Here is a 288,358-nt window from a genome sequence, read left to right on the forward strand (position 1 = left end):
TGTGTCAAGCACATTTATACATTTGTTGCCCTCATCATTCTCAAAACATTTGCTTTGGACTTGAGCCCCTGGTATCAGCTTCTCATTTTCTCCTCCCTCCCCCACCTAGGCTCCCTCCCTCCCCGCTATTAATTTATAAATCATTATTTTTCCATGTCTTACACTGACCGATGTCTCCCCTCACCCACTTTTCTTTTGACCATTCCCCAGGGAGGGGGTTATATGTAGATCCTTGTAATCAGTCCCCCCTTTTTACCCCACTTTCCCTCCACTCATGGGAGCATCTCTTGCAGGTCTCAGCATGGCTCAATATGTTTCATCAACAGGAAGGTTAAAAAAAATAGAGAGACAGGGCCTTCTCACAGCTCTCAGCAAGTCTCCAAGTAGCTTGTCAACTGGAAGACAAGGCAGAGAGAGAGAGAGTGAGAGAAAGTTCTCAGAATCCTAGTGAAAAGGCCACGCCCACAAGGAAACATCATCAGGGTGTGACCTGGTTGATAGGCTAGACTCCACCCTTTCACTCTTGATACCCTCAAGCTGACATGAGATTATGAACAAGAAAAGCAATGCTGTTGGGCCAGAGGAAGACTGCACGGTGGCCCTGTCAGAATGGCCAAGATCTGTCTTGCGTGGTCATAACATCCCTCTCTGAGATCTGTGCCTCCCCTGTTGGATGATGGTGATGATGGTGATGATGAAGAACAAGAAGAAGAAGAACATCACCCCAAAGTGAGCTATGAAGTGAACTCCCTTCCTGGGCAGCATTTGTGGAGCACAAGGAGAAGAGAATCGTGAGAACCGAGAAAGAGAAAGATGGAAGCAGGTGGAATTTTATGACCGAGGTCTTGGAGACCCAAAAGAAAATGAGAAGCCGGGTCTCCACCCCACTTCTCCCCTGCTTTCTAAAACCATGATGGTGGCCAGCCCACTGAGGTCTTGAACACTGGCTTCCTCTCCCAGCCTGGTTCTTATCCAAACCTGGAACAAGTCACCCAACCTGAGCATGCACTTGGCTCCCCATCTGGATATGGAGCCTACATGTCATGCTCTGTTGAGACGATGAAAGGAAGGGACGCATGCATGCAAGCCCCAATGCACCACGTGGGACAGCATGACTCTCAAATGGGGTTGGCTGTGGTGACGCTTTCTGCAGGACCCACCAGGATCTTGGTGCCTCACACTTCAAATTAGCTTGAGTGGCTCCCCCTCCCCAGTCAAGGTTGAGCACGCTCAGAATCCTCAGCGACTCCACAAGCAGTGTCATTCTTTGCTCCTAAAAGACGCCTGTCAGTTTCATGCATTTTGCACGGTCCCCTCCTTCAGAAAGTGGGGTCTCAAAGAGAACTGTGATTCAGGATGGCAGGCGTACTTTCCCCTCGCCTGCCACATTAGAAATCCTGGCCGGTACCGCTGGGAGGGAAGGCGGCCAGGGTTTCTGCTTGAGCATCTTGTCTGCGGAAATCCTTGGACTATAAATAGGGGGTGTGTTTAATATGATGGACTCATTTTCTCTGATCATAAAATCCATAGGTTCTATTTATGGCTACGAAGTTGCTTGCTAGCACTGAGGGGGTTTAAAAATAGGCTCCCGGTAGTAAGATGTGCTTGGACAGCTCTCGGGGTACAGAGCCAACAGAAGGGGCCTGGAGATTTGGGACTGGGATTTAGGCTTATTTCATTAACCCCTTGCTGCCTCTGAGCTGCCCTCCCTTCAGATTCCCTCAGGTCGTGGGCCTTCCACTTGTATTATATTTGCTCGGATGAAGAGACTTATGCCTTCATTCACCGGGAAGCTGCTCTCTGAGCCAAGCATAATGTTACGTTTTCAGAAAACGAAGAGCTTGTTCCCGGTACCAAGAAATAGTCCAGTCATTACACACAGCGTTCTGTGGCAGAAGAGCTGTCGCGGTCCAGGTGTGAGGAAAGGCCCAATGAGCGTTAAGGAAGGGACAGTTCATTCTTTTACTTTTTTTTTTCTTGCCAGATTTGCCCACTTTATTGATCCTTCTAGTCTTATCAATTATTTCATTGTTTTTCTATTTTTCATTTATTTCTGCTGTAATCATTATTATTTATTTTCTTCTGGTGACTCTAGGCTTATTTTGCTGATTTTTTTTGTAATTGTTGAAGTTGTTGGGTTAAGTCGTTTATTTTGGTGTTTTCCTTTGTTTTGATGTCTGTGTTTCTTGCTATAAATTGTCCTCAGAGCATGGCATTTGTTGTGTCCCAGCAGTCTTGGGCATGTTGTGTTTCCATTATCATTTGATTCAAGGAATTAAAAAGAATTTTTCTTTCACAACACAATAGTTTTTAAGTGAGGTGTTACTTAGTTTCTGTGTATTTGACACTTTAGCCTTGATTTTCTTGTTTTCTAATTTTATGGTATTGTGATCTGAGAAGATGTTTTGTAGTATTTCATTGCTTTTAAATTTATAGAGCCTTACTTTGTGGCCTACATATGGCCAATGCTAGAACATATTTCAGAATTTGGAAAAGACTGTGTGCTGTGTTGTTGGGGGGTAAAGTGTTATACATATATAATACACACACACATATATGTATGTGTATATATATGTATATATATATATTTGGTCTATGAGATCAAGTTGGTTGAGTTCTTGGATTTCTTTGTAGTTTTTCTGTCCTTCATCTAAAGTGAAGTTGTTCTGTCCTTCATCTATTATTGTGAAGACATTAAACTGGTGATATCACGTGAGAGAATTAAGCAAGACCAATGATTTCATCATTGAAAATATCTTTTCAACCTAAATAATGAACAGCACATGCAGATGGACCTTTCGAAGTGGAATCTATAGGAATCAAACTGACAACATCTATGGAAAGAGATGGCAGAGAAGCTTAATATTTTCAATTAAAAGAAGACCATGAACAACTGCGGAACATGTGATCAATGTTTCAAATGTAAGCTGAATTTGAAGGGGAAGAAAATTAAAACAAGCTTATGAGAGCCCAAATAAAATCTTGAGTATATTCCATCTGAGTTTAGAGAACATCTCCAAAATAGATCTGATGCATTAAACCTCGTGAGTTGTGGGTTACATCAAGAACATCATGCATGAAGAAAGCAAAAAGTCATTAAAAAGACAGGAGAGAGAAAAGACCAAAGTGGATGTCAGAAGAGACTCTGAAATTTGCTCCTGATCATAACGTAAGTAAAGCAAATGGAAGAAATTATGAATCAAAATAACAGAGCAAAAGCATTCAAAGAACAATTAGAGAATACAAAGCAAAATTTTATAAAGAAAAGTGCAAAGAGCTGGAATTAGAAAGCCAAAAATGAAGAACATACTCAGCATATCGCAAGAAAGAACTAAAGAAAAAATTCAAGCCCCAAGTTGCAATATTGAAAAATACTATGGGAGAGAGGGAGGTGGGGGGAAAGGAAGTGGTGTTAACAAACCCAGGGACAAGGGAACGACAAGCGATCCAAATAGGTGATGAGGAGGGTGTAGGAGGCTTGGTAGGGAGAAATTACTGAAAACCAAATGAAGACTGAGCATGATAGTGGGACAAGAGGCAAGTAAAAGGAAATAGAGGAAAGGATTAGGAGGCAAAGGGCATCCATAGGGGTCTAAATAAATGCATGTAAATATGTGAATATATTTATATATGATGATGGGGAAATAGATTTATGAGCATATATTTAGAGGTTTAGTATAAAGGTAGCAGATGGACCTTGGGCCTCCACTCAAGTACTCCCTCAATGCAAGAATACTTTGTTCTACTAAACTGGCATTCCATGATGCTCACCTTCCCGACATGATGGCTGAAGACAAAGCAGGTGCATAAGCAAATGTGGTGAAGAAAGCTGATGGTGCCCGGCTATCAAAAGATATAGTATCTGGGGTCTTGAAGACTTGAAGGTAAACAAGCAGCCATCTAGCTCAGAATCAACAAAGCTCACATGGAAGAAGCACACAGGACTGTATGATCACAAAGTGCCGAAGAGATCAGTTATCAGACATCAAGGAACAAAAAATCATATCATAGTGTGCTCACCTTCCTGATTCTATTGCTGAAGACAAATGAGTGCATAAGAAAATGTGGTGAAAAAAGCTGATGGTGCCCGGCTATCAAAAGATATAGTGTCTGGGGTCTTAAGTCCATCTAGCTCAGAAGCAAGAAAGCCCACATGGAAGAAGCAACCAGCTTTTGTGATCATGAGGGATCAGGTATCAGGCATCAAGGAATAAGAAATCAAATCATTGTGAATGAGGAGGAGTGCAGATTGGGGACCCAATACTCAACTGTAGGCAACTGGACATCCCCTTACAGAAGGGTCTTGGGGAGGAGACGAGCCAGTCAGGGTGCAGTGTAGCAACGATGAAACATATAACTTTTCTCTAGTTCCTAAATGTGTCCTCCGCCACTCACCCCTCACTATCATGATCCCAATTCTACCTTACAAATCTGGCTAGACCAGAGGATGTACACTGGTACAGATGGGAACTGGAAACACAGGGAATCCAGGACAGATGATCCCTTCAAGACCAGTGCTGAGAGTGGTGATATTGGGAGGGCGGGGTGGAAAAGGGGAACCAATTACAAGGATCTACATATAACCTCCTTCCTGGGGGATGGACAACAGAAAAGTAGGTGAAGGGAGATGTTGGACAGTGTAAGATATGACAAAATAATAATAATTTATAAATTATCAAGGGTTCATGAGGGGGTCATGGATGGAGGGGAAAAATGAGGAGCTGATACCAAGGGCTCAAGTAGAAAGCAAATGTTTTGAGAATGATGATGGCAACAAATGTATAAATGTGTGTGACACGATGGATGGATGTATGGGTTGTGATAAGAGTTGTATGAGCTCACAATAAAATGATTAAATAAAAATACTATCAGCAAAATATTGAACGATGTATGGAGTACTGAAAGAAAGTGAAAGGACGACACAGTCACTGTACCAAAAAGAGAAGTTGACTTTCCACATTTCCAAGAGGTCCAATATGACCAAGAATCTAAAGATAGAAGTGTAAGCTGCGCCAAAGGCATTAGTGAAAACAACAACAGAAACAAAAACGTGACTCCAGGAATTTACAAAATCCTAATTGCAATGTTTCAGCAAGCTGATGCTGCACTGCGGCATTCACCAGTCTATGCCAAGAAACGAGGACGACAGCTCCCTGGGAGAGATCCAGTCAACTGATTGGATGGGAGCCATATTTGTGTCCATTCCAAACAAATGCAGTCCAAGAGAAGGAAGAAGCTATCGCACAGTATCCATATCACATGCAGGTAACATTTTGAAGAAGATCATTCAACAATGATTGCAGCAGTACATCAACAGGGAGCTGCCATCACTTCAGCTGGGATTCCGAAGAGGCTGTGAGAAGGTGGGATATCAATGCTGATGTCAGGTGGGTCTTGGCGGAAAGCAGAAAATACTAAAAGGATGTTTACCTGCATTTTATTGACTATGGAGTGCATTTGACTGTGGGGACCATAACACTCTATGGATAATATTGTGGAAAATGGGAACTCAGCACATACAATAATGCTCATTTAGGACCTGTACATGGATGAGGAGGCAGTCCTTCAAGCAAATCAAGGGAAGACTTCAAGGTTTTAAATCACGAGAAGCGTGTATCAGGACACACCCTTTCCCAGTACTTAGTCGTTTATATTCTGGGTAAACCAGCTGCTAAGGCGAACTTCATGAAGGAGAATGGGGCAACACGATTGGAGAAGTGCTTATTACAAACCTGCTACATGCAGATGACACAACCTTGCTTGCTGCAAGTGAGGAGGACGTTAAGCCCTTGTTGATAAAAATCTAGGTTTGCAGCCTTCAATATGAATGACAACTCAATATGAAGAAAAAGAAAACCATCACCACTGGACCCACCGGTCATGCCATGGTCCATCGAGCAAAGACTGATGCTGTGGAGGCTTTCTGTCTTGCTCGGATCCACAACCAACACTCATGGAAACAGCAGTCAAGAGATCAGTGTACCGTGTTGGACAAATTTGTTGCAGAAGACCTCTTTAAACTAAATGTTAAAGAACACATGTCATTCTGAGGCCTGACTGGTGTCTGATCCAAGCCATGATATTGAATTGCCTGGTGTAGTGGGTACAACTTGGGCTGCTATCTTCAAGGTCAGCTGTTAGAAACCACCCTCCGCTCCACAGGAGAAAGATGGCTTTCTACTCCCCTAATGAGTTACAGTCTCAGAAATCTACAGGGACGGTCTACCCTGTCGTATGGTCTCCATGAATCACATTGACTCGATGTAATGAGTTTGGTTTTTGAGTTTCTTGGCAAAGGAAGGAGGCCAGCTGGATATTCAAGAAGACCTCAGAAGAACCCGCACCTTAAGAATTACAGTGTCGGCGAAGAGCATTGAAAGCATCACGGACTTCCAGAAGAACAAACAAATCTTGGAGGAAGTTCAGCCAGAAAATAGTACGGTCAATTTGTTCTTGAATTGTTTTCTTGAATTCCTCAGGAGCTTTGTCTATTTTCTTTGATTTTATCTGTGGCTTCCTTGCTCTCTCGTGTACAGTAAATATAGCCCTTTTGAATTCCTTATCAGACAGTTCTAATAGCATTTCTTCCTACAGAGGATTTTTGGCATAGTATTTTGGCCACTTGTCAAAGATATCTTGTCATGTGTGGGGTGTGTGTGTGTGTGTGTGTGTGTGTGTGTGTGTGTGTGAGAGAGAGAGAGAGAGAGAGAGAGAGAGAGAGAGAGAGAGAGAGAGAGAGAGCAGCTGAGGGCAGGCAGAGTGGATGTTGGCCACTGTCTGCCATTGATCTAATGATGCGATAGTAGTGGTGGCTTTTACCCAGTGGATGAAGTGCCAGGTGTGCAGATATGGCTGGGTAGGGCTGCTGGTTTCTAACTGTTGGGGAAAACAGAGAGATCCAAAGAGGAGGGATTGAGGTAGGCTTCTCTGCTCCTTGATCACCACGTGAGTGCAGCTGCAGTCCTGGGTGAACAGAGCTGCTTTTCTGGTTCCTGCTCCAATCGGAACTCCGCTTGCCGTGATTCAGAATGGCTACACCATTCTAGTTAGTATTGTACTGTCCCTCATGCCGCCTTGTTCACTGTTTGCATCAGTCTCTTCCTTTATTGATGTTTGAGCTTCTTTATCTTTGCCTTTGGGGCTGTGTCCCAGGGTGGCCCTCTGTATCTATTTCCATTCAATCCTTGAGTCTTTATGGTATAGCATGCATTCCCAAATTTACTGTCCCCTTTTCAGAAAAAGACATTCTCAGTGCCCAACCCCCGGCAATGAAAAACTTCTGTCCTGTATCCACAATCCAAGATTAAGTGTAGGCATCCACTTTCACAGCGCCCCCCCTCCCCTGACCCCTCCAGCAACGACCCAGAGGGCGCGATTGCCCACTCTGGGAGACGCTGTTATAATGGGTCTGGATAATGTATCTGCCTCATCCGCCATCTTGGATTCCCCTCCCCCCCTCCGTCAACTACCTCCGTTTCTATCATTAAGTGGATCTGGGCAATGTCAGACATGGAAGGGGCTAGCCAAAGCTAGAGAGAGTGACAGAAGCTCTCTCCCTGGACCTGCCCCTCCTTTGAGCAGGTATAGATGCAGAGCAAGCAGCCTTTTCCACAGTAACTAGAAAGACCTACGACATTGCTGGTTGCCCACCAATAGCCACTTACTCCACTTCTTTACTTAAAAAGAACATCCTAATGTGTGGAGACTATTAAGGATAACAAATCCCCCAGCATCACCCACTTCTTCCAGACAGCTGTGGACCGTGAGATGGAAGAAGGCATTTTGAAGTGGGACTTCTAGCAAAGAGCTTCCAGTGAGCAAAATGTCCTTCATGTACGTTTTTTGCTCAGTTCCCTCTCCATGCTCCTGCCTGGAATGCAGATGTGAGGGCTAAAACCTTGCTGTGCCACTGGACCTCAGCCATTACTAACCACCTCCTGCTTCTGAATTTCTCTTTTTGTAAGAGTGATAAATCCATATTTTTATGTCGCATGATTTGGATTGTCTACTGCTCACTGAAAAACAAATCTCTGGAGCATAAACACAGATATAAGCTGTCTGAGCACCACCAGGGTGCCTTTGAAGAACAGAAGTGCATGGCCTCGCAGCTGTGGTTAGGTGCAGTCAAGTCGGTTCTGATACACAGCGACCCTCTGCCAACGGAGCTAGACACCAGCCAGTCTTTGCCATCCTCATGATGGTTACGTTTGAGCCCATTCCTGCAGCCACAGGGCCAGTCCGTCGTGTTGAGGATTGTCCTCTCATTTACCACCTTTCTGCTTTACCGACAACTATTTACTTTCCCAGGGACTGGTCTCTCTCAGTAACACGATCAAAGTCCATGAAATGAAGTCTCTCCATCCTTATTGCTAAGGAGCATTCTGGTTAGACTTCTTTGGGCCAACCAAGCATTGCTCCTTAATTTCACATGACACCCAACTTTCACATGCATAAGAGGTGACTGAAAATACCATGGCTTAGTCCTCAAGGAGGTATTCTTTCTCTTCAGCACTTTCTAGAAATCTTGTGAAGCAGATGTACCCAATTCAATGTGTCCTTTGATTGCCTTCCATGAGTTCTAATGCGTCCACAGCATTCATTGTGGTTCCAGACAAGATGAAGTCCTTGACAGCTGCGATCTCACAGTTAAGGGGCTAGAAACCCAACGTTTGGAGAAGGTTCTTGTCTCTTCTCAAGTTCGGTGTGTCTGTACCCTGGGGGGGGGGGTCTTTATGTGGCATGAGCTCTATTCCATCTCGTGCCTCATCAGTGATTGCTCACCTGATCAGCTCAAACACGATTGCTGTAAAATACCCCTCACACTAATAAGACCTCACTAGCCCAACAAATGGAGGTGTAGGGTCAAGATTTACTTCACGTGTATTTGGGGGACACATTCTAATCCCACACACTAGGGATTGCCTCCTTTGACGGCAACTGGTACGGCCTCTGCTGCCATGTAGGACATTGAAGGGAAGTCACAAGGCGAAGAACCAACGTGATAATGAGATAGGACTACACCAAACAAGTCTAGGCATTGCTCCTTAATTTCACACCTTAGAAGTACAAATTTACTAATGGCTTTGTTTTGGAAGGAGGAGAAAAGCTGTGAGTTGCTGTCTTGTCCACACTAACTCATGGCAGGCTCGTGAAACGTGGCCAGCGCTTCCCCGTCTTCGTCGTCGTTGATATGTTTGAGTTTGCTGCTGTAGCTCTAGGCTCATCCATCTCCTTGTGACGTTCCTTCATTGGTCACTGACCCTGTGCTTTACCAGCCGTGATGTCCTTCGCTACCATTGGTCTTTCCTGATGACGTGAGCGAAGTAAGCAATGCACTCTCACCACGGTCACTTCCAAGGAGCACTCCAATGATATATCTTACATAAAAAGATGTACACAAGGGTACTGCCCCCCCAAATGGATTTTCTTCAAAACGATGTAGTTAAAATTTCTTACAAAACAACCTTATCACTTTCAAAGTACTCTCCATTGCACTTCATACGTTTGCCAAATCTGTGATTCCATTCTTGGAAACATTTTTCAAACTCATCTGTTTGGATGGCTGACAGCACCTCCCTTGTTTGTTTGTTTGTTTGTTTTTCTTCGCCTCTTCTATGTCATCAAATCCCTGTCCTTTCATTTTCCCTCTTCATTTGAGGAAGCAAAAAGACACCCCACCGAACGAGGTCAGAAGAGTAAGGTGTGTGGGGAAAGAGAGTCATGCTGTTTTCTTCCCCAAACTGGCACACTGAGATGGCTGCGTGAGCAGATGCATTGTCATGGTGGCAAAACCAGTCCCTCATCTGCCACAATTCAGCTCCTTTTTGTCACACATTGTTACGCTATCTTTCCAGAACCTCTAAATAGAAAGCATGATTAACTGTCTGACCTGGTGGAATGAACTACAAATGCACTATGAGTCAACATTTTCATCTGTTTAGGAAGTTGACAGATGTCCAGAATGAGCTTTGTCATCAATTGACATTTCACCTTTTTTGAAATGAGAAAACTGCTCATACATTTGAGTTTCCCCCATAGTGCTGTTCTGTTCTTATAAGCTGTGTTCAACATCACAACAGTTTCTGCCCCGTTTTTCCAGAGCAGGAAACAAAATTTCACAGGCGCATGTTGTTCTCTTAAATCACCCATCACACACACAAAAAAACAAAACAAAACGAGGTTTGAGCAAAAGTGCGTTCATGGAAAAATTCACTGTGATCAGAAAGAACCTTCCCAGGGGATGCCACTGGGTGCACTAACTAACTCAGAGTGAGTTGTTAGATGCTCGCCTAGTGGGGCAAATTAGTAATATGAAAGCTCCACCCAGTGGAGCTTTTATTCCATTTTGGGGGGTACCCCCATACACACACACACACACACACACACACCTTATGTCCTTATCTGTATGTATACACACATAAGAGATATGTACCTTACATATCTTCTAAGATGATATGGTTGCTCCTCTGGCAGTCCATGGCAAAGTCAGTGTTCTTTGCCAAAACCACCATTTGAATTCACTGGGTTTTCTGCAGTCTCCTGGTGAGCATTGTCCAGCTGTCACATGAACAGGAGGAGACTGGAATAAACATGACTTGGACATGAAGGTGGCACAGCATTATATTAAACGCACAATTTTTTAAAAACCAGGTGACAACATCACCCATTTGTGTCACAATTTGGTACAGACGGGCCAGGGTTTGAACTTTCACTTGGCCTGGCAGACTGCCTTGTGGGCATGTGCCGTTTTCCATGACCTATGTTTACGGTCCTTAGGAACCACCGCATCGTCAAGACATGTTGAAGAACAGGGGGCCCCATTGGGATTTCCTATTTAGTTAAACTCGGCACTTTGTATTTTCCTTGGTTGGGTTCATACAACTGGATGGTAGAACACTCCTCTTAGATGTTAGCCAGATCTCTCCGACAGAATATCCATCTCTTGACTCCTCTGTCCCAGCCCTTCATTAGCATGAGCCGGTCGTATTCAATTCTTTCAGCATTAGCACTTTACAACCTGTTCTAAGAGATGGACCCATTTCTACCACCACCAACTAGCTGTGTTGCCTGAGCAATGCCATCCTTCTACCTGTGTCTCAGGACAAGACCCAAACTTGGCTGTACAGGTAGGGAGTAGACCAGCGTCCTCCCTGCCCAGATCTTACAAGCACTGGGTTATTGCTTTTCAAGAAAATAAGGAAATTCAGAGCTCCCTGTGGCCACAAATATTAGCTTCACTTTTATAGTAAATTACCCCTGCACTCGAAGCGCAGGCTCTTGTGCCCATAATAACTTTTGTGTTAGCACTGGCCCGGAATGCAATCTTTTGGAAGTCATCCCAAGTGACAATTAGGGATTCAATTTAAGATAAACTCCAACTCTCTGTGGCGCTGCCAAGTCGAATAACGGGAAGGGGGTGACAACACCTGACAGGCAGAGGTACCACGTTCACAGAGGACACACTCCTTGTAAGTGCAGCCGCCCGGTTTCCGAACCGCTAACCTTTGGAGAGACCTAGCCTTTCCCTCGAGGAAGTGCAACGCAACAGCTGTCCTGTGGAATTCCCTAAGATTCACTTTGTTGTTGTTATTAGCTGCCTCTGGCTCCCTGGGACCCCTTGTCACAAAGGAAAAAAATCCTGCGGATGCTGTGTCCTCTTCATGATGGGTTCAAGATCAGACCGTTGAGATACATGGGATTCTCACGGGCAGACTTTCACAAGCCAGGTCTTTCTTCCTATTTCGTCTTCAGCTGAACGTGGTTCAGCCTGATGGCGGCAGACGAGCTTCCACCGACAGCTGGGGTGTGGCTATGCGTGAGGTGCACAGATTGGGAATCAGACTCAGAACTCCAGCATGGACGGCGAGACTTCTATCAATGAACCGCCACCTCCTTGACCCTTCTTTAGTAAACGGAATGAATGATTTTTATATTGTGGTTTCAGCTTAAATCAATCCTTTCCTATGGTCTCCTGATCATCCCCACAGGTGAAAGAACGCTTCCTGGGGGTTCTAGAGTCCGTTCAGCCTTGGCAGACTTTTAGTGCCACCGGGCAGAGGCAGCGGTCACTGTGGTCACTGCTGCCCTTGATATATGCTTGCCTCATAGCTGCTGTTGTTGGTAGGCGTCGTCCAGTCAGTTCTGATTCCTAGTGACGCTTTGTACAACAGAACACAGCACTGGCCCCACAATGGCGGCCATGGTTAAGTACATGCTTGCAGCCATGGTGTCGATCCATCATATTTTGAGCACCTCCTGACCGGAGGGGCTTATTTCCTGGGAGTCTATCTGCTGACGTTCTGCAGCCGTCGATTGGGTTTTCAGCGGCTGATTCCTCGGAAGTGGACAGCCTGCTCCTTCTTTGTAGCCAGGTCTTTGTCTGGAAGCTCTACGGAGACCCGCTCCCTTTGGGTGACCCTGGTGGTATTTGAAGTACCAGTGACATAGCTGCCAGCATCACAACTCCCCGGTCACCATAGCGACAGACAAGTGGTGGTGCCTGCTAGCTGGGGCTCCAGAAATGCTTGATTGGTCATTGCACCACCTCACCTGAGAATTGTGACAGCTGAGTATTGGCATCCGACAGAGCAGCATTGCCAGGAAACAACAGCAGCGCTTGAGCATGGCCTTCCTTGAAGGACGGACAGGGAGGGCAGGGTTGGTTGATGGTCAGTGGAGGAAGACACATGGTGGGAGGGTCAGCATTCCAGCTGAAAACAGCCAATTGAGCACGGAGGTGGGCATGTACATAAAGGCCATCCAGTGAGGTGGGCGGTTTTAGAAAAGAATGTGACAGACCACCGAGGTAGGATATGACCATGGAGGAGGAAGGGGTTGGCTACCGCGTGCAGAATTCTGGAATTTTCCAACATCGCTTGGCAGAAGTTAGAATTATGAGGTATTTGACCTTTATCTGATGCCATTTAAAAATGCTTTTTAAACAATCAGGTCAGCATTAACACTTAAGCCAAAATAATGAACTCTCTTTCATTTCACACCCGCCAGCTAGGAGATCACTTCTAACCCTAAGTACAAATATGACATTTCCTGCTAAACAAACCCCAAGTCAAAATGTAATTGCTCCAAGGCTGCCCTTTTTAACATTCAAACCACTGTGATAGTGTGCATTAAAAAATTATATATATATATATAAATTCTTAAAACTCTTGAGTGCATTTTGTGATACTCGGAGCTATAATCCAAAGGGAAGAATAGCTAGACTGCATGGTGGACTACAACTTATTTCTTGAAATAAAACTGATTTAACTGGAATTTAAATCCCCTAACTAAGGACAGCAACCCCCTGAGAGGGCTAACTCGCCTGCAGTATCCCAAGGCATGGAATTTGCAGTTGGCTTATCTGTTTGCAGAAGCTGGACGATGAACAAGGAAGAAGAATTGGTGTCTCTGCAGTTTGGAGTTGGACAATGACATTGAATATAGCTTCAGCTGCCAGAAGAATGAGCTGAGTCAGTCTGAGAAGAAACTCCAACCAGGATGTGCCTTTGAAGCAGGGGGTGGCAAGACCTCAGGACTCACTTTGGACACAGCTTTAGGGAAGACCAGTCACTAGAAAAGGGCATCACGCTTGATAAAGCAGACAGTCAGCAGAAACAAGGGAGGCCCTCAGTCAGATGGACTGACGCCAGAGCAGCACCAATGGGCACAAGCGCACATACAAGGATGAAGCAGACACAGGACTGGGAATGCTTTCTTCTTTTCTGCTCAAGGTCACCACGAGTTGGCAGCTCACAACAACACTTTGTCCCAAAGCCAATCATAGACATCTATCCTGATGTCTTATTCATACATGCCACTCAACTATCGGCACAAGGGTGCCCTGCTGGTACAACGGTTAAATGCTTGGCTGCCAACCTAAAGGTCGGCTGTTTGATCCCACCCAGCTGCTCTATAGGAGAAAGATCTAGTGATGTGCTCCTGCAAAGATTCCAACTCCACCCCTTCACCCCACGAAACAAAACAATCCACTGCCATCAAGCTGATTCAGCCTCACAGCGATCTTATAAGACAGAGTAGACCGCCCCATGTGCATTTCCAAGAGTGTACATCTTTACAGGTGACTTGGTGGCATAGTAGCTACCCATTGGGTTGCTAACAACATAGTCAATGGTTCAAAAACCACCAGCCTCTCCTTGGGAGAAAGCTGTGACTTTCTACTCCAGCAAAGAGTTCCAGTCTCAGAAACCCAGTTGCCGATAATTATCAATGTATCTTGGTTGCATGTTTGATCAATTTCACACTGAAGACTTTGATGAAATTCTTTAATTTCTGCAGCACTCGCTTTAGTGGTTGGTGCACAAATTTGAATGGTAGTTGTATTGATTGGATTTCCTGTATGCAGATAGATATTATCTTACTACAGACAGCATTGCACTTCAATAAATCTTGGAATGTCCTTTCTGATGATGCATGTCACAATTTCTCTTGAATTTGTCATTCCTGATATAGTAAACCATATGTTTGTCTGATTCAAAATGGCCAACACCAGAGCATTTCAGCTCAGTAACACTTACATTGATCTGTATGCATTCCCTTTCATTTTTGACAATGTCCAATTTTCCTAGATTCATACTTTGCACATTCCAAGTTCCATTTATGAATAGATACTTGCAGATATTTCTTTTCATTTTGAGTAGGGCCCAATCAGCAAATGAAGGTCCCAAAGGTTTCTGAAGGCTTTGCACCATCCATGTCGTTATGGTCAACTCTACTTTGAGGAGGCAGCTCTTCCTCAGTTGTATTTTAATGCCTTCTGACCTGAGGGATTCGTCTTCTAGCACGATCTCTGACAATATTCTGCTTCTATTCACGACGTTTTCAGTATCTGACAATGTTTTGATGTTACCTAGGAGGTTTCCAGTAGCTAGTTCCTCTTAAGTGGATAGCATATTTCTTCTTTATAGTCTTTTTCGGTCTGGAAGCTCTGCTGAAACCTATTCACTCGGGGGACCCTGCTGGCATTCGAAACACCAGTGACATAGCTTCCAGCATCACAGCAACACACAAGCCACCACCGTCTGACAAACTGATAGGCAAGTGGTGGTCAACACCATTAGTACCTGATGAAGTGCTACCTCCTGGAACGGTTGAGTGCCAACCAATTCTTTTTGTTACCGTGTCTGCGTGTTTCTTCCATCTTCCTTTGGTGTTTCCTGCGTTGTTCAATATTTTGTTCTTAGAATCCTTCAATATTGCAACTCAAGGCCTAAAGTTCTTGTTTTGTTTCTTCTGTTATTTCGCTTGCGAGATGCTGATCATGTTCTTCCCTTTTGGCACTCTAACTTTTTGGTACTGTAACTGCACATTTCCTTTTAACACTTCCATCTGTCTTCTCAAGTCGCCCCATTGAAATCTTCTGTTCAACTCTTTCATGTCATTATTCCTTCCATTTTCGTTAGCTACTCTACGTTTACGAGCAAGTTTCAAAGTCTCTTTGGACATCTGTTTGGGTCTGCTCTTTATTTCTTATCTTTTGCATTAACGGTCTTTTGTTTTCTTCACGTATAATGTCCTTGATGTCATCCTTAACTTGTCATCCCTTAACTGGTTTGTGATGTCTTCTCTAGATCATCGATGTGACGACTGCATGAGCAGACATAGCCTGAAATTATCTTCCAACTGTTGCAGGAGTATCTGTACCTATGAGAGGAGCTCCTGCCCAGTCTTGGATTGTTCATGGCCATTTTCCTGCTTCTCGATTCTATTATTTTTTAATGGATTACTGAGAGGAGATCTTGGTATATGTACAAAGGGCTACCAAGGGGTCTTGGAAAAACTCCATTATCTTTCCATTCCATTTTTTCCACAAACATTTAAAAAACTCATGCACACTTTCTAATAACACTCATTGCTGGATTTCTGGTCCCTAATGCAGAATTTTTTCTAAGGAGTAATTTTTAAAATTATTATTACAGGATTAGAGTCCTCATTTCAAAGACTTTGCTGAAAACTAATATTTAGGATAGGCTCCCTTGATCCAGTGTCACTGGGCATTTTCTAGAGGATTCAAAATGCCCAATCCAGATAGCACCCATGTGCAGACTAAAACCACAGTTTCAATAGCAGGAATGAAGGGATGGCTCCCAATGCTTAAAAATCCAAATCCACCTCAGTGCCATTGGGCTGATTCAAACTTTAGCGGCCAGCTGGGCTAGAGTAAAACTTGCTCTGTGGGTTTCCATGGCTGGTAACCTTGAAGGGAGAAGCAAGCCCCGCTTCTCCCAAGGAGCAGCTGGTGGTTTCAAAGTGGGGTCCTTGTGCTTAGCAGTCCAACATGTAATCCATGACACTGCCAGGGCTCCTTCCATGCCTCCAGGTGATGTCACTGCTTTGCCCTCTGTCCACAGGACCCACTCATTAAACAGAGGATAGTCCCCTCACCTTCCAATGCTGGTGGCACGACTTTGGGCACCTGGCTTCCCAGTAGGATGTGCACATAGGGGTGGGGAGATTGCTAGACAATATTCTTTTTTACTGCGCAGGCACCAAAGAAGGCTGGCTGCAGGCTGAGGAACCAGGAGGGACTCCCAGCTATGGCCAACATGCATTTTTGCTCCCGTGGAAGTGTGTCAGCGACATCCAGCCCGAGCGAGGGAGTGAAAGTTAATGACGCAGAGAGACAGAAATAGATGAGGAGCAGACACTTTGCTCGTTGAAGCGTTTTCTGCTCTGTCAGAAGTGCCTTTAGGTCCCTGCCATCACCTCGGGATGCCAATGATGAGGGCTGCCCTGGATATGTGTCCACTCAACCAACCACCTTTAAGCAAGCACCTGGGGGGAGCCACGTGCTGTCCCAGAGGATGGCTGTGCAAAGGTGACCCGAATTCAAAGGCAGGGTGGAGTCAACAACAGAGACAGAGTGGGTTGTGAGTGGGTTTTACAAACAAAAGTGGAGAGAGACCTACCTTGAGGGATCCGGGAAAACCAGGAGACAGTGGGGACAGCGGGGTGGGGGTGGGGCTTTGAGACTAAGGATCAAAGGATGAACAGCCCTGTAGAAAACGTGGAAGGCGTTTGGACAGAGGCAACAGCATGCGCAAAGGCACTGGGGCTTCACGAAGTGACATGGACAACCAGCTCACCTGCTGCCAAGAGGCAAACAGGAAGAGATTGTAGAAGCATCTTTGCACCTCTGTTCCAGGAAACAGGGCCAACTCCAGCCTCCCAGAGGCTCTCAGCAGAGACACAGCATACCCTACCCCAAACCCACTGCCAGCAGGTTGATCTTCTCTCATATCAATGCTTCGGAACAGAGTAGAACTTCCCCATATGCTTCCCAAGGCTGCTAGTATTCTTTTAAAATAATTTTTAATTCTTTAAAAAATCATTTTATTGGGGGCTCTTACAGATTTTATAACAATCCATATATCAGCGTGTCAAGCACATTTGTGCATATGTTGCCATCATCCTTTTCAAAATATTTTCTTTCTACTTGAGCCCTTGGAATCAGCTCCTCATTTTTCCTCCTTCCCTCATGAACCCTTGATAATTTATAAATTATTATTATTTTCATATCTTACACTGACCACTGTCTCCCTTCACTCATGTTTCTGCTGTTTGTCCCCCTTGGCAGGGGTGCGGTTATATGTTGATCATTGTGATTGGCTCCTCCTTCCTCCCCCCACCTTCCCCCTACCCTCAAGGTATATAGCTACTCCCATTATTGTTCCTGAAGAGTTCTATCTGTCCTGGATTCCTGTGCTTTGAGCTATTATCTGTACCAGTGACATACTCTAGTCTAGCCAGATTTTAAAAAAAACATTTTATTAGGGGCTCATACAACTCTTATCACAATCCATACATATACATACATCAATTGTATAAAGCACATCTGTACATTCTTTGCCCTCATCATTTTCAAAGCATTTGCTCTCCACTTAAGCCCTTTGCATCAGGTCCTCTTTTTTCCCCCCTCCCTCCCCGTTCCCCCTCCCTCATGAGCCCTTGATAATTTATAGATCGTTATTTTGTCATATCTTGCCCTATCCAGAGTCTCCCTTCCCCCCCTTCTCTGTTGTCCGTCCCCCAGGGAGGAGGTCACATGTGGATCCTTGTAATCAGTTCCCCCTTTCCAACTCACTCACCCTCTACTCTCCCAGTATTGCCCCTCACACCCCTGGTCCTGAAGTCTAGCCAGATTTGTATGGTAGAATTGGGGGTCATGATAGTGTGGGGGAGGAAGTATTAAAGAACTAGAGCAGTGTTGTATATTATGTCTGTGTTATACTGCATCCTGGCTGGCTTATCCCTACCTTGTGACCCTTCTGTGAGTGGATGTCCAATTGTCTACAGATGGGTTTTGGGTCTCCACTCTGCCACCCCACCTCGTTCACATTGAAACGATTGTTTGTTCTGGATCTTCTGATGCATGATACCTGATCTCATTGACACCTCATGATCACACAGGCTGGTGTGCTTCATCCATGTGGACTTTGCCTCCCAACTAGATGGCCGCTTGTTTAAATTGAAGCCTTTAAGACCCCAGACACTATATCTTTTGAAAGCTGTGCACCATCAGCTTTCTTTACCACATTTGTTTATTCACCCAGTTACCTTATTATTTAACATATACCATATATACTCGAGCATAAACTGACCCGAATATCAGTCGAGGCACCTAATTTTACCACAAAATCTGGATTAAAATGTACTCAAAACCTCGGCTTTTACAGAGGTATATATGGTGATATATGTACATAGAACTATGTCACTATCATTATATATAAGTATATTTACATGTGTCCAGGCCTGTATTTATACCTCTTAAACGCCCTTTGACTCCTAGTTCTTTCCTCTATTTCCATTTACTTTCTTCCTATGCCACTACTATGTTCGACCTTCATTTGGCTCCCAGTAATTCTTCTCGGCTACATTGCACTTGATCAAGGCCCACCAGGCATCCTACGCCCTCCTCACCATCGATTGTAAATCACCTGTTATTCCCTTGTGCCTGGGTTTATTGGTTCCTCCCTTTCTTTCTCCCACCTCCCTCTCTCCCATGTCCCCTCAGAACTATCAGTCCCATTGTTTTCGCCTCAGGATTGTTTATCCTGCCTATCTCATCTAGATAGATATGGGGTGGGGGAAGCTTATAATGGTTCTAGATCTGTCTGTTGACCTTTATGAGTGTTTTCTGGTCAAGTCTGTTGGGGTGCCACGCCCTGCCCTCCAAAGTCTGTTTTTGAAATTCCTTGAGGAGTTCATTGCTTTGCACCCCCCCCCCCACTTGCTGCTCTGTTGCACGCCCTTCGTGTTTTGCTCTGGTGAGGTGGGGTCAGACAGGCACCATTCCCCCACTGTTTCTACAGTGCTGTCTCCCATAGTGCTAGGGGTCGGTCAGGGCTCCAGGTGGAGCCGGCCATATGGTCCTCTCTGTGCGTTGGCTGCTCTGAGTAGGAACACTCTCCTTCGGGCTTGGTGGGCCAGGTGTGTTCCATTCTCTCTTCTCACTCCTTCCGTCTTAGTTTGCTCCCCTGCGTTCTGAGCAGACACACCCCTCTCTCCAAGCTGTAGCTTCAGTGCTGTCCTCTGTAGTTCATTCTTCTGGGGAGGGGTCCACGGAGCTGGGATTGGGGCCGGCATCGCAGCCCTCTCTCTTGGTTCCCTGCGTCATGCCGGTATGGGGCAGTCAAGACTTGGCGCACCAGTTTGAGGTCTGGTCCCTCTCTCCCTTTCCTGTGGAGATACAAACAATACCCTCCCCTGGGGTGGGTTAGTGCCCAGGCTGTCATTTTTACAGGAGCAGACTGCCTGCCACATCTTTACCCCACTGAGTGACTGGTGGGTTTGAACTGCTGATCTTGCAGTTAGTAGCCAAAGATTTAACCTATTGCTACACCAGGGCTCCTTGCGGCACTGCCTACTGCTCTCTAATTATGCGATCTCATGGAGTGCCTTTTACCCCCCTCCTCAGTCAGGTTTACACAATTGAAATGTATTGGAATGCACCCTACCAAGAGCTGTTTCCCACTTCCCTTGCCCCAGCGAATCCCCAGCTTCAAAGACTGGTGTGTTTCCCCAGCATAGCTACATTTCAGTGCTCAGCTGCAGAGTGTCTATGGCCCAAATTAAGATACATGACGCTTCTTCCTGAGTTCCTCCTCCAGCGTGTCCGCTGTGCTGGAAACCAAAGTACCATTTCAGAAAGCAATAAATGCGACTTGCAAACGGGAGTCCCAAATAATAGGCAGGTAATGATTTCTGAGAACCCAGCGACTGAAAATAGCAAAGTCTGCAGGAAGGACACTAGCCCAGGAGGGCAGGCACAGCTCGGGCCAAGGGATGCCACTCACTCACTGCCAGCAAGTCAACCCCCACGCATAGCGACCCTGTGGACAGAGTGAGCCCCCATGGAAAGTTGTAAGTCTTTATGGAAGCAGAACGCCTCATCTTGCTTTTGTGGAGAGGCTGGTTCAAATGCTTACTCTCATTCACGGCCCACTACATCACCAGAGCTTCTTTGAGGGTTGATTGCTGGGTCAGCTCTGGTCCACGGTGACCCTCTGTACAACAGAACACAACACTGCCCCGGCCGGCACCACCCTACAAGGGTTCTTGAATGTGAGCCTATGGCTACAGTCACTGTGTCAATCCTTCTTGTCAAGAATCTTAAAAATCTTCCATTTTTTCCTTGCTTCTTTGCTTTACTAAGCATGACGGTCTCTTTCTCCAGGGACTGGTCTTTCCTGATAGCATGTCCAACGTACATGAGATGAAGCTCCACCGACTTTTCCTTTTAAGGAGCATTCTTGCTGTACTTCTTCCAAGACGGATTCGCTTGTCCTTTTTGGCACTCCATGGTTCTGATGTTCTCCACCAGCACCACAATTCCACGACCTCAACTCTTCTCCGGTCTTCCCTAGTCCATGTCCAACGTTCACATGCAGAGGAGGCGATTGAACATACCATAGCTTGGGTCAGACACACCTTCATCATTAAAGAGAACTCCTTGCTTTTCCACACTTTAAAGAGATCTCCTGCAGAAGATTTACCCGATGCAATGCGTCATTTGATCATTCAATCTCTGGATGGCTGCTTCCATGAGCACTGATTGTGAATCCGAGTAAGACGAAATCCTTGACAACTTTAATCTTTTTCTATTACCTATTGCTCCAGTTGGGAGGATTTGATTTTCTTGACATTGAGTTGTCATCCACACTGAAGGCTACAGTCCTTGAACTTCATCAACAAGTGCTTCAAATCCTCGCTTTCAGCAAGCAAGGTTGTGTCGTCTGCACATCAATCCTGAGGCTACATTTCCTCTTCACATAATCCAGCTTCTCTGATGAATTTCTCAGCACACAGATTGAATAAGTATGGTGAGAGGCTACAACCCCGAGGCACGCCTTTCCTGATTTTAAACCATGCAGTGCTCCTTTCTTCTGTTCACACACTGCCTCTTGACCCATGTACAACTGCTCATGAGCATCATGAAGTGTTCTGGAATTCCCATTGATCCATACAGTTAAATGCCTTTGAACAATCAATGAAACACAGGTAAACAGCTTGGTTAAAAATACCATGGGAGGTGGTCAAAAGAAATCACTCACACAGAGAGGCAACATTTCTCTTGCAGATTCTCCAAGGAGATAGGCCTGCTCTCTAGCGCCACCACATGTCTGTGAGGTGACCTCACCTGCCCGCGAGCAGTCAATACTAGGATCCACCACTTGCCATGGCAGTCATCACTGGCATTCTGCCACTTTCCAAGTACAATTCAGTGTCCTCACCATTGTCCCTAATCCACAGATGAGTGAACTGAGGTTCTGAGCAGATGAATGGACCTGACATTCAGTCCTCAGGAGCCCTCTCCTCCCCAGAGTCTTTCTTAATCTTCTCTCCTCCCCTGATTCCCAAGGGTCTCTACTCCCTGGCAGCACAAGTAACTTGCACTCAACTCCTAACCTAAAGGTTGTCAGTTCAAACTCATCTAGCAACGCTCCAGAAGAAAAGTCAATCACCTGCTTCCATACATATGACAACCAAGAAAACCCGATAGGGGGAAGTTCTATTCTGGAGTCAACACCAGATTAATTGGTTGGTTGGAAGGTTGCTTGTTTTCAACTCCCGCTGGTCATCTGCTTCTCTCTGGCCACTTTCCATCTCAGAAAGTTAACACCACGAACAACAACAACACCAACAAAATCCCTTCACTGCCACTGAGTCAATTCTGACTCATACTGACTCCACAGGACAGAGGAGAACTACCCCTGTGAGGTCCTATGACCGTAGATCTTTATGGCATTAGAAAGCTCCATCTTTCTCCTGAGGACCAGGTGGTGATTTTGAACTGCTGTCCTTGTAGTTAGCAGCCGGCTGCCTAATCCACTGCTTCACCAGGAATTCCTCCTCAGCTGCTTTGAAATGCTGTGTTCCCCAAGGTTCAGTCTTGAGACCCCTTATCTTCCCTGTCTACTCGTCCCTTCTCAGGAATTTGTTATCCTGGATCACATAGTCTCCAAGAAAGTGATCTCAAAACGCTGTCTCGGGTCAACCTCTCTCCCAGGGTCACCACGTTTCCTTCCAAATTTCCTTTGAAATTCTTTATCCCCTTGCCAAACATCCACGGGAAAGTGAAACACTCCTAAATAGAACTTACTACCTTCCTTCCCCCAACTACCTGTTGTCCTAGAGTTAATCATTTGTTGTTGTTAGGTGCCATCCAATTGGACCTGGTGCATATCGATGACCCCGCGCACAACAGAATGAAACACTGCACAGTCCCGTGTCAGCCTCATAATTGCTATGTTTGAGTGCAATGTTGCAGTGATTGCTTCCTGACCCTCCACGTTACCACGCACGGTATCTTTCTCCAGGGGCTTGTCCCTCCTCACAGCGCATGTCCAAACTAGTGGACCAAGTCTCACCTCTTCACTTCTGAGGCGCTTTCTGTCTGGACTTCTCCAGGATAGATTTGTTGTTCTCTGGAAGTGCGGGCTATTTTTAGTACACGTTGCCAACCCCATGCTTCAAGTGCACCAATTCTTCCATGGCCTTCCTTACTCGAGATCTGGGTTTTGCATGTCTGGGAGGCAAGCGAAGAGGACCAAGGTGAGGGTCAGGGTGCTCTAATTCTCAAAATGAGATCTTTGCTCCGCAACACTTTAAAGGGATGTTGTGATTTGCCAGTGAAAGACATCCTTTCATCTCGTGGTGGTTGCTCCCCTGTATGGGAACCTTGGTGGGGTGCAGGTTACGCGTTGGGTTTCTTACTACAGGGTCAGCTATTCCAAAACCACCAGCCACTCCAGGGGACAAAGACGAGGCTTTGAACGTCCATAACAAGTTACGGTTTCTGAAACCCACAGGGGCAGATCTGTCTTGTCCTACAGGGACACTGAGTCAGAATTACCTGATAGATAGGAGTTTAAGCTTTTTTCCCTGTAAATGTGGATTCAAGGAATACAAAGTCTGTGACAACTTCAGTCTTTTCTGTGTTTTTCATGATATTGTCTATCGGTCCGGTTTGAGGATATATAATTTTTGTTTCTTTACATTCAGTTGTTAATGAATCATAAAGTTGTTAGCTAATCATCTGGTATCGGTTCATTGATTGTGACAAACGTTCTATGTTATTCAGGTAAGAAGTTAATAAGAAAAGATGTAGGGGATGGAGTTCTCTGTCCTATCTTTCTCACTTTTCTATAAATCTAAAATTATTCTAAAACAATTAGGCAAATTCAAATGAAAGATATAAATCTAATAAAAATGGTAGCCTCATTTTACATGTGTCAGATGGTGAAGGAATACATACATATGCCAATAAATAGAGCACCGTACCTGGAAAGAAAAGGCAAAGTCTCTTTATCCTGGTTGTCGGTGGAGAAGGCAGACACATTAATGGAGTGCTTAGACCCATTCGGTCCCTAGCTGTTCTGCAGGAGAAGGATGAAGCTGTTTGCTCCCATAAAGATGCACAGCGGCTTGGAAATCCTGTATGGGATCAGTATCAGTCAGCCTGGACTCGATGGCAGTGGGTTTGGCTCCATGGCTGTGATAAAGGGAAACACAGGGGCCTTGAGGAGCCAAAAGGGTTGCCTCAGACCACACGGAGAGTCAGGGCCAACTACCCAGAGGAGGGCAGGGCAGATCTGAGGACATGTGTAAAGCAGAGTCAAGTATTAGGGAGCAATACTCCAGAATAAAAGAAGGAGCCTTTGCTTACGCCGCGCCCTCTGCTTCTCCCCATCCCTTCACCTCTCACAGAGCTGACTCCTACCTTCTCTGCTTTGCCGGGGAGCATGGCCGGGGGGGAGAGGAAGCCCCTTACGGAGATGGGCTACAGCAATGGGCTCAAGCTCAGCACGGTTATGAGGATGGAGCAGGGCCCGACCGTGTGCTATTCTGTTCTGCATGGGGGCAGGCGGGGGGGGGGGGCGTCACTATGAGTCAGAAATGACTCCACACAACCTAACGGCACAGCACCACACAACTGATAGGTAGGTAGGGCTCTCTGGTGGAAGTGACCGGGTCTCTTTCTCTCACCACCTCCTGTCTCTTTCGATGCTCAGCTCATCTGCTCATATCCTGGCGACTGCTTCCTGTTAAACGGAGGGCTGCTTGAGGGTGGGGGCTGGGTCTGATCCATAAACATCTCCTCTGTCATCTGGATTGGCTGTCCAAGGCTGATGGTCTTCAGTGATATCAAATCAGCCTTCCATTAAGAGGTTGCATCAACCCAGCGGAGTGGAGGCGACTGTTCCATTCCCCAGAGGGAGCACACTGAGATCCCAAGTCGGAGAGACGTGCCTGGGATTGCATAAGCAGGAAGGAGCAGAGCCCTGACTTCTGCCCCCGTGTGTTGGCCTAAAGTCCCTCCTGGCCTTGCTTCTGCTCCTTTCCCATAAAGACTGTGTGTGAGCAAAGCTCAGGGCCATTTGCTTTGCAGGATGGCACATCAGGGAGGAGAGGCCAGCCCTGCCTTAATGCACACTTTCTTTCTGGTGGATGTTCCCTCTCCAGGGAGCTGGCGGGGCCATTAGGGCTCTCCCTGCTGCAGCATTTACAAGATGAAGGGCCTGGCCAGCTTCTGCAGCAGACGGAGGGAACAGCCAGACACAGACAGAGCAGGGTCAGACCTGGGCGAGCCTTGACCAGGGTGGGACCTTGGGGGAAAGAAGTGCCAGGCTCAGGTCAGATGGAGTCCCCAGCTCAGGACAGAGCCCCAGGCTGGGGCTTCATGTGACAGGGAGGGTGCAGCAGTTGCTGAGTGCTGTCTGTGCAAGGCTGGGGTGAGGCACTTCCACAGGCAGCCCTCCCTTCAGACCACCAGTGAGGTCCTCCCAAGTACCTTCCCTCGATGCAAAACAGGAGACAGATGAGACCGTCTACTCCTGTGCAAAGTCACGGTCTCGGAAACCCACAGGGGCAGTTCCACTCTGTTCTGCAGTGACACTATGATTCAGAAATGACTCGATGGCAGTGAGAGAGGAGAATGCGGAGGCTCAAGGAGGTTCAGTAGCTTGTCTGTCTGCCTGGATTGGGGGCACCTGTTCTCCTGCCCAGGGACCAATGCCATCCTCACCATTGTGCCTATGCTTGATCGCATGATTGCAGCACTGTGTCAAGTCCCTCTTGTGAAGGGCCTCAGAAAAGTAGATTGCCATCACCCTCCTAACCAGCCCAGTCCCCTAGGGGCTCGACCAGGTGTGCCCTTGATGGGGAGTGCTGTTCTGGGGTCTAAGAGCCTAACCCATGGCCTGATTGTTTTGGCCTGGACCAATTTTGTAAGTAAGCTCTTCTATCTAGCATAATGTGTGTGTGTGTGTGTGTGTGTGTGTGTGTGAGAGAGAGAGAGAGAGAGAGAGAGAGAGAGAGAGAATTATGGTTCCCATGTCTGTAGTCTCAGTGACAACTGCGATGTATTGTTCTGTTGTCGATTTTGCTTTTCACACCATTTCCGTTGTCCTCCCACATCCTAGTCAAGCCTCCAATGCTCTGTAAACTTTTGATGACATTACAAGCTCTTGCTAATGTTCTCCCTCATCCTGATGATGTGTCTTTGTCTTATCTTTTCCTTAAGACTTAATAAGCGTTCTTTCTAAATTATAGCTGACACTCGGGGTCTCTGTGGTACCCTAAAACACACTGTTGGATAATTGTTGGACTGATAACCACAAGGTTGACTATCCAAATCCCACCAGCCCACCCACCGAAGAAAGATGAGCTGTTCCCATAAAGATTTACACTCCCCCAAACCATAGTGTTTATCAATAAGAATCAATTCAATGGCAGTGGGTGTGGGGACTCCTTTCACGAGTGACAAGGCAGTCTGGCCAGGCCATTGGTTCTTGAAATTGGGCATGTAGTTGCAAAGACTGGCTGGTGAAGAATTATTTTTTTCTGAAACAATGTGGCCTTCGTCCTTGGTTCCTGGGAGATAACCTCTAAGCCCTGGGAATTCCATTGAGATCCTGAGTGTTTGGAATGTCTTCATGATTCATTATGCTAACAAGTTGATCATGGAGGAAGCTAACCTAGCCAGAAAGATCCACGGTATGACTTACATCACCTTCAGGGAGGGGAGGGGGCCGCATAAAGTTTTCAAGGATCATCCAAGTCATAATATGTATGTGAACTTCCCTGTTAATTGGGTTGACTGATATCCCATTGGATGGATAGGCCGCCTAGGCTCGTCCATTTGTCTATTGGTGGACCTGCGAGTTTCTCTCTCTTGCCTGTTGCAATGCTGCAATGAACATTGGTGTTGACGCTGCGATGCCTTCGAAGGCGGTATCCCTGCCTCTGGAGCTCAGCGGGCAGGGTGGGTGTCAGACCAGGATGCGCTCAATCATCTTTAGATAATTCCACGGAGCCAGCCATGGCACTGCCGTGCGAAGCATCTTCTTCAGGTGGCATGCAGGGGACTGGGTGGCACAGAGTAGCCAGGGGAATCTGGCAGGGTGTCCTGTGGAGGTGGCGTATGAATTGGGCCTTGGAGGAAGAAGGATTTCAAGGGCGAGAGGATTGACCAGGGTGGCCCTGGGTTGATTTTGCAAAAGTTAGCAGTCTCAAATGGCTGGAGAATGGGCTGCCTGGAGAAGGAAGGACATCTCAACAAGAGGAGGCTGACCGGGTGGCCAGGAAAGCACTGTTTCTCCCCTACCCCAGAGCCTTGCCCAAGTGCACTCTCTCTGTTGCATTGGCCCTGATTCCTCCTCGGGTCACAACCATTTCCTTGGGCTCCAAGTGCACTATCTGAGCACACAGTGTCTCATACACCTTGTTCACAGCACTCGTTCCAGTTGCGATCACACAAAAGAGGCAGCCTACTCGATGCTTATTCACCGTCATAGCAGGGCTTTGGAGTAAACCAGAATGCTGGCTTGAACCCGCCCCCTCCCCCAGTTGATCAGTTGGGTGATGTGATAGGCTATGTTATTGTGGTTTTTCACCCTTCCCACTTGCCCTTTTCCATCTATGTGTACCAGGCTGGGTCCCACCCCTGAGTTTGGCCTTGTCACTTGCTTTAAGAAAAAGTAGAAATGAAGGGTTACCAGTTCTGAGCCTAGGGCTCGCTCTCTGGCACCCCAGTCCTCAAACTAGGACACAAAGGAAGGATATACCCACCTGCACACCTAGGCTAGCCTGCTGCTCCCAGGAGAGGACGAAAGCCACGTGGAGAAAAGTCATGCGCTAGCCGGAGTGAGAGAGGCAAAACCACCCAGCTGAGCCCAGCCTAGATCAGAGCCAAGGCTCAGACAGCACCTCATGAGAAACAATAAGCTGTCCTAGTTTTAAGCTACTGATCATTGGGGGATGGTTTGTTGCGTGGCTATAGCCAACAGATACAGGTGACCTTTACAAGTCACTCATTTTATGTGAGCCTGACTTTGCTAATACTACAGCTGGGAGCCATGTCACCACTATTTCACATGTCACCAGGGTAACCCAGACTGAACAGGTTTCAGTGGAGCTTCCAGACTAAGGCACAATAAGAAGGCGGACCTGGTGACCTACTTGGGGGGTGGGGGGGTGGAGGGAAGGCCAGAGAAACCCTTACGATTAACAGCAAAACCTTTTCTGATACAGTTCCATAAGATGTGGCCCTCAGATTGTAAGGCACTCGGAACACCACCGAGGAAGTGCTGTCTCCTCAAAGTTTCATAGGCTGTAACGACATGAAAGGAGTAGAGATTTGGGGACTTCCATTTGCTGAGGGGACATGACTCAAGTGGAGACAAAACATCCATTAACAATGGAAAAGTAGGTGAGGGGTGACGGAGGATGATGTAAGATATGAAAATAATAATCTATAACCTATCAAGGGTTTGTGAGAGAGGGTGGGTAGGGGAGGGAGGGGGAAGAAATGGGGAGCTGACATCAGGGGATCAATGGGAAGAGAATGCTTTGAAAAGGATGGTGGCGGCATATGTGCAAATGTGCTTGACACATTGCATGAATGTATGGATTGTGATAAGAGATATGAGTCCCCAATAAAAGTATTTTTATAAAACAAAAAAAAATAATCAGTTCATGGACTGTATAAAGTATGAATCTAGGAAAATTGGAAGTCAAAAAAAGTGAAATGAATGGGAATGGCTGGTATTGGCCATTTTTTAATATAAATACTTCTATTGGGGGCTCTTACAACTCTTATAACAACCCATACATCAATTGTATCAAGCACATTGATACATATGTTGCCATCATCATTTTCAAAACATTTTCTTTCTACTTGAGTCTTTGGTATCGGCAACTCCCCCCCTCCCTCTCCCCTGTGAGCCCTTGATAAATTATAAATTATTATTATTTTCATATCATACACCGTCTGCTGTTTCCCTTCACCCACATTTCTGTTGTTTGTCCCCCTGGGGATGGGGTGTTGTATGTTGATCATTGTGATTGGTTCCCCTTTCTCTACCTTCCCCCTACCCTCATGGTATCCTTACTCCCATTACTGTTCCTGAGGGGGTTATCTGTCCTGGATTCTGTGTTGAGGGCTCTTATCTGTACCAGTGTACATCCTCCAGTCTAGCCAGATTTTTAAGACTGAACTGGAGTCGTGATAATGGGGTGCAGAAGCATTTCAATTGTCTATGGATGGGCTTTGGGTCTCTACTCCAATCCATCTCGTTCACACTGATATGATTGTTTGTTTTGAGTCTTCTGATGCCTGATACTGATCTCATCGACACCTCGTGATCACACAGGTTGGTGGTATTGGCATTTTTAATTGGATGCTCATAAGAGCAACTATGCGGAGAATGGCAAATTCAACAGGAAAGTTGCTACATTCATCATCCAAATGAACCTTTCCAAATCTTCCCTAAAGGACATTTATACAATCAAAGATTAGTTGATATGACTATGATGCAAATTTATGCAGCAACTTCTAATGCCAGGGAACAAGAAATTGAAGAGTTTTACAAACTTCTGCAGTCTGAAACTGATCAAGCATGCCATCAAGAGACTTAATAATTACTGGTGATTGGCATGCAAAAGTTGAAAACAAAGAAGAATGGGAGGCCAGAAAATATAGCCTCGGTGAAAGAAACTGCACTGGTGATCACATGACAGAAATTTGTAAGACCAATGACTTACTCATTGTGAATATTGTTTTTTTTTAAAGCAAAATAAACTGTGACTAAACACCTGGATCACCAGATGGAAGACCCAGGAATCAAATCAACGACACCTGTGGAAAGAGACCATGGAGAAGCTCAATATCATTGTCACAGCAAGGTCAGGGGCTAACTTTGGAACAGACCATCAATTGCTCATGTTCAAGTGCAAATTAACACTGAAGAAAATTGAAACAAGTCCATGAGAGCCAAAGTACAACCTTGAGTAAATACCACTTGAATTTTGAGACCATCCAAAGAGCAGATTTGACACACCGAACACTAATGATGGAGACACCTGGTGGGATGACATCAAGAACTTCATATATGAAGAAAGAAAGAGATCGTTTCAAAGATAGGTGGGGAAGAGGAAAATGGAAGCCCAAAGAGATGTTGAAGCCTCATCCTCTGGAATGTAGAGCAGTTGAAGCAAATGGAAACGATGGTAAAGCAAAGGCTCTGGATGGAAGATTTCACAGGACAGCTGAGAAGGCAGTAAAATACGGCAGTGAAATGTGTACAGGCCTGGAGCTAAAAACCGTAGGAAAAGACATGTGACATATCTCTGGTCAACAGAACCAAAGGAAAAACCTCAAGCCTTGAGTTGAAATATGGTGAATTCTATAAGCATATGGAATACGCAGGAATACAACTGATGGCCTCTGTAGGCGAGAGGATGGCGTTTGGATACTGAAGAGTTCTATGGGCAATGTTTTGAATGATGCGGGAAGCAGCCAAAGAAGATGGAAAGATTATACCGAGTCGCTGTACCAAAAGTAGCTGGTTGGCATTCACCCCTCCCAAGAGTTAGCATAAAATCAAGAGTTGGTAGTATTGCAGAAAGAAATCTAGCTATACCAAAGGCATTAGCAAAAACAAAAAACAAACAAACAAAAACACCCACAACAACACCCACATCAAATGGCTTCAGGAATTGACAGAATGCCAGTGGAAATGTTCAAACAAACGGATGCAGTGCTGGAAGCACTCATTCACAGGCCAAGAGATTTGGAAGACAGCGATCTGGCTAAATGACTGGAAGAGATGAATATCTGTGCCCATTCTGAGAAAGGTGACCCAACAGAGTGTAGGAGTGACTGCACAGAGTCATTGATATCACATGCAAGGGAGTTTTTCTAAAGACAAGTCAAAAATGGCTACAGCAGGACATCGACAGGGAACTTTCAAGCCAGGTTCAGAAGGAAATAGAGGGATCTCCTTGCAAAGGTCAGATGGATCTGGGCTAAAAGCAGAGACTATCAAAGATGATCTACCATACAAAGGCCCTGTAGACCGGAACAAACTCTGGATAGAATTATGAAGAACGGGAACTCCAGAACGCTGCATCGTGTTCACGGAGAACCTCGATCTACAGAGACATCGAATTGGTGCATTGAAAAGAGGAAGGGACACTGCGTGGTTTGAAATCAGGGAAGGTGTTCATCAGGGTTGCCTCCTTTCACAATACTCACCCAATCTCTATGCTGAGCAAATAATCTGAGAAGCTGGGCCATATGAAGGAAAACATTGCAGGAAGTCTCGTGGTTGTTATTGTTGTTGTTAGGAGCTATTGGGTTGGCTCCGACCTGTAGCAATCCTATGCCCAACAGAGCAAAACACTGCACAGTCCTGTGCCATCTTCACAATTGTTCTTAGGCCTGTAGCCACTGATGCAGACATTGTGGTCATACATCTTGTTGAGGGTCTCCCTCTTTTTTCGCTAACCCTCCACTGTACCAACTATGTTAGTCCGGGTTGACTAGAGAAACAAATTCAGAGATACTCATATATGTATAAGAAAGAGCTTTATATCAGAGTCATTATATATTAAGAAAGCATCACAACTCAGTCCAGATCAAGTCCATAAGTCTGACATTAGCCCATAAGTCCCATTCTATTCCATAAATTCCTCTTCAGACTTGCGCAGCACATGCAATGATGCCGAATGCAGGAAGATCACAGGTTGGTGGGTGAAAAGTCTTGTGGATCCATCTTAGTGCTGGCAAGGGTCTCCACGTGGCTCTTCCAGTTCTCTGAGTGTCTCAGCAGCAGGAAAGTGAACATACACACAGAGAGAGGCCTGCCTCTTCTGATGGCAGAATCAAGAGAGAGAAAGTTCCCACAAGCCTCATGAGACAGCCACGCCCATGACAGGCTAGACTCCACTCCTTCACTCTTAATATCCTCAAGTTCACACAGATTATGTAACTACCACACCAATCATGATATCCTTCCCCAGGGACAGGTCTCTCCAGACAATATGTACAAAGTACGTAAGACAAAATCTTGCCATCCTTACCTCTAAGAAGCATTCTAGTCTTACTTTTTACAATGTCGAACTGTTCTTTTTAGCAGTCCAGAGTACTTCTAATATTCTTCTCTAACACCACAATTCAAACAATCGATTCTTCTACAGTCTTCCTCATTCAACGTCCAACTTTCACATGCATGAAGGCTCATTAATGACACACAAAATACAGATGACACAGTCTTGCTTGCTGCTATAGTTTATTGTGCCAGCCTGGCCGATAAACACAAGTAGGATTAACTGAAGGGCAGAGGGATAAATGGCTCGGTGAGCCTCACCTTGGTTGTTCTGTGCCTCAGTTTAAAGGGGTACACTACCTGTGGGATGCCTAGCCTGTGGACAGTGTTGCTGTAGGTTGAGGTCCCTTTAAGCCCACACGATTGGAATGTTCATCTCTGGAGCTGGGGACTGACAGTTGATGACAGTTGGGGACCTGCCTTGCTGTTTGCTGCCTGGGTATATATAGCCCAGCTCTCTCTACAGAAGGGGGACTGGCACCTGGCAGCTCTCAAGCCTTGAAGGACTGCTAGTGTTTCACTGCTTTATAATTTAACTGTTAATTTATTGTATTATCTATCTGTATATTATTTAATGGTTTATTTATTGAATTATATGTCTATATTTATAAATATATTTATATATAATTGCTAGCAATCTGGTTTGTCTCTCTAGAGAACCCTGTCCAACACACTTGCTGAAAGTAAACAGAAGCGGAAGCACTTGCTGATGAAAATCCAAGGCCAGCCTTCTGCATGGATTACACCTCAGTACAAAGAAACCCAAAATCCCCACATCTGAACCAATAAGCAATACTCCGATAAGTAGGAAAAAAAACACGATCAAGGTTGTCAGTCCAAGATCTCATTTTACTTGGCTCTACTACAATCAACGCTCCTGGAAGCAGCAGACAAGGAATCGAAGGATGTATCGCATTGGGAAAATTTGTCGCACAAGGACCTCTTGGGAGTGTTTAGGAGCAAAGATGCCACTTTGAGGTATGCCTGACCCGTCAGTATGATCGACCGCTTCCCATGCATCTGAAAACCAGACAACCCTGCACCGAGCATAAGCAAATCTGTCTTGGAAGAAGGACTCGCCCAACACATGTTACCAGGAGGGCTAGGCCCTAAAGAAAGACATCACATGTGTCAAGGTAAACAGTTGGTGAGAAAGAGGGAGACCCTTAATGAGATGGGGACATCCAGGAGCTCCCACATGGGAATGATTGGGCATCTGCTGCAGGACTGTGAGGTTGTTTCATTCTGTTGCAAATAGGATCTCTCCGTGCCAAGACTGACTCAGTAAGAACAGCACAGATCTGGGGCAGTGGTGTTTCACTGGTGGAATAATTGCGGGGTCCAAACTTCTGATCAGTGTATCTCACAGGCAGCTACAATGCTCTGGCAGTGGAAGCGTGTGCTCTGCTCCGATGCTGAACCCGGGGTAGCTTTCAGATGAAGGTAGACGAGGACAAAAGGCCTCGCGGTCTGCCTCTGAAAATCAGCCGAGAAGATCCCTAAGGATCACAACAGGCTGATCCCCAACAATATCCATTGCTGATCCGCAACATTCAGTGACATTGCACTTGACAGGTCAGTAGTGTTTGTTCCATTGTCATGGGGTCCCCATGAGTTGGGGGACAGATCATGATGGCTCACAACAACAAATATGAACTGCTAGGTCAAATCTTAATAATTCTTTGCTAATTGTCAGATCTTCATATAAAGCAATGCGTCGACATTGGGAATAGGGAAAATGATTACCCTCATAGCAGAGGCCCCGAAACAGAAGGGAGGTCACTTGCCTGTCGTCACCCAGCTATCAAATAAGGACTCACATTTGTCCCGACACCGAGACTCCAGTTCTCAGGCTCTCCTTCCCACCATCCCCCCAGCCTCAGGGTTTGTAGATGGTAAATCTAGGCTTCGTTGGCGGAGGGCAGTGGGGAAGGGCAGGTGCTAATGAAGGAGAGAGGAGGCAGAAGTCCCTGCAGCTGCGGGCTCTGCCTGGAGCATAAACTGACCCTTGGATCAGTGTCTGTAATGAACAGAGTCCAGCTCTCTGGCAGGAGTGTCCGGTGGACGCTCCTCGCTGCCAGAGAAAGCCTGGAGTCAGCAGGGTCTTCAGAGCCATGCGAGGGGCCTCCCCCATCCTCTGCTGTGCACTTTCTGAAGGTGGTTTATTGGTCTTGGCTCCCGGAGGGCCACTTCCTGCACAGAACATGAAGGCAGTAGTGAGATGCTTATGTGGAAGTTTTCTTCCTTGGGCAGTCACTGAAGAGTTGGAGAGCCCATCTGAGTAAGCAGGTCTGGGTGGCCTGGGACTTCTAGGGCCGAGTTGCTCAGAGCTACCAAGCCAGGCTGTTCAAGCGTTGGCCTCAGTGGACCTTCGGAAGCACTGGAATAGGGGAAGGACATCCTTAGAGATTCCTGCTGTTTCCCTAGCAGTCTCCCACCCTTGGTGGGCTTCACCCTCTGCACTGGACCCCTCGGGAGGAGGGGAAGTGGAGAATATGACTCACCACCAACAGCCCTAAGTCCTGGAGTGCGATATCAGAGATGCCCCACCACGTCTATTCCCATGGACAATTTCTCCATCTCTGTGAGCCTCATTTTCCCCATGGGGAAAATGAAGACCTTATTCTGGGGGCTAGAAGTCATTATTACCTTCAACAGTAATACAAACATCTACTCAAAATATCTACTATCTACTCATAGGTCTAGGGCAAAATGTTCTTATGTATATGAACTCATGTAATCATTATAAAAGCCCCATGAGATGTTGTAAGTTCAATTCTACTCCTTTTTTTTTTACAATGAGGAAACTGATGACATAAAATGTGTTCCCAGTGTTGGTTGGTTAAGCCTTTGGACACCACGCCACCTTCATGGAAAGATGCCAGCCAAGGAAACCCTGGATGAAGGGCTCAGTTCCATTATCTCTAAGTCAATCGATGTATGATGTTCTAAAGCAGCGGTTCTCAACCTGTAGGTCGCGACCCCTTTGGGGAGCAAACGACCCTTTTACAGGGGTCTCCAGATTCATATCAGTAGCAAAATTACAGTTATTAAGTAGCAATGAAAATCATTTTTTGGTTGGGAGGTCACCACCCTATGAGGAAGTGTATTAAAGGATTGTGGCATGAGGAAGGTTGAGAACCACTGTTCTAAAGGCAAGCCACTGGGCCAGAGTTGAGGATGCGGCTTGTGTTGGGGTGACGTTCTCTGGAGTTGAAGCCAGTGAATTCAATGACCTTGAGGATAATTATCTTTAGGATGGAGTCAAAGTTGAACAGAGAGATGGTCTTGAGTTCCCGATGACACCTTGTTGTTGTTATTGTTGTTGTTGTTGTTGGATGCCATCAAGTTGGCCCCGACTCCTAATGACACCATGGACAACACAACAAGACACCTTCTGGTCTTCTGCTCTCCACACAATGGTTCTTATGCTAGAGTCCACTGTTGCAGCCACTATATCAGTCCATCTTGTCCAAACTTTTCCTCTTTCTCGCTGCCCTCTATTTTACCAAGCATGATGCCCTTCTCTGGGGACTGGTCTCTTCTGATGACACGTCCAAAGTATATGAGGAAAAGTCTTTCCTGAATGTGCTTCCTCCAAGTCAGGTCTGTTTGTTCTTTGGGCAGTCGTGGTACTTTCAATGTCCTTTGCTAGCACCATAATTCAAGGGCACTGATTCTTCTTCAGCCTTTCGTATTCAACGTCCAACTTTCACATACATATGAGGCAATTGAAAATACCGTGGCTTGGGTCAGGCATACTTAAATCCTCAAAGTAACACACTTGCTTTTCAATAATTTAAAGAGGCCTTGTGCACCAGATTTATCCAAGGCAATGTGTCATTTGATCTTTTAACTGTGCTTTCAGGAGTATGGATTGTAGATCCAAGCAAGACAAAATAATACTACAGAGTTGCTGAAACAACCATTCCACTCTCCTTGCAGATGCTCTGCATTTTAATAAGGCTTCTGATTTTTCAAGTTAGTCTTTGGCCATTGAAAGTGTCCTGATGGATACGATTAGTAAATAGTAACTATAAGATACAGCGAGACTAGTTCAATTCTAGAGCCATGTTCTTTCCAACCAAATGGATAGAGATTTGTTAAGTAGCACATGTTTCTTGGATAGCTACTTCTCATGTTTCTCAGTTTGTCATGCTCTGTTGGCTTGTATTTTGCTGTGATGCTGGAAACGATGCCACGGCTATCAGCAGGGTTACCCTAATGAGCAGGTTTCAGTGGACCTTCCAGACTAAGACTGACTAAGAAGAATTATCTGGACATTGACTTCTAATAATTAGCCACTGAAAACCTGGAGCATCGCAACAAAATATTGCCCAGCGTAAGGATGGAAGGAATATAAAATATGACCATCATGGCTTCAAACATACCAAAAGTCATCAAGATGATGCAGGACCAGGCAACATTTTCATTCTGCTTGACGTAAGATCATCATGCGTCTCAGTCAACTCAATGACCACCCCCAACAGAAAAGTCTTCCTTCTTTTCATGGTCTTTGATCATTGTTGTTGGGATCACCCACTCAATTCTGACTCTCAGCTACAATGGCCATGCAAACAAAGGACTGGGATAGAGAATGTCCAGAGAGCCATGAATGGGCTTGAGCTGTCACCTTTTCAGTCAGCAGCTGAGCACTTAACCATTGTACCACATAGAGCTTAGTTGTTGTTAGGTGCCATCAAGTCATTTCTAATGCACAGCAACCCTGTGTATAACAGAACAGAACACTGTTTATCTTGTGCCTTTGCAGTCACTGCTGTAGATCTGAGCTCATTGTTACAGCCACTGTGTCAATCCATCTATAGAGACTGGACCAGATGATAAGATAGCATCCAACACCCACGAGACAAAGTCTCTTTTCTAAAGAGAATTCTGGTTGATCATCATCCAGGGTAGATTTGTGTGTCTTTCTGGCAGTCTGTGATAGTTACATAATCTGTTGTCAATTTGAGACTTAAGAGTGAAGGGGTGGAGTTTAGCCTGTCAATCAGGTTGCAGCTTGATGACCTCATTAGGAGGCACTAATGAGATAAATAACTCTTTGGAAGAGGGACTCACTCACTCCCTGCAAGACATTACTGACAATGAGCCTGATGGAGCTATGTTGATGCAGCCAGAACCCAGACTGGAGAAGCCACATGGAGACCCATGCCAGTGCTGAGATGTTTCTACTACCACTAGATCCACAAGACTTTCCACCCATTGGCCTGTGATCACCCTGCACTCTGTCATTGCATGCATCGTGTGTGTCCGAAGAGAATTTACAGACTGGTGCTGGAAATATGGGCTAATACTGGGCTTAAGGACTTGATCTGGACTTGACTGGGATGTTTTCTTAATGTACAATTACTCTTTATATAAAGCCATCTCAGAAGCAGGGAGAGAGAGGAAGTTCCTGAGACCATCAAGGAAGAAGAACTGGCACAGAGCATGTTCAAGACCCCTACTTGCCTGAAGTCTGTGTGTGGGGATGGGGAGAGCAGCAGAAGTCAGGCCAAGATCAAAGGCAGCAGAGCAGAGGATCTCTAGCCCTGGGGCCAGACACCAGAGAGGCTGAGGCAGAGCAGCTGGTCCTGGGGCAGAGACCAAGAGACCACTTGGCTGGGAGGCTGAGGACTTGAGAGAGACTTGGCTGCTGACTGAGGAGCAGCGCTGTGGTGGACCAAAGATTGTACCCTTCATGCTTTATGATCCTGACTTTTGGTAACTTTCTAACCTCCACAGTAAAGAACAAAAACAAACAAAACCCAACCAACCAACCAAATCAACCTACTGCCGTCAAATTGATTCCAGCTCAGAGTATCCCTGTGGGTTTCAAGGACTAACTCTTGGAGCATAGAAAGCCTCCTTTTTCTCCTGAGGAGTGGCAGGCGGTGTGAACCGCTGACCTTGCAGTTAGCCAAATGTGTAACCCACAGTGCTCCCAGGACTCCTCCTAACCTCCCCGGTAGACGCCGTCGCCGTGAGTGCTGTCTAGGAGTCATTGCAACGGATTGTGGAGCCCAGCAGAGAAGTCGAGTGTGGGGGGAGCAATGGCTGCTGTCAGAATTGAGGAAAGAAAGATGGAGGGTAGAGGCAGGTCTGGCCTCTGCCTTGCGGCAGTTGACCTTGGGCTGGTGTGGAGAAGATTCTCCTATTCCTCTGTGGACAGGACTATTCGCATGGGCAGGACTCTATTGAGGAGACTATGGCTTGGATCCAGGGCACCTGAGGGTTCAACGTAGCATCTTAGCTTTGGGACACGTTGAAACAGACCCTTTGCAGCAAAGTGCCCAGTACAATTCATCATCTCAGCCCTCGGCTGTGGGCCCGTGGACACAGATTATGAATTCAGGTAAAACAAAGTCCTTGATAACTTCATTCTTGTCTTCATTTATCCTGATGTGGCTTGTTAGGTCCCTTCTGAGAATTTTTGCTTTGTTTATGTCGGTGTGTAATCCGTCCTGAAGGCTGTAGTCTTTGATCTGTGTCAGTAAGCGTCACGTCCTCTCTGTTTTCAGCCAGTCAGCTTGTGTCATCTGCACACAGCAGGTTGCTAATGAGTCTTCCTGCAATCCTGCCATCCCATTCTTTTTATATAATCTAGTTTCTCAGATTATTCAGATTATTTGCTCGACATGAAAGTTGACTCAGTGTGGTGAAGGAATACGACCTTGCTACTCACCTCTCTTGATTTTAAACCATGCCCTTGGCCTCTTGCTCTTTTTAAGACAACTCAAAGCGCTTACTGATATACATCAAAGACTACAGCTTCCCATGTGGAAATATAAAGGAAACAAAATTCCTTACCGCCGGACCAATAAGCCACATCATGAGGAGCAGAAAAAAATGAAGGTGTTGATGATTTCATTTTCTTCGGGTGCCCCATGAACACCCCGGGAAGCAGCAGTCAAGAAAGTAGATCGTGCGTTGTGTTGGGATAATCTGCTGCAAAAGATCTCTCCCAAGTGTTAGGAAGCCAAGCTGTCACTGTGAAGACACTTTGCATCTGGCCCAGGCCTCGGTTTTCATTTCCTTATAGACATGCACAAGCTGGACAGTGAATACAGACGTCCAATGGATTGACACGTGTGAATTATGGTGCTAGCAAAGAATATTAAACAGACCACAGCTGGTTAGGAAAATGAACAACCCTATCTTGGAAGAAGTACAGCCAGAATTCTCATTAGAACAGTTGAAACATACAACTTTCCTCTAGTTCCTAAATGCTTCCTTCCCAACCCCGCTCCCCACAACCCCCAACTGTCATGATTCCAATTCTACCTTACAAATCTGGCTAGACCAGAGGATGTACCCTGGTACAGATAAGAACTGGAAACACAGGGAATCCAGGGCGGATGATCCCTTCAGGACCAGTGGTGAGAGTGGCGATACTGGAGGGTGGAGGGAAGGTGGGGTAGAAAGGGGGAACTGATTACAAGGATCTACATATGACCTCCTCCCTGGAGGACGGACAACAGAAATGTGGGTGAAGGGAGACATCAGACAGTGTAAGATATGCCAAAATAATAATTTATACATTATCAAGGGTTCATTGAGGAGCGGGGAGGAAGGAGGGAGGGGGGAATGCGGAGCTGATGCCAGGGGCTTATGTGGAGAGCAAATGTTCTGAGAACAATGAGGGTAACCAATGTACAAATGTGCTTTATACAATTGATGTATGTATGGATTGTGATAAGAGTTGTATGAGCCCCCAATAAAATGATTTAAAGAAAAAAAGAAAGAAAGAAAGAAGGAAAGAAAGAAAGAAAGAAAGAAAGAAAGAAAGAAAGAAAGAAAGAAAGAAAGAAAGAAAGAAGCACGCCAAGACGTTGTCTTATGGACTTTCGGACTTGAGATGTGCTATCAGGTGGGTCAGGCCCCAGAGAAGGGGCTCCTGCTTGGCAACGTGCCGGACCAGTGAGAAAGAAGAACGTCCTCAGAGAGCTAGCTTGGGCTCCAACAGCAACAACTGTGAGCTGGCTCGGGCTGAGTAGGACTCCCTCCTCTTGTGCAGCGTGGTTCTGCACCAACACTGACTCAACGGCACCTAACAACAACAGCGTCAGCATCAGTTCCCTCACTCTTTGTTCACATCACGACTGGTTTTAAGCCCCATAGAAAGCGCCATGGAAACATGGCTTCCAACTTTTATAGACATTCCTTCTCTACGGATAATCTGGTCTGTGCTACATGGGGTGCCCGCCTCCTGTGTCAGCACCCCCTGCCACCAGCAGGGCCCCAGTGGTGTATGCTCACACTGGTTATGGGATCTTGAGCAAGCCACTTCACCAAGCTTTCAGAGGCCCATACTAGATATCTGGATGCTCACCTGGCTCAGTCACGTTTGGGGCTACAAAACCGGAACAGACGCACATGCTTAAAGTGTGGAGGTACGGAAGCAATAATGACAACAGGAACAATGACGGGTCGGAGCCCAGGAATGGGAGACTCGGATGCATGGTGAACCCTTTCAGGAGTCTGATGGAGGAAATGGGATTATGACTAGGACTCTTTGAGCCGGGCACTGCTGTTTCCAACTCTGCTGTTCAAGAGATTTGGTTGCCATGTTACACACACACACACACACACACACACACACACAGCCCTTGTTATCTAAGAGGTAGATTAAGTTTCTAGCAGGCTGTCGACCCCCAATTTTCCCATTCCAGCTATTGTTCTGGTGCACCCATGTTTTATAAATCCAGTGGCTTCTGATTCCACTTTATCAGCCACAACTGAACCAGGACCAAACAGTTAGACAGCCTGACTAAGCTGCAGCTGGAATCAAACTTCATCCTGCTCGAAATCCTTCAGAGACTCTCCATCACCTTCTAAATAAATACCAGTGCAAGGTACACAGCCGTCACAGGCTGCCCGCTGCCGAGCCCCTCTCCCCGACCCCACCCCATCTATATGGCTTCCAGTTATTCTCTTGGGGTTGGCGCCTCTGCCTCTTTGGGACTTGCCATCTTTCAGCATGATTTTCTCCCCCTGGAATGTCCATTCACCCCTCCGTTGCTCAAGGAACTCCCATTCATTCTTCAAAGCCACGTCCACATGTCTCTTATTGGGGATGGCTTTCTGGGCAGAGCTAGGTTCTCTCTCTACCACACTCCATCGCACGCTGGGTACCTCAACGAGAGCAGGTGAGGTGAGAACGTTGGCTTCGGGAGAGCAGGCACTTTGTAGCCTTCAACGCAGTGCCCAGCCAAACCAAGCCCTCTGCTGTGGAGCTGATGCCGACTCATAGCTACAGGACAGGGTAGAATGGTCCCTGTGAGTTTCTCAACGCGGAACTCTTTACAGGAGTGGAGAGCCCCATCTTTCTCCTGAAGAGTGAATTGAATGGTGGTTTCACACTGCTGACCTTGCAGTTAGCAGCCCAATGCTTAACCGCTATGCCGCCAGCAGGGAGAGCTGCATCGTCTCTTACTGACTGTCATCCAGTCGATGTCGACTCGTAGCCGCTCTAGAGGACAGGGTAGATCTGTCCTTGGGAGTTTCTGAAACTGTCATTTTATGGGGATAGAAAGTTTTCTCTTTCTCCTGAGAGCTGGCAGGTGGTTTCAAACTGCTGACCTTGCGGTTAGCAGTCCCACGTGTAATCACTATACTACTAGGATTCCTGAACCTGCATAATTTTCTAATAAAAAACAGAATGCTGTGGAGTCTAGGAATGGCAGCAACCTTCTATGTGTCAGAGTATTGGGGTGGACTTGGGGTGCCGCAACTCTGCAAGGTTGACTGTTCAAATCCACCCAGAAGGGCCTCTGAGGAAAGGCCTGGCGATCTCATTCCTAAAGATGACACCCATTGGAACAAGTTCTACTCTGTCACACACTGGGTCACCCTGCGTTGACGTTGCCTTGATGGTAATACACCCGGTTTCCCTTTCTTTTTCTTTTTGAAGAGTCTCTCCATCAGCCAAGGCCCTAATGTGAGGGCTGGCTTTGTCTGGCCTCCGCGACTGTGGGGGTGGGGTGAGGTTTGAGGGACAGAGGTGTAACGCTCATAAATGAAGCCAGAGAACCGCAGAGTCAAGAGGATGTGCTGGACCTCTCACACTGACCGTCCTGGGCTGCTTGGAAGAGAGCCCAGAGAGCAAGGACGGCCGCACACCAACAATGCTGCCGGCTCGGGTATCCACGTCACCAGCCCTGCAGCCAGAGGCCCCTCGTCACGCCACTGTGTGCCGGGTGGGGGAACGGCCCTGGAGGGGAGGGGCTGTTTGGCTACAGGTTGTCTGCTGCTCCCCCTGCGAGTGAACGGTGTCCTCTTTGATCCCAGCTCATGGAAAGCAGAGGGGCCCTCAGCCCACAAGTACCATCGCAGGAGTGGGAACAACTCACTCTGTAAGCTGGGGAGAGAGGGGATTTCAGGCGATGCTGCAGAAGCAGAGGGGGGCCGGGAGCTGGGCTTTCTGTCACCTGGTTAGGGAAGGCTTCTCTGCACAGTGACAGGTGAGCTGAGACCGGAGTGACAGGAGAGAGCAGTCCACGGATGACTGGCGGGAGATCATTCCAGACAGAGGAAGCGCTGAGTGCAAAGGGTCCTACCAGAGAAGATGCCCTCCCTGAAGGAGACACCAATGAGAGATGGAGGCAGCACGTGGTGACTCTCCTGTGGCACCTTGTCTGTCTCAGATCAGGTGTCCGAGACGCATGCAGACCCTGCTGTGCGTCATGTAAGCAGCAGCCTGTGAAGCGGGGCATGCCAGTAGTCTGCTGCTGCAACACAAACTCCACAGTGGGGTGTTAATGAACAGAACTGGCTTCCTCGCGGGGGCTAGAAGTCAGACTTGCGCTCATGGCTCTATGGAAAGTCCTTCCTTGCCCACATCAGCTTCTAGTGGCTGCCTGAGAGACTTGTGCATGCATCTGTCCTTGTCCCCTCTCTGTCCCCTCTCCCCACATCCCTCTGCATGTGTTCTGCTCTTTCTATAACTCAGAAGGGATTTGATGTAGGACCCCCTCCAACTTATTTGGGAAGGAGCCCTGGAGATGCTGTCAGGTAAGCACTGGATAGCTAACTACAAGGTAGGCAGTTCAAATCCACTAGCCGCTCCATGGGAGAAAGAGGCGCCATCTTCTCCTGTAACCAATGTGTAGCCTCAGAAACCCTACACAGGGTGGCTATGAGTTGGCATTCCACGGTATAATAAGCCATTGCTCGATGATAGTGGATCTGCTTGGTTGGAGGCTTGGTGACTGTAGTCTACAAGACTTAACTAGCTGTAAGGTATGCAGTTCTTACCCACCACCCGCTCCACAGGAGGAAGAGGAGGCTGTCTGCTCCTGTAAAGATGTTCAGCTTCAGAAAATGGAAGAACTGGTTCTGGAAGCCAGCAGCCACCCGGACCTCCAGACCAGTATCAACGACAGGGCAGTCACACTGTCACCCTCTCTCCATTCATAGCATTCTGACCTTCCCTGGCAGTGGGAAAACACATGGCCATGCCATGCTATAGTTGGGGCTGTGGCCAATGTTTAGACCCGGAGACTGATGTGGCAGGTGCTCACACAGGCCGTCCTGATGTTCGTCTCTCAGTAGGCACAAACGGGGTGGTTGTGATATAAGAGAAAAGCAACTGCTTTGTGGGTTGTTTTGGAAGCATTGTAGGCTGTACCAATGATTGCCCAATAGTGAGAAGCTGCCCGAGCCAGTCAAACCTGAAGTCAAGACTACTGAGAAGAAGGCACTATCCGGACGGAAGCTCAGCTTTCAGGGGCACATCATTCAAGCCCTTAGGCCAGGAGAAGCAGTCAAAAGACCCAGCCCAGAGGAGCCAAGGACAAAATGTGGAATTATAAATATCCTCCTCCCCCAAAGAAGCACTCGGTAAACTGAAACCATTATCTGGGAGTGACGAAGATAAGAGAGAAGAAGATCATTATATTATTATGATGATCACTACATAATTATTATAAGGCAACACAAAGAGGTTATTATCAAGAAAACAAAGAAAGATAAGCATAGCTTTTACGCCAAAAGATAAGCCTTTGAAGACTATGAGGAGGCCAGGAATGGGGGTGGAAACAGAGAGAGGGAAGGGATAGGAAATGATAGAGGGAGGGAGAAAATATGAGCGGAAGGGGGGAGAGAACCACATTCATGGGGGTTGTTCATGGGATGTTATTACTGATTTCATTTGCTGAGGTGGGCGGTGTAACTATATTAAATATGTTTTTAACAATAAATAAATGAGCCTGAAGGCTCACAGCCTTAAAAAACACTCTACCTCAAACTTCAGATTCCCTGTCTCTCAGCTGTAAACATTGGTCCGAGTGGCTAAAAAAGGAGGAAACGCAGAACCACAGTGCACTTGGCGTCTTCCCTGCCACGAGCTCATCCCAAACATGTGGAAACCTACTAAAGAAACGAGGAGCAGGCTGGCACGAAGGTTGGGGCCTCGTGTAAAAATGGAAGGTGGCCAAAGACATCTCAGTCTAGAGAGTCTGCCAGAAACGTGTGCCTGCCCGTCTGGAGAAACCATTTTCCCTGAAGGGATGAAATACTGCAGCTTAAAAAAAAAGTTCTATTGGCGCATGATCCACACATCACACGCTCCAATGGTTCAGACGTATCAAGAAGAGCTGTCCCATCATCACTTTTAGAACATCTTCTTCTCTCTTGGACTCATTGTTTTTAGGCACTCATTTGCCCCCAGTGTCCGCTGCCTGACGCTCAAGAAACTATTAATGCAGCTACTGTTTCTATAGATTGACCTCTCCTGGATTTCATACACAGCAAGACTGTGTTAGGCAGGATTCTCCACAGAAACAAAACCAGACACTTGTGACTGGTCAGAGGGGATTTTGCAGGAGGAAACAAAACAAAACAAGAAGCCCTTCTGCTTGGAACACATGAAGAGCAAAAGAGGGCTATGCAACAGGGAAATACACGTGGCTAAGAAGATGCCCGGGGCAGGGGGCGAGTGTTCCCCATGGCCATGACGGGCATTCAACAGCGGGTGGAGTCACCATTCCGATACAGGCTAGCAATCTGCTTGCAGGATTTACTCCAGTGAAGCTAAGACTGCGTGGTTAACTGTGCTCACCGTACTTGAAGGAGAGAAGGAATTCAGTCAAAATGTAAAATTATGGGGCGCGACTCATGCAAAGTGAAGCTCTGTCATTATGGCTACAACCAACATTGAGGTCACCATGGGAAAAGCTGAACCTATGCAAATGAGCAACCCTGCAACTACCTGCAGTCCAGACACCTGAAAATCAAAAGGAAGCTATAACAGATTAAGTGGAGACGGGGGCAAAATAAAACCATTAGAAAACGAATCCCAATTTCAGAGTTCAATCATGCAGAAGGGGAGGCTTGCAGCTATAATCTTTTGTTGTTGTTGTTGAAGTCGGGCATTTCTGGGTCAACAGTGGCAGGTTCTTAAAAACCAAAGTCAGATCTTGTTTCTGAGTTACATGCGGTTGACTGTGTCTTTCTCCTCCGTCATGAAATCATAGATAGGTCGTATACCTGAAGGATATTGAAAGTACCGTGACTACTGAAAGGATTAACATGCATAGTCCTAACAAAGATACTAATGTGTCTTGAAGACATGTGGCCAGAGTGCTCCTTAGAGGCAAGGGTGGCAAGACTTCGTCTCCCTCACTTCTGGCATCTTGTCGGGAGAGACCAGTTCCGGGACAAGGACATCACGCTTGGTAAAGTAGAGAGGTGGTGAAAGAGGAAGGCTCTTGATGAGATGGATGGACACAGTGGCTGTAACAACGGCCTCAATTGGGAAGATGGCGTTCGTTCCATTCTGTCGTGCACAGGTAGGGTCACTGCGGGTTGGAGCCCATTCAGTGGCACCTAACAATATATCGGAAGAAGGGGGAAAGCAGCTACTCAGCGAATATAGTATTTCTTAGCATAGCAAAGAAATCGGAGAGAATGCTTGCCTTTTTCCACATCTCTTTCTTTTCTCTCATAATTAGTCAAGCAAGATAAAAACAAATTTCTACCTGTTTTGTGAATGCTGTTCCCATAACACTAGAGCGTCCTTAAGGATGAGATGTAGCGCTGCACTGAGTTTTCCCATTTGGACAGGTGCATGTTCTGAGAGGATGGGAAGGCAGGATAGTAGGCCGTTGAAGAGAACGAGTTGCACCGGTTGAGATCAGACTTCATTTGCAGCTGGTTGGATTGCTAAAACTACACCAACAGCCTCTTTCCTCACCACACAGTGTAGTTTAAGAGTGTAGAGTTCACTGTAAATAAGAATACAGAGGTATCAATCTAGTTAGAAGTCGTCATTTAAAACAAATTGGGCAATAATGGCAACATCTTTTTCCTAATTATTTAAGGGTCTCTCTATGGTGTCATAACTAAATTGTACCTGATCTACAGCCTGCACCTTTTAAAACCTTAAATTAGTTGCATATAAAAAAGAAACTATATCTGGCTTCATTGATTCAAAACTATATAAAATTACAGGCTTAAAGCCTTGTGGAAAAACATTAGAGTACCAGAAAATTAAATAAATAAGCTTTGCTTTACAACAATAGTATTCCCCATTAGAAAAATAGTGTAACTCATTTGGAGTCATTATTTTAGGACTTCCTAAAAAGTTTGACAGTTTCTAGGTGACACACATTAAATATCTTATTTTTACTTGTATTTAATATAAAAATAAAAACAATGCACTGCCATCAAGTCAGTTCCGAGTTACATCAGCCCCATAGGACAGAAGAGAGCTGGCCTGTGGGTTTCTGAGACCAGCGCTTTACAGGAGTAGACAGCTTCATCTTTCTCATGGTGTTTTCAAACTGCTGACCCTTCAGTCTGTGATTTTATGGACTTCACCTTCGAGCATCTGATTGATGCCTGGTCTGCATACCTGGGCAGTTTGGAAGGACCTGTACCTGACAGGTGATGAGCAGATCACCGGGTTTCTTGTCTGAATGCCTGTGAGCCAGCTCAGCAGAGACTGGGGACACAGGACCCTGGAGCTGGGGGACGGGGGTCAAGGAAAAGGGGTATGATGCTCCTGAGCCACAAAGAACACTATAAGTGCTCATAGGCTCATGTTGGGAATATTCTGGAAATGCACTTTGCAGCCCTTAGTCATATTCACTCTGGATCTCGTGTACCTGGAGCAGAGGGCCACCCATATGAGCTTGGAGTCTGTGTAGGCTGGGTTCCCTAGGGAAGAAATACCAGGGACACCTCTATATGTGTATATGTAGAATGAAATTTATATCAAGAAAACGGTGCACACAGTTGTAGAAGTTGTGAAGTTCAAGCAGGTACTAAGACTGCAGGTCCGACGTTAGACAGACTCACGTAATGTCTGGAGCAAATGAACCTGAGATAGGCAGGAAGGCAACAGGGTGGTGACTACAGAAGCAAATGAGTCCAAGGGGGGCAGGTCATGGAGTAGGCCACTGATAACTCCCAGAGTAGGCAGGCAATATGGCAAGCCATTGGCTCATATCTAAAGAACGGGAGGTCTATGAGCCAGATGCAGGGTCTGGACACAACAGGAAGCAAACAAGCTTTTGCACAGCATCCACTTATGTAGGAAGTAGGCCACATGCCTGCGGAAATGTCCTTGCAACTGTGTCAGGGCTGTGATCTGAGTAAGGGAGTAGTGCTCCAACATACAAGTTACAACCGCCTGCCTACCTACAACAAAGCCCATCCTGGAGTTGATTGTTTTATGTCAGGTCACATTGTGGGAATTGCTAGACCGCAATTGTCACACCAATGAGAACCCAGGTACAGCCAAATTAGCACAAAACCCTACGATCACTGAGCCCCACATGTCTTCCACTTAAACTTCCTTCCATAATCTTCTTGAAATGTATCTGAAGATGGTATACATAATTCTCTTCTTGATTCAAGGTCTGTCGTTCTAAGTTGTATTTCTTAGGGTAGAATATAAATTCTTTTGGGAAGCAGTAATGTTTGCCCTTAAACTAAATATTCCCCAATGTTTGCCCCTCAGTAGTTGTACATCAAGTGTTTAATTGCTTTGCTCTATTTTCCAACACCGTTCCTTAGTAATGTTGTACTTGCATAGAACCTCTCCTCCAATTAACCCAATTGTTTTCAACATCTAAATAATGAGAGACTAAAAAGCTAAACAATGGAGCTAGTTAGACCTGTGGGTGGAACGAGCCATGGGAAGATGTCAAGCAGAATGGAGCGTATGAGCTTGGTAACCCCTCTTCCTGTCTAATTTCTAGTTTAAGATGCTGTGGTTCCCTGAAGCCAGATCTTTATGTGGAATAGAGGGGATTGATATGACAGGCCCCAGGCTAGGCACTTTTTCATTCAGTATCTGATTAACTCTTCATAACTAAATTGTGAAGTAATTGGATTCGTCTCCACTTTATGGGCAAGGCAGAGTCCCTGGTTGGTGCAGATGGTTAGCCAGACTTGACTTCTATCCAAAAGGATGGAGGTTCAAGTCCACCCAGTGGAGCATCTGAGGAAAGCCCTGGCAATCTTCTTCTGAGAAATCAGCCTTTGAAAACCCTCTAGGATGGAGTTCCACCCTGATGTGCATTGGGTTCCCATGAATCAGAATTGACTGGATGGTAACTGGTGATTGTGGTCAAGGAAGGAGGCTGTGATGGAGCAAAGAAATGTGTACGACCGATGCTAAGTGCTGACAAGGTGTGAACCCAAATCTTAATTTCTTCCAAGTCGGATTTCTTTCCCACCGAACAAGTAACTTTCCTGGTAATTAAACACCCCACCCACATGTGGGTGTCACCTAGCGATGGGACCAAACCCAAGTCTTTGTGTGCACAGAGCCATGTGTGGGGTGGGCCAATGAGCGATTCCAATGGGCTACCGGCTCAAGAGCTGGGCTCCAGACTGACCCAGGCTTTGGACATGTTGTCAGGAGAGACCAGTCTCTGGAGCAGAACATCAGGCGTGGCAAAATGGTAGGTCCGAGAAAAAGCAGAGGACCGTCTAGGAGTTGGATTAGTGCAGCGGCTGCAACAATTGGCGGAAGCCCAACAGCCATCGTGAGGTTAGGCAAAGACCCAGGAAACATCTCGTTCTGCTGTACAAAGGGTGGCTATGAGCTGGAGATGACTCGGGGACACCTCACCCTAATGACACGCTCTCCCTTCTTTCACATCCACAGCAGAAGGTACTCCCTCCATTTTCAAAAGATCATTTCAAGGGTCCCTATTTTCCAGAGGGCCCCAGTGGCTTAAAAGTTAAAGGAGTGAAGAAACCAAAAGTTTGGCATTGATAATCCACCTAGAAACCCCTTGGAAGACAAGCCTGGCGATCTATTTCTGGAAGGCTATGCCCTGAAAGCCCTCTGATGCTTGAGGTCGCCATGAGGGGGGGCGGACTTGACCACGAGCCATCGTTGCAGCCATGGGTTTGTGCAAGGGAATGATTGTGAGGATGGCGCCGGACAGGGCAGTGTCCCATTCTGCTGGGTGTAGGGTCACTGCGGGCCTGAACCAACTTGATGACACCGCACAACCACGGTGCCCACAGCTCTTTGTCACAGCCAACCACCATGCATGGCACCAAGAGACAGTCCCCTGACTTCAGAGAATTCTTGAATATTGTTCAAGCATCCTGGGGACCTCATTTCAAGGCCAAGTCATTAAAAGGTGAAGTTTCATGCTGCAACCTGGACCAGGAGAAGGATGGCGGGAGAAGGCCAAGGAGGGGGAGGAGAGGCAGACAAGAAAGAGACTTTGGCACATGCTGACAGGTGTTGGGAAGACAGCGTTGTGTGTCCTGACAACTCAGGCTGACTCGGGAGTCAGAGACGCAGCTGCTGTCACAGTGGTTTACATTCAATTTGCTGGTGAAAAAAATCACTGTCTCCAGCCACTTGGGGATGCTTGCCGGTCCGAAGCATGCTGTGAGGCTGAGCTTTCTGCCCAGCAGCCACCAGAAACACTCTGAAAGAATTCTAGATTTGTCTTCAAGGACAGACCGGGGCAGCAATGTGAGAAACACTAACCAGGGAACTAGGGGAGCTGAAACTCAAGTCCCTGTTCTGCTGCTAGCTGTGTGACCTTGGGCAAGTCCCTCGACCTTTCTGAGACTCTGTCTCCTCCGTTGAGTATTGGGCATCATTACCCCGGCCAGGTTCTCGTGGGCTGGGGTCCTATAAGAGCTCCAGGAGGGTGTGTATTTTGCACACACTCCTTAAAACACCAGGTGATTTCAGGATGGCCATTGGTCACTGGGGAGATAGCCATGGAGCCAAATACACCTAGCCCATGGAGACTTGGCACTGTCACCCAGGTCCCCAATACCCCCTCCCCCCCAGGGCAGTGGACACATCAGACTCAGGAGCCTGGAATGCTCTGCCAACTTCTTTTGAATCACTTCCACATAAGGTTGAGTCTGTCTGTCCACTAACAGCCCCAGAGTCGAGAGCTGGCCTGGCTCTTTCCCACCCTTCGTACAGCTGGTCTTCCATTGGCCTCAAGCACCAGGGCACCTCTTTCCCTTCCAATGACCGTAGAGAGCAATGCTGAGTGTCTGTGTGGCCAAATTTCTTGAGCAGCTTTCTGAGGGTCAGCCAAGCATCATGCCTTCCCTTCAGACAAGGCCACTGCATTCAACCAACCTCTAACATGCCATAGGAGGCACTTGGTGGGGACACCGAAGAAAATCAGAGAAGGCCTCTGCCACATGGGCTGGAGTGAAGGAGCCAGCATCGTGGAGGGGCTTGAGTGAGCGGTCCACGATATGGAGAGTTCTCTCGTCCTAGAAGCAGTCTGCTGAGATAGATCGAGAATGCCCCCATTTACTCCTGTAGCACAGGAGCCACCGAGAACCTAGGTGATTGGCTCGTTGTGTGCAGCTGAGAAGAAGAGAGCCAGGGCTTGACGGTGGCTTTCTGGGTCCACAGTGTGTGCACTTTCCTCCGCTCTGTGTTATTCGCCACAGCCTGGAGGAAGCTCCATTCTGTAGGTTTGTATTTCCTCCCTCCCATTCAGTCCATTCTGACTCTGTTAGCCCGGGTTGACCAGAGAAACACATCCATAGACACTTATAGGAATATAAGAAAGTGCTTTATGTACAAGAGCAATTGAATATTGAGAAGACATCCCAACCTAGTACAGATCAAGTCCATAAGTTCTATAGTAGCCTGTATGTCCGATAGCAATCTATACAGTCCTCTTCAGACTCACAAAATACATACAACAATGCCGAATGCAGGAAGATCACAGGCCAGTGGGTGGAAGGTCTTGTGGATCCAGTGGTGGTGGAAGCACCTCAGCACCGGCTTGGGTCTCCATGTGGCTCCTCCAGTTCTAGGGCTCTAGCGTAGCTCCCTGTGTCTTGTCATCAGGAATTCCAAGCAGAGAGTCTGTGTGGGTTCTGCCTCGAGCAAAGCTATTTATCTCTGTGGCACCTCCAAATGAGGTCACCAAGCAGCAACCTGATTGACAGGCTGAACTCCACCCCTTCACTCTTCATAGTCTCAGGTTGGCACCAGATGATGTAAGAACCACACTGACATATAGCCATCCTATAGCAGAGGGCAGAACTGCCCCAGGGGGTTTCTGAGACCATACAGCTTGGCAGGAGTAGAAAGCTTCATCTTGCTCCTGCAGAGCACCTGGTGGCTTTGAACTGCTGGCCTGGCAGTTAACAGCCCAATGTGCAGTCACTGAGCTGCCAGGCCTCCTCTTGTCACAACAGCATCAATAACCATACAAATAACTCACAATGGTTGCTTTTAGTGGCCAACGATCATCTTTGACTCCTGGTGACCTTACCCACAAAGGAAGAGGTGCTGCCGGTCCCACTGCATCTCCCCAAATAGCTGGCACATGACAGTTTATTGCTGTGACTATTATGGCAATCTATGTCACCGAGGGTCTTCCTCACCCTCCCTGGACCTCTGCTTCCCCAAATATGATGTCCTCCTCTGTCCCCTGATCTTTCCTAAAAACACATCCAAAGCAAGCAAGTCAGGCAATGTTCTGTCGTGATCTGCAGGGCTGTCCCCAGCTAATCCCTAGTCTTCCCTGGCCCGGAGGCTCCATCATGGGTGACCTTGGTGACCTCTGAGACATGGGCAGCCTCACTGGTAGCACGCAGTAAGCGTGAGCTGCTAGCATTGGGCAAAGTCACAGGCGGGTGGCAGATCACACGGTTATTGGGTCCTTATGCTGTTGGTGTTGGGTGCTGCCCACAGCATTTAGACTCACAGAAATCCGATGTACAAAGAGAACCAGCCACCCCCGGGCCTACGCCATTCTCGCAAGTGTCCTTATGTTTGAGCCGTCGTTGCAGCCACTGGGCGCCTCCGTCGTTTCAAGGGTTGTCCTCTTTTTCACGGTCCCTCCATTTTACTGAGCATGATGTCCTTCTCCAGGAACTGGTCTCTCCTGTCCAAAGTTCGGGAGACAAAGTCCCACCACCCTTGCCTCTAAGGCAGGGGTTCTCCACCTTCCTCATGCCGCAACCCTTGAATTCAGTTCCTCAGGTGGTGGTGACCCCCAACCATAAAATGATTTTCATTGCTCCTTCGTAACTGGAATTTTACTACTGTTAGGACTCGTCCTGTAAATAGCTGATAAGCAGGACGTATTTTCACTGTTACAAATTGAACATGATTAAAGCATAGTGATGAATTGCACAAACAATCTGTAATTCTATATTGTGAAATATTTATTTATAATGACACACCAATGAGATTTTGTCTTGAAGCATGGTGTAGCATGGGTGACAGTCTTCAGGCCGGGTACTTGTAGGTGGGTATATCTGCACATGGGCGGACCCGCCTGGAGACGGATGGAGGAGCGGTGTCTCGGTTCCTAAGACCATCGGAAATATGTGTTTTCCCGTGGTCTTAGGCAACCCCTGTGAAAGGGTCTTTTGACCCTCCCAGGGGTCGCAACCCACAGGTTGAGAACCGCTGCTATAAGGCGCACCTGCTCTGTAAGACTATGGTGAGGGCTTCATGAGAAAAACCATGCAGAGAGTAGGTTCTTAATGCATACTATCGGGGCTTACTGCACTCTGCCTGAGATGGGGTAAGTAGAGTTAGAGAAGACCCTGACCTCCCATTTCATCCTTCTCACTCAGAGACCCAGCCTGGAGCCTGTGCTAAGTGGTCAAGCCCCTGCCTCTACTCCCTCGGTCCTGGACTGGTTGCTGCTGAAGCACCAGGTCCCCAACGCCTCCCATCTAGGAAGACCCAAAGGGCTCTCCCAGAAGGGAAAGGGAATTCGGGCTCCCCCTCATCTTCCACTCCCTCCCAAAGCTGTACTCTTTGAGTTCCTGATGCCAAGAGAGGGGCCAGGCCCCAGGTCTGGAGGAAAGACTTGGAAAAGCCTCTCCCCAGGAGACTGGAACAAAGGAACAAGGACAGATGTGGGCCGGGACAGGATGAGACCTGGTGCTTCCCAGAAGTCCCCAGAACCTGAGAATGTCATAGAAACTCTCAGGTCTTGGAGAAAGTGAATGTGAAGCCAGCGGCATCCTCATGCCCCTCCCCCAGACCCCCTACAAGTCACAGACCCTCTCACTTGGCAGTTTGAACCTCTGGCATGAGCCACCTCCCTGCGGAGTAAAAGAAGGCCTGGCAGTGCAGGAAGGGGGAGCATGTCGAGAGGAGGACCCTTTGTGTCTCAGCGCCAGGACTGGAGCATGCCCACCTCCTCAGAGTGGTTGCTGGCGCCCACGGGTGACATTGCCATGCAGAATTTCTGACACCTCCAGGAGTTGGCCACGCTGCTCCCTAGGCCAGAAGACCGCTCTACCCTTTCTCCCATCGCCCGCCTGAGTCCCACTGCCCATCTTTCAAGACCAGGGTCATCCTGGAATTCCTGGGGGAGTGTTGTGATGGCACATTGGACTGCTAACCACAGGTCAGTAGTTCAAAACCACCAGCCACTCCGAGCGAGAAAAACTGGGCTTTCTACTCCTGCCAACAGGTGTACTCTCAGAAACTCACCGGGGGCAGATCTACCTTGTCCTATAGAGTTGCTAGGAGTCAGCACTAACCTGACACCGTGAGATTGGTTTTTCAGTTTATCTGTATAGCTATATCTATAAGCCTCACTGGTTTCCCTTCTCTGGAGAATCCAGCTTAAGACAGGGGGACTACAAACATCAGTGGGATCCACCTGCAGGATCTGGGAAAGGAAGATGGGCATGATGAGGTGGGGCCAGTGTTGAAATCCATTCATGTCACAAGAAGCTTCTGAACCTTAATTGTATGGTTCAAGAGCGTCCTGGAGGGGTGTGTGCAGAGAATCTATGGGGTCAGAATTCACTCATAGGGGACCATCCTGCCGGCAATGCGTGGCTGGAGAGCTGAGGACAGGAGCTGGCAGGTCCAAGATGCTCTAAAAATCAACTCATCTGGTTCCTTCCAGCATCTCCCTCAGCCTCTAGGATCCTCCCCCGGTCCTTCCTTCTGCCCTGGCAACTTCCACCCCTTTCTCACATTTGCCCCCAATGTTGGCTGATCCTTCTTGCCCCGACTACTCCAGGATCATCAAACCTTTGGAGAGAGAGAGGAGGTGTTGTGTCCAGGAGGGGTGTGGGGGAGTAGATAACGTTAATACTGAACAACCATTGAGTTGATTCCAACCCTGTAGCATCCCTATAGGACAGAGAGAGGAGTAGTCCCCCCTGGGGTTTCCAAAGCTGGAAATCTTTATGGAAGCCCGTGGTTCGGTCTCACTCTCCTGGAGTGCCCGAGAGTTCTGACCGGTAGTAGTTACCCCCATTTGCTGCCAGGGCTTCTTCAAGGGCTAATAGCAAAGAGCTAATAGAGTTAACCCCTCAGTATGGATTACCATTCGATGTAAGGAAGGCCTAAATCCTCACAGCTGGACCAATATAGGTCACATCATGAGACACGGAGAAGCGGTTGAAGTTGTCAAGGATTTTCGTCTTCCTTGGGTCCATGGGACTGGGCAGCATTTCCTCCTGTCGTGCTCGGGGTTGCTGTGGGGCAGAACTGACTGACATTGAACCACAATAGAATTAATAGATAGGCTATAGACTCTCAAGAGGCAGGCTAGCTGATTTGAGAGACAGAAGAGCTGAAACCGATGCTGCAGGCACACGTATTCCCTTGTGCCCAGGGCCCTGCACCAGTCACTCAGAAAATCAGGGCTATCCGGAAGGCTTGTCCCGGTGGGAGTTACTGCGCATACAACGTCTTCCTGGCGGTGAACTACCAATTGCTCAAATCTGCTCTAATGAAACAGAAAATACCCTCGCAGGGGAAGGAGAGAAATGGACGGAGTACAGCTCCTTTTGATTTTGTGCTGAATTCACAGTCAACAGCCGCTCGGAACCGAGCAGGGCAGCCTCTGGGCCATTGGGGAGGAGGCTGGAAATTGGCAGAGAAGCAGAAACGGTCGGCGAGGCTTGGCAGGGGCGGCACTGATGTGGGCAGCTCAGATGATCTGCCCCTTGCCAGGCGTGCGGGCTGCGCAGGGCCTGCTGGGATGTGCTCCGCAGGGCTGCAGGAGCGTGCCAGGTGGAAGGGCCTCCGCACCGTCCAGCCTGCAGGCCCTAGTGTGGCCCTGCGGGCTCCTCGTGCCCATGCACTTGAGTTTAGGAGATGTTCGTGATCATGCCCTTTCTGCCTGGAAGCAACTCGCTGGCCTGTGTGCCAATGGCTGCATGTCTCGCGGGTGCCCAGGCAGTCCATGGTGGTGCCCGTGGTGAGGCGCTCGGCTCCTAACTGAAAGGACGTCGGTCGGAACCCACCGAGTAGCAGTGCAGAAGCAAGGCCTGGCCATCTGCTTCCACGGACATGACAGCCAAGAAAACCCTCGGGATCACCGTGCATTGGAATCAACCAGATAGCAGCAGGTATTTCTCTGTCCGTTTGTTTGTTGCATTTTATTTCGTGGATGGAAGCTGTTGCCAGTCCCCTCCAACTCCCCTGCAGGGTTTTCTGTAGCTGAAAAAATAAAATCCCGGTGGTGCTTTGGGTTAGAGGATGGACTGCTAACTAGCCAGGACAGCAGTTCAAACCCAGCAGCAGATCGTTGAGAAAAAGAGGAGGCTGGGTGCTCTGTAAAGATGTATCGTCCTGGGAGACCCTCTCTTGGGTTGTTCTGAGTCAGAACCCGCTTGGCGGCAGTGGATTTGGTATTTTCAGGACACGGTGAGTCACACACACATTGGGTTACTAACCGTACAGTCAGCAGTTTGAACTCGCGAGCTGCTCCAAGGGAGAAAGATGAGGCTTTCTGCTCCCGTCAACAGTTGCAGTCTCAGACGCCCACAGGGGCAGCTCCACCCTGTCCTAGAGGGTCGCTGTGAGCTGGAAGCAACTCCATGCCAGGGAGTTTGGGTGGTTTTGTTGTTGTTGTTATTTGGATTGTTTTTCTTCCTGTAGCTGAAGGTGACTCCAGGCTGAAGGACACTCCAGGTTGTTGGGCTTTCTGTGCTGGGAAGAAACACAGGCAGGATGCTTCATAGGAGCCTTAGAGGCAAGGATGGCAGGACTTGCTTCCGCTTACTTTGGACACATCATCGGGAGAAACCAACGCTGGAAGAGGGCCTCGTGCTTGGTAGGGAGAGGTCCCACGCAACTGCAGACAAGCCTCAGTAAGATGGACTGATCCAATGCTGCAGCAGTGCGCTCACGAGTCCCGATGGTCATAGAGGCGGTGCTGGGTCAGCCCGGGTTCTGTTCTTGCACAGCTGAAAGACTGGTCCCCAACTAAATTCAAAAGACATAATAAGCCCTCACTCCCCACCCCACCCCTACCCCCAAAGCTCACCCACTCAGTCTGTAGATGCTGCTGGGGCTTTGGAGAACCCAGAGAGCCTTGGTGAGTCACTAAACATCCCAGGCTGGGTCAATAAGGCATGCTCACACCCGAGGGCTGGAATCTCAGCCTCAGGACTCGTGCAGACTGCCCATCTAGTCCCTCTAACCAGGCAACCTGTCCTTCACAAAATGACTGCAGATGGTGAGAGCAGGGAGACCTGTGTCCATGGCCCACCCTGTGACGTTGGACAACTGGGCTCACCCTCTGAGTCTGTGTCCTCCTCTGCAGGTTAGGGGGATAGTGGTGACTTTTCACCGGCAGTGTGGAAAAGAACGGACACAGTATATGTGATGAGCCTAGTGATGTCTTTGGGACATAGAATTGGCTCAGCAGGACATCTCACTCACTCATGTACTCACACACTCACTCACTCACTCTCACTCGACCCCTCACTCACTGCCATCGAGTCAATGTCGACTCATCGTGACCCTATAGGACAGGGTAGAACTGCCCCTGTGGATTTCTGAGACTGTCACTCTTGATTCTAGATTCCTCGTCTTTCTCCTGTAGAGTGACTAGTGGCTTAGAACTCCTGACCTTGCGCATCGCAGCCCAGTGTATAATCACTGTGCCACCACGGCTTCAGCTCATCAGTCTATGCTTCTCATTTTCATCCAGCTCGGCTTAAGCTCACTTTGTGGGTCCCAACATCCAGCTACCTTTGCTAACTTTGGGGATACTGCAGAGCAACTGAAAGGCCACCCATTCAAACTCAACAGGAGAAGGAGGACACTTTCTGGTCCCACAGAGATGTATTGTTTCAGAAAACCTACAGGGCAATTGTCCTCTGTCCTGTAGACTCACTATGAGTTGTATGGGCCTGATGGCAGTGGGTTCGGTGAGTTTGGGAGATGCCTGGTTCCTTCCATGTTGGAATTCCCCAATCTTCCCAGTGACTTTTTCCTGTCTCCCTGTCACACACGAGTTCTAGGCTCAGTGCTTGCCAAGACTACCACCGATGAACCAACCCACCTTTCCCTCCAAGGTCAGCAGTTTAAAACCACCAGCTGCTCTGAAGGAGAAAAATGAGGAGTGGCAGTCTTAGAAGCCCACAGGGACAGTTCTACCTTGTCCTATAGGGTCACTATGAGTAAGAACTGACTCAATGGCAGTGAGTTTGGGGTTTTCTCTCCAAGTGAAGCCTAGGAACTAAATGCCTCCCACCCCTCATTGTCTTTGTCTGACTTGGGGTAGGTGGGGGTCATGCAATGGCTACAATGTGGCCTCAACTTGCTTTCCCAACCTGTGCTGTCATTCACACCTGTGCTGCTGACAAACTCAATTTCTCACTGGCCCCAAAGCCACCTTGTGCTCCCCTGTCTCTACCTTTATTCCCTAACACACCACCCCACACATTCACCCATGCACACTTCCCTGTGGAAAACCCCATTCCACTTCCTTTACATCTGTCACTGTCTCCCTCCCCTCCTGTTCTCAACGCACATCTCACACTCCATGCTCCCTCACTATATGAATGGGTTGGCATTGACTCTCAACTCCCTGAAGCCCCTGGTCTCTCTTCCTCCCTCTGATCTTCTGCCCTTATCTGCCTAAGGTTTGGAGCAAGGTAGTAGTAGAATAAGCCTCGTACTGGCATCCACCCAATAAAAACAGAAACTAACGCTGCCTCTGTCTCTGTCTCTGTCTCTGTCTCTGTCTCTGTCTCTCTCTCTCTCTCTCTCTCTCTCTCTCTCTCACACACACACACACACACACACACACACACACACGGACAGAATGAAGTGTGGGAACTCTAGAGATAGTCAAAGAGTGATAGCAAAGGCTGACTCAAGACAAAGGCAACAAATAACTGCTAGGAAAACTTTGTGTCCCACCTCCTCCCCCACTCAGCACAGCTGTCTTAATCTTAACACATCAGTCATCAGTGGTGGCACAGAGGGGGCCTCGCACCTTACTCTATAACAGTGGTTCTCCACCTTCCTAATGCCCCCGCTCTTTAATACAGTTTCTTATGTTGTGATGACTCCGCCCCCCCCACCAACTATAAAATTATTTTCGTTGCTACTTCATAACTGTCATTTTGCTATTGTTATGAATTGGGAGACCCCTGTGAAAGTGACATTCGACCCCCAAAGGGATCGTGACCCACAGGTTGAGAACCGCTGCTCTACAAGGAGCTGGTCTCATGTCTGCCTGTGTCTGCTCTCACCTGTCTGGGAGCTGCCTACAGGGCAGAAGCTCAGTGCCCATCTTAGCTTGGCTTGCCACAGAGCTCCCCCAGGGCTGAGAAGCAATGGGCGGCAAGCCAAGGCTGTGACTACCTGAGGCTGCCTGGGGCTAAAGAAAGCCATTAAGGTTTTCAAAACACCATGGAGATGGGAGATTTGAGAAAGCCACACATGTGCACGCAGGCTCAGAGCAAAATGCTTACCCAGAGGTTCCCTGGCAGCGTCTCAAGGTTCAGTGCCTGCCTAACTAAGAGCTCAGAGTGGGTCCTCGCTCAGAGCCATAACTCACGGAATACACAAAAATGGAGCCCCGATAGAAGAAAGGATGCACTCAGTATGGATCGATGACCCAAGTTTATGAACCAAGCCCATAAAACTCTTAGAAGAAGACCCAGGGGTAAAGCTTTAGGACCTTGCTTATTGACAATGGATTCTGAGATATGACACAAAAGTGTAAGCAATAAGAAACAAATACCCTCCAGATAAAATGAATGCATCAACATCTTTAGAAGAACATATAGTGTATCACAGGACTTTATCAAGAACGTGAGGGGATGCCTTACAGAATAGGAGAAAATAGTTGGGAGTCAGATATCTAAAAAGTTTCATATGCAGAATAAATAAAGAACGTCTACAATGGAACAACAAATAGGCCGATTTAAGGATGGGCAAAGCCTTTGAGTGGACATCTCTTCAAAGAAAATATAGAGATGGTCAATAAGCACATGAAAAGACAGTCAACATCACCCGTCATTCAACCCAAGCCCCAAATGCTTGGCCGTCAGGTGGATTCTGACTGATGGCAGCCCTGGAGGACCGGGCAGGACTGCTTAAGAGGGATGTCAAGGCTGTGAAACAAACGGCCACTTCTTTCTCGCGTGGACCATCTGGTGGGTTCAAATCTCCTGCCTTTCAGTTAGCAGCCAGGCACCGAACCGCTGTCTCGCCAGGGATTCTCATTCATCATTGAAGTGATTCAAACAAAAACGGCAATAAGATACCACGTCATGCCCACACAGGAGTCCTGGTGGCATCGTGGTTACTCACTGGGCTGCAATCCGAAAGGTCAGCGGTTCAACATTACTAGCCACGCCTTGGGGAGAAAGACGGGGCTTTCTGCTCCCGTAAAGAGGGACAGTCTCAAACCCATGGGAGGAGTTCTACCCTGTCCTGGAGGGTCACTGGAGCTGGCACCCACTCAATGGCGGTGAGTTTGAGTTTGAGGGCTGCTTAAAGAAGGCCTGATGGCCCAGTGGTTCATTGTCCGCCTCTGAATCAAAGGTTAGGGGCTTGAACTCACCAGCCATTCTGATGGAGAATGATGTGACCGCCTGCTTGCTTTGGACACCCTGCAGGACAGTGCTGCTGTGGGCGGCGATCGAGTCTACGGCCCTGGGTGTGGTCTTTTGGGGATGCTGTTATCAGAAACATGAAAACTACACAGGGGTGGGGGTATTGGAACCCTCATGCAATGTCAGCAAAACGTAACAAGGTACAACCCCTTTGGGAAACAGTGTGGCATTTCCTCACAAAGTGAACCGTGGAGTTTCCACAGGATGCGACACTTCCACCCCTGGGCGTGTACCCTGGAGACTTGGAAGCAGGCACTCAAGCAGTTGCTCGTGCACCTGTGTTTATTGCAACCCTTTTCACAACAGGCCCAAAGTGGAAACGGCACAACTGCCCAGGGACGGACAAATGGATAAACTACATGTGGTACATACTATTCAACCACATCTTAAAAATGGAATTCTGATCTAGGCGACTGTGTGTGTGGATGAACCTTGAAAGCATTGTGCTTAATGAAGTAAGCCAGACGCAGACGGGCAGCTATTGTGTGATCCCATTTTGGGGGAGCATCTTAATAGGCTTCTCTCCAAGCCATCGTGGTTCGAGACACCATCGTCCCTCACCTAAGTGGCTGCAACACCCCTTTACTTGCTCCCTTCTATGTAAGTCTCCACCCAGCACCCCAAACTCACCGCCATCAAATAGATTCTGACTCATTGTGACCCTACAGGACAGAGCAGAATTGTGCCTGAGGGTTTTCCGAGACCATAACTCTAAGGGAGTAGAAAGCCTCCCATATGATCTCCGATCTTCCCTGATTCTCCTAAGATTCCTAAGATCTCCTAAGATCCTTCCCTGACTCTCTCCGATCAAGTCATGTTGACCTTCTTTCTGTTCCTCAACTGTGTCACTTGTCAGCCACTCATCGCTCTTCTGAGAGCGCTCCTCCCAGAATCTGCATACGACTTGCTCATGAACTTGTGTCTGCTCACAGGACACCTTCACAGAAACGCCTTCCCCAGCCACGCTCCCCCACAGACTTCCCCAAAGTCATCACATTCTCTTCCTCTAAATCCCTACGTGGCTTCTTTTCGTCTCTCCTCCTGGTACTTCTGATTCCATTTGTCCATTTACCTTTTGCTCACGCATAGAAAAAGTACCTTTTGCAAAGCAAAACCTTTACCTTGCTCAGCACCATGCCCCCGGTGCTTCGGACAGTGCCCGGCACATAGGAGAGATATTTTGAAATAAGAATAAAAGGATTTTTTGAGAGAATGAATGCGTGTCTGTGTCGCCCACAGCTGAACCCAATACCTCCTGTATCTTGTTCCACTGGGAAGGTTACAAAATGTGGTGCAATTGAACCTCAGGGAAAGAAGCCAACTGTTCTAGGACCTCTCATTGTGGCTTTGTCATTAACAGGCAAGGCACAGCCCCAACGTAAGCCTCTGTTTTCCCATTTGTACAACGAAGATGCCAATTTAGATATCCTCTCAGGCCCCTTCTGCTTGCACGTCAATGGATGAAATTGAATTGAGCTGCTCTAATGGAATTTCAGCATCCGCAGGAGGAAAGATCCAAGGGCAGTATCTCCACAGTGAAGAAACAATTCTGAAACACCCTTCAAATGACCCTCCTGGCCTTAGCACCCTCAGAGGAAGCTCTCCCCAATGAGACTTGCCCCTCAAGTGGTCAGCTTGAGCCAAGGTGGCCATGACCTCAGGAGTAACAAGGGTGGGCAGTGATCATTCCAACCCCCCTGGATGCAAAGAGCTACGTGCACCCAACTCTTGCTGGTTGATCCTATTAGTCCTGAAGAACACGAACTGATCTATGTTGCTGCCAGCAAGGCTTTTGTCCTATAAATATGACTCAGGAATGCAGGCCAATCAGCTTTGTGTCACATCTTCAGAGAGGAGGGGGAAAAAGCCGTGCTCAGTGAGAGTTTAAATTCTGCAGCTGCACTCCCCATGTCACTTGAATTTATTGGCAATGATATCACCATGAGACGGCTAGGAAAATGGGAGAGGATCACCCATCAGTGCCATGGGATCACCTTCAAGATAAGTCACAGAAAATGTCCTGGCTCTCATTAAAAACAAAGTCTGGAGCACTCCCCAGGTCCTGCAGACTTTCCATAGCCACCTGCTTGTCAGGGCCACCTTTCAGAGGAACGGACTCCAGAGGGGTCGCCAGCGACCGAGGGGACTTTAGAGTCTGCAGCACACACTTTTTCGTCATCTCGGTCGCCCTGCGTTTTGATGGGTGACAGCATTGGGCCCTAAGAAAAGGTCTGCTCTTTCATTCCAGTTGGGTTATCTGCCTTTCTAGGTGGCCTTGAGAAAATCACTTCCCCTTCTCAGGACCTCAGTTTTCCCCTCTAGAATATGGAAACATTTACTGAGTCTGGACTGGGAATTCCCAGATTCTCAGAGACACTTGAGAGTTGAAAGGGAGAGCCCCCAAGCTGTTTCTGTCATTCCAAACTCTTCGTGGGGGGTTTACAATTGTCCAGGATCAGCCCCCACAGACTAATGAAAATGCCACGTGAATATTAACATCCCCCCACCTTTTTTTTTTTTGGCCTTTCGGTGGAATGATATTGACTCAGGGAGCTGTGTAGATTCTTTCACACAGGTCAGAGACCGTGCTTGGCAGCACATGATGTCACAGAGTGATTCTGGAATATTCCTTTAGTGCCTATCCTGCCATGCGTCCGATTCATAAAACAGGGAGAAGGGATAAAACGCTTCACACTTGAAGTCTTGTATGGACTGGGGCAGAGGATGGATTAAAAAATTTTGTAGGACCATGGAATGAAAAGAGCACGGAATTGTCCCACAAACTGCTTGAAGTCTCCGTGTGGGTAAAATCTAACCAAGGACCTAGTGGGTGTCTGAAACCATGTGGTGCTCTGTCCTTGGTGCTGAACGTGTCCACCCCTTCCCACCCCCACCAGGCTTCCTGAGAGCCCCTTTCCAATTCTAAATTGTATCACTCCAATATTAATATTCCACTGAGAGTGCATTTTTATTCCAGCAGAGAAACATATTGAAAAGGATATTGATATCTGTTTGCTTTTCAAAATAGCCCGTTTCAAAATAAAGTCACCCCAGGCAAACACATAAAGGAAAAGCGATTCATGACAATGTAGCATGTAGATGGAGCAACGACTGGGTCCTGGGGATGAGAAATCAATATGGCAACAGTTTCAGAGATATGTCTTGCACCAAACCCGAAGTTGGGCTGTCATTGAGAAAGGACAGAGAGAGGACAAAAAGCAGATTCTTCCAGGGGAGACCCTCTGACTTGAAGCCTCTATGGATGGAAGACTGGGGCATGTTGGCAATGGGGTCCTAACCACAGAAACTGGCGGTGTGATGAGACAAGTCACTTCTTCCTTTCGATCATGAAGGGGTATGGCTGACCCTGGGTGCCCCACTAGAGCCTCTCTGCTGCTCCAGCAAACTCATCCCACAACACCTCACTACCAACATGAAGGATAAACTTGCAGCCTCTTCCCGCAAGGTGGACCGGCTCTGTAGTGCTGTCCGTGGTCCTGAGCTCCTCGTGGTACTAGATTCCAGGGGAAACTAGATTGTCGCTTATCTCCTTCTCCTGCCATGCCCCGCTTCCCTGTCTCCCTCCTCCCCATAAGACTCTGTTCTTGAATCATGTGTTCTTGAATCTTGGTCTCTGGTCCTGCTTCTGGGAGTGCTGACTTAAGGCACGATGCTTCATAAGACTCATAGATGCTTGGGTGGGTTCTCCAAGTGTCCTAAGTGGGGGTTTCCGGGTTTCCTTGAGTCTTCCTAGCAGAGCTTCATCACCATTCTTTCCTCCACAAGAAGTTCTGTTCCTTTGCCCAGCACAGTGATTCCATCCTGAGATGCTTTGTTTTCATCTACCAAGAAAGCATTTTACAATCAGTATGGTGACTACCCCATTAGGCTTTTCTGTACTCACTTGCTGGGTTTGTTGCATTGAACTTCCAAAGGGCACAGCTTGCCCCCATCTCTATACCTCCAGAACATGCTCCTCTTAGGTATTGTCTCTGATGAACTCATCACTGCTGACTTAGAGGGTTTGTGTTAGGGCATGGCTTGATCACCCATGAACAGTGTGCCCTTCCATGATGTGAGCTCCCTGTTTTGTCAACTTCATAAATGAAAGGTGTGGACCAAGTCAATAGCTATGAAAAGTAAGACTCAAGGGTCGTACGCAAACAGATCATCTAGGAGCTTGCTCTAAATTTGGGGTCCTGAGCTTTGGATCTACCTGGCCAGAGTTTCCTGGGGCAAAGGGTAGGGTCACATGTTTAATAGGCACCTATAGGCAACAATTATTGTGTTAGTCCAGGTAGACTAGAGAAACAAATCCAGGGAGACTCATATGTGTGTGTGAGAGAATTTCATATAAAAGAATATTGTACATTAAGGAAACACCCCAGCCCACTCCAGATCAAGTCCATAAGTCTGATATTAGCCCATATGTCTGATATCAGTCTATAAGTTCCTCTTCAGACTCATGAAACACAAGCAATGACACTGAGTGCAGGAAGATCACAGGGTGTGGGTGGAAAGTCTTGTGGATCCAGTGGCAGTGGAGGCATCTCAGCGCTGGTGTGAGTCTCCATGTGGCTCCTCCAGCTCCAGGGCTCTGGCTCCATCAGTGTAGCTCCATGTGGCTTGTCAAGAGGAATGTCTCCCAGGGAGACAAAGCAGAGAGTGAGAGTGTGCCTGGCCTTCAGCGAGCCATTTATCTCTATGGTGCATCCAAATGAGGTAATTAAGCTGTGATTTGATTGACAGGTTAGACTCCACGCCTTTGTAAGTTGACAGGAGATTATATAATGGCCACGGTTATGAACCTCAATATCTGAGATCACAGCCCAGATGGTCTGTCCCACTTCCACACTTCACGAAAGCACAGCAGTAATTTTCCATGTAGACATAGCAGATATTAGCACAACATCCATGTCAACAGAGTCCCTTTGAAATGTTTATCTAGAAGTTTCCTTTCCAAAGATTCTTTTCCTAGCACACTACAATTTCATGTAGCAAGTCTGATAACTTCTTAGACACATACTTACCTTGGACTCTGCTTCCAAGATGATGGCATGATCTGAGTCCATAAGAGTTGGCACCAACTTGGTGGTGGTGGTGGGTTTGGGATTTTGTTGGTTGATTGGTTGGTTTTCTCATTGGAGGTTTTTGTGGTGGTAGAAAACCCATTCAATACAATTAACTTGATTCTCCATTATCTAAGAACCTCTCTCTCCATTTTTGTCATTTCTCCCTAAGAGCTGCATAGTCCCCTACACTCCTTTACAGCCTCGAAGGACCCACAGGCATGCAGGGAGACTCAAATGTTGCTGAGAGTCTATATCAGGGAGACTTTCAGATCACATATCTGAGCAGACATCCACCCAGAGACCCCTGCCAAATGACTGTGAGTGTATCTGGCCTTCAGTTATCTGTGTAAATGCTCAGTGTCACAGAACATTGGAAATACACTTCTCCTAGGACTTCAGTAACTCCCCAGGATGGGGACTGGATGTACCGCCCCTCATGAGGTATGATGGCTAGTTATGACAGGGCAGCCTAGCTTCGTCTCTGCACCAGCCTCAGTCAGTGATCTCCACTCTTCAGCCAGGCAGCAAATGCTCCATTGTCACTATAAGTTTTCACAACCAGAGGAGAGTAGAGAGGACAAGGGAGCACGGTCCCCATGAAGGGGAAGCTACACACCCAACTGAGGTGTGCATCAGTGGACCCACAGGAATTCAAGGCATTAATTACAAAAGCCCACCAAATCTAGGGGAAAAGTGCTTGGAGCTAAGAAAGAACTAGATGGGAAGGGAACAGGGTAGCCGTGGCTGTCACCACAGAGGGGATGGGACTAGGGCAGGTGGAGGACAACGGTATCAGGGTGAGGGATGTTGGGGAGCTGGAGAGTTGGAAATTATCCCCAAAGGGGTGGTTATGTAATAATCGTATGCTATAGAATCTGCTAAGCACTTTTCTATTCTCAAATCCAAGCTAGCTTGACCATAACTTCTGCTCCCATCAGCTGCTGCCTGGCTGCAGTAACGCACAGGGGGGCAGTTCTCACAAATAACCCTGATCCACATAACTAGGGAGCCCGTAGTGCATGGGGTGGGCTGGCGGGGTGGACACTTTGTCACTGGTGTGACTGTGACTACACAGTCAGTTCCTGGCACGTGTGGAATCCCTGCTTGGGTCTCCTGACTCGCAGTGAAGTATTCCTTCGAAGATGTCATGGCATGTGGCCGTCTAATGACCACGGAGACCAGTTAGATCTTCCCGCTGGTTCTTCTACAGGTTTACAGTGTTGTGGGATCCTCAGGGCAAGGTGAGTGGGCTCCCCATGTGATGGGCAATGCATTCCCATCTGATGGGCAGGCACACGACTGGGACATTGCACCAACCATGACCACAACCATCACCATCACCACGTTATCTACAGTTGGGGCTCGTCATGATGGGACCTTCCGCTAGCCCTTTTCTCAACGCTGCTGCCCAGTCCTTTTGGTAGCCACGGCGACTCTTGTTTTTATAGCCAATGGCGACTGGCAGAACTGTGCCTTTTGAGAGTCAGATCAAGAGGACCAAGTCCCTGGCTATAAACCCTAGTTTTCAGCTGGGTCAGGACTGCTTGGCAATAAAAAGACCCAAGTGGTCACTCAAACCCAGTACATATAATCCAGCTTAACAGACACTTACCAAAGGAGCACCTATTGTGGGCCAGACCCCGTGGCCACATTATGATAGAAACAATGCTGGAAATAACTTTGGGGATACCCATAGGACCCCAAGGAAAGCAAGTTAACATTGCCTGGAGGCTGTTGCAGTGAAAAATCACTAGTACTGCAAATGGAGAGAAGCAGAAGAGGGGAGCCTCGTGAAGAAGGGCAAATGCTAGGCCTGGAAAATGGATACATTATAAAGGTCAATGGGGGTGGGCAGGTGGAGGTGTTGCTGCCTGGGATTGGAAACCCGAGAAGGGAGAAGACTGGAGGCAGCACGAGGGAGCTGTGGTGCTTGCTTCATGAAAGCTGACATAAGATCTCACGTGATTCATTGTATTGAAATAAAGGCCACGCCCCTATTTAAATTGCTCACTTCCTCTGTCTCCACCAGCCAAAATGCACTCCTTCCCAAACCCACGACCATCAAGTCAATTCCCACTCGGAGCCTCCCTAGAAGACAGGGGGGCCGAGAAGAGCTGCCCCGAGGGCTTCCAAGACTGTGCATTTGCATGGGAGCAGAGTCGCATCATTGCCCCTCCGAGCAGCTGGTGGGTTTGAACCACTGTCATGTCGGTTAGCTACCTAAACATAAAACCCCATGACACCAGGGCTTCCCAGGCCGGCTCAGCGCTCACCTTCTCTGCAAAGCCTCCCATAAACACAGCTGGGCCCGCAGCTCATCACTGTGGGCCATTGCCACTCTGCTCGCTCTTTACCTGGAGACCTGGCCTGGCAGACACAGCTGGCACACAGCTCTCTCCCTCTCTAATGCTCTGTGCCTGGTTCCCTCTGGTAGGATAAGCTTGAACATACATTGAACTCAGGATCACATGAAACATGAATATCACAGTAAATAAGGCATCACATTAAATCATGGACATCAGATTAAAGATGGGGTGGCATGAAACGTGGGTATCACATTCAGTCGAATGGCAGAGCTTCTAAGGAGCTCTGCTGGGATAGTGGGATTGCACATCGGGCTGCGAATCTCAAGGTCTGAAGTTCACAACCATCTGACACTCCTTGGGGAAAAGATGAGGCTTTCTGCTCCTGTGGAGCATGACAGCCTCAGAAACCCACAGGGCAAGGCTTCTGCTGAACTAGGGGGAGTGGAAGGACCAGAGGGGTCTGGAACCCTCACCTGAAGCTTCCTCAGGAAGCTGCCCTGACCAATGAGGACCGCACCCCACCCTGGGCTGAACATGGTGGGCCATGCCTAGGGGTGTCACTCTCATCCCTTTGGCCCTCAAAGGCTCCCCTTCAAGTCCCTGCTGCGAATTCTGACCTTGACACAGCAAAGACCCGAAACCCCTTGACAGACGCCAGTCCTGTACCCATGCTCCCACAAGTAGGGGAGACACACTGCCCCGGTCAGCACTGCAGTGCCCCCTGCAGACCAGAGCATAGCGAGCTTGCATGTCAGTGTAAGAAGAGGACCTTTGTTCCCCCATCCTGATGCAGCTCAGGACCTGGGGGAGGTGACGCCAGCCAGGGGGGTGAAGCTTGAGGTCAGCATCAGCCACTGATGAGCTGGGACACTGAGTCCCTCTGTGAGGTCAGGTAGCTTTAAGGCCAGCCTCATGGGAGTGGGGGGAGAGGGGGAGAAGACTTCATGAGGCGCATGGGAAGTGCCGGGCACAGAGTCCCTAGCAGATGCTCAGGGTGAACAAAAGAGGGCAGTCTAATATGTTCCTGGGCCATGCAAATGGTTAAGTCCTCTCAGTTGTCACCCAAAGGATTCCCTCAGAGCTGTGATTCCCTCGGAGAATTGTGACCGTCTAGTCACAGCCACCATGGAAAACCCGTGAGCAGTGCTGCTCTGAATAGTGTCCCCATGAGTCAGAATTGACTCTGCAGCAGTGGCAATGAGCAGACACACATGCATGCATACACACATGCCCCACACACACATGTTCACACACACGTTCAAATATGCATGCCTGCCTCATTAATGCATGCATACACACATGTGTGTACACACAGGCACACTCCTACACACATGCATGTCCACATGCATACCTGCATGTATATACACATGTGCATACAGTCACGCAAACATACATGTGTGCACTCATGCATTACATACAAGCGTACATGCATACAAATATAAGGATAAGCAGGATTGCCTGTAACTCACACATCCTGTGGTTGGTCATTGCCATTGAGTTGATTGTGACCCACAATGACCTCATGCCCACAAGCTTTTGAAGCAGATAACCAGCACTTCTTCTTGAGACACCTAGGGGTGGGTCCAAACTGCCCATTTTTGGGAGAGTAGCTGAGAGCTTAACTATTTACTCTCACCATACCCTCACTCAATATGTACTGCCACTGAGACCATTCTGACTCAGAGTGACTCTGTAAGACGGAGTAGAATTGCCTCTGTGGGTTTCCAAGGTTACAAACCTTTATGTGAACAGAAAGCTTCATTGTCCTCCCAAGGAATAGCTGGTAGGTTTGAACTGCTGACCTTGAAGTTAGCAGCCCAAGGCGTAACCCAGTACTCCACCAGGGCTTCTTACCCATATCCTAGGAGGTCCCAATAGAGGCTTCTAACCTAGAATGTCCTACAAGGCACCTCACTTGTACATATTTTTGTCACCCGCTGCCTGAGCTCAGGGAGATTGCAGGTTCTTGGGACTTAATTGCTTCCCTCTGAGAAATATCAGGGACCATAAAGCTGACAGCAGCAGTGGGAGCATCTGACATTTTGAAAGGTGGCTTCTCTCAGAACCACTGCTCGATGTGCTGCCAGGTGGGTGCCCAGCCCACGCTGTTGGTGAGCACCTCAGTTGAGGGTGACAGCACTGGGGACGTGGGGACTGATAAGGGGCTGTCACTCGCCATCCTCCACAGCTGTGCACAAGTATCGGAGCCCTTGGTCAAAAATGCCAAACAATTTCCTCCTCCAGAATTCATTAAAGGCCACGGGGCTTGGAGAATAGACAAAAGAGAGACTGAAATCATTGCAAATATATTCGGGGAGAGAGGGAGCTGGGCTCCTGCAGACCACACTCCCCTTTCCTTCTGCCCATCCAGGGCTTCGGCATGTGTGCCATGTCCAGGTACAGGACAGGCTGGCTTAGGCGAGGGATAGGACCCACCGGAGCTGTGGTGTCTGCAGACCAGAAACAGGAAGATGCACCTGGGCAGATTCAAACCCCTGCCATCAAGTGGATTGTGGTTCAAAGTGACCTCACAGGACAGAGCCGAACTGTGCTTGTTGGAAGGTTAACGTGCATGGAAAACTGTCATTCCTGGAGTTGGGAGACTCCTTGTAGCTCTTGTTTTCTTGGTAGTTGCTGTAGCATTGGCCCTGACTCATGGAAACCCCATGTGTGGGATGATGGAGGGGGACTGCTCCCTAGGTGCCTTTGTTTTGTTTTTGTTTTTTTTAGTATTTTAAGTTTTATTGACATATAATTTACATATCATACAGCTCAATATTTCAATCACAGTAAAGAGATGTGTACAATCACCACCACAATTAGTCTTAGAGCCTTTTCTGTATTCTTGCCCTCGTCATTATTAGGCCATGTTCTAATTATTATTATTATTTTATTTATTTATTTTTAAAATTAATTTTAACAATTTATTAGGGGCTCATACAATTCTTATCACAGTTCATACATATACATACATCAATTGTATAAAGTACATCTGTACAGTCTTTGCCCTAATCATTTTTTTCTCCTCTTTTCTTTTTTTACATTTTATTAGGGACTCATACAACTCTTATCACCATCCATACATATACATACATCAGTTGTATAAAGCACATCCATACATTCCCTGCCCCAATCATTCTCAAGGCATTTGCTCTCCACTTAAGCCCCTTGCTTGAGGCGAACAAGCGGCCATCAAGCTCAGAAGCAAAAAAGCCCACATGGAAGAAGCACACCGGCCAGTGCGATCACGAGGTGCCAAGGGACCAGGTATAAGGCATCATGCAAAAAAAAAAACAAAACAACGATATAAGTGTGTGTATGTATGTGTATATATGTGTATATGTATATGTATATATATACCATATTAAATGAAGGGGGAAGTGCAGAGTGGAGACCCAAGGCCCAAGTGTCAGCCAATGGTGCCTTTGTTTTGTAGTTGTTGCTGAGAATATACACAACTGAACATACACCAATTCAACTGGACCTCATACCCAAATCAAACCCACTTCCGTGAAATCCATTCTGACTCCTAGTGACCCAATAGGACAGAGTAGAATTGCCCTTTTGGGTTTTCAAGGCTATAAATCTTTATGAAAACAGACCATCTAATCTATCTTCCTAGAAGTGGTGGGTGAGTTTGAACCCCTGACCTTGTGATGAGCAGCTTGACATGTAACCCACTGTGCCACCAAGGACCCTTGATCCCATATAGATGGTTCTTAAAAGAGCATACGGTCCAAGTTCCTTAGGTTATTCTTGGCTCCAATCTTTTGGGATGGAGTTCACCGCAGTTAGTAGCCAGTCAGAAACTACTTCTACTACTCAGGCTCCTTTGACTCTCTGTCTGCCTGTCTGTCCATTTATCATTCTATCCATCCATCCATCGGCCTTACGGGGCAGAGCTGAATCGTGCTTGTTGGGAAGGTGAAATTGCATCGGAGGTTTTAGGCCCTGATGTGGGGAGAAGTCTGGGAGCTGTTTTTTCCCTGTTAGTTGCTGTGCCATTGGTTCCTGACTGGTGTTTCTCCAGAGGGGTGGCCGTGGCTTCCAACTGCTGACGTTGAAGTTAGTATTCTAACACCTAACCCACTCTGCCACCAGACCTCCTTGCCCATCTCCTAGAAAGGCTCAATATAGTATCCCAACCTAGAAGTCCTACAAGGCACCTCACTTGTATCCATTTGGGTCACCAGTCACCTGTGTGTGTGTGTATGCAAATTAGATGGAACCCCGATGTGCGTGTGTATGTAAATTAGATGGAACGCTGGCTCAGTGGGTTCAGCCTTGAGACCTGGGATCAAACAGGAGGAGACAGATACAAGGAGCACTGAGCGGTTGGAATGAGGTGAAGAGGGAAGATGTACTGGTGTCTACAGACCAATCTGACAAAGCACTGCGTGGAGCAGTAAGTGACTTTCTCAAAACAAATGCATTATCTCATAGGCCTGGAGGCCAGCAATCCAAAGGCAGGTGCCATCGGGCCATGTTCTCGCTCCAGCGTCTCTAGCGGTAGGTCCTTCCTCGTTCCTCCAGCGTTCTGGTCGACCCAGCTGGTCCTTGGCTTACAGCTGCAGTCTAGCTCCATTTCACGGGGCCGGTTCCTTTCATGTCGGTCTATTCTTATTATGACTTCACTCACGTTGGATTTAAGAGGCCCTGGTGACAGAGTGGTTACACATTGGGCTGCCAATCTCAAGGTCGCCAGTTCAAAGCAACTCTAAGGGAGAAAGACAAGACTTTCTACTCCTGTAAAGAGTTAACCATTTCAGAAACCCATAGGGGCAGTTCTACCCTGTCCTGTAAGGTCGCTGTGAGTCAGAATCGACTCAATGGTAGTACGTTTGGTTTGAAGGTTTCTGGTGGGGCACCAGTGAAGTGCTCAGCCAAAGGGTTGGTGGTTCAAACCCTCTCCGAGTTTCCGCAGAAAGACCTGCCAATCTATGTCTACAAAGGTGACAGTTATCAAACCCTGTGGGGAGTTCTTCTCTGTCACACGGGGTCACGATGAGTCAGTATGGATCGGACGCCTCTTAACCCCACTGTCAAGTCCTCTCACTGCCCCTCGTCTCCTCCTGCCGGGATCCCAAGTCTTCACCCAGGGCACCAGGGTTCCACCGCGTGTGAGACACTACAACAGCTTAGTAGCCTGGGTCCATCCTGCTCCAGGATGGCTTTCTGCTAACTACAAACACCCTCAGGGATCCCTGTCCCAAGCGACGTCACATTCACAGCTTCTGGGAGGAGGCACACCGTCAGCCTAGGATTGAAGACTTGAGAGCGAGCATCCATTTCTACTGGCATCTTAGGAGGAGGCTGGCCTCCCTAGCTGCAATCTTGAGGTAAAAGCTGACGGGCTGTGCGTTTAACTGTTTGTCTTTTAGCACGGCTCCTTACGCTGAGTAAGATCTTTTCAGTCTAGCACATCGCTGGATAAATGACAACCATGTGAATGTCCACACTTTGGTAGAAATAGATTTTTTTCCTTTATTCCAAGTTTGACATGTTGAAAAGCTCCAGAAGTTAGCAGTCCCTCCAGTTATAGACTTAGGAGTTGTCAGAATGTGACCTGGATGCATATCTTTGGGTTTCAAATCTTGTGCTCTTTTCCAGGCCAGCGTGTGGCTTGTTTTGCTCTTTGGTGCCCGGATCATCTCTGATGCGAGCTCCGTGCACTGCATAAGCGTCCAGCTAATCCATCCTGCCGGAATGCTTGGAGAAAGTCTGTCATCACTCAAGGGCCCCTCTAAAGATTTAAAGTTGTTGTTGAGTTGGCTTGGACTCATAGAAACCCTATGTGCTACAGGACGAAACACTGCCCAGTCCGGAGCCATCCTCACCATGGGTGCTGTGGTCCAGGCCATCACCGTAACTATCACACCAGTCCACTGGTCCAGGGTCTGCTTCCTTTTCCAAGGATGACAAACCGAATAGCCTCTTGGTATTGGATTTCAGCCGAAGCATTGCTCTCAGAGAACACTTCCATTTGTTCTAATTACCTCAATGAAAAGTGCTGTCAATTATTAGTGAGGCTACCATTTTTTTTTCATATTTTTTATTTTCCTTATTCAACTTTGTTTTAACTATTCTAGTTTTTCTTTCTTTTTTCTCCCCATTTTATTGGGGGCTCTTACAACTCTTGTTACAAACTGTACATCAGTTGTATCCGGCATATTAGTACATGTATTCCATCGTTCTTTTCTAGACATTTACTTTCCATTGAGCCCTTGGCATCAGCTCCTCTTTTTTTCTCTCCATTCTCCCCAACCAACCCTGGTGGCCCCTGATAGACTGTTGATTATTTTAGAATCTCACTCCAACCGCCGTCTCCCTTCCCCTCTGGCCTTTGTTGTTCTTCCCCCTGACGGGGGCGGGGGGGGGGGGGGGAGAAGGTGGTTGTTATGTTCTAGTCATTGCTATTAGTGTCTCCCTCCTTCCTTACCTCTCCCCATCTTCTCCATAGCCTTTTGGTATCTCTATTCCCATTCCTGGATTCCATGTGTTGTGAGTTTTATCTCTTGTCTATACCGATGTACATGCTCCCATCTAATCTAGATTGGCAGGTGGCATTGAGGTCCTGATAGCGGAGGTGAGGAGGCCTCCAGGAACAGATGTATATTGCATGACCCATTAGTGCTCTACTGCACCCTGATTGACTCACCCCCTACCTGCAACCCCTCTGTGAGGGGGATGCTCCAGTGTCCATTGATAGGTTTTGGGTCCCCTCTCCATTCTCGCCAATGCATTTTTGTTTGTTTACTGTTTGTTGTGAATCTTCTGATGCCTGTTGCCCAGTCTCAACACCTCATGATCTCACTGGCTGGTGTGTTCTTCCATGTGGGGTTGTCGCTTCACAGTTGGATGGCCGCTTGTTTAACTTCAAGCCTTTAAGACGCCAGACACTGTATCTTTTAATAGCCGGGCACCATCTTCTCTCTTCACCACATCTGCTTATGTACCTGTTTTGTCTTCAATGGTCATGTAGGGGGTAGGAGGTGAGCATCACAGAATGTCAATTTGTTAGAACAAAGTGTTCTTGTATTGAGGGAAGGTATGAGCCAAGGCCCAAGGCTCCTCTGCAGCTTCAGTGTTTTGCCTTATAAATATATGTACATAGGCCAATACCACTATTGTCATGTATTAATATATTTGCATAAGCACACAACTCTGTTAATCTCTCTATCTATGCCTTTGCTTCCTAGAGCTTGCCTCTGTTTCCTTTTGCCTCCTCCTACTAGACCATCACTTTCCCCCTTCTTCCACCTCTTAGTGCTTCCTCTCTGCTAGCTTGGTGTTGCTCTAATACTCACAGGATCTCTACCTTCTCCTAGATGCTGGTTCTACTTCCCTAGTTGTTCCCCTGTCCATGATGCTGTCCGCTCACCACCCCCTTCTCCCTATCTCATTCTTCCCCCCCACCTTCTGGGGCCCTTGGCCCCATTGCCTTCTCCCTGGGCTTCCCTCCCATGGTCTAACTCATATAATTAGACAACCCATCCATATCCTAGTCAGAACAATAAGAAAACCTACAGTTGAAGCAAGAAAAGGGAAGAGAAAAATAGGAGAGAAAAGAAGACAAAAAAAGACCCTAGATAGGTCCAAGTCTGTTTTCTAGTCCCCATGGGATCCTCCTCCCTGGTCCTGAGGGAGATCCGGGGGCTGCCCCTCCTCACCTGAAGTCCATTCTTGGGGCTCCTCTGGGGCTCTGTGCTCGGCTTTACTCCAATTGCTGATCTGTTATGCTCCATCCCCACTGTCTCCTCACTGTGTGTCCCCATTATTGTCCCGTCTCCATATGCTCAGTTAGGGGACAACACATCTTGAGCTGTTGGTGGTCCCACAGTCCTCGCTGTGCCCCAGCAGCTCCATGTAGGGACCTCGTCCTCTGGGCTTGGTGTGCCCATGGAGTCTAGGCCAGCTGCCCCTTTCTCTTTCTCCTTCTTGGTTTGCTTCTGTCTGGGTATGGTAAGTCAGTTCCTTCCCTCCATCAGAAGGTCTTGTGTCATTCTCTGCAGAGGAGAGAGGAATAGAGGTATCAATAGAGGAATAGAGGTATGAAAAGGCAGGGCCCAAGAAACACATGGTGAGAGAGTCACTGAGGCTAGAGCACAGAGAACCAATGAAGGACAAGCCCCAAGACCAAGCTTACTTTAAGCACAGCTGGAGAGGGATGAGGTCTTGAGTTCTTAATGCTCTCTGATTCCATGCGCAGTGTGAATACATTGACAGTGCAACCTTGGGAACTGAGGAGAGATGGGCGTGGTGAGACAGGGAGGAACCCCAATCTAAAGAGCCTGTACATCAGGGAAGGAGTCTGGACTTTGATGAGGACATACATCCACTAGGACCACGTCTTGAAAAGACAACTCCGCACAAAAGAATAGATGGAGAATCACAACAGACGAGTAAAGCACAAGGAAGCCTGGCGAGTGAGCTGTAAGAATCTTGAGAGAAATTGATCCACTTGCGCCAACGTCCCTGGAATGAAGAGGTAAAAGTGACGGCGATGAACCTTTCAGAACCACAGACTGCTCCATGTATTGGGCTCCCCGCTTGCCAGCATATTTGATAAATATTTTACTCGCTTATTTTAAAAATAGCTACCCTTTACTGAGGGCCAGAAACTTTGCATACACAATGTCTTTTCTCCTAAAGCAGAACTCTGCAGGGCAATGGTTATTGGCCCCACATTGTGCTCACAGAGGTTGAATCACTTACCCAGGGTCACACAGCTGATAAACAACACCGCCTGTGTTGGACCATGCTATTAAGCAGTCACCACCAAACACCCTCTCATTTTGAGTGTTAATTAATGACTGCTCCTATGTTTGCTAATTAAAGGCACATGAGTCCCAGCCAGGTTTTCTAATTGGCCATCCAGAATTGCCACTGGGCACAGCTCATACTTTGAGCCCCAAACAAAGAGATGTGCCAGCCAGGTTGGCAGCGTAGCTTTATCATGAATAACTTCAGAGCTTTTTTGTGGTTTTCTAGAGATCTGAATGGCTTTCAGCACCCTTCAGCCCTCCTCCAAGAACCCTCAGAGAGCCGAGGTCCTTGGATTGGCTACCAGGGCACTGGGAGGTGACGAGGGCATGGAGGGGGTACGTTGGCACTCTGGTGAAGGCTTACAAATTGGTCTGATCTCGGAAGCTGAGAAAATACTCAACCTTATCGCCTCCTTGCCCTTTCCTCCGTACATTTCCCATCATTTCCACAAAGCCAAGCCTGCGATTATTCCCGGTTCCGATATGAGCCTGTCACTGTGTGCGGGGTGGAAATGGGTTGGATATAAAAGAAATGCCTGATAGAGATCCTGCCTCACCAGCCAGGGGAACGTTCTGAGACCTTTTGACCCAAGTGAGAACCCGATTACAGCGTGTTCTGAAGCTCTGGTCCATTCATTTCTTAGGTCAGAGTTCAGGCCCTCACCCCCTCTCCCTGGGAGTTTCGCAGCCATCTCTGATTTCTCCTTGCTCAATCTGTCCTGCACCAGATGAAGCTTCAGAGAAGCAACCCAAATAAAGTAACCATATATCCTCATGTATAAGCCAAGTTTTCCAGCACATTCTTTATGCTGTTTTGGGTGGTGAAATTAGGTGCCTCAGCTGATATTCAGGTCGGCTTATACTGGCGCATATACAGTACTCCTCTGCTTCGAGATCCTCAGTGGCTCTCCATGGCCTCCTGAATATATATATAGTCCTGGGCTGGGTCTTGAGGGGCTTTCCTACCGTAGCCACAGCCTGTCATTCCAGCCTTGTATCCTGCTCCTCACCCACCACATTACGGTCTAGCTACATGAGCGACCAGTCCCCGGAGAAGGACAGCATGCTCGGTCAAGTAGAAGGGCAGAGGAAGGCCCTTGACAAAACGGATTGACATTGTGGCTGCAACAGCGGCCCCAGGCATGAGAACAATGACGAGGCTGGTGCAGGACAGGGCATGGTTCTTCCTGTGGTGTATGGGGCTGCTATCGGGTGGCTGTCTCTCTACCTTGTGCTCTGGTTGGAGCTCGCCACCATCAGACAGCAAGTAACATCTTTTCCTGCTCAACCCCAGTGAGAACAGGTTCTTCACTGCCGTGTTCCCAACACAGGTAGAGGCTCAGTAAGTAGAGTCCTGTGTCGCCTAAAGGACCAGAGACCTTCTGTGAAAAGAATGCCATGTGATTTGTGTGAACACCATATCATATGCACGCAGTGCCCAGATTATGAGCAGGTTTCATGACGGTATCTGCCTTTAAGTTTAATTTGCTCATGAATCAAAGCAACTAGGCGTGGTCCATCTCTAATGTCAGTTAGTTAAATACCTGTCTTAATATGTAATATCTAGCATATTCTTTGCTATATTAAAAATAAATAAAATGCTAAAGAAACACTTCTAGACACCAAAACATCTTTAACATAACAATACAGTAATAATGATAATGTTTGTATGTGCATTGAAAAGCAGAACTTGTTTGTTATTATGAGCAATTGTACGTACCTCAAAATTTTAATATAACATAATGAAATTCAATATAATAAGTTTAGACCACGGGTGCGTATGATGTCAATGAGACCTTACTTGTGTTTGCTGAATGAATGAAAGAATGGAGAAATGAATGAAGGCTGCAAGGCAACTAATCTATAAGTAAATTAACTACCTGTAATCTCTATCTATAGGCAAATTATGCACTCATAAATTGAGTATTAAGGTGCACCTGACTCAAACCATGGTATTTGCAATCACCTCATATGCATGTCAAAGTTGGACATAGAATAAGTAAGACTGATGAATATTGGATACATTCATAGTGTGGTGCTGGAAAAGAATATTAAAAATACCATGGACCACCAAAAGAGCAAACAAATCTGTCTTGGAAGGATTTGACCAGAGTGCTCCTTAGAAGCAAGGATGGTGAGACTTTGTCTTCTGTACTTTGGACATGTTGTCAGCAGAGACCATTCCCTGGAGAAAGCCATCACGTTTGGTCAAGCAGAGGGACAGCAAAGGAGATGGACTGACACAGTGGCTGTAGCGATCGGCTCAAGCATGGCAACAATGACAAGGATGGCGCAGAAGCGGGCAGTGTTTCGTTCTGTTGTGCACAGTGGGGTTGCTATGAGTTAGAACCAATTTGATAGCCCCCAACAACACAAGTCCAATTCCAATTCCATGAATCAACTTACCTCTGGACCATTGAGGAATTTCACTGATTCTAGCATGCTTTTCCCGTATAGACATTTCTCACTTGTCGGCTCTGCCACCCACCTGTTAGTCAGTAGTACTGTGGTGGCTTGTGCGATGCTGGAAGTTATGTCACCAGTATTTAAAAAACCAACAGGGTCACCGATGGTGGACAGATTTCGGTGGCATTTCCAGAATAAGACAGTCTGGAGTAGGAAGAAAGGCCTGGTGATGTACTTCCAAAGAGTAGTCGATGGAACCTTGAGGATTACAACAGAACATTGTCGGGCTTGCTCACTTTGGATGTGCCAACAGGAGGGCTGAGTAGCTGCAGGGAGACACCATGTTCAAGGTGTTGGAGAGCCAGCGAGGGCCTGGGAGATTCTTACTGCGATGGGTTGGCATACCACTGGGATATTAATGGTATATCTAAGTGGTGTGACAATGGATTTGAACATGTTGCTGACCATGAGTGTGGTGGAGTGAAGTCTCCTGAAACGGATCTTCTACCCAAATCTCTGTAGCTCCCACCCTATCATTGGGTGGGGGCATGAAAACAGGGTGTGTGTAGCATTCATGGAGGGACTGGTCCGTTTCCTGACTATTCCCTGTCTGTAAAGACGAGCCACCTTTGAAGGAAAGAGAGAAGAGGGAAGCCCCAAGGCTCTTGGAAGGAGCATATAGACGACCCCTGTCTGAAGTCTCCGAGGCCTCTGGGACCAGATGCATCCCCGACTGGGGCGTGGAGACTCAGAGGAGCAGCAACAAGACCGTGGGGTACTTTACCCTTATTTGTCCCAAGACTATGGAACCATGGGCCGAGTGGCAGTGAAAGGTGAGCTGGTTTCCTGGCCCATGGAGGCAAAGGCCAATGGACCACATGGCTGAGTGACTGAGAATCAGAGAGAGCGTTGGCTGCTGACCGAGGAGACCAACAACTCTATCCTTACTGTTTGCTGATCCTGACTTATGCTCCTGACTATGAACTTCCTTAATAGGCCCCATTCACTGGAAGCATTGCCTCAGAGTTCTGTGTGGCACCTGGAATGCATTATTGAACCCAGCATAGATGTAGAGTGGTGTGGGAGGATCAGTTGGTCTCAGGATAAGTATAAAGAAGGATGGATCACGGAGGTTTGGCTGACCTCTGCCTCATGACAAAAGGGAAGTCAGATGAAGTGAGATGTGTCTATATCCATGCCATTTACTGCACTGAAGATCATATAAGGCCGGGCAACATTTTATTCTCATGTATACGAGGTTGCCGTGAGTTGACTAAAAACCAACTATCCCTCTGTCTCTTTTAGTGATTAATTGATCATTTGGTTGATGCATAACAAGTTCTACAACTCAGCTTAGATATACCATTAATACCCCAGTTTCTGTGGATCAGGACCTGACACAGTTTAGCTGGATCCTCTTTTTCAGAATCCCTTACGAGGCTGCAAGCAAGATGTTGGCCAGAAGTGGATCTCATTCGAAGACTTGACTAGGGAGGGGTCCACTTCCAACCTCATTCACATTGTTGTTGACAAGATTCCATGTCTTTGGGGCTTTGGGGCTCAGATCTTGGTTTCTCACTGGTTGTTGGCCAAAGCCACCTTTTGATCCTTGCCGACGGGCATCCTCTACACGGTGGCTTGCTTGAACAAAGTCATCAAAGAAGAGAGCTAGCTAGTAAGACAGAATCTTTTCAATCTAGTGGCCCTGAAGTGGAATTCCCCCAACCCCCTTGCCCCATGTTTTTATATATTGGTTAGACCTAGGGGAAAGGGATAACATAAAGCCATGAATATAAGAAGGCAGGAGTTATTGGAAGCAAGCTTAGAAGCTTTCTACTACACAATATGTTGGAAAACTCTCATTCCTTTAAAATTTAAGCCAAAGTCTCCCCCGGAGGTATATCTGTATGTCCCAGTCAAAACCATTCTCACTCATTCCATAAGCTTCTCTGCTACATTGTTCTGCTTGTTCCAGGGAAATCCTTACCTTAAAGTCTGAATCAGAGACACCTGGGGTGTCTCTGTCTACCACTAGTATAGTAATCTCTGGAGGAGAGGAAGCACATGTTTCTGTCTCTGCATTTCAACCCGCCTAGCCGAACACATAAGATGCTCAGTAAATGTTTGCCTCAATGAATTGGCCAACTCTTCTTCTCCTTTAGAAATAGCTTTGGCCTTCAACCTTACATAGAGAGAACAATTGACCTAGAGGATGTTGATCCTGGGTTGTGTTATGGATTGGATGGTTTTACATGATGACATGTCAAAGTCCTAACTCCTGCTGTCGTTGGGTGCCATTGAGTTAGTTCTGTCTCATAGCCACTCTATGCACAACAGAACAAAATGCTGCTGGATCCTGCCCCATCTTTACCCTTCATCATAGTCGAATCCATTGTTGCAGGCACTGTGTGGAAGGTCTTCCACTTTTTTGCTGCCCTTTTGAGGTAGTTTATTGTGCCAACCTGACTGATAAACACATGTGGGGTTAGTTGGAGTGTGGAGGGATAAATGGCTCAGTGAACCTTGCCTTTCTAGTTCTCAGGTCTCTTGCTTTGTGATGGTCAGAACAAGGTGCATCTGCCCTAGCCAGTTCCCTGCTTCAGCTGTCAAGGCTCACTTCCTGCAAGACATCCCCGAGGAGAAGACACATGGACCTACCCCGATGCAGCCCTTGGTGCTGGAACACCCATGTGGAGACCTTTGCCAGCACTGAGATGCTTACATTCACTGATTTGGCTTTCCTCCTGCAGTCGGAGTCACAGTGTGTGTTTTGTGAGATGGAGGAGGACTTTGTGGATTGGTGTCAGACATATGGGTTAATGTTGGACTTGTGGGCTTGGGCAGCACTGAGTTGGGATGTTTTCTTGATGTGCACTTAACCTTTATATAAAACACTCTCTTATAAATGAGTTTCTGTGGATTTGTTTCTCTAAAGTATGCAGACTAACACACCTTCCACTTTACCAAGCCTGAGGTCCATCCTGACAACACATCCAAAGTATGTGAGACAATGTGTCATCATCTTTGCTTCTGGGGGTCACGCTGGCTATACTTCTTCCAAGATCATCTGTTCTTCTGGAAACCCCCAGCACTTTCAATCTTCTTTGCGAACACCATAATTCGAATGCATCCATTCTTCTTGATGTCTTTAGGTGCCATCAATTTGATTGTGACTCTTGTACAAAAACCGAAGGCAGTGCTGCCCAGTCTTACACCATCCTCATTGCTGTTGCGATGTTTGACCCCGCTGTTGCAGCCACCGAGTGACTAAGAGAAGGAACGGAGGAGTATGACCTTACTTGAAAACTAAATTTTTGCAAATGCAATGGGCTAAGTTAACATGAAATCTTACAGAAGGTGGAATCTAATCCAGCATGACTGGCCTCCTTATAAGAAATGGGGAGAGACTGAGACAGGAAGGGATGTAAAGACGCTTGTGTGGTGAAAACAGGGTCAGTCATTGGAGTGGTGTTGCCACAAGTCCAGGAACTCCTGAGACCACCAGAAACTATAAGAGACCAGGAAGCATGTCTGTCCTGGAGACTTCAGAGGGCCAATGACCCTGCTGACACTTCACTTTTAGACTTCCAGCCCCCAGAGCTGGGAGACGACACATTTCCATTGTTCGAAGGTATCCAAGGTGCAATCGTTTATTACAGCATCCCCAAAAAACTCATAAAGGTGGTCAGCTAATACACACCTTTCTAAGACTTTACAAAATGTAGCATTTGACAAGTTAAGGACTAGGAATTTACCACAAACTGGAGCAGAAGGTCATGATGAGTTGAATTAACTCAACATTCGCGGGGCTGGGGTGCTTGGGGCATTGGAGGCAGAGGAAAAAGGGTTTCTCTGAGGACAGTCTTATAGTGCAAGTTAATGGCAGTAACAGGAGCACCGACTGTGCCCATAACTCTGTGCTTCGGCTCTCTTCGCCATGCCGTCCTCACAACAATTCCACCCCATGGGCACATTTATTATCCCGCTTTATAGAAGAGCAGGAGGCCTGGTGGTGTAGTGGTTACACATTGGGCTGCTAACCACAAGGTCAGAAGTTCAAAACCATCAGTTGCTCCTTGGGAGTATGATGAGGCTTCCTACTTCTGTAAAGAATTACAATCTTGGAAACCCACAGAGGCAATTCTACCCTATCTTATAGGGTCACTGTGAGTCAGAATCAACCAATGGCAGTGAGGGTTTTGTTGTTGTTGTTATTGTTTGAAAGATAAGAAGCATCAGACTTGAAGAGGTAGGTTACCTATGTAGGATCATATAGTCTTACTATAAACCCCGTGCTCTCAACCACTCCCCTGTAATGTCCTGTGAACACAGATTTCCCCTTTTCTGATGGCTGTTTTAAAGGCTGTCATTTTACTTTCATAAGCTTAGAATTGCTCATGAGAGGCCTCAGTCTTTGCTTCGTGCCCAGCATCTTGGTGTGCATAGCCAGGCAGCTGGGTGCTGGCCTTGCCCCACACTTGCAATATGACCTTGGCCACATCATTTGCCTGCTGGATGTTCTTTTCTGGAAAGAGACATAAGCTAGATAATACCCAAGGGTCAACACCTTTCGAACACCACAAAGGTTTAATGACAAACCATCCTGTTGGTGTTAAGTGCCATCTAGTCAATTCCAATCCAAGATGACCCCATGTGACGGAGTGGAACTGACCCATGATGTGTCCTAGGCTGTGATCTTGATGGGGTCCATTGGCCACTAGTGGGTTTAAGTGGTCACCCATCTGGTCAAGTGCTTAGCTGCTGAACTACCAAGGCTCTTTGTCCACCGTCATGGATGCCTTCAAGTGTATTGTTGAAATCTGTATATTGCGATCAGATCATAGTTCCGTCTGTCAAAATCCCTCTTGTTTGTTTGTTTGTTGTTTGTTTGTTTTAAGCGGGTATCATTTACTTCCCATTTCAGAACATCATCATAGAGTAAAGAGAATGAGCTCTGGGGAAGCCTTCGGGGATGCCTTTGCGAACGGCCTGCTTTAGCAGCTCTCGTCAATAAGCCAGAGCAGAAGGTGTTCTTTGTTGCAGACCCGGGGGCTCCGCTGCTGACCGTTTGGAACAATGAAAGAATCCTCTCTCGGGGGGGACGTGCTGCTCAGCGCATCTAGGATATTGCATTAAACACTAGAAGTACTCATTTCCAGTTCCTAAAAGTGGATTAATGAATCTACAAAGAACACACTTATTAAGATCGACATATGTTGAGGGACAATGGACCCAATCCCCATTGTCATCTTTTTTTCTGCCTGGGAAGAAAGGGGATAGAACAGTGAAATGAGCTGCTTTTCTTGCCCTACTCCTACTTTCCCCTGTAGGTGAGGGCCGGTCAGGTGGCCTGGTGGTGCAGTGGTTAGGTGCTGGGCTGCCAATGGAAAGATTCCCTTTGTGACCCCAGTCATGGAAGAAAGATGTGGCAGGCGGTTTCTGTGAAGGCCATTGTGCAGTTGCTGTACACAGTAACCCGATGCACATTTGTCCCGCTTATGCCCATTGTTGCAGCCACGGGGTCGATCCATCTTCTGAATGGTCTTCAACCTTGGAAACCCTGTGTAATGGTTCTCCTATGTCCATGCCAACACTAGTCGAGATGGGACTCCACAGCAATGGGTCTCGGGCAGGTGGGAAGAGGTACCATGATCTTGAAGCCAAGTGCATGGAGGGCCACGTCTTGACTGTCCACTCAACTTGTTCAATCCCGTTGATGCTCTCTGGGCCTCAGTTTCTTCATTTTCAGATTAGGCCGGGCCAGCACATTTTAAAGGTGTCCCGTAGAGCATTTTGTTCTTCCTCCCGGGGCCATCAGGCCAGAAGGCCATCGGAGGACAGCCCCAAGAAAGAGATTGTGTTAGTCTGGGTAGACTAGAGAAACAAATTCATAGACACTCATATGTGTACAAGAAAGAGTTTTATATACAAGAGCAATTGCATATTGAGGAAATATCCCAGCCCAATACAGATCAAGTCCATAAGTCTGGTATTAAGCCATATGTCCGATACCAATAAATTCCTCTTCAGACTCACGAAACACATGCAATGATGCTGAGTGCAGGATGCTCACAGGGCAGTGGGTGGAAAGTCTGGTGGATCCAATGGTGTGGTAAGCATCTCAGTGCTGGCAGGGGTCTCCATGTGGCATCTCCAGCTCCAGGCTCTGGCTGCCATCAGCCTGTCTCCATGTGACTTGTCAACAGGAATGCCTTGCAGGGACTGAGCGTGGGTCCCACCCCCAGCGAGCTATTTGTCTCCTTAGCACCTCCAAATGAGGTCATCAAGCTGTAACCTGATTCACTAGCGAAACTCCACCCCTTCACTTGTAAGTCTCAAACTGACAATAGATTATGTAACTACCAAAGAGATCCTCATCATTTCGACGAAGACGCAGCAGAAAACACTTGGCTGGCTGCACTCTTGGGTCTCAGTCGCTTAGTTTTTTAGGAGGCAGTAAGAAAATGCCGATTCGTTGTTTTCATTCTTCTTTGTATTTATTAGTATTAATTTAAATCATTTTATTGGGGGCTCTTACATATATTATAACAATCCATACATCAATTATATCAAGTAAACTTGTACGTATGTTTCCATCAGCATGTTTAAAACATTATCTTTCTACTTGAGCCCTTATTATCAGCTCCTCCTTTTTTCACAAAACGCATAACTCAAGGTTATTTTTGGTGGTTGTTCTAAAATCTTTGAAACTTAAGATTGGTTGGCTAAAATAAATAATCAATAGTAAAATGAATATAAAAATAATAAAATTGTGCATGTTAGATCCCTCCATGGTTGGCTGGATATTCCCAGTGCCTCCAAAGTGCGGGCCTCAGGATTCTTGGGTGGAAAAAGGCCATCAGATGCTTGAGCTAGAAGAAGCTGGGTGGGGGGTGTCTAGTTGTGGGGGAAACTGAGGCACAGATTTGCATGTTTGATCAAGTTCCCACTGAAGTTGTTGGCAGAATTCTTCAAATTTCAGGAGATCAGAAGATGAAGTCAGAATATCAAAAGATGTGTTGCATTAGGTAAACCTGCTGCACAAGGCCTCTTTAGCATATTGAAAATCAAAGATGTCACTTTGACGACTAAGATTCGCCTGACCCATTGTCTCGTATGCAGGTGTAAGTTAGACATTGAATAAGGCAGACCCAAGAAGAACTGAGGCATTTACTTAGTTGTGCTGGGAACAGTAAGAGGAGGGGTGCACTGGAGAAGAATGTGGAAAGTCACATGGACTGCTCAAAGGACACACTGATGTGTCTCAGAAGAAGTCCAGCCAAGAGGATGTGGACACGTCATATGACACACTTTGGATGTGCTGTCAGGAGAGACCAGTCCTTGGAGAAGCACAGCATGCTTGATAGAGTGGAGGGGCAGCAAACGAGAGCAAGGCTCTCAGGGAGATGAATTGACACCCTGGCTGCAAGCGTGTGCACAACTGCCAGGATGGGCAATTCGTTTTTCCTTATTTAAATCACTGTACTGGGGATTCGTACAACTCTTATCCCAATCCATACATCAATTGAATCAGGCATGTTCGTACATAGGTTGCCTTCATTCTTTTCTAGACATTTACTTTCTATTGAGCCCTTGGTATTGGCTCTTCTTCTGCCCCCCCCCAGAAGCCCCTGCTAGATTGTACACTGCTATTATTTTCATTTCTCACACCCGACTGCTGTCTCCCTGCCCCCATGTTTTCTGTTGTTCTTCCCCCTCTACAGGGGTGTATGGCTATGTGTCGATCATTGTGATTGGTTCCCTCTTTCTCCCTTCCTCTCCTCCTCTTTCCCCTACCCTTCTGGTATCACTATTCCCTCTCCTGTTCCTGGATTCTGTGTGTCGTTAGCCCTCATCCCTTTTTATACCTGTGCACATGTTCCAGTCTTGTCTGAATTGGGAAGCAGCACTGGGGTCGTGGTAGTGGGGGTGAGGAAGCCTCAAGGAGCCAGAGGAATATAGTGTGTTTCATCAAAGCTTTACTGCACCCTGGTGACTCATCTCTTCCGTGTGACCCCTCTGTGGGGCGATTGTTCCACTAGCTACAGATGGGCTTTGGATATCTGCTCCAGTCCTCCTCATTCTCAACAACATGTTTTTGTTTGTTATGTGTCGGCTGATGCCTACTACCTGGTCCCTAAGATGCCTCATGATCACACCAGCGATGTGCTTCTTCCATGTGGACTTGTTGCTTCACTCCTGAATGGTGGTTTGTGTAACTTCAAGCCTTTAAGATCCCAGATGCTATATCTTTTAATAGCCGGACACCATCTGCCTTCTTCACCACATTTTCTTATGCACCCGTTTTGTCTTCAGCAATTGTTTTGGGAGGGTGAACATCTCATACTGCCCATTGGTTAGAACACAGTGTTCTTGTATTGAGGGAGGATATGAGCAGAGGCCCAAAGTCCATCCCCTACCTCAGTGTATTGCCATATAAATATATGTACCTGGGCTAATACCTCTATTTTTTGTGGATTTATGTATTTACATATGTGTATCACTATGTTTCTACCTCTATCCGTTGCTTTGCTTCCAAGGTCCTTCCTCTGTTTCCTTTTGCCTTCCTCCTGCCCCACTGTCACTTTCCCCTTATTTCTGCCTCTTGATACCTCCTCTTAGCTAGTTTGCTGTTGCTCCAACACCCACCCCCCTGCCTCGGATCCCCATCTCCTCCTTGTTATTGACTCCAACACCCCAGTTGTTCCCCTGTCCATGGCCCAACCTACTCACTGCCCCCTTGCTCCACCACTCTCACCTCCCAGGTCTCCCCGGCACCGTTGGTCCCACTGTTCTCTCCTCAGGCATGCCTCTGTGCCTTCCCTATCTAGGCAGCTGCACTGACTATGACATAGCCCAAACTGATTTTTTAATGAAAATAATAAATAAATAAGAAAATATAAAATCTTTTAAAAAGAGAGAGAAGGAATATACAAAAATCCTGGATCTGTTCGCTGGCCTTCGACTGTCCAGGAGCTGCCCCTCCCAGCCTGGAGTGGCCCCTTGAGGCTTTGTAGCTCTGCCTTGCTCCAGCTGCTGATATGGTATGCTCCCTTCTTGGTTCACTCCATTTTGGGGGGTTCACTGCCTCCCCACCATGTGACCCAAGAAATGTCCTCTGTCACAGTCTGCTCCAGTAAGGGGACAGTGTGACACGAGCTGTTATCAGTTGGGCAATGTTTTATTCTGTCGTGCATATGGTCGTTATGGCTCCAACAGCAACATTATCACCATCAACAACAACAAAGCACAGTGGGCAGGCGACAAGGAGAGAAGTAGGACCAGGTGTCTCGCCTGTTGGTTCCAATCCCGCGGTGTCTCTGCACTGTGCTACCATCATCTCAGGGCACCATCTCACTCCCCCCTCAACCGTGTGCTCCTGGGGTGTCAGGGCTCTTCTGGCCCTGCAGCACGCAGCGTGCATCATATCCCACCATGGGTATCCATCATCTTCAGGCAAAGAGAGAGGAAGCCATATGAAAATCAATCACCGTTCCCTTTGAGGAGTGAGGAGTTCCTCCGACTGGAGCCCGTCTCCATAAGTGACGGAGCGCACACACTGAGGTGTCTTTCTCTGCAGAAAACAATGATTCACCCCCGTTGCCCTGATGAGAGATGGAAATTGGGCTGTCCATCAACTCGATGCCAATCAACCCTGCCCTCTCCTGAGCCCCTATGCAGAGTCAGAAATAGAAGCAGACATCTTCTCTCCAAGGGCGAGCAGGGAAAGGTTTCAGCACTCAGGCTTAACTCTTAATCAGATCAGCCCACTGACATGCAGCAAGCCCCTGCTGCGTCCTAGGCACTGTGGAGGGTGAGGAGGCATGGGACAATAATACATATGCATTATTGTGGGAACAATCAAACACAAATTGAGTGACTTGGTACAATACACCTTTGCGCAGTGCCTGGGTTCTGGAAAGTTTGTGAGCAACCATCCAAGATACAATTGGTTTCTGTTCACATAGAGCAGCGCTTCTCAACATGTGGGTCACGACCCCTTTGGGGGTCAAATGACCTTTTCACAGGGGCTGCCCGATTCATAATAGTAGCAAAATGACAGTGATGAAGTAGCAACAAAAATCATTTTATGGTTGGGGCGTCACCACCACATGATGGACTGTATTAAAGGTCACAGCATTAGGAAGGTTGAGAACCACTGACCTACCGCAATGGGGGACAAAAGAGACAGGAACAGGAGGAGGAGATGAAATGTGCAGCCAGTTGCCTGCATGAACACCACGTCCTTTGTCATGAGGACTAGAAGAACTGGAGGGTGCCCAGCTACTGCTACTGAGCATTTTAATCAAGGATTGTATAGAAGACTCTTGGTCAAGGGAGGTGAAATGCAAACCAGAATTTCAAATTCTCATGGAATTCAAAGTTTCTGAAGGCACTGAGGATGGCTGAAACTCAAAGCAGTTACCCCCGGTAACCTTTCAGCTTTTCATCTTTCCATCAGAAATACCCCTGAGATCTTCCTCGAGTCAAATGACGGTTGAATGAGTAAAGAAGGTCTTGCCTTGAGCACTGTGTTCTTTTCACGAACAATTTGGTGCTGTTCTTGTTTGATGCCTTCAGGTTGGCTCCGACTCACGGCAGCAGACTCATGGCACAACAGAGCGAAATACTACTCGGTCCTGAGTCATCCTCACAATTGTTCTTAGAGTTGACCTATTGCTGCAGCCACTGTGTCCATCCATCTCGTTAAGGACCTTCATCTTTTTCACTGCACCCCTCCTTGACCGAGCATGATGTCCTTTTTCCAGGAACTGGTCTCTCCTGATAACATGTCCAAAGAACATGAGATGAAGCCTTGCCGTCCTTGTCTATACGGAACATTCTGTCTATGATTTGTTGGTTCTTTCGACAGTCCATAGTGCTTTCAATAGTCTGCCAGCACCATCGTTCAGTGCACTGATTCATCTTCAGTCTTCCTTATTCAAGGTCCAGCTTTCATATGTGTATGAAGAAATAAAATATACTAAGGCAGAGAGACAGCAGACGATGTAAGATATGAAAAACAATGATAATTTATAATTCATCAAGGGTCCATGAGGGATGGAGGGTGGAGGAGTAAGGGGAAAAAATGAGGAGCTGATAACAAGGACTCAAGAAGAAACAAAATGTTTTGAAAAGGATGATGGCAACCTATGTATAAATGTGCTTGGCACCATGGCTATATGGATTATTGTAAGAGCTGGAAGAGACCCCAATAAGACGATTAAAAAAGAAGAGACCATGGCTTGCGTCAGGCACATCTTAGTCTTCAAAGTAACATCCTTGTTCTTTAGTAGGTTACCGAGGTCTTGTGCGGCAGATTTGCCCCATGCAACATGTTTGATCTCCTGACTGCTACTTCCACGAGCACAGATTGTGAAATCCTTGACAACTCCAATCTTCACCGTTTATCATGATGTGAGCTCTTGGTCCAAATGTAAGGATTTGGGTTTTGTTTACAGTGAGTTGTGATCCATAACGAAGGCTACAACCCTTCATCTTCATCAGCAAGTGCGTCAAGTCCTCCTCATGTTCAGCGAGCAAGGTTGTGTTCTCTGCATCCCCCGGGATATTAAGAAGCTTCCCTCCAATCCTGATGCCACGTCCTTCTTCAGATAATCCAGCTTCTCTGATGATTTGCTCAGCACACAGACTGAATGAGTCACGGAACATTCCCTTGTTGTCTTCGCATAGCTGCCTCTTGATCTATGGATAAACTCCACAGGAGCACCATGGAGTGTTCTGGAATTCCCATTCTTCACAAGGCGCTCCATCGTTTGTTAAGGTCCACACCCCCACTGCTGTGCTGTAGCTCAGAACGATCCATAGAGGGAAAGGTTGGGTGGGAAGCCTATGGGCAGTGAGTTTATGTTAATGGTGATGGGATAATTTGGGAAAAGGTGATGAGCAGGGTTACACATCTTGGTCACAGAGCGCCATCAATGTCATCGAATTGTACAAAGAGAAATTGTTGACTCTGTGTCTGTTCCACTGTGTCTCTTTCCAACAATGACGACCAACAACACAGAGTAGTGTTCTCAGGGGGTTTTGAGGTCAGAGGCCAAACTCCAGGCATTTTCAGGGCTGTACTCCTTCTTGGAGCCTCCAAGGAGGGATCCACTTCCAAGTTCCTTCAGGTCATGAGGCTGCTTCCCCCCCTTGCAGTGTAGGAATGAGGTCCTCCTTTCCTTCCTGACTGTACGCCAGGGGTCTCCCTCAGCTCCCAGAGGCCTCTCTCTGCTCCTTGCCAGTGGCTCCCATGTGCCGGAAACAGCCTGGGTGTGTGGGGAAGGCTACTCCTGCTTAGAAGCTCCCTGCCTCTTCCCCACAGCTCTTTGACTTCAGTCCGAGAATGTTCTCTGCTTTGTCTGGCTCCTGCAGTTAGATGGGCCCCGCCCAGATGACCCGAGATCATCTCCCTATTCTAAAATCTGACACCTTGACTCCCCCGCCAAGTCCCTTCATGGGAATACCTAGATTCGTGTTTGAGCGCATAACCAGGAGATGAAAATCCGGAGGGAAGGTCTTTAAACCACCCCTACAAGCAGAAGCCCTGGTGGGGGAGTGGTTACGTGTTGGCTGCTAAGCACAAGGTCAGCAGTTAGAAAGCACCAGCTGCTCCTCCAGAGACAAATGAGGCTTTCTCCTTCTGGAAAAAGCTGACGCCTCAGGAACCCACACCGGCAACCCTGCCCTGTTCTTGGGGCGGCCCTGAGGACGGATTCAATGGCAGTGAGCTTGTTTGCACATTTGTCCTGTAAGCTCGCTTTCACTGGAGCCTGATCTTGCAACGGGGCTTGCAGACTCAAGTACCTTCAAGCAAGGAGTCAAAATGCACCATGGCTGACGTATTTGGGTGGTTGTACTGTTTGGTTTGATTTTTTTTATTGTATATATTGGGGGGTATTTCGGGAGTGTTATGTCATTGGGGGTCACCCTCTTGAAGTTGTGGTCCTTGTTTTCCCCCTTTTTTAGTGTATGACAACCAGGACTGATGAACTTCTCGAGTCAGCAAGTGGAATAAGGGTTTTGGAGGGAGGGGGACACAGGGTGAATGGGTGATGATGTCAAGGGGAACATACAGGAAAACAATGTTTAGAAACTGATTGTGGTAGAAAGTGTGGAATTCTTCTGGATGTGATTGATGGATGTATTAATCCCAATTAATAAAAAAAACATTTTTAATGTGCCATGAGGAATGATACAGTACAGCAGGGAAGTTGTGGGGTCTGGCTCACTAGAGCTTTTACGCTGTTGTGCTGGGGTTTAGGCGTTGAGATGCTAGCTGCAAGGTTTGTGGTTCAAACCCACCAGCTGCTCCAAAGGAGGAAGAAGAGACTCTTGGCTCCCTTAAAGACTCGCAGTCTCAGAAACCCTCTATAAGGTTTTGCTATGCGCCAGAAAGCAACTTTATGGCAGTGGGTTTTTTTTTTAAGGCATTCAAATTTAAGTTCCCTAAAAATCACTGGCCAAAAAAAAAAAAACAAACATATTGGTCACTGGCTGTGACCAAGAAGCCTAGAATTTTCACCCAAATGAAAACTGTTATATTAGAGATAAACTAGAGCCACACACATCTGACAGTCTGCCGTACCACGTGGCCCATGTGTTGCTACAATTCTGGGAGCTGTAGTAAGAGAACCATGCATTGTGGGCAGGTTTCGATGGCGCTGCCAGAATAAGAAAGACTAGGAAGAGAAGCTGGGTGATCTGCAAACAAACGTCAGCTGTAAAATCCCCATGGACCACAATGAGATCCAGGACTGGGAGATGAGCTCCTAGCCTGGAAGGCACTCAGAATCCACAGGATCCCGAACAAGGGACTCGAGCAGATAACAGGCCATGAAGATGGCTCCGGACCACACCTTGTTTTGTTCTGATGCACTCGTGATCACTGTGCATTGCAGTCGATGCCATGACTACTAACAACAAAAGAACCACACGGAGCAGAAGGCTGGAAAGGGCTTCCACAGAAAAGGTAATGTTTGCCTTGCACCCGGATAGACAGATGCAAGCGTAAGTTCTCTGGGATGAGGAAGAAGCCAGGCAGTGTATTAGTCCAGGTGGACTAGAGAAACAAATTCATGGATACTCATGTGTAAGAGAGACCCTTATATCAAAGAGCAATGGTATATTAAGAAAACATCCAGGCCCAAACCAGATCAAGTCCATGAGTCCAATATTGGCCATATATCCAATACCAATCTATATGCTCCTCTGCAGACTCATGCAACACATACAGTGACACTGAATGCAGCAAGATCACAGACCAGTGGGGGAAAAGTCTTGTGGATCCAGTGGCGGTCGATGGAGGCATCTCAGCGCTGGCGTGGGTCTCCATGCGGCTTCTCCAGCTCCAGGGCTCTGGTTCTATCAGCATAGTTCCATGTCGCTTGTCAACAGGAATGTCTCGCAAGGAGAGTGTATCTGGCCTCCAGTGAGCTATTTATCTCTTTCACATCTCCAAATGAAGTCATCAAGCTGTGACTTGATTGACAGGCTGAACTCCACCCTTCACTCAATAGTCTCGAGTTGACACCAGATTATGTAACTACCACAGGCAGTCTGGCCAGAGAGCAGCATACGAGAAAGTGCCCAGTTCTGGCAGTGCCTACCTCCTTGCAGTGGTCAGGTGCACCGGGACAAGGGACCCAGCTAGTGGGTTCCTCTCAGGTGAGCTTTGCAACCCTGTCTTTTGATCCTGTGGCCCCTGAGACTCGGGTGAAGGCGGGGCTGAGAGTCTCAAGTCGACCAGAGATTTGAGGTGTCGGTAGCAATACAGACCAGGCTTGCTAGCAGCAAGGCAGCCATCTACCAGGGAGCTCCTGAGGGGCTGGGCACGTGCCACCTCCCACCTGAGTCATTCTCACTGCCTACCTGCACCTCGTTTGTACAGTAGCTCATAAACTAAGATAAAATGGGGGTGCAGAATCTGCTTTTGCAGTCCCATTGGATCATCCCAGCACCCCTCCAGGGAGTGGTATAGCTCACTTTCGGAGACACTCCCAAACTCCAAACTCTGCCATTGCTGATTCACAACTGCCCCACAGGATGGACAGAACTCCCACGTGGGTTTCTGAGACCCTGACGCTTCACAGAGCAGGAAGCTTCATCTGTCTCCCTGGGACCAGCTGGTGGTTTCCAACAGTGGCCCTGACGTCAGCTGCTCATCCTAGAAGCCCGGGGCTGCTTAGTGGACAGACACAGCCTCACCCAATAATGATAGGGATGATACTGTCGGTGTGTTATGGGCATCGTCTCATGATGAGTTGGAGCTGCAATTGCCTCATTCAACACAACACAAAATGAAACCCTGGTGCCGTGGAGCTGTCCCCGTGTGCGTCAGCCTAGACGCACGCTCCGCGGGGTTTTCAAAGGCTGAGGTTTTGGAAATAGGTGGCCAGGCCTTTCTTTTGAGGCACCTCTGGGTAGGACTCAAATGGCCAACTTCAGGCGGCCACCACGTGGGTTTGTGTCATTCAGGAAGGTCCCAGAGCACACAGGGCATGAAGCCTTGACCCTGTGCAACTCCAAGCAGGATCAAGACTGTTCTGTAATTAAAAAACAAAAGGGTTTTCTATCTTGTCAAATTTAAATGCGCCAGATAATCTGTGTAGACTCAAGGAACACCCTTTTGGGCTGTGCTTTAGGTTCCTAACCACCAGGTGGGTGGTTCGTACTCACCAGGTGCTCCACAGGAGAAAGGTGAGGCTGTCTGCTCCCGTGAAGATGTACAGTCTCAGAAACCCTGTCCAGGGTCACTATGGGTTGTAATCAAGCGGGTGGCCATGTGTTTGTTTCTTGGTTTCGGTTTTGGAGTTGCCCAGTGCCCAGAGCTCAGCTCCCAGCACAGCTGGGCATTCCAACACCCCTATTAGAACAAGGCAGTCATTTCTAAGCTTTGAAAATACAGGCGCAAGCACAGGCGTGCATCAGTGGTAGGGCTTTCTCAGTGGGGCTCTCATCTTTTCAGGGCAGGCACAAAAAGTGGGGGGAGCCAATGGGTATAGACATCCCTGTTCTAAATTCAATCCTGTAAAACTTCACCAAGAAGCTCGCCCCGTGCGATCCCTCCTCCCCAGGGAAGGCAAGCAGTTCTTCCTCCACACGTGTGGGGTCACTCAAGGGCAGCTAGCTACTAACCACGACTCTGTGCCATGAGCACAAGGGTTGAGAAAGCAGCTTGGAGCTCCAGAGAGCTCAGCGTTCCAACCTGAAGCACCATTTGCTGCCAGGTGATGCGTAGTCACCTCGGCGTCATGGTGACTCCACGTGTGTCTGAGCAGAGTTGGGCTCTGCAGAGTTTCCGACGGCTGCCTATTTAGAAGTCGTTTGTCAGGCATTTCTTCTCAAGGAGACTTGAGCCTCCAGTGTCTTGCTCGGTGGCTGAGCATGCAAACCATCTGACTCCCTAGAAAAGGGGTGCTCAATTCATTCTAGAGCATGTGGTCCGGAGAGCCTTCCAGGAAGAAGCGGCCTTCAGGCTTAGCCTAGAACAGTTGTTCTCAACCTGTGGGTCACGACCCCTTTGGGGGGTGGAATGACCCTTTCACGGGCATTGCCCGATTCATAACAGTAGCAAAATTATATTGATGAAGTAGCAAAGAAAATAGTCTTATGGCTGAGGGTCACCACCACATGAGGAACTGTATTAAAGAGTCGCGGCGTGAGGAAGGTTGAGAACCACTGGCCTAGAAGGACGAGCAAGTGAACAGCGGCAGGGACAGCATTCCCAAAAGAAGGGCCAGCAGGAATGGGCCCCGGGACTTCAGAAGGGGCCCCTCGCTCTTCCTCGAGGACCGTGGGCAAGTGTGGTTACACTGACAAGATTGAAGGGCCCCTGGCTTTCTCCTGAGGGTCGAGACAAGGTCAGTGGTGATCAGGGGTGGAATCCTCGCCTTCCATGGGGGAGACGTGTGGGTTCCAGACCCGGCCAGTGACTCTGGATGCATGTCAGCCGAGCAGCCAGAAGAAGGCGAACTAGAGGGGTGGCCTGGTGGTCGGATCCCCAAAATAGCGTGTGAGCACCCTAAGGAGCTAGACACCCTATCGACAGCCCATCGTGGGGACGACTCGGGACCAGGCAGCGCTTGGTGCATTCTGTGTGGATCACAGCAACAGCAAGTGTGTATTTGGAAAGCCCCTTCAGCTGGTCATTAGCAAATAGATCCAGAGGTAAGGCCAGCCTGGGGGTGACGGAGAGGCAGGGGACCTCTGTGAACTTCAGCTGTCCCACCTGTGAAGTCTGAGGGTGGAATAAGATGACCTTGATGATCCTCTTGGACAAAATCGTCCATTCTTTCTAAAGATAGAGACATGCTTTTGTCCTTCCGAGTGAGCTGAGGTGAACAGCCACACAGCGTGAGCAGGGACCGGGGAGAAGCTTCCAGCACGCTGGGGTCTAAAAATACCGTTCCCAAGCTGGACCTGCCTGTCACACACCTCTCCAGGGAGTCGCACGTGTTGTCAGGAAGCTGGTGTCAGTACCTGTCTTTGGCTTCGGTTCAGAAAGGCTGGAGGAGGCGATCAAGACGAGAAACATAATTCACCTTGTTTGATGGGCGCCCTGCGGGGACAACCACATGCTGACCACGTGCCGGAGGCAGGAGACTGGCAGCCAGGCACCACCTGGAGTCCACCCTGCTCTTTGGGGAGCCAGTGGCCTTAGCCAGCTCGGGAACACACATGGTGCTACCAGCAGAGGCAGAGGGGTGTGTGGCACGTGCCCACGTCCACATGAAGGGGGCGCCACTGAGCAGCCCCTAGGAACCACGGCCCCTCAGCACGTGAAAACCATTGCTTTGGGATTTAAAGGACTCTGTGAGTCAAGGCCAACTCTAGGACCGTCCTCAGCTGAGTGTAGAAAAGAGAAGAAAGTGGAGGAGAGTCTAGGAGGGCCCATCCTCAGCCGATTGTAAAAGCAAAGGTTCTCGTTCTCATGTACTGCCACATGGTGTTACGTCAAAGATTAAAAGCTTGGCTTGTGTTTCTGAGCTGATAAAGTTTGCTGATGCTAACTAAGAGAGGCGGGTCTGATGTCTGGGCAGGGTGTGGTTTCAGCACCTGGTGGGGACACTTTTTATGTAGATACGCTTCTGCTGACACGGCCTATGTGGAATCTGTTTGCCCCTTGTGATGTCGAGGGCAGGACTCAGGAGTAGGCATTCTGGGGTCCTGGGCACCCCATGCTAATGGGGGTTCTAGTCTGCTCACGTGGCAGCGTGGAAGTGGAGGTGAGACTTACGGGAAGAGGGTTGGTCCTTCAATACGAGCTCACCAGAAATAATGGACAGCAAGGATGTTCCTGACAGGGGAAACATCTTCAAGAATGACCCAAGACAAAGCTTCCCATATATACTCAAGTAGAAACCCACCCGAATATCAGACGAGGCACCGACAAAAACTGCATACAGAATGTGCTGGGAACACTTGGCTCATACACGAGTGTACACACTACATTCCCCTAAGGTGCGTGTGCCAGAGCTGAGTTGTGAGAGTTGCTTTGCCTAGAACTGGAGGCGCTTCCAAAATGGAAGGACACTGAATCGGGAAGAGGGCACTGCCCAGGTCTTAGTGGGATTTGGATGAGTCTGCCGAGAACTTCATGGACTAGACATCGCTAAGTCTCCACGTGCTCAGAACCCTATACTTACAAAACTGCTGCCAGCACCGTATGTGTGTGTGTGTTGAATTTTAAACCCTTGTACAGGATAGATGTAGTATGCTCCTGTGTGTGTATATCTTAAAAACATACCGTGATACACTGTTTCAGTATGATCTTCAAATCACAAGAGTAGAAAAACATAGGTGGTCTACAGAGCATCAGAGTCTACAGAAGAATTCTGATCAGGAGCGGGGAGAGTAGAACAGAATTTCAACTTCTCATCTAACCCTGACCTTCTGGAGTCATGGAGGCTGAATAGAGACGATTGGCCTGAGATGATCATTAAAGCTGAAACCAAAAATATACCCAGAAGTTTTCTTTAAACCAAACAAAAATTTAGCTTAACTACTTAGGAATGCCACTTGCATGTTAGTTTGGCATACTGTGGTGACGCTGCATGTTACTGGGATGCTGTGCCACCTGTATTTCAAATGACAGTGGGGTCATGCGTGATGGACAGAGCCCGGCGTTGAAGGTCAGATTTAGAAGAAGAGGTGGGACGAGGGACATCACTGCTAATGACAAATAGATCTTGGCCGGAAGCAGGGAACACCAGGAATGTGTGTAGTTGTTTGCCATCACTATGCAAAGGCATTCGAGCGGGCGTCATAACAAACTGTAATAGTTTTGGGAATGGTCTCTGGACTGGGAATTCAATAACTGCATTGTGCCCATGCAGAACGTGTGCATACACTAGCTCCATAAACTGTCTCTGCGTGGCCTTCAAACCATGAGAGCATGAAAAACCCAGGCAGCAGGCACATTTTTATCACAGAGTCTACAGAAGAATCTTGATCAGAAGGAGGGAGAGTGGAACAGAAGTCCAAACTCTCACATGCACAGAGGCAGTTGTGCCAACAAAGCAGAGCACGACGTGGATTAAAATCAGGAAAGGTGTGCACCAGGGTCACTTCGTCTCATCGTAGGGACCCAGCCTGCGTGCTGAGCAAATAAGCAGAGAGACAGGATTGTCGGAAGGAGAATGTGGTGTCAGGGCTGGAGGAAGGCATATTGACACTGTGATATGAAGATGGCACACGCTTGCTCTCTGACAGTGAGGAGCACCGGAAGCGCTTGCTGATGAAGATCAAGGACTGCAGCCTTCAGCACGGACGACGACTCAAGGCAAAGAAAACAAAAATTCCTCCCAGCTGGACCAGTAGGTGACGTCATGGTAAATGGAGAAAAGATGGGAGTCGACGAGGCTTTCATCTTGCTTGGATCCACAGTCAATGCACACGGAAGCAGCAGTCAGGAGGTCAAACACGCATTGCATTGGGTAAATCCGTTGCATGAGACCTCTTTAAATGTTGAAAAGCGAGGATGTTACTTTGAGGACTAAGGAACCCCTGACCCAAGCCATGGTGTTGTCAACTGCCTCATAGGAATGTGAAAATTGGACATTGAATAAGGAAGAAAGACTGAAGAAAAGTCAATGCACTTGAATAACAGTGCTGGCCAAGAACAGTGCACTGCCGAAGGAACGAACAGACGGGGTGGAAGAGGTACTTAGTCAGAATGCTCCTAAGAGGCAAGGAGGTGAGACTGTGTCTCAGGTGCTTTGAGCCTTTTATCAGGAGACAGAACAATATCCTGCTGGGCAAAGTGGAGGGACAGTGACAAAGTGGAGGGCCCTGGACGAGATGGATGGACCGACAGCCTCTGTGAACAATGGCAGGTGCGGCACAGGACTAAGCGGCGTTCCATTCTGTGATACGGAAGGTGGCTATGTATCAGAACGGACTGGAGGACACCTAACAAGATCACTAATATCACATGCTAGTAACATTTTGCTGAAGATAATTTTTTTAATTGTTGCAGTAGTACATTGACAGGGAGCTGCCGGAGAGGGAAGCCAGATTCCGAAGAGGACGTGAGTGAGGGATGTCATCGCTGACATCAGAAGTGCATGGGATGAACTCATAGAACCCCCAGAGAGTGTTTACTGGTGTTTCATTCATTACGTTAAGGCATTTTGACTGGGTGGCTCATAATACATGTGGACATGCGTTCGTTTGGGTAGACTAGAGAAACAAATCCAGAGATACTCATATGTGTATGGGAAAGAGCTTTATAGAAAAAGTAATTGTATATTAAGTAAACATCTCAGTCCAGTCCAGATCGAGTCCATAAGTCCGATATTAGCCCATATGTCCGGTACCAATCTATGAATTCCTCTTCAGACTCACACAACACAAGCCATGATGCTGAATGCAGGATAATGACAGGCCAGTGGGTGGAAAATCCTGTGGCTCCAGTGGCAGTGGAAGCATTTCAGTGCTGGCAGGGGTCTCCACGTGTTTCCTCCAGCTCCATGGCCATAGCATAGATCCATGTGTCTTGTCAGCAAGAAGATGAAACAGAGTCTGTCTCTCTGTCCCACCTCCAGGGAGCTATTTATCTCTATCGCACCTCCAAATGAGGTCATCAAGCTGTGACATAACTGATAGGCTAAATTCCATGCCTTCACTCTTCATAGTCTCAAGTTGACAACAGATTATATAACTACCACGGGAAAGAATTAAAGATAGGAATTCCAGGACATTTAGTTGTGCTCCCATAGAACCTGTCCATAGAATAAGAGGAACTCATTCAAACAAAACATGGTAATATTATAGAGTTTGAAATCAGGCAAAATGTGTGTCGAGCTATATGTATTTACCATATGTATTCACTGTATACGATGAGCAAATAATCTGAGAAGCTGGACTCTACAGAGAACAGGACATCGGGATTGGAGGAAGGCTCACTAACAACCTGAGATATATAGATGACACAACTTTGCTTCCTGAAAGCGAGGAGGAATGAAGGCACTTGCTGATGAAGATCAGAGATGCCAGCCTTCAGTACGAATTACACCTCACCACAAGGAAAACAAACCCCCCACAACTGGACTAACAAACCGCAGCATGACAGAGAAATGGTGGAAGAGAGCAAAGATTGCATATTGCTTTGATCCAGTCAACACTGACAGAAGCAGCAGTCAAGAAATCAACGGCATATCTGCCACCCCCCACCAAAAACAAATCTCCTTAAAGTGTTAAAGAGCTCAGATGGCACCTTGAGGACTACAATGCACCTTACGGACCCATGAAACCTGGACAAGGCACAATGAAGACCAGAGGAAGAGTGGTGCCATCTGTGGGCAATTGGACACCCCCTTACAGAAGGGTCGCAGGGAGGGGAGAGCCAGTAAGTGCAGTGTAGCAACAATGAAACATACAGCTTTCTCAATGCTTCCCCCACCCCTGCCCACTACCATGATCCCAATTCTACCTTACAAATCTGGCTAGACCAGAGAATGTACACTGGTACAGATAGGAACTGGAAACACAGGGAATCCAGGACGGATGATTCCTTCAGGATCAGTGGTGAGAATGCGATACCAGGAGAGTGGAGGGAAGGTGGGGTAGAAAGGGGGAACCAATTACAAGGAACTACATATAACCTCCTCCCGGGGGATGGGCAACAGAAAAGTGGTGAAGGGAGACGTCGGACAGGGCAAGATATGACAAAATAATAATTTATAAATTATTAAGGGTTCATGAGGGAGAGGGGAGTGGGGAGGGAGGGGGGAAATGAGGAGCTGATATCAAGAGCTCAAGTAGAAAGCAAATGTTTTGAGAATGATGATGGCAACAAATGTACAAATGTGCTTCACACAATGGATGGATGGATGGATGGATGGATGGATGGATGGATGGATGGATGGATGGATGGATGGATGGATTATGATAAGAGTTGTACAAGCCCCTAATAAAATGATTTTTTTATCTTTTTATTGGGGCTCATAAGGCTCTTATCACAGTCTGTACATGCATCAGTTGAGCAAAGCACCCTTATACATTCGTTGCACTCATCATTCTCATAATTCACCTTCCACTTGGGTTCCTGGAATCAGCTCGGTTTCCCTTTTTTCCCCCCATCCCCCTCCCTCCCTGATCCCACCCCTGGTCCCTTGATAGTTTATAAATAATTATTATATCTTGTCTTACACTCCCCGGCGTCTCCCCTCACCCGCCTCCCCATTGCCCATCTCCCAGAGAGGAGGTTACACATAGATCTCCGAGATTGGTTCTCCCAATAAAATGATTTTAAAAAAAAGAAATATAGTGTTGATGAAGAATATTGAAACCACCAAGGACTGCCCAAAAAACTAACCAATCTGTCTTGGAGAAAGTACAGTCAGACTGCTCCTTAGAAGCAAGGATGGTGAGATGTCCTCTTATGTACTTTGGACACATCATCGGGAGAGTCTGGTTTCTAGAGAAGGTCATCATGTATGGCAAAGTAGAGTCACCAAAGAAGTCCACCTTATGAGATGGATTGGCACCATGTCTACAGCAATGGGCTTAAGCATAACACCAAACTGCAAGGATGGTGCGGGACTGGGTTCTACTTTGTTCTGTGGTACATACGGCCGCAACACGGCAGAAAGCACCATGGTAGCCAGCAACAAGTAACGAGTGCCTGCCGTCAGTAGTGTGTTCTCTTAATTAAGATCTGTGTATATGGGATAGACTTAACAACATGAATAAAAAGACTAGCTAGAAAGCTTATGTTTATGAGTTATATGAATGGGGGAGAATCAATTCAGAAAAGGAAAGTGGGAATGACTGCACAACTTGAAGAAGGCGATCAGTAGCAACAATGTAGAAAACTGTTAAATCGGTGTGTGCTTTGCATACATATTTTATGCAACAAAATTAAAATAAATTAAGCTCTTCACCAACTTCAATATGTAGCAGCTACCTCTGGGAAGAGCCAGGAGAAGTTTTCTCAGCACCGGCGATATTTCTCTGCAAAGCTCATGTGCATTTACATCTTTTTCACTGTGTGCTTTAAACATTTTAATATTAAAATATAGAAACAGAAACCATTGTTAGTCATAATAAAATTTGTCCTCTGGGTCATTGAGCCTCCACCACTGCGTTCAATCCCTCTGCCCTCTTGGGATGGTTGATGTCATGTGTCAACTGGGTTGGGCTCTGATTTCCCACGATAGATAAGTCTTCTCTGTTTGGGGATCTTATATTATTACCCTCCATTGTGCGATATTTTGTAACTGTGCTCCATTTGCTAGCTTATAAATCCTACCCTCCACATATTAATAAAAGTCCTGGTGGCAAAGTGAGTTACACACTCTGCTCCTGACCATAAAGTCAGCCTTTCAAACCCACCAGCCGCTCCAAGGATGAAAGGTGAGGCTTTCTGCCCCTATAAATATGTACAACCCTGGCAGGCCTATACATCGGGGCACCAGGAGTCTGAATCAACTCAAAGGCAGTGGGTTTTAGCTTATATGTTAATGAGGCAAGATTAGAATGAGGTGTATCTTAAGTCACAGCCTTAAAGCATGACCCAAGTCGCATCCTTACTCAAATCACATCAATACTCTGATGAAAGAGAGGAGATTCCTTGCTGGTGGGATATGCATCCAGCACACACGCAGGTACGTGCTGTGGCAAGGCTCTCCTTTGCTCTGGACCATACATCCAGTTCATTATCATCTGCCCTCTGGTTCTTGGTACTTGAGCCAGCAGCGTGTCGTTTAGCCTATCAATTGTGGCTTTGTCAGCACTATAATTATATGATGCCTAGGCCCAGGATTTGGTACTTGCCAGTCTCCACAACCATGTGAGCTATTTCCTTGAGAGAAATCAGTCTATTCTTCCTCGTTCTCTCTCTCTCTCTCTCTCTCTCTCTCTCTCTCTCTCTCTCTCTCTCTCTCTCACACACACACACACACACACACACACACACCCCACCCTAAGACACACCTCCTTTGTCATTCTGGGCCAGTCCCTAAGACCAATCTTCTCTTTGGGATGGTGCGGAGGGGAGGCGTTGTCTCTTACTATGGTCTCAGTGTGCTGGCTTTGAGACCACCAACCACCTTGGGCTGCAGCCTCCATGCCTTCCCAGCCCTGTTTTCCTGGCACAGCCCACGTGTAAATCTTTTTAAAAGAAATAGTGTTATGGGATCCATTCTGACTTGTAGTGACCCCAGAGAACAGAGGCGAGGTCCCCATAGAGTTCCCAGGCCTGCATCTTTCGAAAAGCTGCCTGCTCCATCTTTCTCCTGCAGAGGCTGGTCGGTCTTTATCACTTGCCTCGTAGTCAGCAGCTGAGCATTTAACCACTGCACCACCATGGCTCCTTAAACCCTCCAGTCACCCAATTTTTCTATCTCCCATGTTGCTGTCCCCTGACCCAAATGTTCTCTGCCCCCCTGCCCTTCTCACTCTGCTCTCTGGAATCGGCGCCTGACAGAAGAAATAGCTTCTTTAGCCCATCCTGTCCACTCTCAGCATCTGGCCCTCTTCCTGACCAGTCCAGTGAAGCTACTTGTTCTCAACCCCCTCCCCCTCGCACCAGGGTGAGAGCAGGCTGGGGGGCTCAGCTTCCTGAGTTTCTGTAATACTACACAGATACTACAAGTAAGAGGATTTTAAACACAACAACCAGAAATGCATTGTTGCCCTGTCTGGACGCTGAAAGTCCAAATCAGGGGCTCCGTTGCATAGATTTCTTCCTTGGGCAGCCCCACGTGTTCCTTCTTCTTGGCTTAAAGACCTCCCTAGGCTTTCTGTCTTCCCTCTGTGTGTGTGTCTGTTTTGCTCTTGTTATAACTCAGAAGAAGTTAGGTTAAGGATCCACCCCCAGTAGTATGATCTCGTTCACGTAGCCAAAGAAAAACTGCACTTCCACACTGGACCACGTGCACACATATGAGGGCCAGGAATTCCACACGTGTGTCTGGGGACACGACTGAATATACAGTCCCTAGCATTCTATTTCTTGTTCTTATCGCCCCTTCTAGACCATAGTCCCCCTAGCTTCACAGACAAGGTCATTTCTCTAAGCATCACATCCATTCCCTTGGGCCAGCCCTTCCCCCTTTCACCAACCACCCCCTTGGATATCATCCGTGAAATACGGAGAGCGTTGGCGCCTGACCTGAGCATGACAGTAACCTGACTCTTTGAGACTGCAAACTCGGGGGCCACCGGCTCCATCAGCTTTCCCTGCTCAAGGCCTCGTGACCACTGGGAGAAGGAGGAGTCCCAGGGGAGACCTCACTCCAAAGCATCCCAGCTGGATTCCAGAGGGGAAGTAAGCAGGAGCAAGTCAACCCAGCGCTGGCAGAGCCAGATATGAATATTGATCAGACATCTGGGGAGAACAGACTCACAAAGTGAATCTGTAATTGAAGAAAGCCCGGACGGGCGGGACAACAGGCAGAAGTGACTCCAGCGAGGTACGACCTGAGGGGTGGGAGGGAGGAAGCCAACAAGCAGGGGCAATATTTGCAGTGAAAAGTTAATGCCCGTGACTCTAGGAAGATTCCACGCATGGCAAAAAGAATGACACTGAGCTTTCTATGATTAAAGAGTAAAAGGCCTGGTTTTCAAAAGAGTGAGGGAGAGGGAAGAAAAGGGGCCATCAGACATCTAGAGAGACATATTAAGAATGTTCCCCTACTCGTCTGCAGTCACAAAGAAAACCCAAACTGGATTACAGACAACTCCAAACCAAACCCCCTACACGAATGAACTCAAAGAGGATGGAGGACCTCCCTGGACACCATGGGGCTGTAACGATCCTCGTGGGAAAAGAAGGGCAAACCGGGGAGTTCTGGTACATGGCCTAACACACGCTGAGATAGACGGCAGCGCATAACATTTGTACAACAGAAGAGATGCCTGGGACCATCTAAAAAGAAGGTGCTGTGTGCATCCGCTGAGTAAAAGGAAAACTCGCCAACTGGGGCTGAAATATTGGCCGTGATCTATGGGACAAGGTGCTCCTCTCCAAAATCTATGGAGAATTGCAACACCATGGCAAGAAGCAGACAGAGTTCAAATAAGCAGACCCCAGGAATAAAATAAGCAGACCCCAGGAATAAAATAAGCAGACCCCAGGAATAGACAGTTGATCCAAGATCTCCAGGCAACAAGCCCATGAAGAAGGAGAGACGTAGGTCAGAACAACCAAGAGCCACCACCTCCCACCGACTTGGATAGCTAATGTCCAACAACCCCCAGAAGATAACGCATGCTGGAGGGGCGCAGAGCAAGTGGACCCCTCATACACTGTGGGTGGGACTGGAAAACTGGGACACCACTGTGGAAAGTCAACAGCATTGCCTCAGACAACTGGGAATAGATCTGCCATGTGACCCAGCCGTCCCTCTACTCAGTATGTGGCCTTAAGAGACAAGGAACAAAGTGTGACAGATGTATGCACACCCGTGCTCTTCACAGCCATGCTGTTCACAAGACCATGAAGATGGAAACCACCTAAAGGCCCAGCAGTGGTGAATGGATACATGAACTTTGGTCCATGCACACACACGGGATGCTGCACTATGGGAAACTGTGAAACACCTCATGACCCAGATGGACAGGGAGGACATTATGCTGAGGGAAGCTAGCCAATCACACAAGGACATATATTGTATGAGACCACGTTTATGAAATACAAATCTAGATGCAGGCTTGCATACTGAAAGAAATAGACCGTGATGGTTACCAGGTGCGATGGAGAGTGGGGGAAGGGAAAGCGGTAGGTTCGCCAGCAGACAGGTATTAACTTGGGTGCAGAGAAAGAGAAAAGGGAAAGGGTCAGGAAGGGAGGACAGGATGAGCTATTGAGAGGTTTGATAAGTTATTTACGTTGTCAAATATAAAAAGCCAGGATCTGGAATGTCACCCCAAACCCAATGCACAATGAAAAGTTTTAAAAAACCAAACATACTACGTGTGAGTTGATTCCAACGTACAGGACTGCTCCATGGGGTTCCTACGGCTATACATCTTTATGGGAGCAGACAGCTTGATCATTCTCCCTTTGGGCGGCTGGTGGGTCAAATGCATGTGCTGTGCTTCACAGCCCAGCGTATGACCCACCACACCAAGAGGCTTCCTGAAAGCAAGGTCAAGGTGCCCTTGAGGGCAGCTGGTTACTGGCACTGTCTTCGTGTGGTTTGGAGCCATCGAGTTGGCTCTGACCGCGAGTGATCCCATTTGACTGAGGAGAACCACCCTGGGGACTTCCTAGGCTGCTAGCCTGCCACCCAAGGAGCTGCTGGGCAGGTTTGAACCACCAACTTTTTGGTTACCAGACAAGTATTTCACCACTAGGGATTCTGGTACTCTATACTCATCTGCCACAGAGCAGCTTGATGGGTTTAAGCCACCAGACATTCTGTTCGCAGCCAAGCGCTTCACCACTAAGCCAAGCAGCCAAGCGCTTCAAAAAAAAGTCCATGGGGAAATGGAATCAAAAGAGAGTAGAATTTTCCCACAAATTTCTTAAAGCCTCTGGAAAATATACTAGGGGGTATCAAAGCTATGTATGTGAATTTTTTTTTTTTTTTTTTTTTACAAAACAACCGTATCACCTGCAAAGTACTCTCCATTACACTTCATACCTTTGCCAAATCTGTGATTCCATTCTAGGAAACATCTTTCAAACCCATCTGTTTGGAGGGCTCACAGCACCTCCCTGTATTTTTTCTTCATCAAAGTAGACTTCATCAAATCACTGTCCTTTCATGTCCCTCTTCATTCACAGAAACAAAAAGAAGTCACACGGAGCGAGGCCAAGTGAGTCAGGTGCATGCAGCAAGAGAGCCGTGCTATTTTTTTGCCAAAAACTGATGCAGAAATGGCTGGGTGAGCAGGTGCATCATCGTGGGGGCAAAACCAGTCCCCCATCTGCCACAAATCAGGCCTTTTTTTGGTCACACACACAATCTTTTCAGAACTTCCAAAGAAAAAGCTTGATTAACAGTCTGATTTGTTGGAATGAACTCCAAATGCACTATGAGTTAACACTTTCATCCATTCAGGAAGTTGATGGACGTCCAGACCACAATTTGTCATCAATCAACCTTTCACCTTTTTGAAATGAGAAAACCACGGGTACACTTGAGTTTTCCCTGTAGCGCTGTCCTTGTAAGCTGTGTTCAACATCATAACTGTTTCTGAGGCATTTTTCCTGAGCAGGAAACAAAATTTCACAGCCTCCCACTATTTTCTTAAATCAGTCGTCACAAAAAAACAAGATTTGAATGGAACTACTTTCAAGAAAAAAATTCACCGTGACCCAGAGAGAACCTTCCCAGGAGATGCCACTGGGTGCACTGATGAAGACCTAGTTGCTTGATGCTCACCTAGTGGAAAAAATGTGGACTATGAAAACTTCACCCAGAAGAGCTTTTTTTCTTTCTTTTTTTTTGGGGGGGGGGTACCTCCTAATATAGAGGAGAAAGATCATGTATTTTAAAGATTAACCCATATAATTGTGAGGAGCTGGCAATTCCAAGAAAGTCATGGGGCTGCTGAGGACAAGGTCAGCTGTTTGAAACCACCAGCCCCATCCATGAGAGAAAGCAGAAGCTTTTTACTTCTGTAAATAGTATCTCAGAAAGCCACTGGATCAGTTCTATTCTCTCCTATAGGATTGCAATGAGCTGGAATTGGCTAGAAGGTAGTGGGTTTGGGTCTGGATTTTTGGCAAGTCCAAATCTATAAGTTAGAGATTCTGATAGACATGTGTCCCCAAATCAATGTCAAGTGTCAGGAAAGGGAAGGTTGAAGGAGTTCTGGCAAAATGTCTACATAGAGTACGGAGGCAGGTCGCCTCCTAGGGAAATCTCCCTTACTGCTCCTAATGTCACCAACTGATTGGATAAGACCCACCCACATGATGCAGGGCATTCTGCTTTCCTGAAGGGCCACTGATTTGACCCTGGGTGGATATTTCGTAACAGTATCCTTACTCGTGTGGGACTAGATGACTGGCCATCATGGCCTCACCAAGCAGATACAAAAGGCTAACCATCCCCTGTGCAATGGGTAGAGCACAGAGCTATAAGAGGTAGGGAGATAGCAGCGAAAAGATGGACAGAGTCCTCCATGTGATATTCCATCCCACTAGCTCTTTGTGGGAGAAGGCCTTCATGAAGCTGAGCAGAGAAATTGAGCCCTCTGTCCAACATCTGAAAAGAGACAGAGGGCATCTGTCTTGTCACAGAGTCTGTGGCAGTGATCCTCTCATTGATTTAGGATGCCATCACCATCTTGGGGGACACTGACGGGACAGCTATGGGTGGCAGAACCTGGAGGCTGATGATCTGGATTCAGGGCTAGACTTTGCCTCTTTGTGACCACAGGATCTTGAGTGAGTCACTAAGGCTCTGAGTAGATTGGTGGCAGAGTCCTCATGGGGTGGATGGCTGAGAGTCCATTCAGGGTATCCTTGGGCATGGAAGCATTTGACAAACTGTGTTGTGTCAGACAAACAGAAGGAGCATTCCTTATTTGGGACACCTGGGCTCTCTGAAAGCAGGTGGCGTATTTCAATGAACACCCCAGTACTTGGCCAGGTAGAGCACCTGCAGTGAGGAATGGGTTTCTCCCTGTCAGCTCGTGCTTGCAAAAGGGGGTGGAGGTGGGTGTGGAGCTCACGTGCTGGTGTCTGTCCGCTCCTTTCAGCAGTTACAAAACTCTAATGACTTGATGGCTAATTTTGTTCTGATTCATATATTGCTTAATTAGGATTTCTCCCCTCTAACAGATGGCTGTCTGCATCAAAGCATGATCCATTCACTCAGACTGGAAGCAGCTGGTTTGAGGGGTAGATGGCAATTTATTTCCCACCTGTCAAAATGAGCCACGTGGAAGGCAACTCAGATGGAAACAAAGCAGCCTGTGCTGGTTCAGTTTATCTGTAAAATCAGGGTGGGACTTTGGGGGCTTGGGGCGATGTTCTTAGAGGTCCCCACGATGGTCCTTATACAACGTAATTGGCCAAGTGGGTAACAGGTCATCTCATGAGAGAAGATGGAGGGATTAGGTGTGGACAGTCCCCAGCTGGGCTTCCAGGGCACTGGGGGTGCAGCGTGGGAGCCAGGTAACGACCAGAAAGACCAGTTATGTCATGTTCACCAGTAAATCCATCACTCTGCAGTTTTGGAAGGAAATGGCCTCGTTATTCTTGTTGGTTTCTATGCTTTGTTTTATTCACAGATGGGAGAGTAAGTCTCGGAGGGAGATTGCCACTTGCCAACGAGTACCAGGTGGCCTCCACCAAGGCCATGTCCACAGACTAGAGCCTCCTGCTCTTTCTGGGGAACCCGAAGCAGCGTCAGTATCAGCAGGAGCTTGTGAGAGCTGCTGCCTCCGCCCAGCCTGGACCGGCTGAATCTGAATCTGCATTTATAAGACACTGGCTGCTCAGTAATGTTACCGTAGTCCAGGTGATTCCAATCTTATCCCAAGGTGGGGAGTGTCTCTGTTGTATTGTGAGGGAATATGTTAGGTTGGGCTCTCTATAGAAACTAAACCAATGACCCTTGTGTGTGCTGTATAGAGGAAGAAGTTTAGTTCAAGAAATGACTTGCGCAACCATAGAAATAGATAAACCCAGTTCGGTCCAAGTCAGAGTTGTCCACTGGGATTGGCAGGCAGCACAACAGGAGATCAAGGAACCAGACAATGGTGACTGAGCAGACACAGGCACACAGACGGAGCACAAGCTGGTGGATGCAGAGGTGCTAAGTTGTCTGAATGAATCCACCATTGGTAGTCCACTGATGGCTCCTGGGATCACCAGGTAGGCAGGCAATGTAACAGGAGAATGAGGAACCGGCTCCAATATCCAATCCTGGCAGAAGGTGAAGGGCCAAAAAGGAACCAACTCTCCCAGGTCTCTCTGTCCTATACAAAGAGGTTTATGATGCCCAGGAGATGTCACCAGGCTGCGACACAATTGATAGGTTGAGCTCTGCCCCTACCATTACCCTGGAGTGTCTAGTTGACACCATCCCTAACCATCACAGGTCCCTTTGGGATGGTCCCAAATCATAGTGACCCCGTGCACAACAGAACGAAGCCCTGGCCTCTCCTAGGCCATCCTCCCAGTTGTTGCTGTGTGTGAGTTCACTGTTGCAGCAGCTGTGTCCGTCTATCTTACCCACAGGCTTCCCCTAAGCAGGGACGTGAATACCTTTGCTGACAGAGTGCATTGGAAAGTGGACCAAGGCAGATGTAATGAGGTTAAAATGAACGCCTGACCATCCGTTCTTCCTTTGGACCCATTTTTAATTTGTCCTAGGGTTTGTTTTGTTTTTATCCTTTTCTCATTTGGATTGAAGTTTTTGTCTTATTTTGTTACTGTTGTTGGTATTTTGTTATTTTTGTGTGTTTTTCGTTTTATGAAATCCAGAATAGGTCAACCTACAGCGACAGTAACTAGATCTCATAGTTTCCTAGGGTTCTGGCAGGGGAGGGTGGAAAGAAATGGGGAATTATTGACAAAGAATACATGAAAGAAGAAAATGTTCTGCAACTGATTGTGGTGGTGACTATACAACTATTTTTAATATATTTAAACCATTGACTTATATGATATGTGAATTATATGTCAATAAAATGGTTCAAAAGAATTTATTTCCTTTTCGCTGACCCTCTACGTTACCAAGCATGAAGTCCTTTCCCAGAGACTGGTCTCTCCTGATCACGTGTCCAAAGTCTGTGAGACAAAGTTTCACTACCCTCGTTTCTAAGGAGCTTTCTTGCTGTACTTCTTCCAGGATTGACATGCATGTTCTTCCGGCCGTTCACGGTTCTTTCGATATTCTTCACCAACACCAGAATTCAAATGCGGCGGTTCTTCTTTGGTTTTCCCTATTCACTGCCAGCTTTCCTATGCACACGAGGTCATTGAAAATACCCTGGTTTGAGTCAGATGCACACCTTCATCCTCGGAGTGACAGCTTTGCTCTTGGACCCCTCCAAGAGGTCCTGAGCAGCAGATTCGCCTGGTACAGCACGTCACTGGATCTCCTGACTGCTGCTTCGGCGAATGCTGCCTGTGGATCCAAGTGAAATGAAATCCTCCACAACTTCCCTCTTTCTCTGTTTACCATGGTGTTGTCTTATGGTTGCGTTAGGGGTTTGTTTACAATGAATCGTAGCCCTTGAACTTCATCAAAGTACTTTAAGACCTCTTGGATTTCAGCAAGCAAGGCCGGATCCTCCGAATACCACACAATTATTACTGAGCCTTCTTCCAATCCTGATGTCCTCCCACTCTTATTCTTATAACCAAGCTGCTCAGACTCTTTGCTCAGCATACAGATTGGAGAAGTTTGGTGAAAAGATACACACACCTTTCCTGATGTGACGCCATGCAGTATCTCCTTGTCCTGTGCAAAAGATGGTATCTTTGTCTAGGTCCAGGTTCCTCAGGAGCACAATGAAATGTGCCGGAGTTCCTTTCTTCTCAATACTGTTCATAGTTTGCTGTGGGACATACAATCGAATGCCTTTGCAGAGTCAATTTAAAAATTAATCGTGTTTAGCAGAAATTGTCAGATGCATGTCCTCAAGTTCTTGGGATGAAACTGGAACAAAGACAGGGTAATCATTATTTTCTTTGGAAGACAGGAAAAACAGTTCGTAAGATCAAAAGTACTCTTCTTGGTTTTGTTTCCAGGGCTCAGCAGTTGGAGCACATGTAATCCCAGGAGATCGTATCTCTTCTAACCCTCAGTGTGCTGGGAACACTTAGCAGGCTTTCCAAACCTCTCACCACCACATGCCACGGGCAGAAGACCCGCAAACCAGAGACAAATTATCAACTGGCAGAAACCTTCATTTCCCCAGACCAAATGGCAGTAACACATGTAAAAACCAGCCCTAAAATTTAATTTTTTTCAATATAGACTAATGATTTGTTCCAAATCATCAATTATGAAGACTACGAGGATTAAACTTCAAGTGACAGGCTTCTGAGAATCTTTGGACTCATTCTGTCCATCTTGTCAGCCCCTAAAATATCATTGGGTATTCAAAAATGAACAGACTATATCTAAAATATGAACAGATTGTATTCCAAATAAACAGAATAGTGTTTTCAAGCATATGTGGGTGTGTCTTTTTTAAATTCTCTGCTTTCAGCCAAGATCCATCTGCCATTTATGTTACTTGGTGGAGATGTGGCTTAGGCATTGGGCTGCAAACTGCAAGGTTGGTGGTTCAAGCCCACCCGCTGTTCCTTGGGAGAAAGATGAGGCTTCCTGCCCCTGTAAAGACACAGTCTCAGAAAGCCTAGCTAGAGTCATGATGAGTCAGAGTGGACTTGATGGCAGGGAGCTTCATGCTTTATGTAGTTCATTGGTTTCTCCTGACATCAGCTTGGCACCACCCCTTATGCCTACTAATAGACAAACACTCGGTGTACTTTCTCCCACCTAGTTTATTGCTTTTAATCAACTTCCAGCTGAGAACCGAGGCCCTGTCTTAGCAGAATCATTCCTCCTGAAGCACCTTTGTATCTCAGCACCGGGAGACGGGCTAGGGGTCCTCCTGGCTGCCTCCTGCCTTTTCTAGACCGATATGCTTTCCTCCTCCCAGGCTTCAAGCCGCCCAACCATGCTCCACAACTTGCCCTCCTTCGTCCCTCATCTCTCGGTTCCTTCCCTCGTTCACTGAGGACCAGTGAAATTTCCTGGTTCTAGTCTTCATCTCACCCAACTCCTTCTCATTCTCAATGACTGCAACTTGTGCTTTCCCATCAACTCCTAACACGCTGACCTTCAACAACCTTCTTCATCCTAGGAAAAGCCCCGCCCTGATGCTCACACCACAGACCGGCCGTCACCTGGGAAGACCTGGTGGCAAGAATCCCACTCTCCACCTCACAATATGTGTCTCTGTAAGCCACTCACCTTCCCGCTGCCATCAGCTTCTTCCTCAAACAGCCCTCCCTCCCATTCGAGAACCAGCACCTTCTCAGCCTAAGCTTCTCTTTTAATGTAAAAGATTATTTTATTGGGGGCTCTGACAGCTCTTATAAGAACCCATACATTAATTGTATCCAGCATATTTGTACATATGTTGCTATCACTATTTTCTAAAGAGTTATATTCTATTTGAGCCCTTAGTATCAGCTCCTCTTTTTACCCTCCCTCCCCCTCCCATCCTCATGACCCCTTAATAAATTATAAATTATTATTTTCATATGTTACACCAACCATTATCTCCCTTCCCCCATGGTTTATCCCCCCTCCTCTCCCCACCTTTTCCCTCCTCCCCTGGTATCATACTCCCGTTCTGTTCCTGAGGGGGTTATCTGACCTGGATTCCATGTGCCGTGAGCTCTTATCTGTACCTGTGTGTATGCTCTGGTCCAGCCCGCAGTGAAAGACAGGACTGAGGGGTGATGGTGAGGAAGCCCCAAAGAACCAGAGGAATGGTGTGTATTTCATCAGTGCTCTACTGTGCCCTGGTTGACGCATCCCTTCCTTGCGACCCTTCTGTGAGGACATGTTCTATTTTCTACAGGTGGGTTTGGGTCTTCCTTGGACTCCCCTTGTTCTCAACAATAAGATTTTCTCTTTTTCCCATGGTCCATCTTCAAAGTCTCTTCGCTATAGACCACGATCACCTCATTGCCTTTCTTCTTCCATCTCTCTCAACCTTGGTTGAACGCAATCGGGTCTTCTGAAGGCTGAGCATTGCAGGAAGAAGCACCGTAAGAGGTTTCCCTGGAAATTTTCATCTCGGTGATTGTGGTGAAGTGAAATGATTTGCTATGGCTTTTTTTTTAATCCATGATCTGTATAATCCCTCCACCCACCCACTCAGTCACTGGGTGAGAACATGCCAATAAGCTGTCGAGGACTTTAACTTGGGAGTTGGTCAGGTTTTCCATTCGGTTGGGTGTGAAAGTGAGTCATCAGAAAGAGGAGCAGGACTCTCACAACCATCAAGGGAGAAGAGCCATCACACAATGCCAGACGGTGAGAACAAAGTGTTCTTGTGTTGAGGGAGTACTCGAGTCAAGACCCAGTGTCCATCTGCAACCTTAATTCTTAATATATAGATATGAGTACACAGTGCTCTTCCCCTCTCGTGTTTATATATTTACATACGTACATGCCTGTATTTAAACTTCTGAAGAACCTCCTGGTTCTTTCCTCTGTTTCCTTTTACTTTCCTTTTGTCCCACCATCATGTTCAGCCTTCATTAGGGTCTAGTAATTCCTTACTGTTACATTGCCCTTGATTAAGCCCCACTAAGCATCCTACACCCTTCTTTCCATTGATTTTAGTTCACTTGTTGTTCCCTTCTCCCTGGATTGGTTCCCCCACCCCTTTCCTTTCTCCCACCTCCCCTTCTCCCCTATCCCCCAGGAACCATTCTTTTCATCTCCAAATTATTTGTCCTTCCTGTCTTATCTAAATAGACATGCAGATAAATTAATAAATTCAAAAAACAGGGAGGCATCTAGTTGAGAAACAATAAAGCCCACAGGGAAGAAACACACCAGCCTGTCTCAGCACGATCGCTGGAGACAAAGTGGGTGCATAAGCAAATGTGGTAAAGAAAGCTGATGATGCTCGGCTATCAAAAGATATAGCGTCTGGGGTCTTAAAAGCTTGAAGAAAAACAAGCAGCTGTCTAACTGAGAAGCAACAAAGTCCAAATGGAAGAAGCACACCAGCCTGTGTGATCGATCATGAGGTGTTGATGGGATCAGGTATCAGGCATCTAAGATCGAGAACAAAATCATCCCCAATGTGAAGGGGTTGGGGGAGGGGCATGGGGTGGAGACCCAATGCCCACCTGTAAACAATTGGACATCCACTCACAGAGGGGTCACAGATGGAGAGTGAAGGCGGGTAGGTCTGACTCTGCTTCCTCATAGGGATCGTCCTTGGGCAGATGAAGAGTTAGGTTCTCCTTCCCCTGTTTGCAGGGAGAGGAGGAGATGTGGACCCCCATCATCTCCTTAGTGAGTTTCCAATGGACTGAGCTTCGCCGTTCAATCACATGACTCTTCCATAATTAACTCATTGCCCCCTTGTCTGTGACAACTAATTCACCTCTCCTGCACCCCCCTCAAACCTCTAGACCCTCCGCTAATGACTGCTTCGGACTCCAGGATAAATCAAAATGAAATGATCAAACAAACTCATAAAAACATAAGCCATCGGGGTAAACTCTTCCATCTCCCTGTTGCCACATCCACAGCCGCCTTCCTGTACCCCATCTTCTCCCACACCTCCTCTTAGAGGAGGATCTTCACTGTCCGGGGTAAAGACCAAATCCTCCCCTCTGTCCTGAACCCCCACTTTTGTTCCAAGGCTGATAGACCATCCCCTTTGCCCTCTTTACTGAGTAACTCCTACCAGTGTGCGATCAAGCGGAGTGTCTTCTTGTCTCAGCTGTAAAATCTTCCTCGGACCTTTCTCCCCCAGCTTCTACTCAGCTTCTCTACCACCTTCCACGGCACAGCTTCCGAAGAGACTGGTTATGGACATACTCTCCATCATCTCATCTGTTCTTCCTTCAGCCCAGGCCAGTCCCACTTCCCTCCCCAGGACTCGAAGGATTGTGCTCTAAATAAATGAAATCACAACCCAGTCATGGCTACCATGTTACCAAATGCAGTGGTTGGATTTCAGTCTTCATTCCAGTGGACCTGGAGCGACCAGTTAGCCCTGCTAACAACTTCCTCTTCCTTGGGTCAATTTCTTCTACCAGCTCCCAGATACATGACTCTATTGGCTTTTGTTGCCTCTTGCTGGCAACTTTGTCGCCTCTCCCTCCCCCTTCAGGCTGTAGGTGCTTGGGGTTACTAGAATTGTGTTTTGAACTCTCTTGTGTTTCAATGCACTGTTCCCAGGTGACTTCAGGCCAGCCTATGGATTTAAATCTTGATGCTCCCTAACTCTTACCTCCAGTGGAATTCTAGAGTCCTGTTTCAACTGCCCACTTGGCATGTCCAAATAGTTTTCTATTCCTCTTGCCCGCCCCTGCCCTCTCCACCTTGATGCCCATCGCCGTCCACTAAATGGTTTCAACCCATAATCCTAGGAGTCATCATAGACCATCCCCCAACATCTACCCCCACTCCTCTCCAAGGGAGCCAGCAAGTGCAGGGCCCCACCGCTCACTGTGGACCAGAAGCCTCCACAGTAGGCTTCCGTGTCTTTCTCACCTCCCCAAACCCATTCTCCTTCCCATAGCCAATGTGACTGCGGCACTTAGATTTTTTGTGGGCTTGCACTTGTGTAGGTGTGGAGTCCAGCCTGTCAATCAGGCGTCAGCCTGATGGCGCCTGGGGAGGGGGTGGCTTTCTTATCAGAGAGGCCTTGGGGATGCCTTCTCTCTCTGTCTCTTTGTCTTTCTGCTGGTTGGGACTCTGTATCTGCCTCCAGGGCCGGCTCCATGTGGGCCGCTCCACCCTGAGGACTATCATAGCCTTGCCTTGTTTCCCCTGACCTTGATCCAGGAGACCCTGAACCTCGGGCCGTGGACTTCAATTGGACTGGCCTGGGCCACCTTCTTGATGACTTCCTGACATAAATCTTGTTCTCAGACATGTATGATGTCACTGGTTTGTTTCTCTAGACCACCCGGCCTAACACAGGGGTCTTCTACAATGTGAAGCAACCCCTGGCCCTCCCATGTTTATACCTCATCAGCCTCTGCCCACGGAATGTGGGATAACCTCTATGCCCAGAGGACCCTGGTCCGGCCATCTCGCCAACCTCAGGAATCCTAGCCACTCTCTCCTTTTGCAGAAAAGAACATTGGGGGTCAGAGGGGCCAAGACGCTGGTTCAAGAGCAAACACCTGAATGCCACCATTGGAATCCAGGTTCTCTGAGTCCTGTGTCACTGCCCAACATGGCCTTGCTGCCATCATAACCTGCTGTCCTCTGGGGGGCAAGAAGGTGGACATGGCCTTGAGGATTTCTGTGATACTCCTCCTACCCCATCCCAGCTCATGTCCTAGACTAGGGAGCATCTTCCTGAATCAGGGAGGGGACTTGCTTGCTTGCTTAATTTACCTACGGATGCTTCCTTTCTGCCGTAGAAAAAGCATGGGATGTTCCCTGAGTCACTCTGGCTCTTCTTCCACTCTGCTAGCTCACACTCCTGCAACTCCCAGCCAGAGCATTATCGCTCAGAGTTCCAAATTACTCTTGGACCAGGCTTCCCAGTTCATCAGGCCCTGACACCCAGCGTTCAGCAGGACTGAAACCCACAGAGTGATGGATTGCCGCCTATTAATTTCCAGCCCGATGGCAGCGGAGCCGTCCACCTCCCCATTAGAGAGAGCCACATGCTAGGCAAGGGAGATGCCAGCAAGCAGAGATGAATATTTTTATGATCCTGCTCCTGTTTAGCTCCGGGGCAAGCAGGAAGAGATTAAATCAGTTAATGGATGTGATAGCACTTTTCTAAACTGTAAAACGGTTGTGAAAGCACTTTTGCACGGTGAAGTGTTATGTAAACTCGAGAGGAGATGGGTGTGTGAGCTGCCCGGGAGAGGGTGTGAGCGCAGTGCGGGTAGCAGTGGCCCAGAGCTGGAAGCAGCAATCTGGGCTCTGCTCCTTGCAGCTACTGTGAATTTACATTTACAATTTCTGCAAATGAATGCTTCTCTCCTGCTCACCCTTCCCCGAGCCTCCTTTTTAGGGTCTTTCTGCTGTTTTGGGAACCCCTGACACCTTGGCCTGCTGAGGAAAGACCAGCCTGCCGCCATAAGACTGATTTGTTTAAAGGGCACTAAAACACTAGAAAAAATTGGTATTTTTCCAAACCCCTCACCCCAAAATATCATGATTAGCAGAATTTAACCCAATGACTTCATCGAACAAGAGTTAATCACTAGGCTAAAGACTGAAAGTCTGGTGATTGAAAATCAACAGCCACTCTGCGTTCTGTGCCTGAAAAGACTCCCCCTGCTGGTTCATAGCGACCCCACAGGACAAGGTAAAACTGTCCCCGGGGGTGTCCAAGGCTGTGACTTTACAGAGGTAGAAAGTCTCATCTTTCTCCCGACAAGAGGGGGGTGGTTTCAAACTGCTGACCTTGTGATTAGCAGCCCAGCAGGTAACCCACCACGCCACCAGAGCTCCATCTCTGAAGGACCATGAAGTCTGCTCCGCTTTGTCTTGCTACCAACCTGGAGAGGCTCCGTGTCATGTGGAGCCCGTGCCCTGTGCCATGCTAACTGCATATTTCACTTCCGTAAGGCCACTTCTACCACAGGTGCCTCTGTGTGTGGTGCTGTGGTGGCTTCCATGTCACTGTGATGCTGACATTTCAAATCCCAACAGGCACTCCTGGCGAATAGGCTTCAGCAGAACTTCCCGAAGAGAACAGACTAGGAAGAAGTAATAGACTGTCCACCTCGGAGGGATCAGCCACTGAAACCCTTATGAATTATCTGATACTGCGTTAGTCTGGATAGACTAGAGAAACAAAATTCATAAGCATATTTTATAAGAGAGAGTTTTATACACAGTGTAATTGTACATTAAGCATCCCAACACAGTGCTGTCCAAGCCCATAACTGTGATATTAGCCCATATGTCCGACATCAAGCTACAAAGTCCTCCTCAAACTCATAAAACACGCACAATGATACTGCATGTAGGATGAAGCTGTATCAGTGAACGCGTAAGCATCTCAGCGTTGGCAGGGGTCTCCACATCGCTGCTCCAGCACCCAGGGCTGCATCGGGGCAGGTCCATGTGGCTTCTCCTCAGGGATGTCTCACAGGAAGTGAGCCTTGCCAGCTGAGGCAGAGAACTAGCTAAGGCAGCCACACACGGGTCTGAGCATCAGAGAGCAAGAGACCAGACAGGCGAGGCTCACCGAGCCATTTATCTCTCTGCCTTTCAATTAATCCCACGTGTGTTAATCAGCCAGACTGGCACAATAAACCTTAACAATCACAGATCTTGTTCCAGAAGATGGGCCCCTCCCCCGGAAGGCACTTGAATCTGACTAGGGAAAAGTTGCCTTCTCAAAGTGGAGTCGTTTAACGATGTGGATGGAGGCAAGCTTATGGGACCTTCATTTGCTGATGGAGCATGATTCAGGAGAAGAAACACCTGCAAGGATCTTTTAACAATCAGAACATGAAATGTACCATGTGTGAATCTAGGAAAATGGAAGTCATAAAAAATGAAATGAAACACATAAAGATCAATATTCTAGGCATCAGTGAGCTGAAATGGCCTGGCATTGGCCATTTTGAATCAGAAAAATCCTATGGTTGACTATTACAGGTATGACATAATCAAGAGGACCGGCACTACATTCATAGTCAAAAAGAATATTTTGAGATCTAGTTTGAAGCACCTGTTGTCTGTAGGACAATATCCAGGCACCTAAAAGGAAGTCCCATTAATACAACTATGATTCCATTTGCACACTAACCACTAAAGCTAGAAAGGACGAAATTGAAGAATTCTACTGACTTCTTCTGTCTGAAATTGATCACGCAGCAATCAAAATGCATTAATAATTACTGGTCATGGGAACGTGAAAGTTGGAAGTAAAGAGGAGGGAACAGTACTTGGAAAATCTGACCTGGTTGGTAGAAACCAAGGTGGAGATGGCATGACAGTATTTTGCCAGACCAACAACTTCTTTATTGCACATACCTTTTTGCAGCAACATAAATAGTGAATATTCTGTTACTCTGGGTATATTAGGGAAACAAATCCAGGGAGACCTATATGTGTACAAGAAGGAGAATTCAAGGGCTCATGAGGAAGGGGGGAGTGGGGAAGGAGGGGTGAAAATGAGGAGTTGATGCCAGGGGCTTAAGTGGAGAGCAAATATTTTGAGAATGATGAGGGTAATGAGTGTACAAATGTGCTTTAGACAATGGATGGATGTATGGATTGTGATAAGAGCTGTACGAGCCCCAATAAGATGATTTTAAAAAAGAAGTAAATGAGCACCAAGATAGATGAATTTTCCTGTTCACTGTTGTGATAGAAGTTACACATCTTAAATAAACAATATAAAAATCTGCCCCCAAAAGAAAGAGCTTTAGATAAAGAGCAATTGAGTATTGAGAAAACATTCCAGCCCAGTCCAGATCAAGTCCACAAGTCCGAAATTAGTCCATATATCTGATACTATTCTATAAATTCCTCTTCAGGTTCACAAAACACGTGCAATGACACTGAATGCAGGACAATCACAAGCCAGTAAGTGGAAAGTCTTGTGGATCCAGTGACAGTGGAAGCATCTCAGCATTGGCATGGGTCTCCACATGGCTCTTCCAGCTCAAGAGCTCTAGTGTAGCTCTATGTGCCATGGCAGCCGGAATGTCTCACAGGGAGTGTGTGTGTGTGTGTGTGTGTGTGTGTGTGTGTGGTCTCCATCAGCTATTTATCTCCTTAGCGCCTCCAAATGAGGTCATAAATCTGTGACCTATTTAACAGGCTAGACTCCACCCCTTCACAAGTTGACAAGAGATTATGTAACTGCCACAACTATACACATGAACTTCCCCAGCTGGGAGACCCAGCCATCAAATTGACTACATTTGTAGAAAGAGGTTATGGAGAAGTTCATTATCAGCTGCCCAAACAGGACTAGGAAAATAGAGGGAACAGATCACCAGTTGCTCATATGCAAGTTCAGGTTGAAGCTGAAGAAAATTAAAACAAATCCATTAGGAACCACATATAATCTTAAATACACCGCACTTATTTCAGAGGCCATATCAGAAACAGATTAGATACACTGAACACTAATGACTGAAGCCTAACGCGCTGTTGGATGACATAGGAGCAGCATACATAAAGAAAGTCAGAGGTCATTAAAAGGAGAGTAAAGAAAGAAAAGGCCAGACTAGATGTCAGAAGAGACTGAAAATTGCTCTTGAATGTAGATTAGCTAACGCAAAAATAAGAAATGAGGAAGTGAAAGAGCCAAACAGAAAATTTCAAAAGGCAGTTGGAGAAGATAAAATAAAGCATTATAGTGAAATGTACAAAGACTTCCAGTTAGAAAGCAAACAAAAAAACCCAGAAAAACACTCAGAATATTTCTAATGGAAAGAACTGATGATAAAAAGCCAAGGCTCCAGATGTAATATTGGAAGATTCTATGGGCGACATATTCAATGATGCAGGACGCATCCAAAGAGCATGGAGGGAATACACAGAGTCGTTGTACCAGAAAGAATTGAATGGCATTCAACTATTTCAGGAGGTAGTATGTGATTAAGAACCAATGGTGGTGAAGGAAGAATCCAAGCTGCAGCAAGGGCATTAAAGACAAATACGGCTTGGCAAACTGTAATGACTTCTGCACATCCAAGTGCAAACTATGCTTTCAAAACACTTCAACAAGATCTTAATTAAATACATACAAACTGTGTTAGTCTGGGTTCTCTAGAAAAGAAAATCCAGCTATGCTTACATATGTATGTATGTAAAAAGAGATTTAGATCAAGAAATGGCTCACACATGGTAGAAGTGGGTTAAGTCAAGTCCAGTTCAAGTTCGTGGATCATATGATAAGCTGACTCTCATAACCATGGGGGCTGACACACCAGGAAGCAGGAAGATGAAGCAGGAATCCCATAGGCTGGTGAATACAGAGTCGAATGAATCCAGAGTTAGCAGTCCACTGATCGCGCCTGAGATGGGAAAGCAATATGACAGGCGGTCGATGAGTCAGATGCCATAGAAGTGATGTTTTCACATGTACTCTACTTTTTTTTAAAAAAAGCATGCCACATGTCCTGAGGAGCCTGATTTTCCAATTGCATCAAGGCTGTGACCTAATCAAGGGATTGTACTCCACCACAATTGCTGGCTGCTCAAAGGTTGATTTAGTACATTAGATCCCACCAGGGAGTTGATTACGTTGTTGTAGATCACATAATAGGGGATTACTGCCAAACTACTGAGAACCTTGGCGCAGTCAAGTTGACACACAACCTGCCACACAAATACTCACCTGCACACAGAGACCCAAGCTGTCTACCTGACATCTTCTCATTCAGCACCTCATAGATCAATGTCTACTTTTATAGGCTTAGCTCGAGGACTGTCCCTGAGCAAGACATTGAAGCGGGTGACGGGTCTGCTCTGTTAAGTCATATAAATACAGAGAGGCGACTGAGAACATGAGCATGTATGTCAAACAGGACTGGGCGGGACTCCATCACTCACTTGCTGGGTGTCTGTGAATGAATTACTCCACTTCTCTTAGGCTTAGATTCTTTGTCTGCAAAATGAGGGTAATAATAAGTGAGGGTAATAACAGACCCTGCTTGGTAGGGTTATGATGAGAAATAAATTAAGTGAGGTATATGATGTACTCAATTTAAATTCTGGTTCATAATAGACATTTAATACATATTAATGAATAATGTAGATCCATCATCTCCGTCATGATACCAGTGATATTTACAATCCCAAGGTTGGCCAAGATTCTCACCAAAGCTTCCTGAGCCTCCCTGCCAACTCATGTAGCCCAATCATCTCACCACCCCCAAGTTTTCAATTCTCCAGTCAACCAACCATCTCACGCCCCATTTACTGTAAGCTCATTGCAGATGTACAAGAGCTGTGTTCACTCATTCATGTGCTTGTGCATTCAACAAGATCATACCAGGTACCTACTCAATGTCAAACCCTGTGCTAGGAGATGGGGCTGCAGAGATGAGCACTTCCTTCTCCCACTCTTGAAGGACTCACCAGCAAGTAAGTAACTGACACATGGCTCCTCTCCACAACTGCTGTGACGGCCCAGCTCCCAGAATGAACTCTGGTGATTCGCAAATACCATAGGCCACTCCTTTCCTTCCTAGGAGATCACATCCTTCTAGAACTACCAATGTCGGAGATGCTGAGAAAGATCCAGCGAAAGCAAGGAAAGGACAGGTAAATAAAGACATGGATGTGGGAACTACTAGAAATGTGAGAAGAAAGGTCAGCGTGATCCAGAGGAACAACTGCTTGTGGGGAAGGCACCAGGAAGAACTTTATAATCAGAGATAAGTTTGGGCTGGGAAGCAGATGTGCTAGTAGGTTTTGCAGAGGCCTGAATTCCATGCTAAGGACTTCTGGGTTGGCTAAAGAAACAAATACATAGACATTCATATGTGTGTAAGAGAGAACTTTATATCAAAGAGCAATTATACATTAAGCAAACATCCCAGTCCGGTCCCAATCAAGTCCATAAGTCTGATATTACCCTATATGTCAATCCTAGTCCAAAAATTCCTCTTTAGACTCACGCAGCCATGCAATGACGCTGAGTGCAGGAAGATCACAGGCCAGTGAGTGGAAAATTTTGAGGATCCAGTGGTTTGCGAAGCATCTCAGTGCTGGTGTGGGTCTCCACGTGGTTCCTCCAGCTCCAGGGCTCTGGCTTTATTGAGTAGCTCCATGTGACTTTTCAACTGGGATGTCTCACAGGGAGTCAAGCAGAGAATGTGCATCCCACCTCCAGGGAGGAAAATGGGAGTTCCCAGGACCCTCAGGAGAAGGCCATGCCCACACAGAGGTCTCATTGGCTATGACCTGATTGACACACTAGACTCCACCCCTTGGCAAGTTGACAGATTATGTAACTGCCACAGTAGAGCATCCAAAGAAGAAGGGTAAACTGTGACAGGGTGGAGAGGACCAGAAGCCTTCTGAACAGGTGTGTTCTTCAGTCCTTGGTTCTTTTAGGCATCAGATGGTTATTGAGTGTTCTATATCAAACAACAATTGTGTCTTGGATTGAGACACTCAACCGTTCCTAGGCCTCCTCGTCTGCCTGGGAAAGAAGGGTGTCCTTGTACAGAGACCAAGCTGTGCTGCCTGTAGAATTTGGGCACCAGTTGCTCCTGCTGCTTCCAGGGTCTTCTGCAGCCTTTGAATCCAGTCCTAGGACTCCCATTCTGCCTAGCAGCCCTGCTAGACTTGAGGTCTTGGCTTAGAACATCTCCCTAGCTATTTCCGCACCCCACTAGACCATCATGTCTCTGAAGATGGGGGCAGACATTTATGGAAATATCCTCTGAGCATGTATACTAGGTGCTTGCCCAGAAATTGACATGACCTAAATGTCAACATCTTCCCAAAGGGCATTGTGATAGTTGCATAACTTCATGTCAACTTGATAAATAAGTGTAGATAGAGGTGGAGTCTAGCCTGTCAATCAGGTCACAGCCTGATGATGCCTCCTAGTGGGCATGACCTTCTCACGAGGATTCCTCACTCTTTCTGTCTTCTTTTTCCTGTGGACAAGCCAACGGAGACTTACTGAGTCCTGCAAGAGCCTCTGTTTCTGCTTCACTTTCCTGCAGTTGAGACACTGGGAGAGCTGGAGGAGCCACATGGAGACCCTGGCCAGTGCTGATATGCTTCCACCATCATTGGCTCCACAAGACTTTTCACCCACTGACCAGTGATCTTCCTGCATTCGACCTCATTGCATGTGCTGCGTGAGTCTGAAGAATAATGTATGGACTAATATTGGACTTATGGGCTCACATCGGATTTAAGGATTTGATCTGGCCTGGGCCAGATGTGTTCTTACTGTACAATCACTCTTTGATATAAAGCTCTTTCTTCTCTATGTATGAGTGTCTCTGGATTTGTTTCTCTAGTCAACCTGGACTAACACAGGTATCTTCTTCAGACTGTGACGGATCACAGGTGAGAATGGGTGGTTTCCTTTATCAAATTTTTCTGTATGTACAGGTACTCTGGTTGGGCTCTTTGATGGCCTTCACTCAATCCTCGGAGAATGTTGGTGCCTTAGCTTCCTGAGACTGCCACAACAAAAAATCACAAAAGAACAGAAAAAAAATTAAGTAACAGAAACGTCTTGCCTCCTAGTTCCAGAATCTAAACGGTGTGCGCAAGGGTCTTGGCTTCGGGAAAGGAACCACGGTCCCATGCCTTTCTCCTTGTCCTGGTGGCTGCCAGCAGTCCTTGGCATTCTTCTGCTGCTTATTGACCTGCCGTCATCATCATAAGACATCTTTTCTCCCACAACGTGACTCTGTTTCCATGTCTGTCCTTCTCACCTAAGTCGTGATTCACAGGAGATGAGAATGAACACCCATCCTGCTTCAGCATGACGTCACTAGTTCACCTCTTAATTTACAAAGAACAGCCCTCCTTTCCCGGCAAATCTCTTCCTTTCTAGGTGATTCTGGCTGATAGTGACCTTCGAGGCCAGAGGAGACCTTCCCCGTGGGGTTTCCGAGACTATCAGCTCCGGAAGCAGACGGTCACTTCCTTCTCCTATGGAGTAGCTATTGCTGTCAGATCGGTTCCAACTCAGTGATCCAATGTACATCCGTGAGAAACACTGTCTGGGCCTGCACCACCCTCACAACCGTCCCTTTGTTTGGGTCCATTGTTACAGCCATGGTGTCAACCCATTTCCTTAAGGGCCTGCCTCCTCTTCATTGTCCTGCTAGTTCAGCAAGCAGGGAGTGGGCCAGTGGGTTTGAACTGCTGACTTTCTAGTTAGCAGCCAGTTGCTTAACCGCTGCACCAGCAGGGCTTCTCTTTGCCTCATGGGAGGGACTGAAGGTTAGGGTTTCAGTATCTGTAGTCATCGGGAACATGCCATTCGCAACACTGGGAAAGGCTTCCTTGCCTGTGAAGGTTCCCGAGAAGCAAACTGAGGACCTGGGAGACAAAACAAGGCACACATCTGAAGTCTCAGAGCGAGGACAGAGCAGAACCACACATGGATGGGGCTGCCCCTACAAAGCATACCTTGGGGTCACGTTCGCCCTGTCACTGTGCACCCCCTCTCTCCTCTTGGGGCTGGGCAGGCCCCTGCACATTTAGGGTCCTTGGCACAATGGCTTTCTCCATCTCAAGGAGAAAGGGGCTGGTGTGCCAACAGGAGCCATAGAGGAAACCCCACTTTAAGGCGCCTCGTCCATCAGCCACTCCAAGAGGAGAGACCGATTATGAAGCATGTCCTATGTGCCCCTTCAAACCCTGGTGGAGAGAAACAATTAAAACTTCTCATTGCGGGAGTCACCCCAGAGGCAAACGAAAGGAAATTGAATGGGGAAACGGAGTGAGAGAGCAATTTCTTTGGGGGCTTGGGGTACGTCAGAATTGTTCAGAGGGCTGAGTGTGTTCCAGCAGGCTGGGTTAGCAGTCTTTGACTGAAACCTTAAGAGCAAGCCTAAAAGGTTTCTGGAATGTTCAGTGAAATAGAACATCTCTAAATATGTACACGTTTGTGACATACCCGCACAGACATCTGAGCATTCACATTGACATCCATGTCTACACATTCTCTTGCCACCATGATTTACTTTTCATGCCCACACATAACCAAACCTGCATTCATTCACAAATTCAGCACGAGCAGTTCGATGGCATCCGTGATCAGCTCACTTTGTGTCACCGTTCCCACTATCTCTACCCGTATTGTTGTTTCATTGTCAATATAGGGGTATTTTGCCCCTTAAAATCCTCAGTGGTGCTCTGTGTTAACTATAGCTATATAGATCAGAGATGCTGGGCTACATGCAGAGAAGTGTGGTATCAGGATTGAAGGAAGGCTTATTAACAACCTTCTTGCTGAACGTGAGGTGGACCTGAAGCACTTGCTGATGAAGATCAAGGATTATAGCCTTCAGGATGGATCATGACTCAAGGTAAAGAAGACGTGATTCCTCACAACTGGGCTAATAGGTAGCATCATGATACATGGAGAAACGTTTGAAGTTGTCAAGGATATTGTCTTGCTTGGATTCGTGGTCAATGGTCATTGAAGCAGGAGTCAAGAAATCAAAAGACAAATTGCATTAGGTAAGGCTACTGCACGAGACCTCCTTCGAGTTTGAAAAGCAAGGATGTTACTTTGAGGGCTAAGGTGGGCCTGGTCCAAGCTGTGGTATTTTCGATTGCTGCTTATGGTGCTGGTGAAAAATACTGAAAGTACCATGGACTGTCAAAAGAACAAACAAATCTGTCTTGGAAGAAGTACTGCCAGAATGCTCCTTCGAGTCAAGGACGGTGAGACTTGGTCTGCACTCTGACCATGTTGTCAGGAGAGACCAGTCTCTAGAAAAGGACATCGTGCTTGGTAAAATAGAGGGGCAGCCAAAATGAGGAAGGCCCTGGACAAGATGGATTGACACCATGGCTGCAGTAATGGGCTCAGACGAGAGCAACTGAGCAGGTGGCCCCAGACCGGGCAGTGTTTTGTTCTGTTGCACTCAGGATGGTTGGGAGTCAGGCATGGCTTGGCAGCACCTCACAATAACAACAAAAGCAACCGTATAAATAATTCTTTAGTGGAGTGCAGTGCTCAAATAGAACAGTGCCCATTAGTCAAGCTATCGTTGATTGAACGGCGGTTTCCTGGGGTACTGTCAGTTTAACTTTTAAAGATTACCTCTGTCCATTGGATTTGAGGATTGCCCCATGCATCCGGTAAGTGTGGTTTCCATAGGAATTTGAATCTCTGTTCCACACATTTCCTCCTTTTGATCAGGAGCCATCTGTCCTGTATTAGAATGGTCAGTACTGGCAGTGGGGCACCTTTCTTTTCTTCTGATCTCATGGCGGAAGAGGTAGCAGTTTATGGAGGTAATTAAACAACCAGGCCATGCCCTTCTCCAATTCCAGGGTCTCCTTCTTTCTCTGTTATTCCAGGTCAATAGAAATCAATGGTTATCTTTTGGGTCGCTGCTCACCTGCACCGAATTAAGTAGTAGAATAGAAATAGCAATTTAAAAAAATTTAAAGATAAATATATATCCTTTACAGAGAATGTCAAAACCCGTGACCGGTGCACATGTTTCTTCAAAACCACCCAGGTAACAACGGACTCACTGTTCCTCCTTTGTTTTCCCCTGTTCAAAATGACGAGTTAGCGGGTTAATGGGATAATTTACAGAGCTATTTAGAGGAGAAATAAAATAGTTACTGACATTGAAAATGCGCCAGGCTAGTGCTGGCTGCTCTGTCTTAAGGATCTCATTTCATTCTCAGGGCTATCCTGAGGTCAGTTCCACTGCCCACACCTCAGGAATGACGAAGCAGAAGCTCAGAGCGATTCAGAAACTTGCCCAAGTTGCACAGCTCCCAAGCGGTGGGACTGGTTTCACAATTAGCTTCAAGAGACTCCAGAGTTTCTCTGTGCCCAAGAGGGAATACCGTGGAATAAGAATAAGACGGAGCCCTTACTTTCCAGTTGCTGACAATTTAATAGGAATTTGTTGTACCCAACTTAGATCAGAATCCCAGACAAAACACGAAATTGCCAAATCCCATATGAGATGGAAAAGGAAGAGATTCCATGAAAGTCCTCGGATAATTCACCGAAGTAGATAGCAACTTTTAATTGGAGGAAGGCAAAAGAGGATCTGATAAATGGAAGCATTGACATTTGAGCTGGGCCTTGGGGAGTGTGTGTGTGTGTGTGTGTGTGTGTGTGTGTGTGTGTGAGAGAGAGAGAGAGAGAGAGAGAGAGAGAGAGAGAGAGAGAGAGAGAGAGAGAGAGAGAGAGAGATAGGTTTATTGTGCCAGCCTGGCTAATAGGAACATGTGGGATTAATCTGTTTGATTGAAGGGAAAAGAGATAAATGGCTTTGAAAGGCCCGTCCCCCTCTGTCTTGATCTCTGATGATCAGACCAGCATGCTGCTGCTTTAGCTAGTTCTCTGCCTCAACCTGTGAGGTACACTACCTGTGGGACAAGCCAACCTGTGGATCGTGTTGCTAGAGCTTGAGTTTCTTCCAAAACCTGCTTCGCCACGTGGCTGGTGCATGCAACGCTTGAACTTGCGGCTGGTGGATCCTGTCGCCTTGCATTGCTTGAATCTAGTATCCCATCCAGGTCTGCTTTGATAAGCTCCTGAGCTGCTGACTATTGGTGACCCACCTTGCTGTTTGAGGGAGGACTCTGCTGTCTGCTTCCTTGAACTTGGACCTGGCAGCTCACGTGAGTTGAATGATTTCCAGTACATTAACTGGTCCATGGAAGTGAGTTGAACTGAACCCTCCGTACTGCTGTGTGGACTAATTAGCTGTTGTATTCCTCTGTGCTGTATATATTGATCCTCTTATACATGAAAAATCATGAGTGTGCTGGTTTTCTTTCTGTAGAGAACCCTGCCTGACACCGTGTGTAGGGCAATCGAGGCAGCGGGAATAGTACCATGGAAGGCAAAGGGGCAGGGTACCCCAGGCCAGTGTTGAATGTGTGCATTTAAGTCATTGAAAATGGGACCGGTGAGGAGAAAGAGGTGAACTTCTGTTATTAAGCAGGGGTTTGATATGATCAGAATAACAGTTAAAAATTCCAGTGGTACCATCTGAGGAAGAGAATCAGGCTTGAAGCAAAACTCATGACGGTCGAATGTTGTCCCGTTGAGTCTGCGGTGCCTGTGAGGCATGCAGATGGCATGTCCAGGAGGAAGGCAGATGTATCAGTTAAAAGCTGGAGATGCAAGTCTAGTATGTTGCAATTCACCCCAATACGGACGCAGTTGGAACCATGAAGGAAACTGTTCCAGCCTTATCATTCCAAAACCAGTCCCAGCAAAGCCTTAGCTTCCAATTTTTTATTTCCTATTCAAATATTTTATTGTGCCTTGCATGTATGTTTACACAGCACATTCATTTTTCTATCCATAGTTCATGCACATTTTTTTCCTTGACCTTGGTTACATTCTCTGCAAAGCGTCAGTGCTCTCCCCATTTCCATGCTGGGTCCCATGTTGCTATTGTTGTCAGATGCCATACAGCCAGTGCTGACCCACATTGACCTACACAATGGAACGAAACACTGCGTGGTCCTGCACCATCCTCACAGTTGTTCCGATGCTTGAGCCCATTGCTGCAGCCACTTTGTCAATCCATCTCATTGCGGGCCTTCCTCTTTTTTGCTCCCCTTCTACTTTACCAAACATGATGTCCTTCTCCAAAGACAGGCCTCTCCTGACAATATGCCCGAAGTATGTAAGAAGAAATCTTGCCATCTTTGCGTCTAAGGAACTCCCTGGCCACACTTCTTCCAAGACAGATCACGTTATCCTTTTGACAGTCCATGGTACTTTTGATATTCTTCCCCAGCACCACAATTCAAATGTGCTTATTCCTCTTGGGTCTTCCTTGGGGTAGTTACATAATCTGGTGTCAACTTGAGACTGTTCAGAGTGAAGGGGTGGAGTTTAACCTGTCAATCAGGTCACAGCTTGATGACCTCATCTGAGGCACTAGGAGATAAGTAGCTCACTGGAGATGAGATACACACACTCTCTTTCTGCTTTGTCTTCTTGCTGACAAGCCACATGGAGCTACGCTGATGGCAACCAGAGTCATGGACCTGGAGGAGCTACATGGAGACCCATGCCAGTGCTAAGATGCTTCCACCGCCACTGGAGCAACAAGACTTTCCGACCACTGGTATGTGATATTCCTGCACTCGGCACCATGCATGTGTTACATGAATCTGAAACGGAATATACAGACTGGTATCAGACATATGGGCTTAGGGACTTGATCTGGACTGGGCTGGGATTTTTTCCTTAATATACAATTACTCTTTTATATAAAGCTCTTCCTTAGACACATATGAGTCTCCACGGATTTGTTTCTCTAGTCTACCCAGACTAGCACATCCTTATTCAATGTCCAACTTTCGCATGCCGATGAGGCCACTGAAAATACCGTGGTTTGGGTCAGGTGCCCCTTATTCCTCAAAATAACACTCTTGCTCTTCAGCACTTTAACGAAGTCTTGTGCAACAGATTGACCTACTGCAACTCGTCTTTGGATCTTTGACTGCCACTTGCATGAACATTGATAGTGGATCAGGCACGACAAAATCCTTGACAGCTTCAAGCCTTTTCTCCATTTATCATGATGTGACCTATCGGTCCAGTTGTGAGGATATTTTTCTTCTTTACTTTGGGTCGTAATCCATATGGAAGGCTTTAATCCTCCATCTTTATCAGCATGTGCTTTACGTCCACTTTGAGCAAGCAGGGGTGTGTCATCTGCATATCACAGGTTGTTCAGAAGCCTTTCTCAAGTCCTGGTGACACATGATTCTGCATATAAACTCTGATTGTTCAGCATACAGGTTGAATAAGTCTGGTGAAAGGATAAAAGCATAACACACACCTTTCCCGATTTTCAACCATGTAGCATTCCCTTGTTTCATTCAAACAACTGCCTTGTAATCCATGTACAATTTCCTCATGAACACATGTCTGGAATTCTCAAAGTTATCCATAATTTGTTACAATCCACACAGTCAACTGTCTTGGCATAGCCAATAAAACACGAGCAAGCACATCTTTGGTATTCTCGGCTTTCAGTCAAGATCCATTTGACATCAGCAATGATATCCCTTGTTCCATGTCCTCTTCTGAATCCAGCCTGGGCCTCTAGAAGCTCCCTGTAAATGTACTGCAGCAACTGTCATTAGATGATCTTCAGCAAAATTTTGCTCACATGTAACATCAATGATGTTGCTTAATAATTTGAGCATTCTATTAGGTCATCTTTCTTTGGAATGGGTATAAATATGTATCTCTTCCAGTTAGCTAGCTGAGTAGCTGTCTTCCAAATATCCTGGCATAGATGAGTAAGTGCTTCCAGTGCTTCATCAGCTTGTGGAACATTTCCACTGGTGTTCCATCAATTCCTGGAGTCTTGTTTTTGGCTAATGCTTTCAGTGCCGCTTGAACTTCTTCCTTCAGCACCATGGGATTTTGCTCCTATGCTACTTCCTGGCATGATGAAATGTTGAGTAGTTCTTTGGGTACAGTGACTCTGTGTAGTCTTTCTATCTTCTTTCAATGCCCCCAGGATCATTCAATATTTTGATCATGGAATGGTCTGGTTTCCTTTTCAATACTATTGAATGTTTTACATATTTTAGAACTCTAGCATTAGGTGCATAAATGTTTATTATGGTAATATCTTCTTGGTGAATTGATTCATTATAGAATGTCTTTCTTTGTCTCTTGTAAAGAGTCCTCGTGGCTGGGTGGGTCCAGGTTGGGCTACTAGCAACTAGGTTGGCAGTTCAAACCTGCCAGCCATTCCACGAGAGAAAGACGAGACTCTCTGTTCCCGCAAAGATTCACAGTCTCGGAAACCCTAGGGGGCTGTTGTGAGTTAGAATCAACTCCAAGGGAGTGAGTTTTGCTTTTCCTCTTCACGTAGAGTTTTATTAATATTACTACTGACACTCTTCTCTTTTGGGATCATTTTTCCTTGATATTTCCCCCCTCATTCTTTGATTTTTTGTGTGTGCTATTTATGTCTTTATTTCTGTGTTTTATTATCCATTCCACCACCTTCCGTATCTTGACAGGTGCATTTACACTACTGACATTGAGTATGATTCCATGTAGGAATGAATTTACTGTTGTCAGTTTGTTATGCTTTTGTTTTCTGTGTGGTGTCAATAGTTCCTTTGTACTGTTTAATTGTCTGTGCTGAGTTCTTTTCGTTTATGAATTTATTTCTTCTTTGTTCATTTTGTGCTTACTGAGTCTGTATGACTTCTTTTCTATTTTGAGGAGTAGGTTAATTAATTTCCTGTGCATGTGCTCCGAAATTTACCTTTATCTTCTTAACTTAAAATAGTATGCTCTTTCTTGCTCTTGCTTGGACTTCCTCTTCATATGAAGTCCTATGACTCTCCCTTGGCCATTTTTCCTCCCCATCTAGGTTGCACCTCATGATGGATTTTTCTTAAGCAATTCCTTCACCAACATCCCTGATGCCCCTGCACCTCTATCCCTTTACCCCACCCATGCTATCACCCTGTTAACACAGAGACCATCCTTCACTGCTCCTCCTAGCTAGGTGGCTAAGCAGGAGAAAAATCCCATTACTCCATTGATTGAGTCTACTGAAATCACTAGGTCTCTTTCCTCAGCCTACGTCACCTGCCCATCATTTTACTTGTCTTCATTCAGCTTCCTTTTCCAGGCCACTTCCTCTCGCCTTGCTCCACAAGCTATACCTTCTTTTTCTTGAAACGTTGCCCTCTTCTTCTCAACTAGAACCCTGCTTCAACCTCCCTCGCCCATCGCTCACCTGTTTCTCTATTCCCAGTTTGTCAAAGGAGACATCAGGGGTCTTGAATGGCATTCATTGACTTCCATTGCCTTCTCAGTCCATTATCCCCACCAAGCAACCAGTTACTGTGGAATCAATTCTGACTCAAGGCAGTTGACTCAATTCCATTGAGTCAGTTCTGACTCACACGTGTCAATGTAGGAATGCGCTCCATAGGGATCTTAACAGCTAACTTTGAAAATAGATCACCAGGCCTTTCTCCTATAGCACCGGGGGTGCACTTGACCCTCCCACCTTTGGGTTAGCATCTGAGCAGGTTAATCTTTCATAGCTACCTCCCACTCTTCTGGAATGTCTCTCAGGAAAACCGTTGGTAATCTCCCTTGAACGGAGGACAGCAGGGTTCTTCCATGCCTCCTCTAACGATCCCTCTCTTCTAGATTTGACTCGGCCCAAGGCCCTATGGCACCAAACAAGTCTACGTGACTTACGTGGCATGACAGCCTCTGTTTTTTTCAGATATCCCCACCCCCCAACCCCCATCATTTTATTGAGGGCTCTTACAGCTCTTATAACATTCCATACATCAATTGTATCAAGCATATTTGTACATATGTTGCATTCATCATTTCCAAGACATTTTCTGCTTGAGCCCTTGATATAAGCTCCTCTTTTTTCCCCTCCTTCCCCCACTCCTGTATCCTTGACCAATTACATATTATTGTTGTTGTTTCATATCTTGCACTGTCCTTTGTCTTTCTTCAGTTCTGTTATTCGTCCCCTTTGTGGGGTGGGTGGGTGGGTGTAGAACTAATATATCCAATCTTGTAATGTTTTCCCTCTTCTCACCTTTTCCTCTCCCTGACCATCCCCTTACCCTCATGATGTCACTACTCACATTATGGTTCCAGAAGGGATATCTTTCCTGACTTCCCTGTGTTGAGAGCTCTTATCTGCACCAACATGTGTACTCTGGTCTAGCCAGATTTGTAAGTTAGAATTGGGTTATGGCAGTGGGGGAGGGGAGGCAGGGGGTGGGAGGGAGTATTCAGGAACTAGTGGAATGATGTGTGATTCATCGATGATATACTATACCTTGGTTGGATCATCTCTTCCTTATACCACCGCTGTGGGGCGATATCCAATTATCTGCATATGGGTTTTGGGTCTCCACTCTAACCTCCCTCTTTCCCACTGAGATAGCTGTTTGTTTTGGATCTTTTGATACCTGTTGCCTGATCTCGTTGACACCTCATGATCACACAGGCTGGTGTGCTTCTTCCATGAAGGCTTATTTGCTTCCCTGCTAGATGGCCGCTTGTTTGACTTCAAGCCTTTAAAACCCCAGATGCTATATCTTTTGATAGCTGGGCGCCATCTGCTCTCTTCACCACATTTGCTTATGCACCCATGTGTCTTCAGTGATCATGTCAGGAAGGTGAGTATCAAAGAGTGTCAGTTTATCAGAATCAAGTTTCCTTGTGTTAAGGGCGGCCTTGAGGAGAGGCTCCACTATCTCCCCCCTCCCCCCATTATTTCCCTGGATTCTTCCAGGCCTCCTCCTCCACTTTCCATCTTTTAAAAGTTATTTAAAATTCCATTCCCAGTCCAGGATTCTTAATTTTATGTACAACTTGCCTTGTTCAGTGTCATTGTTTTAGTTTCTGAATTCTGATCACCCCCAAACTGCATCACTAACCCAGACTTCTTCAATGAGCCAGCTGCCTCGATATCAACACCTTACCTCCTCCAACCCAACCCAACATACCCAGGAGGACACTTGCTCTCATCACTGGTGGAATGACTACCTACCTGGCTAAGCCCACTCTTGGCTCTTCTTTCTCTTACCATCATATCGCATAGACTTTCCATTATAATTATTTCAGCTTCTAAATACCTCAGTATGCCAGCTCAACATGCCCTCGTGTCTTTATGCTTAATCAGGCATGAATCATCAAGGGTTTCACGATAAAATGATCACCTTCCATGCGGAAAACCTGGATTTTATTCCTAACAAATGCACCTCCTGTTCAGTCACTGCTTATGTTCTAGCGCTGGTCTGTGTGTTGCTATGAGAGCGAACAGGTTTCCGCAGAGCCTCTAGACTAAGAGCTTCCTTCAGAAAGAAAGGTGCAGCATTATACTTCTGAAAATCGCCCAGAGAAAAACTATGGACCTGAAGGGCTGTTGTGCATCCAATCATCATAGTGCAGGATCAGGAAAGGTTTTGTTTGCATGAGGTCTGCATGGGGACAAGTCAACTGCAGCTAGCAGCAACAATCAGGTTTAAATCCTTCTGCTGTGTTTCGGTAATGTGAGATAGATAGATAGGTAGATTTTTTATTTATATATATATATTTATATATATATATATATATATATATATATATATATATATATATATATATATATCTGGAAAGTAGAAGTCAAGTGTTACCTTAAGCCCACCAGTGGGCCCGTGGGAGAAAAGACCTGGGGATGGCTCCTGTGAGATTCACAGGTTAGGTGGCCATTCTACTGTGTCATATAGGGTCACTATGAGTCGAGAATTGACTGGATGGCACACACAATAATAACAACAGTCTTCTATATTCAGGTTGTTTTTCTCCAAACTATCCTGTACATTGCTAAAAGATGAATCTGACAAAATCAATCTTCTCCTTAAAACTTGTCAAAGTCCCTCAATGGCTGATAAATAGTGTTTGCCAAAGAGGCTTCATAAGCACTGGCTTTCTAGAATGGTAAAAAAGCATCACCCAGTTACTAAGCTGGATAGTTTTCTTCATTAAAGGGGTCCTCAGTCTCTAATGTGCTGCTGTGCCTTGGGAATCTCTCCATTAACCTAACATGCTTGGCCTCGGGCATTGATCCCAAAGAGCGTTTCATAGGACTAGAGTTTCCAAGAGCTACGACTCGGAAGTCCTTAGTCTACACCGATGAAGACAGAGCCCCAGGGCCTAGCATCTTTGCCCCTGATTGTGCCCACTCTACGAACCACTCCCTTCTCCAGCCTTCCTCCAGCTACTTCTTCCCAGACAGATCTGTGTTCTTCTGGCAGTCTGTGATATTTGCAATATTCTTCGCCTGCACCATAGTTCAAATGCATTGATGCTTCTTTAGTCTTCCGTGGTCAATGTCCCCCTTTCACATGCATACGAGGTGCTTGAGAGCACCATGGCTTGCGTGCGGTGCACTTTAGTCCTCAAAGTAACGTAGAAGTAGACTAAAAGGTGGAAGCGCCTTCTTCAACATTTCCAAAAGGACATAAAGTTTCTATTTTATAGACCAAGGTAGAAAATGTTATCAAGGGTGGGGGGAGGGGGTGGGGAGTAACATCCATTGGGCTTGGTTGTACCTGTGACCAATGCCATTTTACTGCACTGAAAAAGCAACATTGCCGATCTAACTAAGACAAGATGGTGCCTTTTGAAATGCTCCTTGTGACTGAACACAGCCTAGAAACAGAAGGTGCGTGGGGATTCTTTTGATCTCCTTTGCGTTGTTCAGAGGACTCTATTTCAATAATCTCTCTTGATGAGCTTAATCATGGTCTGAGTTGTAGAAATGACCATCACTCCCCATTTCTCCTTCCAAATCCCTCAGCTCATCCTCGCCAGCAAGCTGCATGGACTCACATATTCAGCTGCCGTTTCTCTTTGTCAGAGTGTACTCAGGATGTCACTATCTCTGGTCCACTCCCCGAGGACCACTCTTCCTTCCAGTATCAGCTTCCTTCCGACCTGGCCTCCGCTCACTTCCTTCTCTCCACGTCAAGTTCATCTCATTAGTCTCTGTCTCTCCAACTTTGTCACTCCCCACAGAGATGTCATTGTCTTTCCTTTGGGCCAGAAATGGTTTCTGTCTGTCCCTCCTCGTTATCAGCAAGGGAGGACACAGTGCGGTCCCAAGGGAGAAGCATGGAAAGGAATTTGGAGCTGAGTAAGTCTGTGTCTGCTTGTAAAGAGACATGTTCCTTAGGTTTAAGGCCAGAGGTTCTAAACCTTCCTAATGCCGCAACCCTTTAATACAGTCGTGGTGGTCCCCCCCCCCCCCGCCCACCATAAAATTATTTTTGTTGCTATGTCATAACTGTAATTTTGCTACAGTTATGAATCGGGAAACCCCTGTGAAAGGGTCTTTCAACCCTCCCAAGGGTTAAGAACTGTCGTTAACTATTCTGGCTTTTCGTTTTCTCAGTTGTTTTTTCCATTATGTCAAATGGAGATAATGAAACATGAGGCACAAAATTGTATACGTTTGACAGAGGAGACTTATGCCTGGGTATTTTCCTTCGGTGCAAATATATCCGTGCAAAGCATACAAGGAGAAAAGTAATGGAAACCTCTCAGACGTAGCCAAACATCGAGGGAATGAGTCACAGTTTCGGAGGGCACTCAGCTCAATTGTCACAACGCAATTCACAAGGACAATGTTCTACATCCTACTTTGGTGAGTAGTGACTGGGGTCTTAAAAGCTCAGAGAGGCCCTCTAAGGTGCAACTAGTGATCTCTCCCTGACCAGAAAAAAAAGACCAGTGATGCAAATCAAAGCTACAAGAAAACAATTAGTCCGATGAACTAACTGATGGGAGCATCACTCTTCACCATCCTGAGACCCTAAGTACTAGATGGTGCCCAACTGCGCACTACTCTGAAAGGCCTGGATAGAATGGGAGAAAGACATGGAGCAAAAATCAAAGCACTCAAAGAGCCCGGACTTACGGGTGACATAGAGACGGGTAAAACACTTCAGACTCCAACCCTCAGCCACTCTTCCTGTCTAGAACTGAACTCAGACCCGTGGCTCAATCTTTAGCCAAAGAGGGGACAGGTCTAGCATGGGAACAATAACACCAGGGACCTATGCCCCGCTAGAACAATCAGCCTTTTGACTTGAGATCAAAAGGGCAGCATTTACCCAACGTCCAAGTTCAGAGGGGTTAGGCAAGCAGAGGGAATGGTCACAGAAAGCGCCGAGAGGAGTGGGGTCAGTGAGTGATGTTACATCGCGGGGATGGCTGTGAATAAGATAAAATGAAATGCGTATGAATTGTTGAGAAACAAACTGATTAACTTCTCTGTAAACTTCCACCCAATTCACAGTCAGAAAGTTTGTAGAAACCCCAAACCATTAAAATGTGAGTTTAATGGGCTTTTCTGATCTTAGCAGAGAGCGTGTCGTCATCATTGGGTTGTTGTGGGAGGTAAACACAAAAACAAACCAAGTGCCCACAACCCCATTGCAGGTGATAGGAGCTTGCTCTCACTTTCATTGAGATCAAATACACCTTCAACCCTGCTGCCCCTGCCATCCCATCTGAAGGACGTGAGCGGGCCCTTGGGTGACCCTTTGAGTTGCCAGCTCCCCACCACCCACCCGCCCATACGCTGTCCCTTCCATTTATGTTATTGTTGCCAGCTTGCTAAGTTCTAATTGCCTGTCTCATTAAAAATTGCGAAACGAATCAATACTAATTACTCGGGGGGGGGGGGGGAGAAGCATCTCTTTTAAAGAATGGTGCAGTCAAAATACATCTGAGCTAATAGAACCACACCGCCAGACCTCAGATTCTCCCTGGATTTAGCAAACTCTTCCCAGATTTTAATTACATTTCTCAAGAACAAAAACAAGACCCATTCCCCTGCGAGGAATTTGTCCCCACTTTATGTGGCGCCGAGGCAGCTGTGTTGAAAAGCAGAAAAACAACACGGGCAAGGGGCGATCACCACTTCCACGGAGTGAGCACGTCTGGGCACCAGACACGGCTCCCATGCTCCCTACACACCATCTCCTGTCAGCCTCACAGGAGCCCTGGGGGGCTCTTAATGTTGCTGTTGCTAGGGGTCTTCCAGCGGGTTCCCCTAACCCCTCTGAACTTGGACGTTGGGTAAATGCTGCCCTTTTGATCTCAAGTCAAAAGGCTGATTGTTCTAGCGGGGCATAGGTCCCTGGTGTTATTGTTCCCATGCTAGACCTGTCCCCTCTTTGGCTAAAGATTGAGCCACGGGTCTGAGTTCAGTTCTAGACAGGAAGAGTGGCTGAGGGTTGGAGTCTGAAGTGTTTTACCCATCTCTATATCACCCGTAAGTCTGGGCTCTTTGAGTCCTGCCGCACCTTCCTTACAGCCTCTGTTACGTTGAAGTTCATTGGTGCAGGCACGGCAACAGTACCTCTCCTTGAAGGTCTCCCCCTTTTTTTACTGACCCTCTACAATACCGAGCTTGATGCCCTTCCTCCAAACTGGTTCTTCCTAACCGTGTGTCCAAATTACGCGAGACAAGTCTCACCATCTTCTTAATGAAGAACCATTCTGGCTGCACTTCTTCCAAGACAGATTTATTTGTTCTTCTGACCGTCCACAGGACATTCAAGATTCTTTGCCAGCACCTTGATTCAAATGCACCAAGTCTTCTTCTTCAGTCATCCAGAGTTTACATGCATATGAAGAGATTGAAAACACCATGGCGTGGGTCAGGGGCACCTTAGACCTCCAAGTGATATGTTTGCTCTTTAATACTTTAAAGGGGTCTTGGGAAGCAGATTTGCCCCCATGAAACACGTAGTTGGGATCTCTTGACTGCTCTTTTCAGAAGCATTGATTGCAGATCCAAGAGAGATGAAATCCTTGCCAACTTCTGTTTTTTTCAGTCATCATGATGTTGGCTATTGGTCCAGTTGTGAGGATTTTCTCTCTTTACATTAAGTTGCGGTCCACACTGAAGGAGGCCGTTTTCTATCTTCCTCACCAAGTCCTCCTCACATGCACAAGCGAGGTTGTGTCACCTGCGTACAACATGCCACTCATGCATCTTCCTCTAGTAGTGATGTCATATTCTTCTTCACATAGTCCGGCTTCTCAAATGATTGGCTCATCATGCAGATTGAATATGTATGGTGAAATAATGTAACTCTGATACACACCTTTCCTGGTTTTAAATAGATTGGATGCTTCCTGGTTCCGCTCAAGCGATTGCCTTTTGGTCCATGGACAGCTTCTACATGAGCACTCTGAAGTGTTCTGCAATTCCCATTCGTCCCAAGGCTATCCAGAGTTTGTTATGACCTATGTTCAAATGCCTTTCTGGAGCCAATAAAACACAGGTAAACATCCTTCTGGCATCCTCTGCTTTCAGTTAAGATGCACCTGACATCAGCAATGATATCCACACTCTCCTTTGAATCCAATGTCAAATTCTGGCAGATCGCTGCCAATTTATTGCTGCAACAACAATTTGTAAAGCATCTTCAGCAAGCCTTCACTCGCATGCCATATTAATGATAGTGCTTGATAGGTTCCATATTTGGCTGGGTCCCTTTTCTTTGAAATGGGCACAAACATAGCTCTCTGCCAGTCGGTCGGTCAGAAAGCTGTCTTCGAGATTTCCCGGCAAAATCCAGTGACTGCTTTCAGGTATGCTTCTGTTTGCTTCTCCTCTTTCTGAAAGTGGGTGATACTGACCCCTGGGGTGCTGGAAGGATCTAGGGCAGTGGTTCTCAACTTGTGGGTTGCAACCCCTTTTGGGGTCAAAAGATCGTTTCACAGGGGTTGCCCGATTGATAACAATAGCAAAATTACAGCTATGAAGTAGCAACGAAAATAATTTTATGGTTGGGGGGGGGGTCACCACAACGTGAGAACTTGTATTAAAGGGTCATGGCATTAGGAAGGTTGAGAACCGCTGCTCTCAGGGGACTGCCAAAACAGAGACCTTCCCTTTATCCTGGATCATGGCCGACAGTACCAAAATTTTTCATTGCCAAGCGGGCACTGATTTATTTTTTTCTGAAAAGAGGGAAGTAGCCCAAATAGTTTGGGAACCTATTATGACTTGAACCTTTCAGTGGGTGTTCGTTCCGTCAATTCCTGGAGCTTTGGCCAGTTACTATTTGTATTTTACTCATTGGAAACTCACACTCAGGAAAGTTAAGCCCTTTGCTCAGAGTGAAGAAGGCTTGGACATGGTGGCACTGAGGCTTGGCTACAGTGTCCTCTGCCATATCCCACACTCTTGTCCACAAGCAATCAAGCCTGAGGGAGGGGACAAGATGCAGATGTTGAGTACAGCCCCCTGTGCCCCTCCTGCCCAGGCTCACCGGGCAAGTGGTTGTGGACTCCAGCACATCTGTCTGTTTATTTATATCAGGTGGCTGGCATGTTGCTGTGACGCTGGAAGCTATGACAACAACATTCCAAAGGCCAGCAGAGCCGCCCATGGTGGACTCGTTTCAGCAGAGCTTCCAGACAAAAAACAGACTATGGAAAAGAAACAGGCTGTCTGCTTCTGGGGAATTAGCCACGGAAAACCTTATGCATAGCAGTGAAACATGGTCAGAAATAGTCCGGAAGATGAGCCCCTTAGTTTGGAAGACACTCAAAATATGACCAGGACAGTGTTGCCCCCTCCAAGTACAGTTGACCATAAATGCTGTGGACAGAGAAAAACCTTCAGGATCTTCACTTGCTGATGGGCTGTGACTCCAAATGAGAAGAAAGAGTTGCAAACATCCACTAACATGGGACACTAACATGGGATGCTAACATGGGATGCTAACATGGGACACTAACATGGGATGTACAAAATAGGAACCCAGGGAACCTGAGAGCCATCCAAAGTGAAATGTAACCCCTGGGGATCAATACCCTCTAGGCACTCGTGAGCTGAAATGGGCTGGTTTGGGGGCATTCTGAATAGGAAGGTCATGTGGTTTACTATGCTGGGAATAACAAATCCCAGAGGAGTGGTATCGCCGTCATTGTCAAAAGGAACACCAAGAGCGCTCTTAAATTACAATGCTGTCTGTGATAGGGTAGCTACAGGGACACCCACAAGGAAGTCCAGCTAATACAACTGCTATCCAAACATCTGCACCAACCACTGAAGCTAGACAGTGAGACACTGAAAAAACTTACCAACAACTTCTGTCCAAAACTGAGCAAACATGCAATCAAGATACATGGATGATTATTGATGCTTCGAATGGAGAAGTTGGAAACAACGCAATAGAAACAGCAGTTGGAAAAATGTGGCCTTGGTGATAGGAACAAAGCTGGAGGTCCAGTGACATCTTCATTTCAAGTACTTTTGCTTCAACAATGTAAGTATGGATTTTGCCAGATGGCATACATAGGAATAACATTGATTAAATCTGTGAAAAAGAATGATGGAAAAGTTCAAGATCATCAGCCAATTCGAGGCAGGGGGCCAAATGTGGAACAGACCACCGGTTACTCATATGTCAAGGCAGATTGAAACTGAAGAAAATTACAGCAAGCCATGAGAGCCAAAAGACAGCCTCATATACATAAAACCTGAATTTAATAAACATCTCAAGAACAGATCTGACACACTGAGCACTAGTGATGGAAGACCTGACATGTTGTGGGATAGCATCATACAAGACAAAAACTAAAAGGTCATGAAAAAGACAGGAAAGAAATAAAGAAAAGAAAGTGGATGTCAGAAGAGACTCTGAAACTGTTCTTAATCATAGATAAGCTAAAGCAAATGGAATAAATGATGAAGCCAAAGAGCTGAACAGAAATTTTCAAAGGGCAGCTGGAAAAGACGACCTAGAGTATTATAAGGCAATGTGCAAAGACTTGGAGTTAAAAGCTACAAATGAAGAACACACTCAACATATCCCAAACTGAGATAGCTGAAGGGAAACATCAAGCCTTGAGTGGCAGTGATGAAGTATTTCATGGGCAAAACATTGAATGACGCAGGATGCATCAGAAAAGATGGAAGGAATACACATACACTGTAGCAAAAAGAATCGGTCGACCTTCAACAATTTAAGAGAGAGCGTATGATCAAGAATCAATATTGAATCAGTCTTCAAGGAAGAAGTCCTACTTGCAATGGAGGCAAAAGTTTCCAGGAATTGTTAGAACAGCAATTGAAATGGTTCGACAAGTTGATGAAGCACTAGACAAGAAGAACTCACTCGTCTACCAGGAAATTTGGAAAACATCCATCTGGCCAACTGCCTGGAAGAGATTCTGATGTGTGCCCAGTGCAAAGAAAAGCAACTAACAGAATTCAGAAATTATCAACAAATATCATTAATATCACATACAAGTAAACTCTTGCTGAAGCTAATTCAGCAATCATTGTATCTGTTCAGCAATAGAGAGCTGCCAGATATTCAAGCCAGATGCAATAGGGAGTATGGCATGAAACACGTCGCTGATGATGTTAGATAGACACTGGCTGCAAGACGAGAATAGCAGAACGAGGTTTCCCGTGCAAAGACATTCCGCTGTGTGGATCAGAACAAACTATGGAGACGTTTGGGAAGAGTGGGACTTCCAGAACACTTCATTCTACTGAGACAGACCCGGTACAGGACCTAGGAGACAATCACTCTGACAGAGCAAGGGAACACTTTGTGGTTTAAAATCAGTAAGGTGTGCATCAGCGCTGTACCTGTCACCATAGGGAGTCAACCTCTATGCTCAGCATTAATCTGAGAAGCTAGACTATATGAAGATAAGCATGGCATCAGGATTGGAGGAAGGCTTATTAATAACCTAGGGATGTAGCTAAGACAACAGTGCTTGCTGAAAGCGAGGAAGACTTGAAGCATTTGCTGATGGAAACCCAGCCTGCGGCTTTCATTATAGGTTGCAACTCAATGTAAAGAAAACAAAAATCCTCAGAAACTGTATGAACAGATAACATCATGATACATAGAGGAAAGATTGAAGCTGTCCAGGATTTCATCATGCTTGGATCCAAACTCAATGCAGTCGTCAAGAAAGCCAAAGTGATGGGTGAACTGTAACCATAAATGAGACACCAGATGTCGGGCCGTGACTCAGAGATCCCTCAACAACCTTGTCTTTTTGAAGTTAAGGGAACCACACTTGGTAAAGGACTCTTCTCTGAGTTAGGCAATGCCCGTCCAGCAGCTGCAGGGATCCTGGACCAAGGAAGTCATTGTCTTCCTTAGTGAGTGAGTTCTGTCTGTGAATACCCTGGATGGCTTGGGACCCCCAGGAAGAGTACTCCTCTTTTAGATTCCATCTGGAGAGTCTCTGGTGCAGATGCCACCTGGAATGCTACACTGAACTCCCTTGTTGATATAATCATTTTAGAGGCAATATAGATGATTTGCCTCCTACCTCCAGCTTGACCTTACCCTTGGGGAGAGGGTGACAGCTCAGATGGAGCCCACAGCCACGTTTACTGAAGCACAAGCAAGAAGCGGGCAAAAGCCTTACCAGATAGTGTCTGGTGATCTGTGGGGCTTCTTATGACGGAGAGCCTGTGACAGAACCAGGATCGGGCCCTCACACCACACTCTCCAACAGGGACACTCTAGGTCAGTAGTTCCCCACGGGGGCTGGTTTCGCACCACAGGGGAGGTATTGCGATGTCGAGAGGCATTTCAGAATGTCAAAACTGAGGCGAGAGCAGGTGAGTGATGCTACTTACACCTAGGAAGTAGAGGTCAGGGAAGCAGGCGCAGCCGCCTTAGCCAGTTCCCTGCTTCAGCTGGCAAGCCTCGCTTCCTGCAAGACATCCCCAAGGAGAAGCCACATGGACCTACCCTGATGCAGCCCTGGGTGCTGGAGCAGCTCTATGGAGACCCCTGCCAGTGCCGAGATGCTTAGACGTTCACAGATTCAGCTTTCCTCCTGCAGTCAGCATCATTGTGTATGTTTTGTGAGATTGAGGAGGACTTTGTAGATTGGTGTTGGACATATGGGTTAATGTTGGGCTTATGGGCTTGGACAGCACTGGGTTGGGATGCTTTCTTAATGTATATAAAATTCTCCTTTATGTATATTAGTTTCTCTGGATATGTTTCTCTAATGGACCCAGGCTAAAACATTATGTGAGATATTTAGCAAAGTATCCCACAATGTACAGGACAGAACAGCTAGCCAGGACAGAGAAGTGTTGTTGTTGTTGTTGTTAGGCACCATCCAGTCAGTTCTGGCCCATAACAACCTTCTGCACAACAGAGCAAAACTCTGCCTAGGCCTAAGCCATCGTCACCACCGCTCCAATGTCTGAGTCCACTGTTACAGCCAGTGTCCATCCATCTCCTGGGGGGCCTTCCGCTTTCCTCTACCCCTCTGCTTGGCCAAGCACGAGGCCCTCCTTCCGGGACTCATCTCTCCTGACAACATCTTCAAAGTAGTGGAGACAAAGTCTCGCCATTCTTGCCTCCAAGGAGCACCCTAGTCACACTTCTTCCAAGCGGATTGAGGGTCCACAGTACTTTCAATATCCTTCTCCAGCACCACAATTCAAACGCATCCATGTGGCCTCGGTCTGTCTTATTCAGTGTTCAACTTTCACTGGCATATGAGGTGACTGAAAACACATGGCTTGGGCCAGATGAATCTTAGTCCTCAAATTAGCATCCTTGCTTTTCACTACTCTAAAGCGATCTTGTGCAGCAGATTTACCTACGGCGTCCTTTGGTCTCTTGACTGCTGCTTCCCTGAACACGGATTGTGGATCCAAGCGATACAAAATCCTTGACAGCTTCAACTACACTCCATTTTTCTTGATGTTGCCTGTTGGTCCAGTGGTGAGGATTTGGGTCTTCCATACAGTTGAGTTGTAATCCGTACTCAAGACTGCAATCCTTGATCTTCATGAGCAAGTGCCTCAAGTCCTCCTCACCTTCAGCAAACCAGGGTGTGTCATCTGCACATCACAGATTGTTAATAAACCTTCCTCCCATCCTGATGATGCATTCCTCTTCATACAGCCCAGTTTCTTTGATGATTTGCTCCGCGTGCAGATTGAACAAGCATGGTGAGAGGACGCAACCCTGATGCCCCACTTCCATGATTTTAAACCCTTGTTTTGTTTGCATAACTGCCTTTTGCTCCATGTGCACATTCCTCGTGAACATAGTATTAAACATACACTCGAATATGGAGTATGTTGATGCCACCAAGTTTATCCCTACTCAGGGTGACCCCAAGTATGCCACAGTAGAATGGTACCCCCTTTGAATTTTCAATGACTGCATTTTTATGTATTGATGTATTTTTTATGTATTTCACCTATGGGCGCTCAAACCTCCAGCCTCTTGGCTAGCAGCGCAGTATGTTAGTTGTTTGCACACTACTTTTCAGATCACACTCCTCCCGCACACCTCTCAGCCATGCCCAGAATGATGGTCCAGATACTTGTTGGGTTGGAGCACAGGCAGGCTTCCAGGGGAGGAAGATCCTTGACTTCCAAAGGGGTTTCTTTTACAAAATAGATCTCTTTGCATACACAACACAGCATTGCATTTGCCTATCATGATATTAACTCACAAGTACATTATATTCCAGTAAACTTCAACCCAAGTTCTCAATTATGCATATGTCAATCTGCCACCAGAAATGTACGGAACACCTCTTCAGCCACAAACCCAATGATCCAGCATGGGATTCTAAGACAGAGGTGATCCCTGCTCTCTAGGAGCACTCGGGGATGGAAGGACACAACATTGCAAAGGAGCAACTGCAAGAGAACAAGAGGACTTCTAAACAGCGGTGTCCAGAGGGGAAGGACCAGCTGCTCTCCAAACCTGTTTCCTTCTGCCTGTGCACAAAGCTCCACCTGTCCCCAGCCTCCTTTGTAGCTGGGCTACGTGTTCTGCGTAGTGGATGTGGGTCACTGGGGATGAGACTTGCTCCCAGCCTGGCCAGTAAGAGCCTCCAGAGTTGACCCCTCATTTTCCCGTCTCCTGGCAAAAGCAGAAGATGCTGTGTGAAAGACGTTGAGGCTCCTGGCGTTTCCACAGGCACAATACAGAAGGAGCCCAGTTCCTGGGGAAGACCACCCCCAGTCAGAATAGCCACATTAGAGAGAGACAGCACCTTAGGTTGTATTAGCCAAACCCAAAATAAAACAACAACAAAAAATCCTCTGTCGTGGAGTCCATTCTAACTCCTAGAGGCCCCTTTAGGGCAGAGTAGAACGGACCTATGGGTCTTCAAGACTGTAACTCTTTATAGGAGCAGATGGAGTGGCTGGTGGGTTTGAACTCCTAACCCTGTGGTTAGCAGTCCAAAGACAGACCCACTTTGCCACCAGAACTCCTTGCAGTAAGCTACTGAAATGCAGACCTTTATTGGCTGTAGCAACTAAGAAGTGTGCCCAGGCGATCCCCAAGAGGAGCTGATCCTTAATGAGTGCTCCATGATATCTTCAAAGACCTTGATGTCGAGGTCATGTGGGGAGTTGAGCACTTTGCTTTAAGTGTGTGATGGTTTGAGCCTGCCCGTAAGCACGTTGGAAGAAAGGCCGAGAGATCCGCTTTGGAAGTCAGCAAAACCCCACAGAGCACACACCTACGGGCACACAGCTCTCTCTGCTGGGACTGGGGCTGGGGGATGCATGGGAGGAGGCAGGTGCTTCCACCTGGACCCTCGGGGGTGCTTAAGAGCCACGTGTTTAGAGTCATGGTGCTTCCTCACTGTTGACCTTGTCCAGGTCCTCCTCTGCCCTCTAACTTGAGCGCCCCTCTTCCCCCCGCAGGGTCCCTCTAGCTTTGACAGCTTCTGAGGCTGAACATTCTCATCCACACCCAAGCTGCTGTTGACTCTGGGGGCCCAGAGAGGTGGGAGGAAGGCAGCAGGGGCGGGGGGGGGAAGGGCCTGGACTTCTTCCCAAAGAATGTGTTGATTCTAAAAAACAAGGTGCGTCCTGCAGTGAGGGTCCAGGCCGCTGCCTTCGGCTGCTCTCAACAGCGACACCACAGCCCTTTTGATCTGAAGTAGAGCACGAAGTGATGCCCTAATGACATCTCGGGGAGCACCCTCACTGAAGACACCAACAAAACGTCTCTTTAGAAATAACGATGCTCGATGAATGGACACGGGGCCTGCAAGAGCTTTCTCCGGCCGCTCTTCCACGGGGAGGACTCCGTTTGCTCCACACCGATTCCTTCTCTTCGCAAATGCTGAGTCTTTGGGGGCCCTGAGGTAGGACCTAACCTCTGGCCCTGGGATAGACATTGTCAGTGTTAAGTAGCATCTTTTTAAACCTCGCCGGAGCTCCAGGAGGCGGGGGCACCCGTATGAACTTCCATTTTATAGGGAGCAGCAGGCAGAGCATGGGTCACTGGTTGGGGTCACAGGTCATAAACAACTTGTTTTGATTCCCTGATCCTGTTGTTATTGTTTTGATTTGGTTTGAAACAAGAAAGGTTTTTATTGAATACTTTTTTAAAGTACTTTTAAAAATCTAGATTCCCAGAACTGTGTAGCAACATTTTTAATGGTTTTACTGGCATATAATTCACTTCTTGTACAATTCCAGGGCTTCGGGATATTAAAAAGAGTTGGGCATTCATCACCGCAATCCACTAGAGAACATTCTCTTGATTCTCGTATCTATTGTTATTCGTCCTCATCCTCTCCTGTCATACGTGTAGGAGCCTGGTGCAATCGTGGTTACACACTGGATTGCTAACCACAAGGTCAGCAGTTTGAAGCCATCAGCTGCCCCGTGGGAGAAAGAGGAGGCTTGCTACTCCCATAAAGTTACAGCCTCAGAAACCCACGGGGGCAGTTCTACCTGTAGGATGGTTAGGAACCGGGTATACTCAAGGGCAGTGTGTTTTGGTGGTTTCTCTGCCAATCTCATTGTCGTCTCTATAGATGTTCGTATGATTCCAGGGTCTTTTGCCCACTCCGGCAGCCTGGTAGGTCAGTTCTTGACCCTTTCTTCAACGTGGAGTCGTTGGCATTTCTCGTTCTTAGATAGTGTGGCTGAAAGCACCGCTAGAAACTGTCCTCATGTTCAGAATATAAAACAAACAGACAGGGCTTCTGTTAGGCTTTGGGACAAATCTCCCAGCTCCCTCCCAACTACACGGGCCCCTGAGACTCTCCCTATCAAGAAAGCCTGGCTCAACCACAGTGGAGACACAAAGAGGTAAATGTATCCGCGCAGCAACGTCTTCCAGTGTTGCAGAGCCAGAGCTTGATGCTCTGTTCAACCATGAGACTTTGGGCAAGCCACCTGACCTCAGCGTGACTCAGTTTTCTCCCCCAGAAAATGGGTTGGCAGCAGGATCAACCCTACGGAGACTGGCATCTTAGCTGTTTCCACTCTTCCTTGACAGTCTGTGCTGGCGCTTCCAGGACTACAAGGACAGAGGACACTCGCTCGCTGATCTCAATGAGCTTCCCTTCGCTAGTTGGACAGCAGCGAGCGATGAGGGACAGGGTGAGGTAGGGCCCTGCAGCATGCCAAATTCCCTTCTAACCATTGGTCCTTGTGGCCTGCACAATATTATTGGCGGGGCTAGGCAAACGAGGTGCCTGTGGCCCACCAGCAGGGTAGAACAGCCTGGTGGTAATAATGCAAATAAAGTACATGGAACCCTTGGGGGTGGGGGGCTGGATTTGTCAGTTCTGCTATCCCACTAGGCTTCAAAGGAAGTTGTGTATGTGGGTGGATGTAGGGAATCTCACTATCTAGAGGAACTGGGAGCAGGGCACATCTGTGAACCCAGGGTCTCTGTGCTGAGAACTTCATAGAGCCAGGGGCTCGAGAGAACTGTAACACCCGAGAGAGGCGCCTGAGGTGGCAGGCCTGGCAGGAAATCAAGGTAGCAGGGCAGGAAACCAGCACAAAACAGTAGGGTTGGCCCAGGGATGCAAAACTCTTTTTTTTTCGCCTTCCAAAATAGCACTGACTCCTTGCCAAGCCTGTTGCCCTGGCGCTCACGCTGGCTCAGGGCGGCACGATGCACGTCAGAGATGACCTGTGTGCCACAGGGCTTTCAATGGCTGCTTTTTCAAACGTCAACGGTCTTTTCTTCCAAGGCACCCCTGGTGGACTCAAACCTCCACCCTTCCAGGGAGGAGCCCAGCATGGCCACAGTGGACATGCTGACTCAGAGAGAAAGAGTCGGGCAGGAGACGTCCTGGGGCGGGTGCCTCTACGTGCACTTACCGGAGAAGCTAGGGAGCTTTCCGACACTTGCCTGAACAAGACCGAGGAGTCTGTCTGAGGAGGCCCCCACAGCTGAGCGTGCATGCGCACGTGGCAGGGAGAAGGGCCTGCTGAGAGAGCTGTCCTGCACTGGGGAAGGGACACGCGCCCCTTTGAGGGAAACTTCCGGACTTTGCCTCCATGCTTCCTGCCATCCACGTGGCGCCTGTCACTTCTCCAATAGACCTCAAAATCATGAGTACGGTCTGTGAGTCCTGTGGGGCCACCGGTGCAAAGGGCCAAACCCAACTGAGAAGTAGCGTGCCCCAGGAGGGTTGGCTGGTGAAGGGAGTGGTGAGTGAGGTGGGAGAGGGGCGGCATGTCTGACCTCCTTGGCATAGCAGTCAGCTGTGGTCTGATGTTAATGCGGACCACCTCTCTCCCCGCCCCCCAAAGTTAGACAAGGAGGTCTGATGCCTCTGCACCATTTTTATAAGCCCCCGGAGAGGTTCGGGGGTGGGGGGGTTTAGTGGTCAAAGGAAGAGCGGGTAGGAGCTTAGGGGTTGAAAACAAGGATGGGGGAGGCCCTGACCATGGGCTCTGTGCACAGTTGGATCAGGCAGAGGGGAACTCCGGGAGGAGGGTGGTAGCTAAGGTGAGAGGTCAAAGGGAGTGAGCTGAGACCCTGGGCCACTGGAAGCATGCTGGGGGCGGGGGGGTGGGGTCAATGTGAGGGCAAACACTCTGTACAGGGCAGGAGTCTCTCCCCCATAAGACCTTGACGTTCCTTGCAGCTTCCAGGGCACCATCCACTGGCTCCCAGTGTAGCCTCTGAGACAGGCAAGGTTGAGCCTCAGCCTCCTGTTTCCATCACAGTCGGGTCAGTTTCACGGAGCCCACTCCAGTTCACAGTGATCCAGTGGGCATCCGAGTACAGGTATGCCCCACAGGGATTTCAATGGCAGGTTTTGAAAAAGTAGATCACCAGGCCTGTCTTCAGAGGCACCTCTGGATGGACTGGGACTGGCAACCTTTGGGTCTGGCAGCTTAGCAAGTTCCCAGTAAGCTCCACACAGGGATTCTTTTCTGCCCTTGGCTGTTGTTTAGCTCCTCTGAGTGGATTCCGAGTCACAGCGGCCCCGTGTGACTGCGCAGAACGGCTCCATGGGGTCTTGTAGGCTGTAATTTTTAAAAGTTTTATTGGCATATAATTCATGTCACACCATTTAATCATTTAATTATATTAAGAAGAGTTGTGCAATCATCGCCACAATCGATTTCAGAAGAGTTTCTTCTTACATTCATTGTAGTTAACTCCTCATTTCCCTCCACCTCCTCCCCTGCCCTGCCCCGATAGATTGACTGTCTCTATAGATTTACCTATCCTGGATTTCATGTGCAGAAAATCATACTAAGCAAACACAAGAAACAAAAAACCTCAACAACAATATGACCAAACAAAACAGAAAAACCTCAATTAAAAAAAAAGCAGAAAATATTAAAAACTGAAACAGCTTTGTTGGTGGTGGTGGGGGTGGGTGTTTTGTTTGTGTTTATATAAATAGTATTATTGGGGGCTCTTACAGCTCTTATAACAATCCACACATCAATTATATAAAGCACATTTGTACATATATTGCCATCATCATTTTCAAAACATGTTCTTTCTACTTGAGCCCTTGGTATCAGATCCTCTTTTTTTCCTCCCACTCTCCTCCTTGATAAATTATAATTTATTATTGTTTTCTTATCTTACACCATCCAGTTTCCCTTCGCTCGTGTTGTTCATCTTCCTCAGGGTGGAAGTGGGGGTTCTACATTGATCCTTGGGACCCGTTCCCCATCTCTCCCTTCTCCCCCACCTTCCCCCTACTCTATGGTATTGCTACTACCATTACGATTCCTGGGGGGAGGGTAATCTGTCCTGAATTCTGCGTGTCGAGAGCTCTGATCTGTGCCAGTGTGCATGCTCTGGTCTAGCTGGATTGTAAGGTAGAACGGGGTCATGATAGTCAGGGTTTGGGGGTGGGGCAGAGCGAGCACTAAAGAACCAAAGGAATGTGTGTTTCATCGGTGCTGCACTGCACCCTGGCTGACCCGTCCCGTCCTGTGACCCTTCTGTGAGGAGATGTCCAATTCCTACAGCTGGGCTTTGGGTCTCCACTTCGACCCCACTCGTTCACATCACTATGATTGTTTTGGGTCTCCTGGTGCCTACTACCTGATCCTGTGGACACCTCATGACCACAAAGGCTGGTGTGATTCTTCCATATGGGCTTTGTTGCTTCCCTGCTATATGGCTGCTTGTTTAACTTCAAGTCTTTAAGACCTCAGATGCTATATCTTCTGATAGCCAGTCTCCATCAGCTTTCTTCACCACATTTACTTATGTACCAATTTTGTCTTCATCAATCCTGTCAGGAAGGTGAGCATCACAGAATGCCAGGTTATTAGAACAGTGTTCTTGCATTGAGGGAAGACTTGAGTAGAGGCCCATTGTCTGTCTGCTTCCTTAATACTTAACATATAAATATATGTACATAGACCTATATCCCTATCATTATATATTAATATATTTACATATGTGCATGCCTATATTTATACCTGTATAAATGTCTTTTGCCTCCTGGTTCTTTCATCTATTTCCTTTCACTTTCCTCCTGTCCCACGATCATGTTCGACCTTCATTCGGCTCTCAGTCATTCCTCTCGGCTCACTGACCTTGATACAACCCCACCAGGCATGCTATGCCCTCCTTGACATCAATTTTAGATTTCTTGGTGTTCCCTTGTCCCTGGGTTTGTTGGCTCCTTCCTCTCTTTCCCCGACTTGCCTCTTCCCTCTCCGCCCAGAATCATTGGTCCCATTGCTTTCTCCTCGGGATTGTTTATCTTGCCTATCTTATATACATAGATAAACATGATAAAAACAAAGAAAACAATAGTGGGCCTTTAAATAGTTCCAGGTATGTCTGCTGACCCTTATATATGTGAAATAACTTTAAAGTGGGTCAAAAGGGAGATCAGATGATAAGGTTTTAACCTCACTATATCTGCCATAATCAACTTTGCAATGTTCTCTGTCTGGTGGCGAGACTACTCACATCCCTGGACCGTGGTAAGAGGGGATTCCCTGGACACTTAATCCATGGGAAGACCCTGTAAATGGATTTGGGGTTTCCACTGTGTGTTAGGTCAGGTTGGCTAGAGAAAAAAAATCCAGGGACACTCATCTAGAACTAGGAGGCAGAGGTCATTTACAGAGGTCTAAATACAAGCCATGGTGTTTTCAGTGGCCTCGTGTGTATATGAAAGCTGGATAATGAATAAGGAAAACCATTGATGAATGGGTGCTTTGGGATCATGGTGCTAGTAAAGGATATTGAAGGTACCGTGGACTGCTAAAAGAACAAACAAATCTGTCTTGGAAGAAGCACGGCCATTAGAATGTTCCTTAGAAGGGAGGGTGGAGAGACCTTGCCTCGTGTGTTGGGGGCATGCTATCAGGAGACACCAGTCCCGGGAGAAGGACATCCTGCTTGGTGAAGAAGAAGGGCAGTGAAACAGAGGAAGATCCCCGAGGAGGTGGATTGACCCAGTGGCTGCAACAGTGAGCTCAGACAGAACAATTGTGAGGATGGGGCAGGGCAGGCAGTGTTTTGTTCTATGGTACAAAGCATCACTACCTGACAAGAGCGCCGCCAACAGTAATCATCTTTACAGGAATAGGCTGAAGCATCTTTCTCCTGTGCAGGCCCTGGTGGCTTTGAACTGCCATCCTTTTGGTTAGTAGCCCCGCGCTTCACTAGGGCTGCTTAACCACGGTCACAGAACACGTGCACGCAATGCTGTCCTATGAGCTCATCTCCTTCTCCAACCTGTCTTACAACCATCTCTTTTGCTCAACAGGGAAACAGAGCAGTGAGAGGCCGCATGCGCTGCACAAGGGCACTCAGCTACCCCATTCTTGACAGTCCAGGCACTTCACTGAGTCCGTGACAGAAGTGAGTGCTCTGGAACCTCACTGTGAGCCAGGGGGAGGGATGGGCTTCCAACCCAGGTCCTCAGAGGTCAGCCAAGTGAGTTTTCCACCACAACCAGGTGCTGGGCAGTACTGCAGATTTATCTGTTTCATGGTCTGACTGAGCACTGGTTCCTTGTCCCAACACCGGTTTATCCACCCTGCTGCAACACTGACAACCTGGCCTAGAAATAGCCCAGTGGGCCATCAGTGGCTCCCTACCCCACTCCAACACTGGTCCAAATACCCCAGCATAGACCTATCTATCTACCCAAATGCTAGACCCCTACCTCCCCACCCCAACTCACTCTACTGCAGTACTGGACCTCATCTGACCCTGGGTCCAGTGAGTATCCAGGTGCCTCCAGGAACCCGGACACTCATGTCTTATTCAAATCAAAGTACACACACCTGTCTTCTGGTCTCTGAATTGGGGCTACTGCCCGCCCCCCTTGGTGGTCCACAGCCCCTTGGCTGATTTTTGAGGAGAAAGGACCAGAACAAGCATCTCCCTCTGGGTCCGGAATCAGAGCTGAGGTCAGAGTGGGCATCGTTCTCTCAGCTCTGAGCCATCCTTTCTTTTCCGTGAACTGGGAGGGGGAAACAGCACCGGGGAAATTGAGTCTATGTGATAGAGCATGGCTCTCTCCGGGACGGTGCTGGCATGCCAACAGGCCCAGGTCCTGCTGGCCATCCCTCTCCCAGAGCAGGCCGCCCACTCATGGCCTGGGAATCTGGGGTGAGGAGCCGGGGTGCTACACTAGCCAGCAGCTGGCCAGTGTCCTGCATGCTCCAGCTGACCCTCAGGGAGAGCAAGGGCATCTGTTTCCATACCAGTAAAACGACAATCATAATGACAATGGCAAGTGCGATCAATACTGATCAAACCACGGACCCCAACGTCTTTTCTTTTGTCCTTCAAAGTAGCCCTGATCACAGAGTGAGCCTGTTGCCATGGGGACCACGATGACTCACGGAGACCGCATGCGTGTCAGAGTCGACCTATGCTCCCCAGGGCTGCAAAGGCTGCTTTTCAGAAAAGATCGCCAGGCAATTCTTCCAAGGTACATCTGCCTAGACTTGAACCTCCACTTCCCCAGTTGGGAAAAAAGCATGCTAACCATTTTCACCACCCAAGGATCCCAAATTCATAAAAGGGGTCTTTCTACAATCAACTCATGGCTGAATTTCCCCCATCCCCGTCTCAGGCAACCCCGGTAACTTCTTCCTTGGATAATTACAACGGCGTGATCAGCCCTGTCTAGGGTTTGTGTTTTGGTTGGTCCTGCCACTTACTAACTGATGACTCTGTACCAAGCACTGCCCTTTCCTCGTGTGTAAACTGGGGATCATCGTGCCTGCTGGCACGATTGCCTGTTAACTCTATAGCCGATACTCGGTAATGCACTTCCTTGGCTGACTTCATGTGGTAAAGAACGGTGCCTGGCACACAGTCAATAGATGCTGGCAGCAGTTAGCAGTAGTGACACACCCCCCATCTTGTCATGTAGTTTGTCTGTACATCTCCCCAACAAGATTATCCTGGGAGACGAGAGTATGTCATTTTCTATGATGATACTGGGCATTGGTGACGACTTACACCATCTCAGATGGAGTGAAATGGTCCTGACCTTGGTGTCACTTCTTATACCAGCCACAGTGGTGAGGCCAGCTCCCCATGGCTTGGTGCCAGTGTGACTCGGTGGTGCTCCCCTCTGGAAGCTCGCTCCAGGGATTCCAGCACACTCAAGGTTGAGTGTCTGGTGCCTAGAGAAACAAATCCAGCGACAGCCAGATATGTGTAAGAAAGAACTTTATATCAAGAAAATAATCATAGATCAAGAAAACATCCCAGTCCAGGCCAACTCAAGTCTGTAAGTCCCTCTTCAGACTCACACGGCCACAATGCATTGATGAAAAATGCAGGAAAATCACAGGCCAGTGGGTGCAAAGTCATGTGGATCCAATGGCGGTGGAAGAATCACGGGGCTCTGGAAGGTCTCAGAGTGGCTCTCCAGCAGGAAGGTGAACATAGAAAAGGGGAGGTTCCCAGGACCCTCCTTTTGAAAAGACCACACCCACAGGGAGGCACCATCAGTCTGTGACCTGATTGACAGGCTAGACTCCACCCCAACACTTGTATAGATCTTTAAGTCGACATGAAATTATGCACCCGGGCACTCATACCTGTGCAACCCCCAGGTATGAGATGTTGACCCTCAACAGGCAGCTCTCAATCAATGGGTATAAGAGCTGATGCTACCTTCTTTCATCACCTGGGGACACAAGGCTCCTTAAAAAGCTGGTGGGATTGAGCTACCAAGCATCCATTATGGTGGCCAACTTGATAACACACTCTTGAATTGGGAACCTTCCTGCCTCATTTCCCTTCCTGGGTCCCTCCCTCACTCAGTCCTATTCCCAGGAATCATATTCTCAAAGCGACAACTGTGTGTGTACCTTTCTCTTGAGTTCTTCTGCTGAGACAATCTGGTCCTCCTCCTGTGCTCTGCATCACAGTAAATGCCAACAGAACCCACTTTCAAGTCCAGGGATAAATCTAGATTCTCCATGAATCATTCTTCTTTACCCCACTGCCCCCCACCCCCACCCCAGCCCGTTCATTCTACTTCCTGCTGGTTCCACTGTACTTTCTGTTGACTCCACGGTACTTCCTGCTTCTACTCCACTTCCTGTTGATTCTACTTGACTTTCTATTGATTCCACCCACTACTTCCTGTTGATACTATGGCCTAAAAAGCTTCCTAACAGCGAGATTCTCATCATTTCCATTGTCTCTGCCTCGGTCCAGGTAACCATCAGCCCTGCCTTGGCTCAAAAACAACTCCCGCAAGGTTCTCTGCATTCAGTCATTGACCAGGCCCATGGCAAAGGGGCGCTATTTTCAACTGGCTCATATGCATGTGAAAGTTGCACATGGAATAAGGAAGGCAGAAGAAACACTGGTGTCTTTGAGTTGTGGTGCTGGAGAAGAATATTTAAAGTACCATGGACTGCTACAAGGAAAACCCGATCTGTCTGTCAGAAGTACAGTCAGAGTGCTCCTTAGAGGTAAGGATGGTGAAACGTCGTCTTACAGACTTTGGACATGTTGTCAGGAGAGACCAGTCCCTGGAGAAGGACATGATGCTCAGTAAAGTGGAAGGTCAGCGACAAAGGGCCCTCAAGGAGATGAAATGACACAATGGCTGTAACAATGGGCCCAGGCATAAGAACAATTGTGAGGCTGGTTTTGGACTGTGCTGTGCTTCAGTCTGTTGTGCACAGGGTTGCTATGGGTCAGAACCGACTGCATGGTACCTACCAATAACAGGAGAGATGGTTGTTCCCCAGGCCTCAGAGAAACATGTCTAGGTTGCTCTCGGGCCGACACTTTATTCGAAAGCCAGTGGTCTACTCAGGTTTGCAGGTCAGAAGATCTCACCATACATGGAAATGATGGTTTTCAAGAGTGTTAAAGAGCTTCTAGAATCTAGAGGTCAGGGGAGAACTTAGGAGAAAAGTCCACAGAGGTGGGCAAGAGATGGCAACATCCCAACAAGCAGGGAAGATAGAAGGTCGGAGTTGCTGGGATTCTTGTGATGCCTGACAGTTCACCCCCAGGATTGCAGCAGGAGGGAACAGGCTGGAAGTCTGGTGAACCAAGCACATTTGGCATGTTGGCATCGAGGAATCTGAGAACCCACTGTGAGCCGGCTTCCTGTCCTCAAATTAAAGTGCTGCTTCATCTCCAGGCAGCACACGGAGCAGCAAAGGGAATTAAATTAATAAACTGCATAAGGAGCACGGAACCCACTCCAGGCATTCCGTGAATCATTCCGACACCAGTATCCTCCGCCTTTGTGCTGATCAACAGCAGATTCAGCCTGGGGGACAGGAAGGCTGAAGTCGGCTGTTTATATGTTTATCTTCGTCGCCCACAGGCACTTGGAGGGGAGGATGTCTGGGAAAGGCCTGTCTATGGCTGAACCAGGACTATTCATATACAGTTTATTTGGGGACTGATACAGGACCATTTAAAATATAAAGGGCAGCTTAGGACATCAACTATTATATTTAGTTTCCACAATCTTTTACAAGGGCATTGTTTCATCCAATGGAGAGATTATGAAATTGAAGCTCAAAAGCACAAACTATGTGGTTGTGGTTGTTGTTTGTTGATGTAGGTGCCGTCGAGTCAGTTGCGATTCATAGGGACCCTGTGTACCACAGAACGAAACACCACCTGGTCCTGTATCATGCGCATGATTCTTCCTGGATTTGAGCTCCGTGTTACACCCACGGCGTCAGTCCATCTTGTTGAGGGCTTTCCTCTTTTCCGCTGCCCCTCCACTTCACCAAGCATGATGTCCTTCTCTAGGGGCTGATCTCTCTGGACAACATCTCCAAAGCAGGCGAGATGAAACCTTGACGTCCTTACTTCTAAGGAGCGTCTGACTGTACTTCCCCGGCACAGATAAGGTTGTTCTTTGGACAGTCCGTAGTGCTGTCAATATCCGTCACCAGTGTCATAATTCAAATGCATTCATTCTGTGGTCTGGCTTACTCATTGCTCAACTTGCACACGTATATGGAGCAATTGAAACAACACGGCTTGGGGCAAGGGCCCTTAGTCCTCAAAATGGCACTCTTGCTCGTCCATAAGTTAAGGGGATTTTGTGCAGATCTGCCTGATGCAATAAGTCATTTGATTTCTTGACTGCCAGAAACTTCACACTTGACAATGTCAAACTTGTCTCCGTTTGCCATTGATGTTGGCTAGTGGTCCCGTTGTGAGGATTGGGGTTTTCTTTACACTGAATTGCAGTCCAGAGTGAAGGCTGCGGTCTTGGAGGTTCATCTGCAAGGGTTTCAAGTCCTCTGATTTCAGCATCTGCGTATCACAGCCTGTTAATAACTTTTCTCCTGCTGCCACATTCTTCTTCATTCCATTGTTTCTGGGAATTTTTTGCTCAGCATGTTGATTGAATACATACGGTGAAAGGATGCAACTATGACACACGCTAGTCCTGATTCTGAACCATGTAATAGTTCCTTGCTCTGTTCAAACCACCGCTTCTAGCTTCACATAGATTCCACATGAGCACGATGGAGTGTTCTGGAATTCCCATTCTTCTCACTACGATCCACAGCTTGTTGTAATCCACACAATGGAATCTTTGTATAGTCTATAAAACACAAGCCAACACTTTCTGGTCATCTGCTTTCAGCCAAGATCCATTGGATGTCAGCAATGATATCCTTCGAGTCAAGTCCTCTTCTGAATCCGGCTGGTATTTCTGGTAACTCGGTCTATGTACTGCTGCAACCACTTTTGAATTATCTTCAGCAAAATATTACTCGCATGTGACACTGTTAACAATCTCCGCATTCTGTTGGGTCTCCTTTCTTGGGCATGGACACAAACCTGAATTATGTATCTCTTTATGAATTAGCAACAGGCTCAGTGGGTTTTGCATCTCGATCTGCAATTTTTCTATTTTGCTGTGTAGATGAGATGGTTCTATTAACTGCCTATAAGTAGCTTGTCTGGTTTCAGGAAATTTGGCCAAAATTTATGTGTCGAGTATGTTCTAGCTAATTAGTTATGCAAAAGGTTAATCTTTGTTCTGTTGTACGTTAGTTAAGTCCTTCATCTTTCCCTTACAGTATTATCTCTTTGCTCCCTTGTTAAAATTTCTATCTCTTATGCTTCAGAAGGTATGTAAATGCTTTCATTTAATATGAGTGCTAAATATTTGATCTGGGCTAGGGTCTAGTTCAAAGCAGCCACGATTAACTGAAATCTCCTGGGTGTAAATCAGATGTCTTAATCAAGCCACACGTTGTTACCAAAGCACATTGTCCAGTATGCTTACCTTGTTACTGCTTGTCTCCTCTCATACATATGGGGTTAGAGTACTGTTTATGAGATATGGATATGAGAGGAGAGTGGTGTGTGGTGTGTGCATGCCTCATGGACAATTTCAACTAAGCCCCTTATTCTTAGTTTACTGCTAAATCCTCCTTTGGTCATTAACTTCGTAAGGACATTTGTGAAGAACATTCTTGGGAGAAAACATAGCCCATTAATTCCCGCCACATAGGTTACACCTTGACTTTTTATGCTTATTATTGAGCTTACTATTGCTCCTTTGAAACGTTAGCTGAAGATGGCGCTGTGTAGACTGTATTGGTGGTGAGGTATACCAGGGTTTATCAATTACACAACAGGCTCCTTGGGGTGGGTGTGAAGCACTGCCAAGTTCTTTAAGCTACTAGTTCTCAGTCTGATGTAGGCAACTAGGGCTAAGCATAGTTGGGTACCTAATCCAATTTGTGTCTTAGCTATCTTGTATTCAGATTACTTAAAGTCACTTACATTGTGTATTTTTCTTTTGTCTTGAGTTTTTCGTGCCATAGAAAAATGTTAACCTTGTTGTAATAAATTCCCATAAACACTCTTTATGCCCATGTTTGTTCATTTAGGTTACTAGTGTGACCACAGTGACTGACCCGTCAGTTGACCAGGCACCTGTCTTCCAAATTTCTTGACATAGGCACATGAGTGCTTCCGGTGCTTTATCAGCTTGTCGGGACATTTCAATTAGTAGTCCATCAATTCATGGAAACTCGTTTTTCATTAATGCCTTCGAGGCAACCTGCACGTCTTCCTTCAATACCATTGGTTTTTGATCATAAACTACCTCTTGACATGAGTGTTGGTCCACCAGTTCTCTTGAATACAGTGACTCTGTATTCCTTACACCTCCTTTGATACTCCATGAAATAGTCAATAGTGTGTCCCTAGACTCCTCCAGTATTTCAACTCAAGCCTTGAGTTCTTTTCTTCTGTTCTTTCGGTTTGAGGCATACTAAGCATGTTCCTCCCTTGAGGCTTTCTAACAACAAGTCTTTTCACATTCCAGTCTACAACTCTACTTTGTCTTCTCAAGCTGCCTTTTGAAAAATTTTGTTCCGCTCTTTTACTTCATCATTTCTTCCATTCCCTTTAGCTGCCCTATGATCAAGGACAGGTTCAGAGTCCCTTCTGATATCCAATGAAATCTTTTCTTTCTTTCCTGTCTTTTTAATAGCCCTTTGCCTTCTTTGTTGGCAAAAGTTGGGTGATAGATTTATCTACAATAGTGACAATTTTTAAAATAGCTTCTGAGACTGCTTATGTACAACCAAAAGCTTCATGGGATTTGCTTCCTTGGTTTATAGGTTTAGAGTCATGGTTTCATGGGACATCCCGGTTAATTGGCTTACTAACATGTTTGGTGTTTCTGTCCAGCCTCTCAGTTCCTACAAGCGACCATCTGAAGCACAACCTTCAGTCTCTGTTTGCTGGAGCAAGAGGAAGAAGGAGAGTCAGCAACAGGAGGAGGATATTGAATGGGTGGCTACTGTCTCACAAGAAGAACAATCTCCTTGACCGTGAGACCGGAAATAGATGGTGCCCAGCTACCATTACTGGACATTTCGATCACAGAGTCTATAGTAGACTCCTGATCAAAGGAGAGGAGCAATAGAAGAGAATTTCAAATTCTCATGGACTCCACAGGCACAAAGGTTGGAGGAACCGTGGAAACTCTGGCCCTATCATCATCTTTCAACTGTAACCCAAACATTCACTGAAGTCTCTTTAAAAACACGGGTTCAAGTAGTACAGCATATCTGTTGTGAGCACTCAGCTCCTTTCAGAACTACCTGTATGGAGCCAAATGGATAGCAACCACCAGAAAGCTTAGACAGGAGCAGTGAGTTTATGTTCATTAGGAAGGAAGGACTCAGAAAAGGAGGATGAGACAGAGTTCACAACTCAAAGAATGCTGCCAGTGTCACTGAATGACGGGAGGAGAACCGCTGGAATTGGTGTAGGTTTCGCCGCACGTATTCTCAATGACAACAAACTAAAATTACCAAGAGAGAAACATGACACAACCAGGATCAAAATCAATAGGCTACAACCCGGGATCAGGATCAGGAAGTAGGCAGGCAAGGTTTCCCTTCTTCCGTTCAGGGTAGCTCTCCCAGTTCTTCTGGGCTGTGTCAGCCCCCTGCAGGCCCCCTGAGGACAGGCTCCTCTAAGCACCTCCTCCAGGTAGAATCCTCTTGGTTCCTTCATCAGTCATCGCCAGCTCTGCCACTGAGTCCCTTCTGGCCTGTTGCTTTTCTTGAGGGCTCCAGCCCACCTCAGTTCTTTGAGAAGTGTCCATGCCTCACACCTCACTCTCCCTAGGCTTCTTCCCTCTTCCTTTTGCCTTCAGCTTCTTCCTGTTGCTTCTGTTTCTTTCTGTCTCCAAAAATGTGTGTAAGACTGGCTGTTCAGTATTAAACTTGAATCAAATTCTTTATTGATTCAAGGCGTACCCTCCCACGAGGACCACAAATTGACCAATCAACTCTTGGCGTATCCAGACATTTTGTTTGCATATTTGGCTACCACTCGCCTCATTGGTAGAATCTACTGACCAATCCTTGCAAGGTCATACCAAGTACAGGGCGGGCTTCAGCCTAGGATTAGACACAAGAGTCAGAACCAATTTACAGTTTACTCACAGAGTTCAATCAACCTAGATGGAAGCAAGAACCCCAAGGTAGCTCTTTGGGGCTTAGAAGAGAATCTCTTAAAACTTTTTTCTGAAGAATTAAGGCAAAAAGACCACATTAAGGAATTCATTTCACCAAAACTCCCATCCACTGTCCCAATCCTGTCTGCTATAGATATCTACAGACAGCAATGTACACCACAATGACGTGAAATATCCTTTTAGACAATAACCCAACACCATTTCTCCAGACTGTCTCATTCCAGCACAGTAAACCACGTGATGTTCTGATTCTAACTGGTCAATAGAAGTTCATTTCCATTTACTAATCCCTAGAATATCTATCTTTATGTGTTTCATTTTTAACAAGTGTGGTGGTTACATAATCTGGTGCCAACTTGAGACTATTAAGAGTGAAGGGTGGAGTTTAGCCTGTCAATCAGGTCACTGCTTGATAAACCTCATTTGGAGGCACTACAGAGATAAATAGCTCGCTGGAGGCAGGACACACACACTCTCTGCTTGGTATTCCTGATGACAAGACATAGGGAGCTAAGCTAGAGCCCTGGAGCTGGAGGAGTCACGTGGAGACCCACGCCAGCACTGAGACGCTTACACCGCCACTGGATCCACAAGCCTTTCCACCCACTGGCCTGTGATCTTCCTGAATTTGGCATCATTGCATGTGTTGTGTGAGTATGAAGAGGGATTTATAGATTGGTATCGGACATATGGGGTAATATTGGACTTAAGAACTTGATCTGGGTTGGGATGTTTTCTTAATGTACAATTGCCCTTTGATAGAAAACTCTCTCTTGCACACATATGAGTCTCCCTGGATTTGTTTCTCTAGACTACCTGGACTAACACAACAACTGAGCAAGCAATCAGAGAAGCTGGATTATATGGAGAGGAACGCAGCATCAGGATAGCAAAGAGGCTTATTAATAGTCTGTGATGTGCAGATGACACAACCTTGCTTGTTGAATAAGTAAGGAGGACTTGAAGCACTTGCTGAGTCAGTTTGGATTACAATTCTGTGTTAAAGAAGACCAAACGCCTCACAATCAGACCAATAGGTAACATCGTGATAAATGAAGAAAAGATTGAAGTTGCCCAGGATTGGGGTATGTCACCTTAAATTATACGTTTGTGTTCTGTGGAAGGTTAACCCCAAAAAATCTCATAAATAATTCTGCAGCAAAGCTGATCCTGACAGTAAGGCTTTTTCAGTCCAACCATGGGAATATAGTTTGTTACTAGCAAGCACCACCCACTCCTCCATCACGTGGTAGTTCCACAGGTTACGTAGGCATTCCCCCAGGTAGAGAGGTTGTCCATTGTACTTCCAACTCTCTGCTCCTTTTCACGCACTCATTCAACAAACATTTGTGGAGTGTTTTCATCGTCCAGGTAGTTCACGAAGCGAGGGGCTGATGCTAAGCTGATCACCTTTACTGGAAGGATGCTAAATGTTCTTCTATGGCATTCTATCTTGGAATGGCATCGCTGGGTCAGAATGCATGGCCACACTTCATTTCCAACACTCCTATCAGATCGGCGATGCAGAAAGGACACATCCAGAGCCTTAGGAAGAGTGACACCTAATACACACAAGGCCAAGTCCCTTCCCTCGTAGGACTTACATTCTCATGGGGAGGTAAGGCCTTGAGAGAGAAAAAATTACGTCTGAACTCTGTGTGAATGATGTACTAAATCAGTGAGACGGCCGAGAGGGCTGAGCTGGGATTAGACAAGACGAATGTGTAAAGTCAGAAAAGATGCTCTGACCTTCTCCAGCAAAACTTGGGAGCTTAGGAAGAGACCAAGCTGACAGGAGCAGGCTGGAAATTAGAATGAGGAAAGCTAGAGCCTGTGTGGCTTAATATTTCTGAAATATACTCCAATCTCCAAAGGTTATTGCCCTACCTTGTCCGCTGACAATTGGCCGAGCGTAGCGGTGCTCCGTCTCACTCCGTGGTCAGATGTTTGGAACAAACATAAACCATGGATTGAAAGCGGCCTTAGTGAGGCCCCACAGCTTTAAAAGACATGGCCGTTATATAGCCTTTGCCCTCTTTGGCCCTCCACCCAGATAACCACATCTAACGTTGCCTAGCAGATTAGAAGAACAAGGATTCATAGAGGTCACCCAGGAACTAGTGCCTGACACAAGGGAAAGAGAAAGCCAATGGCGTGGGAGCAAACGGAAGCTTCTTTTGCTTCTATCTGTGGGCCAGTTATGCAGTTATTCACAGGCTGCGTGGTCAGCAGATGTGCTAAGATTTCTAGTGAATATATCCAAATCATAACCTCACCCAGTGTTGTTGTTATTGTTGTCGTTGTTGTTGAAGGGGCCATTATTCCAATTCATGTACAACAGAGCGAAATGCTGTCCAATACTGTGCCGGCCTCACAGTCCTTGTGACTGAACTGCAGTCACTCTGTTAATCCGCCTCCTTGGCGGTCCTCCGACATTTCGCTGCCCCTTCACTTGACCAAGCGTGATGTCCTTCTCTGGGGACTGGTCTCCTTTACGGGCAGTCAGTAGAAGAAGGCAAGAGTATGTTTACGTTGCTCTCTTTATGAAGTGAAAAACAGAGGCCAGAGTCTCCAGAAAGAGTATTATCACCCTCCCCCACCCCCCCGACCCGACCCTCACACAATGATATGCTAAATTGTCACAGCTAAGGGGAAACTTCAACTTATCAAGAAAATCAATCACGCAGAGTTTCTTAACTTTGAGGGTCTTGTACCCTCATTCTAGGGTCATCTACATGCACATAAACAAACCTCACATACAATTCCAAGGACTCCTGATACCTGGCTTCGGGGTGCAATCTCTGACTTAGGTAGAGTGCACCACTTCCTCCTTACCAGCATGCTAAGCGTCCAACACCAGGTTGTTGTGCCCAAATTGGAGTTATGAAAGCATTGAGAATAACCAATCAGATCACGAACTGGAGGACGACTACATCCATCATTGCAACTGACATCATTGCATGACTATCAAATTACCTCATTGCATAATTGCCAAATTATGTTCTTTTATTTCCTGGGTTTTTAAATTTTAAAATAATGTGTTCTTGGATCATAGGGTCTGGGAATGGGAAAGTCAATTTGCTCTGTGAAAGGTTAAGTCAAACCAAATTCATTCCCAGGGAGTCAATGCCCTGGTGGTGTAGTGGTTACCAGTTGGGTTGCAAGCCACAAGGTCAGAAGGTCAAAACCACCAGACACACAGTGGGAGACAGAGGGGGTTTTCTACTCCCGTAATGAGTTATAGTTTCAGAAACTCACAGGAGTCGTTCTATACTGTCCTACCAGTCACGATATGAAAGTCGAGTTCTTTTCATTGCATTTTTGCTCAATGGTAACAGTCAATGAGGAAAAAATTTTAAATTCTACCTTAGGGACTATTTCCTTTGGAACTGGCATACTAGAATGGCTAGTGGGGGGGGGGTGTCGGTTAGTTTCCACTCGGGCTGCTAATTGCAGGTGAGCAGTTCAAACCAACCAGCTTCTCTGGAAGACAAAGACGAGACTTTCTATTCCCCTAAAGAGAAACAGCTTACAAATGCTCTGGGGAAGCCCTTCTTGGTCTCCCAGGGTGGCTATGAGTCAGAATTGACTCCGTGGCAGTAAGTTTAGTTTGGACACCTGCAGGCTCACACATTAGAAAAGCCTACCAGTCTACTTCCAAGGAGCCAGAGCCAAGTCCCGCTGGCCTGCAGGGCAGAGCCAGATGTTTTGCTTACATGGGAGTCCTTGGACCATCCACAGAACAGAGCAGCCCAGGTGCAAGAAGATTAGATAGAAACTTCTCAACACACAGGAGCCAGCGTCTCTTGTACAACTTCACAGGCATGAAGTCCGGTCCTCTTGAGAAACATGTCTCATTGAAGGGCTGCACTTGAGACATCCATCAGCTATGAATCTTCATCCTGCTTTTGGAACCCATGTATTCTGACTCCCAGTTCAGACCCAAGGTACCAACATGGCGTCCTTGAGTCATAAGCACGAACCCTGTTGGAACACCATCTTATCAGACTCCCTAGTTCACAGTGCTAGGAGATTAACTTAAGACAAATTCTCATGCAGAAAGGGAGATGGTTAACTCTTCATCCACACATGCAGAGCACAAGCCACGAGCTCAGTCCCTGTGTCTCCTCTCAAAGCATAAATATTCTAGACCAGCGGTCCTCAACCTTCCTCACGCCACGACCCTTTAATACAGTTCCTCATGCTGTGGTGATTCAACCATAAAATTATTTTCATTGCTACTTCATAACTGTCCTTTTGCTGCTGTTATGAATCAGGCGACCCCTGTGAAAGGTTCGTTCGACCCCCAATGGGGTCGCAACCCACAGTTTGAGAACTGCTGTTCTAGACAACGGTTAAAAACAGACTCTGAGTTTGTGAAGAGAAAATGGTGAAAACATAATTTCAACAAAGAAAAGAACAGAACAGGATGACCATGTGCAAATGCCATCCAAATGAGGTGGTCAAGCTGCTAAAGGTGGGGTGAAGGGGTGGGAGTGGTCACCAATGAATGGGTCAACTGGGTTCTAGGTTCCTAATCTTCCTTGGTCTACTGCCCCCTTTTTCAGGGAAAAAATACTGAGCATTCCCTATCAATTAAAAATGGTACGCTGGCCCATCACCCAGAATAAAATGTTGGGATGTGCTTTTATGACTCCCCTGGGCCGTTTCAGCACTGCCCTGCAGGGGGTGGGATTGTCCACTTTGAGAAACACTGAAGCATCGGCACCACATCCATACTCACTCCCTGGGTTAAGGTGATGACGCCTGTCCCTCTGTGGGGTGTGGTACCCAGAATAGAAGAAGCAGGGCTAGAAGGATTGGCAGTGCAGGGTGGAACAGAAAGTGGTCAAGCCCAGAAAGAGGCAGAGTAAGCTCACCCATTAGAAATCTTTCTCCCTTGGGGTCACTGAATGGATTTGAACCACTGACCTTCAGGTCAGCAACTGAGTGCTTCACCTTTGTGACATCTGGGCTCCTTTCCTCTCCCTGGAAAGGAAAAACAAGCCTACTAGAAGTTCCTGGAATCCTCCCAGATAAATTTCCAAAGCCAAGGCAGCTGATGGTTGTCTCCGGGGAAAGGCCACTTCCAAGGTGAACTCAAAGGAAAGCACCGCAGGGTAGTGGGGTAGCAGCAGCTCGTAGACAGAGGGACAACCTGCAGAGAAGCTCACGCCTCTGGACATGGAGTTTCCAAGCAGTCAGAGTTGGCATCGAAGCAAGGATAATTCATACCCCTAGAGAAATTAAGGGAGAGTTTCACGGAAACGAGGCAATGATAAGTGGACATTTTTTTAAAGCCACATCAAAGATGCACTACTGTATATGCACTGTGTGATTTTTTTAAAGAAGAAAAAAGCGCCACATGAGGGCCCAGCACTGGGGTAAGAGTCTAGGTTCTAGAGTCAAGCTGTCTGGACTCACCTCCCACTCAGTCCCTTAGCAGGTGGGCAAAATTGACCCCAAGTCACCTCTGGCTGCCCTGGGCCCATTGTCTATTTGATGGGGACAATGACATTTTACCCACCCCCACTCCTCCCTTATCGACATGGCTAGATCCCAAAGAGCAGGTCTTTTTGTAAAAACCAGTGTTATATGAATAGGGATGATGACGAAATCAGCTCTCCATATGGAGGCTAGTCCCATTCTCGCATCAGTGCCACCCCAACGGGCATCGTGATTCAGCGACACTAATGTAGAACTCCAGCCCTTGCCTGCACCGAGGTGCTGCTTACTGCTGTGCATCCGTGGCTAATGTGCAAAAAGGTCCGAGACAATGCCCATCAATGTAAGGTGATCGTGGCTTAATAGAACCTTGATGGCACCACTAGGTAAGGGTTTGGCTGCTAACTGAAAGGCCGATGCCCAAACCCAGCCGGCCACTCTGCGAGAGGAAGATCAGATCTGTTTGTTGAGCATCCTTGCTTGATTGATGTGGTTTGTTGAGCTCATGTCGTTGATGTTGATTCGTAGAAGCCCCATGTGGCAGACAGGAATGTCCCCCCAGGGTTTTCTTTGCCGTGGCCTTTATGGAAGTAGGTCATCAGGTCTTCTTCCACAGACCAGCTGAGGGGAGGGCGGGGCTCAAAGGACCAGCCTTCTCATTGGCAGGCAAGCACATAATCATTACATCATCGGTGCCCCTTCAGAAAAACCAATGGGAGTTCTGTTTGGTCACAAAGGGTCACTCTGAGTCAAAATCCACTCTGTGGTGCCCATCTTGCCCAGCTCCTCACCGTTGCTGAGAATTGTGCCAACGACGTTTATTTATTCATCATCCAGTGCAGCCAGCCACTGGCCAGTGGCCCCACCCATCTGGAGGAATTATGACCTGGTCCTAGCAGGCCTCCTTCCCAGTTGAAGTTGAGGGTGGAAATCTGCCTCCACCTCCATACCTCCCATCCCAGTCCACTCAAGACCCTTTCAATGTTCAGCCTAGACCCTGAATGAATTCCAGTAAGTCATGGTGGCCCCAGTGTTTCTTCTTGGTGCCTCTTTCAGTAGTTTTCTCCTGGTTTCTCTAAGAAACATCTGACGGATGGCCTCCCTGTGACGTGGGAGGCAGTGCTTCTAACGTGATCAAGTGATGTTTAGCTGAGCTGGTGAATTTTTTTCTCTCCCTTGTTTGTGATGAGTGAGTGGATGATACTGTGAAGGCACAAGGTGGAAGGAAAAAGACAGGAGGAGACCAGAAATAAACCCTGTAATGCCCACAAGGCAGTCAAGCTATGATTAATCCACAAATTACCCTACAGTTCCCCAGCACCCAGGTTCTTGGCGAAATGTAAAGAGGATATTCTCCTTGAAAGACAGATACACTGGCATCATTCAGTCCCTGCATTCCCTTGAGCAGTGGCCTCAAAGATCCGGAAGAGTTCCCAGGACTCAAGAGTCAGTGGAAAGCTCTCCTTGGAGTTTTGGATTATGCAGTGTCAACATGCTACAGCCAGGCCCTTGCTCTTAGGGGAGCCTAGTAGGCCCTACTCAGAGCTCATCAATCTGCCCACCACACGGAGTCCTGGGAAATGCATGACTGTTCATTCAGTGGACTAAACATTAAGAGCAAAAGAAAAAACACACACAAAGACTATACACAGGAAGAGGGAAACTGGTACATTTGGGAACAAGGGTAAATGCATTCTGTGATCAAGTGTGTGTGTGTGTATGTGTGTGTGTGTGCATTTACACTGACAGCACATCTCAAAATAGACTAGCCACACGTGGTGACATACTGGACAGAATATTCTTAGAAAGTTCACCGTGAAAAGACCTTGTTTTGGGACAACCTAAGAGGTATCACACCATCAAAAATATAACAAGGAAGGAGAAATAGAGATAAGTAATGAGTATAAGTTATATTTGTTGTGTTGGGCCAGGTTGACCAGAAAAATAAATCCAGAGATATTCATATATGTGTAAGAGAGATCTTTTATATCAAGAAGTTATTATATATCAGGAAAATATCCCAGCCCAGTCCAGATCATGTCCATAATGCCGATACCAGTCCAATACTAGTCCATAAATCTCTCTCCAGACTCACGCAGCTACATGCAATGATGCAGCATGCAGGAAGATTACAGGCCACTGGGTGCAAAGTCTGTGTATCCAATAATGATAGAAGCATCACAGGACTCTGGCTGGCCTCAGTGTGGCTCATCAACAGGAAGGTGAAGGTAGCGAGAGAGGGGTGGGGTCCCAGGACCCTCCCTATGAGAAGGTCAAGTCCACACGGAGGTACCATCAAGCTGCAACCTGATTGACAGGCTAGACACTACCTCTTCACTTTAATACTAGGGGGTACCCCCCCAAAAAAAAAAACCAGAATTGCACTGGGTGGAGCAGAGCTTTCGTAGTATGCATTTTCCCCACTAGTGACTTGCACTAAGCTAGTGCACCCAGTGGCATCACCTGGGAAGATTCTCTTTGGTTACAGTGAATTTTTTTTTAGGCAGTGTCGCTCGAACCTCATTTTTAATGATGGACAATTTAAGAGAACAGCATGCAGCTGGGAATTTTTGTTTTCTGCTGGGGGAAAATGCTGCAGAAACTACTGTGATATTGAACATGGCTTACAAGGAGAGCGCTATAGAAAAACGTGTGTATGTGTGCTTTTCTCTTTTCAAAACAGGTGAAATGTCGATTGATGACAAACCTTGTTCTGACGTCCATCAACTTCCCCAACAGATGAAAATGTCGACTCATAGTACATTTGGAGTTCCTTACAACAGGTCAGACTGGTAATCCAGCTTTCAATTTAGAGGTTCTGAAAAGATTACATAACACTGCGACAAAAGGCCTGATTTGTGGCAGACAGGGAACTTCTTTTGCCACCATGACAATGTACCAGTTCATGCAGCCATCTCGGTGCATGCATTTTTGGCAAAAACAAGCATGCCTCTCTTGGCCCGCGCACCTTATTCACCTGACCTTGCTTCACATGACTTCTTTTTGTTTCAGCAAATGCAGAGGGGCATGAAAGGACAGCGATTTGATGACATAGAAAAGGTGAAGAAAACTAAAGAGAGAGAGGTGCTTTCAGCCATCTAAACCGATGAATTTGAAAAATGCTTTCAAGAATGGAAGTGCAGATTTGACTAATGGATTAAGTGTAATGGAGTCCTTTGAAGGTCATAAGGTTGTTTTGTAAAAAAATAAAATAAAAATTTAAATACATCACTATGAAAAAAATACAGTTTTTTTTGGGGGGGGGGGTACCCCCTCATACCTTCAAGTTGACATGAAACTATGTAACTACCACATTTGTAAAATGAATTACTTTTAAGAAATGGCTGAAAGGGAAAAGGTATGCCCATAACAGTCTAGATGGCGTCAACAGAGGAGGGATTATCTGGAAGAGGAAGGAACCCAGAGGAGGTGAGCGTGTGTGTGCTGAGAGGTTTTACCTCGGTAATGGAAAGGCGGAGCTATTCTGAAGTTTCAGAAAGTTCTAATAAAAACAATATCAATAAGAATTGGATGATTAGATGCTAATGTTAGGACAGTAAAAACAGAATTCTAAATGTGTTGGGCCGAAAAATGGCTCCCAAAGATGTTTATATCCTCAAACCCTGTGAACATGTTAACTTACATGGCAAGGAACTTTGCAGAGGTGATTAAATTAAAGGCCATGAGATGGGGAGTCATCTGGATTATCCCATGGGTCAATTTTATCCCGTGGGTCCTTAGCAATAGAAGAGGGGGAGGGGGAAGGAGCAAGAGGGTTAAAGAGAGATGTAAACATGAAAGAATGTTCAATGTTCAGAGATTATACATACACATGTATATATTATGTCTCTTAATATGCATGTTTAAATCTAAGGTTAATACTCTGTGCTCCTTCTGAAAGCTTATGGTCTTTATAACATTAACTCTGATCAAATCCCTTTATTTCCTGTGCTACTTTTATACAGATTCCTGGGACTATATTCTCAACATCCCAAACCAAAACTCTCTGCCACTGAGAGTCCTGTCTTTATCCCGCAGACCAGTTGGTTTTGAGCTTCTGACCTTACCGCCAGCAGCCCACCACGACTATTATGCCACGTAGGGCTCCGAATCCCCCCAAAATAAACTTTATTTTTACTCCTTTGTATAGCCAATGTTAGTATCTACTTACCCACATATTTAGTCTTTATTCATTTTTCCTTCTCACCTATAAAAACATACTATCTCATATTAATTTTCTTCAGTCTGAAGGCAGCATTTTCTTTAGTAAAGGATGGCACATGTGAAGTATTTTATTTTCACCTGTCCGTGTCTCTATTTTGCCTTCATTCACAGAAGATAGTTTCATTGGGTATAAAATTTTACATTGAGGGTGCATTAAAAATAATGTCTTCTAACTTGTCATTTTGTTGCTAAAATTAAGCCTTTCTCTTTTTTTAGTTGACATATATATTTTAATAACTTTATTGGGGGATCTTACAGCTCTTACAATATTCCATACATCAATTGTATCACACATGTTTGTACATATGTTGCCAGCTATTCTTTCATTTGTCTGTGGGTCATCTAGCTTTTCATTATTTTGCATTTTTAATATTCAATATTCTGAATTATCACTGTCCTTTTCCTGGTTATGTATTTCTTTTTATTTAGTCTTCCTCACATTGATTAGACTTCTTTAATACAGAGAGATCTTAAAATAATAGCTTTCATATTTTTCTCTTAAAATATGGAAAGAGTTCCAGGTGTCAATAGTTTTAAGAAGGTTAGCATGAGATGCACCACATTAAATGAGATCACATCCTTGATCTGATGTAAAGGGGGACTTCCCTGAGGTGTGCCCGTACCACAAGTGATAAAAGAGGAGAGAACTGACCAGAGAGGGATGCCCTAGCCCCAAGAAAGAAGAGTTGGAATCAGAGTGTGTCCTTTGGAACCAAGGTGCCTAAGCTGAGAACGTAGACCCAAGGGAAGATTAATGCCAAGACACATAGACACAAAGAGATCTCCAAGAATGGTGAGCTCACAGAGGTTGAAAACAGACAAGGCCTTCCCCCAATGTCAACAAAGAAAGAAAGCTTTCCCCTAGATCTGTTGCCTTAGCTTCTGATTTCTGGCCTTCCAAAATGTGAGATGCATTTCAGCTGTGCTGGCAGAGGAGAATATTGAAAGTATCATGGATTGCAGAAAGAACAAACAAGTCTGTCTTGGAAGAAATATGGCCAGAGTGTTCCTTAGAGGCCAGGACGGTGAGACTTCGCCTTACTAACTTTGGACATGTTGTCAGGAGAGACCAGTCCCTGGAGAAGGACATTATGTTTGTTGGAGGGGCAGCAGAAAAGTGGAAGGCCTTCAAGGAGATGGACTGACACAGCGGCTGCAGCAATGTGCTCAAGCATGGGGACAATTGTGAAGATGGCCCCGGACTGGCCAGTGCTTCACTGTGTTGTGCATAAGCTCGCTATGGGTTGAAGCCAACTCATGGCATCCAACAACAAACCATGAGAGAATAGATGTATGCTTCTTAAAGCCGTCATTTTGGTAGCTTCTGTTATAGCAGCACTAGGTAGCTAAACCAGCATTACCTAACGATGTAATTTGTCAATTATGTGTTGATGTGGCTACTCTTCATTCTGTGGTCTGACATGGTCATCATTCATTTTCACACAATGACCTGGCCTATGGAAGACAACCATGTTGAGAAGTGAGGAGTGGGTGGAGGTTAGCTATTGTTATCCCTGTCATGAAATCAATGAACCTACGACACACAGAGGTGGTTTGGCCAAGGCTACCCATTTGGTAAGCGGAGCCTGAGAGGACTGAATCCACACACCTTGAATCCAGAGCACGCACTCGTACCCCAGTGCTGGGCTTTTCTCTTTTTCTTTCTCCGCACTACAGATACAGTACTGCATCTCTCGATGTGCCTTTTTAAAAATATCCACTTATAGTTGCCTCATTTCCATAAAACACCACTTTAATTTCTCTGGGGGTCTACATTTGCTTATTTAATCACCTCCTCTGACTGCTGTGCTAGCTCAAGTCCCTCAGGTGTAAATTCTTTTGTTTGTTAGCCCTCTTCCGGAGAGCTGGTGCTCATTAGCTCATGATGCTTTTGTGCAGGTTCATTTCTTTTTTTTTTTTTTTTTAGGGCTTTTTGATTATGGTTAAGGTGAAGGTCGACAGCAGACCACATTCCTGCACATTCGGATTCAACTCATCTGACGCCATCCCCTCAATGCCCCGTGGCATATTCCACTTCCTCCCTGTGTTTCCTATTTCCATTCCTCCTCCTTTCCTCGCCCTTTGAACTTTGTCCTTAGAGAAATTCTGCAATTTTTATCTTAAATGGTTGATTATGCCAACATAGGAGTGAGTTCAGTTTCAGGCCTGAAGGGTGAGTTTATTGTGGCAGAGGTGGTTCCCCACAGACAACTGCATGGTTTGGAAATCCATGTGGGAGGATTGCAGGGGCTGTTGGTAGGCTTATTTTTCCTTTCCAGGGAGAGGGAAGGAGATTGGGTGGCACAAAGGCAAAGCACTCGGCTGTCATCAGAAAGTTGGTGGTTCGGATCCACCCAGTGGCTCTGAGGAATAAGACCTAATGATCTGTTCCTGTAGACAGTCTCAAAAACATGATAGAGCCATTCTCCTTATGGCCTATAGAGTCACTCTCAATCGGAATCAACCGGAAGCCAATGGGTTTGATTTGGGTTTGGGTTTGGGTATTATTAAATAAAGGAGACCTGGTAGGGCAAGGGTTAAGCTAAGGGCGAAAGACGTGACAGTCTACAGCTGTAGATGCCTGTAGCCCTGGAACACGTGTGCGGCAGTTCTCCTCTGTCCTGTAGGTTTCTATGAGTCAGAATTGACGCCGTAGCAACAGGCTTGGTTTTATTATTAGTTACAAACAGGTCTCTCTGTAGCTGGCACAGTCCAGCGCTAGGCTCCCAACTGAAAGGTTGTCCTTTTGAACCTGGCCAGGGCATTTTCTAAGACCAGCCGAGAGACGTACTTGTGGAGCCCATGGAGCAAGTTCTACTCTGCAACACTGGGGGCGCCGTGAGTCGGACTTGCCTGAATAGCAGCAAACAACAAGAGTACAGGACAAGGCCCCCGGGGGTGCAAACAGTCTGCAGTGGACTTCTTACCTAGGGGGAGGCTTAGTCCCACCTGCTGGAGTCCTGGTCATGCAGCAGGTTACGCGTGGGGCTGCTGACCACAGGTGAAATGAGGCTGTCTACTCCCATCAAGAGGTACCGTCTCAGAATCCCACAGGGTCATCCCACATCAGAACTGACGGACTCGATGGCAGTGGGAGTGCAAGGACAAAGGACAAGTCCAATCATCTGTTTCCAGAAAGATCACAGCCAAGACAACTCCATGAGGCTCTTCTACTGTGTCCGGGGTCTGCTCAAACCCTTCCTCCACATCTTACCACAGGGAACGAAGCTCTTCCTCCACATCTTACCTCAGTGAATGTGCCGAGCGGCCACACACTTGAGCTGTTTGCTAATCCCACCCACGGACTCCCAGCTGCAGAGAAGGCACCCAATAAAACCCAGCCCACTCGGTAAAAATGCTCCAGCGCTAGAGATGGCGGGACACCGTGTAAAGCTTGTCTGCCAAAAACTATAGCCGCCAGCACACACTCTGGTGATACGCCAGAGTTCAATAGGAGCCACCCTCTTCCAGACAGAATGCCTGCCACTAGTCCTGCGACCTAAAGTAGCTTAGCCAACACAAAGCATCAAGGACACACACAGCTGCAGATGGCGAGGGGGGGCGGGAGAGAGAGAGACCATGAGAGAGAGCGAGAGAGAGAACATGAGAGAAATGCAAGGGCTAGAAATGATGGGTGGGAAACTACCCTTTGCCTACAAACTCACTACTGAAATGAAGACCAGAACTTAGCAAAGTAGGGAAAGGTGGGGAAAGTCAATCACACACCTTTACAAGAGTAAACAGTATTAAAGAGTACCATTCAGAATTCGATGTCTAGAAATGAGTGGGGGAAATGTGTCCATTTTTACAGGCTATTATAAAATGATGTTCAAGGATTTAGACGTTCCCCCCAACTGAATAAATCCAACAAACATGCCCGTCAAAACCCTAAAAAGCAGTAAGAAGAAATGAAATGCAGAGGAAACAGCTCAGACACTTTGAAAAGGAACAAACAGGAAGGCCAACCCCACCAGAAGGAGTACAATAGCACTGTGGGCTAAGCATTGAGCTGCTAACCACAAGGTTGGTGGTTTGAGCCCAGCAGCTGCTCTGCTAGGAGAAAGACGAGGTAGTCTGCTTCCATGAAGATCAACAGCCTTAGAAATCCTAAGTAGGAAGTTCTACTCTGTCCTGTGAGGGCAAGACGAGTCAGAATGGACTTGACAGCAGTTGGTCTTACCCTACCAGGTATCGAGATGTATTTCAAAGACACTGTACTTTTTTAAAGTGTGGTTTTCGCACAGTAACAGGTAAATGGTAAAGGGGTCAGTGGGATACAATTGTTGCTAGATGCCATCAAGTCGGTTCCGACTCACTGCGACTCGCTGTACCACAGAACAAAGCAGTGCCCGCTCCTGCCCCATCCTCACAATTGTTCCTATGTTTGCACCCACTGTTGCAGCCACTGTGTCACTCCATCTCATCAAGGGTCTTCCTCTTTTGCTCTGCCTCAACTTTACCAAGCATGATGTCTTTCTCCAGCGATTCGGCTCTCTTGACAACATGTCCAAATAAGTGACAGAGTCGCACCATCCTTGCCTCTAAGAAGCATTCTCGCCTTAATTCCTCCAATACAGATCTGTTTGTTTTGGAAGGCCGTGGTACTTTCAAGATTCACAACTTGAATTCTTCTTCAGTCTTCCTTATTTGATGTCCAACTTTCCCGTGTAAATGAGGCGACTGAAAATACCATGACTTGTGTCAGGCACACCTTGTCCTCAAAGTAACATCCTTGCTTTTCAATACTCAAAAGAGGTCTTGTGCAGCAGATGGACCCAATGCAATGCATTGTTTGATCTCCTGACTGCCCTTTCATGAGCATTCGTTATGGGTACGAGCAAGACAAAATCCTTAACAACTTCCATCTTTTCCCATTTATCATGATGTCACCTATTGGTCCAGATGTGAGGATGTTTGTTTGTTTGTTAGTCTTTAAATCATTTTATTGGGGGCTCGTACAACTCTTATCACAATCCATACATACATACATTGTGTCAAGCACATTTGTTGCCATCATCATTCTCAAAACATTTGCTTTCTACTTGAGCCCTTGGTATAAGCTCCTCATTTTCCCCTCCCTCCCTCTTCTCTCCTCCCTCATGAACCCTTGATAATTTATAAATTATTATTTTGTCATATTTTACACTGTACGGCATCTCCCTTCACCCACTTTTCTGTTGTCCATCCCCCAGGGAGGAGGTTATATGTAAGTCCTTGTAATCGGTTCCCCCTTTCTATGCCCCCTTCCCTCCTTCCCTCCACCCTCGGATTTTGGTTTCTTAACATTTAGTAATACCTACTGACACCTGCAATCCATGATCTTCATCAGCAAGTGCTTCAAGTCCCCTCACTTCCAGCCAGCAAGGCTGTGTCACCTGCTGAGAAATCGACCTGCTTCTATGTGAGAACTTGGCTTATCGCTGATGGGATGGCCAAGGGGATCTTATGTGGAAATCATAGACTATGCAATAGCATTTGAGAGATTGGCTAAATAGCTGGAAAAGCAAATGGTAGACCTAGGGTCCCGCCTCCCAATGAGGAACTAGAACCACCAAGCCCAGGGTAGCTGTGCCTGCTCCAACCCACGGGTTTCCAAGCAGAGAGCTGCACTCCGTGGGCTTTCCTTGGAGTGTTCTTTAGGGATCAGATCACCAGGCCTTCCGTGCAACCACTGAGTGGATTTGAACTACCTACCCTTTGGTTAGCAGCGTAGGACAAACTGTGTGCGCTACCTGAGATCCCTACTTACCACCATCCAAATAGGTCCTATGTGAGATTAACTGACTGGAGTTCGATCTAGAATAGCTTTAAAATTGAACAACTAAATTGATAGTATGTGAATCCTACAAAAGGCCTTTGCAGTGTGGACGTTGACGGCAGTAGATAGTTAATACTTTTGTCTCAACCAATCGCTACTGGCCAATTTTCTAGGAGGCAGAAAGAAGCAGGTGAAGCAGGGATTTTTGGTGAGAAATTTTGCGCAATCAAATTTAGAGTTGAAGGTGAAGCGAGAAGGGTTTGCTGTCACTGTAACAGCCAAGAGTGGAGTGATCCCCGGCCTGGGAGAAGTTTCTGATGGAGCGTTAGGTCAATGTTAGTTGGCCTTTGGATAAACAGAGAGCCGCGTGCTTAGCCCAGTGTAGCAACTGCAATTCCCCCATGCTGCTCCATCACGGGCTGCTGAGTAGGGCTTGGGGCTGTGTTCTGATTTCTCATTTCTGTGTGTATCAGGGTGGGTAAGCAACACTGGTGGTACAGTGAGTTAAGCACTGGAAAGATGACCAAAAGGTCAGTGGCTCAAACCCACCAGCCACTTTGCAAGAGCTTGGCGAGGCTGTCTGCTCCCCTAAAGATTCAGGGCCCCAGCAATCCTTCATAGCTGTTCTGCTCTGTCCTACAGGACCACAAGCCAGAGTTGACACAGTAGCAGTGGGCCTGATTTTGGGTTATGGGGAGAGAGTGGGATATGGTTGAACAAAGCTTCCTTAAACATGGTTGGCCTATTGCCCCCTTTTCAGGAAACAATTTAAAAGCTTCCATACTACAGCCCATCATCCAGGATAAAGTATAGGTATTTACTTTTGTGGTCCTCTTGATCATCCCAAGAGCCCCGGTGGTATAGTGGTTATCAAGTGGGCTGACATGGCAGAGGACTGCAGTTCAAAACCACCAGTCACTGCCAGGGAGGAAGATGCATCTTTCTGCTCCTGTAAAAAGTTACAGTCTTAGAAACCCACTTGGGCATTTCTGAGTTGGCATCGGGTGGATGGCAGGGAGTTTTTTGTTTTGTTTTTTGGAATCTGTCCTGTTCCACAGCCCCCAGGGGGCAGTGTCACCCACTTTTTAGAAAACTGATAAAGTCTTGCTCCTCAGAGATGCTCTGTGGTCCAGCAGTTTCCCCACCTCTCAGAGCTTATTAGAAATGAAGAATCACGACCACCACCACCCCCACCCAACCAATGCTACAAAATCCGAATCTGCACGTTCACAAGATCCCCCACATGAACCCCTAAAGTTTGAGAAGCATTTAAAAGCATCACATTTGATAAAGCGCTGATAGCCTTGCTCTCTGAGCAGTCTGAGTTGTGCACAGAACATTCTTGTTCGCCCGGTAGTAGTTAGCTGCCATGAAGTTAGCAAAACAAAGCACCGCCCAGTCCTGCACCACTCTCACAGCCGTGAAGCGCGTGAGCCCACTGTGGTCGACACTGTGGAACCCCGCCGTCTGGAAGTCCTTCTTTTATTGTTATTGATGACCTTCTACTTTACCAAGCTGGATGTAGTTCGACGGGGACTCGTCATCTCAGATCCCCCACTGACTTAGAAACACCAATTCCTCTTTCATAGGTAAAGTAAACCCACTGCCAGCCTGTCAATTCTGACTCATAGCGACCCTCTAGGATACGGTAGAAGTGTTCCTTAGGGTTTCTGAGGCTATAAATCTTTACAGGAGGGGCCAACCACCTGCTTTGCCCAAGGCTGGTGGGTTTAAACTACTGACCTTGTGGTAAGCAGCCACACTTGTAACACATTACATGACCAGGGCGCCTTCTATGGGTAAAGGATATAACTATTCTTTTTAATGGAGCTCATATGATCAAGAGTCTCAATTATTCAAAACATGGTCCAGACCCAGGAATCAAACACACACCCCAGTGACTAGTAGGGAGACCTTAGCTTCTAGGTCTCAGGGTCCGTACTCTTTATGGCATGGATACACCACAGACCCCCACAATCCTAATGAGCTTTGTTGTTGAGAAGAATCCACTTAAGAGACCTTCTTCGGAGGAAGAATTACTACTACACCCAGATGCAAGTAGTCATCAGTCTACACAAGAGGGAGCTGATGAACTCAACAATTTTCACATTTCGATGCAATGTGTGCCACACAGACATTGTGATGCGGCCCTTTGGTTAATGTTTTGTTGAGTCACAGTGAAGGTGGGGGAGGGGTGGGGATGAGCTTCTATTGGATAATTGATTATAAAGAGTGACAGTCATTGGTTTCAAGAGATAATTACAGAGGCTCTTAATCAGTCTTCTCGCTTTTAGGTGGGACCCTAAACGGTCCCTGATGGCAGTTCACCCAGCTTTAGTCAACGATCTCAAAACAAGGTAAGGATTCATCTCGGTAGCAGGGTCTCGTTTTCTCCCAAACAGCTTGTGAGTCAAAACAGATGTGGCGTGAGCAACGTCAGATGAGGCTAGTTTCCAGACCCTTCCAGTAACTCTGTTGTGAAGGATGAATCCCTTGGCCCACTTCAGACAAAAGACAGCTGCGTTGAGTTTCCTTTCCTCAGAGTGAATTTTCTTCATATCCTAACTCAACCAGGGAGGGAAATTACCTTTTTCATTGAAAGCTCCTATCAGTTAACGTATCCGCAAACAGGAGCTTGTCAGAACAAATAGTGAATCCCAGGCAGGCACTTGTATAAAAAGAACCATCTGATTCAGCAAAACTGGAGTGCCATTTTGGTCAGAACAATTGTTTGAAATTTCTTGCTTAGATATCCCTCCTCTTGATCGGGGATTTTATTGAACATCCTCTGATCAATGTAAGAAAGAGTCTTTCTGTTTGAATTTAGTCTAAATAGTCATTGATTATGTTGTTTGAATTAGTAAGCATTTAACTTCTATGTAGTTACTCTGAGTCAGAATGAGCTCAGTAGCAGTGGATTTGTTTTCATTTTTTAATTGTAATTTTTGCTTCTTTGTGCTGTGTAGGAGTTCTCATCTCGAGGCCAGCTGATCTCACGATGACCATAAATGAGTAACTTCCGCAAGGAGTGGTTGACCATTAAGCACTGGTTCTTCTTTTCAGCGCCTATTGTAAAATTCTACAGGTGCTTAGGAGATACTTAAAGGTTTAAAGGGACTAGAGACCTTACTGACTGGTTGAATCAAGGTGTTTTTCTAATTTATTAGAGATGGCCATTGTTAACTACATAAATGACCCTGCACATGAGTCTCACATGTTGGCTCTCTTGAGTTAAGGCATTAGTGGTCATTTTAATGAAACATTTAACAGTGTCAATTATATAATGACTATAACTATAATAAGTCTCTCTAATTTACAAGATTGTTGGGATTGAAGAGTCTATATATTTTTGGAATTGAATCTCTAATAAAGGGAATCTGGTTGGTCAGTAGTATTAAATAAGACATTCAGCTAATCTGCTAAAAGGCTACTCTAGGGGTACCCACATCTGGGCACCAATTCACACTCTACCCTGTTGTGCCAACCAGCAGGAAGCTGGGCAATCCTGTTATTTAAAACTCTTTGTAAAAGAAGCTAAAGAGGTTTGTTGAGTTTTCACTGAGCTGGCGATGTAATTAGTGATTTCTTTGAGAGCGGTGGATGTATTTCAAAAGGCATGTTTTAAGTCAGCAACTCCATACTCAAAGGAAGGGAAACCCTTAGGAAGCGTAGCCTATGTTAGCATTTTTTGCTGTTTTGTTGGCCTTGTTCATTTTTTAGCATCTTGTGTGTGTGTTGTGTTGCTTGTGTATGTGTGTAAAATTTTAACTATCCGTTCAAAGAAGGCTTGTATGAAAAGAACGGATGCTTTGGGGAACTCTTAATGTCTTGACGGGCTGTCTTCAGTCATTTGCTTAGCTGTTTCAGTAAGGCACACAAGAATATATACTCACTGGCGGGCAAATCACGTTAGTAGATGGTTTGGAAGATGGAGAATGCTATGAATTCTATCGAGTCAATCTTCAGTACAAGGTATCACAGGTTATTTGTCTGAATGTTGCCAGACTTTTCTGCTTTATACAGAGATGACTTAGCATCTATCCAACTGACTGACAAATATCCAATATTTGGCATAGTACGTGAAATGAAACTTGTGTTTCATTGACTATGCAAAGGCATTCGACTTTTGGGCCACAATAAACTGTGGAGACCCTGGAAAAGAATGGGAATTTCAGAACTCTTGGTTGTGCTCATGAGGTAGTTGTGTAAACAGAACAAGGGCACACTCCATGGTTAAAAACCAGGAAGGGTTTGCATCAGTACTGTATCCCATCACCATACATGTTCAATCTGTATGCTGGACAAATCATCAGAGAAGCTGGATTATATGAAGAATGTGGCATCAGGATTGGAAGCTTATTAACAACCTGCAGATGACACGACGTTGCTTGCTGAGAGTGAGGAGGACTTGAAGGACTTGCTGGTGAAGATGAAAGATTGCAGCCTTGAGTGTGGATTATGACTCCGTTTAAGGAAGACCCAAATCCTTACCACTGGACAAATAGATAACATCGTAATAAATGGAGAAAAGCTAGTTGGCAAGGATTTGGATCCACAATCAATGCTCATGGAAGCAGCAGTCAAGAGATCAAAAGACATACTGCTTTAGGTAAATCTGCACAAGACCTCTTCAGAGTATTGAAGAGCGAGGATGTTACTTTGAGGACTAAGGTGCACCTGATCCAACCTAGGATAATCTCCAGTGCAAGACCGAAGAAGAGGCAGAGCATTTGAACCCCAGTGCTGGAGAATGGTAGTGGAAGTACTGTGGATTGCGAAAAGGACAAACCTTGGAAGAAGTACGGCCAGAGTGCTCCTGAGAGGCAAGGATGGCAAAGCTTCATGTTACCTACTTTGGACTTGCTATGAGGAGAGGCCAGACCCTGGAGAAGGACCTCAGAGAAGTATTGAAAAATAAAACATGGAAAGCCCTCACTACGTTGCACTGACACATGGCTGCATCAATGGGCTCAGGCACGGGGACACGCAGGCGCAGGACCACGCAGGCGCAGGCGCAGGCGCAGGACCACGCAGTGTTTCCTTCTGATGCGCAACGGTCGCTATGGGTCAGAGCCGACTTACCACCATGTGAAATGTTGAACTGGATAGTTGTCTGTCTTTGGCATCTAGATTAAAGAGAGGTTGTAAGGAGATTAGGGTTGACAATGGGGGGTGGTGGAATGTAGAGCAATCCAGACACTGTTTAAATAATAAGGGTTGGGTTAAGGAAAGATTAAGGTCGAAGCTGGTAGACTACCATCCAAAGACTTGGTCTGCAGCTCTCCAAAAACGCCCCACAAAATCGCTTCTTCATTGTGTCCATTGTCTTTTCTCGGCCTAAGTGTTTCATCTACGGACGGAGACAAAGCAAGTTCAGAAATACTTAGGAACAACAGGTTTGGTCCTAGGACGTTTTCCTAAAGATGCATTTTTGTTAAATCTGTAGCTTTTTTTTTTTTTTTTGGTCTCTCCCTTTGAAATCTTACTGTCTTTGATTGAGAAACCTATGTTCTGGTGGCAAGGTAAATCATGCCTCGCTGGAGGGTCTTCAGTTACTCTACTTGGGGGTGTTTTCGATGGTTTTGCTAAGGCGGCTTTGCTGTGGATAAAGAGTTCGCTTGGACAATGAGGCTACAAAGACCTATACAAGTCTGTGCTCAACACAATTCTCATTTTAGAATCAACTGTGTTGTGCACAGTAAAGAATATGTGATTGGCTGTGGTTAAAAGTTTTGATCGGCTGTGGCTAACAGTTCTTTCCCCGCCAAAAAATATTTTAATGAATGAAGTGTTTTATTGAAAGACATGTCTTTTATGGTGGTTATACAAGTTCGGAGTGAGGGCACCTATAAATCACCTATAAAACAAACACTCTCTGCCATCCGGTCAGCGCTGACTCATAATCCCCCCCCCCCCCCCCTGTTGATGGGAGACTGTTGATGGGAGTAGAAATCCCAGTCTTTCTCCTGAAGAAACACTGGTGCTTTTGAACTGCCGGCCATGCCGATCGCAGCCCAAGGAGTAACCACGACACCACCAGGGCTCCTAAATCGCCTCTAGAATTGATCAATGATTAGGGCTTATTTACAACTTTTAGTTGAGCCCATGCAAAACCAAACCAAACCAAACCTCCTGCATGGAATCCATTCCGACTCATGGTGACCCATACAAGGTTTCTGAGACGGTCAGTCCTGATGGGTGCAACTGGTAGGTTTGAACTGCCGACCTTATGGTTAGCAGCCAGTGCACAACTCTAGCCCTTGACTGTTTTCTGAAAAACTATTGGTATTTGTTAAGGATTTTGAAAAGGGTCAGGACATCGAAAAACGTATCATTTTATCTTTATAAAGGCATGAGCTAGACTTAACAAGGACGAACTTAACATAAGCCGGGTTTTGAAACAGAGTGAACAATTTAAATTTATACCTTAAATCCACTGAAGCCAGCCCATTTCCATGAGGTTGATCCTGATGCACCTTCCTTTGTTTCTTTTGGAGTTCTGAAGCTGTAAATCTCTGTCAGAGCAGACAGCTCATTTTGCTCCCTGTAGCTGCTGGGTGGTTTGACCCGCTGACCTTGTGGCTAGCAATCCCATGCTTAGCCCACAGCTCCACCGCAGCGCCTTAAACATACACCTAAGATTTCTGCCAACAGTTTTAGTGGTTTATAAATTTGGAAGAATGCAATTAATTCAGCTTGTGGGGGCAGAAGCCATTCCAGGGGAGTGGGGCACTCTCCAACAATGTAAGTAACGTCAGGGAGATCCCCTCTGGTAAGAAGAGCTAGTGGAAACTGGCTTTAACTAGGACTCGTTTGCAGAACAGCTTTAGGGTTAAATGGGAGTGTTTGGTGGTGAATACAGTTGCTGTGTTTGGTGCCTCCCGGTTCGGACTCACGGAGACCCCGGGTACAACAGAACCAACCACCACCTGGCCCTGCACCATGCTCACAATCGGTGTTATGTTTGAGCCCACTGTTGTCGCAACTGGGTTAACCCGTCTTGTCTTGTTTTGCCGCCCCTCGATGGAGATTGATGTCCTCTCTCCCAGGGACTGGCCTGCTAACAACACGTCAACAACAGAGTCTCAGCATTCTTGCCTCTAAGGAGCATTTTTGGCTGTTCTTCTTCCAAGACAAATAGATGTTCGTCCCTTTGGCAGGCTGTGGTACTTTCGAGAATCTTCCCCAGCAGCTTAATAAGTGCTAGCCTTAAATTAAGACACTCATGGGAGATTGCATCCAGGTTATTGAGTAGGGAGGAAGCTTCGGCAGGTGACTGAGTGTTAAAGAACCCATCATGTGCCAAATGTTAGATGCTGTCAGAAGAATTTTGTATAAGATTATCTTATTATCTGATAAATGTCGAGCTATTTATTTGACATTTGAGGTTTAAGTTTTTTTATAAATTAATCAATCAAGCTTTAGCTAGACAGATAAACTTAGTACTTTGTTTAACTTGTGACAATACTGATCAGTGACTTAGCAACAAACTTAGATATATTTTTTTCTTCTAGAGCAGCGGTTCTCAACCTGTGGGTCGCAACCCCTTTGGGGGTCGAATGACCCTTTTACAGGGTCGCCTAAGACCATCAGAAAACACATAAATATTTCACAATACATAAATACCTATCATTCTGTGATGAATCACTATGTGTTAATTATGTTTATATTCAATTCGTAACAATGAAAATACATCCTGCATATCAGATATTTACGTTACGATTCATAACAGTAGCAAAATTACAGTTATGAAGCAGCAACGGAAATAATGTTATGGTTGGGGGTCACCACAACATGAGGAACTGTATGAAAGGGTCACAGCATAAGGAAGGTTGAGAACCGCTGTCCCATTGCATAAATGTAGGAGTATCGAACTTTAAATCATAAAGAATATTCACTTACGATAAGTTAGTTACTTAAAAGATCTGAGAAACTGCTTTCAAGTTGGCTTACTATAAAATATATTATGCAAAAACCTTTGGTTAGACCAAGTTCACTTTGATGGATTCAAGGGGTCTTGTTTATTTTAAACGTTTACTAAAGTGGCTTCAAACTTGGTCAAACTACCCCTACCTCAAAGGGTGTCCGTGAAGAAAACTCAGTAACTTTTGCTCGATGAAATAAAAAGCAGCTATAAAAATGTACCAGTCTATGCAAAGCACAACACAAACCTCAAAAAGCGAAGTAAGGTTCCTCTGAGCCCCCAAGTAGGGCCTTTTCTTGTCTTCTCTGGAGGGGTGCATGCCAGCTCTCAGGCAAACACAGGAGTAATCTTGTGCCACAAAAGCTTCAATGGGGTCCCAAAGGAGGAACCCCGACGAATGACCCTTTGAAAGTGACATCCTCTACTTCACCAGAGAACACTTGCAAACAATCCCCCAAACACCAGGAAGCCTGATGAGTTGAGAGAGAGAGAGAGAGAGAGAGAGAGAAATTTTATAAGGGTCCAGGCTCATCGCAATATTAACAAGGCTACATTGACAATGTTCAATATCTGAGCAGAAATCATAGAAACGGAATCAACGCTGAGGATGCTCTCTACCCAAACTCATGGAGGTTCAATCCCATGAAGGGCTCACCTCTAAATAGTGACTCCAAGGGTCCTGAGGAGAGAAAACCAAAGGGCTTCCAAGTTCAAGGCCAGATGACATTCTACGATTCCTCTGTGTCCCAGAACAGCCATCAAATCATTGCCAGGAAGAATCCCCTCCATCTGTAAAACCTGAATGTAAGAGAAAGTACTCAGAGGAAGAACTGTGATTACACCAGACGTAAGAAGCCGCCAGTCTCCACACGTTGACAGCTGATTAATTCAACTACTGGTTTTCTCACGCAGATGAGCTACAGCTCCTGAAACAGACATTGGGAGGCAGCCCTTGGCGTCACAATGCAGGTGGGTAGAAGGTAGAGAATGGACTTCAGTGGGATGATTGGCCAGAAAAGAGTGACGATCATTGATTTCAGGAACTAGTTCAGGGGGCTCTTAATCAGTTTTCTAGCTTTCAGGTGTGATCCTAAAACATCCCTGATGGGCATTCCCATTCAGCTATCCCAGGATGGGGTGAGGTTTCATTGTAGTACCAGGGTCTCATTTTCCCCCAAAGGACTTGTGAGTCTAAACAGTGAAGCGGGTGGGGTGGGCAAGTCCAGAGGAAGCTATCTTCAAGACACTTTGAAGTAATTCTCTCATTTGACAGCCTTGTGTCCAAGACTAAATCCCTCTGACCTACTTCGTACAAAAGACAGCTGGGGGACTTATCTTTGGTTAGAGTGAATCTCCTCCATCTCCCAACTCAACCAGAGAGGGAAATGACCTCAACAGTTCTATGGCTCCCAGCAATTAACACTCCCAACTAATAGGCGCTTGTCAGGAGAATAAGGATTTAGTCCCGGGCAGGCAGTTGGATAAAAAGAACAGTCTGATTCAGCAAAATCAGAGCGGCATTTCATCCTGCCGTTTGGGTCAGAAAGGTTTTCATGAGTTTCTCCCTCACAGCGGGATGCTGTTGGGGTACTCTGCTCACAGAAGGTCGGAAACAGCACAATGAACCTTGAGCAATGGGAAAGAAGTGGAACAAGGGCCAGGTGGAGGTTCACAAGGGGCGTGGAATCGCTTTCATGTATTTGGGGTTGATTATTTGTGCTCTGGACTCAAATCCTTAGGGCAGTGGCTCAAAAGCTGACTGGGCCCAACGCCCACAGCCCAGAGGTTCTGATTGGATGGGTCTGGGCTGAGTTTTCAGCCAAGGGCCTTGGTTTTCCACCAAAGTCTCTGGGGCCCATCAGCACATCAGCGCATGGGCCCCAGAGCAGGGACACCTGTGGATGCCTTGCCTACATAACCTCTTTACAATGAGCTATAACCATTGAACTTGATTAGGATGCCCTTAACGGCCAGGATTTCCTCTGAAGAGGAAAATGGGATATATTAGACGTGATTGGAGGAAAAAAACAAGGAGCTGATAGCAAGGGCTCAAATAGAAAGAAAATGTTTTGGAAATGATGATGGAAACATGTGTACAAAGGCGCTTGACACAATGGATGCATGTATGGATTGTGATAAGAGCCGTAAGAGCTCCTAATAAACTGATTTTAAAAAAGAAAATAATAATGATTTATAATTTATCAAAGGGCCACAAGGGTGGGGGGCAGAGAGGGGGTAAAAAAAGAAGGGCTGATACCAAGGGCTCAAATAGAAAGTAATGATGATGGCAACCGATGTACAAATGTGCTGATACAATGGATGCATGGATTGTGATAAGAGATGTAGGAGCCCCCAATGAAATGACCTTTAAAAAAGAAGTGATAACTTGGCGGAAGAAAGCAATCCAGGACAGTGTTTCGTTCTGTTGAACATGGAGTGGTTGAGTCCCCGTGTGCTCGCACGGGGTCACCCAACAACACAACAACAGGGAGCCACATAATCCATTCCCATGTCACCAGAGTCCACAGAGCACTGATAGGAAGTCAAACATCCACTTTCCATCCCGCCCTCCTAAGTTTTCCCCAAGAACAGAGATGGATCTTGCTCAAAGGCAGGTCCTGGCTCAGCAGGTCTACAGTGGGCCTTAAGACCCTGCAGTTCTCTTCAGTTCCCAATGATGCTGATGTTACTGGTCCAAGCACCATGCGCAGAGTGAACGTGGGTCTAGAGGCCATGCTGATGGCCATCCTCTGGAGCCTACCCTAAAAGGAGGCCTCCCTCACTCCCCAAGACAACCCATTGAAGTCCCTTGATGTTGATGTCTACCTGGTCAAAACAGTCCTGACCGAATGCCAGGAGCTTGTCCATCTATTGCCATCCCACGCCCTCATCCCAATAGGCAATTTCATAGCGGTAGAATTGTAAATGGGGGGGGGGGGGCTCACTACCATCTCATTCCCATTTGAAGCCTGGGGGCTGAGAATGTGCATTTCCAGCCCAGAAACAATGAATCTGAAGCTACAAAGTAACAAGATCCCCAGGGCATTCTTAGGGGCCTGGGGTGGGGGTGGGGGAAAACTTGCTCAAAAGTAGCTTTTGATTCAGTGTATCTGGATTGGAAGAGGAAGTTCTCCACAAGGGGTTGAACCAGCATGACCCGATTGGAAGCACAGGCTGCTAATGCAGAGCTGTAGCCCCAGAGGAAGAGGCAACATACCACCGGGTCCAGATCAGGAGATGAACCCATTAGGTCAGCTGAGGACCCTGTCGAGACCATTGTTTTCCAATCTCCTCTTTCGGAAACGTCTACATGTGTCTTCCTGGGGCCCCCAGACTAGGAAAAGGCCACACTTTACAAAGGAAGGAATGGAAAGCCCCAGGATTCTCGGGAATGCAGGCTGGGGAGGCTCCCTGCACCCCAGCCCACTCCCAGTCTCCCAGACCACACAATAACTGTTGTTTCCACTCCTGCCCAATTTCCCTGAAAAAGCTGCGGGTCTCCCAGGAGACCACAGGTCTCCACAGTCCCCTTCTCAAAATCATTTTCTAAATCCTACAGAGGAAGGACAGATCTTTGTGCTTCCTATGAAGAAACCCTTAAATCCTTCAATGCAACCGAATATTATCTTTTCAAAGAAGCGGGAGAAGGGGAGGAAGCTCCATTCTGGAACATTCTGAAATGCGGCCTTTTTGATTCTCAAAAAGCAGAATGAATGCTAATTAGATCCGCAGACTTTGTGGGCCCTGGGGTGAATGAGGTGCCTGCATTGGGGGGTAGGGGAGGAGATACTGGCAACCACGTGCCCGCTCCTCGCCCTAAGGGGCTCCTTCAGGGACACTGCTTAAGCTGGACTTGCTAGCATTTCTGACCTCACAGTCCTGGGTCAGTTTGTGGATTCCCCAGAGTCTGCGACCATCATTTGCAGCTCACCTATTCTCAGCAGGTGCCTCACTCCACACAGAAATCTGTCTGAAGGCCCCAGGCAGGATACTGAGTACCAAAGACCCTTGGGGACTTCTCCTCCACCTCCACCAGCACTCGGTTTTTGTCTTCTGTGGGGCTCGGGCTAAACCCAATTATATTGCTGTCACCGCAGGCTACCTGTGCTTCTGCTTGGGAATTGAGCAGAGACGCAAAGACTCTCACCTTTCCTCTTAAGGGATCAGACATCAAACTCATTTCCACCCTCGTGACATTTCAAAAAGGTCACCAATTAGTTTTGAGATACCAAGTCAGAAAGAAGGGAGCCCCGGTGGCCCCTTGTTTAAAGCATATGACTGGGCGGGGGGATAGGGGGCGCTTGTTAAGGTTGACACTTTGAATCCACCAGCTCTTCTTTGAGAGAGTAGGCTGTCTGCTTCCATAAGGATTTGTTGACTCGGAAACACTGGGGAGCAGTTCTAGAGTGTCTTTCTAAGGAGCCCTGGTGCACTGAGGGATAAGCATTAGGCTGCTAACAGCAAGGTTGGCAGTTCAAACCCACAAGGGAGAAAGATGAACTGGTGTGTTCCCATAGTTTTAGTGTCTCAGAATCCCTGGCTGTAGGATCGCTATGAGTTGGAGTCGAGTCCCCACAGCGGGTAGTAGGGTTGGAAAAGAGCCCCCAGAGTGGTGCAAATGCTTAGCCTGAGGTTACCAGGAGGAAAGGCCTGGTGGTCTGCTTCTGAAAGCTCACAGTCTTGTAAGCCTGGGGGGGAGGGGTCTATTCTAGCTAGTCACGTGCCAGTGGGTTGCAGAAGGACTTGATGGAAAATGTTTGTTTTCAATCAGAGAGAGGACAAAGCTCCAGGCAAAGCTTCCCACTGAGCAGAGAGCCAGGGGCTGGTTTACATTTCCCCCTTGTTCTTTATTCTCTTAATTGTGTTAATGGGCATTCAGGAGCCCAAACAAAGTGACCTTGTTTTCCTCCTTTGCTGTAATTTCCTGCTGCTGGCTGGATCACAGAACCCAAGGACTTGTCAAGACCATAGATCTTGGTTGGGGTTGAGGGAGGGGCTTACTTTGCAAGCACTCCCATGGCACTGCTTTCTCTAATGTCTGTCCACCACCATGTTTCACAATCGCTGCTCCGACAGAACCTCCCCGTCCTCAAAGCTGGGGAAGATGTGTCTGGGGGCAGGGGCCCTCTTCCAGAGTTGCAGGACTGTCAGGCACATCGATGGCCAGACCCTAAACCACATGCTGAAGGTGGGAAGCTCTTAGGCCGGGAGGTGCAGGTTGCAGGGGCCCTGACTCCGAAGTGCCTAACGTCAGGGTCAGCCTGGCCCTGCCCTGGAGCCCCCAGACAGAGGGTGGCTGTGTGGTGAGTTCAGGGCCGTGGGGTTCTGACGCCAAGGTGGCGCCTGCAGACAGAAGCTAAGGCTCTGCAGATGCCCAGAGTCATAGCGCAAGGTGCTTGGTCCCCCTGGGTGGGGTCTGGGCCTGGGGGCGGGCAAGGATGGCCGATGGCAGGACTTAAGGGAGCCCCTGGGGGCAGGGATGGGGGTTGGGGAGAAGAATGCCAAACGCCAAACATTCATATAACACGTGGCCCTAGGTCTCAGGGTTTCACCCTCTGCTGCACCCTGCTTCAAGCCCCGCCTTTTAACCCACCAGGACCAATCTTTATCCCAGCCTCTTTACGCGCCCCGCCCCCATACTTCACTAGCACCGCCCCTGGGCTGCCCCCAGGTGTGCTTCCTGCCAAGCCCCGCCCTCCCCCACCCTGCCCCGCCCCCTCCAGACCTCGGCCCCGCCCCGCATGCCACACCACGCCCCTCGTCTCCAGCCCTGTCACCTGTGGGCGCCTAAGCGGCTGCGCTTTAAAAACAGGAGGCCTGCTGCTCTGTCAGCGAGTAGCTTCTGGGCGCCCTCTCTGTCTTTTGTTTTCCTTGAGGACTCCGGATCCATGAGCGCCTCCCTACCTGCCGAGGAGGAGTGTTCACTCCCTCTCCCGGATCGCCTGTGGATGTGGGATAAGAAAGTATATACGGATGAGAACCAACGCCCCTGGCTGCCCACGATCTTGCAGGTACAGCCCGCTGGCCATCTGGACTGCACGGTGGCCCTTCGGGCTGGACTCTGAGGAACTGGGGACACCCAGGCCGTGCTGGGCCTCAGAGGAGTGGCGCCCGGTGAGGGTGGGGACCGGCCGGGAGATGTGGGTGACCCCTGCGCTCAGCCCAGGACAACCCAGGCCTAGCAGGTGAAACCACTTGGAGCAGGGTTCTCATGGGTGAATAGGAGTTTGATGGGCGAGGCGATCCCCAGGGCCCACTACCCTGAAGTCCCTTCCCACTCATAGGACAGAGCAGAACTGCCCCCTGTGGTTTCTGAGATTAGAAATCTTTACTGGAGCATACAGCCTCATCTTTCTCCTGTGGAGCGGCTGGTGGGTTCAAACTGCTGACCTCGGGGTTAGCCGCCCAGGTCAGGAAAGAGGGTGGTGATTGCTCAAAGGCAAGGGGACGGGGCCCACAAGTGGACAGCGGCTGGGGCAGGTGTGAATCTGGTCGTGATTGAGACACCTGGAGGCCGCTACCCGTAGCGTTGACCCTGGCCTGGTGCTCCCTGAGTGACTTCTCCCGTAAAAGCTGGACAGACTCGGAACTACCCCCTGTAGCTTCGCTGTGAGCCCCAGGCCAGTCTGACGTTGTGATTTTCTGGCCTCCAGGTCCTTTATCTGTAAGACGGGAATCATGAATGTCTAAAGCAATTCTTAATGCCCGGCTAATAGCGTCTCCATGTGTGGGACCCAGAAACCTTTTTTTGTTTGTTTTGTTTTTTAGAATGGGCCCTCAATAGGTTTTGATCCCAGGAGTTTGGAGACTGTCTAGCTGGAAGATGCAGCGTTTCAGACCTGCTCCTGGGAGTTGAATGAAACAAAGCGAATGTGTAATCCTGTAATACGAGAGAGGCCGGTGTGGCATTAATTAATAAGGGCGTGGGCTTTTATTCGTGCAGCGTCCAGACAAATCCTTGGTTCATACTTTTTCTTCGAGTATCCCACGCGGCACAGTGGTTAAAACGCTCAGCTGCCAACCAAAAGGTCCGTGATTTGAACTTGCTCACTCGCGGTTTGGTGGAAGAGACATGGTGGTCTGCTTCTAGGAAACACTTGGCAGGTTCTACTGGAGCCCTCGGGGCAGAGTGGGGTGCCGACGCCGAGGCGGCAGTTCAGAGCGACCTCGGACAACGAGGCGGCTTTCTCCTTCTGCGAAGAGTTTCTGTCTTGGAAGCCCACAGGGGTGGTTCTACCCTGTCCAGTCCGGTGACTGTGAGTCGGCTGTGAGTTTGGTTGCGAAGTTGTACTCTGTCCTGTCGGGTGGCTGTGAGGGAGAGCCACTGGGTACCAGCAGGCTTTTCCTTAAAGGGATGCAGCTCTTTGGCAGGTTCCTTCCCTCGGAGCCTGGGTACCCCCCAAAGAACAGCGCAAATGCTGACCGCCTTACCCGACCAAGGAAGGGACCAAAGCACACTAAGATAACTTGCCTTCAGTTCACCACAAAACCACAAGAAACTGAACTGGGTGCCGGCTCTGCCCCCACTTTACAGATGATGAAACAAACCCCAAACCGAGCTGACTGCCACCGAGTTGCCTTTTGCTGAGTTTTGCTTCTGATTGGTGACTGTGTTATAACATACTCTGTCAGTGCTGTCTGTTCTACGCGTCTCCCTAAACTTCCCCTCGAGCACAAATCCGGCCTGTGGCTGGAGAGCCCGTTCTAACTCGTGGCACCCCTGTGCGGTACAGAATAGAACTGCCCCGTGGGTTTTTATGGGCCGGAGGCGTTCTGGTAACCTGTCCCCAGGCCTCTCTCCCGTGACATCATTGTATGGCTGTGAAGTTCATATTGGAGACCAAGCTCTGTGTGACCCCACCCCACCCCACCCCACCCCACCCCACCCCACCCCAGGGACTGCCATACATTGGAGCAGAGAGACCTGGCTCAAAGAAGCCAGGTAGACCTCGGGGAGAATGTTCCAGAGGGGAGGGGTGCAAAGGGTTCTGGGAGCAGGTCTGTTCTAGGAATACAGGGCGTGAGGGTGGGGTGCGGCTGGGTGCCCCGCCTGGAGTGAAGACAAGAGTACCAGGCCTGGCGGGAGGCCAGGGCCCAGCGCCTCCTCGGGCTTTGGTGGGGCGTGGCTTAGATTGCCATTTGTTCCACCTGTGGCCAGGCCCTGCTGGGAGGGCACTGAGGTGGGCGGGGCGGGATTTTAGCTTCTGGTGGCGAGGTCAGGAACTACAGTTCTAGTGAGAGGTGGAGACGGTGAGGAGGAGGTAGCTCCGGTCCAGGGCTATCTTGTTGAAAAAGGAGAACCATGACGAGATAAAGACTGTCCTGGGAGGCCAAGATGAGCGCCCAGGGCTTTGCTGGAAAGCTCAAAGGGTCCTGCCACAAGCACCAAGGCCTTGTTTCTTCGTTTTTTAAAAAAAGAAAGAACAATGAATGCAAGAATAAAGAAAATGTTCTAAAAGGAAATGCCACCAGCGAAAGCTTTAAAGAGCAGGGCTGTCCTTTCTCCCAGTTTTGGAGTGTGCTGGTGGCATTGTTGTGAGGTGCCACACAGTAGAACTTTCTAGGGCATGGGGGTGCCCTAAAATGGCATCTTGAAGGACTTGTCAGTTGTGGGGTTTTTTTCTCCCACAGAGCCCCTGGGTGGCTTTGAACCTCCAACCCTGTGGTTAGCAACCCTTCAGCAAGCACTATTGGTGCCACCTGGGCCCATTGTTGAGGGAGGCTAGAATCTGAATTCCATCTCTGTCTGTCTGCCTGTGTGTGTGCATGCATGCGTGCTGTGTCTGCTTGTCTGTGTGCATCTGTCTGTGTTTCTGATGATGGTGCGTCACAGACAGCGAATGCCAGCATCCCAGACCCAAGCCCCTGTGGGCATGTGAGTTGGGCTCTGAGATGCGCCCTGTCCTTCTCTCCACGATACAGAGGGAGAATGACTTCCAAGTGGTGATGCATCAAGAGAATGTCACCCTGGGGAAGCCGCTGAGGCCCAGCCAGATCCAGCAGCGGGAGCTGCCTCTGATGTGGCAGCTCTACCCTGGACAGAAGTACCGGGACTCTGATTCAAATTACTGGCACATAGTGTGCCACGTGATGGCAAGTGACCCTGGGATCCTTCCCTTACCTGGCCTCTAGGACAAGGCTGCTCTTAACACCCCCCACCCCACCCCCCACGCTTGGAACACAGGGCTGACAGCAGAAAATCCTGAAGCTCTTGGGCTGGAGAGAAGTTGGAACAAGCCACCAGACCACCCCCTGGGGTCACTGCAGGGTGGGGGAGCCCAGGCTTGTGGGAGGAAGGGCATGACCCAGATTCTCATCTACAAGGGCAGTGGGAGACCCAGGGCTGGGCTCTAACACCCTTCTCTCCACACAGCAAAGTGGCAAGCAGAAGCTGGTTCTCAAGAAGTTGCCAGAGGAGGACTAGCAGGAGTGGCCTGGTGAGCACAAGGCACAGAGCCCATGAAGGGGGAGCCTCCATGGTGCCCAGAGAGCAGGGACAGGCCTGGCAGAGGCCTCAGGACATGGCTGGGCATAGGTGTTGTTGACGGGTGCCATCTGAGAGGCTCAACTCACAGCGACCCATGAACAAACAACACGGAGCACTGCGCAGCCTTGCGTCTGCCCCCCAACCATGGCTCCGTGTGAGCCCCGCTGCAGCAGCAGCAACTGTCAGTCCATCTCCTTAAAGGGCTTCCTCTTTACCCTTGAACCTCACACTTTCCTAAGCATGACATCCTTCTCCAGGGACTGGTCCCCGCTGATAGCATGTCCAAAGAACACGAGAGCAGGTCTAGCTGCCCTTGCTTCAAAGGAGCATGCGAGCTGCCGTCCCTCCCAGCCAGGCCGCAGACAGCATGAGCCCTTCCAGTCGCTCTCTGCAGTCAGCCCTGTGAAATCACCACAGCCCTGAGACCAGGGGTGGTGGCATTGTTTACTTCACAAAGACTTAAGCGCAGACATTCAATGCAACCATCTGGTAGAAGCTCGAAGCTCTGCTCAGGTCAACCAAGAAGGCTCAGTGGGAGATGGCTGGCCACACCCCAGTCCTGGCCCTAACCTGGCCCTGGATCCGCCCACCCTTCCTCCACCTGAGACCCTCTTTTTCTCTTGTCCCCCCTCAGGTTTCCCAGTGCCGTCACCTCTCACTCTGTGAACCTGAATCCTGCTGACCTTCCAGGAAGATGTCTTTTCACGTTCCCCCTTTGCTGACAGCTCTCAGGCTGGCTGCGACACATCGGGTCTGGGAGGGAGTGGGTGATGGAGGATGAACAGCTGTGCTATGGGGCGGGGGTCAAGTTGGTGTCAGACTCAAGTTGGTGTGACCCTTCCCCTACCTCCCCCCTCCACCCCCCCCCCCACACACACAGCACTGCCTGGTAGCCAGGTACCACCCGGGAGGACTTCGTTTGTATTGACTTTCTTCAGGGGCAGCTCTGCTTGGTTTTGTGTTCCCAACAGGGTGATGGCCTTGGCCTCCCCCCACCCCCTCCATCCCCTTCTCCGACCTCACAGCAACAGTGGCACCACCTGACCCTGGACTTCAGCCCATGTGTGCCCTGGCCCCAGTATTTTCCAGTACAACTCAGGGAGGGTCAGGGAGGGGCCCGGATCAAGCACGTCCTGGTCAGCAGCCCCAGAGGTCACTGGGCCAGACAGGCAAGCATGTGGAGCTCAGGCTGCCTACCTGTTGACTGGACTGGCTCCAGGCTGGACACCACGGGGGGTAGGGGGGGTTGTGAGATGGCATGCGGAGTGGGCACTTTGTAATGTTGATTAAATATAAGACAGTTCATCCCACATTGTGCTGAATGCTGAATGCGTACCTGACCGCGACCCAGAGTGCAGGGAATGTGGAGGGCAGACAGTCCCCTAGTCCCAGAACATTTGAAAGGGAAAGACTCATGGATGCCCGGTGGAGAAGGCTGGAATTTTCACTCATTATTTGACCTAACTCTCAGTGTTTGGGGGAAATTGGGTGGCATCAGTGGTTAAGCATGCTGTGATTAACAGAAAGGTTGGCAGTTGGAACCCCCCCCCCCCACGCCACTCCTTGAAGCTCCTCTGGAGACAGGCCTTCTGCTTCCAGAAGGTCCCTGCTCTGAAAGCCCTGTGGGGCTGGGTTCTCTGAAGCATAGGGGGCTGAGAGTTGGAATTGACTTGAGGGGTAAGGTAATTAATTTGAGAACCATTGCCATGGGGACGGGGCTCAAATTGGTGTCAGACCTTCCTGGTGTTCAGGGCCCTCTAGCCTAGCCCTGCCTTCCTTGGCTAACTGATTCCTGACCCACCATCTGCCCCAGCCAGCTGTGTCCTCTCCCCGCCTTCCCCACCCCTGTGACGACTCTTAGCTGTCGCCTGAGAAGTGGGAGTGTTGGGTTGACCTGGAGACCCCTCAGAAGAAAGGACTGGTGATCTATCTAGTTCTGAGGAACCATCCTTGTGGCCCAGAAGTCCCTCCTGAATCTGTCCCAGTCATCAGACTCCCCTCCCACCTCTCAGGACCCACAGTTACAGCGCAGCCTGGCCACCCAGCATGGACGTCCTGTGCTCTGGCTCTCCTTTGCCTTCTAAGCCAGGTGCACAGAAATGAAAATGGAGTGCTGGTCCTCCCCACATGCGTGTGGCTTTAGGCCACAGTGTCCTCAGCTCTTAAATGGGAGTAGTTATACTTTTCTTGGATTCAAAGGAGTAATTGAAGTGTTTCAAGTAGCTCATAAGAAAGAAAAAGCAAAACAAGAAAACACGGCCAGTGAATCAAAGCAACTCCGAGCAGCCTCTCAGATAGAGGCGAGTGAGTTGCAAGCTGTTGGAGGAGAGGCCTCTTGATCTCCCGTGGACTCACCGGGGCTCGAATTCCTAACTTTGTGATTGGCAGCCCTACATGTCACCTGCGGGTTCCTCTCAGAGGAACTGTGTAGGGGAAAGACTACGGTTTTGCCTGTGAGAAGTCTTGGTCTTGTAAAATTCCATCATGTGATGCCTTCCTTTCTGTCGCCAATGACTGGCTGTTCCTTCCTCTTTATTTCCAGCCTCTGAGTTCCGAATGCTGGGGATTCTCCAGGCATCTCGATTGCATGGTTGATAAGTTTCAGACTAAAGGCGCTGGTAGAAAGGCTTTAATGTTCTCATCACTAGCTTTAGTGGTTGGCGCATCCACTTGAGTAATAGTTGTAGTGACTGGATTTCCTTGTCTGAACAGATATTCCACACAGCTCCGGTCCTGAATACCAGGAGGGATCGATCTTGAAATTACCTTTTTGACAATGAGCGTGAGGCCATTTTTCTTGAATGTGTTGTTCCCAGCATAGGAAACCGCAGGACCCTATCATTCAAAATCATCCTTGCCAGTCCATTCCAGCTCACTAGCACCTAGGTAGGGCTCTTTATGCGTTCCATTTCAGTTTTTACAACTTCCCATTTTCCTAGATTCATACTTTGTACATTCAAAGTTTCAATGACCAGTAGGTGTTTTCAGCTGTTTCTTTTCACCGTGTCCCATCAACACAGAAAGGTCTGAAAGGCTTCACTCCATCCATGTCATTGGGATCAAATCTGCTTTGAAGAGGCAGCCCTTCCTCGGTCATCTTTTAAGTGCCTTCTGACCCGAGAGGCTCAGCGCCTGGCACTGTCTCTGACAATGGTCTGCTATTCGGAAAGTTTTCAGTGACTAGTGCCTTAGAAGTGTGCAGTCATAGACTGTCCTTAGTCAGGAAGTTCCTCTGAACCCTGTCACCTTGGTTGACCCTGCTGCTACTTGAAATACCAGTGACGGCGCTTTCAGCTCTAGTCTCTGCGCAGCTCGATCCTCTGACCTTAGACGTCTTATCCAGCCCTAGACCCATAAACCTCAGGGACCACCAGTGACAGGGCTGGTGGGTCGTTGCCTAACTCATTCCCCCAATACGGTACAGGTCCTCGAGCCTCAGGGTGGGAGAGGATCAGGATGGGCAAGTAGAAGGAGCCATTAGGAATGAGATCGCCGAGGCCCAGAACGGGGAGAACAAGATGCCGCTATTGCCCAAACCACTGACCCGTCCCCCCGCAATTAATGGTGTGGACCACTGGAAAGACAGCCGTGAGCTGAACGGAGCCAATTTCGCGCTGGGAAAAGGTGAGTGACGAATGTAGAACCTGCACAAGGATGTAAAGAAAACAACAGAGTAACCTGGTCCAGAGTTCTGCAGAGCAGACACGAACTTCCAATCTGGAGGTAGCGTCAGAGAGGGGACCCCACACCGGAGCAGAAGTGAGATCCAGAAATCTGGAGCAGGAAGAAGAAATACCAAAAGCTAATAAATTTCAACCACTGCAAATGGAGACATCATAGAAGAATCCCTTCTTTTTAAAAACAATGTTACTCTCGGCTACAAGTAGGACAGCTACGTGCAAAGTCGCCAGTTGGGAACCACTTCTGCTCCTCTGGAGAAAGATCGGGCTTTCAACTCCCATAAAGAGTGACAGTTTTAGAAACCACAGGGCCAGTTCTACCCTGTCCTGTGGGGTCACTATGCATTTGCATTGACTCATTGGCAGTGAGTTTGGTTTGGTCTTAAGCCCTAATGAATTAACTGTGAATGTGAGGCTGGATCTCAGTTTCCATGAAAGGCAGAATGACTGATATTTAGGGTTCAGACTGGACGGACGGAGCCAGGATGCTCCTGGGAGACCAGAGGTGCAAGTCCTGGGCGAGGGAAGAAAATGCGGTCTGTTTGAGCCAGGCGCCATCTGAGATGCTTAGGAATCCTTACAGGAGGATTCTGCTCTCTGCCCAGTGGAGTCACTCTGAGTGGCTTGGGGGGTGGAGGGGTCCTTAATAACAATGATGCCTTCTACTTGGGGTGTGGGTAGACTGTGACTTGACCACGGATCAAGAATTCAAGGGATCAGTCCAACGCCCAAAGTTTAAGCTCCCTGCCATCTAGTCCATTCTGACTCGTAGTGACCCTCGGGGGCAGTGTAGAACTGCCCCTCTGGGTTAGTGGCTCAGGCTATAAATCGTGACCAGGGTAGAAAAGCTTTATCTTCCCCCATGGAGCAGCTGGTGGATTCAAAATCCCGACCGTGGGGTTCTCAGCCCTTGACTTACCCCACTACACCACCAGGACTCATTAAGGGAGAGGCCAAGATTTATTAAATTAATTCAAGAGCCATTAAGATATTGTTACTTAAAGGTAGGGGCCTGAATGGGGCAACAATTGTGAGGACGGTGTAGGACTGAGTGGTGTATGGTCATTCCGTTGTACACACGGTTTCTATGGGTCGGGACTGACTCTGGCGTCTGACGATGACATTGAGGCTGAAATGTTGGGAACCAGGATAAGAATGTTTGGGGAAGAACGTGTATCACTCCACACCCACCAAGGTTGCTATTTAAAACAAAAACAAAAAACTGCTGCCATTGAATCAATTCCAACATACCGGGACCCCAGAATGTCCAAGGCTGTACATCTTGATAGAAGCAGCAGCGTTGTCTTTCTCCCAAACAGAGAGCTTGAACCGCCGACCAGTGCTGACCATCCACGTGGACCCAACGACACTCACTGATCAAAATCATATTTCATACTGTAAACTTACAAAACTCCCGAAACCATATGTAAGTTATATTACTATAAGTAGGGCGGTGTCCAAATCACGAGAGTTGGTGAGGATGTGGGGAAACGGGAGCCTCTACCACAGCTGTTGGGACTGTGAAATGGTCCATCCACTGTGGCAATGCATTGGGTGGCTTCTCCAAAAATTAAACACAGAATTGCTCTATTGGCCCGACAATCCGTTTCTTAGGGAGGGGTACCCCTCAAAGGACAAACCAGCCACTCCAGCAGAAAACCTATTCAATTATCCAATATTCTAATAACACGTATGCTTTTCAACACTTTGAAGAGGTCTTGTATGGCAGATTGTGGATACGCTCCCCGAGCCCAGGCGGTCAGTTGTTGTTGTTCCGTGTTGGCAAGTAGGTTCCTTATTCCTTTTCACTGGCCGTCTGTCCATCGTGATGGCCTTCTCCAGGGAATGGTCTCTCCTGACAGCATGTCCAAAGTACGTTGGGGCAAAGTCTCATCATTCCTTGCTTCTAAGAGACATTCTGCTGGGACTTCTTCCAAGACAGATTTTGTTCCTGATTCCGGGAGTCCGTGGGACTTTGAGTCCTCTTGGCACCGTACTCCAGATGCATCCATTCTTCTCAGGTCTCCCTTACTCGGTGTCCAGCTCACCGATGCACGCGAGGCCATTGAAAGCACTGAGGTGACTTCTGTACTCTTTCAACATGAAGATTATGGTGTTGGAACCCTCAAGGGGCAGCTCCACCCCAAATCGAATCAACCACAGTGGTTCTTTGGGGGGAGATGGAAGAAGGTCCCTGATGGCACCCACAGGTGTTATGGGTTCGGTACATGGCACAGAGCTAGCTTATCAAGGAGCCCTCTCTGGTGGCATCTTAGTTACACAATAGACGCCCAAACTCTAAACTCGCTGCCATTGAATGAACGCTGACTCTTGACAACTCCCTGTGGCTTTCTAAGACTATAACAGCTCACAGGAATAGAAAGCCTAGTCTTTCTCCCAAGTAGCTGCTGGTGGCTACGAACTGCCCACCATGAGGATTGTGACCCTACGCATAACCACTACACAACCAGGGCTCCTACTAACCTCAAAGTCAGCAATTCAAAGCCACCAGTTGCTCTTTGGGAGAAAATTCAGGCTTTCTGCTCATGCAAACAGTTATAGTCTCGGAAACCCACTCTGTCCTATAGGGTCACCATGAGTCAGAATCGACACAATGGCAGGGAGTAAGAGCCAGTCAGTCGCAGACCTGGATTCAAATGTAGGCGGCCTGGCCCCAGCACCCAAGTTCTTCATCCCCCTGCCATGCTTTCCTGCCTGGAGAGTAGGAATCTGCTGTACCAGACTGCTCTGGGGTGCTGGAAAGCAAAGAGGCCACTTTGACAACAAAGGTGTGTCTGACCCAAGGCATGGTATTTTCTTTTTAAATCATTTTATTGGGAGTGTTTAGAGATCTTATAATAACACGTACATCGATTGTATTGAGCACATTTGTATATATGTTGCCATCATCATTTCGTAAACATTTTCTTTCTGCCTGAGCCCTTGGTATCAGCTCCTTTTTTTTTCCCTCCCACCCTCCCACCCTGGTGAGCCCTTAATAGATTATAAATTATTATTTTCATGTCTTACACTGACCACTGTCGCCCTTCACCCACTTTTCTGTTCTTCCCTTTTGGCATTGGAGTGGGGTGTGTGTTATACGTGGATAATTGTGATCCTTTTTCTCCACCTTCTGCACTACCACCCCCTTTCCCATACCCTCTTGGTTTTGCTACTTGTACTGACAAGAGCTACAGGGGTGGGGGGTGGGTTGGCGAGGGGGAGAACACACATAATCCAGGACAGCTAAACCCCTCTGGAACAGAAACAGAAGTAAGGCATGGTCTTTTCAGCCACTTCATATGCATGAGAAAGTTAGACATTAAATAGAGAAGACCGAAGAAGAAAGAATTGATGTGTTTGAACTGCAGTGCTAGAGAAGAATATTGGAAGTGCCGTGCACTGCTAGTTGGAAGAAGTACGGTCAGCGTTCTCCTAGACAGGCAAGGATGCTGTCTTCTGTGCTTTGGACAGGTTGTCAGGAGAGACCAGTCCCTGGAGAAAGACACCCTGTTCAGTAAAAGAAAGGGGCAGCGGAGAGGAAATTCCCAAGGAGATGGATTGAGACTGTGGCTTCAACAATGGCCTCAGGCACAGGAATAATCATCGTTTCCTTCTGTTGTGCATGGGGAGCTGACCTGACAGCAGGGACAACCCTAATCCATTGGGTTCTTTCTGACCACTGACCATCAATATAAAGCCTTGCCCTGGGGCAGAGGGGTTTTGCTTTGACTCCCCTGTCAATCTCACCCTGAGGGCCTGGCAGGCCTCCGTGGAAATTGGGGCATCAGGTTCTCCTGTTACCAGTCACGCCCCAATCGGGATGGTCAGAGGACCCCAGAGCCAATCCTGTCAACGTTTCTAGTCTTCCATTGTGTATGTGCCCCAATCACGTCCTTTTCCTCCTGCCATAGCCCCTCCTGCAACTGTGAGGACATGATCTGCCGTCCATCAGCATGTTCTGACAGCGCCCTCGCCTTCCCTGTTCAGCACAGTCGCCACTGGTTGTAAATCCTTCGGACACTCTTACGGCCTCGGGCTGCTGGCCTCCCGGATCCCATGGTTTATGTCTTTGTCTTGTTTAAGACTTAATATTTAAAAAAAAATTTTTATCCAAACTCACTGCCACGGAGTCAATGCTGACTCATAGCAAAACCCGTCCTCCCCATAGGTTTTCAAGACTGTGTCTGTTTATGGGAGTAGAAAGCCTAGTCTTTCCCCAGAGGAAGCTGCTGGTGCTTCCGAATTGCCGACCATGCCTATCACAGCCCAACACATAACCACGACACCGCCAGGGATCCTGAGACTAAATAAAGGGGTCTCTATGAAATATGTTTGCATGTGGAGGTTTTTCCCCCCTAGAACAAAACTTGCCCACCACAGATGGAATTATACCTCTCACTCATTGTCAGAGCCATGGGGATGGCATCCTGTCTCTCAGCCTCTGTTTCCTCCCCTGTAACAAATGGAACACATTCAAACCTATCTCCTAAGTTTGCATCCAACACTGAAACAGCTCACAGATGGAAGGTGTGGGGTACATAAGAGATTCTATAAGGTTCAACTGTTCTCCTTTATGCTTTTGCCCCCTAAATTTAGCAGGCGGTATAACTCACAACATTCTCAAAGGGGGTAAAAGTTACAGTAATAAAAAAACCCTCCTACAATTGTTATATATATAAAGTTATAAAATGTATTGAGAGAACAAACCAAGTATCAGTGTTGGTTTTTTCTCTTGTATTCAAAGACCATAACCCAGAGGGAAAGAACAGTAATTGGTCTGCATTTCAAGGGATCAAGCATGTAACAAAGGAGCCCTGGTGGTGTAGTGGTTGTTGGCATTGCTAGCCTCAAGGTCTGCAGTTCAAAACCACCAGCTGCTCTGGGAGAGGAAGACGAGACTTTCTACTTCCATAATGCATGACAGTCTTCGAAGTCCATGGGGCCAGTTCTACCCTCTCGTATAAGGTCACTGAGTTGGCATCAACTCGATGCAGTGAGGGAGAAGCATGTTACAAAGACCATGCGACTTGCTCTATGGAAAAAAACCAATCAGATAATCAGCTGATTTGAGAAGGTTGCCTTTAAATATGTGACACAGAATCACAAGTCATTAGGCTGATTTTCACTCCGACTTATAACCCGTAACCCAGGACTTCTCAGAACCCAACGAGGCAGTTCTGGTCTGTCCGGCAGGGTCTTTCTGAGCTGGATCCAGCTCGGTGGAAGTGAGTATTGAGTTGAATGGAGAGCTAGGATGTTCCACCATGGGACACCAGCGTCCTCGTCAAGAACACAGGGAAGCTGGGAGGCGACATCAGTGGGACAAGCTCAGAAGCAGAGAGACCAGGTGACAAGTTAGAGAGGCTGCAACAAGTCAGCAAACCTTTCTGTTAGTGCATTGTCTTTGTGACCTAAAGGCTCCACCCGATCTACTCCCCACTGCCGGCCAGCAGTAAAGCAGCCACTGGCCATGCATATGAAAGGCGTGTGCGTCCATTGCCCAAACTAGTGGCGGGCCAGGTCTGGCCCATGGGCCAGAGTACGCTGAGCCCTTGTCCAAGTAACAGACCAGCTGCGTACCCTCAGGTACAAGGGTGTTGGCAGTGAAGACGTGGAGGTGGTAGAGCGAGAACCATCCGCGGTTAGGTTTTAATTCTTTAATAATCAGTTGGTACCACACCAGCAAGACAGAAATAAGACAATAAAGCATGGATAGAATCGCTTTTGATCACATTTCCAAAGCTGGAAGGCATCCCAGGAGTAATAACTATCATGTTTATCCGGGATGGATCATTGTGGACCTTTCCCTTGCGTTTATACTTGTATCTGACTGATAAATTCCGTAGGATCGCGGATTGAAGTTATTGCTTTTGTGTTTAATCAATGACATCTCGCTAAAGGGACTGTCTGAAGCACGCCTCATCACCCACCACAAAGAAAGAGACACAGCACTGGGAAGGCTGCTTTGGTGTTTGAAGACGGCATGGACTGTACTTGGGCCACCGAGAGAGAACTCAGAAGGCTGCCATTGGGTTTTCTGGATGTGTCATTGCTTCTGGTCAGTTGCCTACGCTTGGGGAGGGGGAGTGAAGGGAGGAGTCAGAGGGACAGTTCCTGGGCATTCCACTTGGCCCCTCCTACCCAAAGGGCTCTTATTCTAAATGTCACATCGCCAGCGTGAGGGTCCATCCCACTGCGAAATTAAAGAACCAAGCCAAAAGAAAAATCCACTGCCACCAAGTCCATTCTGACTCACAGTCACCCATAGGGCAGAGGAGAGCCTCCCCTGGGAGTCTCTGAGACTGTAACGATGGAAGTCTCTCCCCTGGTGAGCAGCCGGTGGCTTCAAGCTGCCGGCCTGGCAGTTAGCAGTCCACTCTGCCACCAGGGCTCCGTTACTCAATAGATCCTGCTTATACAGTCAGCAAACTTGACGTAACCCACAGTGGGTCAGCTGCCATGAGACTGTCTCAAGTCCCTTCTCTCCCTAGAGACGCATGGTGGCTATACCATCCCCTGGTCTCGGTGTAAGTGCAGACCCCACGTCCGGTTGTCCTCCATACCTGGGTATCCAACTCCTTCCCCGGAGTAGAGACACCCCATTACAGGGGTGCATGTCCATTTGGGAAGGATGGGGGAAATACTGCCATATGTACTTGCAGTGGCTTTGTAGGTTCTGGTCTTAGGTGCCCTGGCCTCTTCTTCAGTCAATTGGCTTGAGTCTGGGAATGGACAGGAACTGAGCAGAGGACCACGTTTCGTTTTGTGGCCATCAGTGCCACGGCTCTTGGTTTTCTAGACTCCGTGTGAATCCAGTAAACCCCCGTGGGTTACACAGCTCCTTCCTCCCGTGGCCTGGAGTCCACTCCAGTCATGACACCTATGCCACCTTGATGATCGAGCTCAGCCACCAGGCTTTGGTCAGTCCAGACTCCTGTCCTGCCTGTCCATGGAGTGAGCCCGTAGCCATCACACGCTCCCGTGTGGTCAGTCCTGGTCAACAGAGGACAGCTGGCACTGAGCCTACAATGGTGACAGAGTCTGAGGACAGTCCCACCTCCCTAGACCCAAGGACATGCCAGCATCTTCACATCACTTACCATAGGCCCTAGGGGTGCGGTGGTGACATGCTGGGCTGCTAACTGAAAGTTGGCAGTTCGAACCCACTCTCCTGCCACAGGAGAAGATGTGACCGTCTGCTTCTGTCAAGACTACAGTCTTGGAAAACCTACGGAGCAGTTCTGCTCTGTCCTATAGGGTGGCTATGGGCACCGGGGTGGTGTGGGAGTTAGATGATGTCATGTCAACTTGAATTCGTACGAACATGTGAGGGTGGAGTCCAGCCTGTCCATCAGGTCATAGCATGATGATGCCTCCTGAGGGGTGTGGGCTTCTAAGAAGAAAACCAAAACTACTTCTCTCTCTCTCTCTCTCTCTCTCTCTCTCTCTCTCTCTCTATCTCTATCTCTATCTCTATCTCTTTCTCTCTCTGGGGCTGCCCCATGTGGATGCTTGGCCCTGACATTTGTCACCACCCTACCATGTGTCCACTGACTGGGTCCATGTGACTGCACCCACCAGCTTGTGATCTTCCTGCTTCCTGGGCTTGTGGACTGGGCTTGAGGTGGACTGGGCTGCGATGCCTTCTTGCTATATAATAAACACATCATGATATGAAGCTTTTTCATATTCATCAATGACTGTCTGGATCTGTTTCTCAAACCCACTCAGCCTAGCCTCGGGCCAGGTTTTGCCTTGCTTTTTTTCCAGTGGTCACATCCGTGCAGCTCGCCCCAAGAGAATTTAAGATCAGTTCCTGGTAGTCTTAGAAGAATGTTGACACCAGAATCCCTGGTTAGTGTTGCCAGTAAATTCTCTGCTGTGATACTGTGTTTTTCGATGTTCTCGTTGTTACTATGTGTTGTTGGGAGTGTTATTTCTCCATCTTAACTGGAAGAGAATTAAAGGAAGACGAAAAAACTATTGCCGTGGTCACATTCCAACTGACCGTAGGCCCTGTAGGACGGGCGACAACTGCGTCCTAGTGTCTCCAACACTAGTCTTTACTGAAGCCGCCTCCTCTCTCTTTCTCCTGGGAGAGTCGGATCTCCGGTTTTGGTGTTTTGCTTTTCAGCTAAGGATAAGGCCAGGATTTTACCAAGGAGGAAGGCCGAAGGCATTCGGGTCAGAGAAAAGATGGGAAGATCTTTTGGGGACACAGCGAGAAAGGACTTGCCAAAGGGAATGCGAGATTGTTGCTTTTGTGAGATCTGCGCTCAGGAATTCAGAAGGAAAACCTTCTGTCTGTTTGTATCACTCCTCTCTTGTCTGCCCACAGGCTTCTGCCCGTGCTAGACCATCAGGGGGTCCAGGGGATTCAACCAAATGTGGAAGCCAACTGGCCCCAGGGAGCAAAGAAAGCAAAAACACTTACCTGTGTTTGCAAAGGCGTCTTGGGAACAAGGAGTCTGCGCTGGTCGCTGGTCGATTAATGAGGTGTGGAAACTGTTCTAAGGGGTCTTTATAGATTCAGGGAGGACGTTTCGTAGCAAATGTTGTCCCAGAAGTTTATTTGTCTCTTTTACTTGTAAGGCTGTTCTTGTTGTTTGTGCTTCTGTTCGGCAGCAGTTTAATTTCTTCTTTTTTAATGACGCCTCCTTGATTGCTTCTCCGTGTGGGTTCGGGCTTTTGTGCTGTCTGTAATCAGGACTTCTGTCCCTCACAATTCCAAGTGCGTGCGTGGGTCCTTCTGGGATTTTGTCATTTCCTTCCTTCAGATCATTGATCCATCTGGAATTGATTTGGGTGTGACAAATGAGGTCATGACCTAATCGGGGTTTTTGTTTTTTTTTGTTTTTCCCCTTTGCAGGTGGCTAGCCAATTGTCAGATCGATTTATTGCCTGGTGTCCTTGGACATGCTTTGAAATGCCGCCTCATTTTCACCCAGATTCCCGGGCGCACTTTCACCTCTCAGCCTCTCTTCCTCTGCTTTCAAGTCTAACGCTGCACGGACACCCCAGGTTGAGTTCTTACCGCATTAGATGGCTTTCAGTCCTTGTTACTCGTTCAGAATGTTCCCATTTTTTTTTTTTGTCAAGGATGTCTTTTCCATATGGACATTATTTTTCCTCATGAGCGTTGTCCAGTAACAGGCTTGGAGGTGGAACAGATGTGGGAGGGTCTAAGGAAGTATGACCACAAATAGAGAGAGATTTGACAGAGGGTGTTTTCATGTGGTTTGCCTTTGCTACAACTGTATCCCTGGATGTGGTGGAGCGTACAAGAGGCAAAGTTACAAAGTTATGTCTAAGAAGCACCGTGAGAAACCAAGTCACTGCGCCTGAGGGCTCAGAACTAGTCTTGAGGAAGACCAAGGTCAATTGCCAGAACCTAGTCCACCAAGACAGGGGTTCCTATTTTGATGAGTAGAGAATGGGGTCTTAAAAGTTCATGGCCAGCCATCTAAGATGTGATTATTGGTCTCCCCCATCGGAGATAAGAAGAGCAACAAGAATCAGAAACACATGGAAACAGCAAGTTCAGTGGGAAAATGGACCACACGAGCATCAGTCTCCACAACCCAAGACCAGAAGAACTAGATGATTCCCGGCTACCACTTCCAACTGTTCTGAAAGCAATCACAGTAGAAGGTCCTGCATAGAGTGGAACTAGACTCAAAATCATAAAAGACACTAAGCTTACTAGTTGGACAGAGACTGGTGGAGCCCCCAAGTCACCCTTCAGGTCTGGACTCAACCCTATGACTCAATTTCAGCCAAACAATGGACATGTCTCTAAAGGGATCAGTAAGGTGTTTGATGGGTGTACTGGATTACCCAAACTTGACTGTCTACTCCCATGAAGATTTAAAGTCGCAGACAGCCACAGGGACAGCTCTGCTGCGTCCCATAGGGTCACCATGTGCGGGAATCAACGTGATGGCAGGGAGTTTGAGTTTGGAGGGGAACGAAAACACAAGTGGGGCCCACCTCTCAGCATAATCAGCCATGTGACATCAACCCGGCAGCGTTTACCCCAGGACAGCGTTCAGAGGGTTAGGAAAGCGGAGGGATGGAAACAGAAAACGCAGGGAGGAAGGGGGGACACGTGATGATGGGACACCGAGAGGCTGGCAGTGGAGGAGATGAAACAATGTGTATGAATTGTAGGACGGAAAGCTGATAGTATCCTCAGTCAGCGTTCACCCATGCACAATTTCTAAAGTTAAAATTTTAAAGCCATGCACTCCAGGTCTATGCTGTCCCTCATGGGGCGCCATTCTGTCTCTTGTGTGGCTGTCAAGGTGTGATGTTGGCCACCAGAGAACGTCTGGCAATGTCTGGGAGCCAACAAGGAGCCGTGGTGGCGTTGTGGTTACGAGTTGGGCTGTGACCCACAAGGTCTGCTGTTCGAAACAGCTACGTCCTCGGAGGGAGAAAGACAGAGCTTTCCACTCCCGTGAAGAGTTTCGGTCTTGTAAACTCACAAGAGCAGTTCTGCCCTGTCCTATAGGGTCACGAGGCATTGTCATCAATTTGATGGCAGTAGAGGTTTGGGGTTAGGGTTAGGAGATATCATGGGTCATTATAATTGGCAGTGGGTGCTACTGGCATCTAGTGGGGAGAGGCGAGCGATGCTGCTACAACCCACAGGATCTACAGGGAAACCCCCCACCTCCTAGAATTGTCCACAGGGCCGAGACTGAGGAACCCTGATTGTGGGTTGCACCTTGGGCTGCTAACAAGGTCAGCTGTTTGAAACCACCAACCAGTCCTTGGGAGAAAGATGAGGTTTTCTGGTCCCATCGAGATTGACAGCTTCTGTCATGTGAGGTCACTGTGAGTCAGAATTGACTCAATGGCAGTGAATTTGGTTTGGTTTGGTTTGCTCTCAGTGTTAAGGGAGAGGGCTTGTGGCTCACTCTAAATGTCATTTACTGTCCGTGAATGCTTTGGCATTGACTTCCAAAGCAGCTGTAACAATTTATACTCTTGACAGCACGCAATTACATCCACCTAAGCCCAAAACAACAAGGCTCTCTTGTGTGTGTGTTTTTAATGCTCATTTCCCCAGTCACTGTGTTAGGCTTCTAGAAATTGCCAGTTCCTGGCACTTAAACATTTCCTCTCCTTGGCAATGTTTAGGAGTTCTTTATGTAGTCTGAATTTTAGGTACAATTCAAACATTTTTATCTCTGGATTGCCTTGAGGGTGTTTCATTTGGAGTAGGCAGTTGGCATCCGTGTTAGTCCAGGTAGACTAGACAAACAAATTCATAGTGATACTCATATGTGTATGAGAAAGAGCTTTATATACAAGAGCAATTGAATATTGAGTAAACATCCCAGCCCAGATCAAGTCTATAAGTCTGATATCACCCCTATGTCTGATATAAATCTATAAATTCCTCTTCAGACTCATGAAACACATGCAATGATGCTGAATGCAGGAAGATCACAGGCCAGCAGGTGGAAAGTCTTGTGGATCCAGTGGTGGTAGAAGCATCCCAGGACTGGCATGGGTCTCCTCCTGACTCCTCCAGTTCTGGGCTCTGGCTGCATCAGTGTCACTCCACCAGGCTCGTTCGTCGTCTATAATATCTCACAGGGAGTGAGTGTGTATCCCAAAGAGCTTTTATCTCCTTAGCACCTCCAAATGAGGACATTAAGCTGCAACCTGATTGATAGGCTGACCTCCACCTCTTCGCTCTTAAGTCTCAAATTGACAACAGATTATGTAACTACCACAGCCTCCCTTACATTACCTTTTGCTTTCAGTGTCTTGTTTTAGGTCTTCTTCAAGGATCCCTGGTGGTGCAGTAGTAAAGCGCTCAGCTGCTAACAGAAAGGCTGGGGGTTCAAGGTCATTCAGCCACTCCGAGGAAGAGACCTTGTGATCTGCCCTTGTAGAGAAGACAGCCTCGAAGGCCTATGGGACCGTTCCACTCTGTCATCCAGGGCTGCTGTGACCCAGAACGGACTTCACAGTGCTCCCCTCAGAGCCACAGCCTCCCCAGGGGCCGAGGCACAACACCTCAGCCTTGACATGCATTTGCAGAATCACTTTTTAAGGCTAGGACTTGGATCCACTACCGTGTTGCTGTGCATTGTTTAACACGGCCCCTCTTGCCCTTGGCTTTGAGAGTCTTACACAACGATTGGATGGGCTATTCAAATAAGGCGTGTGTGGCCCGCCGAGGGGATTGCATAGTTTAGCACTCATGCAAATCAAGTGTGGGGAGCCCACTGGAGGAGATTCGTCAGGTTTGCCATCCTGTGGACAGAGAGAGGGAGGAGCTGAAAGACAGCAAGAGACAGGGTGCAGCCGGAGCCATCATGGCACCAGATGGCGGGAACCAGGAGCCTGGTGTGAGGCAGCTGGGGTGGAGCTTGTCAACCCATGGAGCTCAGGGCCGGAACACTTGCCTGACAAGGCCCTGAGCAGGGCCCAGCAGCAGCAGGGAAAGAGAAGCTTCTCTGAATACAAACTGTGTCCTGGGCTGTTCCTGTGACTGGTGAGTCATTCCCAGTCCCCAGTTGGAACCGGTTCCTTCCCTAATAAGCCACTGGCTGTAATGATACTTCACGAGTTGGTTGAGACATTGGAGTGTTTTACAGGACCCAGAGGCAAAGGCCAGGCTTGCAGGGACCATGGAGCGGACCTGCAGGTGGGAAAGTCGGACATCTGGGACAGCCCCAACCTCAGCCTCATGGGGACCAGCTTCATGTTGATCCTTTGAAAGAAGTTGCTCCTTTAATTGTCTGTGGGCCCTCGGGGGTGGCAAGGAGGTCCTTTCCCCCTTGCCGCACTAAGCTGTCAACCCAGCCTCTGTCTAGGCTGCCTCCTGCAGTCTCTTCCAATAGCCGGTGCCATTCACGGTGACCCATGCACTCCTCCCCCTCCCATCCCCCAGGAGACCTGCGCCTTCTGCCCCCTCGTGTCTCCCCGACACCCGTGCTTTCTCCTCTCCCACAGTGCCCATCTTCAGAAGCTCCCCCGGGCTCGAAGTTTCCTCCACGCTCTACCACAGTCTGTCTTGCCTTTTCACAGCAAAGCTTCATACAGAGCTCTCACCAAGGTCCCCACGTCCTCACCTCCCGCTGAAGCGGGCCCTCTCTGTTGCCTTCCAAGGCTGAGAAAAGAACACGAAATGACTCGTGAAGTCCCACCTTCCGACTTCCCTTCACTGTTTGATGCCAGGACAGCTTGTCTACACTAGAAACCAGTTTAAAATGGGCTCTGATGCAGCACGAAGCTTGTCGACAAGGGACAATAAAAGGTGACCCCTTGGTGCTGGGAGACAGTCTTCCTGGAATAGCCTCACTGAGTGGCTGAGCCTGTGGGAGCACCACCGGCCTAATTATCCCTTCCCACTCCTCATTGGCTCAGGGGGGCCAACGAGGCTCAGAAGGGATTGGCAGCTTGCCCTGCACTGGTTTATTTCAGGCCAATGTGGTAGCAGAATAGATGTCAAGGGGACAGATAAGTCCTGGTTGCAGATCTGCTCACTCTGAGGTTGGACCCGGCTTCAGGCAGACGGAAGATGATAGCAGTGTTTCGTTCTATTGTACGTAGGGCTGTTATGAGCCGGAACCGGCATGACTCCGGGACAGCGAACAAGAGAAAGCATCTTTCTGGAATTCTCTACTTGGCAGGCAAGATCCATCTGACATCGGCAAAGATACCCCTCCTTCCATTTCTGCTGAATCCAGCTGGACTTGTTGAAGTTCCCTCTTGAGATGCTGCTGCAACTGTTTTTGGATTATCTTCGGCAAAATTTTACTTGCCTGAGACATTAGTGAGAAAACTCACTGCCATTTCAACTCACAGAGACCCTATGGGGCAGTCAAATGGCTCCTGTGCGTTTCTGAGACTGTGGGTCTTTCTGGGAGTAGAAAGCCTCATCTTTCTGTCTCGGAGCAGCTGGTGGTTACCAACTGCTGACCTGGAGGTTCACAGCCCAACTCGTAAGCCTCTGCTGGATCACCTTTCTTTGGACTCCACGTGAATATGGGTCCTTCTTGGGTGGTTGGCATAGAGGAGCGAGCACGCCCAGCATGGCATAATTTGTGGAAACATCTCAATTGGCATCCCATAGATTCCTGGAACCTCTTTTTTTTCCATTGCCATTGCCATTGCCCTAGTGCAGCTTGAACTTCTTCCTTTGGAAACCATTGGTTTTTGATCATGTGCTAATTCCCGATATAGTTTTTTTTTTTGAGCAGTGATTCTTGAGAAATGTGCAGTCTCGTGTTCCCTTTTAATTGCGTCACTGTTTGCACATTTCCTTACAATACTTTACTCTGCCTCCCTGAGCCATTTTTGCAAATGTGACCCCGCCAGTACATACAGGAAGCAGCTCGATTGTAAATGTAGGGAACGCCATAATGAATTCCCAGAGAGGAGATGACAAATGGCCCGTGGATGGATGTGAAGGCTCTCAACTACGCACATAATCAAGAAAATGCAGAACTTTTAAAGTATGATACATTTGTTGGTCTTTTTGATGCAACATTTTCCCCTCCCCCAGAAGGCTGTTGATAATATGAAATGGTAGCGAGTGTGTGAGGAGGGTGTGGTGCCTTATTGACCAGGCCTCTTTCCATGGGAAGGGGTGAGGTGAGACAACACCGCTTTCCGCTGCCTTCAGTTTCCACCAAAGGACCTCACCAGGCTGGGCAGAACATACCGTGACATTACTCGAGATTGGGCCCATCTCAGAAGGAATTTTTGATGCCAAAGTGAGACATGGTAGACTTCAAGAGAATCTGGACTTCAATTTTGCCAAACAAACAAACAAACAAACAAAAACGGTACCCCCACCACTGAGTTGATTCTGACTCAGAGCAATGCCACAGGAGTGAGTGGACTTGACCCACAGGGTTCTAGTCCTGTAAACTTCATGGCATCAGGCTGTCCACTCATTCCCTTTGAGAAGCTGGGTTGGTTCAAACTGCTGGCTTTTGAGTTAGCAATCCACCTGCTAACCACTGTGCAGCCAGGGCTCCCATAGAAGCACCTAGAACCTAGGACTTCACACGGAGATTCCCAGTGGTCCATTAGGTAGAGTCTGCCCCTGTCTGCTGGTGACCGCCTTCCCAGGATGCCCCTCTCCCCACCCCAGAGAACCTATCAGTGTCTCTGGTCTAGAGCAAGGTCCAAGTTGCAGCCAGATGGGGCATTGGTTGGGCCCTGCCCCACCGCCTCACTTCCCGGAAAAGGGTGATGCACGCAGCATGCGGGAGCCCATGCTATTGGTCAAGGGTGAGCCTGGCTTCTCCCATTCCACCTTCCTCATTGGTGAGAAATATGAGTGGGTCCGTTCTCTGACTTGCCGTTCTAAAGAGCCTACACTCCCCTTATCCCCAGGCTCAAACAAACAAAAGCCCTCACTGCCATCGGAGTCAATTCCAACTCATAACAACCCTATCCAAGACTGTAAATCTTTATGGGGGGAGTTGAAAGTCTTATTTTTCTCCCACGGAGCAGCTGGTGGTTTCAAACTGTTGACCTTGAAGTTAGCAGCCCAACGCATAATTCACCAGCCCACCAGGACCCCTCGCTGCTAGGCAGAAGAGCCCAAAACCAAGGGACATCACTTCCTCCATCAGCACAGCACCTGTCCTGCCCTTGCTACCACATCGGTGGGAGGGCTTCTACTTTCCAGCTGGCTCCAATGAGAAGCCACATCCACCGTGGATGGCAGAATTTGGTTGGAGGGGGCCAAGGGTTACACTTGGCTCCGTCGCGCCTCCTCGCTTTCCATAAAAATGCAGAGAGGGTGAGCAAGGATGCCCATCCCTTCCGCCACCATCATATTTCCACGTGCAAATGGGTTAGAAAGCTTGAAGCACAGGGTAACTGGCCCCTCTGAGTCACAGGGAGAGCCCCTTCCCTCTCGGACTGCATTAGAGCCCTTGGTCCTTGGCCTTGGCCAAGTGGGGGTTGGCTTTGCCTGGAGAGTATTTCAGGCTCTAGATCTTCATCCTTAGGTGTCCTGGTGAGACAACAGTGAAGCTCTTGGTTCAAACACACCATCGACTCCGTGGGAGAAGACCAGGCCATCCACCCCATAAAGATTACAGCCTAGACAACCTCTACGTCAGTTCCACTCTGTCTGAGGGAGTCGCGGAGAGTCAGAATTCACGTTGATGGCCCCTAGCAACAGCAGCCTCTCTGCCCTGACTCATCTCTGTGTCTGACAAACTGGTGACACAGGGGACTTGAAAACATGTGAGGATTCTAATTACACAGCCCTGACTCCAAAGGTGAGCTGCACCACTACCTAGTTGTGCGTCCCTGAACTCATGAAGTGGCCTCGAGCCTATTGGGGCTTCCTGTTCCTCGTGTGAACAGGTATCGACCTACCTGATTAGGGTGGTGTCATCCACCCCGTATGTGTCAGTTTGCTGCACGGTCCTGACCTGCGTGTTGCTGGGATGCTGGAAGTTATGCCACCAGTATTTCACATCCCCAAAGTGTCACCCCTGGGGGACAGGCTTCAGCAGAACTTCCAGACTTTGACAAGTTGGAAGAGAGATCTGACCATCGATTTCTGTAAATTAGCCGAGGAAAACCTTGTAGGTCACAAGATATTGTCAAACACCATGTGAGAAGATAAGGCCCCATAGGTTGGAAGGCGCTCAAAATACACAGAACCACAAACATGGACACAAACATGCCAGTGATCATGAAGAGGCAGGGATGGAGCATGTTGTCCATCAAGTCACCATGAGTTAGGGCCAGCTCGAAGGTAACTCACAACCACTGGGAACAGCAGTAACATTCACAAAGCCCCCAGCAGAGGTGGGTCCTCAATCGATGGTCATTTACTAACCAGGAGACAGAGACCATCATCCCTCCAGTGCCTGTAACCCCAGCATCAAACCCCAGTAAGGCCGGTTATATGGTAAGGGCTCTGGGAATACTTGCTGAGTCAAAATGTCCTTTAGTCCAATTGGGTCCTGGCTCAAAACCATTCCACCCAAGTCTGACATGACTCCAGAGGCAAACTGGAAATAGAACTCATTCAGAGACTGGCTTCCCGGCAGCCCCTCATAAAGAATGCACTCAGAAATAAAAGTGGTCGGGCTAAAGCAATGGCCTGGGTACTGAGCGCGCATAATGAAATCAGAGAGGTCTGAGGGGTCAGGAAAGACCAAGCTCCCCCAGCCCCAGGCCACAGCCCAGAAGGTTCCCCGGGGCCTCTCATAATGATAGCTTCTTTTTAATGTCTTCTTGGTGACTGGCCTATTTAGGTTAGCAGAATGGCTGGGGCGAGTCCTGCCGTCTGATGGGCCACAGAGACTGGCCTTGTGGGCCAGCGGTTGGAGCTACAAAGCTCCCTGCGTCCAGGCTCCACCTCCTCCAGCCCTCAGCAGCCTTGCCCTCTGCCTCTGGGCTGTGGTTCTAAATGGTTCTTCATTCAGTCCATCAGAATGACCCAGAAGGAAGCAACTGGCTGTAAGTGGGTCATTCCCTGAAGCCCTCTTCTGATGGAGAAAGTGGGTCTTTGGAAAGAGTGAGCATATAACCAAAGGCTGGGTGAGGGGAGAGACGTCAGCGAGTATCAAGAGCTCCCAGTGTGAGCTGTGCTGCGCTCTTAAACTCTCACTGTAGAGGCTACCAGAGCTACCAGAACTTGTACAAGAACACGGGGGCTGGCTAGTGGTAGCCCTGGGCTCGGCACCCCAGTGTGCCTGGCTCCAAAGCCCAAACTCCCTTCCACTACAGCACAGCAACATGGTGGGCACGCCACAAAGCCACGAACGGTTAGATCGAAAGCAGGCTGGTGCCTGTGAGTTCCATGTCCCTGAAGTTCAGAGATCTTCTCAAGTCACATTTCCATCTACCGAGGGCTCTGGCAATCTGGGCAGGACACCTACGGTCTATCCTGGAGCTACTCTCTCCTAATAAAGCAGCATCCGCATATTTAAATGGGACACCGCAAGGCTCCAACCGGTCCAGGAGTCACTGCAGGGATGAAATGGAGCAGAACCCATTACCCAGGTGTAACAGATGGAAGGATTCACTGGGCCATGCCAACAGTTAATGCTCTCCATTGCTCACACACAGAAAGGTTGACGGTTTGAGCCCATGCAGAGACACTGCGGAAGAAAGGCCTGGTGATCTACTTCTGAAAAAGCAGCCCTGGAGAGCCATCTGGAACATATTCCATTGTGATGCGTATGAGATCATCATGAGTTAGAGTCCATTGAACCACAGCTGCTGACTGACAATGGAGGGGACACCAGCATGCAATGCTTTCAGAAGTTAGGCCCGGGGAGGCTGACTGATACCTAGCTTTTGGGAGAAGAGAAGGGTTAAGCCAATGCTCCCTCTCCACTGTTGATACAAATAACATGAGGGCTCTCCCACCTTTAAGAATGGGCTTTGCCCCCACCCCAAGTTTCTGTGCTGGAAGTCAGTATGGTCTGAGGGTCATAAAAAGTTCTGGAGTCAGATGGTCTGCGCTCTCACCCCTGCTCTGCTATGTACTAACCATGAACTTCAGCTGGTTATCACCTATCTAAAAGATATGAGAACAATACCTATGCCACAGAGTTCTGCTGAGATTAGAGAAGCTATTGCATGCTGAGTGCTTAGAACAGTGCCTGGCACACAGTAAGCGCCTTGGTTAGTATGACTGGGTGAGGTGCCAGCTCCTGGGTCTTGTTTTCAAGGTCAGAGTTCTCAGGCAAGGGTAGAGGCACTGGCCTTCAAGGTCAACATACCATACAGATAACCTTATAATCATGTTTTGGCCAACTGCCTTCCCTGCCATTCCTCCACACCCTCTACCCAAAAAAAAGTTGATCTATGAAAAATGGTCTTATATGAGTTCTCTAAAAGAACAGAACCAGTGAAATGAATGAATGGATAGACAAATGGACAGGTGGATGGATGGATGGATGAATATGAACAGCAACTGATGCATGGAATAAAAGGAATGGATGGATAAATAAAACAGATGGATGGATGAATAGGGATGCATGGGGGCGGATGAAAGAAAGACATCTACTTCAATGAATCGGCTCGCAGGACTGTAGGGAACTGACACGTCCAAGATCTGAAGATCCGGTGATCCATTTAGAGATTGCTGCAGGTTTTTATCTCAAAATCCACAGGTCTGGCAACGAGGAGAGTAGAGAGTAGGAATGTTTTGGCCAACTGTCTCTTTATAGTAAGAAGGCAGAATACGTGTTAGTTAAGGAAACCCACTTTTGCTCTTAAGGCTTTCTGCTAATTGAACGAGGCTCACCCACATTCTAGAGCAGAATCTGCCTTACTCGAAACCCACTGATTAATCACATGTGACTATGATAGCGACGGTGAGGTTGTTGTCATGTGATCTCCAGCTTTGTGTCTACCACCAAGGTCATCTTTACCAACTACTGTCCCTTCCTCTGTATCTAATCGCCAATAAGTATCCATGTATCTTGATCTCATATTTGATCACTTTCAGAATGAATAGGGAAAATTCTTCAATTTCTGCATCCCTAGTTTTAGTGGTGGGTATATAAATTTTCATAATAATTATGTTGACTGGATTTCCTTGTATGTGGATACATATTATCCAATCACACACAGCATTGTACTTCAAGATAGAGCTTGACGTGTCCTTTTGATAGTGAATGCAATGCCATGCCTCTTGAATATGCATTATATGAAAATTATATGAAGAAGAACAAGTATCAAGATTGGAGGAAGACTCATTAACAAATCCACAGAAACTCATGTATAAGAGAGAGTTTTATATAAAGGTTAAGTGTACATCAAGGAAACATCCCAACCCAGTGCTGCACAAGTCCAACATTAACCCATATGTCTGACACCAATCCACAAAGTCCTCCTCCATCTCACAAAACACACACTATGATGCCGACTGCAGGAGGAAAGCCAAATCAGTGAACATGTAAGCATATCAGCACTGGCAGCGGTATCTACAGGGCTGTTCCAGCACCTAGAGCTGCATCGGGGTAGGTCCATGTGGCTTCTCCTTGCAGGAAGTGAGCCTTGCCAGCTGAAGCATGGAACTAACTAAAGCAGCTGCACCCTGGCCTGACCATCCCAAAACAAGAGACCCGAGAACTAGAAAGGCAAGGCTCACCGAGCCATGTATCTCTCCGCCCTTCAATTAACCCCACAATATGCAGACGACACAACTTTGCTTGCCTAAAATGTGGAGGACTTGAGCACTTGGGCCTTTAGTATGAATTACAACTCAAATTTTTGAAAAACAAACTCACAAGTGGTCCCAGTTCCTAGAGGCCTCCCCACAACATCATGAAGAAAGAGAAGTTGTCAAAGATTTCATCTTACCTGGATCCACAATCAATGCTCACGGAAGCAGCAGTCCAGAGATCAAGAGATATAATTCACCAGATAAATCTGCTGCACGAGACCTCTGGAAAGTGTTGGAAAGCAAGAATGTTCCTTTGAGGACTACGGTGTGCCTGACCCAAGCCATGGTGTTTTCAATTACTTCATATACATACAAGAGTTGGACATCGAATAAAGAAGACGGAAGAAGATTCATCCATGCTTTGAATGATGGAGCTGAAAAAGAAAATGGAAAATATCGTGGACTTCCAAAAGAACAAAGACATTTGTCTTGGAAGAAGTACAGCCAGAATGCTCCTTTAAAAGCAAACATGGTGAGACTTCATCTCACATGCTTTGGACATGGTGTCAGGAGGGAGAGCTCACTCCCTGGACAAGGAAATTATATTTGATAAAGTATGTGAGCTTGGAAAAAGGGAAGGACGTTGGTAAGATAGAGTGACACAGAGGCTGTAACCATGGGCTCAAACATAAGAACAAGCCTGAGGATGGAGCAGGACCAGGCAGTGTTTCATTCTGTTGTACATAAGGTCTCTGTGAGTTGGCATTGACTTGACAACACCTAACAATAACCCATTATAATGGCAACTAGACTAGTATTTAAGCAAGCACAGAGCACTACGGCCTAGCCATATGGACAAATAAACCTTCACCGTTTCCTAGAGGCCTGTCCCCAGTGACCACGGACAATGGATTCTTTAAGAGACACCCTTCCGGCAGCCCTGCCGCATTTGGCACGCCTGACCCTACCTTCTCAGCACTCTTCAGTCGTCCCTGTGGCTTCCATGTCTTGAGACCAGCCATTCTCAAGTTCATTCTAATGTCAGGGGGTTCTAAAGGGAAGGTGGGATTGAAACTAACCATCAGACACGGCCGAACAGGTTTCCCACCTACGCTTCAGACATAGCTTGTATCCCCTGCCCCAACGTTCACCTTGTTCATCAATGAAATCCCAATGTTTTATTTCTTTGGGAATCTGTCCGCACAGTCCTTAACCCACTGTGCCCGCGGGGCTCCTCCCTGCCTCTTTTGAGACGGGAAAACAGGAAATCAGACGTATGGTTTTAGGAAGGGACATGTCTGTAGTTAAAAGAAACCATTTGGGATAGATGCATTTGAATTGTGGTGCTGGAGACGAATATTGAAAGTCCCACAGGCTGCCAAAAGAACACCCAAATCTGTCTTGGAAGATGGACAACCAGGATGCTCTTTAGCGGCAAGGATGGCAAGCCTTCACCTCCCGTACTTTGGACGTGTTGTCAGGAGAGACTGGGCCTTGGAGATGGACATCATGCTTGGTCAAGTAGAGGGGCAGCGACAAAGAGGAAGGCCCTTGGTGAGATGGCTGGACACCAGGGCTGCAACGAGGCTCAGACATTACAACGTTCACTGTGCGGATGGCTCAGGACAGGACGGGGCAGTGGTTCCTCATCCATAGGTCCGCTCGGAGTCAGAACCAACTCCAAGACACCTAACCACAGAACATGGGATTTTTTTCTTTCTCCAAGTGCAAATTTCATTGTCCCCATTCTGAAACACTTGTAGGGCCTTCTGCGCGGCAGAGGTTATTAGTGGGACTTTGGGGATCTAAAACCAAGGTCTCCACTCAGATTTTACAAATCTCAGATCCTTCTGATGGTTGTTCACCCTCCCTGGCCTTCCTGAGACTTAAAATCCCAGGGCACAAGAATTTTCCCAGCTGGACGCAGTCTGTCTTCATCTCTCTACCCAACGTAACTCATTACCCGATCTTCTGTGTGGACTTGTAGCTTTGTGAAATATGCTTTCCATTCTGTTGTGAAGGCTACAGGTACGGCCCGGGTAGGGGATTACTGAGAGTGTATCAGTGTCACCACTTAAGAGGCAGGTAAATCTTCAGGATTTCTTGGTTTCTGTTTTGCTTTGTCGTTTTCATTGCCTGTCCCTTGTCCCCTCCTCAGATACATAAAGCAGCTTCCTCTACCAATTCTCTCTTCATCTGATCTGTAACCCAAATCTGTGGACAAAAGTGCTTCAGACTGTTTTCGAACCTGAAATACAAGCCTCGACATCATGGTACTCAACTTTGTCACTGTTGGTACTGTTATCTCTGGAGCCCCGTAAACCGACTATCCTTAGGCAGGGTCTTCCTACACCGGATTAGGGTTCCAGTGGACCTCTTTGCTCAGTCACCCTGACTCTACTTTCTAACACCACTCAAGAAATAGTTACTGGACTCTCAAGGCGCTGAAGCACAAATGGTCCACGTGGTCAGCTGCTAAGCAGAAGGTTGGCAGTTTGAGTGCAGACAGAAGTGGCCAGGACTCTACTTCCCCAAATGGAAGACCCTGTGACACCCGGAGATGCCATATGTTGCAGTTGAATTGACCCCAACTAGGCTTGCAACTAGTCTGCATCTTTTGGATGTTTTGTGCTGGGCCCTGTTCCAGGAGGAGCAGATGCCATGGTGAGTGTGAGAGGCACAACCCTCCCTGTGCTAATCAACTTCCACTCTAGCGAAGAAGAAAGACAAGGAGCCCAAGACAACGTGCTAGAGCCAACCTTGCTGGAGTCTCTCACTCCTATGCCATCTTTGAGGAAGCAAGGAGTTGGGCAGCCACCAAGGTCATCTCCAGTTGCTAGCCAGCTGGAAGATGAGACACGCTCCGTCCTGCCACCACTGGGGCCTGACTTACACCAACAGCCAATGAGCGCAGAAGCAGATTCTTCTCCAGTTGAGGGTTCAGAGGGGACTGAAGCCCTGGCCGGGGCCATGTTGGCTGCAGTCAATGAGGCTCTTCAATGGGGACAGGGTTATGAGGACAATGACGCATGGGCTAGAAGGCAATGGAGGACGGATGATGACATGCCCCCTGGCGGCATAGTGGTGATGCGTTGGATTGCAATCCCAAAGGTCACGGCTGAAACACAAGGTTTTGTCCTGCTGTGAAGAGCTGCAGTCTGGGAAACTCGCGGGGCAGTTCTACCCTGTCCCATGAGTCAGCATGCACTCGGTGGCAGGGAGTTAGTTGGTTGGTGTCTAGTCAGGGAAGTGCTTTCTGAGGAGAACACACTTCAGCAGAGAGACCAGATGGTGGGGAGGAGCCAGCTACACATTCTGGACGGAGAACATCACCAGGAGACAGACAAATGGCGCAAAGATCCTGGCAGTGGGGCCCAGCCTGGAGTGTCTGAGGAATGGAAGTCTCAGATGAAAGGGGGAGAGGGATCTTCAATGTGACTGGAGAGGTGGGACAGGTGACAAGATGCACAGGACCAGGTGGGCCAAGGTTTTATTCCAAGGGCTAAGAGAAGTCAATAAAAACACAGGTGAATGCACACACAAAACATGACTCATCTATGTGGATGAAATAGCTGGAATAGGAAATGTCTCAAGACCAAAATTCACTACCGTTTCCCAGTAGTAGGGACAGAGAGGGAGTGGTCCCTGAGCGGACACTAAGCTTCTGTTAAGGGCGATGGAAATTTTGGGGAATGGATGGTAATGGTGTTTTCACAACATGATAAATTGAATTAATTGCTGAGTTATACATGTAAATAAACCAGACCCGTTAGCATGCAGTCAATTCTGACTCCTAGACACAGGGCTGACTCCTAGGACAGAGTAGAACTGCCCCTTGGGGTTTCCTCCGAGGCTCCAACCTTTCCAGAAGCACAAAGCCACCTCCTTGTCCCACAGAGTGGCTGGTGAGTTCCAACTGCTCACCTTCCCGTTAGAAGCCAACCTCTGAATCGCCAGGACCTCCACTTATAAATATACATGTAACTATGTTGATAACATTTTCCCAAAAGGGGAATGTCTCTAGTTGTGCCGGACATTACAGTAGGGGGTGAGAGCAGAAGCCAGGTGAACACACGGGCTGTCTCAGGGAGAGGTGGGATGGGATGATCAGAAATGGCCTGGCGGAGGTGGAAGTGTTGAGAAAGGACTGGATTGGGGGTATATTATAGCGCTCAAGCTGATAGGATTGGATGGTAAATTGAGAATAAATGTGATAGAAACAGAGGAAGGCAAGATATCCCTTTGCTTGCCCAGGACAATGGTGGTCAACCCCCCTAAAGTCTTCCCAAGATACTGGACTCAGCTCCTGTCTCAGCCCCCATCATTTCCTGGCCCACTCTGTCCAGTACAGACATCCCAGAACCCTCTCCCAGAGTCCCCATTAAACTGGAGCCTTCTCATCTGAACAACTCCAAGGCAGAGGAGGAGGGATAAAAACATAATGAGATTCTGGAAGGACATCTCTACTCAGCCCAGTGGGGATGTTCTGGAAAGTAAATCCCTGGTCTCTCCGGGCAACATAAGAAACAATCACTCATGCAGATGAAAACTTTTTATTCCTCCCCTTGACAGCTAACATCTCAAGGAGCCTTTGCAATGTCAGGCCTCGGTTGGGATGGAAGCTAATGTTATCCATCTGTAGTCTCTGGGATAATATAATGCAGCTCCTGGTTTAATGATGAGCTTCCCATTCTTGGCAGAGCTACGGAGTTACAAGGCACCAGGGGCGGGGGTGGGGGGGCGGGAGAAGCACAGCAAGAGTGGTTCCAGAGAAGTGCACTTGAGAATCGCAGGAGAAAGTTATTGCAAACACAGGCCGCGTCAGACATGTCACTGGCCCCGTCCCTGAGGTGACTGCAGTGAGAGGGGAACCAGCAGGACACCCTAAGGAGGGTCCCGAGTCCCAATCTGGGCCCCAATGCTCCATTTATGCATGCAGCCGTTCAACAAACGTTTGTTGGGCATCTGCAGTGTGCCACGTTGTGTGCACATTCTACGTTATGCACCAGATCTTGAGGGAGAAGGGCAACTGGCAAGGAAACAGACAATCACAATCCTGGGTGGCGGGTCTTATAAAAGGAGGAGAAACTTGGATGCTGCCAGCAAGAGTCCAACGGGAATGATACTTCAATGGAGGTCTGAGGCAGAGGCAGGCAAGGGAGGAGCGGTAATCACACAGGTGGCGCTAGGTGCCATCGAGTTGGCTCCAACCCATAGTGCCCCTGTGAACAACCGAATGAAACACAGCCTCATCCTCACAGTTGTTCCTATGCTTGAGCTCATTGTTAAAGCCACTGTGTCCATCCATCTCCTTTTATTGTTGCTATTCAGAAGAAATCATTTTACTGGGGGGCTTTTACACCTCTATAACAATCCATACATCAATCGTATCAAATACATTTGTACCTATGTTGCCATCATCATTTTCAAAACATTTTCCTTCTGCTTGAGCCCTTGATATCAGTTCCTCTTTTTTCCTCTCCCTTCCCCACACTCCCATCCTTGGGGACCCCTGATAAATTATAAATTATTATTATGTTCATATCTTACACCATCTTCTGTATTCACTCACATATCTGCTGTTCATCCCCCTGGGTGGGTGTGGGTGTTAGGCACTGCTTATTATAGTTGGTTCCCTGTTTCTCCCCCTCCTCCCCCCACCTCCCCCCTACCCTCATGATATCGCTACTCCCATTACTGTTCCCGAGGGGGTTATCTGTCCTAGATTCCATGTGACAAGAGCTCGTAACTGTACCAGTGTACATGCTCTGGTCTAGGTAGATTTGTAAGGTAGAACTGGGGTCATGATAGTGGGGCAGCAGGGGGTGGGTGGGGGGAAGCATGAAAGAGCTAGAGGAAGGTTGTGTGTTCCATTGGTGCGATGCTGCACCCTGGCTGCCTCATTCTTTCCTGTGACCCTTCTGTGAGAGAATGTCCAATTATCTACAGACGGGCTTTGGGTCTCCACTGCGACCCCCATCATTTGCATATCAATATATTTGTTTGCTTTGGGTCTTCTGATGCCTGATAACTGATTCCTTTGGCTCCTCGTGATCACACAGGCTGGTGTGCTTCTTCCATGTGGGCTTTGCTGTTTCTCAGCTAGATGGCCGCTTATTTAACTTCAAGCCTTTCAGATCCCAGACACTATATATTTTAATAGCCAGGCACCATCAGCTTTCTTCACCACATTTGCTTATGCACCCATTTTGTCTTCATCGATCGTGTCGGGACTGTGAACATCAAAATATGCCAGGTTATTAAAACAAAATGTTCTGGCATTCAGGGAGTACTTGAGTAGAGACACGATGCTTATCTGCTACATTAATATTTAACATTTAAATATATGTACATAGACCTATATCTCTCATTATATATTAATATGCTTGCATACATGCATGCCTACATTTATATCTCTATAAATGTCTTTTGCTTCCTAGTTCTTTCCTCTATTTCATTTTACTTTCCTCCTGTCCACTATCATGTTCAACCTTCTTTCGGCTCTCAGTACTGTCTCTCGGCTACATTGCACTTGATCAAACCATATCCTCTTTTCTACCGCCCTTCTACTTCACCAAGTATGATGTCCTTCTCCAGGGACTGATCTCTACTGATAACATGGCCAAAGTACCTGAGACAAAGTCTCACTATCCTTGCCTCTAAGGAGCACTCTGACTATACTTCTTGTTTTCTTTTTCTGGCTGTACTTCTTCCAAGACATCGCTTTGTCCACTTGGCAGTCCATGGTATTGTGAGTATTCTTCTCCAGCACCACAATTCAAACACATCAATTCTTCTCCAGCCTTCCATATTCAGCGTCCAACTTTCACAAGCACATGAGGCTGCTGAAAATGCCATGGCTTGCGTCAGGTCACCTTAGACTTCAAAGTAACGTCCTTGATTCTCAACACTCTAAAAAAGTCTTCCACAGTAGGATTATCCAATGCAATTTGTCTTTTGATCCCTTGGCTGATGCTCCCATGAACATCCGTTACAACTGAGGGAACAGCATATGCAAAGGCAGAGTGGTAAGAGGCACTTGGAAGGTTCAGGTTGTTGCCAGAGGCTCTGTGTAGCCAAAGTGGATTTGGCAGCTTCTAAATCATTCCCAAAGATCCCTGTCTCCTAATGGCCATATGCATGCACGGTCCTCTCCCTTTGGTATGTGGACTTCATTCCAGCCAATAAAATACAAGTAAAAGATGACAGGATGTATGGAGTATGCATAACCATATGATTAGAGTATGTAAGATTCTAGCACCAATCTTGATGGGTTGTCTCATTCTCTTGCTATCTCAGAGGAAGCAAGCAATCAATCAGGAAGCCGCCGGGATCTGAGGATACCTCTAACTAACAGCGAGTTACAAAATGAGACCCCGAATCCTACAACCACAAGAACATGCATTCTGCCAACAGTCATGTGAGCTCAGTAGCAGATTCTTCTCCAGCCAAGTGTTCAGATGAACCCAGTCAATATCTTGATTGTAGCCAACATATAAGACCCTAGTCAAAAGGCTGTGTCCAGAACCCCGGTCCACAGACACGGTGAACTAATACGCATCTGCTTGTCCCAGACTAGAGGCTTCTTCTAGAACATATAGGTGCAGGAGACTGTGGACCCAAGATTTGCAGCTCAGGCAGCAAGCTTCTGGTTGCAGAAGTGAATGACTCCCAGGTCATCAGGTCAGGTAAGATGGCAGGTGCGGGTGATTCACAGGATCTGCAGGCAAAAGCATTAGACTTCTGGCTCAAGTCTAAAGAAACGGAGATCAGATGATGAGCCAGGTGCAGGGTGCAGACCCCAAAGAAGCAAGCAAGGTATGCTATAGCATGCTCATATATTGGAAACAAGTCACCCCCCTGAGGATACCTCCTTTCTATTGACTAGCTGCTCATGGAGGTGATTACATGATATTAGATCTCATCATGAAAAATGACTACCTCTTTCCCACCAACCCACTGAGAATCCTGGCTTAGCCGAAGCAACCGACACCTTAACTATCCCAAACCAAACTCACTGCCATCCAGTTGATGCTGACTCATAGGACAGGATAGAACTGCCCCATTGAGACTGTAACTGTTTAAGGAAGTAGAAAACCCGCCTTTCTTCCTAGGAACAGCTGGTGTTTCAAGCTGTGGACCTGGGGATCACAGCTCAAGAAGTAACCACTTTTTTTAAAAGACTTTATTGGGGGCTCTTACAGCTCTTGTAACAATCCATCCATCAAGTGTATCAAGCACATTTGTACATATGTTGCCATCATTATTTTCTAGACTTTTGTTTTCTATTGAGCCTTTGGTATCAGTTCCTCTCCTCCTCTTCCTTCCCCCACTACCCTCGTGGCCCCTTGATAAATTATAAATTATTGTTATTTTCACATCTTAAACCCACTGCTATCTCCCTTCCCCCATGGTTTCTGTTCATCCAGTTGGTGGGGGATGCGGTTATGTGTTGATCATCACTATCAGTTTCCTCTTCCACCCCTCCTCTCCCCGCCTTCCCACTGTCCTCCTGGTATCGCTACTCCCATTCCTGTTCCTGGATTCCATGTGTCGTGAGCTCTTATGTCTTATCTGCACCTGTGCACATGCCCCCGTCTAGCCCGCAGTGAAAAGCAGTACGAGGGTCATGATAGTGGGGGGCAAGGAAGCCTCAAGTAACCAGAGTAGTTAGTGTATTTCACCCTGATTGACTTATCCCTTCCCTGTGACCCCTCTGTGAAGGGATGTCCCATTGTCTACAGATGGGCTTTGGGTCTCTGCTCCAACCCCCTCATTCTCAACAATGTTTTTTTTGTTTGTTTGTGGTCTTATGATGTCTGTTACCTGGTTCTGGCAATACCTCATGATCACACAGGCTTGTGTGTTTATTTCATGTGGGCTGGTTGCTTCTCTCTAGATTGCCACTTGTTTAGCTTCAAGCATTTAAGACCCCAGATGCTATCTCTTTTGATAGCCAGGCACCATCTGCTTTCTTCATCACATTTGCTTATGTACCTATTTTGTCTTCAGCAATTATGCTGGGAAGTAACCACTTGTCTTAAGGAACTGAGTTTGTGGCCATTTATTTTGCAGCAATCAAACGTAATACATAAGGGGAAAGGGGACAGTGAAAGGAGAGCCACTCCATCCAGCAGGGAAGCAAATAAGCCCACATGGAAGGAGCACACCAGTTTGTGTGATCATGAGGTGTTGATGGGATCATCCATCAGGTATAAAAATATCCAAAATAAACAACTATATTAATGTGAACAAGGGGGTGTTGGGAAGTGGACACCCAAAGCCCATCTGTAGACAATTGGATATCCCCCACAGAAGAGTTATAAGCAAGGGATGATTTAACCAAGGTGCAGTAAAGCACCAATGCATCACATATCACCCCTCTAGTTCAGCATTTCTCAACCTGTGAGTTGCGATCCCTTTGAGAGTCAAACGACACTTTCACACTGGTCACCTAAGACTATCGGAAGACACATATTTCTGATGGTCTTAGGAACCGAGACACCGCTCCTCTATCCTTCTCCAGGCGAGTCTGCCCACATGCAGATACGTCCACATACACATATCGGCATGAAGACTGTTACCCATGCCACACCATGCTTCAAGACAAAATGTCCTTTATTTGTAGTTAGGAATAAATATTTCACAAGATATAATCATGTATTGTTTTGTGATTAATCACTATGCTTTCATTATGTTTAATTTGTAACAATGAAAATATATCCTGCATATCAGATGTTTACATGACGATTCATAACAGTAGCAAAATAACAGTTATGAAGTAGCAACGAAAATAATTTTATGGTGGGGGGGGGTCACCACAACATGCGGAACTGTATTAAAGGGTCGCAGCATTAAGAAGGTTGAGAACCACTGCTCTAGTTCCTGAATGCTTCCTCCCTTCCCCCACCCCGCCCCCACTACCATGACCCAGTTCTGCCTTACTAAACTGGCTAGACCGGAGAACACACACTGGTACAGATAAGAGCTCTCAACACATGAAATTCAGGGCAGATAAATCCCTCAGGAACAGTAGTGGGAGTAGCAATATCATGAGGGTAGGGGTCAGTCTGGAGGGGGAAGGGGGAGAACTGGGGAACCCATCACAAGGTTGGATATATAGACCCCCAAAGGGGACAAACAACAGAAATGTGGGTGAAGGAAGATAATGGATAGTATAAGATATGAAATAATAATAACAATATATAATTGAGCAAGGATTCATGAAGGTGGGAGGGAGGGCTCAAGAGGAAAATGTTTTGGAAATGATGGTGGCAACACATGTACAAATATGCTCGATACAATTGATGTATGGATAGTTATAAGAGCTGTACAAACCCCCAAAAATGATGAAAGGAAGAAAGGAAAAGCCAGGTAGCAGAGTGCCTTGGGAACCACAAAACCAAATTTGGCCTTAGACATGGATTGGATGATCTCAGATAAAACAGTCATCTTCCCAGGACCCTGGAAATTGGTTCAGATAAATCTCTGAGATGAAGCATAAATGTTATCAGCTGGAGATCAGTGAGCTTGTCACCAACAGGGTAATGGTCCAGACAAGACTCTTGTTTGTAGTTCTTGGGGCCTGTCCGCATGGTCTGACTCCTCATCCGCAAGCTCTGCCTGGTCCCGTCCTGTCCTGTCCCATCCCATCCTTACTCTCGGCTCTATGTGAGTACACTGCGACCACTGTGTCCATCCATCTTGTTGAGACCCTTCCTCTTTGTCACTGACCCTCCACTTGACCAAACATGATGTCCTTCTCCAGGGGCCCCTCCTTTCTGATACCACATCAGAGTAGATCAGAAAGGAATAACTGCCCCCCCCTCAACAGTGGCGCCCCTCTAGGAGCCAGCAGGGGTTCCCTGGGGAAATGTCACATCTGCTCACCTGACCTAAACTCCTTACTTATTTTGAGGGCACATCACCAACTCTGGCTAGACCATGTTTGAAACTGGGCGGGGGGTGGGGCGGTGAAGAACTGCATCGTTGGATACCAAACAAAGCCCATTGCTACTAACTTAGAGTGTCTTCGGCCTACAGTATAGCCCTCATGGTGCACTAATTAAGCTCTCGGCTGCTAACCAAAAGGTCACTAGGTTGAATCCACCAGCCCCTCCAAGGGAGAAATATATGGCATCCTGCTTCTCTAAAGATATATAGCCTTGGAAGCCCCTATACACCAGCTCAACTCTGTCCTATAGGGTAGTGGTGAGTTGGCATCAGCTAGATGGCGGTGGGGTTGGGAGTTGGCAAGAATGAGAGGTGATTGGTCCCAGTGGCTTGAGATACTTCCCTGAGGTGGTCAGCACATCTTGCTAGATAACAACAGAGAGACTAGCATGCCTGTAACTCTACCAGAGAACTGACAGCCACTCCTTCTGTAAATTGCCATCCTCGGGTTGGGTTTTTCAGTCTGTTTGCTAAGGAAAGCAAAGAGCTTTCCTGTCATACTGAAGACAGCTCACTACCACTGGGTCCATTCGACTCACAGCGACCCTGTAGGACAGGGTAGAGCTTCCCCCGTGGGTTTCCGAGACTGTGACTCTTTACAGGAGTAGGAATCCCCGTCCTCTGGCTCCCATCACATTGAAGACTCTCCCTGCCATCAAGTCCATTCTGACTCATGATGACTCTACAGGACAGGGTCGAACTGCCCCTGTGGGTTTCCAAGACACACACTCTCTCTCTCAAATTAATAAATCATTGTATTGGGGGGCTCTTACAGCTCTTATAACAATCCATACAAGACTATAACTCTGGATGGAGGTAGAAAGCTCTGTCTTTCTTTCTTCCTTGGAGCAGCTGGTGGTTTTTGAACTATAGACCTTACAGAACAAAGCCCAATGCATAACCACTCTGCCACCAGGCTCCTCATATTGAAGAGTGTGTTTCAAGGACTTAACTTATAACCATGAGACTAGACTGTTCGTGGTAGGAAGAAGCCTCGTGCGTGAGGAAGTTTGATGTGGCAAGAGCATGCGTGTCCATGTGAAGTGGGACAGCCTTACTGGGCATCAGTGACTGGGCTCATCCAACATCCAGGGGGATAATTAACTCACGGGGGCCTCCTAGACGCAGCTCTGATGAAGCCAACCTGTAAGAAGGAGCACAGATAGGGTTGAGATTAGAAACATTGCCAACTCGATTTTTCTCCACTTGAGTGCTTATTATGCAAGTCAGAAAAGTGACTTTGAGTAAGTAGAGACTAGCAATTGATTCCAAAGTTCCAGAGAAGCAGCTGCAGGCAGCGTTCAAGCCCAGCACTGTGACCTTGGGAGCATGTCTAGGAGGAGCTGGGAGCCACCTGAAAGAAAGGACCCCCAGGTGTGAGACTACTCAGTCCAGAGGGCACTCTTTCCCCAATGGGAAACCAGGGAGGGCCACCCCGTGGTAGTGGGTTTGTGATGTATCCACTTAGCTCCATTGACAGACATTTCTGGAACATTCTTCCATGCATAGTTCCCAGTTAGCTTGGGTCACAAGAGGCCTTCAGCCTAGCATTTGAGGGGTGAAGCAATGGTTAGAATCTTCACACACTCAGAAGGCTGGTCCAGGGCCATGGGATCACTCACCCTGCCGCTGCCGATCTGCTGGTCACTTCATGGGCGTTGGGTAGTTTGTCCAGTGCAAGCGCCGATCTGATCAGCATTCTGCACACTCCCCAATGGCTTCTGCTTGAATTCCTCGGCTACTGGCTGGTGTCCACCTGGCCTTTAGACTTAGATTTCTGGAACCAACGCTTCTTTCTTATTTACTCCTGAGTCCACTGCTTCTATCCCTTGCATGTGTTTGTTTTCACAAGCTTGGACGGCTTCTACTTGCTATGTGAAACCCTGGTCTTCTAGGGCCTGGGGGTGATGGGGACAGCGTGTGTTTGACGTCCTTACTCTCATGCAGCCTGCAATCATTGAGCGTGGGTACAACTAGGCCAATGAGCAAACACAGGGGACAGAGGGCGGACAGGCTGAGAGCCACCAGGGGATCACACTCGGCAGTCTTGAGGCCCGAGCTGGAGCCCTGGAAGGTGTGGACATTGGCGTAACGATCCCCAAAGATATCCTGGAACTTGTAATGTTGCGAAACTCAACCCACCAAACCCACTGCCATCGAGCCCATTCCAACTCCTAGCGAGGCTGTAAATCTACAGGAGCAAACTGCCTCCCTTTTCTCCTGAGGGGCAGCTAGTGTGTTTGAACCACCGGCCTGGGGGTTGGCAGCCCAACGGTTGCACATATCACCACGGGGGCTCCTGATAAAGTGGGCAAAGTAGATTTGGCAAAGGTGATCAATGATCTTGATTTGGGAAGCAGATTCTAGCTTCTCCAGGGGAGGGATTCTAGCTACCTTTGCAAGTGCTCTTTCCAGAAGGAGGCAGAGGGTGAAAGGTTGAAAGAGGTGAAGGCAACTTGAAGATGGAGCCCAAAGAGATTTGAACATGTTGGGTTGCCCGCCTGGCACATGGTGGCACTTGGAGTTAATGCAACCTGAAGATGTGTGGAAGAAGAGGGCTTGAATCCAACCTGCCAATCAGGTCACAACCTGATGATGCCTCCTTGGGGGCTGGCCTTCTTATAAATTGGAAAGGGGTGGGGGTGGGGATGGGCTGGGAACCTCCTTCTTTCTCTGCACCTCTGATTTCCTGATTGCTGGAGCTCAGCCTGCCTCCAGGCGTAGCCCCGTGTGGGTTGTTTGACCCTGAGAGCTGTACATGAGCCTGAAGAGGGGCTTATGGGCTAGGACAGGATTTATGGACTAGGGTTGGATTTATGGACTGGGATGGGATTTATGGACATGAGTTAGACTGGCCGGGCGTGCCTTCTTGATATATAATTACTTTTTGATATAAAGTTCTTATACATCGATGAGTGTCACTGGATTTGATTCTCTAGACAACCCAGTCTAACACAGAGACAGAAGGCGGGGCCATGAACCAAGGGAGGCCAAGCTACAACTCTAGAAAACGTCAAGGAAGCCGACTCTTTCCTGGAGTCTCTGATAGACACACAGACCTACCAACACCTTATCCTCAACCCAGTGAAACCCATTTTGTCCTTCAGCCTTCCACAATAACTTGGCAGTGCAGTGGGTTAAGCATTGGGCTGCTAATTATGACATTCATGGTTCAAACCCACCAGCTGTTCTTCAGGAAAAAAAAAAATGAGGCTGTCTGCTCCCATAAAGATGTAATGTCTCAGAAGCCCTCAGGAGCAGTTCTGCTGTGTTCTATAGGGTCACTATGCGTTGGAATCAACTCGGCAACAATGGGTTTCATTTATTGTTTGCAGGAGTGGGGGTGGGCGGGTTGCCCTCCACACACACACACACACACACACACACACACACAAAATGGTGAGCTAATAAATGTGTGTCGTTTTATGACATCTTTTGTGATCAATTTTTATTGCAACCACAACTGCTTCGTGATGGGGGCGGGAGGATGGAGTTTCTTTCTGGGGCACATCAAGGTTAAATCAAGACATTGCTACCAACTTCCACCTTTGCCTTCTGGAAACTCCAGGGAGTGTCCTGGTCCAATGGAAACCATACCCTGCGGGACAGTAAGCAACTTGTAATGCTGCTGTGTCATAGGGTCCTGCATGGGCCTTAGAAATGCAATCTTGACAGCGTAAGATATGACAAAACAATAATTTATAAATTATCAAGGGTTCATGAGGGAGGGAGGAATGGGGAAAGAGGGGAGGAAATGAGGAGCTGATGCCAGGGGCTTACGTGGAGAGCAAATGTTTTGAGAATGATGAAAGTAACAAATGTAAAACTGTGCTTTATACAATTAATGTATGGATGGATGTTATTAAGAGTTGTATGAACCCCCAATAAAATTATTTTTTTAAAAGATATAATTTCAGGAACATGAGAAACAAAGCAAAATAAAGACAAAAGCCCTTTTGGATTCTTTGTACTCAAATAAGATTATTCCATAAGGATCTGTGCAGTAGAAACCATGAACAACTTTGATGATTAGATGTAGCCTGATGCTAAGTCATGGGCCTGGATAGACAACATGCAGCACTTACTTGACTGTGATGTATTGGATTATGTATGGTTTAAATTCTACTACAGAATTTCTATTGGCTTGAACTATGTATTGGTTTAAATGCCGTGCCTTCCTAGCTGGGAAAAATTGAGTTTAGAGTAACAAATGATATTAATGAACTAAATACACTTATACTTTGTAACAATAGAACTTGAAAATAAGTTCTCTGTAAAAGCTGATACCAAGGACTCAAGTAGAAAGAAAATGTTTTGAGAATGATGATGGCAACAAATGTACAAATGTGCTTGACATAATTGGATGGATGGATGGATGGATGGATGGATGGATTGTTGTACAAGATAAGTTGTACAAACCCCCAATAAAATGATTTTTAAAAAAGAAGGAAATGTGGTCTTGTGTTATTTTAATGCCAGAGGGAAATGTCTCCAATATAATATTCTAGAATGAAGATTCTTTTAAAGGGGTCTAAATGAACCCAGCCCTGGAGAGATGGGGAAGCGGACAGAGAGGAGACAGGGGCAGTGCGTTTTGGGGGCAGAACCGCCTTCTCTTATGCAGGTGGTCCTCACATCATGGACTCTGGATTTGCACATCTGAGAGCACGGGTGTGTCAGCTCAAAATCAGAACTTGTCGTGATGTCACGGTCATGCATGGGCACGCATGGAGGGATGGCGATTTGGGTCACCCATTCCCAGCAGAGCTCGAGCTGAGCCCCTGCCTGCTCATTTTCGCTCTTGGGCTTGTTGTACATGAACTGGACAGAACAACTCAAATTCTGGTAAAAAGCAAAACAGTTTATTAAAGGGGACAGAAAGGAGAAAAAGAACCTGTGCAGGGCCCAGCTCTCTGAGGAGGGAGAGAGTGGTTCCGATCGCTCACAGACTTGGGTTTTTATAGGATGGGGAAAACAACGGGGCTTTGCAGCTGTGCGTGCAAGCAGGAACAGAAGCAGACCTTGCAGTTAGCCTTTAGCTGAACATTCCGGGGACTTTATCTGTAAGTTTCTGATCACAATGTCCTGAACATTCCGGGAACCTTATCTGTAAGTTTCTGGTCATTACGTCTTCTGGCCCCTTTGAGCTTAAACAGATGTTACTAAGTTTTGATTTTTCCAAGCATCTGAGTCATTTACAGGAATGTCCCCACCCCCCTTCTCATATGACTTTTAAATAGAACATGGCTTTGCTGAGGCTCTGTCCCACAGACTGTCACCAAATGTCCCCCTCGCGGTCTATTTACTGTCCCTGCTTTAAATCTGTGTTGGCGTTGTGGCTGTTTCTGCAGAGCGGCGTCAGCTGCAAACACGAAGAGGCCGTGCTGTCCTTTCAGAAAGGTGTTCCGTGCTGTGGGCGATGCCCAGTGCTCGTGAACCAACCCAACCACAAAGCCAAGCTCAGTGCCGTCGCGTTGATGCTGACTCAGAGCAAGCCTACAGAACAGGGTGGGTCTGCCCGTGAGTGTCGGCGACTGAAGCTCATTAGGGGAGTAGACAGCCTCGTCTTTCTCCCGCAGAGCCACTGGTGGTTTCGAACAGGGCTTTGCTGATGGCCCAGCTCGTCAACACGATGCCACCAGGCCTTCCGTCGGGAACCGACAGTGTAGATGACATTACGCATCTTTCACAAGAAACACACAGAAAACAAGGTCATGTTCATGAAAATGCTGTGACCAGAGACTGACCGACAGGCCCCTTACCTTGTATTTCCTCTGGAAGCAAAAGTTAAAAAATAAGAAGAAATGCAAACTCACTGCCACCAAGTTCATTCAGGCTTCTAGTGACCCCACAGGACAAGATAGAGCTGCCTCTGTGGTTTTCCGACACTAACTCTTCACGGAAGCAGACAGCCTCATCTTTCTCCCTGGCAGTGGCTAGCCGGCTTGAACTGCAGACTTTATGGTTAGCAGCTCTGTGCGTTACCTGCTACACCACCAGGGCTCTAAGCCAGGGTTTGGTTTTCTCTGATTCAGTCTTTCGAGAGACTTTCTAGAACAGAACAGCTCGGAGTAATGACACAAGATCATACTTCTTGGTGGCCGGTCTGGCCTTGTGTGTTTGTGGGTACCAGGTGAGTGCTGTCCAGGTGACGGTGAGATGTCAGCAGTTAAGAAGCTCCCGATTCACATCTGAGGCACCCTGGCTGTTCCAGAGCTTTCGGTGGGAGCATTTCAGAGCACTAAGGAGGCATCGACTGGCTAACCCTTCCCTGCCAGCATCTCCTGCACGGCCCACTCTGTGTTCCCGGTTCCGTTGTTAGGTGCTGTGGCCTGAGCTCCAATTCATGGACACCGTGTGTGCATCCGAACAAAACACTGCACGGTCCTGCACCATCCTCACCATCACTACTATGCGGACGCCATGGCTGCAGCCGCTCTGTCCATCCTTCTCATTGAGGGTCTCCCCCTTCTCACTGACCCCCCGCTTCACTAAGCATCACGCCCTCCTTCAGGAACGGAGCCCTCCTGATAGCGTGGCCACAGCATGAGAGATCAAGTCTCACCCTGCTCACTCCCAGGGCGCATTCTGACGGTGCTTCCTCCAAGACAGGTCTTGCCGTTCCTCTGATGGTCCGTGGAATGTTCCACATTCCCTCCAGGGCCGTCATTCACAGGCATCGGTTCCACTACAGGCTTCCTGTTTGGTCACACACATGTGAGGCCGCTGAAAACCCCAGGCTTGGATCAGGGAGGCCTTCACCCGCACGGTGACGGCTTTGTCCTTTAGCACTTTAAAGGAGTCTCGTGCAGCAGACGTGCCCAGTGCCATGCATCATTGGATTTCTTGGCTGATGTTTCTATGAGTGTTAATGGCAGAGCCAAGTGTAGTGAAATCCTTGGCAACTTCTTTTTTTTTTTCCTCTCGGTTCATCCTGGTGGTATTTATTGGTCCGTGTTGAGGGTGTTTCCAATTGGTCCGTGGTGAGGGTGTTTCCAATTCTTATCATGGCATTGTATGCCGTGTCTTCTCACAGACTTTGATATGCTGACTCATCAAACCCTGTGGATTTCTGAGATTGTAACTGTTTATGGGAGTAGACAGCCCTGTCTTACTCCCTCAGAACTGCTGGTAGGTTTGAACTGCCAACCATTCAGATCACAGCCTAATGTGTAACCACTATACCACCAGGGCTCCTCATCAGTAGAAGAATGGCTAAATAAAGTTTAGTACATGCACACATTAGAAAACTACACAGCAATAAAGAACAATGGTGAAACTGTGAAGCACCTCATGCCATGGTGGATTGGGACATGCATTAGACCATCACAAAAGGACAAATACTGCATGAGACCACTGTTAAAATGAAAAGGCCAAGATAAAAGTTTCATATCAAAAGGTGAGAGAGAAGATTTGATGATAACCAGAGATGAGAGGGAAGAGGATGTAACATTGGGCGGGTGTTAACTTGGATGAAGGAGAAGACATTTCTACAAGGGGAAAAAGAGGGGGGGGCGACAGGACATGTGGGATCGGGGGAACAGTACTGCTTTTAGAAGTTTCGATAAGTTGTTTAATTTGCTAATGGCAAGGATGACCATCTGAATTTTAAACTCTACCCTAATGCACAATAAAGAAAAAGGCTACAGCCTAGATGCCCTACTGACAGTTCTGGGTCACACGAGGTCAACATGAATCAGTATCGACTTGGCAGCACCTAACAGAAACTAGGCACTGAACCTGACCAAGACGGACCTTCTACTAAACCACCGTGGGCACCAAGCTGCGGCTGGAGAGCCACATTCAGCTCTTGCGGTACATACATGTGGCTCTAAAGTTAAAGTGAAACATGTTTTAAGGACATTATTCAGATCATGGTGGTGTGGGTCCCAAGTAATTTGTAAATTGTTGAGGGACAGGATTGGCTCTTCCATCTCAAAAGTGTGCCGGCCCCTTGAGTAGAGCCAACCCTGAATGCAAGCTTCCGACCTCCTGAACATGAGAGAGTACATGTCAGGCCGGGAGGGCAGACAACTAACTCCCTTCCTGATGGGTCTCTGGCCACGAATGAGCCACCCCTTGAGACCTTGCGAGCCAGGCACGTGCTTAGACAGGATCTAAAGGCAATGTGGAGCTGCTGCTGGATTGGGGACAGAGGGAATGACCGCATTTGCGTTTGTAGGAGTTCACTCTGGTGACTCTTGGAAGGACAAGACCATGCCATGGAAAGAACTCTTGTTTGGAGTCAGACAGGCCTGGGTCCTCCGTATTGGCAATGTCCTTCGCCTTGGGAGGGTCCTTCAATGTGCCCGAGAATCACCTGGGAGACTTTGTCCAAATAATTCAGTGGGGCGAGGCAGGGCCTGGGAGTCTGCATTTCTCGTGAACTCCCGGGTGATGCTTCTGCTCCTGGTCCATGGGCCACACTTGGAGTTCTAGTTGTTGTTAGCTGACATCAAGGCCACCCTTGACCCCTGGAGACCCCACATAACACTGCCTGGTCCTGCACCCATTTCTACGAGCAGTCGCAAGCCAACCATGATGATCCAGAGGCGTCTTCACTGGCTAATTTGGGGGTGTAGGTCTCCAGGTCTTTCCAGTGCACCTTAGACTGAACCCTGTTCAGTATCATTGTGTGCGCGTGCACACACACACACACACACTCACACGCCTCCACTAAATAAAGGGCAGCTGTGCATGAGATGCACTGGCCAAGAATGGAGTCCAGATCTCATGCCATGGAGGCAAGAATTCTACCGCTGACCCACACTTAGCATCCCGGAGCTATTGTTTCCTTGTCTGGCAAATGACATCAGTAAAGTCTAACGCCTCATGCTTCACAAGCTGAAAATGACAGCTGGTTACCTGGTGGCCCAATTTGTGCAGAATCCCTCCTCAAACCCAGCCCCGTCACCTGCCATCAACCTTTACTCAGGATAATATGTGTCTATTCTAGGCTCTACCCATCTCCCTCATCCCCATCCCTCCTTTTCCCCGCCTTTCATAGCCTGCGCACCCAGTGAGCTTGCTTGGCACTGGGCTCGCCTTTCAAATGCCCTAGAATTCTTTTGGCTCCTCTCTCTTTTCTATTTAAATTCACAACTCACACTGCTTGCCTGGGGCTCCTACCATCCCAGTGCCATTAGGAGATTGGAATCTTGCAGCACCTGCCTCTCCTCTGTTCCCCAGGTCCCCATTCACACAGCCTGCCGGGGGCCTGCCGGGCAAGCAAGGGACCACATCACCTGCCACAAATGGACTACATCCGCTTCCTGGTCCAGGGAGGGAGTGCCCTGAGGGGATGGGCTTTCTAATAATAAGATCTTTGTGTGCCTGGTCCACTTCCCAGGCCCTGCAGGTGGGTCTCAAAGACACCTTCTCCGCTGCCCCCCCCCGACCCCCCACCCCCCCGTTCCCCCCACCCCTGTGAGGTCACTTAAACAATTGCTCAACTGGCCTGAAAGTTCCAGGACCTGGGATCTAGCTCTGCCTCCCACTCCTTCCATGACGCCGGGAAAGTCAGGACCCCCGGGGGTCTCAGTTTCTCCCAAGAAGAGAAAATGGGGTTACATGTTCTCTTGAAGTCCTCCTAGCCCCACATCTTCTCTCGAGGCCATTTTATAGACAAGGATGCTCAGGGGTTCCATCTTCTGGTCCAGGGCTCTTTTCATGTATGAAAGGCCAAGAACGTAAAGTGGCTTCCTCCCCTCTTGAAGAAAGAGAGGTGTCTTGGTGGTTCAGTGGTTTCAGCATCCCACTACTGATCAAACGGTCGGCAGATGCACCCCCCCCTCCCATTCTCCCCCCTGCCCCCCCTGTTCCACAGGAGGAAGGTGAAGAAATCTGTTTAAGGAAGGCTAACAGCTGGGAAGCCCCACAGGGCAGTTCTTCTCTGCCCTGTCATGTTGCTGGAGCCGGAATCAATGGGATAGCAATGAAGTTGGGGTTTGGGGGGTTTGAACAAAGTAGATGGTCACCCTCACACCCTCACAGCTGCTGTGGTCTCCTCCCTTCAATGACGAAGCTTGATGGCAAAGCTCCTGATCAAGTCGTGGTGGTGGTTTTAAAATATGTCTCCAAGTTCTCTGGCATTCCTCCATGGAGGGGTGGAGTCTACATCCCTCATTGGATATGATGTGGCCACTTGTGAGTATTCTTACCAACAGAGTTGGGGGGCGGGGGGAACAGACTGAAAAGAAAGAAAAAGCAAGTTTACTAGAATTCTCTCTCCTGACGCCTTCAGAGGCCGTGGAAGCAGCACAGCTGCCCAGAGGCTGCCATGTGTGAGGAAGCCCAAATAACCTGCAGAGTAAGGCCATGTGGAGAATCCCCATACTTTACAACAAGAAAGACGTGCAGGTAGCACCCAGTTGCACCAACACCAGCCACCATGTGGCTTTAGAACTGTCTGAAAGACCCCGAGTCAGAACTGCTTACCTTGGCCCTTGAATGACAAAAACAATGAACGATAACTTATCCTTATTTGGTAACTCTTAAGTTTTTGATGACTTGTGTGATAGGTTTTGTGGCATAGTGACTGGGACAAGATTCTCAGTGGTTTGGCAGTGAAGGCCTCATAATGCCCCATGCCCTGACCCAGAACAATATAATCAACTCCACAATGGGATTTACAGTGAGCAGCCAATCAGTTGCAAGTATATTAGGGGGGAATGCAACTCCATTACTCAGGTCATGGTCCTGATGCACTTGAAAGGAAGTTCCCTTGGGGGCGTGCCTATTTCCTATATAAGTGGATGCTGTGGAAAAGCTTGTTTAATTTTTGCTGGGTCTAGATCCTGCATCTGGCTCATCAACCTCTGATTCTTTGGATTTAAGCCAACTACCTGCCATATCACCTGTTGATCCTGGGAACCATCAGCAGCCTGCCATCTAACCTGTCAACCTTGGATCCACTTGCCTCTCCAATCGCAAGCCTGGCCTGGACTCATCCTTCCCAACCTCTGGTCTTGCTGGTGACTCTTGCATTCATCAGTCTCCAAAGCTAGATGAGAACCAGGAGAAGCTTCCAGCTTAACATCTGTAGTAGTTACATCATCTGTTGTCAATTTGAGTAATAAGATTGAAGGGGTGGAGTTTAGCCTGTCAATCAGGTCCCAGCTTGGTGACCTCATTTGGAGACACTAAGGAGATAAATAACTCACTGGAGGCAGGACACACACTCACTCTCTGTGTAACACCCTAGTTGACAAGACACATGGAGCTATGCTAGAGCCCTGAAGTTGAAGGAGTCACGTGGAGACCCCTGCAGTGCTGAGATGTCTCTATCATCACTGGATCCACAAGACTTTCCACGCGCTGGCCTGTGGTCTTCCTGCATTCGGCATTATTGCATGGCTGCATGAGTCTAAAGAGGAATTTATAGATTGGGATTCGATATATGGGCTGATATTGGACTTATGGACTTGATCTTGACTGGGCTGGGATGTTTTCTTAATATGCAATTGCTCTTGTATATAAACCTCTTTCTTATACACATCTGACTGTATGAATTTGTTTCTCTAGCCTACCTGGACTCACACAACACCTGTCCCATGGACTTGGAACATACCTGAGCTTACCCACTTCTACAACTGGGTGAGTTATTGTTTTATATACATAATAAGCGTGTGTGTAACTCCCCCCCCCCAAAAAAAACAGAATTTTTTCCCAAAGTTATGCATTTAATTTTTTCCCAAAACAACCTAATCACGTTCAAAGTACTCTCCATTACACTTTATACATTTGTCAAATCTGCGATTCCATTCTGGAAAACATTTTCCAAACTCATCTGTTTCGATGGCTGACAGCACCTCCCTTGTTTTTTCTTCACCTCTTCTACATCGTCAAACTGCTGCCCTTTCATGTCCCTCTGCATTCACGGAAACCAAAGAAATTGCACGGATCGGGGTCAGGAGTATAAGGTGCGTGGGGCAAGAGGGGCTTGCTGTTTTTTTTTGCCAAAAACGCGCACAAAGATGGCTGCATGAGCAGGTGCATTGTCATGATGGCAAAACCAGCCCCCTGTCTGCCCCAAATCAGGTCTTTTTGTCACACACTTTTACACAGTCTTTTCAGAAACTCTAAATAGAAAGCTTGATTAGCAGTCTGACTTGTTGGAATGAGCTCCATATGCACTACAAGTTGACATTTTTGTCCATTCGGGAAGTTGATGGATGTCCAGAATGCAGTTTGTCATCAATTGACATTTCCCCTGGTTTGAAACAAGAAAAACCACTCGTAAACACTTGAGTTTTTCCCACAGCGCTGTTCTTGTAAACGGTGCTCAACAACACAACAGTTTCTGTGGCATTTTTCCAGAGCAGAAAACAAAATTTCACAGCCACACAGTTCTATTTAATTGGCCATCACAAACAAATGTGGTTCAAGCAAGACTGCTTTTACAAAACAATTCACTGTGACCAGAGAGTATCTTCCCAGGTGATTCCACTGTGTGCACTAGGTCAGAGTGCATGACTCTATGCTCTCCTAGGGGAGAAATGCACACTAAGAAAGCTCTGCTCTGCCCAGCACAATTCTGGGTTTGGGGGCGTACTCCCATGTGTGTGTATGTGAGTGTGTACATTAACTTCACTGGCAATGCTTCTCTAGAGAACCCAGTCTAAGACAGTACATTTCACAACCGTCAATACGGAAATAGACATCAATTATTGCTGTTCCAATATCCATCCTCCCGTCCTTACCTGAGCTCACTCAAACCAGGCTTTCACCCTCATCCTTCCCCCCACTCTGCTTTCATGAGTGTCTTTAGGGACTTCATCCGACGTGTCCTATCATCAGGATTGGACCCAGTGGGACATTCTTGGAACTTAGCATCAGGACCCCACATGCCTCTGATTTTCTTGCTGCTACTTCTCAAATTCCTGCGCTAGCTCCATCCTCATCATCCTGATCTCTACAAATGCTTAACAAGATTGGCTGCTTGTCTAATGATTAGAGGTTCAAGGCATCCAGAACCACTTTAGAAGAAAGATCTGGGGTCCACTTCTAAAAATCCAGATCCTAAAGACCCTCTGGAGCACAATCTACTCCGACTCACCTGGGATCATTGTGAGTTGAATAGAATTGATGGTACCTGGTTTCTGGAGTCACTGGGTGGTGCAAATGGTTAACATGCTTTGCTGTTAACTGCAAGATCCCAGAGGTATGGCAGAAGAAAGTCCTCGCGATCTATTTCCAGAAAACCAGTCATTCATCTACAGAGCACAAGAGTCAAAGGCAAGAAAGGCACGTCCCATTTCCTACACAGGAAAATACTATGACCTGCACAGCTCTGCAAGAGCAGTAGTAACAATAACCAGGAGTGGACACAGACCGCCAGGCTGGGTGCATGTGGAAAGGCGAAGGAGACCACACCCACGGAGACACAGAGGCTGACAGCAGATATTTCCATCTCACACACTCACTGCCATCAAGCGGATTCCAACTCATAGGGACCCTACAGGACAGAGTAGACCTGCCCCTATGGGTTTCCAAGACTGTAAATCTTTAAGGGTGTAGAAAGCCTTCTCCCACCAAGAAGCATGTTGTTGATCTTCCAGTGAGAAGACCAATTCATAGCCCAGTAAACTACCAGGGATTATATATATATATATGGTTCTCAACAAGCTGGCTTAACACAGTGGCTGCAACAATGGGCTGAAGCATAGGAACAGTTATGAGAGGGCTTGCGGACCGAGCGGTGCTTCATTCTGCTGTGCACAGGGTTTCTATAGGTGAGGACCAACTTGAAGCATCTAACAACAACAACAAGAGTAGAGAATAATCCCTTCGGCCATGGAGAAAACCTGCTTTAAGAATACATTAGATCTGCAACAACAACAACAAAATACAGACTATAAGGAACAAAGCAATGAAAACTTCTTCAGCATAACTAAACACCTTGAGGGAATGAATCACTGGGCCTGGAGGCTCAGGACCATAGTCTTGGGAACATCAAGGTCAATGGGTGTAAACATAGCCCACAAGGACTATGTTCTACATCCTATCTTTTTTTGAGATTTTAATAATAAATCATTTTATTGGGGCTCATAAAACTCTTATCACAATCCATACATACATCAATTGAGTAAAGCACCCTTATACATTCGTTGCCGTCTACATCCTATTTTCGTGTGCGGTCACTTGGGTCTTGAACACTAGTGAATAGCCATCTAAGGCACTCTTACTGATCTCTCCCCCAGCCATAGCAAAGAAGAACGAAGACAATCAAGGGCACATGGAAAAATTTAGTCCAAAGGATGAATGCACCACATGAACTTCAGTCAGAGACCAGAAGAAAATGGTGCCAGGCTCCCGCTACTGACCGCTCTGAAAGGGATCACAAGAGAAGGTCCAGGAGAATGTGGGAGAGAAATATGGGAAAAAATTCAAAATGTTTTAAAAACACACCAGACTTACTGGTCTGATAAACATATATAAAATCCCCAAAACAATGGCCCTTACCTGCGATTGAACTCACCTGGTGGCTCAGCTTTCAACTAAACAATAGTAAACAGTAAGAACAAAGAGGAACACGCTCAGAATACTCAACCCTGCAAGGTCAGAAGGGAAGCCCCTTCCCAGGAGTGTATTTCAGGAAGCATCAAAGAAGATGGAAAGAACACACAGAGTCGCTGTACCAAAAAGAACTACTCGACCACCCACCATTTCAGGAGGTAGCAAATGAGCAAGAAGCCATGGTGCTGATGGAAGAAGTTCAAACTGCACTGAACGCATTAGTCAGAAACAAGGCTCCGGGAATTGACGGAATCGCCACTGAAATGTTTCAGGAAGCTGAAGACGCACTGGAATCACTCACTTGTTCATCTATGCCAGGAAATTTGGAAGACAGCTATTTGGCCAACTGACTGGAAGAGATCCATATTTGTGCCCCTTTCAAAGAAAGGTGACCCAACAGAGCGCTCAAACTATAGAATGATGTCATTGATATCGCACACAAGTAAAATTTTGCTGAAGATCATCCAACAATGGATGCAGCAGCACATTGACAGGGAACTGCCAGAAGTTCAGGCCAGATTCAGAAGAGGACATGGAATGAGGGATATTGTGTTAGTCTGAGATAGAAACAAATCTAGGGAGTCTCATACGCGTGTAAGAGAGTTTTAGATCAAATAGTAATTGTATATCAAGAAAACATTCCAGCCCAGTCCAGATCAAGTCCATAAATCTAATATTACCCCATATGTCTGATACCAGTCTATAATTTCCTCTTCAGACTCACACAACACATGCAATGATGCTGAATGCAGGAAGATCGCAGGCCAGTGGGTGGAAAGTGTTGTGGATCCAGTGGTGGTTGAAGTATCTCAGCACTGGCATGAGTCTCCAGGTGGCTCCTCCAGCTCTGGACTCTGGCTGAATCAGGGTAGCTCTCTCTAGCTTGAAAACAGGAATGTGTCGCAGGGAGACGAAGCAGAGAGTCTGTGTGTATCTGGCCTCCAGTGAGCTATTTATCGCCTTAGCACCTTCAAATGAGGTCATCAAACTGCGACCCGATCGGCCAGCTAAACTCCACCCCTTCACAGGTTGACAGGAGATTATGTCCCTGCCACAGATATCATTGTTGATGTCGAATGGATCTTGGCTCAAAGCAGAGAATAGGAGAAAGGAATTTACTTGTGTCTCATTGACTATGTCGTGGCATTCGATGGTGAGGACCATATAAACTGGGAATAACTTTGGGAAGAATGGGAATTCTAGAACACTTCACGGTGCTCATTCATAACTTGCACATGGATCAAGAGGTAGTTGTGTGAATGGAACAAGGGAACACTGCATGGTTTAAATTCTGGAAAGATGTGCATCAGGCTTGTACCCTCTCACCATACTTGTTCGATCTGTATGCTGAGCAAAGCATCAGCGAAGCTGGATTCTATAAAGAGTGCGGCATCGGGATTGGAGGAAGGCTTATTAACAACCTGCAGTACGCAGATGGCACAATCTTGGTTGCTGAAAGTGAGGAGGACTTGAAGCACTTGCTGAAGAAGATCAAGATTTCAGCCTTCAGTGTGGATGACAACTCAATGTAAGGAAGACCACACTCCTCACAACTGGACCAGTAGGTAACATCACGATAAACAGAGAAAAGGTTGATGTTGTCAAGGATTTTGTCTTACTTGGATCCACAATCCGTGCTCATGGAAGCAACAGTCAAGAGATCAAAAGACAAGTTGTATTAGGTCAATCTGCTGCACAGACCTCTTTAGAGGATTGGGAGAGCAAGGATGTTACTTTGAGGACTGAGGTGTGCCTGACCCAAGCCATGGTATTCTCCATTGCCTCACATGCTTGTGACAGTTGGACGTTGAATAAAGAAGACCCAAGAAGAAGCGATGCATGTTGAACTGTGGTGCTGGAGAAGAATATCGAAAGTACCATGGACCGCTAACAGGACAAACCGATGTGTGTTCGAAGGGAAGCCAGCGCGCCCCTTAGAGGCACGCATTGCAAGACTTCACCTTTCATCCCGTGAACATGCTGTCCGGAGAGACCAGTCCCTGGAGAAGGACATCAGGCGGTACCAAAGTGGAGGGGTGAGGGAAAAGAGGAAGACCCTTGAGGAGGTGGGTTGACATGGTGGCTGCATCAATGGGCTCAGGCATAGAACAATTGTGAGGATGGTGTAGGATCATGCAATGTTCTGCTCTGTCGTGCTTAGGATCGCCCTGGCTCAGTGCCCCCGTGGATGGCACCTCACCACCACCACCATCACCACCACATGATTTTTCCCTCATCCTTTAAGATATTCTTCCTCCAGGACCTTACCACCACCACCACCACCACCCATGTCTGTGCTGAGCCCGGTTATTTCCTCTGAGCTCCTTCGGCACGCCAGGCCGGCCTCCATCACTTCACGCCCCCACCTGGTCTTTGATGTACCTGCTTCCTGACTTCCCCATTACTGTGCGGGACGTGACATGAAAAGTAAAACTGGAAGTATGTTGAGTCCATAAATGGCAGATTCCAGGGACCATGCTGGAAGCTGTGTGCTGTCACCACACAAAAGCAAGCCCACTGCCATCATGTCCACTCGGACTCCCAGCAGCCCTAGGGGACAGAGCAGAGCCGAGCCCCGGGGCTTTCTGAGCCTGTAACTGTTTGTGAGAGGGGAAAGCCTCATTGTTCTCCCTTGGACCGGCTGGATTTCGAACTGCTGGATTAGCAGCCCACCGAAAAAGGATTGCTCTAAACAAAGTGGAGAGAATAGGAGCTAGATATTGGGGGGCATTGTGGAATTGGAACTTCTTCTGTAAGATGGGGGGCGGCATCTGTAAGGGGGTCTGCTTGCCTCTGAGCAGGGCTGTGGCTTTCAGGCCAGCAGCGAGGGAATCAGGCTTCTGTGGGAGTGAGGGGGACCTAGGTGCTCAGTTAGTGGGGTCGCCCTGGCATGCAGCAGGGGTTCACTAAATACCTCTGGACTGGACGCAGAGATGAGTGTGTGAGCATGTGGGTGTTCCACGCACATGGGTCCTCCTGATAAACCAAGGGCTTCTGGGAACCCTGCAGGGATGTTGTTTAGGGGTAACAGGTCCTCAGCCCCTCTCCCCTCTGCTTCTGTCTGGAGAGTCCCAGGGCGCCCCTCTCATTTATATGACAATGGCATCTCTCCCAAGAGCATTCTGCTCAAAGCCACCTCCCTGATGGTTCTGGAAAGACCCAGCTGAGGCTGACCTCAGGAAGGAAAGATCATGCTCTGCCCTGCTGAGATCAGAATTGCCAATGGCAACCGGCCAGGAAGCCACCAGCAGAGGAGGAAGACAATGTTCACTGAGGTGTCCCCATCAGCACAACTGTGACGGTGACCATGACGGTGCTGCAGTGACCTGGGAGGGGCTCACCTGTGCTCCAGTGACCTGTGAGGGGGTCACCAAGGCTACAGCGACCCCTAAAGGAACGAGGAAATCAATAATACAAAAAGTAACTTCTCACGGAAGAGATGAGGCTCTCCAAACCCAGTGTCTTTATTGGGAATTGTATTTGAACTTCAAGGGAGGGTCATAAATTAGGACTTTTGTCTCCACTGGGCAGGAGAGACTGAGCTTTAGTGTGGAGCGGACCATCTCTAAACTCGCATGGAGTCAGAATGTGAACAAGCTCTGGTTCCAGCTATGTAACTGACAAGGTCAGGGGTCGCTGACAATGGGTCCATAGGATGAGGAAAGGGATACCACCCCACCCACTCCTCCCCACCCACCCCTGTAAGATACCAGTTTGATAATAAGTTTAGAAGTTGGGAACCACACCTTCGAATCCTGTTATATCACCACCACCACTAGGCCCTCTGCCACCACCACCATACACACACATGCACGCACGCACATGCACGCACACACACACACACACACACACACACACACACACACCTTCTGCGACCTCTGTCTTCACCCCTCCATTCCCAACTCACTCCCCGGCCTCGCTGCGCTGAGGGGATCCTTGAGCACCACCAGCTGTGGGAAAGCCTGGGCGACTGTTCACAGGAGCCTGGAATCCAAGGACCCCGGCCCTGGATGAGGAGACCAAGGACACAAGCCAGGGTCTCGGGAAGAAGCCTCCGCCTTGGACTGAGAGCGGAGTGGCTGATGCTGGATGAGGACAGACATCACCAGGAGGGCGAGAGGCGGCGTCCCTGTCCCAGCCTCCGCCTCTGTAGACTTGGTTTGTTTCAGCTCAACATTGTGCCCGTTGATTGGTGCAAGGCGAGTGGAAAGCTCTGAGAGGGGCCTGCCTTCTCCATCCTCCATCTCCACGCATTCAGTGGGCATGCTGCTAACCAGCACTTACCGGGTGTTGGTGGCACAGCAGTAAACAGAGCAGGCAGGGGGCTGACGTGGCGCCGTGGGGGACAATTGGTTCGTGCACAGGGGGACTGTGCAGAGTAGGATGGTGGCACGTGCGGGGGAGATGAGTCAAGGGTGGGAGTGGCTACCGCTAAGCACCAGGACTCAGGCAAGTCCAAGTGCAGACCAAGAAGGTTTCATCTACACAAAGGTCACAGGACTGGAAAGAGCTGGCCAGACAGGTTCTGAGAGAGAAGCGTTCCAGGCAGTGGGTCCTGCGGGTGCCAAGGCTGCGAGGCAGAAGCTGCGTGGCTTGTTCAGAGAACAGCAAGAAGAGGGACGTAATTGTCGCTGGGGTTAGGATCATCAAGTCGGTCCTGACCCACAGCGACCCCCTGCACAGCAGAAGGAAGCCCTGCCCGGCCCTGCGCCCTCCTCACAATTGTTCACATGCCTGAGCCCATTGCTGCAGCCACGGCGTCCACCCATCTCCTCGGGGGCCTTCCTCCAATGCCTTGGAGTCGTTTCCGCCTCACGGGACCCTGTAGGGCAGAGTGGAGCTGCCCTCGTGTGTTGCCAAGGCGGCCGTCTTATTTTTCCTTTCTCCTTTTTATTGTGAAATGGGTGCGGGCTTACAGAGCAGATCAGATTTCCGTTCAGCAGTTCGTATGCATGCCCTGTCATTGACTACACTCCTCACACGGTACCATCACTGATCCCACTGCCTCCCTGTGTCCCCTTCTCTCCTCACCCTGCGGAAGGCTGCCCGCGGGTCAGTGCTGCCCTTTGGGTCTCAAGGGGGTAATTAATCCAAGGAGTGCACACCTCCCTAGAGACTTGCCTCCTGTTTGGCCAAAAATTGAGTCATGAGGGTGAGTTCATTTCCAGGCTGGAGTGAAACCAAGGGTCCTTCTCTCAGGAATCCCACCATTCTCTACCTGACCAGTAAGCCTGGTCTTCTTTATGATTTTTCAGCATACCTCTATATTTTTCTCCATTCAATCCAAGACCTTCTAATGTGATTCTTTTTTTTTTTAAGCAAAAGGGAAGAAATTTATTGGAGCCCATACGGGAAACCCTAGAGGGGCCCAGCATACCCTACTGTGTAGGCATGCCCAGCAAAGGGTCATACCATTCACTGTACCCCATGTCCCAGAAGGAGTCCCCTTGAACCGAGCCCCAAAGCCCCAGGACTGGCTGGGGTGATCTAATGTGATTCTTTCAGAAGAGTCGGTACCGGCAGCCAGGCACCATCTAGTTCCTCTGGTCTCCGAGCCACGGAGACCGACGTTTCCTGTGCTCTATTAGCCTGTGGGGCTGTTTCCCTGAGTCTTCCGTTTCTTTTGCTCTTCTTTCCTCTGGACAGGGAGAGACCGCTAGTTGCACCTTATAGGACCATCCATGAGCTTTGAAGATCCAAGTTGCTACTCCACCATAATAGGACACCGAACATTGTCTTTGAGGGCCAGGTGACGCCAAGTGACCTTGATGTCCCCTGAGACTATAATCCTGACCCCCCCCCAGGCCCGGTGATGACTCATTCCTTCAAAATATTTGGTTATTATCTAGGAAGCTTTCATAACTTTGCCCACTGCGAGCGCCACCACATTCATGGAGATGTTGGCAGCAAAAGAGGAAATACTCATGTACAAATATCAACTCTCAAGCTTATATACATATACACATACATATTCATATATACATACATGTACATATAAGGGAGTACATTCCAACTCTCCCTCCACAACTGTTCAGTGTACACAACTCTCATGTATCTACCTCTAGATCACCATCCCTGCACGGTCATGTTATAAATAATAGTTTTTACCTCTGTTGATTTTAACTCTTGCAAACCTCCCAGTGTCTTTCCCTGCCTCCATCATTCTTTGCTGATGCTCTCTGATTATATATTGCCTTCCCCTGTGCCCAATTGCATGAGTCCTGGGGGCGTAGCCTAGTGGTTTAAGTGTTGGGCAGCTAATTTCAAGGTTGGCTGTTCAAATCTACTAGCCACTCGGTGGGAAAAAATGAGGCTGAGGTTGTCTGCCCCCGCGAAGATTCACCATCTCAGAAACCCAGTGGAGCCGTTCCGCCCTGTCCACTCGGGTTGCTATGACTCAGGATGGACTAGATGCCAGTGGGTGTTTTACTTTCACCCAAATTAACAGGGTCTACTCTGACTGGTCATTTATTTTCCCTTCCCCCTCCACCTCTGGGGACCAGGAAATGATGTTTCTTTTGGTGTTATTTTTTTATAGTTGTGGTCTCATACAGTACTTGACCTTGGTAAGTCATTTCACTCTGCATAATGTCCCCTAGGTTCAGCCATGTTTGGAGGGTTCTCATAGATTCATCATTATTCATTAGCATTTAGTAATGAATACTTAGCAATCCATTGAGTGCGTGCGCCAGAGTTCGTGTGTCCATCCTGCCACTGATACGCGCTCAGATGGTTTCATCTCTTTGCTCTTTTAAAGAGTGCCACGGCGAACATGGGCGCTCGTTTATCTATTCAAGCTGTGGTTCTTCTTTCTCTGGCATCTATACCACGTAGAGCGGGTGTAAGCTCATAGGGTGTTTCCGTTTCCAGTGATTTAAGGAACCACAAGGCAGCTATCTCCACGGAAGCAGGCTGTCATGTCTTTCTCTCACAGAGTCCATGGTGGGCTTGAACCCCTGACCTTTGGGGTTAGCAGCCACGCGCTTTAACCACTGTGCCATCAGGACTGCTCTAGGAAGAAGGGGGTATGTAAGGCCATGTAGGTCACAGGAGGTTCTCTGGCTTTTTTCTCTGAGCATGGAAGGAAGCCACTGGGAGTTTCTGAGCAGAGCCGGGGTCTGACTTGAATGTTAAGAGCTCACGGGCCACTGTGCGGGGAACAGATGGCAGCAGGTGGAAGCGCCGACTCCAACGGGGACTCCTGTCATAATCCCACCAAGGCAAAGCCAGCCGGGCCCAAGGTGAGAAGGGCCACGCTCGCCGCTGCTGGGTTTCTGCAAAGCCCAGAGGAGGACAAGGAGCAGGTCTGGACTTGAACCCTGACCCCTGTCAAGTTGAACTTCTCTGAGGATTTGTCTTATCTTTTAAAAGTTCCTTTGTCTCCTCACTGGACAGACAAGGGCAACACTGATTGTGCCCGGGTTGTTCTAGGGAATGCCGAAAGCCTCCATGCTGTCAGCCCCGCCGAATAGGCAGTGAGGAATAGATACTGTGACCAGTCCTCATTTGCCCTGTTATCAGCTTCCATGGGGACAGAGACCATAGGCTCCTTTCTCTGCTGAACCAAAATGCCCCTCCCTCCTGAGCCCACAGTCTGTGCCCAATGGGGGGCACTGTGTTCTGAATCTCAGGCCCCACCAACCCAGCCACTTAGATTCAGTGATCATTCTGACCTTCAGGATGGTGTTCAGAATTGCTTCTCCCCCAATCTGAGGGGCCGGCCCCAATTCCAACTATGTGACAGCTTCTCCTCTTTGCAGAAGAATTCACTTCAGAGCACAGCACTGAAGCTACAGCTCAGGAAGAGGAACATGTCTGATCAGAGCACACGGGAGCAAATGAAGGGGGAGGCAGAGAGGGTGGAACACATCCTGGCCCACCAAACCCTGAGCATGATATTGCCCTCAGAGCAGCCAATGCACAGAGAGGACCATATGGCAGCCTCACTATGAGACACAACGTCCCTCACTGACCCATAGCCCTACAGGACACAACACTGGAGACACAGTGTGGGAATTGTGCCCAATCAGACCCCACCACACCGAGGAAAACACTAAGAGTGTGTAACGGAACAGCAAGGGGAGCAGAGCAAGGAAGTCCCCAGGGAATATCAAAAATAGACTTTGTGGCTAGGGCTTGGCACCACATCAGACTCAACCAGAAAATATTCCTAAAGGTCAACAAATAGACCTTGAACTATTTACAGGCTTTTCTTTTTCGGTCATTGATTTTGTTGTTTTTTCTTTTCTTTTGTTGGTTTGTTTTGCTCTGTCTTGTTTTTGTGCATATCATTATCTCTGCAGGTCTATCTAGATAAGATAGGTGGGATAAACAATCTGGAAGAGAAAATAATGGGACCAACAGTTCCAGGGGAACATGGCAGAGTGGGTGGCAGGGGAAAGGAAGTGGGTGCTAAAAACCCATGGACAAGGGGACAACAAGTGATCTAAAATCAATGGTGAGGAGGATGTAGGAGGTCTGGTAGGGTTTGATCGAGGGCAATGTAACTGAGAGAAATTACTGAACCCCAAATGAAGGCTGAGCATGACAGTGGGACAAGAGGAAAATAAAAGGAAATAGAGGAAGAAACTAGGAGGCAAAGGGCATTTATAGAGGCCAAAATACAGGCATGTACATATGTAAATATACTTATATGTGATGATAGGGAAATAGATCTATGTGCATATATTTACAGGTTTAGTATTAAGGCAGCAGATGGACATTGGACCTCTACTTAAGTACTCCCTCAATGCAAGAACACTTTGTTCTATTAAAATGGCATTCCATAATGCTCACCTTCCCGACACAATCGCGAAGACAAAGCAGGTGCATAAGCAGGTGGTGAATAAAGCTGATGGTGCCCAGCTATCAAAAAATATAGCATCTAGGGTCTTAAAGGCTTGAAGATAAACAAGCAGTCATCTAACTGAGAAGCAAGAAAGCCCACATGGAAGAACACACCAGCCTGTTGGATCACAAGGTATCGATAGGATCAGGTACCAAGCATCAAAGAACAAAAAAACATATCACTGTGAATGAGGGAGAGTGCAGAGTGGAAATCCAAATCCCATCTGTAGACAATTGGACATCCCCTTACAGAAGAGTTTTGGGGAGGAGATGAGACAGTCAGGGTGCAATATAGCACCTATGAAACATGCAACTTTCCTCTAGTTCTTTCATGCTTCCTTCCAGCCCGCCTGCCCCCCCATTCACCCCCACTATCATGATCCCAATTTTACCTTACAAATCCAGCTAGACCAGAGGATGTACACTGGTACAGATAGGAACTGGAAACACAGGGAATCCAGGACCAATAATGAGAGTAGAGATATCGGGAGGATAGGGAGAAGGTAGGGGAGAAAGAGGGAACCGATCACAGTGATCTACATATAACCCCCTCCCATGGGGGTGGACAACAGAAAAGTGGGTGAAGGGAGACATCAGACGTGGTAAAATAATAATAATTTATACTTACCTGGCAGGGGAGATACCAGGATCACGAGGCTGATCCATTGCATTCCGAATGTGCTGACCCCTGCGATTTCCCCCAATGTGGGAAACTCGACTGCATAATTTGTGGTAGTGGGGGACTGTGTTTGCACTCTCCAAAGGAAAAAAAAAGAAAAAAGAATAATTATTTATAAATTATTAAGGGGTCGTGAGGGAGGTGTGGTGGGAGAGGGAGGGGCAGAAAATGAGGAGCTGACACCAAGGACTCAAGTAAGAATCAAATGTTTTAAGAATGATGAGGGTAACAAATGTACAAATGTGCTTGACACAATGGATGTGTGCATGGATTGTGATAAGAGTTGTATGAGCCCCAATACAATGATTTATATATAAAAAAGGAATTGCCTCTCTCCCACCAAAAAGTATTAGCACTAAATCATACATATGAATAATGTTTAAAAGGCAAGCAATTTGTTACATATATATTTACTACAATACAAAAATGCAGTATGCTTGTGTGTGTGTGTGTGTGTGTGTGTGTGTGTGTACTATGTTAGGCTGAGTCCTCTAGAAAAGCAAAACCATTGATAGATAGATAGCCAGATAGAGAGAGAGAGAGAGAGATTTATATTGTGAATACAGCTCACACATTTTTCTACAATGGCAAGCCCCAAGTCATGGGTTAGATGTTAGGCTAGAGCAGCGATTCTCAACCTGGGGGTCGCTACCCCTTTGGGGATTGAACGACCCTTTCACATGGGTCTCTGATTCATAAGCGTAGCAAAATGACAGTGATGAAGTAGCAACGAAAATAATGTTATGGTTGGGGGGTCACCACAACATGAGGAACTGTTTTAAAGGTTCACGGTATTAGGATGGTTGAGAACCACTGGGCTAGAGGCTTCTTCTGATTTGTGTACCTGTGGGGCTGATGAACTCAATCGGTAGGAAGATGACAGACATGTGGCTGCAGAGGTGAATGGATCTGAAGTCAGCAGGTAAGACAGTAGGCTACTGACAACTCTCAGGATAGGCAGGCAATGTGGCAGGCCACGGGCTCAAGTCGAAGGAATCAGCCTTCAAAGGACAAGTTCAATGCAAGTTCCAGACCTAGCAAAGAGCAAGCAAGCTCTTTTCCACAGCCTCCACTAATATTGGAAGCAGACCACACCGCCAAAGGCTTTCTTTCAATTGCGCTAGGATCTGAGTAGGAGCATGGAAAACAACTTCAGAGGAGTATGATATAAACACACGGGCGCGCACACACAGACAAACCATGGTTCAGTGTGGGGCTGCGAACTGCAAGGTGGGTGGTTCAAACACCACCTCCTCTTCAGAAGTAAAGATATGTAGTCTCCGAAATCTGGGGTGCCTTCTACTCTGTTCCATAAGGTCATAATGAGTTGGCTTTGACTCAACAGCGATGAGTTTGGTCTGGCTGTAATGTGCGTGCGTGCGTGCACACAGTTTCAGGAAGCCTGCTTATAGGTGCTGAAACCCTAACCCCTGCACCTATGGTGTGATCCTGTTTGAAAACGGAGTTTCCTTACTGTGTTCATGAGGTCATACCAGGGTAGGGTGGGTCCTAAGTCTAATCTCTTCTGAGTCATGTCTGATGAGAAGAGGAAGTAGACACCGAAACACACACACACACACACACACACACACACACTGCAGATGGAGACGGACGCATCCAAACGCAGGAGCACCAAGAATGCTGGAAGCTCCAGGGAGTCTCCACCTTATGACTGGGCTCCTTTCCTATGGCTCCAGTGTGCATGAGTTCTGACGACACGAGTGGGAGATCTCTTTTCTGTGGTTTCCACGCTGGTTGCCATTTAGTCCAGTGATCAGCCGCACACGTTAGCCCCTGCACCCCAGGACGCCTCACCTTTCCTGTTCTGATCCGTATCTCGAGAGGTTGTAAACATCGCCCATAAGTCTACAGACATATTTTGGCACACACCTAATATGCATTAAAAAAGAAAAACAAGAGACAAATCACAAAAATGTCCTCCAATGGTAATGAAGTGCTGGGTGACTCTGGCATGTTGTCATCTGTGGTAATTACTCCCCCTGTGGAAGGTTATGGATTGTCCCTGAGAATGGGGGCCGTGCGTCCCCTCAGAGAATTCCTGAATGGTGTGTTGTCCTTGTTTTTCCTGCATACATTTCGAGGCAACGTCTCTCTGCTTCCCGAATCTGCTGAATAACTACAGCAAAGCCATCCACGTTTGGATCCATCTTTTCCATCAATCATTAGAAGAACACGTCAGTAAATTGCACTCTGCAACATTAGTCAACTATGCGCTGCAGCATTGTATGTAGCTCATATGACTAATAATGAACCCACACAACAAACTCACTGCCATCAAACGGGTTCTGATCCGTAATGGAAAGACACACACACACACACACACACACACACGCAGTATTGGCCTAACTCACAAACAAGGACGGCTTGTACTAGAAACTGACAGAGACAGAAGGACCTTCCTCGCGAGCTGGAGCCTGCATGCATGGAATTAAGAGTAAATAAAGCATGCTCTTTACGACAACGCATTGGTGGGTTTTTTGTTAGGATTGTTGTTATTGTTGTTGTTGTGCTTCGGTGTCATCAAGTCGGGTCCACGTCCTCGTGACCCCGTGCACAACACAATGAAACACCGCACGGTCCTGCGCCAGCTTCACAAATGTTCTTCTGCCGGAGCCCGTTGTTGCAGCCCCTGGGTGAGTCCACCCCTGGAGGGCCTCCCTCGTTGTCACTGCCCCTCCAGTTCACCAAGCACGCTGTCCTTCTCCAGGGACTGGTCTCTGCTGACGCCACATCCGATGTACGCATGGGATGGTAGTACAGGTGAACTGAGATGCATGATTCATCTGCATCTCGTGTTCATGTGTGTTGTTGCCGGTGTTGGCTTGACTCCTAGCGACCCCGTGTGGCAGAGGAGAGATACCCCATAAGGTTTTCTTGGCTGCATTCTTTACAGAAGTGGGTGCAACAGGCCCTTCCACAGCAAAGCCCCTGGCTGGGTTCGAACCTCTAACCTCTGGTTAGCAACATCAATCCCCAAACTCACAGCCATCAAGTCATTCCCACTCACAGTGCATCTTCACAGGGTTTCCAAGGCTGGACAGCTTCAGGGGAGCAGACAGCCTCACCTGTCTCCCAAAGAGCAGCTGGTGGGTTTGAACCACCAACCTTGTGGCGAGCGGTTCAATCCTCAGCACCACCAGGCTCCTTTCCTTTATAGGGGAATTAAAATCAGAATTCTGTGACTCCATGCCATCAGAACGGACTTCCGTCCACAATTCTCTGTCACCTGAGCCAAAGATGGCTGAGTTGGTTCATCGGCTAAACCTTGGCGCATCTCCCCCGTTCAGGGACTCTTCAGTCTTGCATTTATTCTCCTGTCTTGCCCCCACGCCCATCCTCAGCACTCATCCCATCCCAACTTCATTTCCTGGGCTCTGCCTCTGTCCCCTGTCCTGGGCCCTCCCCTGTGGGCCCCCGGGGGGCCCACTCCTTGGCTGCAGTGTGTATGTTTTCCACAAGTGGGTCGCTTCCTCTGAGCAAGGCTGCGTTTCCTAACAGGACTGAAGGCAGCCCATTCATCTTCCCCAGCAGACAAGCCCTCGCCCACGCCCGGCTCCCCTCCTGACAGGTCTCGCCCAAATTTACAATCACCTTTTGGAGAAGAAGGAACCTTTTTCTCTCCCCCCCCCCCCCATGATGGCATTCGCTATTCTAAATATTTCCACTCCTGGTAATGTATTCATATCTTAAGCTGTCAGGTCACAAAAGAAACCAAAAATATCATTTTAATCGCCTTGGAGGGGCTGTGTCTGGGGAGTTATTGATGACAACACCGGCACAGCAAAGTTTCACATCAGACTGGTTTTCTCCAGCCCTGCTGCACTGCACGCATTGCAAAGCCCCCACCCCGCCACACCACAAGAGCTGGGTGTGTAGCACACTGGTCCCAGTACTTGGAGGGCACAGCGTCCAAATGAGCTCCTTTCAGCCAGTGTGCCCTGGAGCCGGCAACACCCCAAAAAGAGCCTTGTGGACCCGAATCACCAGGTAGATGGTTGGAAGCCAGGTTTGGGCACCTGCATTAACCCTTAATGTACCTGACAGATACCCTGTGGGAGCCTGTGAAGGTGAACTCCACCCCTCCTTCCTGCCACTGCTGGGGACCAACGTGTGGTGGGGGCAGACTTGTGGAAAGGAAGACAGGAAGAAGAAGGGGGGGACTATCAATAATGGAGCATCTGCAGGACACCCAGGGTGTCCCAAACGCTGCTTAAGAACAAAGGTTCTGGATTGGGGGTGGGGGTGCAGGGGTTGAATCAGGAGGTTTGCTGAGAAATAATACGCGGGATTGAGCAGCCACCTTATAGAGAACACAAAGTCATCCCAGATCATAGAGAGAGAGAGGTGTGCTTGTGTCACGGGGAATGGGAGGTGACATGGCTGCAAGGTGGGTACAGAGAGAGACTCATGCTTTCCTGAATCCTTCATTCCGTTTTCGATGGCTTTCTTCCTAGGGAGGAGCCCTAGGGTTATAGGTTAGGCTGCTAAACCACAAGGTCAGCAGTTCAAAGCCACCAGGTGCTGTGCTGGAGAAAACTGGAGCTTTCAATTCCCAATTTTGAAAGTGAGAGAGAGAGAGAGAGAGAGAGAGAGAGAGAGAGAGAGAGAGAGAGAGAGAGAGAGAGAAAGAAAGAAAGAAAGAAAGAAAGAAAGAAAGAAAGAAAGAAAGAAAGAAAGAAAGAAATCCTTACGTGGATTAAGTCTCCCGTGAATCCCCTCTGGCCATAGTCCATGGGTGGTGTACAAAGCCTTGCTATCAGACAGCGCTAGCCCTGTCGAGTGGATTATGGCAGGTAGAATTCGGTTACAATGTAACACCTGACTGATCTCCCTTTGGCCCATTGTCAAATTGTTTCCGTTTTCAAGATTCCTGGCCCCTCTTTGATGCAGGTTGTTCCCTGGTTTGTCTGGTCATTGTGGGGTTTGTTGTGGGTGTTTTGTAAGGTGCTCTGTGTATGGAATCCAGGACAGGTAAAGCTGTCGAGGCAGCCACTGGGTCAGTAACGACCCCCTGCGTGGCAGCGGAGGCTGGGGAAATTAGACGGTAGCAGTGAGGGCAGGAAGAAGACATTCTGCAGTTGATGGGGGGATGATCGCATAGCCCTAATTAACAGGACTGGATGATTAAATGTAGACAGGTGAAGTCTACGCCAACAAAACCATTTGTTTCAAAGTTACGGCCTCAGACACTCACAGGGGCTGTTCTGTTCTGTCCTATGGAGTTGCTAGGAGTCGGAAAGGACTCACTGGCAGTGGGTTTGGGTGGAGTTCTAGTCCCAGGACATCTTGGGTAAACCCTCTCTCTGCAGTCACGTTGCTGACCTCCCCCCTTTATTTGTTCAAAATGACTTGGAGCAAGCCACCAGGTCAGTTAAAGAGCAAGATTGATGGCTGGTCAGGGTTTCTTATTTCCATCCGTCCAGGGGCCCAGGTCCGTATGCAGATGAATGGGAAGAAGTCAAGGTTATATGTCCAGAGACATGAAAGCAGTCACTTTAACGAAAACAAGGTTTTGATTCAGACTTCAAGGTAGCTGTGTCTTGATGCCAAGTGCATCCGTTTCGGAAGTCTGTTTGCCCAGTGCTTGCTTCTGCATTTCTTACACGATCCCCGCAAGGCCAAGAAGATCCCCAGTTGGCTAGTAAGAGGAGCAGGAAAATGCTCCACTGGTGTCTTAACAAACTATCCCAAAGTGTCGTGGTTTAATTCCCCAGACACTTGGCATCTCACAGTTTCTTTGCTTCAGGGACTAGGGAGACTCTCTGGGTGGTTCTAGCTCAGAGCCTCTCGTGAGCTTTTAAGTCAAGATCTCAACAGCAGCTGAGTCCTCTGAAGACTTGACTTTGGACCCACGTTGTGGTGGAAAGCATAGGTGCTCCCAAAGATGCCCAAGCCCCTAGTTAGATGACCCTCCAGCCGACCAGAGTCTTTTCAATCACCTCCTACGCGTGGGAAAGTTGGACACTGAATAAGGAAGACTTGAAGAAGAATTGATGTGTTTTCATTGTGGCGCTGGCCAAGTGCCACGGACTGATAAACGGACAAAGCAGCCGGCCTTAGGAAAAGCACAGCCAGGATGCTCCTCAGAGCATGACATACTTGGACACGTTGTCAGGAGAGACCAGTCCCTGGAGAAGGACGTCGTGCTTGGTAAAGGAGAGGGGCAGCGAAACAGAGGAAGGCCCTCAAAGGTTGGATGGACACCGCAGCTGCAACAATGGGCGCAAGCACAGAAACAATTGTGAGGATGGCGCAGGCCCGGACAGCGTTTTGTTCTGTTGTGCATAGCGTTGCTGTGGTTTCGGCATCAACCCAATGGCACTGAACAACAATGACAAAGATGCCCATGCCCTAATCCCCAGCACCTGTGCATACGGTACATGGCAACACAAACAGGGTGTTCAGCTTTCAGATGCCGTAAAGGTTGCCTCTGACCAGCAGAGAGAGATTATCCAGATTCTCTGGATGGGCCTCATGTAATCACAGTGTTCTTAAAAGTAGAAGAGGTCAGAGGACGTGATCTTAGAAAAAGCAACACAGCTGTCTTTGAAGATGGAGGAAGGGAACCACGAGCCACAGCCTGCACCTGCGGGCAACCTCTAGACACTGGGAAAGGCGGGAGACCAGCATCTCCTCTAAAGTCCTGCTGACACCTTGGTTTGAGCCCGCTGGAGCCCAGGTTGGGTTCTAAAATCATAAACATGGGTGACTTTAAGGCCCTGCGTTGGAGGTCATTGCCTGTAGCAGCAAGAGGGCCCTCACACACCTTCCAACGTGGCTCACCTCCATGGTTGTTGGCAGAAGGTCTCAGTTCCTCAGTGTGAGGGCTTCCTCCCTGGCAGTGTCCTCACACCATGGCAACTCTGCCCCCACACCCAAGGCAGCGGTCAGTGGGGCCGGGGAAAGAGCCACCAGGAAGCTGCAGTGTCTTTCAACATCTGGTCTCAGTACCCAGCCATTACCATTTCCACTAGTTCTTTCTTTTTTTATCATTTTATTGGGGGCTCAACCAACTCTTATCACAATCCATACATCCATCCATTACGTCAAGCACATTTGTACATGTGTTGCTATCATCATTCTCAAAACATTTGCTTTCTACTTGAACCCTTGGGGTCAGCTCCTCATATTTTCCCCTCGCTCCCGCTTCCCCTCTTCATGAACCCTTGATAAATTTATAAATTATTTTGTCATACCTTACACTGTCCAAAGTCTCCCTTTACCCACTTTTCTGTTGTATGTAGATCCTTGTAATCAGTTCCCCCTTTCCACCCCACCCTCCCTCCACCCTCCAAGTATTGCCACTCTCACCAATGGTCCTGAAGGGATCATCCATCCTAGATTCCCTGTGCTTCCAGTTCCTATCTGTAACAATGTACATCCTCAGGTCTAGCCAGATTTGAAAGGTAGAATTGGGAACATGATAGTTGGGGGAGGGGGAAGCATTTAGGAACTAGAGGAAAGTTGTATGTTTCATTGTTGCTACACTGCATACTGACTGGCTCGTCTCCTCCCCATAATCCTTCTGTAAGAGGATGTCCAGTTGACTACAGATGGGTCTTGGGTCCCCAATCTGCACTCCCCCTCATTTATAATGATTTGAATTTTTGTTCTTTGATGTCTGATACCTGATCCCTTTGACACATTGTGGTCATATATGCTGGTGTGCTTCTTCCATGTGGGCTTTGTTGCTTCTGAGCTAGAGGACCACTTGTTTACCTTCAAGCCTTTAAGTCCCTACATGCTATATCCTTTGATAGCCGGGCACCATCAGCTTTCTTCACCACTTTTGATTATGCACCTGCTTTGTCTTCAGTGATCATATTAGGAAGGTAAGCACACAACGACATGATTTTTTGTTCTTTGTTGTCTGCTCATTTCCACTAGCTCTACTGACAGTCCTGAAAGTTAGCCCACCCTTCAAGGGGGAGGAACTGAGCTTTGTCTTTTGAAAGGATGACTGTTGGGGAAGGGAGGGACTCTTTCACGCTGTCCCAGGTCACACCAAATGCAGAAATGAACTTGGAGTTTAAAATTCAGGTCTCTCTGACTCCAAAGAAATCCACAGGATCACAGAAGGGGGTCAAAGAGGCAACCGGGTACCCTGGTCTCCGCAAACTACCAGTGGTCCTGTCCTTGGGTGATCATGAGGAACCGAGGAAGATTTTCAGTGCTTTTCAATTCCAAATGGAGCTTCTCGCTCCCCACCGAGATGCAGCCGCATCAGCTCCTACAGAAAATGACACGGACCCCATTTGGTTACACTGTGATCAGGAGCTCAGGCTGGAAGTTATGAATGTCTTTAATAAAACGTGAAAAACATCATGGTACTAAATGAGCCCTGCCTGACAGATGCCATCTTTCAGCTAAGGTGACCTCTAAGGGCAGAAAACAAGGAGCGTCTTGGAGCCAGGAGGTTGGCAGCCGCTGTTCTACCACAGCATGTGTTTGATCCACGGGGAACTGAGGCTCCGAGAGCGGAAGGGCCTCACCCCGTCGCCCTGAGAGTGAAGCAAAGCCAGAATCGGAACAGGGAGCCTTCGTTCCTGAGACACTGCTCAAGGCCCCTGAAGAAGAGGCTTTCCTTAACGAGAGGTTTTCCTTAAGGAGAACAAGCAGGAACTGTTCCTTCCGGCAGGCTTTGGCAGTTTCTAAGGGACAATGCCGGCAAGGCAAGGCCATCAGTGTGTTTCCATGGTAACTCGTGGGCGGGAGAAGCAGCTTCATCCCAGACAGAAGGCGGAGTCGGTATCCAGATGACTGCACCCCTCCTGGAATAATCCCAGCAGAGTAGTCCCATGGGCAAGGCAAGTGCCTGAAGGACAAGGATTCAAATCAAAGATCACCTTGAGTCCCTAGAATTCTTCCCTGGACCTGTCCCTGCACCTAGACCCAGCCAGCCACAGACCTACTAAGAAACCACGGAAGAATCACATCTCTGTAAAGAAACTCTTGGCTTTTGTCCCTTCTCCCACACCCGGCCTTTCTCACCTCAGCACAAGGCCACCCATCCACTCAGCTGCGGACGCCCAGAGCCCAGGTGTGGTGCGATAAAGTATTTAAAATAACTCTTGTGTTCATCCGGGTATCCTAGAGAAACAAATCCAGAGCCACTCATATGTGTAAGAAAGAGCTTGATATACAAGAACAGTTGAGAATTGAGAAAACATCCCAGCCCAGTCCAGATCAAGTTCACAAGTCTGATATTAGCCCATATGTCTGAAAGCAATCTATAAAGTCCTCCTCAGACTCACGAAACACATGCAATGTTGCCAAATGCAGGAAAACACAGACCAGTGGGTGGAAAGTCTTGTGGATCCAGTGGCGGTGGAAACATCTCAGCACTGGCGTGGGTCTCCACGTGGCTCCTCCAGGTCCAGGGCTCTCACTGCCATCAGCCTCTCTCCATGTGTCTTGTCAGCAGAGCGTCTCTCAGCCTGTCACTCAGAGAGAGTGTGTCTCCTGCCTCCAAGGATGAATACAGAAATTCCCGGAATCCTCAGGAGAAGGCCATGCCCACACAGAGGACTCATTGGCTGTGATCTGATTGACAGGCTAGACTCCATCCCCAACACTGGTAACCCTCTCAGCCTGACAAACGATCATATAACCACCACACTCTGCTAGCCATGGTCATTGTGCTTGGCTGTGTCCTCTTGTCCTGCTGTCTGCCTAAAAGAAGCTAAGGGCACATGCTGACCGGATGATATGGTTCGGTTGTGAGAGATTGTTTGCAGGGCTCATTGTGATTGCAAAAAACTTAGAGATCGAACGAGGGGATTGGTCAGTTTTGCCATCCTGCTGTGCAGGAAAGGAGGCATCTTAGGGGCAGGAAGGGGGCGGGGGATTTCACTACCCTCCAAAGAGAAGGGCCAGGAATGGAGCTGGACACACACTGAGTCTCCTTGGTCCAGGGACAGAAAATTGTGACACAAGAGGAACGGCAGCAGCAGCAGAGAACAAGACAGCGTGGTGGCTGCCCATCCCCAGGGCAAGTGAAGCCGAGTGCCTCTGAGACAAGAGCCGAGCTAGAAGAGTGAGGTGGCCCCAGGTTTGGGGGAGCGAGGTTTGCTGACCCATCGAATTTGAGCTGAGCACCTTTGCAGAGGCGATGGTGGAGCGGCGTGCCCTTGGGCCATGTTCAGATGCCCCGTGAGCTCTGTCACCTTGCCTGAGCCCAGAAGAATCCACGAGACCCTGTGACTTTGAGGCCCAGATTCAAAGCGGGGCTTGCCAGCAGGCAGGTGCAGAAAGAAGCCATCTTGAGGGAAGAACTGTGTCTTGACCATTTTTGATCCTAAATTGCCATTTGTTAGCTTCCCTAATTAAGCCCACAGTCATGAGTGGGGCCACTGTCGCAGGCAGCTGAGAATGGTAGAGTGCTATGGGCGGGACGGTGGGCATCAGAATTGATAAGATAGTGGGAGGCGGGGAGAAATGTCTGACCCTGGCTTAAAGGAATCGGCCTTTGCTGATGTGACATGTGAGTCCTCCCCTCATGAAGACCACCCCCAGACCTTTATGACACATACTGGGAGCCCTCCTCACATCCCCCCACCTCGTGTCCCCACCAAGCCAAGCAAATCCACTGCCATCTGGTCCCTTCTCACTCATGTGGTGATTGAGTGCTGTCCACTTGGTTCCTACTCATAGCAGCTCCGTGCACAAGAGAGCAAAACACCTCACAGGGACGTGATTGGACAGAGTAGAGCTGCCCCGTGGGTTTCTGATATTACAAATCTTCCGGGGAGTAGAAAGCCTCATCTTGCTCCCGAGAAACAGCTAGTAGGTTTGAACCACTGACCTCCCGGTTAGAAGCCCCACTCACAATTCACTGTTACCAGGGCTCCTTGTCTCCCCAACAACCAACCAAGTCCTGTGGATGAACACCCCTATCCGGCAGGGTTCTCGGTCGGCAGCAAGCCGCAGAAACCTGAGCTGTTTCGCATTGTAAAGACTGGGAGCTAAGTGCAAGGTGCTCTCCGGGACTAGGGCCTAGCACAGAAATGGAGCAGAAGAAGAACATGAGGTGCATCCCAGTAAGGTCAAGCGTTTATCTACCACACCAAAGTACCCACAACCTGCTGTCAATTCCAACCCCTGAGGATCATGCGTGTGTAGACTCAAACTGGGTTCCATGGTGTTTTCACCTCTGATCTTAGAGAAGCAGATCATCACGGTGATTGCACGGTGCCTCCAGCCGGTTTCGAACCTTCATTCTCCCAGTTAGTGGAAATCATTTGCACCACCAAGTAAGTGAAGCTGAGTTCACAGCACTGGAGTGATGTTGGTTTCTTAGCTTTGGTGCCTGTTCCCTAGTAAGGAGCCCTGGTGGTTGCTGAGTAAGCCTTGGACTGGTAACCATGGGGTTGACCGTTCAAACCCACAAGCTGTTTATTGGGAGAAAAGATGAGGCTGTCTACTCTCAGAAAGATTTACAGCCTCTGAACCCCTAGACAGAGCTGAGATGAGCTTGAAATTGACTTGATGGTGGTGGGCTTGGCTTGGAGTTTGGGAATGTAAGATGTTATAGCAAAGGGACCAGGCTGATGAGCCTATTGGCACTCTCTGGACTATCTCTGAAACTTTCTGGGGACTCTGAAGTTGTTCCAAAATAAAATGTTTGTTTGAATTTTTTAAGGAGGCACTGGGGAGGTCACCGACACTCGGAGAAGGTTAAAGAACTGGGCTTGGAATCTACGCAGCCAAAAGTGACAGCCGAAACCACCCTGCAGACCTGGCTGGGTGGAGCTGTGGCTGCCGACTCTGTTGGGCCCAGAAACCTACAGGACGCTGGACACTGGGCCTGCTTCTTCACCCACTTCTGACTCAAAGGGGAGCAGCTTGGTCCGTGTGCGCCATGACCTGTGTACAAAGCACCCTGAGACATTGAGTATACATCAGGGGTATTGAAACGTCCTGTGCAGGAGGTGAGCTCTAGCGCATTCGGTGGAGAGCCCTCTCCAATATCTCAGGAACACAGCCCCTTTGTTTCAGCCTCCCTCTAGCACTTCTAGTTCAGGCCAACCGTGTACATTGACCCACCAGCCCAATGCCCTCCAGGCTGGGCCCTCCTCTCCTAAGCTGCCCCATTCCTGCTCTCCACTAGGGCCCGGAGACCTGCAGCCCATCGGTGCCCCCCACTGTCTCCCTCTTCCTGACACTGGCATCTGCTGTATAGCTAAGGCCAGCCAGTTCTGTCCACGCTTTCATCTTCCTGCCCAAGAAGGCCAAAGGTTCGTGAAGATGAGAGATGACGGCCTCCAGGGTGGACTGCACCTTGACATAAAACAAAACGCCCCACAACTGGACCAATCCGCAAAATGAATCGAGGAAAGATGAACGATGACGAGGATTTCGTGTTGCCTGACTACACAATCAACACCCCTGGAAGCAGCCGTGAAGAAATCGAATGGCTATTTCACTGGGCAAAGCTGCTCCAAGTGACCTCGTGGCCATGTAGGACAACAAAGACACCATCTTTGTGCCTGACCCAAGCGGTCCCTTCCCCTCTCCCTGTGCCCTGAAAAAGGGCCTCACTGCCATTGAGGTGATTCCCACTCACGGTGACCCTCTGGGGCAGGAGTCCTCACCCTCCCTAACACTGCAACCTTTCAGACACCTGCTCATGTGGTGGGGTCCCCCAACCATAACATTATTGTTGTCGCTACTTCATCACTGTCATTTTGCTACTGTTAAGAATCGACACATAAATATCAGATAGGCAGGATATATTGTCATTGTTACAAATTGAACATAATTAAAGTATGGTGATTAATTGCAAAAACAAGATGGAATTATATTGAAAAATATTTCTTTCTAACGACAAATGAAATTTTGTATTGAAGCATGCTGTAGCATGGGTAACAGTCGTAAGATAACAACAGTAAAGTACAAGGCTACATATTGCAACAGGATGCCTAAAAAGCCAGTGTCCGTGCAAAGCTTGAGATAATTTCTTTCTCACCAGATTGGCATATCTGCATGTGGATGGACCACCTGGAGACGGATAGGGGAGGGGTGTCTCGGTTTCTAAGACCGTGGGAAGTATGTGTTTTCCAATGGTCTTAGGTGACCCCTGTGAAAGGGTCATTTGACACTCCCAAAGGGGTCGCGACCCACAGGCTGAGACCACTGCTATAAAACAAAATGGAACCACCCCTGTGGGTTTCTAAAGCTGTGCCTCGTGGTTTCCTAGGCTCCGTCTTTCCCTCTCAGAGCAGCTGGTGGTCTCAAACTGCTGATGTTGAGGTTAGCAGCCCAATGTGTAACCCACTCCGCCATCAGGGCCCCTGCCCGAGACAAAGCCATGGTCTTAACTCCCCATCTGTATGTCGAAGCTGGACAGTGAGGAAGGAAGGCTGGAGGGGGAAATTTGATGCCTTTGAAGTGTGGTGTGCTGGCAAAGACTATTTGAAGGGCCGTGGACTTCCAGAAGAGTGGGTCAGTCTGTCTTGGAAGAATGCCAGCCCTCGTGTTCCTTGGAAGCAAGGATGGGGAGACTTCATCTTCCACGTTACTCTGAACAAGGCAGTAGGAGGGACCCATCCCCGGAAATGACCATCTTCACTGGTAAAGTGGAGCGTCAGCCAATATACTCAAGCCGCGGAGTTGTATGCCACGTGGATTATAGGTCAATGAAATGGAGTGGACCCAGCGACTACAAGAAAGGTTCAGACATGACAGCGATGATGAGTGTGGCACAGGACCGGGCAGTGTGTCATCCCATTGAACACAGAGTCACTAGGAGTGGCGACCAACTCAGACACTTCACAACGGGACACTCCTCTTGTTAGAGCTCAAGGGGATCCTGGCGGTGCAACAGTTACGTGCTAGGCTGAGAGCCGAAAGGTGGGTGGTTCAGACTCACCCAGCAACGCTGAGCGCGAAAGATCACAGCCCAGAAAACCCTACGAGGCGGCTCTGTGTCACCTGGAGTCGCTATGAACGGAAGGTGACTCCCCAGCACTCAACAACAACACCACTTAGAGCTTTAGCTCCGGCTCCCCTCCCTCCTCTCTGGTCCCCAGCTGAGAGGTCTTCCTCCCACTATCGTCCTCCCACCAGGATGCTTCTAGGATGAAGCTGCTTCCCTGACCCACATCTGCTGTCACTTGCCCTTGGTGACTCTAAGAAAAATACCAAGTCTGCCACCTTCACCTGGGGCTTCTTTGATGTCACCACTAGAGCCCTCGCTGCTGTAACCAGCACAGACCCCCTTGGGGCTCCAAAGGCAGTGTGCTACTCCTTCCCAGGGGAACCGCCTCCCCGCCAACTGGTCTCCAGCAGACAACTCAGCTCTGATGGGACTTCTTCCCTGGAGCCTTCCTTGGCTTCCAAGACTATGTTGGGGCTTTTCCTGTGCCCACAGTGCACACACACACACACACACACACACACACACACACACACACACCCTGCCCTTCCATGCCCTTGCCCAGCTCCAGCAGAGCCCGATTGCTCTAAATGGGAGCAGGTTGTCTGTTCACCTGTCACGCTCTTCAATGCCTTCCTTGCCAGCCTGGGAGCTCCTTCAGATCTAGGTCAATGTCTTGTCCACCATGACATCGTCATCATCTAGCACAGGAAGCCCTCCATAAATAAGCAAGGCCAATAGACTCTTGGGTCCTAAAGGACCCCTTTCAATAGACTGTTGGGCCCTAAAGAACTCACCACTTTCTGGAGAACCCGTTCTCATGCAATAGTCCTGGCCCTTTAAGACGGAGCCAGCTTTGCTTCGGAGGGAGGCTAATTAGCTCTCCTGTGGCCTCCTGAACACAAGGGCTCTTTCCTCAAAGCTATCAGGAGAAGACCAACCTCTGGCCTCTCTCCGGAACTTCCTGTCTGACTGAGCTCAACCCAGGACAGCTCAGAGACCAACCTCCGGTCTCCTGGGCCACCCCCCTGCTCTGCCCCATTGGGCAGCCACGTCCTCCAACCTGCAGACTGCTGAGCTGTGATCCTGCAGAGCCAGGCTGGACCAGGAGGAGCCCTGAAGGCCAGGTCTTGCCTAATGAAGGTCCAACTTAGACTCTGCCTGAGGGCCCAATGGCCTGTCCTCACCTTCCCTTTCTTCCTTGTCACTTTCCTCTCCTCCCTGTCCCCTTTCCCTCCTCCCTTCACCCACAAGCATTGTCAAGCAATTCTTCCACTAGGCATATGGGAAGAAAGCAGACAAACCCATGGATGTTGGTACGTTCACTGGTCTCGCTCACGGTGGAGATAGGACACTTGGTGTTATGAATTGAATGGGTTCTCCCCAAATATGTGTTGGACTCCTAAATCCTATACCTATAAATAGGATGTAATGTACTGTATATACTCATGTATAAGGCGAGTTTTTCCTGCACATTTTACTGCAGTTTTTGTGGTAAAATTAGGTGCCTCGGCTGATATTGGAGTCACTTATACTCAAGTATATACGGTAATTACTTTCTACTTTGTAATGTAATGTAATCATCCATCAGGTAGGTTGGGTCCTAAACCTAATCACCTCTGAGTTCTATAAAGAGCAACAGAGACACAGAAGTACCACACACAGAGACACAAGGGAGCACAGAGACCAGAGGGACTGTCTGCACATCAAGGAACCCAGGGACTGCCTTGCTGTTGGTAGGTGTCATTGAGTCAATTTCACAATGACCCCATGTGATAGAGCAATGGCTCTCAACCTTCCTAATGCTGCATTATAGTTCCTCATGTGTGGTGACCCCGAGTGTGGGCAGACCTGACTGGAGATGGATATGGGAGCAGGGCCTCGGTTCCTAAGACCATCGGAAATAGGGTCTTAGGCGACCCCTGTGAAAGGGTCATTTGACCCCAAAGGGGTCGCGATCCCCAGGTTGAGAACCACTGTAACAGAGTAGACTGGCCCCATAAGATTACCTAAGCAAATCATTACAGAAGCAAATTTCCAGGTCTATCTCTGGAGTTAGCACTGGATAGGTTTGAACCAACAACCTACCAGTTAGCAGCTGAGCACTGAACTGTATTCTCCACCAATGTTCTACCTACAAGGAAGAAATCAAGGTGACCAAAACCCTGATTTGGAAGTCTAGCCTCCAGAACTTGGAGACAACTAATTTCTGTTCATTGTTGTTGTCTACTTAGAGCAGTGGTTCTCAACCTGTGGGTCCCGACCCCTTTTAGGGATCGAACGACCCTTTCACAGGGGCCGCCCAATTCAGAACAGTAGCAAAATGACAGTTATGAAGTATCAACGAAAATAGTTTCATAGTTGGGGGCGTCGCCACAACATGAGGAACTGTATTAAAGGGTCGCGGCATGAGGAAGGCTGAGAACCACTGACTGAGGGTGTCTCTGGTAGAGCTCTCAAGTCAAAAGCTTATTGCTACCAGTTCAGACTTCTAGTGGCCCACAGGACAGGGTTTCTGAGGCTAATCTTCATAGGAGCAGCAAGCCTCATCTTTCTTGCTCAAAGCAGCTATTGTGTTTGAACTACTGCCCTTGTCCTTAGCAGCCCAGTGGGTGACCCACTATACCACGAGGGCTCCTTTGAGCTAAAGCAGAACTAGGGAGCTAGAAAAGCCGTGGGGGTATAGAGGTTACATATTGGACTTCTAACAGCAAGGTCAGCAGTTCGAAATCACCAGTTACTCTGCAGGAGAAAGATGTGGCTGCACGTGTCTGTAAAGAGTCTTAGAAACACAGAGACAGTTCTACCTTATCTAAAGGGTCACGATGAGTCAGCATTGACTCAAGGGCAGTGCGATTTGTTTTGTTTTGTTTTGTTTGTTTAGGGAGCTAAGACACACAACCTGTGGAAGGGAGACCTCTGCTCACACAGATCCAATCCAGTGAAGGACCTTTTTCCTGAGCCACTGCCAGCTTCCAGCCTCAGTCCCAAAGGGCCACCCCGCCCTCCTCCCCCGTCCCCCTCTGCTCTTCTGGCTCTGATGTCTTTGTCTGGCAGAGGAAGAGGACTCTCAGGGAGTGTCCAGCACCCAGTCAGGAGAGTGACCTCAGACTCACCATGGGGGAACCCTGAGAAGGGGTATGCACTTCCTGCTGGGCCAGGGATGCTTCTCAAAGAGGGTGGAGATCTTTCCTCAGAGCAGGGGGGGCCTGGGAAGTGGAAACAAAGACCTCAAAATAAAGAAAAGGAAAGGGGAAAATAAAAGGTCACTTTGCGTCTTTTCTCAGCCCCAGAGCCCAGCGTTGAGGAAGCCCCGTCCTGCTTAAGTGAGCGCGTAGAGCCTGACCTCGCCTGGCAGACGCAGAAAGGGCCCTTCGGGGAGCCAGGGGTCATTGTTTGTATGTCTCTATAGCAGACAAGGAAAACCAACCGGAAGGACCCCAGCGGCCACTTTCTGTGCACTGTCCTCTTTAACAGGATGAAATGCACATGGTGGAAGCTGCAGGCCCCTACCGGCCCAGCCTGGGGTCCCACCTTCCCGGGAGGGTCCAGGAACCATGAAGAGGGGAGCTGTGGAGTCTACGAGCTGAAGGTCTCCTTAGGTTTCTGAATCTCTCTTCCCCAAGTTCGTGCTTTGTGGGGATGCTAAGAGGAAAGAGAGATGGGGACCTCGATTAGCATGCTAATTGCTCGTTGGTAATTAAATTAACTTTAATTGACTCCATAGGCTTTCGCTTGTCAGAAAAGCAAAAATTATCTCTCCGCATCGCCTCTCCCTCCTGGCAGTAGCTGCCAGCATTTAAACCCCAATTGGTGTCCGTCAGTGAGTACGTGTGTCAGAGTGGGGAGGGGGGTGGGGGGGTCTGGAGGCAGCTACTGGGCCCTCCTCCTGTGCACACGTATCATCGTGACCAAAGTAAAAGCGGCAGCACTGTGAAGGGGGTTGTCTGTGCGCAGCCTACTATCTTCAGTACCCCCACTCAACCCTCTGACAACCCCACAAAGCGGCTACCCTCCTGAGCCCCCATGTCATCCGGAAGGAAACAGACACAGAAGGCAGGAATCCTGCAAGTCACACAGGGCACTGGGGGATGAACTGGGTCTCCAGGTCGCTCTTTCTGACCTCAGGACCCAGGCCGTAACCATCATACTATGTGTCGCTTTGGGGGAATAAACCCTCAGTGTCATCCAGTCAATGCCAACTCATGTAAGTTGTGCTGTCAACTACCAAGTCAGCAGTTCGAAACCACTAACTGCTCCACAGGAGAACGATGGGGTTTGCTACTTCCATAAAGGTTTATAGCCTCGGACACAGGACCGTTCTCCCCTGTCCTATCCACTGTCCTACTGAGTCATCTCCACCACCTGTCTGTTTGTTCCACTGTGCTAGCTTGTGGGTTATTGTGAGGCTGGAAGCGATGCCACTGGTACTTCAAGTGCCAGCAGGGCCACCCAAAGTGAATAGGTTTCAGCAGAGCTTCCAGACTAAGAACCGACTACGAGGAACTAGCCACTGAAAAGGTAGCTCATAAATAGCACCAAATCATTTCCAGATACTGAAAGCCTCCACAGAGAAGCCAAGCATTGGCAGAGGGAGCGCCAGAAGATGAGCCCCTCAGATGAGCTCCAAATGTGACTGAGGAGGAGCTGCTTCTGCACAGTGGGGCCGACCAGGTGACATGAGTCAGGTAGAGCCTGTGGGGGTAGAGCTTTCAGGGTCTTCATTTGCTGATGGGGCACCACTCAAGGCAAGGAGAAACGGCTGTACAAAGCTGCTCGTGATAAGAACTTGGAATGTGCAAAGTATGAATCTAGGAAAACTGGGACTCATCCCAAATGAAATGCATCCAGATGAATATTCTAGGCATCAGTGAGATGAAACGGAATGGCATTGGCCATTTTGAATCACATTCATATGGTTTCCTAGGAATGGCACAGCCAAGAGGAATGGTGCTGAATCCATTGTCAAAAAGGACATTTCCAGATTAATCCAGATTGGACAATGATATCCATGATAGGGTAATATCTGTCAGCATACAAAGAAATCCAGCCAGTACAACTATTATTCAAACTTATGCCCCAACCGCTAAAACTAGTAATGCAGAAATTAAAGACATATCAATATTTCAGCCTGAAATGGATCAAATATTCAAGCCTTGAGTTGCAAGATGGAAAGATTCCACCACCAAAATACTGAATGGTGCAGGAAGCATGCAAATGCCATGGTTTTGGGGCCATGTGTGCTCTATCTTGAGGAGACCCAGAGTAGGTAACACCTGGATGCAGGGACACCTGGATGAATAGATTCAAGGGAACATGAGAGTGGGGGTTGGCAGCAGGACATGGGGAGCTACCCACAATGAGGACAAAGAAGAGGAAATGTCCTGGAGTTGAATTGTGGTGACGGTCACACAACTCTTAGGAATGTGATTGAACTAGCGACTGAACAGGAGGATAATAACATCGTGTCACCACAATGAAGAACTGCCACATAGCACTGCGATCACCTCGTGTCAGCCCCGACTCATAGAACAGTGGTTCTCAACCTTCCTCATGCTGCAACCCTCTCATACTGTTCCTCGTGTTGTGGTGACCCCCCCCCCAGACATAAAATTATTTTCATTGCTTCTTCATAACTGTAATTTTACTACTGCTACAAATCCTAATGTAAATAATATGCAGCATGTACTTTCATTGTAACAAATTGAACATAATTAAAGCATAGTGATTAATCACAAAAACAACATCATTCTATATTGTGAAATTTTAGTTCTAATTACAAATAAATGAAATTTTGTCTTGGAGCATGGTATAGCATGGGTAACAGTCTTCATGCCGGGTACCCGTATGTGGGCATATCTGCATGTGGGCGGACCTGCCTGGAGACGGACAGAGGAGGTGTGTCTCGGTTCCTAAGATGATCAGAAATATGTGCTTTCTGATGGTTTTAGGCAACCCCTGTGAAAGGGTCATTTGACCCCCAAAGGGGTCATGACCCACAGGTCTCTATGAGTCAGCAGGGACTCAACCTGATTCCCAGTATTGTGTGGTGGCCATCCATTTTTGCTGATACGATGTTATCATCCTCCTGTGTATTTAGTTAGTCCAATCTCTACATGTTAATGAGGCAGGATTGGTGGCGGTGGATCTTGATCACACCCTTACAAGTCGCACTCTATCTGATGTAAGCGGAATGTCCTTGGGGATGTGACCTACACCCAGTGCATATACAGATGTTCTGGCAAGACTCTTTTGGTCTGGATCCTGCATCTGACTCACCTTCATCTTGTGATCTCTGGTTTGGAAAACTTGAGCTGGCAGTCTGTTGTTTGACTTGCCAATTCTGGGATTTTCCAAGTTCTACAGCCCTGTGAGCCAGCAGCCTGCTAATTTGGGGATTCACCCATTTCCATGGTCCTATGAACTAACAGCCTGTCTGTCATCTGACCTGCTGACTGTGAGTTCAGTCCCTACAACCATGGAGTCAGGAGAAGCTTCCAGCCTGACTCATGGATGTTGGGACTCCCCAGAGTCCACAGCTTTATGAACCATTTCTTGGAGATAAATCCATCTATCTATCTTCCATCTACCTACTTACCTATCTATACACATCACTGTCTACGCTCGCCCCTGGTTTTGTTTCTCTAGAGAACCCAGCCTAAGGCATTAGGCAGTGTTACTCAGTTGTTCGTGTAGAAGCTAACTGAGGAGTGTCTGCTTTCCACATATAAAAGACAATCCCAGGAAGCGCAGTTCCACCGTAGCACTGGCAAGAGCCCTGTGGTAGCACTGGCAAGAGCCCTGTGAGTTGGAATAACTCAACAGCAACTGAGTGAATGGGTTCCAGCATTCGGAATCCACGAGGCCACACAGCAAGGGCCACCTGGGGCTTGACCCCTGTCCACCTTACAGGGGCTTGACCTTTGTCCGGGAGTAAACAATAAGCATAAGAGGTGAGAAGGTGAGAAGTCAGTCAGTGCTATGAAAGGGGAAGGAAAATTTTTTAAATAACAATATATAATTGATCGAGGATTCACAAAGGTGGGAGGGTGGGGAAGGGAGGGGGTAAAAGAAGAGCTTATACCAAGGGCTCAAGTATAAAATGTTTTGGAAATATCGATGGCAGCATATGTACAAGTATGCTTGATCCAATCGATGTATAGAATGTTATCAGAGCTGTAAGAGCCCTGAATAAAATGAGGAGCTGATGCCAAGGGCTCAAGTGGAAAGCAAATGTTTTGAGAATGATGATAGAAACATATGTACAAATGTGCTTGACACAATGGATGTGTATATGGATTGTGATAAGAATTGTATGAGTCCCCAATGAAATTATTTAAATAATAATAATAAAATAAATAAAAATGACCAAGCAGCCTTCAAAAGAAAGAAAGAAAAAGAGCAGGACGGGGGGCTGAGAAGGCCTGTGGGGGAGACCAAGCTGTCGTCTGAGGGGGTACCCCTCGCCTCCTTGATGCTAGACGCCCGGTGTCTCTCACAAAGCGCACCAGGCAGTCTGCAAAGGTTTGCATCAGCAGGGAAGTTTTAATTGAATTCCTTTTGTCAATGATGTTTACAAATTGCATCTGACAAGAGAAGTCTGTTTGGACAGTGAGTAATTCCTCCAGCTAATTCTAAAATGACTCTGTCGTCTCTGGCTTATTTACGCTCTGGGAACAGCATCCGGGAGGACTGTGGAAGAGGCTCTGGCCGAGACTGGCTGGACTTCGAAGTTCTCCCGTCTGGAGCTGGTAGGTCGGCTCTGACTCCTAGTGACACTGTGTATGGAACAGAACGTTGCTCAGTCCTGCACCGCCCTCCTAACTGTTGTCCTGTGGAAGCCCATTGATGCAGCCACTGGGTCAATCATCTTGACCTTCCTCTTTGTCGCTGCCCCTCCATTTTACCAAGCCTGATGTCCTCTTCTAGACTGTCTATGTCCTGATCATAGGTCCAAAGGAGAGGACAGGGCTCATGCCACCGCCCCCCACTCCATAGATAGAACCACTGAGGCTCAGAGAGAGAAAGGAGTTCACTAAAGCCACACAGCCACTGCCCTGCAGATCTACGGCTCAATCTCAGATCATCCAGCACCTCCCCAGGGCCCTTCTGGTTCTCATGTGTCCAGCCTGCGGGTTCCAACCAAGGAGAGGACCAGGAGCGGAGGGAGGCCCTCTGGTGTAGCAGCCTCCCTAGGGGGGGGCTTCCTCCTGAGCAGGGCATGGGGGTTCTCAGACTGCCACAGTCTATAACTCCTTTGGGTCACTTCAGAGAGCTGTGTGAACTGTGTCCATTGGAGTTGTCTTGGGACAGCCCATCCCAGGTGCCAAATGCCCTGAAGATGCGAGTGTGAAGGGGAAAGAGCAAGGAGTGCCCAGAGAGGTCAAGCTCGCTGGGTGAGGCCTCCCAGCAGCAGAGGGACCACTTCCAGCCACCACCCTCTGCAGGCATCGGTGAAGAGTCGGGGTTGACGCGCATCTTCATCCTCCAGTCCCAGGTGCACTTTGGGACCCAGAGATCTGACCCCCTTCTTTTGTTGTTGCTGCTGTTATTAAGCACCATCGAGTCAGTTCCAACCCATAGCAACCCAGTGTGCAAGGTAGCAAGCCCCTACCCTGGCTTCAGCCAGCCTCACAGTGGTCCTCACCCACGTTTGAACCCATCGATGTCACCACAGTGGCCATCCGTCCTGTCAAACATTTGCTTTTTCTCGAAGCCCCACTACTGAGTCATTCGTGCACGCCTTCACTCACGGATACCAGACAGTTGTGGAGTAACTCTATGTGCCAAGTCCTCTCCTAGGTTAGAGACCCAAAGACAAGAGCCCCTCGTCCTGCCCTCACCCGAGGGGGAGACAAAATGATGGTGTGATGCTCAATGGAATCAGCAAAACTTCCAACTGAAGGTGCTTCCTTCCACGTGTGTCCAAGTAGACGTGTGCCCGTAGGGCTGCCGATGACAGATTTTTTTCAGAAATGAATCACCAGGTCTTTTTTCTGAGACGTCTCCGGGTGCCTGGGCTATTCAGCTTTTCAAGCAGTTGCTAAGCGTGAAGCTGTTGGCACTATTTGGGACTCCCCAGGTGCCAGAATGGAGGTCACACTGAGAATTCAGAGAGCCAGAGAGAGGCATCTAATTCTATCTGGAGGGGAAGCAGGAAGTCAAGGAAGGCTTCCTGCAGGAGGTGCAGCTTGAACTGAGTCTTTAAAAACAGTGGTGGTTATCTGGATGAAAGCGGTGGCGAGAAGAGGCAAGAGAGTGCGGGATGCCATCAGAGACAAAGACAGCTCACCGGGGCGGCGCGGGCAGGCAGGTCCATCCTGTGGAAGCAAAGGGCCAAGCAGTGGGAGGCCAAAGCACAACACGAGGAACCAGGGGAGGGAGTCTGATGGCGAAGGACAGACAGAGTCCTGGAAGTCTTCAAGCAGGGAAGCGACGGGGCCACATTTACATGTCAGGAAGAGCAGGCTACTGGTCCACAGGGAGGAGAGGGTCGGAGCGAGGTGGCTGGGGGTCTACTTCTCCCAGGTCTGTCTCTGGAACATTCCCCTGCTTTTGTTTTTAATGATTCTATTGGGAACTTTTACAGCTATTACAACGATCCACAATTCAATTAGATCAAGCATAATTGTACAATTGCTGCCGCCATGATTTTCTCATATATATCTATATATATTTGCCTTGTCTTACAGCATCCCCTGTATCTATTCACCTACAAGTCTGTTATTCCTTCCCTCCAGTGGGGTTATACACTCCTCATTGCTATCTGCTCCCCCTTCCCCCCTCTCTCTTCCCGCACCCTCAGGGAATCATTACCCCCATTGCGTTCTCCTTGTTTTCCGAGTCCGTGAACCCTGGTAACCAAGACAGTGTGGGGACTGAGACATTCTGGGACACTAGGCAGCAGGACAAGACTGGAAGCTCCATCAGACCCACTTCCGCTGCCCTCCTTTTGATCGTATCCTAACTTGTGACACTCTAGCACCAACACATACTCATGTGCACGCACACGCGCACACACACACACACACACTGCCGGGGTTAATTTCTTTTCCGTCAACAATGGGATAGAAAAATATTTAGGCTTTCAGGACATAAAACCTTGGCTGCCACCAATCAACTCTGCTCTGGTCGTGTGCAGGACGCCGTGTGGCTGTGGTTCGGTGCCACCAAGTGGGGTCCAACTTATTGCAAAAGAGAGTGCAACACGGCCCGGTCCTGCGCCATCCTCACCAGTGTGATGTTGGAGTCTATTGTCGCAGCCACTGTGTCAAGCCAGCTCTTGTTCTCTCTGCACTTGACCACCCATGATGTCCTTCTCCAGGGACCCGGCCCTCCTAAGAACATGTTCAAAGTCCACAAAGCCTCTCTGTCCTTGCCTCCAAGGAGCCCCCTGGGCCGTACAAGATGCAAATGAATGAGTGTGGCTGTGCGCCAATTAAACTTTCTAATGGTCATCAAAATCTGAATTTCGTGTGACTTTCAGAAGGCATGAAATCGTGCTCTTTCTTGATAGTTCTCTGACCACTAACATTGTAAAAACGTCCTGACTTGGTGGGCCACACAAGAGCCAAGGGGTGGGCGTGGTCTTTGGCCAGGGTTGGTTAGACCCGGCTCCTGCAGGATGGGGCTCACCCTTGGGTGTCCCCATACCAAGTGGCACCCTCAGGTGGTGGACACCAGAATGACTGTTGGTAAAATGTTTGCACCACATATCAGCAGAAATGTATTATGCTTTTAGTTATTTTCACAGGGTGAAAATATCTGTAGAGTTAGATATATTTTAAAAACTCATTTTGCATACGCCCGGCGTACATGCATCTGTGTACCCTCAAGGCTAAAACCCCTGGCTAACTCCCATCTTGAAACTTCCAGCATGTTCCGCCAGGGCTGCCATTGTTACCCAACTCCCACGACATTTGGAGTCACGTGGCTCCGTCCCCAGGCGCTATAAGCGCATGCTATTGTCTTCATTGCTGCCGGCGATTTTGTAGTGGCTGATTCATCCACCTGTCCGGTGTGCTCGCTACCATACTGTGGCCAGGAGCATTGGAGAGCCTCTGGCCAACACTCTTTCCAGAATAGAGTAGTAAGTAAAGGTAAAGAAGAAAAGAGCAAAACGTGTAAAAAGGCTGCCGCTCATTGACAGATCACGTTGCAGAAAGAGTTTCCAAGCAAGTTTGGTTGTTGTTGCGATTGTTTGGTGCCACGTGGCCGGCTCCAACCCTGTGCACGACAGAAGGAAGCAGCCAGGTCTGCACGGCCTCACACCTGCTCCGATGCCTGAGCCCGTGGCTGCAGTCACGGCGTCCACCCGCCTCCTGAAGGGCCTCCTCGAGTCTAGGCAATCTTACCCGTCAGCAATTTACAACTGTATCGACCATGGATGATCCTCTGACAATAAACCTAACTAATGAGTCTGGTGGCGGGGGTGGTGGTGGTGGGGGGGGGTTCCATCTGTCTTTTGATTGTGACCACTCTCTGTCGTCCAGGCAAGGAGAGACCAATACTTGTGCCTTAGTAAGCCATGCTTAGATGGCTTCTTACAAGTGCTTAAGACCCTGTCCCTAAGATGTTCCACTTTCTTATGACCATTTTTTTTTTTCATTACCTGGTTGTGAAAAACTCTCTAGGCACTGGGTTCAGAATTTATTCTTGAGCAACAAATTACCCTTGCAGTCAGCGTCCACTCCATGGCGGTGAATTTGGTTTTGGTTTTGGGTAGCAGATTAAACCAGGGGACTTTTATTGTCTCGTCACTTCTGAGGGTTGGGCATCTGAGTTCAGGCTGCCTGGGTGTTCCCGGCTGTGGGTCTCTCTTGCAGCAAGCTGTCAGCTGAGCCTGCCCTCACCTACCTGAAGACTGGCTTGGGGCTGTTAGCTGGAGGCTCGGTTCCTGGGCACCTGGCTTCTCCACAGGGTGCCTGAGTTTCCTCCTGACAGGGCAGCTGGCGGAGGGAGTGCTCCCAGACAGAGCAAGCAAGGAGGAAGCCGCAGTGCCTTCTTCAATCTGGTCGTTGAAGTTCCACGCAGCCACGTGGATGCCTTTGTATTTTAATATGCATTAGAAGAGGCACTTGGTCCAGTCCGTAGTGGAGGAGGGGGCAGCAGGCTCCGCGTCAACGGATGTGTGACGGTCTTTAAAATCATGGTGACTCCCCTGCGGACCCTCACAGATCCCCTGACCCATCAGGACGGTCACTCCTTTGTCAACAGCCTGAGCCAATCACTGTGTTTTTCCCAGGGAGCCACTGGGCAGTCTACTTCCTTCAGACAACCCTATGGGGTCAATTCTCTGTGTCACATGGGGCCACAACGAGACTGAAAGAACCCAATGACCTCCGACAACAACAACAAGCAATAATCTGAACCTCTTCATCCCTCAATGCCCCTGCCGAATCCCCTCAGGGAGCGCTTACACACACACACACACACTGTTGCCATCAAGTCAGTTCGGATTCATGGTGACCCACGTGTGTATCAGCCTGTCTATTAGGGTTTTCAATGGCCGAGATCTTTCAGAAGCAGCAGGTATTGGGTGTGAAACCTCACCACTGGTTCTACCCACCCACCTAGTCCTCCCTCCCACCCAAGCACCAAGCCATGGCTGGTGAAAAGAACTGGTCTCACTGTAAGCCCACAGTCCCCCAAACCCAACCCAACCAGACCAGACCAAACTCGCTGTCAGCGCATCGGTTCTGACCCTTACGTGGCTGTGAGTTCAGTACAGCGTCACGTCGTTGCCCCCATCCTGCCTGCAGCCTCTGCCTCATGACTGCCGTGGGCAGGACGTGCTCACGGCCTCTAGTTCTTAAAGAGAGAAAAACCAACCCCAACTCACGGCCACTGCGTCCATTCTGACTCATGGCAACCCTATAAGACAGAGTGGAACTGCCCCTGTGGGTTTCCCAGACTGTAACTCTTTGTGAGACTAGAAAGGATCATCTTTTACCCTCAGAGCAGTTGGTGGTTTCGAACGACTGACCTCGCGGTCAGCAGCCCAATGTGCAACCACTACACCACCAGGGCTCTGCGAGCTCCCTAGCTCTGCTTTCACTTGAAGGAGCACCTTGGCCTTCAGGCAGCTTTTTCCTTTTCTGAGGTTCTGTTCCTCCGGCTGCACAGCCATGGGACGAAGCGCAAGGTGGCCCTCTGACCCCGCACATCACCACCCTCTGTGCTGCAGCAGCTGCCCCCCAACCCTGCCCATTCCTGATTGATAAGTAGGGAGTCCCTTCTGTCGCTGGATAGAACAGGGTGGCCGATGCTGAGACTTAATGGAGCAGAGCAGCACCAGGCTATAAAAATGTCATTAGGCAGCCCTCCAGCCATGGGGTTAACCAGGGAGGTGTTGAGGGAGCCCATTAGGGAGATAATCGGCTGATAATTGCTGCCAGAATTCAGGGCCCGCCTTGAAAACTGACAAAGCCCAGGATTCCTCTTTCCCCACTCCCACCCCTCTAAAAAGAGACATGAGAGACATAATTCCTATCGCTTTGATCCAAAAAGTTCCCTGATCTAAGAATAAGGAGGCAGTTCTATAATCTCCTGTCAACTTGTGAAGGGTGGAGTCGAGCCTGTCAATCAGGTTGCAGCTTGATGACCTCATTTGGAAGCTCCACCGAGATAAATAGCTCACTGGAGGCCAGACTGACTCTTTCTCTGCTTCATCTTCCTGCTGACAAGACACGTGGAGCTCCACTGATGCAGTGCAGCCACGTGAGACCACTGCCAGCACTGAGGTGCTTCCACCGCCACTGGACCCACAAGACTTTCCACCCACTGGTCTGTGATCTTCCTGCATTCGGCATCATTGCATGTGTTTCGTGATTCTGAAGAGGAAATTATAGATTTGTATGGGACACATGGGCTAATATCGGACTTATGGACTTGATCTGGACTGGGCTGGGATGTTTTCTTAATATATAATTACTCTTTGATATTAATCTCTTTCTTATACACATGAGTATCTATGAATTTGTTTGTCTAGTCAACCCAGGCTAACACACCTGTCTACTGAACTCACCCATGGAGACTCCCCCTTCAGTGAACAGTGGACACCAGTGGTCCTAGGGCTGAGCCAGAAACCCTGTCCTCAGGCTTGCCTTTCCCACCCAGCCCTGATTTCCTCCCAGCCATCCTTGCCTCTCCCCGTCCCTATCCCTTATCACTCAATGGACACCCTATAGGTCACCATGACCTGATCAGCCACCATCATGAGGATGATGAGGGACCGGTGGCCATGTACTCCTTTCTTCCTGGGGTCCCCAGGACTCTACACAGCTCCCAGAAATGCTACTTTGCAGCAGAGAGAGTTGAGGCTCCAAGAGGCCGCGTTATTTTACCAAGCAGCACCGTTGATAAGTACCAGAGTTGAGGTTCAGATTCTCAGCCAGGTGCTCATCCTGGAGTGTCTTGACGCCCCAGCCTTCCTTGTGCAGAGCCCGCCACATGCAGGGAAGGAGCCGCCAGAGGGGAGAGTCAAACTGCAAGCTGGGCCTTCATAATAACCAGGCTGAGTGGGGAGCCAGGGTAGTTGCCTGATGGGTCACAGGGAGAGGGATGGAGAGAGTCGGGGGAGTCAAGTGAGCAGAGTGGTGGGACAGGTCGAAGACACATGAAGCCATTTCAGGTCGCAGCTCCTGAGTTCAAAGGACTCACAGCCCAGCTTGACCTCATCAATCCCGCCCCCACTCAGCCTCCATCCATGTTGGTTGAGTTACTTGGACAAATGGACGGGCTGTCAGACGCTGTTAGGCTCTCATGGGGGGTTATTGGATTTGTGGCTCTGACCTGGGGACGCTGCTACAGACCTGTAATTGGTTTCGCAGAGGTGATTTACTCCTCTTGTTAGAGGACTCAAGGTGGGGAAGGCTTCATTCAGATTGTCCTGGGGGGCCAGCCAGCTGTTCCCAGACTGACAGACTCAAATGCCTGCAGCCAGGATCCCTGCCACAGACCGGGCAGAAGGCAGGGGACTGGCATCCAGACTCAACCCCAGGCCTGTGAAGATTCTCCAGTGGGTCACACCTCGGTTCTTGGCTTTGGACGAGAAATAATTCGCGCGGAAGCCCGTATATAATCCAAGTGGGTTTTTATGAAGGACGGGAGACGTTTCGGTTTTACAGTCTTGAAAGAGTCCACGCTATTTCAGGAAAGCATGCCCAGCCACGGAGAAGCTGCGCTGAGGTTCACGACTCATGAAACCGCACACCCACAAGTGCGGAACTGGGGCCAGGGAGGCTGTGGCAAGGCTGGAGCGTGGAGCGGGGATGGGGTGGGGTGGGGGGTTGGTGTAAAAGAGAGCAGCCTTCCTGCCGCCAGGGTATTTCAAACCTCTGGCTGGGGAGGTGTGGTTGATGGTATGGGTTGACCCTATTGGCTGAATTAAACCCACCTGGCCTAGGTGGGCCCAACCCAGGTGCACCACCTCTTCCTGGCTCAGAGTCTGGATGTGGAGCATAGTCAGCAGACAACTTGGTCTCTCTTCTGGCTCCCTAACAGTCCTTCCTGAGCACCTTGCTGAAGGAGAGTGCTGGGGCCACAGCCTCCTCTTTGCCTCTGTGACACCCTCTCCCTTGTCTACTGCCTTCCCTCAGCTTTGAGCCTTGAGCCGGGTTAGAACAATTGGAAAGTGGGCTTATGACTCCTTCACACTCTGCCCTTTCAGTGAGAGCAATTCTCTGGACTCCCGGGGCCCAGCTGTGGGTGCTGCCTTTGTGTCCCTGGAAGGAGTTCTGAATGCATAATGACTACGCATTGAGCTGCCAATTGCAAGGCCAGCAGTTCGAAACCACTGGAGAAAGATGGGGTTTTCTACTCGCATAAACAGTTAAACTCCGGGAAACTCACAGGGGCAGTTCTATGAGTCAGTACTGACTCTGGCAGTAAGTTTGGTTTGGAGTTTGTATCTTCTAGTTCCTCTTTCTTCCCGACTCCCTCCTTCAAGGAGATGGCCTCCTGTACAGACCACAGAGGATCGATCTCTCTCTCTCTCTCTCTCTCTCTCTCTCTCTCTCTCTCTCTCTCTCTCACCGCCCAGGGCTCTGCCCTTGAAGTGCTAACAGAGGGAGATGAGGAGTTCTGGCAACTTCCCTCTTTCCTCCAAGCCAGGCTTTCAAAGCCAAGTCTAGCACAGCCTCTCCTGCCTTGGGCAAGAAGCCTTCTGGCTCTGCTGGAGGGAAAGGCTACCAGGAAAAGGGATTCCAAGAGGGAGATAAAAATGCATTGGTTTTACTTCCACTAAAAGAGCCTCCTTGGGACTCTCTTGAGATCATCGTGACCCTGGAAGTTGGAGGTGAAGTCTCTGGGGCTTGAGGATGAACTTCATAGAGCACTTTGCAAATTCTTGGTGCTAGGGCACCCGGGCAGCGAGTTCTGTGGGAATAAGGCCAGGTCCTCATCCTGACCCCTGGGGCCCACCCAGCCCCTCTGGTTACAAAGTTCAGCATCTGGAAAGGCCTATAGTTGAAGGCTCCAAGCCGGCAAGGTCTTTAGCCAAAGGCTCTCATTAAAGGCCCCTGTCCTGAGTCAGGGGCGCCTTGGTCCTCCAGGTGACGTCGTTCTTAAAGGCGTCAAGGTCTTTTGCAGGGGACTTCTCTAGGACAATACGTTGTTGGTTTCTGGACTGCTGCTTCGACGGGTCGCTAGATTAGGGATGAAGGGGGTGTCTTCCTAAATGGCTGCGCTAAACAACAATTAGTCGTCCATGCCACAATAAAGGGGTTGGAAAGAAATCAGGCACACCAATTCGACACCTGTGGGAAGATCCAGAACTGAGCATGGTCAGACCCAAGCCACCTAGGCCAGGGTGGGAGGTACACCTGGGACCCACCTCAGGTACCAGCAATATTACCTCACAGGTGTACCTCAACTCAGCCAAGATCAGCCAATACCATCAACCCTGCCTCCCCAGCCAGTGGGGCTGGGGGCGGGGGAGGGGATAAAAGCGGCCGGTGGCCCTTTTCTGCTCTCTTGTTCCCGAGGGCCCTGCAAGCAGAGGGTGAGATTCCACCCACCTGCGGGTACACACGTGCCCGCTGACTCTCTTGGGATTTCCTGCTCTTGGCTCTGCACTCTGGATTCACGTTGCCGTTCCCTGTGTTGAGAAGCAAGAACCAAGGTATAGTGCCCCAGAAACCTACCGCATCCACGGACATCAATGGCTGACGCAAAGAGCATGGAACCCGGGCCAACTTCCAGTTCCTCACCGTGAGTGCTGATGTGGTGTATGGGTCAGCGTGTGGGGATTTTCAGCTTCTCCACGCTCAGGGGTCATCGTCCTGAAGGCTGGAGCGTCTCATCTTCATCAGGGAGTGCTTCGCATCTTCTTGGCTTCAAGCGGGCAAGGTAGTGTCTTCTGCAGGTCTCGGGGGGGTTGATGAGCCTCCTCCACTTTGCAAGCCGAGTTCTTCTTCACGTAGCGCAGCTTCGAGGGTTATTTGTTCAGCGTACAGATGGGACGAGGACGGCGAGAGGATACAGCCCTGCCACACAACTTACTCCTGAATCACTGTTCAGTATACACCGAATTTGCTCCATAGTAAGCAAACAGGGCATGTAGCTTTACTCAGCCACTTGATGGGAGTTTCGGGTGCAACTGAGCACCCGTGTGTCCATTGAAAAGATACATCTCTGTCCCTCAATGAGCGGACCCCATGCCTGTTGCTGTTGGAGTGAGAACTGCCTCTGCTTGGGCCCTGCGCATAAAGACATGATCGAGCCTCAGTGTACTTGGAGAGCAGACAATAGACACTGCAACAAGGAGCTTCCCAAGGGATTGTGCCAACCAGCCAAGAGCCAGCCCAACATCAGTCCATCCTGAGCCATCACCACCTCCTCCAGAGATGCTGTGGCCTTCTGCTCCGCCCTCTCCCCCACGCCCCAAAGGGACAAAGGACAAGTTGCTTTCCTCCAGTGAGTGGCTCCGGTCAGATCTTCAGGAGTCGGATTCTCCAACAATCCTGAACCTCTCCAGACCAGAGGGAACTTAATAAATAAGGAGGGCCCTGTCACAGACTGAGAGGATCCCTGGTGGCATAGTGGTTGCACCCTGGGCTGCGATCTTCAAGGTCTACAGTTCGAAACCACCAGTCTCTCTTTGGGAGAAAGATGGAGCTTCCTACTACCTTAAAGAGTTACAGTCTCAGAAACTCAGGGCCAGTTCTACCCGTCTTATAGCAACAGTCATGAATGAGTTCAGTTTGTCAGAGACTGGAGATAGGCCGAACTTAGAGGTCACGACTTGCTCCTGGGTCCCCCCTATGGATTAAACCTCTGATGAATCCCCCGACCATTGACGAGGGATGTGCATAGCCATGCTACCAGACAGAGTGCGTTGCAGAAGTAGATTCATGCAGATGCTGTCAGGTGAAAATTCACCACCTGACCACTTGTTTTCCCTCTGGATCCATTTTAAATCCGTTCTAGCTTTTATTACGCTCTGCTTCCTGTTCAACGGGGGTTTCCCTCCATTTTATTTTGTGGTTAGTGTTGGGTTTGTCGTTCGTATATAGCTTTCTTTATCTGAAATCCAGGACGGGTAGATCTACAGAAACAGTAACTGGACTGATAATTCCCTAAGGCGATGACAGGAGAGCTTGGGGGGAAATGGGGAGGGAATGATAATGGGAACACGAGAGAAGAAAACGTCCTCCGATTGATGGTGGAGATGATGGCATGGCTCTTCTTAATATGTTTCAACTATTGAATTGGGTGACATGTGAATTATATGTCCACAAAACTGTTAAAATTAAAAATAGACTAGCCAGACTCCCGGGTCCCTGCTTGGGAAGCCAACATGGTCAGCTAAGAAAATGACCTTGAACAACCAATGGGATGATGTTTTTGCAAGGCATCTGGTTGGTTCAGGGTTGCCCGGGCTTCTCTGGTCCACAGCAGTGAAGAAGGCCGTTGCTATGGGCTGGAGGGAACCCTCAAATCTGGAGCCAGCAGGCTGTCGTGAGGACTCCACACTGGCAGGTGGCGTCTGAAATATTGTCCAGAATTGACCATCTGGACGTCTCTGCCTTTGGTTGTGAGCACCGGGCGGGCAGGGTCAGAGCAGGCAGTGCTGGTGAGGCAGCCGGTGTTGGAGCAGACGGGGACCAGAAGGGACCTGATTTGACTGATCCTTCCACTTGGCGGTAAGAAATGGGACTTTGATTTTCTCCAACAGGGATTGTGGACAAAACGTGAGTCACCATCCTCACAGTCTAAACAAGGCACACCACGCCTCTGCAGACCATCCCCAGCCCACTGCTCGCTCTTGCATGACTCGCAGGCTCTCCTTTTGAATCATGAGGGGGCAATTGTCGACTTAAAGAGCATTATTTTGTAACATGAGACTGATACAAAAGTCAATTTGAAGCATCTAGAAACAGAGATCATTAGAAACCCGCTGTTTGTTTCCATGTTGTCTCTGGCCCTGGTGGGGCAGCGGTCTCAAGGTTGGGCTGCCGCCCCCAGCAGTCAGTGGTTCGAACCCATTGGCCACTCCGAGGGAGACAGAGGAGGTTGTCTGCTTCTGTACAGATGGACAGTCTTGGAAAACCCCTGGGACAGTGCCGCTGTGTCCTCTGAGGTTGCTTGGAGTCAGAATTCAACTCGACAGCAATAGGTTCGAGTTGGGTTCAGGGCTTTTTTAGGAAAAGCTTGCCAACCCCCTACTCGAACCACCCCACCCCCCACTCCCCTGAGAGTGTCTTCTCATAGAATGTACTGGGTGGATGCTTATTGTGAATGGTTCACAAAGGCAGGTCCAGGAAGTCGGTGCCTTGAACCATCAGCAGCAGGGTCTAGGTGGGAGGGGACCCCGGCGGCTGCTTGTCTGTCTGCACAGCTCAGACAGAGACGCTGAGCCCTGGTGAGGAGCAAACCCTCCCTCCCTGACTCTGCACCTGCTGCCGGAACTTCACCGCGTCAGCAACTTGCATTGCCAGCTCATTAAGGTCACTTCCAGGAGCTCCTGGGATGGGGAAGGGC

General features: G+C 47.9%; 2 pseudogenes; both read left to right on the forward strand.

The window, feature by feature from the left end:
* The first annotated feature begins 43,357 nt into the window (after positions 1-43,357).
* Positions 43,358-195,611, forward strand: LOC142426163 (cysteine and histidine-rich domain-containing protein 1-like; annotated as a pseudogene).
* A 58,808-nt stretch (positions 195,612-254,419) lies between these two features.
* Positions 254,420-254,561, forward strand: LOC142426913 (U1 spliceosomal RNA; annotated as a pseudogene).
* The last annotated feature ends 33,797 nt before the right edge of the window (positions 254,562-288,358 follow it).

Source organism: Tenrec ecaudatus, chromosome 14, assembly GCF_050624435.1.
Source record: "Tenrec ecaudatus isolate mTenEca1 chromosome 14, mTenEca1.hap1, whole genome shotgun sequence".
NCBI classification, from domain to species: Eukaryota; Metazoa; Chordata; class Mammalia; order Afrosoricida; family Tenrecidae; genus Tenrec; species Tenrec ecaudatus.